Source organism: Carassius auratus, chromosome 24 (genome assembly GCF_003368295.1).
Source record: "Carassius auratus strain Wakin chromosome 24, ASM336829v1, whole genome shotgun sequence".
NCBI lineage: Eukaryota > Metazoa > Chordata > Actinopteri > Cypriniformes > Cyprinidae > Carassius > Carassius auratus.
In genome coordinates, this window is record NC_039266.1 from 5,658,762 (window position 1) to 5,924,107 (window position 265,346).

The 265,346-nt window shown below is 37.9% G+C and overlaps 12 protein-coding genes and 1 long non-coding RNA gene across 16 annotated transcripts; 7 read left to right on the forward strand and 6 right to left on the reverse strand.

Annotated features, from left to right (window-relative positions):
- Nucleotides 1–17,457: 17,457 nt before the first annotated feature.
- cavin1b (caveolae associated protein 1b) lies at nucleotides 17,458–34,954 on the forward strand. Its single transcript, XM_026200797.1, has 2 exons — nucleotides 17,458–18,241; nucleotides 32,459–34,954. The coding sequence occupies exons 1-2, from the start codon at nucleotides 17,732–17,734 to the stop codon at nucleotides 33,317–33,319; spliced, it is 1,371 nt and encodes a 456-aa protein (XP_026056582.1). The 5' UTR covers nucleotides 17,458–17,731; the 3' UTR covers nucleotides 33,320–34,954.
- A 127-nt stretch (nucleotides 34,955–35,081) lies between these two features.
- On the reverse strand, nucleotides 35,082–40,684 carry syt5b (synaptotagmin Vb). Its single transcript, XM_026200798.1, has 9 exons — nucleotides 40,427–40,684; nucleotides 38,502–38,702; nucleotides 37,944–38,125; nucleotides 37,488–37,586; nucleotides 37,213–37,380; nucleotides 36,642–36,809; nucleotides 36,390–36,504; nucleotides 36,047–36,180; nucleotides 35,082–35,947 (listed from the first exon to the last, which is right to left on the reverse strand). Exons 2-9 carry the CDS (start codon nucleotides 38,668–38,670, stop codon nucleotides 35,738–35,740), a joined length of 1,245 nt encoding a protein of 414 aa, XP_026056583.1. The 5' UTR covers nucleotides 38,671–38,702; nucleotides 40,427–40,684; the 3' UTR covers nucleotides 35,082–35,737.
- A 1,558-nt stretch (nucleotides 40,685–42,242) lies between these two features.
- On the forward strand, nucleotides 42,243–46,221 carry btr33 (bloodthirsty-related gene family, member 33). Its single transcript, XM_026200421.1, has 4 exons — nucleotides 42,243–42,323; nucleotides 43,721–44,295; nucleotides 45,334–45,429; nucleotides 46,207–46,221. Exons 1-4 carry the CDS (start codon nucleotides 42,272–42,274, stop codon nucleotides 46,219–46,221), a joined length of 738 nt encoding a protein of 245 aa, XP_026056206.1. The 5' UTR covers nucleotides 42,243–42,271.
- A 1,797-nt stretch (nucleotides 46,222–48,018) lies between these two features.
- Nucleotides 48,019–50,990, forward strand: LOC113042178 (E3 ubiquitin-protein ligase TRIM21-like). The gene has a single exon (XM_026200799.1). It carries the CDS (start codon nucleotides 50,149–50,151, stop codon nucleotides 50,797–50,799), a length of 651 nt encoding a protein of 216 aa, XP_026056584.1. The 5' UTR covers nucleotides 48,019–50,148; the 3' UTR covers nucleotides 50,800–50,990.
- Nucleotides 50,991–51,722: 732 nt separating this feature from the next.
- On the forward strand, nucleotides 51,723–67,642 carry rpgrip1 (RPGR interacting protein 1). Its single transcript, XM_026200800.1, has 28 exons — nucleotides 51,723–51,950; nucleotides 52,215–52,327; nucleotides 52,423–52,479; nucleotides 52,801–52,918; nucleotides 53,048–53,247; nucleotides 53,486–53,588; nucleotides 53,854–53,868; nucleotides 54,290–54,436; nucleotides 54,592–54,697; nucleotides 54,829–54,852; nucleotides 55,014–55,160; nucleotides 55,239–55,312; nucleotides 57,028–57,239; nucleotides 57,483–57,589; nucleotides 57,721–57,771; nucleotides 57,895–58,074; nucleotides 58,203–58,320; nucleotides 58,608–59,108; nucleotides 59,252–59,400; nucleotides 60,625–60,973; nucleotides 61,371–61,546; nucleotides 62,055–62,420; nucleotides 62,517–62,577; nucleotides 62,673–62,770; nucleotides 63,322–63,511; nucleotides 64,102–64,186; nucleotides 64,323–64,450; nucleotides 64,540–67,642. The coding sequence occupies exons 2-28, from the start codon at nucleotides 52,243–52,245 to the stop codon at nucleotides 64,764–64,766; spliced, it is 4,074 nt and encodes a 1,357-aa protein (XP_026056585.1). The 5' UTR covers nucleotides 51,723–51,950; nucleotides 52,215–52,242; the 3' UTR covers nucleotides 64,767–67,642.
- Nucleotides 67,643–67,820: 178 nt separating this feature from the next.
- Nucleotides 67,821–70,463, reverse strand: LOC113042180 (ferritin, lower subunit). Of its 2 annotated transcripts, none has more exons than XM_026200803.1 (5): nucleotides 70,313–70,463; nucleotides 69,304–69,404; nucleotides 68,846–68,992; nucleotides 68,532–68,657; nucleotides 67,821–68,405 (listed from the first exon to the last, which is right to left on the reverse strand). In XM_026200803.1, the coding sequence occupies exons 2-5, from the start codon at nucleotides 69,400–69,402 to the stop codon at nucleotides 68,256–68,258; spliced, it is 522 nt and encodes a 173-aa protein (XP_026056588.1). In that variant the 5' UTR covers nucleotides 69,403–69,404; nucleotides 70,313–70,463; the 3' UTR covers nucleotides 67,821–68,255. The 2 variants fall into 2 exon arrangements, with proteins under 2 accessions (XP_026056588.1, XP_026056587.1); XM_026200802.1 differs by lacking the exon at nucleotides 70,313–70,463 and adding an exon at nucleotides 69,566–69,673.
- Nucleotides 70,464–72,310: 1,847 nt separating this feature from the next.
- On the forward strand, nucleotides 72,311–101,385 carry LOC113042181 (receptor-type tyrosine-protein phosphatase H-like). The gene is made up of 17 exons (XM_026200804.1): nucleotides 72,311–72,632; nucleotides 78,043–78,301; nucleotides 78,773–79,036; nucleotides 79,453–79,725; nucleotides 80,141–80,407; nucleotides 81,729–81,965; nucleotides 82,054–82,317; nucleotides 95,904–96,000; nucleotides 96,117–96,164; nucleotides 96,707–96,788; nucleotides 97,015–97,105; nucleotides 97,497–97,570; nucleotides 97,690–97,827; nucleotides 98,335–98,457; nucleotides 99,232–99,392; nucleotides 99,566–99,701; nucleotides 100,404–101,385. Exons 1-17 carry the CDS (start codon nucleotides 72,579–72,581, stop codon nucleotides 100,548–100,550), a joined length of 2,715 nt encoding a protein of 904 aa, XP_026056589.1. The 5' UTR covers nucleotides 72,311–72,578; the 3' UTR covers nucleotides 100,551–101,385.
- LOC113042182 (putative nuclease HARBI1) lies at nucleotides 100,628–104,995 on the reverse strand. Its single transcript, XM_026200805.1, has 2 exons — nucleotides 103,901–104,995; nucleotides 100,628–102,338 (listed from the first exon to the last, which is right to left on the reverse strand). Exons 1-2 carry the CDS (start codon nucleotides 104,652–104,654, stop codon nucleotides 101,938–101,940), a joined length of 1,155 nt encoding a protein of 384 aa, XP_026056590.1. The 5' UTR covers nucleotides 104,655–104,995; the 3' UTR covers nucleotides 100,628–101,937.
- A 194-nt stretch (nucleotides 104,996–105,189) lies between these two features.
- Nucleotides 105,190–119,696, forward strand: zgc:101569 (enoyl-CoA hydratase). 2 transcript variants are annotated; one of them, XM_026200806.1, is made up of 6 exons: nucleotides 105,190–105,778; nucleotides 106,169–106,339; nucleotides 108,196–108,293; nucleotides 109,043–109,187; nucleotides 118,277–118,426; nucleotides 119,351–119,696. In XM_026200806.1, exons 1-6 carry the CDS (start codon nucleotides 105,604–105,606, stop codon nucleotides 119,584–119,586), a joined length of 975 nt encoding a protein of 324 aa, XP_026056591.1. In that variant the 5' UTR covers nucleotides 105,190–105,603; the 3' UTR covers nucleotides 119,587–119,696. The 2 variants fall into 2 exon arrangements, with proteins under 2 accessions (XP_026056591.1, XP_026056592.1); XM_026200807.1 differs by having other exon boundaries at nucleotides 105,351–105,739.
- Nucleotides 119,697–124,686: 4,990 nt separating this feature from the next.
- Nucleotides 124,687–176,304, forward strand: bmp6 (bone morphogenetic protein 6). Of its 2 annotated transcripts, none has more exons than XM_026200809.1 (7): nucleotides 124,687–126,039; nucleotides 156,703–156,895; nucleotides 161,267–161,415; nucleotides 163,206–163,400; nucleotides 173,312–173,388; nucleotides 173,556–173,666; nucleotides 173,774–176,304. In XM_026200809.1, exons 1-7 carry the CDS (start codon nucleotides 125,661–125,663, stop codon nucleotides 173,921–173,923), a joined length of 1,254 nt encoding a protein of 417 aa, XP_026056594.1. In that variant the 5' UTR covers nucleotides 124,687–125,660; the 3' UTR covers nucleotides 173,924–176,304. The 2 variants fall into 2 exon arrangements, with proteins under 2 accessions (XP_026056594.1, XP_026056593.1); XM_026200808.1 differs by having other exon boundaries at nucleotides 124,694–126,039; nucleotides 173,309–173,388.
- txndc5 (thioredoxin domain containing 5) lies at nucleotides 175,674–187,958 on the reverse strand. Its single transcript, XM_026200810.1, has 10 exons — nucleotides 187,659–187,958; nucleotides 186,557–186,709; nucleotides 186,254–186,359; nucleotides 186,007–186,103; nucleotides 182,540–182,655; nucleotides 182,362–182,448; nucleotides 180,198–180,347; nucleotides 179,417–179,499; nucleotides 178,598–178,727; nucleotides 175,674–177,282 (listed from the first exon to the last, which is right to left on the reverse strand). Exons 1-10 carry the CDS (start codon nucleotides 187,835–187,837, stop codon nucleotides 177,160–177,162), a joined length of 1,224 nt encoding a protein of 407 aa, XP_026056595.1. The 5' UTR covers nucleotides 187,838–187,958; the 3' UTR covers nucleotides 175,674–177,159.
- A 45,249-nt stretch (nucleotides 187,959–233,207) lies between these two features.
- On the reverse strand, nucleotides 233,208–235,783 carry LOC113042187 (uncharacterized). The gene is made up of 2 exons (XR_003275548.1): nucleotides 234,281–235,783; nucleotides 233,208–234,177 (listed from the first exon to the last, which is right to left on the reverse strand). It is a non-coding gene; the product is annotated as an uncharacterized LOC113042187 (long non-coding RNA).
- Nucleotides 235,784–242,925: 7,142 nt separating this feature from the next.
- On the reverse strand, nucleotides 242,926–247,779 carry bloc1s5 (biogenesis of lysosomal organelles complex-1, subunit 5, muted). Its single transcript, XM_026200811.1, has 5 exons — nucleotides 247,547–247,779; nucleotides 247,096–247,178; nucleotides 246,677–246,806; nucleotides 244,150–244,208; nucleotides 242,926–243,210 (listed from the first exon to the last, which is right to left on the reverse strand). Exons 1-5 carry the CDS (start codon nucleotides 247,566–247,568, stop codon nucleotides 243,037–243,039), a joined length of 468 nt encoding a protein of 155 aa, XP_026056596.1. The 5' UTR covers nucleotides 247,569–247,779; the 3' UTR covers nucleotides 242,926–243,036.
- Between the last annotated feature and the right edge of the window lie 17,567 nt (nucleotides 247,780–265,346).

Below are 265,346 nucleotides of genomic sequence, written 5' to 3' on the forward strand. Positions count from 1 at the left end.
GACGTCGTTGCTGATGCTGCTCTTGTTAAATTTCAGCCTCTGGATCTGATTCTGGATCATAAATATACGCTGAATCTGACTGTTAGCCATGGTTTGTTTTGGATGATGTTTTTTTCCTCACGGTAATGTCACAGCTTCCAAACGCTCTCAACGCAAAAGCCTACTGGCGCTCGTATTCTTTAGCTCCGCCCACACGTTACGCCTCCTGCCGGTCGTGTTTTTCAGGGAAAAATCGGTACAGACTATCTTTCTCTTATGAATATAATAAAACTAAAGACTTTTTGGAGTTATGAAGGATGCAGTACTACTTTATATGTACTCAAGATTAACAGGATATTGAGTGAAAACGAGCATTTCACCCACCCTTTAATTAGTGTAACATCCATTATAGTTACCACTGTTTTGAAGGAATGTTTACCTAAAGTGAGGTTATAAATCTGGCTCAAAGGATAACAGAACACGGCACATCTCAAAAACACCCAGGAAAATGTGCATTTAGAGGTTAGGGGTCACATCTTACGAACACTTCACCAGACAGCACTGCTCCTGAAGAGTACAGGGTGAGACAGGATCCATGCAGGAGTGGGAATTGATGATATCTGATAATGTCGAAGGAGCTCATTCGTCAAATCGACCCTCCAGGATACTCTCGAAGGAAAACGGGACAAACTTGAAGCCCTGTCCTGTGTAGAATTTGTTCTGGAACTCCACCCTAAACGACAGGAAGGACAGGACAAAAGAATGCCACGTCAGAGCGGTGATGAGTGGGATATTTAATATTGAAAACACCTGTTGTTTCCTGTTGACAACGATGTACTTGCATCTTTGTTTTCTTGTGGTTATTTCCTCAAATGTATAAGTGTGTGGAAGTGAAAATCGGGTTGGGCTGTAAGACCATATGAGGGATTTGTCTGTTATACTGCGGCAGCTATTAGTGGGTCAGATGACACTCATGCCCTCTTACAACACACCTGCATTATATTATTGTTCTGGCAATAGGTGATAAAAGTTCTCACTTGCCTGATTAACAGAACTGTTACATTTGCTTTGTATACATTTACAGTAAATCCTATATAAAACAATTTATACATTATACACAGACTCTGAAATAAACACATGAGACTGTTCTGTGCAAAGATCATACCTCCTTAAAAGTACTCTCTGTATAAGAATAGTTGATAGGGAATACTGAGGTTAAACAACTATATGCTATACAATGTGTGTTGTCTTCAACATATTTTTGTTTTAATTTCTGAAATATTCACACCTGTTAGCACTGTGGGTAAACTGTTATTCAAGCTATTTCTCCAGCTTTGTCTATAATGGGCAAATTTTTCATTTTCTCCAGGTTTTGCTGCCAGGAGCGAAAAAAAAAAAATATTCTGGCACATTCCTTCACTATCGTTGGCTAATAGATAAGACTGTTTAGATTTGCCATTGAGGGAAAATATTTTTGAATGGAATTTTGAGATTTTGAGAAAGGTTATATCCAGACACAATTTTTTTAAATCGAATAGAGCTCTCTGAGAAACCAAGGGAGGGAGAAAGAAAGATGACTAAAAAAATAAATGATATTCCATATAATCCAGAAACCTTAAAACATCAAATGGATCTGGAACATGGTTTTACATTGTTTTAAAAAGCAAAAAGGTTACATTGCCTCCTTGTTTTAGATGTACATCCTGTTGGATGAATGCACAAGAGAAGGAAACATTTAAGAGTTAAGGAATGTCTCACTGCTGTGGTAAATATTTAAGTTGAGAGAGAAAAGAATGTTTCATCTTTCCACACAAAGAACAACTAAAACCACCAAGAGTGCTGCTGACCCTCATTTACCTCCAACATGTCTGTGTGTGCATGAGCCATGTGAGCCATGGAAGGCATTTTGAATGGATCGATTCAAGAAAGACATCTAAACGCCATAATTACTATAGCATACCACAACTAGTATATATATACACAGTAGCCAACATTTGAAGTGGATCAAGACCTTTTATTCAAGTTATCCTAAAACCTAAAACCAAAATGTGTTCGTGTGTATGTATATATATATTTTTTGTATATACACACACACACACACACACACCTAGATTGTAAAATCATAATCAGAGCAAGTTATCCTTGAGAGGCAGTGATATGTTTACCTTTCCTCTTCACATTCTTTCCCTCTGTTGCAGAAGTATGATATAATCTACACAATAAGGTCTTAACAGAAAAGAGTGACTGTAAAACAAAACAGTTTGAGAAGAGACAGATTTACTTCGCTGTATTGCTCGCCTCTATTGATACATGGCTTTTCACCAATTTAATTTCAAAGATTTACATTTTTTTGCGTGTTATTGGATATGACAACTTTAATTTATTTTGTCTTTGTAGAGATGCTGCTGCAGAGCAAATATATCTTGCTATTGCCAACAGACACTAGGACTGGTCTGGTAATCGGGAATAACGGGCATTTTCCTGGTGGGCCAATGGCACTAAAGTTTTTTTTTGTTTGTTTGGTTTTTTTTTTGCCAAGGGCCATCATACAGGCACAGCGAGCAGCCAGTGGCCCATTGGTTTGACTCCTGTATTGACAGTGTAAACACCCAATCACAATGCACTATAGATGGCACAATTAAGTATTGTGCTCCTCCCATATATATCCAATCCAATCCACTTCACCCCAACTTCTTCCTCTTCTGCTTTTCCCAAGTTTTCACAGCAGCTTTATCAAGAACAGGCTTGCTCTGTAGTAAGTAATGCAGGCCGAAGAGCCAGGCAGGAGGACAAGAAGAGAGTAGATGAATCTGTAAAATGCCTGATGGGGCTCGCAACAGAGACAGGCATTTAACCTATCCTAATGTGTGCACACGCCATTAGTGTAGAATACGTAAACACTTTTTAATAAAACATACATTGTCCACTGCGACTATGGTCAAGTCAAGTCAAGTGTTTCATAGAGGTTTCCATAGACCAATGTGAATTAAGCTAGATTTAAATGAAAAAAAGACACAATATTGTCATACCTGACGTTTTATTCGTATCCAAAACAAGATTTGATATGAGTGTGATACATAGCCTACATACACTACCAGTCAAAAAAATTTGAACAGTAAGAAAGATCCAATAAAAAGATCTAAAGATCAGTTTATCTAAAATAAAATGCTTTTGTAACATTATACATATACTTTTCAAAAGTTTGGAGTCAGTATATATATATATATATATTTATTTATTACAATTTATTTTTTTATTTATTGGGAAATGATAGAAATTAATACTTTTATTTAGCAATGATGCTTTAAACTGATCAAAAGTTACGATGAAGACATTTACAATGTTACAAAAAAATTATATTTCAGATAAATGCTGTTCTTCTGAACTTTCTATCCATTAAAGAAACCTGAAAAAAATCAGCTGTTTTCAACATAATAATAATAATAATAATAATAATAATAATAATAAATATTTTTGAGCAGCAAATCAGATTATTTGAATGATTTCTGAAGGACCATGTGACTGGAGTAATGATGCTAAAAATTCAGCAATTCAATAAATGATGCCTATATTTTTAAATATATTCAAATAGAAAACAAATAGTTCACAATATTACTGATTTTGCTGTATTTTAGATCAAATAAAAAATCTTACTGTTCACCTGGATCAAAAAATGCCAGGGCTGATTTTTTCACCCAGTCCAGCCCTAACCGACACGCTGCTGTGAGCATATAAGATATGATGCTGCTGCTGCATAAATAGGCATACATTAATACCCTAAAAGGTGTAGACAGGAGGAGCTGGTGGGCTTCAGAGAAACTCTGATACCATTTTGCAGAACTAGTATATAGTGAACACTGAACAAGACTATTAATGCAGACAGTCCCTCCATGATGAGTAAGATGCATACTGTTAGCGTGGCAAAGGCATAGGATAGGCCAAAGAATCCACCACCACTCTGGACAGTCCAAGATGCATTACCATTTCCCAAAGAACCTCAGACAACTCTGATAGACAGACAGAGAAAGAGTGAGTTAGATTTTAACGAGCCTGTGGATGTGTTGTGAATATTTGTGTGTATGAACTTATGAGCATGAGCCAAACCTAGGGCCCAGAGCTGAAGTATGAGGCAGTGTTGGAGATGCAGCCCAGACAGTACTCTATAGTGTGTATGGCCTGATCTCCAAAGTTAAACTACGGACAAAAAAATAAATAAATTCCTTAAGGTTCAATAAGGATCTTTAAATGTAAGATCTAATCCATCTTCTACTGGAAGCTTCTTAAACTGAAGCCAAGTTTTATGAAAATGTGTCTAGTAAAGTGTTCTCTGATAAAGAAATGATAAATGAGCAGAAAACAGCATTTATTTATTTTTTAGCAAGGAGCACTGGCTCTGTAATTCATCTTAACTTTCCATCATAATATTTTCATTCTGTGCGAGATGCATTGACTCATTAGTGTTGAGAACAATAGAGCTGTGATTGTGATGTCAGTGATCTTTTTCCTGTCTTTTAACAGTCCAGAGACATTATAGAGTGACAAGCATGTTTTTTGCATTTTCCAGCTACAGACCACAGATCCCCTTCTGTCAAGTCATGAGCAGTGTCTTTACTTAAAAGTTTACATTATAATATATGCAGAGTGCTGCAACTGACTGGCCATCCAGACCCTATGGAAAAGTGGTTTGTAAAACAGATGATGAATGGAAATGTATACAGTCTTTACAGATACATACTATTCTATGCTTATGCATGCAATGTGAATGAAATGCATGAAATGATTTACAGGGGTGCACAAACCCAAAACTGTATAAAAAAATACAATAAAAATTGAGATAACTGGAAACTTACAGGCTACATAGCAAGCCTTAGTGGTTTTTCAGACTTGTTTGTCTATATATATATATATATATATATATATATATATATATATATATATATATATATATATATATATATATATATATATATATATTTTTTTTTTTTTTTTTTTTTTTATGTGGCCAATATGTGTTGTAAATATGAACTGGTCACACTGAACTGACATGCTCACTGTCATACAGAAGCAAACTGATGCCAACAATTTTGTGCGCAGGCAAATGAGGATGAAGACGAGGGTGAGGATGTTTTTCGTTTTAGTGTTATTGTTATATACATATATATATATATATATATATATATATATATATATATATATATATATATATATATATATATATAAATAATTAAAGAAGCACTGGTATGAGGTGTGCTTATCAAGAGGGAAAAGATAGGACTGATTCTTCCCACTTGTAAAGTCTTGTAAAGTTTGGCTTGGAAGAGTCTGGTTTCCCTTTTCCACTTGACTCTTTTGTTAAGAATGCCAAATGGCTCAAAAGCCATCATGGAAACCCTGACGTAACACACTCATTGTTCTACAGCAGAGGTGTGTTACCAGGATATCACAGGAACCAGAAGGCCAAGGTTATTGAGTGACATACAGTAGTGCATAGATTACACTAGTGTGCATTAACTCAATAACACAATATGAAGGATATTATATAATTCTAACAATACTTAAATAGAAATAAGAAACCACAATGTGTCACAAATGACCTTTTAATCCATCTACATGTGCAATCTAAAGAGTTTAACAATGTTTTCACTGTTTGATCGTACTCAGTAGTTTGAGAAAAAATTACTTATTTTGACTATATTTTATATTTACAGACATCATCAACTTAATGTATAAGTTAATTTAAATATAATGCAAATGAATAAAATATTTATTATGAATTCTTTCCATGAAGGATTTATATAATTATTTATGAAAAAAGTAACAGAACATTACAGAAAATGCTCTTACCGGTTCTTCCTCTGAATGCTTGAAAAACAGAGAACAGTGTTTTAGATGAAAAAAATCAGAGAGAATAGTATTGATGTTTCTAAATCATGTGAAATTAATTGCATGAAATGTTAATGCATACCAATAAAGCAGGTCAAAGTTTACAGAAAACAATCGATTAGGAAACTCATTCTTTAGCAAGTGTGTGATATGTGTAGTATTCTCTTTAACTCTGGAACACATGCACCAAGGACTGATAGACTACTATTATTCAATATTCTGATATGTGCATGCTGGATCCTGTCCTTATGTTTGCACTCATACTACATTTTTCCATCTCAGTAGAAGAGGATCTATGCAATCCTCTTTCACCACGAACAATTAATCCCATGTGTGAGTAATACCACAGACCTTCACCTCAGTCATAACTCATCATGTTGCTCATAATAATAAATTGCAAAAAGATTCAATTCGGATGGCGATAAATAATCACTGTTTCAAAACAAGTTCCAAAACTTCAGTGCATTCCAAAATCATTGAATCATCATATAGCTAACCTACTGTTTCCATTGTGTCTTAAAAAGACCACACATCGATATATATATATTTCTGTAAGTATTAAGATTTGTTTGAATTGTGACATTATTTTTATAACAATAAAGCATATTTCTTATTGCAGCTGTAATGGATGTGGTTTTTTTTTTTTTTATCAATGATTATTCTCATTAGATTATATATATATATATATATATATATATATATATATATATATATATATATATATATATATATATATACAGTATATATATTTATATATTAGACTGTAATATATTTTTACTACATATATATATATATAAATAAATTATATTATTTATTTAAATAAATAAATAAATAACCATTAGAGAAATTAGAACTTTAAGCAGTAAAATAATTAATTAGAAATCTAAACCATGGTCTTAAAAACAAGCTTCATTTTCTTTATGCAAAATATAGCTGTGTACTGTTTTTTTATATTCTGGTGTAAATTATTATTTGGAAATAATCATAACAGTTTTCGTGAGATTCACGCTATCTAAAATGTTATACTACCAAGAAAGCAGCTTTTAATTGATTCAAGTGTATTTCCACTATTTGTTGTTTCTATCCACTCAGCACATGATGGAACAGAGGGTTCAGGGCAATGTCAAAAGTTAAGACAGAGGATGAAAATATTTTGCACATTCCAGTGGTGGGTATGTTTTGAGCGGGTGAGTCAGACTGCTCACAGAATCTCTGTCAGAAGTTACTCCTCTGTTTACATTTCTCAAATTGTTATCCTAACCCTGTAGGATAACAATCCTTTAATCAGTCTCTCTTCTATTGAAGCAGATACACTGAAATCACTGGTAATATATAAACTGTGGTTTCTTTACCACAAACTACAACATCTCACAAGAAAACATCAATCTAACAATGTTTTTCTGTGTGCCATCAAAATGTTTCTAGGCTGTTCAGATATCAAATATCAGAAAACATTATTAGAGTGATGTTCCCAATTTAAAGAATTCCATATGTCATGTACCTCATCCCCTTCCTGAGTGCTGCGAGAGCTGGTCATGGTCAATGATCTCTGCCTCGTCCTCTGTAGACTTCTGCGTGCCCTGTTGGGTGAGTCCGGTGGGTGAGCCTGTCTGCTCTAAAGTTTCTAGATTCGCTGCAGGTCTTGCCTCCCTCATCTGGGACTAAATACAAACAAGGTCTGTGTGGCTATCAGCACGCCATGGGCCGTCTGAGTGTATGCTTTGTTTGGTACAGCTGTTTGGGGCACCTACCAAACACAATGGAGCTACACCTGTCAATCACAATGCAGCTGGGTCTGTATCAGAAATGAACTAAGGGATCTAAGGGAAACTTAAGGGCAAATTTGTGTCCTGTGACACTAATTTCCAAGGCTATTTTTATTAGTGCACTTTCTTTTATTTAAAAAAGCATGCTATCCATTCAGTTTAAATATTTGATTAATTGACATAAGTTGTAAACTTTAAAAAAAACTTAGAAAAAAAGTAATGCGCTTCACTGTGCACAGATAAGAAGAAAAAATACAAATGAAATAAAATTCATGAAATAAAAGGCCACTTATGAGTACTTGAAGAGAGTGCACTTTTATGTTTAATGCACTTAAGTACACTTTTACTTTATATCAAAAGTTCAAGACTCACTCTGATGGCACCCATTCACTGAAGAGGATCCATTGGTGAGCAAGTGATGTAATGCTCAATTTCTCTAAAACTGTTCATATGAAGAAATAGAATCATCTACAACTTGGCAGGCTTTTGGGTGAATTATTAAAGGTTAAAAATAAAAAAAGAAAATGCACTAATAGTCTCTGGGGCATTTTAGCCACTTTCAAGATGGGTTTAATAATTTCAAATCCATCCTGCTGAACTTTACAGATTTTTCCTGATTTCAAAAAGAACTGATACTAGTTCCACATTATGATGAACTTCAGCCTTATCAGCTGTATCACAAAAAAATAAAATAAAAAGAAAATGTCTCTGTTACGTATGGTGACCCTCGTTCCATGAAGAAGGGAATGGAGATGCCACGTCTGTGACAGATGCAAAATGGGATATTGATTCGATAGACCAAACTACTTTGAGTGTAAATTAAACATTGGCCCAATGCACATTGGCATGCAATTATTGCATTCAGCTGCCGCTGATCACTGCATGAGTATAAGAAGGCAGCAGGTGCAATGCATACCAAGTTTTCGCTGAGGAGCCGAGCCGGAGACCCGGAAGCTCAGCGGCCATACAGCAACCATGGCGACGGGATGTGGCGTCTCCGTTCCCTCCTTTAGGGAACGAGGGTTACCATACGTAACCGAGACATTCCCTTTCAGCTGGTCACTCTCGAAACCATGTTGGTGACGACGCAAATGGGATCCCTACCAAAGCTCCATGGGTTCTGCCCCTTCCAGTGCCCTGTGCGAGCGGCCTGCGCCCCTATTAGGTGTAGGCCGGGGCTGGGAACAAGTAATTCCACTCACCATTGTCAAAGCACTACCTTACTGGGTGAGATTGGATAACACTGGGAAAACTTACTTATTCTACTTGGAACAGGGACGCTGCAGAAGCCCCATCCTTTCCGAAGGAGGTCTTGGGAGCAAATACACATATAGCATCCATTTAGGTGTATATGGAGAAATTTGAGGTGATTAAAACCCTCTTGGAAAGGCAGAAGTCTGCCAGGGAAACACAGGCTCTAAGGCTATACGGTGGACTATACACATATGAGTACCACTTAGGTCTCAATATGGAACCCAGCCTTCCATGGTTCTCACAGACTCATCATGAAGGTCTGGCGCCAGACGTTCTGCCGTGTCCAGCTGCCTAGAGATGATGGAGGATCTCAACAGGGTCTACAGTACGAACACTCTGGAGCAGATTAAATAAGCCGACACTAACTGGGGCCTCTCAGTGCCACTACCCGTTTGAGGTGAGAACACAGGAGGATACTGGCTCTACACGAAGGCTATAGAACCTGCCGAACGTTTTAGGGGTAGCCCAGCCCGCAGCTCTACAAATATCTGTCAGTGAGGCACCACAAACCAGCACCCAGGAGGATGCAAAACTTCTAGTTGAGTGAGCTCACAACCTGAATGGGCAGGGCACACCCTGAGCCTGTTAAGCCAGGGTTATGGCATCCACTACCCAGTGGGCCATCCTCTGCTTAGAGATGGCATTCCCCTTCTGCCGGCCTCCATAACAGACAAAGAGCTGGTCTGAGGTCCTGAAGCTTTGTGTCCGGTTTACGTAGCATCTCAATGCTTGGAGGGGACAGAGCAAAGCCAGGGCTGGGTCTGCCTCCTCCAGGGGCAGCACTAACAGGTTCATCACTTGGTCTTTGAAGGGTGTAGTGGGAACCTTGGGCATGTAGCCAGGCCGGGGTCTCAGAATTACCTGGGAGTCAGCCGGCCCAAACTCTAGGCACGGATCGTCGACCGAAAATGCATGCAGGTCTCTACCCTCTTGATGGAGGCCAGTGCAAGCAGGAGCAGAGTTTTCAATGAAAGAAACTTGAGCTCCACTGAATGCAAAGGCTCAAATGGGCCCTGCTGTAGCGATTTCAGCACTAGAGTCAGGTCCCAAGAGGGTATAGAGGGGCCGGGAAGGATTTAACCTCCTGGCCCCTCTAAGGAACCTGACGATGAGGTCATGCTTATCCAAAGAGTTCCCATTCACGGGGTTATGGTATGCAGCAATAGCAGCAACCTGGACTTTGAGAGTGGAGGGAAAAAGCCTTCGCTCCAGCCCTTGCTCCAGAAAGGCAAGCATGACCGCAATCTGGCATCTTCGGGGGTCTTCTCGGCGAGAAGAACACCACTCATCTAACAGGTTCCACTTCAAGGTGTAAGTGTGTCTCGTAGATGGTGCTCTTGCCGAAGTGATGGTGTTCACTACCTCCTGCGGCAACGGGACTCTGCCCCCCTGAAGGTAGCGGAGCCTGGCTGAGCAGAGCCTGGTTCGCAGCTCCGAGATGGTCATGTTCCCGCAGTGAGAACATGACTCATCCATGAAAGCCACCTCAGCATGCTCGACAAAGTGATATCCCATTTTGCGTAGAGAGTGGCCGACTGAAAGGGAACAGTAGAGATGCCCCTGTGCATTATGGTAAAAAAATATATTTTGTCCAGAGTGTCTTTCCACACTAATCTTAAAATGATAAGTATTTTTCTAAAACAAGTAATATCATCATCATAATTATTATCAATCATCAATTATTTCATAATTTTGTTATAGAATTGAACACAAGTAATCTATTACCTATTATCTTTTATGTAACGGTTCTAAACAATCTTAAACCTGCTGGAAAGCTTTGCAGCATGGTAGGTGACCCACTGGGCCAAATCTGAGTTTCCTCTTCCTCCACAATCTCATGTGAGCCTACCTAAACCAATGAAATATCATGCACAATTCTACTACACACACACACACACACACAAACACACATGAATATATATATATATATATATATATATATATATATATATATATATTTATATATATATATATATATATATATTTTTTTTTTTACATTCTACACCAGTATCATGCCCTCTGAATTAATGACATAAAATGAGAGAAAGATGAAGTTTGGCTGATTTAGACTAAATAAATATACCAGGTGCTTTCTGATGGTGCATGACCATCGTCTTCACTACCAGCATGCACAGCACACACGCCAGAGCTATCACCACCAACAGAGAATGAATTCCCACCTATGCATAAATACAAAGATATCTGAACTAATTTGATTCTAATAAGACCAATCGTCCATCTACAACTATTGTGCTCTGTAAATGTGTATTACCTTTCCTCTATACAAGCGTTTGTTGGTGGGATCATTGTAGTTGAAAAAACACATATTGATGAAGGTGATCAGAAGACGGAGCATCTTTAGATGTTGCTGCATCATAAGCCATCCACTTGTAGAAGATGAGCAGGATCAGATAACCAAACAAACTGCTCATGAACACAATCTCAGGAATGAAACCAAGAAAAAAGGTTTCTTGAAGTACCTGTGAGACACACAGAAAAATCTGTAGTTAGAAGAATACCTGAAATGACGATTCTCTTTCATTAATTCGTACGCTAGGTACTTACCACGCACACATTTGAACACAGACTTACAGGTGATTGAAGAGGGACAGTGAGACTCCAAACAGCATGTGAATGACACTGTAGCAGAAATGACTTGAACCAGACAAATCAAAGAGTCGATCAGGGCTGTGGTTGAAACACGAGCTGAATTCCTCAGTAAGGCAACAGGAAGTCATAAAACATTCTGTGCCACAAGTCCCAAGCAAAATAACCAACCAACCAATGCTTTCACAAAACAGCTTTCAACATTAACACCACTAGAACAATTATTGACAATTTCAATTCGGAAAAGAGATGTCAAATTTGTTGTTCGTAATTGAAATGGAACGCTGGACATCACATGTAAACCCATGAGAGTTATACACCAGATCCTTTGACTTCCCCCCACCTAGCAGAACCAGACTGGGGGGAATTAACTGAAAAGGACTTATAAATGAATATCAGTTAATCGCTTCACTCCATATTCATTTATGTGTAACTCACACATTTGACTATCATGTTATAATCACTTATTGTGTATGTCTTTTAATAACTATCAGATAGCTTAAAGATACATATCCATGCTTAGTGTGTATGTGTTCGAATCTGTTTGCTTGTAACAGTCATGACCATCATTTATTTGTCAAATGTATCATATTCTTGTTATAGGAATCATGTCCAAAATTAGACCCTGCAAGAGCATGAAAATTCGGACCACATGCTTGATAAGATAACCTATGATTTATGATACCCCCGAGCCAAGGCAATATCTGATTGGTCAAGACAACATTTGAGGTGTGGCCAACAGGCTAGTTTAAATACTCAGGACACCATACAATACTGGGAAGTCGTGGCCTAATGGTTAGAACCCATTCGAAAGGGTTGTGAGTTCTAGTCTCAGGCCGGACGGAATTGTGGGTGGGGGGAGTGCATGAACAGCTCTCTCTCCACCTTCAATACCACGACTTAGGTGCCCTTGAGCAAGGCATCGAACCCCCAACTGCTCCCCGGGCGCCGCAGCATAAATGGCTGCCCACTGCTCCGGGTGTGTGCTCACAGTTTGTGTGTGTGTGTTCACTGCTCTGTGTGTGTGCATTTCGGATGGGTTAAATGCAGAGCACAAATTCTGAGTATGGGTCACCATACTTGGCTGAATGTCACTTCACTTCATAAAATCATGCTTTTAGTTGTTAGCTTTGCTTCTGCTACTAGTCATGCTCAAGATGTCACTGACAACTTTACACAGGCAATGTACCTTCAGACATTTGTACTGGTGTATCTAATATAATTTTAACCTCATTGAAGAACTCAGTTCCTCACATACACACCCCCCCTCACATACGCCGCAGCCGGTTGAGTTTCCGGATGAGTTTGCTGGACCCTCTCAGGCTCCTGACACCTCATTCGGGCTCGCGAAGAGGACCGTATGTCAATCGCCACATCACAGGGTGGGCTTGAGTCCTCAGGAGATGAGGATTCAGCTGCATTGCCTCCCTCAGGAGTGCCAGCGTTGTCCGAGTCCAATCCCGAGCTGACGGCCGTGCTTTCCCAGGCAGCGGAGAACATCGGGCTTGAGTGAAATCCTCTGCCCTGTCCCGAGCGCTCATGCTAGATGATTGGTTCCTGGGGGCTGCTCATGCCGATTGCCAGCACCCCCCTCTGGTACCTTTCTCCCCGGAAGTGCACTAGCAAGTAACCAGTTCATGGAAGGCACCGTTAACAACCCGAAACCATTCTGGTACTTCCTCCGCCTTCACTGCCCTCGATGGCAGGGCTTCCAAGGGGTATGCTGGGATTCCCCTGGTGAAGCATTCTTTTGCGATGCAACTGTGTCCACAGAGCACCTCCGCTTGTAAGTTCTCATCCACGCTTGTGGCCAAGGCTTACAGAGCTGTGGGCCAGCCCGCTTCTGCCCTGCATGACATGGCCTCACTTCAGGTCTATCAGGCCAGGCTGCTCCGGCAGCTGCACGAGGGCAGTGCTGACCCAGGGGTTTTGCAGGAGGCGCGCACTGCTACCGACCTCGCTCTCGGGGCGACGAAGGTCACTTCGTGCTCCTTGGGTCAGGTGATGTCCACTTTGGTGGTCTAGGAGCGCCATCTACGGATGAACCTGGCAGACATGAGGGAGTCTGTTCAGGCTCAGCTCCTCAACTCCCCGGTCTCCCAGAAAGGCCTCTTCAGCGACGCGGTAGAGAGGTTTTCCCAGCAGTTCTCTGCTGCCCAGAAGCAGTCTGAGGCCATCAGACACCTCCTGCTCCGGCAGCCCACTGCTGCCTCCACCCTGCTGCCGGCGCAGCCGCCTCAGCCTGCTCGTCGCTGAGGGCACCCCCCTGCGGCCTCCTCCACTCCCACTCAGCCACAGCAGCAGCCTTCACCCCAGCCGCAGCGAGGAGATGGCCGCAAAAGGGGGCGCAACCCGTCTCTGCCCCTAAGCCTGCCAAACGCTAGGCCAAGCAGCGTTCCTGAGACGGGCGACCCAGAGGTGGAGATGTCAGCTCGTCAGGAGATGGTACCACTCTTTCCCCTGGAGGAGGGCCGGGGGAGAATCCTTTGTTCTCATTTTCTTTTTTTCCACCTGCGGCCAAACCTTCACTAAAAGAGCTGTTTCCTCTACCTCCAGGTCCCAAGAGGCCACGAAAGACAGTTGGCGATGTGCTTCCTCACCGCTCTCATTCTCCTCTCCCCTTGCCAGTTTCCATGCAAAAGAATACTTTGCCTTCTCATTCCCTCTTTGCTACTTGGAGTCAGTGACAGTGAAAGTGAAAGTGAAAGTGAAGTGACATTCAGCCAAGTATGGTGACCCATACTCAGAATTTGTGCTCTGCATTTAACCCATCCGAAAGGCACACACACAGAGCAGTGAACACACACACACACACTGTGAGCACACACCCGGAGCAGTGGGCAGCCATCTATGCTGCGGCGCCCGGGGAGCAGTTGGGGGTTCGATGCCTTGCTCAAGGGCACCTAAGTCGTGGTATTGAAGGGGGAGAGAGAGCTGTTCATGCACTCCCCCCACCCACAATTCCATCTGGCCCTAGACTAGAACCCACAACCCTTCGATTGGGAGTCCAACCCTCTAACCATTAGGCCACGACTTCCCCTAAAGATAGGTTTCGGGGTGTCCACGTGACGATGGTGGGCAATTGAGGGGCAGGCATATCAGTACAAGGTTCTCCCATTCGGGTTGGCCCTGTCTCCCCGCGTCTTTACGAAGGTCACGGACGGAGCCCTGGCTCCTCTCAGGGAACAAGGTGTCCGTATCCTCAACTACCTCAACGACTGGCTGATCACAGGGATCTGGTGCTCGGACACGTCGCCCGACTGGGTCTTTAGGTCAACTGGGAAAAGAGCAAGCTCTCCCCTGTGCAGAGGATATCTTTTCTCCGTATGTAAATAGACTCGGTCACCATGTTCGCGCAGCTTACGAACGAGCGTGTGCAGTCACTGCTGAATTGCCTGAGACAATTCGAGGGCAAGAGAGCAGTTCCACTGAAACTGTTTCAGAGGCTCCTGGGGCATATGGCTTCCGCGGTGGCAGTCATACTGCTCGGGTTACTCCAGGTTACTCCAGGTTACTGAGACACTGGCTTCACGACCGAGTCCCGAGATGGGCATGGCAACAGGGCACGCTCCGAGTGACCATCACTCCGGCCTGCCGCCGAAACTTCATCCCGTGATTGGACCCCTCATTTCTATGGGCCGGCGTGCCCCTAGAACCGGTGTCCAGACATGTTGTTGTGTCAACAGATGCCTCTGCCACGGGCTGGGGTGCCATGTACAACGGGCATGCTGCGTCGGGCTCCTGGACAGGACCATAAACTCTGAGGTTTATTACAGACACATCCTAACACAGAATCCTATTTGTTTAGGAATCATGGTAATTTCAGAATAAATATTAAAAATATTTCAAGTCAAGAATCAACCTAGGGAGCTTCTGTACAGTCTCAGAAGATTAAATTATTCATCCATAGTATTTATAGAAAAATATCATACATAGACCTTAACTCAGTATGCGCAGAGCTAGCTGATATAGACTGAATGATGTAAGTTTGTGTGCCAGTGTAACAGTGAGAGGTGAGAGTGCTGACCTTAGAAGAATGTAGCACAGACTCTGTAATGAACCTGTATATAGGAACTACTGAAGAACCAGAGAGAAACATGTGCCTGACCAAGTCATACACACACACACACACACACACACACGCACACACACACACACACACACACACACAAATCTAAAATTATAGCTTTATTTTATTTTATTTATAGAACTAATTAGCACCTGGACAATCAATGCTCTGAAGATAATGAATATATCCTCTATGACTTTTTTTTGGAGTCATTCCAAATCTTCAAAGCCATGTTTCCATGCCACTGGAAGAATATAATAATGTTATCATCAATCAATCTCTAGTGAATAAAATGACTAAAACAGTAAATAACAGCATTTCATCAGAGAGAAAGATTAGATGGAATTACACACACACTTGCACATGTGTACACATGCAGGGAACCACACGCATTAGAGCTCAAGTTAGTTTTGTGGACTCTTCCCTTTGGGTGGCTTTAATGGTGCGCTGTATTGGAAAATGGGCCTTTAGGCAACTAAAAACCCTGTAGATCTGGATCACATTCCAGCTCCCGCTGTGTCTGTGCCTGTCTAATATGGTTACACTCTCCAGAACCTCATACTATCTTCACACATATACAGCACTGTCCCAGAGGTAAAAACATTACTGCTCAGAGCTTGCTCAAAAGATACAATGGAGTTTGGATTTGTGTCATAAAAGTATCACCTTAATCTTAAATTTCACCTGGAGTTATACAAATAGGCAAATGAGAAAACTGTTGATATACAGTAGGGATTTCGACCTATAAAATGAATGTGATTTTCAGGATATAACTTATTACAGAAATAATATACTGTGCAATGTGAATGTAATATTTTTGGACACTTACTTGCATTTTATTTACAATTATATGAATTAGTAGTATAGTTTAAATTTGTATTACATGCAATTAATTGAACTCAACAGCCCTTAAGCACTTACGTAGGACTTTGATACATCATTATATGCCATTTCACAATTATAAGTTATACTGCAAAATATACTGACAAGCATATTTGGTCAACTAAAACTTAAATATAATTATATGTGTGTATATTTGACTCTATGAAATTGCAACATCTTAATTGCAAACACACAAATATATAACATAAACGTTTCAACATATATAAATAATATTGTATTGTATAATGTATAATGTATTAATATATTTACTGTAATATATAAAATTAACATATTTTTCTTAAATATATGCATGTGTGTGTGTGTGTGTGTATTTATGTATACTTAATAAATATACACAATAAACACAGGTATTATTCAAACAACTTTTATTTTGGAAGCGATTAATCACGATTTGACTGCACTACCATAAATGCTTGTCAGTACATTTAGCGGAGCACTTTAACCATATTTCAAAGACAATGGAAGTAATTATAAAGTTACATATAAGGATGACTTAAGTCCTGCTTAGGTGGGTCAAACTTCATTTTATGTAAATGTACAGTTTTCATTTTTAACATGCAAGTGTCTGAAAACATTACTTTCAGTTTGCACTTAAGTATTTTATTTCTGTAATAAGTATACACTTTTAAAAGTGTGCCTAAAGTGCTTTTATTTTATTTTTCTACAATGTTTTCCCTTGTGATTTCAGGAGTATTGTATTTGTCTGGATAGTTGTTCATAGCAGTCACAATGAGGTGGACCACCCTTGTGTAGAACCTTATGTAGAATATTTTATAGACCACTGTTTTGACCAGAGACTTCATCTTAAAATGTAAACTATTTTGACAGTGGAAAAAGTTCATCTCCATAGAGATCTCTTCTGTTGTTGTTTTACAATGGGGTCCCAAAGCAGACCACTGGGTGGAGCAGTGCTCTCCATCACACACGTACACAGTGTGCAGGGGGAGTGTCAGTGGGTAAGAGGAAGGCAGCTGGCACGCAGCTGATTTGTCTGGAAGGTTTCACAGGAAAGTGTGGCATTCACGACCCAGCGCTCATGCAGTACAGACCGTCCACAGCCTCTGGCCAGATCTCAAACACAATCAGAGAGAGAAAGAGAGAGAGAGAGAGAGAGAGAGAGAGGAGAGCAGATGTGGTGAGTGTGACAGAGGAGGGAACAGTAAGGTGAACTCTAAAGGGGAATCCTGAGAGCAGAAAGGCGAGTAAGGACACAGAACTTTCCACTGCTTGCATCCTTTCGCTATTTTACCACATTCCCAAGCTTTTAAACATGGAAGTGATTGAAGACCGCCATCTGCACCTGGAGGTGCCTGACCCACACAGATCCCTTACTGAGATCTCAGAAGATGAAATCAACCTCCCAGCCTCTGATGATGAAGATGAGGCCATCGTCGAGAACAAAGCAAAAGCTGCTGATGAGAAAGAAGAGGCAGGTGAGGGAGACAAAGGTGAGATGAATGGAGTCATGGTCCTGGCGCTGCTGGACAAAATCATTGGGGCCGTGGACCAGATCCAGCAGACCCAGGCTGGGCTGGAAGTCCGTCAGCGGGAGATGGAGAGATCAGTGACGGGCATCCAGGGGGAACTCACCAAACTGTCTAAGAGCCACACCACCACAGCCAACTCGGTCAATAAGATGCTGGAGAAGGTGCGGAAAGTGAGTGTGAATGTGAAGACGGTGCGAGGGAACCTGGAAAAACAGGCCGGGCAGATCAAACGCCTGGAGAGCAACGAGAACGAACTTCTGAAGAGAAGAAACTTCAAAGTCATGATCTACCAGGTGAGGAGTGTGCACATAGAGAACAGTTAGGATTGCTTAGAGGTTGATCAGGTTTCATAGCTAGGTTACATTTAATTAAATTATTAACCTTGTCTCCGATGCTTCTTTTGAAATTCTTGAAAAATTTACACAGCTGAGACAATTGTTGACATGCAGTAAGTGTATCTATCAAATTAATGTACAATGTAGTTCATATTGAAATCCCTTACTTCACACTGATTTCACTCCTGACAGCAGATTTCAGTTTCTTGGCAAAACAGAGCAAAGGTTGAGATATCTTCTCGAACCCAAGATTAGATGCAAGATTTCTGGTTCTTTTTTTCTCATGGAAAAACAAAGCAAGAGTTACCATATGCTCTTCATTTATTGTAATTGGCATCCAGGAGAAACGTTTGAGGGATTGCTAAGAGATCTTGAATGTTTTTTTCTTTCTTTCCTTTCATAAATTACAAAGATATTTCGTAAAAGAATGTTTTGTAAAAGTGGTCTGCATTGTACTGTATGTACAGTGAGTGCAATATGAAATCTGCAGGGTGCATCACGTCACAGCCATAGTTGGTAGGGTGTGGCCTTGGTAAATATGAATACATCTTACCATTAAAAAAAGTCAAAGGACACACATCCAAAGCGTCTTGGCCAAGTGCAAGAAAAAAAAAAAAAAAACCATCAAATCATACAAAACAGATCTGCAGCCTGTTATTCTGCCTTTTTTAGAAAAAGTTAATGTAAGACGTGCGCCTGATGAAGGCCTTAGACCAAACCATTGCCATTTTTAACTTTGTGTGCAGATCTTCTTTGTATTATTTTACAAACAGTTAATGAAAATATGAATGTATTGTGGCTCTTACTTAAAATTTAATTTCACTGCATTACATAAAGCATCAAAGCACTTTTTTTAAGTGCAATATTTAACAGAAATAAATTTGAGGTTAAAATATTTCCTTTAACACAAAAACTCAACACAATGCAATGCATTTATATGCATCCAATTCAAAATATGGGTAAAACACCTATGTAATGTTTCTTCATATTGACACATAGAGCCCCATTCTTAGTAAAATTAAGGTTAGAATTAAGATTAAGATGTTTGGATCCTTTTTAACATCTGGTTACTCTGCTAGGACATACAATCACCAGATGATTAAAAGCCAATGTTCAAAAATTAAGAAGAAATGAGTTTTGAGAAGAATCTATACCAGCATCTTGTACACGTGACATTTATTATCTCATGCAATAACATGTAGACATTTAAAGGTGTTACCTAAATGAACACTTTTTAAATCAATCACGTAAAGCTCTTCTAGAGTTAACTGATGTATGCTTTTATGTTCGCTTGCACGGTGTGTTACTGAAGTCGCCTCAGCTGGACTACCAGCTGCCTCAGAAAGCAGGATTCTGTTTGATGGTCGCAGAATAAACGAACACTGACATGTTTTTACATGCATTCTCTCTCCTATATGGCAGACATGCTGGATTAATGTAGAGAAGGTTTCTTTCTTGTTCTCATCTATGGAAAATACCACAAGCAAAATCCAGAGACTATTTTAAAAGTGTGGGAGTGGTTTGGTAGGGAAAGAGGGAATAGAAGAGCATGAACAGAGGGTAAGGACAGAGTAGAGGGGAGTGGGAAAAGAGAGACTTACTCAGACAGACTGTCTGTAGTTAGTTTTTCTTTTTTGGCTGTATAATGCAATGTGTAATAGCCTGCAGCTTTGAACATTCAGAGTTTCCACACAGTGAGTCAGAAGAGGAACACACGCACACACAATTCACTAATTACTCTTCCGAACATCCTCCCTTCACTCATCAGAGAGGGAGGGTCCGTCACAATTCCACCCTGTTATTATTATGCAAGTTTAGGAAGCTCACATTCCACTCTTTTCATTCAAATCTATTTTTTCTTTAGACTGGGTGATTCAACACGATAAGGTCAGAAACATTGTAGAGTATGCAAATACAGATGCAAATACTTGGCCGATGCATCTTAAGCATCCAATTATTGTGTTATCTATGGTTATTGTCTTCAGTTGCCAGACGTTCTACTTCACCATCAATTGTAGTCTATTAATACGTTTTATTTTATTAATTTTTTTGAACAAAGAACTGCCCGCGTAAAAAAAGGAAATAAACGTATCTTACTGACTTACTGGTGGTTTCGTTTTTTACATGTCGAGTAAGATGGTACTACAATGATGTTACTGTTGATTAAAAAAAAATTCTGTCCATCCAAAACTAATAAGTATAGATTATTGCACAGACGTAAAGATAAATATGCATGTCTGATAATGGATATCTCATTTACTTCCGTCAAAGAAATCTAATTCAAACAAAATTTTGAATGTCTTTCAAAGATTTGATGGCACAAACTGGCAAAATCAAGTCACTAGGTCTTCTGTTATAACGTTATACATTGATTTAAAGACTGTGATGGCCAGGCAATGTCAGGCTGTTGTGATTGTCTGTCGGCCTATTTTTATTTTTTGCACTGTGTTCTTCACCACTGGCACTATTCTGACCCCTTTTGGTGGCTTTTTGGATGACTGAGCAAGTTAAATTGGCAGCGAAGCCCATTGATGATAAAAATCGTTGTGATTTGGTGTTGTGCTTAGCAAATCAATGCACGAGATGAAAAACAAAATTAAAGGAAGTGAGAAGACTTAATTTTCAGTTATAAGTCCTAGCTCTTCTGGGTTTCTCTTTTTGAATAATGAATACAGACTACTGCCACCTGCTGGTATGGAGAGTTATCTCATCTAAGGCAGGTACAGAATGTAAATGCTAGTTGGCCATTGGGTGTAATCTTTGTGTTGTGTTTAAGCACAACTTTGTTTTTGCTAGGATGCAGGTGATGTGAGTCGACACCACAGTAATCACCACTAATTCTTTGAAAATTGATGGAAAAATTGACTTTCAAAAATAGTTTGACAATGCATAGCACCCTTTGTGTTAATGTTGAAAATGCTAGTGTGAATTGTGCTCTGACCGTGTGAAATCAAGCTTAAGCTGTTACTGTAGAAGCATTTACATTCATGCACTCGCATAGCATATGTTTCAGACCTAATACATGTCATATGCAGATTACTAAACTCATCAGAGCCAAGTCTTTTCACCAATGGCATGCAAATCCAACCATTAGATAATTACACACACGTCTGATTTGCATGCTTCACGGGTGTGTTGAAATGTTTTATAGGACAAAGAGCATTCTAATCATTTGTCTCCTTCAGCACAGTAGGCCAATGTTTCATATTTCATAATTGTGAAATGTGTTTGACAGACACTCCAGGATCATGAGTTTCAGGGAGTTCAGGGGATTTTTTTTGTGTCCCTGCCCAAAGAAGACGCCTCTCTCCTCACCCATTTGAGCTCTTCTGTTCTGAATATAAAAAAAGGATAACAGTTTTCATACAGCAGGGACTCTCATTGAGGGGCTTGGCAGGCAGTGTAGAAGTTACTAGGCAAACTACTGGAAGTCATAATGCAATGAAAATTTGCACTAATGTTCAATTTGTGATACTATTATTACACTTTATTGCTTGTTTAATTTAATAAACAAAAAAATAAAAATGGCTGTTTGTTTTTGGAGATTTTGGTCTTTTCCCTTTCAAGCAGATAGGAATCTCAATCGAAGGCCTTTTAGAAACTAGAACTGCCCGGGGGTGTTTCTCTTTGCCTTTCTGACCCCTCTACTGTATATCATCTTCAACATTCATCCTGTCATCTGCTGCTGCTACAACTATCTCTCTGCTTTTCTCTATCTCATGCTAACATGCGTTTAACATATTTTTATGACCTTCATTCTCTCTTTTAATTATGTGTTTGATATTCATTTGAGTGGGACAAAAGGTTTTTCAGATCAGTTGGCACCAGTTGAACATTATAGTTGTGTGCAATAGGTTTTGGTTAACAATGAAAGTAAAAATGTCATGCATTAAGTTGTCATGATATGTTAGATTTGGCAACTTTTACATTTTTACACTTTACTTAATAGGACATCCATATTTAAACCCATTTTACTTGGCAGGACATATTGAATGAAATCTGAATGAAACAGACTATTGAAATATTTATTTTATCCCATTGTTGTTCTTCTGTTCTTTTCACAATCAGATATGATTTTTATTTAAAGAAATGTGTGTGTGTGTGTGTGTGTGTAAAGCATCCAATGATAATAGAGGTTACTGAGAAAAAGCAGATTCAGTTCTCAACATGTCAGCCCCTATAAGGTGAACCACATAACATGCAAGTGCATTACTAAGTTTCAAAGGTGTATTCCCTACACTAAAACGAAAAACACATATGGCACATTTTAAATGCTTCACAACCTCTAAGACCTTTTAATAGCATTTATTGTTGCTTGTTGGGCCCTCTGGGCATGGATATAGAGGTGCATTCCAGTTATTATTCCTCTTCTATTCAGTGAAAGCAAGAAAGGGAATGAGAGAGGAGGGTTGTGTGGTAGGGTGTGGTGTCTTAACAAAGTGGAGCTCAAATGTACCATGCTGATTCATGCTTCAGGCATCCTCACTCCCCATGTCTCCATCCAGCTCTTTTGCTTCTCATCCCATTTTGCAACAACTCTGTTCCACCCTCCCAGTATATCATGCATTTATAAACCTGCCAGTACCTTTCACACCCTGATACTCCCTGCCTCCAAAATTCTGATGGTTCACTGGCCTGAACTTCACCTCAAACCATTGAATGCATTTGCTGCGACTTTTACTTATAGCTGTTATGTGAACAATTTGTTTTACCTTTAAAGAAGGATTTTCTGATTCTCTATTTTATTATGTCTTAACCGTCAGTTTTTCAAAATTGAAAATTATATATCATCTGAAAGCAATAATAAGAATAAATAAGCTTTCTGTTGATGTATGGTTTGTTAGGATTGGAAAATATTTTGTCGAGATACAACTATTTGAATATCTGGAATCTGAGGGTGCAAAAAAATCTAAATATTGAGAAAATTGCCTTTAAAGTTGCCCAAATGAAGTTCTTATATTACTCATTAAAAATTATATTACTCATCAAAAATTCATTTTTAATATTTATTACAAGGAAATTAAAAAAATATCTTCATGGAACACGATCTTTACTTAATATCCTAATCATTTTTGGTATAAAAGAAAAATCTATAATTTTGACTATTGCTACAAATATATCCCAGCGATTCACATTTATGCATTTAGCAAACACTTTCATCCAAAGCAACTTAAAGTGCATTAAGGCTATATATACACTGTATATAGATTTTTTTGTTTGTTTACCAATATGTGCATTTCCTGGGAATTGAACCCATGACCATTTGCGCTGCTAACAGAATGCTCTACCACTGAGCCACAGGAACACCAGACTAGCTCTGTGGCTCTGTTCACAATTTTAAAAAGTCTTGCTGACACCAAACTTTTGATATGGGTAGGCCTATGCAATTGGCATTTATTAACACATAACACATTAACATATACACACATTAACATATAGTTATATAGTTATAACACAACTCATATAGTTATAAGTTCAATCAGGGCCAGATAATGGTCCCACTGGCAGCTCAGTAATAGCAAGCTTCGATAATGGTTTGCTTGCACTGCACTGTATTCATAAAGAGCCCTGGTTTGGCTCCAAGCTTCACGTCATTTTGCCTAATGCTTTGAATGATTGTAGAAATGGGTTATTGTGCCTTATCTTTATCTTTGCATCATGAAAACATACTCAAGAGTTTTGTTTAAGGCAGCCAGTGCAAAAAAAAATATATATTTTAGCACACCTTTCCACTTTGCTTTAAGGGTTGTATCCAATTTCATTCATGTACAACACATCCACTGAACTGGTTGGTTAGTTTCAGTCTCTTCCTAAGGGAGTGGTTCTTGTTAAGAATAGTTTTAAATATAGCTGATTTGTCTAGCTGATAATCAAAAGCTATTCATGAGCTCTAAAAACTTTTAACCTGAGTGCAAATCTATTTCTATTTTGATTAAGTTCAGAAATTCTCAACCTGGATGCGTTGCAGTGGTTTAAAACATTTCCATATCATAGATACATATATTTTCACACAAGCAGAGGTCTGAAAAAGATCTGAAATTAGAAGGAAAACTTGGATCTTGTCCACCTTTCAGAGACTGGAATGCTTAACTGTATCATGTAACTTACTCTACATACTTAGCACCAATCACATAGTGGAGTTAGTTGATAACTAATGTATTTGATCTGGCCCTAACACTGCTAGACCATATATGGCCAAGTCACAGAAATACTCCCGTTGTCTACGTCATGTAGAAAAGCTCATTTGTTGTATGTACATTTGGAAGCAATTTGAACAAGGCAGGGGCTTCCTCCACTGACCGAAGAGAAAGAAGCAGCACATGAGACCAGGAAAAGAAGAGAATTAGAGGAAAAGTGTGTGAAACAGACAGTAAGAAGTATGCAGGGAGAAGCTATGAGAATAGAAAGCCATCTGGGCTCCTAAAACACACACACACATCTATGAGAAGGGAAGGAAAGGCACTAGTGGTTGCTATAAATAGGATCTGCTGCATAGTTGTTTGATTATGACAGGGAGAGGGCTCATGGACGAGGCTGGGTTATAATTGATCTGGATCAGATGCTCAGAAAGCCTCTTGTTCAGCCGAAGGCAACAGCAGAATGGATGGCTATATCCACTGCTGGCACGGCCCAGTGCTGTGTCTTTTTGAGCTGTTTCTGTGCAGTTAATCTTCAGCCGGGCATGAGGCATAGCAGCTTGACTCTGGCTTTTGGCCCATGTCTCTCAGTTTGGCAGGGGCTTTATCTTGTTTGCACACAATCGCCTACCCTCCATCTTTCCTCTTCCCCTTCTTCTCAAGATTGTTCAGTTTTGGGTGAATGTTTTTGAAACTGTATGAGCTACAAGTTAGTTTTAAAGTAGTTCCGCAACACTTTAGCTACACTTAGTTTACTATGCTACAATTAACAAGATACAATATATACATGTGTGAACACACACATACAGTATACATACAGTTTATAACCTTTAAGAAGTACACATACTTTAAAAGCATAATTTTAAAAAGAGTACCTAAAAAATATACTTACACTATATGTGCGAACTGTAATGATTTCTGCCACCTTAATGCATTTTAATTGCAAATGTTGTTACTGTCCAAAAAAAAAAAAAAAAAAAAAAACTTATTGAAAGGTTCTACAGGGAACCCAAATGGTTAATTTATGACATTGCTATGAAAAAAAAAAAAAAACTTTTTGGAACTGTTCATTTAGTAGTTACTCCCACCAGTGGTTCTTTTTTAAGATGAATGATGGTCACAGTGGGCCTACACATAGGTAGCACTCTCCTTTATTATACAAGAAACTATCACTGTATAAATGTAGCAAAAACGACAGGAGAAAGACAGCAAAGATTCATTCTTGGCCATTAGTGGACTTAAGAAGATATACAGTGCCATATTTTGTGAGTCAAAAAAGTCTATTTGCATGAGAGTAAATAATTCTGTGCATTTGCAGAACAGGAGTCACTCCTGAACTAGACAGATTGTTGCAATGGTTAATAAAGTTATGCATATTAATTTAATTTATGCATTTAGCAGACACTTTTATCCTAAGCGACTGTTATTGCATTCAGACTAACAATTTTCTACTATATTGTGTTCCATTCGAACCCCCAACTTTGCGCTTGCAAACGCAATGCTCTACCAGTTGAGCTACAGGGACACATATAACACTTTGTCTTGTAAATCAGCTGTAAAAAATTTGGCGTGTCCCATTTTTTAACAAATAAATAGTGTTTTATGCTATTGTTTGGCAATAGTATAATTTTGACAAAGACAAACCTCCTGTGTTTAAAATTTCTCAGCATTTGTATTTGTTTGCATTCAAGGGTTCTGAGCTGCTCAGCATTTGGTGCAAAAGTAAAAAAAAAAGTTTGGAAAAATAAGAAACAGAAGACTGAATCAGTATTTCTTTTGCTGCATGGAGCATTTGGTACATTACTACGGCTGTAAAGAGAGGATGTGCTGATGTTCCACACAGTCATAAATCTCTGTGTAAACACAAACCTCTCTCCTCCATTGTTATTGGAAAGAGTAACCCAGCAGCACCATGGCAACCATGATTGTGGTGCCGGGCAGCGCTCTAAATCAGTGGGCAGAACAGACCAATGGCAACTACATGTTCTGAATAACAAGCTAAATATTCTTTACTGTACTGCATATGGGAACACGTCAGTCTAAGAAAAGGGTTACAGCTCACCACAGACTGGAAACTGCCTGCTTTTGCTTATAAAACTTACCATGGCACGAAAACATGACTTGCTCCACGCGCCATGCCCCAAACCTTTAGGAAACATTTTTGAACAGTCTGCTGTTGATGGATATAGAAATAAAGAATTGCTCTGTGAGCTCCAGATGCTCTATGCCAACGTTCACTTTCTCAGAGCAGCGTGTTCTAATGGAATCCGGCCAAGATTTGCCATTTTACAGCATGGGTGATTTCCTAAAGTTTACACTGAACTCCACATGGATGTAAATCTTCAAGGACGGTCGCAATTGCTAAGCACACAATTGCCACAGTTGTTTCGTCTCGATGGTCACCATGAGGATCCTGTTGTGCGGTTGCCATGGAAACACCCAGTGTTTATGACCTCAAACAGTTTAATTTGGTGTAACAGTTGAACAGCTCACTCTATTTCAACAACAGCCTCTGATTCATCAAACAATATTCCCTGCAGGGAAAGCTAGCATACCATCACTTTATATAGTCAAATCTCTCTCTCTCTCTCTCTCTCTCTCTCTCTCTCTCTCTCTCTCCCTTTGATACATTAAAGTAGAAAAATAACTCAGCGAAAGAACAGCTGGAAAGAAAATACTTCTTTCGCTTGAGGGCGTCCCCACAATTATTTTCTATCTCCTTCTATTCCTACATTAATTGAATAAACGGAGAGAGTTCTGACTCTGATGGGATAGCATACACCTTTGATGGTACATTAAAGGCCTGTTCATACCAAGAATTATAAAAATCGCTGTAAAAATAAGTTTGTAACATCCACACCAATGCCGATAATGTTTATTAAAATCTCAAGCTCTTTTGAGATGCATTATCCTGCAGTAGTTTCAGGGCCACAGTCTACAGTCCTAACCGTATTTTTTGTGAGAACTGAATGTAACCTTGACTTCTTAGCATCCAAGTTGAATATCTAAAACTATATATCATTAATATTTGGAGGGAATGCTGCCTTGGTTGCATTTCTTTTAGTCAACCAATTTGATCGGTGATGCTATTAGCTCTTTCGAGTTGGGTGGATTCTTACTAGCTGTCACTATCTTTATCAATCATCAACTGGAGGAAAAACATTCTGAAAGTAATTCCAAAAATCTACTATATGTCTGTAGATCAGCCCATTTTTAATACATCCAAACTTTCCTTTGTATTATATTACCACATTTGTATTTAGAACATCATTTCCCAGCTTGCTTGTCAATGCATCCAGGACTGAAACAATTTCTTTCCAAATTGGCTACTCTTTTATAGAGATGCTTTTGAAATTTCTGGGGTTTTCAGGAGCTGATGTTGTCAAAGTTGGTCAAAATTCTAAACTACAACAAATATACTTTTTTTTTTACTAAATGCTCCAAATTCTATGACTTTACAAAAAATAAAAAGATTGATTATGTTGATCAAAAGATAGAAATATATCAAATTTGTCATCACTTCCTCAGCTGTTGTATTAGAAACGTTCATGCAGCAGCATTAACCACCAGTTTCCTGTGATCTAATATGGTCATGCAGAATATGTGCTTTATATAGGCTAATAAACAGTATGTTAATAATAGGCATGCTAATAAGCAACTAGCTATTAGTGAGAATCGGTCCCTATACTGAAGTGTTATACTGAAGTCCACATACACATTCCACACGTACTCCCTATCCTGGTGTTCCACATTTCCATTTCCTGCCATGACGAAGTTATGCAACATGTCCGGAGGATTCCCTTGCACACATCCAGTGCTATATTCTTGGGAAAACCCCACACCCACTCATTTTCCCTCCGCTCTGACCCTGTGCTGGAGTTTGTGGTTGGCTTTGAATGGAAAGGTGGGGTGGAGGGTGTTTTGGTAGGGAATCCCTCATCGTCATGGAGACACGGCAGGCAGATGTGAAAGAGCTCTTCACATGTGACTGAAGAGAGACGCTTCTGTGAGGCAGTGGAAATATCCCGCCATCCACACACAGTGTTTTCATTTATCAGTCTACCGACATGTGGAAAACATTTTCAGCTTACTTTTTTGTTCTAATGAGGATCGGTTCACCCTAAAATGAGAATTCTGTCAATAAAAGCAACCATTATGTTCTTTCAAACCTGTATGGCTTTCAGATACCTTCATTGCCATGCAATGACAATTCATCTTTAAAAGAAAATAAGCACCCATACACTCTTAATAAGGACCCCCCCCCCCTCCCTTGGATCTTTTTTTTAAGTGGTCCATATCGCTTCTGTGCTATATTCTAAATCAGTCTTAATCTGTAAATAAATGTTTCATTTTGAACCACTTTAACAGAATAATTGGTTCCCTAACTTAAAAAAAATTAAATAATCTGTTTTCCAGTATATGAGGGTTTGGAAAGACATGAAGTCAAATAAATAATGACCAAATTTTCATTTTTGGGGAACCGTAATGAAACACTTTAGACATTTTAATTTTTAATTTCATCTCATCTGTTGAGATATAAAATTGTGGTATGTGAGGGGAAAAAAAATTAATCTAAAAAAAAATAACAGATACTGTCTGCAAAAGAGGACGGATGAATGAAAGGACAGATGAGTGAAAGTATAAAAGAAAGGACATTTCTGCTGACCAGCTGGGGTTGAAGCCAGCTGATACCAGCATGTGACAAACCTACCTGCAAACACACAAGAGAGACAGACAGACGGATAGACGGATAGACAAACCAAACCTCACACCATGTGACACACACACAGTCAAAAGAGCTCTTGTTATTTCAGATTATGTTTATACACGCTGTGACAAACACACACACACACGCACATTAACTGTCTCAGAGACACACAAACAACTCTTCTGTTCATGTGCTCATATATTATGTCAATCTCTGTAGCCCACGGCCCTCCATGCTTCTGTGGTTGGCTCATGGAAAAGTCAAGCCTTCTGTGATGTGGTCTCAGTGACTCATACATACTTACGTGTGGGTATGTGTGTGTACGTGCAGAACACCTTATGTTTGAGAGGAAAAAAGGGGGAAAGCCTTGAATGACACCATTTGTCTTATCCAGACCGCGATGAGGCAGCGACAGAATGAAAGAAAGGAGGATTCCTTATAACACGTGTTGCTGCACTGACCAGATATTCTGTATGTTGCTTATTTCCAAGACAACTGTGTTGTGTGTGTGTGTGTGTGTGTGTGTGCGCGCAGCTGGAATTAGAAGGTGGGATTACTTGGTCATTCTCTTCTCTTCTCTTCTCTTCTCTTCTCTTCTCTTCTCTTCTCTTCTCTTCTCTTCTCTTCTCTTCTCTTCTCTTCTCTTCTCTTCTCTTCTCTTCTCTTCTCTTCTCTTCTCAAATGTTTCTGAACATCTGAGCTAGCTTAAATGCGACAGGACATGTGCTTTCAATAATAACATTATCGTATCTGGTAGTAATCACTGATCTATTTCTGGAATATGAAAGGGGAGCTTTGTTTTAGATTGAAATATATAATTTTTTTGTGCTTTTTTATTTCACATAAGGCACACAACAGTTCCCTTGTGAAAAAGAAGTGCACTTAATTGTATTGAATGTTCATATGTAGTGCACTTCAAACATTAAACGTATATATATATATATATATATATATATATATATATATATATATATATATATATATATATATATATATATATATATATATATATATATATATATCTACTAAATCTACTAAGAGCAGTGAAAAATATGTTCTAAATATGCAGTGTTCAGTGCATAATAATAAATATATAAAGGGATTTCTGTCTCATGATTTGAGAGGTTCTAACCTTTCAAGAGGGAACAAGTTCAAAGAGATTTTCTTTTCTTGGGAATGTGAAATTTAACTCCCCAGCTCTTATCGTTCCCCTCATACACACATTTACTCACATTTTCCAATTGTTTCTAATGGTGGAGTGCGTGTTTCCCTTCCTCTCTGCTCAGCAGAACAATGCAATATTAACTTGAGAGAGGCACTTTGGGATGTGGGCTCACCAAGGTGACTGCCTTACTTCCCTAACATGTTTTCCATCTTACTGTTCTTCCATTACAGCTGCTTTTAGAGAATGTTGTTTACTCAAAATGAGTGACCTTCCGACCTTTGGGTCTTTAGTGCCTTAGATTAGATGCCCTTCTGATATTCTGAACTTCATTGTGGTCTGACTTCATATTTGAACCTTTTGAAATGACGCGCTACAGCAAAGTACTTGTACTAGTCCATTCTTTAGTAAAAGAGTGTGATTTCTCTGTATTGTTTATGTTAGAATGTTAGCATTAGCATCAAGTTCTTTGTCTAAAAGAAATTAGGGTGCATTGATCATCATATCATAAGAAGCTATCGTGTTTGCAGGGACCTGGGTTCGAATCAAGCGTATAACATGACCTCTCTCCCTGTTTTTTTTGATACATGTATAAAGCTCACAAAGTTTGACAAACTCAGTTAAAATGTGTGGGTGAAATCTAGTTTTTCGTGAAGTTTTGTGAAAGTATTGCAGGCAGATTTCGTCATGTTCACACTGTACTTGCTTGTGAAATTTTGCTAATGTGACCTTTTGTACCTGTAGAGGGAGCAGTCACAAAACTCCATTTGTGTGCAAATATTCCAACTTTGACATTGACAAACCTCTTGTTGGTCAAAATTACTTTACTCTAATACTTCTCTCTCTATCTGACACAAAGTAAATCAGGCATACATGATCCTCATGAAACAACCCAAATATTATGACATAATATATTAATCAAAATATGTCTGTCCCCATGTTTAGTATAGAATGAATGAAGACACTGTGTCTCAGTATGATAAGTCTGTTTTTATGTGAGTTTCGAGGTATAACATTCATGCAAATACAAGCACCTCCAGCAGCAGCAACACAAACTCACCAACACGTGTTTACTTGTTTGTTGTTTTCCCTGTGTGGATCATTTGTCCCTGCTTGCTGCAGGGGAAAGAATAAATCAAACAACAAGAAAAGACATCCTTTTATTTGTTGGTTTGGCCTGAATGTTAGTACGGACATTAACAGAGCAAAACGGAATGATCAATGTATCACACTGACGGAAAATATGTCTCCTTTACAAACAAGTCAGAGCATTGTGCTGCAGAAAAAGAGTGTGCTTGGGAACGAGGGGCTTCGCAGGATGGAATGCTGGGAATTAGGGTCGGGCAGGAGGGTGGGAGACAGGTCGGAAGGGAAGGGAAGGGCGAAGAAAGAATGGAAGAACAACAAAAGAAAGAAAACTAAATCTCTGTTGAGGAACAGCTCTGGCTGTGAGTCATGCATGCTCTCCACTTGTTAACCTTTGTTAGAATTCATTAAAGATAACTCTTTCATATGCACATGCTTGTTTGACATTACAAATAGTAGAGGTTTGCCTCTAGTTGGTATCAACAGAAAGTAACTATTGGAATGACATTTTAAATGATGCAACCCTTTTAAGTGCATGATAAAATGTTTGTAGTAACCCAACAAACATCATTAAATCATATCAGTGACCCCAGTGAAATGAAATTCTCTATCTAATAATGGTCTTTTTATAAATTCAGCATGTGGGTGATGTGTGTAAGGTCATCATTAATGTTAGCATGGATACTGAACAATAGGGGAATTAAATGGGATAAATAAAGACAGGACATTGGCTGTTGTGGCAGTGCTTAGTTTGGAGATATGATACACGCTTTTGGCAGAGGAGGCTTATTAATTTCTTATTTCCTTAAAGAGAGATACAACCGTGGACAAAATAGATGCCATATTCACCAGAAAGAAGTAGTGGTTCTTGCATAATGGTAGCATGCTGATACAATAGATGGTTGGGCTTTTTATTAAGTTATAGCCTGTGTAAAAGGGACCGACCACAGTTTTTCTTTATTTAAAAAATAAATAAATTTGTATCTAGAAAAAGGAAGTCAATTTACAAATGTATTGAGGAATGTGTATTAGCTTGCCTTCATCGCTGTGAATTACATGATTATTTTGGTATCTCTCTGCAGGATGAAGTGAAAATACCTTCAAAAGTCAATGTGGCCAAGTCCATGAAGGTTCCAGAGCCTGTGGAAGGAGAAGCTGTAGGGGAACACAAAGCAGCAGCAGAAGAAGAAGGAGGAGAAGACAAAGAGAAAGTAAATCTGGACCTGTCCTCAGATGAAGAGGAAGTGGAGATTGAAGAGACCATTGAGGAGTCTCGAGCAGAGCGCATCAAACGAAGCAGTCTGCAACGCGTCCAGAGCATCAAAACGGTTTTCTCCAAGGAAAAAATGGAGAAAACCAAGCAAAAGACCAAGGAAAATTTGGAGAAGACCAAACAGAAGACCAAAGAGAACTTGGAGAAAACTCGCATGAAGACCAAAGAGAACTTGGAAAAGACCAGGCAGAAGACCAAGGAAAATCTTGAGAAGACCAAACAGAAGACCCGGGAGAACCTGGAGAAAACACGTCACAACATAGAGAAAAAGATGGGCAAGCTCGGCAATCGTATGTCTGTGAACCCCGAGCGCAAAGAGAAGATCAAGTCCTCGCAGAAGAAGATGGTCAAGTCATTCACTCCTGACCACACCATTTACGCTCGCTCCAAAACGGCTGTCTACAAGGTTCCACCGTTCACCTTCCATGTGAAAAAGATGCGTGAAGGAGAAGTGGAGATCCTTGGAACTGAGATGGTGGAAGTCGGTGGGGAAGCAGAGGAGGTGGAGAATGCAGTGATGGAGGGAATAGAAGATGAGGAGATGGAAATGGAGGGTGGCGAGATGGTGGACGAAGACGACGAGACAGAAGATAGCCCTGAGATGAGAGCGCTACTGGAAAGGGGAGAAGAGCTGGTGTTAGTGGAAGACCATGACAGAGATAGTGATTAGTGTTTGTGTGTGTTTGTGTTTGGGTGCTTACACATTAGAGAAGCTTGTAACAGAATGCCTAAAGAGGTTTTGGTTACTTATCAGAACATCAGTTTCACCAAACCCTGAAAATTTTCTTCTACATCTCTCAGAGGACCATCTCCAGCATTCTTTGACATAGCATGACCTCTAGTGTGTAGGCACCCTGAGCATGTGTGCTGTACTGCTAGTCCAGATATTGGATTCTGCAGGAGAATGTGAATGTGTCTGTTTGCATGTGTGTATCTGCATCTTTTCTATCAGCAGAATGTTTCAACATAGGGTGACTCTATTCACCTAACGTATGTGCGAGTGAAAGATTTACTGTACTAGTTAAAGTAACTAGTTCCTTGAGTGAATCTTGTTTATTAAGACTAGGCGTGCCAATCAATAAGATGCAACATGGTATATAGGGACATTGCTGTGCTAGATGGACAGGATAACCATAAAATTGCAACTCTATGAAACAGTTAACGGACAGATGGCTTGATCAAATGAACAACATACTTGTTGGCAGGTAGTTATTTTGTTCTAGAAGATTAATTGGTCAGACTTTATATTACAGTAGGTGGCTTTCACTGCATTGAAGATTGTCTTGATTTACTGTGTAACTACAGTCACACATTTACTACTCATGAGTTTGGAGTGTGGATAGGTTAAGGGTAGGGTTACGGTTAACAGTGCAACTGCAAATAAAATAATACATATGTTGCATCAAATTGTTAATTGCGTAGTAGTTAAGGCAATCTAAGATAAAGTGAAACCAATTATTGTCTCACAAGAATTGGGCTACAGACTGTTCTTCACTTTTCATAGAAGGTGGAGGAACAAACCAAGAAAAGAAAACCTGAAGTATTGCTTCTATGTTCTCATTTTTATATATCTTTTATACACCTTCGAGTTTAATGAATAATGTTACGTTTCTGTTAAAGTCAAACTGTTACACTCATTATTTTTGGTATTTTGTGATAAATTACACACATAGTAAATAGTATGAATATGAAACCACATTTAAACATAAAAAATTATTATCTCACTCTATGGTTTTGTCCTTTTGCATGATTTTTACTGGAAACTATCAAAACAGATGATTCAAAACAAGTATAAATGTCTATAAAATGATCTTCAGAATGGCACTGCAGGCTTGCTCAACATAGGGACCAGTGCTCTTTACCCATTTAAAACTACTGTTTATGTAACATTTGCACGTCCCCTGGTGGACATGTGTGGTTGTAATGGGCCAATGAGCGATGAACCCTTAGCCTCATTTATTGACCTAAGAGCACACAAGTTACAAAGTTAAAGCGAAACAGCTATGAGCAGCAAAAAGCTACAGCTAATCTCATCAGCATCTTAAGTGAAACACATATAATGAATAATGAATCAATGCTATTATTTAGAGCACAATCATTTCTTATATGGGTTCATTTCATTCTCCTCCACGTTTAGATACAATTTCAGCAATTCCGTAATTTAGCAAAAGTTTTTCTCTGCTTTAATCAGTTTCTTTTTTGTGTTTTATTTTCGCTTGTGTAGCTGATGATGCATATGGATATTCTCTTGTAATGTCAGTCTTAACCACTAATGTGTTAATAAAAGCAACCATGCTTCACACTATATGAATACTGTTTATCTGATACAAATTGAAGTATTCCCTACTTATGAGACACTTATATAATATGACAATAGAAATGATGTTCATAATATCATAATGTTTACATGAAAAACATATTCCTTTGACTGAAAGATAAAGTAGAGTGCACAAAAGAAACAAATGAAACATCAGTTTTATTTGATTTGCATTTTCAAACACAAAATGAGTTTAGCATTGGGAATACAAAAGTGGAACAAAATAAATTTGTACCTTGTTTTGACAATAGCAATCAATTCATATAAATATAACCATTTTAACTGTTTTCATTTGCATAGCTATTAATTAAATGCAGCAAGAGAAGATTTAAATTCTTTAATTCATTTTATATTTGCCAAAAATCGCTGACATACTGTCTGTACTGGTTTAACTCTCATCAAAATTAACAACAATTCATCATCACATCTTTAACACAAAAATAACTTACAAAACCATGCTGAGTGACAGCTACCATAAAGAAAACACATCAACTCCAAACAAAAACACATGCAATTAGTTATACAACTCATAACAAATCAAGACGATCTTCACGTAACACAAAATAATCTCGGGAGAGAAAACAATATGTGTGAAACTAACTCAGCAATGCTAGGTTTCCACAAAACATAAACTGTAAAGATCACTGGTCATGCTAGTAAAGCTGATGCATGCAGTGCCTATCAATGCCATTCACTAAGTTGCTCAGTAGGTGGATGATTCACTGTTGCACTGGATGTGACTTTTACTCTGGGTGAATTACCCTCTTGTATTTAGCGATGTGGTGCTTTCAAAGCTGCTTCCACCTCTTCCTCTGGTTGAAGTGTGTGCCACTGGGCAACTGGACGCCTGGGATTGGCCAGCATCTCTGACCAATGGCGTAAGCCGACACCTGTGGCACCATAACCGATAAAGGTTTTGCCAATAGGATCGTTGCTTCCCAGCTTGTCGTAGTCAAACACAGTTATGAGGAGCTGGACTTTCTGCATTAGGATAGAGTGGGTTTGCACTTTAGAACCTGAATTTATTCCATTTTTGGACATGAATAAAATACAGCTTCAAATTTTTAAAATGCACGTCACCTGAATCTGTTCAAACGGGACCTCGAAGCTGAAGCTCTCATTAAAGTATGGGTTCAGTGTGTTCTTTTTAACTGTAGTTTTCTTTTTCTTCAGACGCTTTCCATTATGCTGTAACACAATCTTCACATACGGATCTGACACAGGAAGTAGTTGAAAAGTGAAAAAAAGAGAAAAAATACAAGAAACCATACAGCAAACTGAAAATTACATTATAAAGTTCATTTATTATTTAGTCACCTGCTCATTCTCAATTGTTAGCACTTTCCACATTTTGGAAAAAGCATCAAAACTATGACATAGTGCAAATGTAACTTAAATATTTAAATTCACTGCTAAACTGTACCTGATAAACCACCAACATCCATTTTTTTGAGATTTTTGGCCTCCATTATGTTAACGGTGAGTTTACCAGCAGTCGGCACATAACGCAGAGAAATACAAACGTCTCCAAGTTTCTCCTGTTGAAGAGAAATAAAGACTGATCACAGGAACAAATGTAAAATATACTGTTTAAAAACTCAGGAATCAAGGATGGCATACCTGAAAATTCAATTCAGACATGCTCATACAAATACAGATAGAAAATAAAATGTACCTCCTCCTTTTCTCCACTTTCGAGATCCCTCCATTCATGCAGCGGTTGTGCAAGATCCACACAGTTCATGGGAATCGTTATCTGGCCAATCACATCATGTTTACCGAACCGATCGAAATCAAACACCTGAAGCACCAGAGTTTTACCTCCCAATTCAGCATAGGGAATCTATAACGCATGAGAAGAGGCGGGAATATTAGTTCATTTTTAAGTGAACTATTCCTTCAAAAACGTATATAACCTCAGTGATACCTTGAGAGCTGTCAATCAAAAAATGAATGACAAAACCATTGTAGGGAAGCAGGGATTTCTGGGAACTTATAGAATGCCACACAAGGAGACAAAACCCTGACACAAAACCTGAGAGAGAGAGAGATGGACAAACAGACTACAGGTAGAACTAAACAGACGCCAGATCACACAAAAGACAAACCTACAGGCAATAAAATGTTATGAATTATACTGGACGGCCACATTAACGTAAACACATACATGACTCATCATGCACATACTGTGAGTCAGAACCTGGCTTCGTACTTCATAACCAAACAAAACATCGAACAAAATAAACCTTGAAGATGAAGGTCTCATTAAACACAGGGCACAGATTTTTGCGCTGGACTTTGGTTTCAAACTTCTTCTTCTTGTCTGGAAGCAGGTAAACTTTCACATATGGGTCGGATGTACCGCCAATGTCCATAGCAGGAAGATCTTGAGCCTGAAGAACTCCAACTATCAGCTGTTGACAGAAAATTAGACATGTTCCATGTGTCTTGTTACAATGACATCATGACATCGCTACCTATCGCAGTGCTCTTTAAATAAATATGTGAATACATTAGGCACCTGAGCATCAGTGAAGTTGTAATCCAAAGAGAATTCCAGTTTTCCAAGGTTTTCGTGCTCTTCTTTTTGCACTTCCCCCTCCTTTTTTTCTCCTTCTTCCTGCAAAGATGAATAGTCATATTATATGCAGTATGTTCATTGAATATTTAAATTAATTTGAAATAACAAAGGATGTTGTGCTGTGTTTTAACTTTATTCTATAGCTATAATGGTTTTTATTCTTATATATTGTACAATAAAGTTCCATTTGTTAACATTAGTTACTACATTGGTTAACATGAACTAACAGTAAAAATTAACAGTAAAAGATGTCTTACTCTTTGTTAGTCAGTGCATTAACTAATATTAACCAATGGGACCTTATTGTAAAGTGATTTCTTTTTTTATAGCAAACCATTATAAAATAAATAATACTTTTTTTTAATTGAGGTTATATTTGTGTATTTCTTTTCACACCTTTTTTTCTCCTTCACCCTCTCCTTCAGTCCCTTCCATTTTTCTCCGTCCTGCTCTCTTCCTCTCTCGAGCTTTCTTGGATTTCTTCTTCTTGCCAAAGCATTTCTTGAACATGCAATATATAAAGCAAGCCACAAGGGCGAGAACCACGACCACGATGGCTCCTACAGCCCACATCGGCACTGTAGAGAACAGAGAGCTGGTCAGTCCCCATGGAAACAGGTACAGGACATACATCACACAGGACAATAGTCGCTTAGTGTTGTGTCACATCAATTCAATGCGCTTGTGATTTGCAATCACCATCGTCTGTAAAGCTGAACAAAAACTATGAATCAAGGTGCTCCATTAACGTAATCTGGCTTCTCATCAGATGCAGATAATGATTTAGAGAATAAATGAAAATGAAAACTGATTTTGTGTTCTGTGAGGCTACACAATCCCAACAAAATCAGTGTATTCTGTATATTAATGAAATAAAGTGCAGTGAGTTTAATATTTTTTTATTTTTTTTTTTTACTCTTTTATGTTAATGTATGGCCAAAAGTAGAAGCTTACATGAAAGATGTTCCAGCTCATTCATGAACTTGTTCTTCATGTGTTCATAGTCGTGATGGGCAGGATGAGCAGGAGGGTGCTTGTGTTCTGGTTTCGGTTGTGGTTCAGGTTCTGATTCTTCTGGTTCAGCAGTCCGCCGAACACGGACCCCCATGTTCACTAACCTCATACCAGCTGGGTGTCGAGAATCCAATGTACAGCCTGAAAATAACAACACAGAAAGTGGATGCACACAGTTCAGAAACTCTCAGAAAAAAAAAAAGAAAATAAATAAGAAATGTCTTAGTAAGAAATCATCTTTAGAAAATAAATTCTTCAAATTCAGGTCATTCTTCATGTTTGGTTTGAAAAGTGTTTTTTTATCTCTCATGAAAGGTGAATAAGTGTAGAAGTAACAAATACTATCAATATTTTCTCTATATCTATCTGAACAACAACATTTATTCTTGGCACAGAATATGATTGTGGTACTTTTTTAAATGGCAAAGAGAAACTGTTTCCTTGGAAACATGACAGCATAAGAGTAGGTGCTAAAAGCAGCTCAAATCATAGATCTTATACAGTTATGTCTAATTCTGTACTATACATGGATCCAAAGTTCATTTCACACATTCAAAGGCTGAGATTTCGGTTCACATCTAATGCATCCTGAAATCATGAATTGTGTATATTCACCGTACAAATGTGTATGTGCATGCATGTTCCCTAAAGCCAGAAAACAAACATGGCTGATTCTAATCCATGATGTATTTACCCTCCTTTGCCAAACCACAATCCACCCCCATCTCTACTGGTCTATGTCTCTCTCTCTCTCTCTTTCTCTCTCCCATGCTTAACGAGATTATGGGGGGGTTGGGTTAGGGGGACAAAACCAGAGCTCAGATAACTCAGATAAACAAGGCAACTATTTGAGAAATTATAGCTTTCTTCCCTGCATTGATTCTTCCCTTCATTCATTAATGCTTCATTAAGGTCTTCTCAAAACACTAAATGAAAAGAAACAACATCTCAGTAGCTACCATCCTAAATACACGATCACACTGCAAAATGTTCTATGTGCATTAGATCTTTATGCAATGTGTAATTTTGTTTTCATATTTATGAAGCTAAACCAATGAAAACCCCAGAATGATTGTGATTTTAAGTTTTGACTTCAGGTGATTTTATTGAGTAATAAGACCCCTCTGTAAAAAGACCAACTTTGGTTAAAATACTAACAAAAAATATTGTTTGGGGTAGTAGGGCAAAGTAGGAAGTGCAGATGTTTTCCAAAACCGTGAGGGAATTTGTAATGAAATATCTGCAAATTGTGACGACCGCTTCAATCACGATTCATTTGTTTACTAACATTGTATTTTACCAGCTAGTAATTTATATTAACTTACATGTAATTCAGATATTGCCTAAGTCTATAATGAATGCACTTAGGTGACAAATCACGGAATCTCTTTATCTACATATATATATATATGGGCTTTTTATCCAAGATTATGTTTGGCATATTTTCACGTTATGTTTCTTAGCTGATGATCAAAAAACATAGCCTAGCTTTTTCTTTTAGGTCCATTGTAATATTTATACATCGCATGCAAGACATTTCGGGATTTTCTACATGTTCTACATGATAATACAGAACAAAAGTTCATTACAATTGTGAACGCTGTGGTAAATGTGAAAGCGTCCCGCGCGCTCTAAACAGGCTGCATTTGCAGGAATGCGCGCGTCATTCGCGCTCATCTTCAGCAACAGGTTACGATGGTAACACACAAACGCATTGAAATTATATATTTTACATTTCACTCAAAACAATTTGCCCTGATAATGTGCATATTGCTCATGTGTGTCCAGTCAGGTCTGCTAACGTGTGATATAACATGAAAGCACGTGTCTGTATAAAACATATATAAATAAAGATTGCAACATACCTGATAAATGAATACCTCCGGATATCTTGGGTGGGAAATACCTTCCTTAGGTAATATTAAGACGATGCCTGCCTTGTTTTCCCAGCAGCCCTTAGCCAGACATGCTGATGTGTGTATATTGTGATAAGTATGGTTCTGGTGGTTTAACCCCCTCCCCATCAGCTTTAAGCTCAAGTGCTTTCAAATCATTAAAGCACCACTAATCTCTCTCCCCATCCCCATCACATCTGCTATGCAGTTATAGAAGGTTCCTCCATAATTTCACATAAACCACGCCTCTGCCTTTATTCCGAGTATGTTACTGTACTTAAAAAAAAAAAGCTTTTTTTTTTTTACTCCCCAGTGATATGTTAATATTGTGTTCATTTCCTTTGAGAGCTCCTATTTATGTGACTACTGCCAAGCATCAACTGCCCCTCTAATCCACATAAAACATCATGCTCGACATCATTGTTCCCATCTGGGACACGTTGTGGATGAAAATAGCCTCTCTGCCCAGATAATCTGTTTGATCACGGATTACATTCGCAATTTTTTTCAATCAATAAATCACAAAGTATTCCTAACTAAGCATGTTCAGTCATTTAAAACCTATCCATTTTGATCATTTCGACACTACTATTGATCTAATAGTACTGCTTTTGTATAACACTTTTGTATATTGGGGTTTGATATGGCAAAAGAACTGCTAAAGCCATGTTTGGTAGCCTTGCAGAGGCTTTTGGTACAGTATATGATATACTTGTTGCTTCTGCAGTTTATAGTACAGTGCATGCATAATTATTAGGCACGGTGATATTCATATTTATTTTTTCAGGCACATTTCAACAATTCCAAACCACTTCAATATTAATAACTACCATTGATTTTGTATGTAATCATTTATAAGTAATATATAATTGTCCATGCAGGCTAAAAGTGAAAAACTCTTTACTATTCAGGTGTGCAGAATTGTTAGGCATGTATTATTTTACAGATGAAATGAGCCAAAAGAAACTTAACCTAGATTTAAAGTAAAAAATGATTAAATTCTCATGAGAAATATTCAAAACTAATGCAATACAGAAATCACAAAGTTAAGAGAAGACCATTTGGCAGCAAAATGATCATTGGGTCAGCGAGGTTAATAACCCTCTGGAAACACTACATTAACTTCACACTTAATATATTTTCTTAGTAGATTATACTATTTTTTTGTTATATATTAATTAATTAATAAAAGTATACTATTTCTTTATTTAACATGATTCTTATCTTAAACAACAAAATAATCAGAATAATGCAAGTAAAGCATTATATAGTTTAATGTTATCTTGTGCGCTTCAAAAATGATAGACAGAGACTAGAACAGAGCCTTATAATATTCTGTCAGAGATAAGTGAGAGTGAGACAAGTAAAGCGATTTGTTGCACAAACCTCCCTACTATATCTATTAGCTCAAGGCATCAAATACCTAATTTTATAATTATGTCATGATGCAATTCATACATCAAATGGCATATAATGTTTCCTAGTGTATTATCTGCTCTTTTTATGTTGAAAAGGTGAATTTACATTCTTTCCATGCATTCACAAACTAAACACAAATTCCAAATGAAACAGATATCTCAGAAAAACTTCATTTGATTTTATTATTTTTAAGAGGTATATAACATGTTATAAGCGTGTTAGTAATGTATAGGGCTTATGCAAGACATTACACACCTTTCTTGTCTTTACAAAAGCCTTTACATTTATAGTTATTGAAAGGGTTAACTCAGCAGTTCCATGGAGCAGGATCCCAACCCTGCCCAAAGAGGCGGGGTTAAACCTCACAATCACTTACCATTGTCATTCAGCTGCTGCATGGTGAAAACACCGCTTTTCTGCTTCCTGACTGAAACACCTTTTCTGACAGGTAAGAGTTGTGTTACAAATGTTTATTACAGGGCATGGCTACTTGAGAAATCTTCATTTACTTATGATTTACCTATAGATACTCAATGAAATTAACAAGCATAAATAATTTCTTGGGCACTACACTGACTGAATATAGTGCTCACCTGCCTTTACTGGACTTTGACCTGTTGGTGAATGTTTAGTGATAAGGCAGCAAGATGAAACTTTACATAAAACGCTAATGAAAGCAGCATTCACAAGATGTTCACATCGCATATATATATATATATATATATATATATATATATATTTCTAACTAATGCATAAATGAACAAAAGACAGAACACACACCCACATCATGAACCAGTCTCAAAGGCTTTTTTGATGCGGCTTGTTTAGTGTATTCATACAATGCTTTGTGCAAATATTCTCCTCTACAAAAGAGTCTTTATTGTGTACAAAATATACATTAAAAATAATATACTTATTCCCAATTTAATATGTTGATTTTGGACAAGTGATTGCATTTTTATTGAAACAAGTATGATATAAACTGAAATATACCATATTTGTAATTAAACATTTGAAGTAAAGTTGTAATTAGTATTTTTAGTAACTTTAAATGTAAGATTTAGACACGAGTTAAAATTATAATCAGTTACTAATTTATGTGCTTTAATATGTTAGTCAACACCACAAAATAATCTTTAAAACAAAATGTACTGCAAAGAAAACATTAAGAAACATAAAAGTGTTTCAATTAACAGGTCTTTTATTTATTTGATATTATCTGCAAGTACAATATACACATTTAAGATTTAAAGTACACTAAATTGAATTATATAAATTCCTATTTTACATAGGTTTCCAGGTAACCCTTATATAACTTATATGTTTACTAAACCAAATGCACATAAACATCAGGTGGATATTTATCTGAAACCTTTGTGTTTGTGTTTTTGGTGGTGTATGATTTTGCTATATAGCAAGTTGACACAGTTGAAGCATAGACAATTTCAAATTCAGCACTTATTACCACACATTATAACACATAGATAAAATAAAAACTCGTCCCATGATTCAGAGTGAGCCTTTTCCACCAAATATTCTTTCTGGAATGGTTAAGAACGTTGGTGTGTGTGTGTTTGTGTATTTATTTAAAATAAAATCATAGATTCTGGTGCTTTCTGAATGTAGTTTAAATGGGTTTATAATGTGGAAATACATATTGTCGCTATTAACTGTAATTTTAGTGATTACTAACTTTAGTTATTTAGTAATTTAGTGTTTGTATTTAATGGCAGCAGACACATGTAAAAACTTCCACCCTATTTGTGTTTAGATTCCTCATGTTGTTTGTCCCTGTTTCTAAACACATCCAATGATTTATGATGTCACTGTGTTTTTCTACCGTAGTGATGTCATCCTCAACCCCACTCCTGTCTAAGGAGTTGTTTCAGTGCTCAGTTTGTCTAGATGTTTTCACTCATCCTGTGTCCCTCCCATGTGGCCATACATTTTGCCAGTCCTGTATCCTTGCACAGTGGACTGCATCTGGCTCCTCCCACTGCCCCAAATGCTCCACAGTTTTCCAGGAAACACCAGAGCTCCGCGAAAATTCTTTTGCCCGTGAGATGGCCAAGCAAATCCGCAAGCAGAAAGGTCAGAGGTCGTCAGAGTATCATCCAGTTGCATCGGACAACGTTTTATGTGACTTGTGCCCGTTAGAGAAAGCGTCCCGTGCTGTAAAATCATGCCTGGTGTGTGTGGCATCATACTGTGAGGTTCATGTGACTTCCCACACCTCCAGGTTCACCAAGCACACGCTGGTGCAGCCGCAGCGGATGGACAAGCGGATCTGCAGGATACACGAAAGACCCTTGGAGCTTTACTGCAGATATGACCAGTCTGCTGTTTGTGTGTTGTGCATGAATACAGAACACAGCACACACCACACAATACCAGTGGAGAGAGAATGGGCAGAGAGAAAGGTTTGCTACTTGCTCAGTGAATTATTGCCATTGTAGTGAAAGTGAAAGCAATGTTATAATATAATATATTATAGATAAAAATGTTTAAGGTAAGGCAAGGCGAGTTTATTTGTATATCACATTTCATACACAATGGCAATTCAAAGTGCTTTACATAAAAGGAAGTAATCATTAAAATAAGAATAATAGTAATAACAATTATCACAGCAATAAACACAAGGAATTTAAAAACCTAATTTTAGTAATGTGCTCTTAACACAAACAAACATTCTCAAACTTTTTTCAGCCTCTTCCCCACTACGTGGAAAATTCTCCCAAAATAATTATTCCACTACTTCACCCCCTTCTTACTTTGACCATCATTAACCAAACAAATAGAACTCAGAGATCCTGCTTTCAACTGATTATCCAACAAACTTGCCTTTCTTTGCCCATATTCACTTTACCTCCCCAGCACTTACTTTGACCTTCTGTTTAAACTTTTAAAATGATTTAAAAATTGATTTTAAACAAATTTAAACAGTTAAGAATAGAAAATGAATACACATAGAATACAGTGCAATCACTTCCGACATAGCATGGTGCTCATTCAGCCACGTTTTGTTTAGAAACATAAATTCCAGGTTGTTTCCCAGACATCAGTTTTGAGCCAAATCCGGCCAAATAACTAAATAAATATAATGTTGCTCCTGATCTGGCCCACATCTGACCCATGTGTATCCCAATACAAAAGCTTGTAACTCCAAAGAGAAAGGAAAAAATTTAATAACATCATATGACAGGATCACAATAATAATAATAATAATAATAATAATAATAATAATAATAATAATTATATAGGTTTTAATTTTGAATATGATTTTTTTTTCTTCAAATAAGCATTATTCAATTTGAATACAAATCATTATTCCTTATTATCGTTAGATCTTCATTACTGTATTGTCTTTTATTATTCATTATGTTTTGTTTTACAGTTGCTCTACATTTTCAGGAGACAGAATTGTAAGCACAATCATATTTTCTCTGTTTTTCTCAAAGACTCAGTTATTAAAGACACAGTCTGACCTGAAGCGGATGATTATGGAGAGATGGAGTAAAGTCGAGGAACTCAGGCACTCTATAAAACTAAATAAAGTAAGAGGCTGCCAACTATTTTTACATTTACATTTTTTGGTCCCACTTTATATTAGGTGGCCTTAACTACTATGTACTTACATAAAAAAATAAGTACAATGTACTTATTGTGTCCATATTGTATTTTAAAACACTTTTGCTGCTATTGAGGTGGGATAGGGGTAAGGTTAGGGAGAGGGTTGGAGGTATGGGTAAGTTTAAGGGTGGGTTAAGGTGTAAAGTGGGTCAACAGTGTAATTATAAATGTAATTACAGAAATTAAATACAGATTTAATTACTAGTTTTTTGTACAATGTAACAACATGTATGTACAATGTAAAAACATGTATGCACAGAATAAGGATTGGATTTGTTTATTTATTTACAGTAACTGACAGAATATTCCAATTTGTCTTTACTGTATATTCTGTTGTTTGGTCTTTGAACTTTTCTCTTCTAGTGCTTTTTATCTACTGTAAGATCACTTCACAATAGTGTAATGAAAGTAAAAAGTGTATTGCTGAATTTCTCCTGTACTGTATCTGCATCCATCTATTTATGTGGCATACTCTCAGTGACTAGCAAAATGTTTCCTGTTTCCCAAAAGGGAATTTTTGTAACAGTGTTTTGAATTGATTTCACTGTTCACAAGACAGGAAACGTGTATTTGACAGGTTTGTGTGTCATCTGAGGCCAAAGTTTAAGAGAATATGTTTTTTGACTGAAATGTTTGACTTTGACCTGGAAGTGTGTAGTTTGCACAAGTTGGTGTGTAGCTTTGAGATTGTGATTATACAGGTGCTGGTCATATAATTAGAATATCATCAAAAAGTTGATTTATTTCACTAATTCCATTCAAAAAGTGAAACTTTTATATTATATTAATTCATTACACACAGACTGATATATTTCAAATGTTTATTTCTTTTAATTTTGATGATTATACATTTCAACTAAGGAAAATCCCAAATTCAGTATCTCAGAAAATTTGAATATTACTTAAGACCAATACAAAGAAAGGATTTTTAGAAATATTGGCCACCTAAAAAGTATAAAAATGAAAAGAATGAGCATGTACAACACTCAATACTTAGTTGGGGCTCCTTTTGCCTGAATTACTGCAGCAATATGGCGTTATGAGAAAAAGTGTTATGAGAGCCCAGGTTGCTCTGATAGTGGCCTTCAGCTCTTCTGCATTCTTGGGTCTGGCATATCGCATCTTCCTCTTCACAATACCCCATAGATTTTCTGCACTGTGTGCAGGTGCCAAGTCCTGTTGGAAAATGAAATCTGCATCTCAATAAAGTTGGTCTGCAGCAGGAAGCATGAAGTGCTCTAAAACTTCCTGGTATACAGCTGTGTTGACCACTGGAAACACAGTGGACCAACACCAGCAGATGACATGACACTGCAAACCATCACTGACTGTGGAAACTTTAAACTGGACCTCAAGCAACATTGTTTGCTTGATTGTGTGCCTCTCCTCTCTTCCTCCAGACTCTGGGACCCTGATGTTCAAATGAAATGCAACATTTACTTTCATCAGAGAACATAACTGTGGACCACTCAGCAGCAGTCCAGTCCTTTTTGAAGCGAGACGCTTCTGACGTTGTCTGTTGTTCAAGAGTGGCTTAACACAAAAAATGCGACAGCTGAAATCAATGTGTTGCAACAAGAACAATGAAGGGTCTGTGCGTAGTGGTTCTTGAAGCACTGACTCCAGCTGCAGTCCACTCTTTGTGAATCTCCCCCACATTTTTGAATGGGTTTTGTTTCACAATCCTCTCCAGGGCACAGTTATCCCTATTGATTGTACACTTTTTTTCTACCACATCTTTTCCTTCCCTTTGCCTCTCTATTAATGTGCTTGGACACAGAGCTCTGTGAACAGCCAGCCTCTTTTGCAATGACCTTTTGTGTCTTGCCCTCCTTGTGCAAGGTGTCAATGGTCGTCTTTTGGAAAACTGTCAAGTCAGCAGTCTTCCCCATGATTGTGTAGCCTATAAAACTAGACTGAGAGACCATTTAAAGGCTTTGCAGGTGTTTTGAGTTAATTCGTTGATTAGAGTGTGGCACCAGCTGTCTTCAATATTGAACCTTTTCACAATATTCTAATTTCTGATATACAGAATTTGCGATTTTCTTTAGTTGTCAGTTATAAACATCAAAATTAAAATAAATAAACATTTGAAATATATCAGTATGTGTGTAATGAATGAATATAATATACAAGTTTCACTTTTTGAATGGAATTAGTGTAATAAATAAACTTTTTGATGATATTCTAATTATATGACCAGCACTGTAGTTGTGAGAAAATTGTGAATTGTTTCATGAACTGTGTGTTAGCAACAGTAAATTTATTTATTTATTTATTTTTTGTATCTTGGCGCCATCCTAACTAAAATCTTTGAACAAGTCTTTTAAGATAATTTTATCTTTTTTCCTTTAAATCTTTAAACAATCTTGAATTGTTATTTGAATTCTCAAACAGTATTCAATCTTTAATTCAGTCTTTGAACCCTTTTGAAACATAATTTTTTAAACTTGGTTTATTTTTGTTTAATTCATTTAATGTTTTCCCCCTTGAATCTATAAACAATATTAAATCTTTCCTTAAAGTGTCATGAAACCCCCTTTTTATGTTTACATATATGAACAGGTTTCACATCAGTAAAAACAACTTTAGCACTCATCATTGAAGCAATTTTGTTCTTCAGGTTCAAAAAGCAAAGCTGAGCCTATGTCATGAAAAATGACATAAATGCATTCATCTGGAGTGGTGATTGGCTGCTGTGGCTGGAGAGTACACGTCTACATCATCAGTTTTTGAGCTTTTTTCAGTATTATTCAGGAAAATGAACTCCACATCATTGTATTATGCATGAGGTCATCTTACAGTGGAGAATTCAAATCTTATGAAAGAGCTTTGCGCTGTAAGTTCATTTCTGTAAACATGAGCGTAAAAATATTTAATATGACAACATGTGGAGTGCATGACAATCGTTTCTGCACTGAATGCTGTGATGAGTTTAACAACACTTGCTACATGGATCATAGTTCATATCCAGACATGAGCAAGTGTGCTTCAAGTTTATGTAAACATAGTTCATATTCTCCTGTGCTCCAAACATGAACTAGCACGCACACATACAGGGGCGTAAATTTTGTCTAACAGTTTGGGGGGACAATAAACAGAACATTTCTCGAGCAATTTATGAAGAGGACACAAATAATACATATAAAATTGTACTTTTTATGATATGTATACAAAGAGGAAAGCCTTACTACTATTAATGTAGCAGGAAGACCTTTTCAAATTAGACAACTTAAAGGGTTAGTACTCACCCCAGAGGCATCATTGGTGAATGTGACTTTCTTCTTTCAGACGAATCCAGTCGGAATTATAATAAACTGCTTATTTCCTATCATTGCAGTCAGCGGGAGTTGCAGTGCTTCAGTCCAAAAGAAGTTAAATAAAAAGCGCCCATCCATAAAAATAAAGTGTTTCACACGGCTCTGGGGGGTGAACAAAGGCCTCCTGTAAATAATCGATGCATTTGTGTAAGATAAAGATGCCATATTCAAACCTTAATAATCTTGCGCAAACAGCTGTACATGGAAGCAGCTCCGAGCTGATGATGTATGAGGTCAGGTTTGTGCATGCGCCGACGAGTCTCGTGAAAACCAACGTTTGTTTACAGGACCAAAGGAAGCAAAGTTTCCATACTTTAACAAGTCCCCTCTTGGTTTATATCAAAATCCTCTGACATTCTTCTTTAAAAATCCTCATTTTGTACTTCTAATTATTTACAGTTGTTTAGATCTCTCTGCCGTGTTTCCGTGTACGTCACTTCTAAGTGGTGCATGCTCAAAGCTGAACTCATGTGTCATCCGCCTGGAGCTGCTTCTGTTTATAACAGTGAGTGCAAGCTATATTAAACTGATTATTACATTTTGAATATGGACATTTTTCTTACAAAAATGCATCGATTCGTCACAGGATGCCTTTGTTAGCCTCAGATTTTTTTTGGGGGTGGGTGGGGGGTTATCATGTCTTCTTCAAATAAAAGATGCACAAATAATGTCATGCACTGATACATTGACAGAAACAATTATATAGACCAAAAATTCAAAGAAGAGTAAACTGAATATAACTGCCTTTATTCTTTCTGTTTTAAATATATTTTAACATCCATTAGTCTGTATAATGAGTATGTTGTATAGGTCTGTATTTTATTGGTTGTTTTCTCCCCTATTCCCACCACCCACTTTTCCACAGTTTTACATGCCCATTTCTGGAGTCTTTTTTCAGATCCAAGGTGTGAAAGACCAGTGCTGAAACGGGGGTTTCATGACACTTTAAATCCTTGAGCCATCTTAAATCTGTATTTAAATCTTTGAGCCATCCTGAATCTTTCCTTCAACTTTTGAACAATCTATTTTTTTTGTATCCTTGAACCATGAATCCTGTATTTTCAAACATTTAAACAATCTCAAATCTTTATTTAAATCCTAAAAATAATCTTGAGTCCTTGAAACATTGTGAATCTTTTCTTGAATCTTTGAGCCATCTTGAATCTTTCCTTGAGTCTTCGAATCATCTCGAATCTTTTCATTTATTTTTTTTTCCTTTAAATCTTCAACAAATTAGAGTCTTTATTTGAAACATTGAAGCTTTACTTTAATCTTTATAAATCCTATGAATATATCTTAAAAAATTCTTTGTTACAGTCAAACATGTGGATACACTATAAAACAATTTTGTTTTTCAGAAAACTTACTGTGACTTTACCTGATGTGATTCTTGCAGTGAATATGACCCTTGACCCTGACACAGCAAACCCCTGGTTGGTGGTGTCTGCAGACAGGAAGTGTGTGACAGACGGCAATGAAGAACGCAGCGTTCCAAACAATGCCGAACGTTTTGACACAGCACCGTGTGTCCTGTCGAGAGAGCCCATCTCAAGGGGAATAACTTATTGGGAAGTTGGAGTCTCAGGTAAAACAGCATGGGACTTGGGAGTGGCCAGGAAATCTGTCAACAGGAAGGGTTTGGTGACACTGAGCCCACAGGACGGTTACTGGGCAGTTTGTCTGAGAGGGGGCAGCGAGTACAGGGCCTGTGACCGTGAATCAGTACTTCTGTCACTAAAAACTCTTCCACAGAGAATTGGTATATATGTGAATTACGAAAAAGGTCAGGTATCATTTTATGATACGAGTGCATGCACACATATATACTCATTCACTGGACAGTGCTTTACCGAGAGCCTACTGGCTTACTTCAACCCAGACATGAATGACACAGGAAATAACAATGCCCCACTGGTTATACAACCTGTCAGTTCTGAGAATGGGGATCAGACATACGATATTGTAACAATATGAAGAAAGACAATCTACAAAAATAGAAATGTAACAAAGCAAACATTGTCAGATATAAAACAGTTGATGTAGAGTGTTGATAATTGTTATTCTATTTAAACGTTTATCAATTTTTTTGTTGAATGAACTGAAATCATTGTTTTTTTTCCAAGATTTGATTTAATGTGATATTTGTGATTCATAAATAAATAAAGTTTCCCAATCACCTGTCATTAAATGTGTAGAATTTAAATGCATAAATTTGCACTTTTGCAGTTTGCATCTCACACACACACACACACACACACACACACACTGTTATATAGTTTACAAGGATTCCCCATAGGCGCAATGGTTTTATACTGTACAAATTGTATTTTGTATCCCCTTACCCTAACCCTACCCCTTACACAACCGCCCCCCCACCTCCAATAAATAAATAAATAATGCAGGGAATACCAGGTACACACACGCACGCACGTACACACACACACACACACACACACACACACACACACACACACACACACACACACACACACACACACACACACACACTAAATCTTCCTTTCATCCTAGTCTTTTAAGCTGATTTTCTCCATTGACCTCCTGTTCTTGTCTTTACTACAAACACAACAGCCAATCGGATTATTAAACAGTTACTATAACTACAGCCAATCAGAGAGAAGAATTCTCAAACCATATGCTGCTTATCTTTATAATAATAACCATCTTGTAGGATTTGTCATTAGACAAATGCTACATTATTACTGATCATTCCACAGTTAATTATCAGTATTTGAAGTTGTTTGATAATGGGGAAGATGTGAAATATTTGCATTCATGCTCAGTGTAGGCTATTTGTAAACACTGTGAGACTGGCAGGAACAAAACTGAGAGGAGGAGCTGCAGAGAGAGATTAAGCAGATTAAAGCAGGATTGATGAAACAGCGTATTTCAAAGAATGAGAGAAACGAACTATCAAATCTAAAACGAGAGAGAAGTTTCATGCTGAAGCTGATGAGTTGACTGTGAGGATGACAGAAGTACAGGTGGACAACAGGAAAGGACAGACAGGTGAGGGAAGATGAATGACATAGACAGGTTCTGAGGGGAGGATTAACACTCATTAAAGCTCTGTGCAGCGTGCAGGAGACTCACAAACACACATACAGGTATGTCACTGAGAGAACTTTACACAGCTTATTCATTACACACGTCAGTGCTTTCCATGTCTTCCAGTTCATCTGCATCAGCATCACTTTTTTTATTTGTCTACATTTAAATGTTTTCATTATTAAAGGAAGTTGCAATAAAATCTGACAATCTGAGGGTTTAGTCCATGCACACGTTTGCTTTCACTAGTTAATAGAAGTGGTCTTGCTGTTCGATAAAATAATTTAAAAAGTGCTTGACATCACTTCCTGAATCCCTTTCAGTGATTGGTTGGGTCTGGTAGTTCTCATAATGTCATTGGCAGTGGATGAGACAGCAGGTGACCTCCCCGTGAGGGATGTGGGCTTGAGAGCGGGGCTGTTAACTGTCCTCACAGGTGTGCATAGAGCTGTGTGGCTATTTCGGTTAAAGATCATTTTTATATCTGGTTTCTTTAAATGAGGGGAACTGGTCAAGATTTTCTTTTTTCAGATACAGATCAAGACACTAGAAACTGGAGAAGACCACCACAGGTATTCAAAATAAAGGGTAAGATGTCGGTCAATACAACAATCTTGAAAACAAGCACTTTAAAAATGTATAAATATATTTTAGAATTTCAGAAGGGATCTCAAAAATGTCTCAAAAACTGTTCTCAAAGTCGGAGAACTCAAACATTCTCACATCTAAATTATCTGAGCTATGCTATACTCTAGTTTTTTACTTGTGTAACTATGCAATACTCCAAGTTAATATAAGCCACTATAATTGTGAGCTACTTCTGCAGTATCTTGAGCTATAGAAGAGCAGCTTCTGAGCAAGTACTGTAAACAGACCTTTGGGTCGATAAGTCTCTATGTCTTTATACAGATCGCCAGCGATTGTTCAAAATATCACGCGAGCAGCTGGAGGACCAATGTCTCCATCTACAGGAGGAGAACACACTTCTCAAACAACACAGCCGCACACAAGAGCAAAAACTATGCAGGTAAGCCTACACACACACTAACTAACTGAGCCGTAATACCAGGAGAAAGTTTTGTCCTCATTTCCATTCATCTCATTTGACACAACTTAGAAAGGATTAGTGCTTTAATGCAAGTTTTGTCTATTTGAGGTTGTCAACAAAACTGCTGCGATTGAAGCAAGGCACTTCGTCTGCTGGGAGGGATGGAGAGCTGGAGGACACGATTCAAGAGCTAGAGGCTCGAGTAGCGACTCTAGAGAGTCAGAAGCGTGCACTGCACAGCAAACTCAGTTTAGCCAAGCAACACATCTTAGACCTGGGCATCAGGACACATAACAGGCCACGGACAGGTGAGGAATCACTGGGATCGCACCGCAGCATAAATGGCTCCCCGGGTGTGTGTTCACAGTGTGTGTGTGCACTTTGGATGGTTTAAATGCAGATCACAAATTCTGAGTATGGGTCACCATACTTGGCTATACAGTGTGTCACGTCACTCACACTTTCAGTACTAAATCAGTACTTAGAAGGGTGTTTATTTGGTTTTGTATTCCAGAATTGATTCAGTCTCTTCTCTCTCTGTCTCAGGGCGAGGTGTGGATGGGGACGGAGGGGTCAGACGAGCTGCCCAAACCGCTCCTGCCCGCTATGGCATCAGTTCACTGGACTCCAGAGGAGATATAGACAGATTGTAAGTTGACCTGTGGGTATGTGTTTGTGAATGTTTTTACAATATATAATATATACCATACAAATAGGTTGTTAAATTTTATGTTATGTTATGAACGGAATGATACTTTTTGTATAATCTAAATTTATAAACTGCAGTTACGAACTGCAAACTTTAAAAAAATGACACTAAACAGTCATGACCTGAGTAATAGTGATGGTCTATACACACACACAAAAAAATATTGTCCTCAATCTTTCTGCCTCTTTTTCCTATGAATATGCAGACTTGCATTACTCAGGTTTGTTGGATGTTTTTGTTTTTACATTCTTTGTATTTCTGCAAAAAGACAGTATATAGTGCCTTGCTTCATTTTCCTGCAACTCAGCAAAAGCACAAAAAGAAAGTACGGAAAAAAGCAAAAAACATTAAGAACATTTGAGTTCTTATTCTTATGGCAGAATTCATAGACTTCTGCAATGTAGATCTGCTTTCACACAAAAAAGACTGATAATTTATTTAGCCTAAAATAGACTTTATTTAAATATATATTCCTGATGATCCATCTGCATATGATAGGACACTGCTGCCATGCTATTAACCAAAAATATAATTACAAATCATTTGCTAATGCAGTGTATTACCTTGCTTGTGCTTTGTTGTCCATAACTGGTTTTTAGATCCACGTTTCTAATTTTCCAGCTTGTTTTTTTTTTTTTCAGCAGATCTACAATCATAGAAAACCAGCAAGGGAGGGTGGCAGAGCTGGAGCTGTCTGCTCATTCTCTCAGAGAATCACTCAGAGACAAAGAGAAAGAAATTGAAGGTATCGTGAAAGACCTGCGCAAACAACAAGCCGATGGACACAGGTAGGATAGAGCTTGTAATAATAAATAGTTTATTAATCAGTAGTACATTTACAATAGCCTGGTCAATCACATCTAGTGTTCATGCTCATTCAGTTTCTATTCAGAATCAGTCAACAACACAGCATGCATGTAACAATTCGTATTCTTCTTCACAGACTCATTATAAAAGATAATGTAGATGTGATAAGATTGCAGAAGCAGCTTTCTGAAAAGAGCACCTCCCTTCTGGTCCTTCAGGAAAAGTTTGCTGCTCTTCAGGAGGTGAGCCATAATACCAAGATCATAGTGATCATGAGTCTTCCACTTAAATCATTGGTGTAATGTCTTCCAAATAATATTTCTGCCTTAAAACAAACATCCTCAATCCTCTCTATAATTGTGCTCTTTTTAAGGCTTATGAGAACCAGCTGGAGGAGGTAAGCTTTACCTGAAATTAAACATTTCCCAAATTTTGCATTTTTGACTTTCTTCATCACAGAAAGTATCATACAAACATGTACAAGGTCTGAGAATAATATTGAATCAATGTGGTTCTGTTTTATGTTTTATTTGTCTTATATGGGCAAATATACTGTAGGGCCAAAGGTCTTTAAAAGAGAGCCAAGGAGCACTGCTGGGGAAGGTGGAGGAGCTGAGTGAGCTGTTGAAACAGGAGAAGCAGAGAGTGCTGACGCTTGAGGGCCAGCTCAATGCTGCCACACTTTCACTGCAAGCTCTGGGGGAGGTACTGTTTGGCTTGCACTTTTGCTCTTTTGTTTTAAGTTTTTGTGTTTGCAGTCTTTTACTAACATCTGTTTTTCAGCTTCAGGAGAGGGTTTCAGACCTGGAGGGGGAGAGGAACCTCCTGAAGAACAGCTATGATTCACTTCTGGAGTGGTGAGTGTTTCAGGTGGAAGGCAGGGGTATTGATGGGGGGACAATCAGGGATAGGTGATTCCATAATGTTGCATGACCATGCCAACCACTTTTCAATTTATGTCCGTCAAAACAAAATAATGGCACCAGTCGGCTCACTAGCTGATGTAACTGATGATTTTAGAATATATATATATATATATATACACACACACACACATATATATATATATATATATATATATATATATATATATATATATATATATATATATATATATATATATATATATACACACACACACATATATATATATATATATATATATATATATATATATATACATATATATATATATATATATATATATATATTTTTTTTTTTTTTTTTTTTTTTTTTTGCATAATATACAGTATGTGCGTGTTCTGTGTACATTTTTATGTATACATAAATACACAAACATACAGTGCTTATTGAAAATATTTAAGTCTATATTTATTTTCATATAATTTATATTATAAATAAATATATGTAAAATATAAACATAACATATTTTTCTGAAATATATACAGTACAGACCAAAAGTTTGGAAATATTAATATTTTTTATGTTTTTGAAAGAAGTTTCTTCTGCTCATCAATCCTGCATTTATTTGATCAAAAATACAGAAAAAACATTCATATTGTGAAATATTATTACAACTTAAAATAATAGTTTTCTATTTAAATATACTTAAAAGAAATAATTTATTCCTGTGATGCAAAGCTGAATTTTCAGCATCATTACTCCAGCCTTCAGTGTCACATGTAACATCCAGTCTATCACATGATCATTTAGAAATCATTATAATATTATGATTTATTATGAATGTTGGAAACAGTTCTGCTGTCTAATATATTTGATCAATAAAAGGTTAAAAAGAACTGCATTTATTCAAAAAAGAAAATTCTAATAATATATATTCTAATAATATATTTGCTTTACTATCACTTTTTTATCAATTTAACACATCCTTGCTGAATAAAAGTATTGATTTTATTTTAAAAAAAAAAAGAAAGAAAAAAATTACTGACGCCAAATTTCTGACCAGTAGTGTATATTGTTATTGCAAAAATTTTATGATTTAAAAACATAGCTTCTTTTTTTTTCTTTTTTTTCTTTTTTTTTCTTTTTATTCATCAAAGTATCCTAAAAAATTCAGCTTGCATCACAGAAAAAATTATAATTTAAAGTATAATACATTTAAAAACAATTATTTTAAATTGTAATAATATATCACAATATTATTTGATCAAATTGTAATAATATATCACAGTACACATACATATATTACACACACACACACACACAAAAAAAAAAAAATATATATATATATATATATATAGTATATATATATATATATATATATTTTTTTTTTGGAAGCGATTCATTGTTTGATAGCACTATTTAAAATGTAGTTTATCACAGTTTATGATTGTGCAAAAAGCACAAATGTTGGCATCAGTTTGCTATGCTCAAACATCAACTATAAATGTAGAATACAAGATAATAGTGAAATCACAAAGAGAAACTGTGAAATCTACCCAAAAGTCAAGAAGTCAGATTTAAAAAGGAAATAAACCAAAAAAATCTCCTCCAATTTTTTGACAATGAAGCATATATAAATTGGATATTGTGTTATTGAAAAGTCTTTATTGTGTTATTGATTGTTTAAATTCACTGGTTTCCTCCATAGCACTATGTCTGTACAGAACCATCAAGAAGGACAACATGATAAAAAAGACAAAAGAAGTGAACAAAATACAGAGGAGAGTTGGAGAGAGGATTTATGGAGGCTTGAACAAAGACTGGAGGAAGAAAGGAAAGAAAAGCAAATGCTGGAGCAGGAGAAGGAACAGATGAGACAAGAGAATGACCAGTTTCAGAAGGAGAAGGAGCGAGACAGAGGTAAGACTCACGCATTGCCAGACTTTCGACGAGCAGCATCACTTCTGTACCACATCTCAGCTTATTCTGGAAGAGCCCATCGTAGCAGCTTTAATGTGTGATATTGTGTATATCCTGTAGAGACTCCTGGACATTGTGTAGTCAACATGACATATTGGATTGTCAATATGCTAAATATATCAAATGTTCTTGTTCTTTAACATGTTTAATGCACATCTTTTTAATAAAATGAATGTGTTTCAGATATGGTTACATTCCTCAGAGAAAAACACGACTGCTTGGAGCGAGAAGTCCTGCAGCACAGGCAGGAAGTCACATCTTTGCAAGAAAAACTGGACTCTGTTACAAAAGTAAAATTTGCTGTCCTGGGCTAAAATGTACTTCTCAAACAGAATCTGGGGTCAGACATTCAATTCATTACAATTTGTATATCAGTATATCTCCATATAATGTGCATATTCTATTTTTCCTTCTCTATCAGGAGTTTGATATGAGTGTGGAAGATCTGAGTGAGACTCTGCTGCAGATTAAGGTAAGATGTTTAATTTATGTTTAGATACTTCAATATATTTAAGCAGCTATATAATAACATTTTGCTTAGCTTGTTTCATTCCCTCTTTTTGTTTCTTTCTTTATTTGTGTGCTCTTCTCTTAGGCCTTTAGAATTCAGCGGGAGACTCAAGGGATGATGTGTTTCTTGAAAACAGACGAAAAGATAGAGGAAGCATCAAAGGATTTGACTGCAGTACAGGCTTCATATGCAGAAACTGTTTTGGAACTCCAGAAAACAAGGGATTTATTGTTACTGCAGCATCGACTGAATGCTGACCTTCAGGTACACACACGTTTGCACTGAGAATGCGGTATATTACAGCTGTTGCATATATTGCTCAGAATATTGCTCTTTTCATTCCACATGAACCAAAACATCAACCATCACACCTACAGTATTTTCTTTTATAGAATGAGATGAAGACAGTTGTGGAAAAATCTGAGAGAGAGAGGGAGGAGAATAGAAGGAGGGCAGGTGAAAAAGACAAATTGCTGAAAAGCAGAAGTCTTCAAATCAACAGTTTACAAGGTTAGAGGTTTACAGTATATAAGAGATTGGGGCTAGATGTCCCAAGTAATGATGCTTGTTTATATATATATATATATATATATATATATATATATATATATATATATATATATATATATATATATATATATATATATATATTGACTATATTGAAAAAATAAACCTGTACTGAGAAATATTGAATACAGTACATAAGACATTGACAACTAGCCCCGTTCTCCCCTTTTCCTCTATTTCCAGTTAATAATACATGTATGATGACATCATATTTTCATCTATTATTTTAGCTCAGCTCAAAGACATAGCATACAGCCCTAGAAACTATAAGCAGACCATACCCCTGCAGTACACCTGGACAGGGCTGGAACAAGAGTCAGTCAAGCCTGCTGCAGAGGGCGCTATAATCACACAGCTGCGTGGAGGAGAATCTCTTCTGGAGGTCCATCTAACAGGAGCCACCTTCACACCTCTGGGATTGAGACTCATGGGACAATGCACAGGAGATCACCAAGGGGTCGCAACATTCTGCACCTATGGGTTCCTCGACTTTGAAACCCTCTCAACTTCATTAATATCAGGTGGACAGCCAAATTATGGCTTCACCTCGCAATACGCCCTCACTGAGTTCGACCTGGAGAAGCTCAGGGTTCAGGGTGGGTCCATCACTGTTGAACTGCACCAGGCGCTTGGAGGGGTGCAATTTATGACCCGTGGGAGAGCAAGGATTTCTCTGATGGGAGCTCTACAGCGCACGGGTGAACGAATGAATAACAGAACCAACATCACAGGTAATATAAAATATGGTCAGATAAGCTTTGCAGTAAAACAGCTTCATATGCGTGTGTTTGATTTGGCATTCACTTTTATTGCTCTTCATTGCAATAATATTTCCCATTGAATTTTTAAGATCACTTTGTCCTTTCTTCTGCAGGAGCTGAAGGGGAAGTTATAGGAATCCTTGAGTTTTGGGTGTGTTTACACCCTCAGGTGGAACTCACAGGACCTCAAATGGAAAGAGCCACTAGTAGAGCAGCTATGAGACACACCAGAGGTTCAGAATGGGCTCATGGGGAACCAGAGGTAAATGCCATCACATACCACATGGTGGGGACAGGGCTTTTTAGGAAAGCCTTGAGAGCTTGAGAGTTCACACTAAGATGAAAGTTCTATTGTTTACTCACACTTTCAAACCTGCCTTTGTGAAAAAGAAGTACGTTTCATACTACTTTTAGAGTATATTAGAGTACTTATCAAGGAAGTTTTCAGGCACTTGATTTTAGTTAGCTGAAATTTAGAGTATTTTGACCCATTTACAGTAAGTAGAACATATGTATTTTCCTTAATGTAAAAGTATACAGTGAACAGTAAGTCAGAAAATGCTAAAACAGAAAAATAGAAGCACCAAAAGTGCCGTAACAATAGTTCCTAGTAGTTTTAATGTGCTTTTTATCATTTTTGGAGGACAACAGCCCTTGGTCTTTTTATGCTTTTACTTTATGAAAACAAGCAGCTTAGAGGCTATAAACATTACCAGTTGTATTCCAGAAAAGTGGGAAAGTCATGGTTTGGGAAAACTAACTATTAACTATGACTTTTGGTTTAATAAACTCCTAATTGCTATTTATAAATTGTCAGTAAGGTGGTTGTTAAGTTTATGTAGGGGTAGGATTTTAGGGACATATAATAAGGTTATGCAGAATAAGGCATTAATACTGTATGTTACCCTGGACCACAAAACCAGTCTTAAGTCTCTGGGGAATATTTTTAGCAATAGCCAAAAAACATTGTATGGGTCAAAATTATTGATTTTTCTATTATGCCAAAAATCATTAGGATATTAAGTAAAGATCATCTTCCATGAAGATATTTTGTACATTTCCTACCATAAATATGCCAAAACATAATGTTTTATTAGTAATTTGCATTGCTAAGAACTTCATTTGGACAAATGTAAAGGTGATTTTCTCTGTATTTTATTGTATTATTAATATAATTTTTTGCACCATCAGATTCCAGATATTCAAATACTTGTATATCGGCCAAATATCGTCCATTCCTAACAAACCACACAGTACATCAAAGTAAAGCTTATTTATTGAGCTTTCACATGATGTATGAATCTCAATTTCGATAAAATGACCCTTATGACTGGTTTTGTGGTTCAGGATCACATATCAGCTTTATACGTACTAATACACAACCAATATCATGCTAAGTAACTAGTGAGAACTTGTTCCTAAACTAAAGTGTTACCGAATGTACTACCTCAAACTGATAATCATGTGATTTGTGTTTGTTTTGCAGGAAATATATGATTATGGTGTAGGGATACCCAATGAACTTGAGGTGGTACTGGAGCGCTGTGTGGGCCTCAGTACCCACTGGCCAGGACTACTCCCTGATGCATACTTAACATATCGCTTTTATGACCTACCACCTCATTCTACACCCATAATTCAATGCTGTGTGGATCCTGTCTTTGAAGACTCAGTGAGCTATCCATTAGCTGTAACCACAGATTTATTAGAATACCTGAATGTGGGCAGCCTGTGGGTGTATGTGTTTGATGACAGCGAGCGTCAGACTCCTCCCACATATTTGGCAAAGACGCCAATCCCACTACGAGCCCTTGCAGCAGGCAGACCAATCAGAGGTAATCATTCCGATCAGGATGCAATTAAACAGTTTAAATAAAAATATATAATTGGGACATCAGTCAAAAGTTAGGAATAATTAAGATGGTTTTAATGCTTTTGAAGTAAGTTTCTTATTCTCACCAAGACTGCATTTATTTGATAAAAATACAGTTCCAAACTGTTGCACAGTAGTTTTTTACAAGGATCATTTATATATATATATATATAAATATAACAGTTATCCGAGATTCAGCCAAGAGAAACAAATTAGCATAGTTGCATCTCTCTCTCTCTCTCTCTCTCTCTCTCTCTCTCTCTCTCTCTCTCTCTCTCTCTCTCTCTCTCTCATGACCAATATTCATGAAGACAAGGTTAAATGAGGTGAGTAATGTTTACTTTGTTCCCTGCTCTCAGGCGATTATGTGCTTCGAGATCCTGCTGGCAGTCCAAGAGGAATGGTGAGGGCCACTCTCAGGTGGAAATACCCTTTCCAGTCACCTGAGACACCCTCAAGAGAAAGAGAAGTAGAAGAGAAAGACAGAATGGTTCCCAGTGTTGAGGTTTCACAGAGACCCATTGCAAAGCCCAGGGTGCGTATCTGTGAATGACAATAACTTCCCACTGTATTTCATTCACACTTCCACATTTCATAATTTACTGTAAATCAAGACATACTACATACAAATATAATACTAAATGCACATGTAATTGTTAAAAGAGACATCATCAATGTTGTTAACTAATAACTGACCTCTTATAACATTTTATTTCAACTGTTTCATCTATTTGAATCATCTTAGTCATTTGCATTTTATAATATTTTGAATATTTAATTGAATATTCTATTTGATATATACAATATATTGAGTTTGTTGTCATTTGAAGGAAAATCATTTCACACTGCTCAGACATTCCACGACCCAACAAATGCCGATTGGGCATGTTCATTTGGGCAAAAACAAACTCCAACTAACACCAACTGGGGTAACACACCGATAAAACAAACTCAGACAGATTAGTCTGTTGGCGTTTGGTCGGTGCAGTGTGAATTGGCCTTAATAATCCAGAAAAATATAATCGCTTTCAACTAAATTTCAGTCTCAGCTTCGGCCTCCACCAGAACATGGAGTCAAGACCACTGACACTCACCCATCCACAGCCATTAGAAGCCCTCAAAAAGGTTCATTCACACTTCCATCGCCATCCATTCAGGTGACTGAACCCACGTCTTATCATCGGAAACCTCCATCTAGTTTGGCTCAACCTTTAAGATCGGTTAGACGGAAGCAACACCGCACTGCAGCGTTGAACATACAGGAAAAATTGAAACCAACAACGGCACCTTACCTGAGTCCCGCCATGTCTATTAAGTCTCAAAAATCCAATCGAGTGGACTTGAAACCATCGACCTCAGTGACGAGCACCCCTCGCAGCCAAAGAAGCTATCGAAGCGACTCAACACAGGTAAGGACCTGAGAAAGAAATGCAACAAGAATACTTAGTGTCAACTGAGTAATGAATGTCAGTTTAAAAGTATCTTCAATATGTTTTCTTTCGAAGCAAATTAAAATGGAAGAGGAACAGGAATATGAAGATCAGGAAGATGAAACTGAAGACAGAAGTGAGATTTTTCCTCAGAAGTCACTTATACATTTCACAAATTTCAAAACAATGAGTTAAAGCTTAACTTCTTTTTACCGCCTATATCCAAAATAGCTCAAAATGACATGGATGCCCTTCAGTCTGATGAATCAAGAGATTCAAATGGAAGTGACGTCATCATAATCCCTCACCCACCAAAACCACATAAAAAGGTGATGATCATACAACTGACTGAAAGACAACAGACATGTTATATAGAATAGAATGTCAAACATTAAAAGTTTCTCAATAGGGGATTAAAGCTTAGGTGTTATTTTCCTAGTAGCTTCCGATTAAATCTACTAAAAGGCATGTTATATGACTAAAACCTTTTTAGTAATTTTCAAGACAAATCTTTACCTAAAGTCATTTTCAACTACAATAAGGAACAAATCAAATCATGTTACAGTGATTCATGTCTACAGTAATTTAATGACTGAACACTATAATACTATGTAGTTAGATTTTAATTTGGAGAATCATTTTTATCAGTTATTATGACAATTCAAATTGTCTGTAGTGCCCCTTGTGGCAACTCAAAGAATGCAACACACACTTCTTTTGCATTAAATGCATTGCACTATTAATTGCTATTTAAACATTTTGAAACATTCTGTGAAATCCAGCTGGCGTTCATATACTCGCATAGAGTATGTTTCTGGTCTTAGATGTAAAGAGTAGGTACTATATAATAAAATCAAACATTTGTCTTTGTGTCTCACAGGGAGACAGACTCAGAGTGGAGATCCTCTCACTTTCTTTTAACCGCTCTTCTAGTGTTGCACTTGACCAATCAGTGCATCAGGTATATGTGGAGTACCGTCTCCTAGGTATTCCCATGGAGACAACAGAAACACCCATGTCCCTGCGTAAACCAACAGATGGGGAGGAAATACATTATAACTTTACACGAGGTAAGGTCACAAAAGTACAATGTGTCTTAAAAGTGTCTTACATGTCCTTTAACATCACTCTGTGTAGACAGACTCACATTGGCCCAAACGTTCATTTAGCTTTAACTGTATATTGAAAATCAATTATGTTTCCAATTTAGTTCATTTAAAATATATTAACTTTAAATGCAATATTGGAAACATAATAAAGTACTTTACATTTATCTGTGGAATGTTATATGTTTAAGATAAGTGCACTTCTTTTTAAAAAATTTACTTAAAAGTAAAATATTTAACTCAACATTATTACAAAGGGCACTTTAAAAAATGTACTTAAGTGTGTTAAAAGTGTACTTTTATTACTTTAATAAAATTGGCATTTTATTTTGTTAATATATTACCTGCAAGTACAGCTTTATTATACATTTCTCGCAAGATTTGAAGTGGGCATATTTTAAAATTAACCACACTTTTTTTTTCACAAAGGCATCATTGCATTTAACAATTTAATATATTAACTTGGTATTGATGTAAAAAAAAAAAAAAAAGTGATAAAAAACTAACACATAGTAATCACTTCATGTTCTTTTATATGTTATTATCATCAATAGTTATCCATGTGGATAGCATGGAAGCAGCTCCCTTGAGACATTACCTCTACACCATGCTGGAAGGTACAGACCCCAACCAGGGCAGGTAAACAGAGCGAAACTGAGAGATAATGATAGATATAAAAATATTATGTTATATTATATGCCATTTCATGTGGCAATAAAATGAAAAATATAAAAAGATCTTCTAACCTCTATGTTTTCCCCCCTCAATCATCCAGGTTAAAGTTCACAGTAGTCAGTGAGCCCATGAACGAGCAAGAAGAATGTAAAGATGTAGGATATGCCTACTTGAATTTACAAGAACTTCTGCTGACTGGAAATGATTTTATTGAAGAACAAATCAATGGTAAGATTCATTCATTATGAAAAGAGAATTTTAAAGAGACATTTAAACTTTAAATAAATGCAAGACTTTGTGTTTTTCCTGTCTTTCAGTTGTTAGTGCGGATGAAGAACAGGATGTGGTGGGAAAACTGAAAGTATCTGTAGAAGCTGCACAGGCTCTTACTGGAATCTATCAGGAATATCATCTGATTGTGGAAAGGGAGAGAGGAGGACCAATAAATAGCACAGAGAATGAGGAGGAGGAGGAAAGTGGGATACAAAAAAACAACGAGTTGCATGTGGTTGATTTTGAAGTTGATGAAGACAGTGATTTCTGAAGACATTTCTTCGGAACATCTCCAGCCTAAAGTTATGTTCAAACCAGGCCAGTCTGTAGGGAACATTCCTTTTTTTGTACTAACTCTACAACATCCAAAATTTCCCTCTTGCAACATTTTCAACCGTTCAAAACCTATGACACTGTCATGTTTAAATTATAGAAAACATGAATGTGGTTTAAGTTGCTAAATGTTTTAATATAAAAAAATGTATACAAATATAGAGCTCCCTATCTGTCAGTCACTACTAGTTATGTCATGAACACATAGGGGTTTACTTGATAAACTGTTAAACTTGTAAATCATTTGTTTTTGTTTTTTGTATGTCTTTTTGGAGATGGTCTGAAATGAAAGCGAAGGTGAGATATTTAAAGTTTTCCTGTGTGACGTTGCTTATTTTGACTCATTTTAATAGTCTAGTATTTGACGATTTGTGAGAGCTACTTTCTTTTATTGTGTTGATGGTGTCTTATTGTCTTCTTTTGTGTTGTTGACTGTATCAGTGATATATTTATTACGTTCTATTATATTTTTATTTATGCTCCTCAGCATAAAACCTGAATGAGTGCATGCACTTGTCATCTATTTATACCCGTATGCACTGGGAGTGGCTCAGGAATGCAGAATCCACTAATCAAAATTCACTGTTGTTTTCTCTGAAAGTCGGAGTGGACTGGGGCTCTCAAGTAAACCCCCATGTCATCACAACATAACATCTCCATTCCCTCCATCAGGGAACGAGGGTTATGTATGTAACCAGGATGATATTTTAAGTCTCTTAACCACAGTCAGTAAAACAACATAAAAAATGCAGAAGGAAATGAGTGTACAGCCACAATAATTTAACCAAAACATTATGTTTTTGATGGCGCAGGATAAAAGTCACTAGAGAACAAGTGACTGCACATATGTATAAAATATATGCTGTACTGTAAATTTGAAGCTTTGAGCAGATGTTGGAACAAAATTTCCATTAAAAAAAAAAACAACAACAAAAAACCCCAGTGAGAATTGGATACATGCTTATTGAAATGATATAGTTTATTTGAAATCATGTGGATTGGGTTCCAGTGGTTTCACTTGTAAATAAACAACTCTGATTGTTTTTGTTTATAGCACGCAGAAGCTTCAAGCTTTTAGACCGAGATTGGATCGAGTCCAGCATGTGCTCAATAACCAACCGATATGATGTCATTTCCCGTATCCCCTTGGTGACATCAAGAAACTTCCTCCTTTAGAGAGGAACCTCATACCAATGACACTGGTCAAGTCCATGCTGCATCTTTCACCAGCCTCTTCTGCTTTCTCTTGAGGTTTTGATTGCCCCATCTGTTTAAGAGTTGCTAAATAAAGCGCTTCTGTTCTCTAGAAAACAACAGCCTGGGAAACTTTGAAATCCACATTAAAATGCAGCAAAAGGTTTTGGCGTTTTATACAAATGAATGTAGTCACATTTTATACATTTTTAGGCCTCTAAATCAACATGAACAAAATTTTTTAAAAACCCGTTGTATAATCTTCTACATGCCTTCTGTCATCTGATTGATAGTTTATACTTTTTTTTTTTTTAGCATGTAAAAGTTCTTTTAGAATAATTATAAAACCATCTCCCTTAATGTTGATATATATTTTTTGCTGTCAGATCTTTACTGAATGCAAGAAGCATTTTTTTAGCATTCAGGCTAACATTTTCTACCTAACATGTGTTCCCTGGGAATTGAACCCACAACCTTGCGCTGTGCTTTACCACTTGAGCAACAGGAACACTATTTTATTTTATTTGTACAATTCAACCATCAATGTGCTTTTTTGGCCCACACAACATCAACAACTCAATTGGTAGAGCACTGCACTATGAAGCACAAGGTTGGGGGTTCGATTCCCAGGAACACATGATATGTAAAAATTGATAATCTGAATGCGCTGTAAGTCGCTTTGGATAAAAGCATATGCTAAATGCATAAATATTATTTGGAGATATGGAGTGACAACTGATATTTATATATTTTTCTTTCTTTTTTTTTTACATTTCCTACTGCTCCATATATTTCACACTATATGGACCATCAAAATTGATACTTAATTTTTTTTTATAATAATAATGGTCTAAACCATGCCAAGAAAATAAAAGAAAAATCAATGTTCAAAAAAAAAAAAAATAAAAAAAAAAAAAAATAAATAAACAGGCATAAGGTAAGCTCTTAAATAAGTTTTGTTTTGCTCTTTGCTTTGTGTATGATTCTATATCTACTGCACTGTGAGAAAACCAATATTATTTTAGATCCCTCTTATTTGTTGTACCTGGTTAAACAGTACTATACAAATTAATTTTATATAAAACTAGTATTTTAAAATGTCCCTTTTTCAGTTAGGTCTGTATATCTATTAGTCATAGAAATAAATTGTTTGCAAGGCATTCATTGCAGTTTAGTGGTTTTCAGAACATAAACCACACAGAAAGCATTGAAGCACAAATACACCACCAGATACCTTTTTCATATCTCAACAACACACATAATGAGTCAGCAGCTTTAAAGTCCTTATCTCTGCGGCCGGCTGACATATTCTAGCTGCCTTTAACATCAGTTAAAACATCTGGTGTTCATGCGTAAGGATGTGTGCAGTGTCAAATAAGCAAGAAGAGCAGTTTTCCTCCCTGTCAGCACTTTAAAGAGCAGGTTTATTTAGTCAGATAATTCAGTGTAATATAATCTAATAATTATTATTATTTTTTTTTAAATATACATTTTTACGGATAATGTGTAAAGTTGATATTGTAATTACTGTAAATCATGTTTACATAAAATTATAAAAAATAAATAAAGACTAAATTCCCTTACGAACGCTCCCCATTTTGACAAGGGATGGCATTTCACAAGTTTATGAGCAGGACTGCGAGTTCCAATGTGTCAAGCTGCTCTGCGATCCGTCAATGATTTGCTCGATTTGACTATACAAATGTAACTTTACAAGTGAGCTGCAAGCTTTATAAATATAATACTGTAAAGAGGCTACATTAAAGGTACAAGAAAACCTGCAAAAAAGAGAACAATCTTTTTTTGGAATGCTTGATTTATTGCTATATTGACATTAAGCACCATGTTTGAGGTATGACAATTCACAGCAACTGAAGTTTCTGGAGTACAATACATACATAGAAACACTCATTTTCAAAGGTACACTGTACTAAACCTCTCCTGAAGAAACTACAGGAGCCCACAGGCTGGTCTTTGGTAAGATATGGCTTTACCCTAGCACCTATTCAACTCTGGAAACAGACACGGGGTAGTTCAGGCTTGAACTCGAGGTACTATGTTTGGAATAGCACATTTTATAGTATATTCCAACTTTTAAACAGATTAAAATGTACTTCAAATTGTGGTTCGTACCAAAGGTGAAAATGATGAAACGGAACGGTGGTGCAAAACTCCTTCACCACTGCACATATTGTTAACGGAATGTTGGCAAGAAATCTCCGACCCGAGTGCATCAGAGAGTGTGCTTGTCAAACAGGTACTCTCCCATTCTGCCGTGCGGGTCAGAAGAGATGAGGCGACTCAGGTTGCTAGCGTAGTCACCCAGCGTCTTAATGGTGTCATGACTGTCAGTAAAGAAGCTGCTCTCTAGGAAATCACACAGCTGGAACAGTATGATGGGGAAAACAAGTTTGACTGTTATTTAAAAATAATATGCAATTATATTGCAAAACAACCAAGATAAGAGATACAAGGGATTTCATTTCGGTTTTCATTTTATGCTACTCACATGAGGGTCAGAGTGTTCTCCAGCTGCTTTATGGATCTCCAAAAGGGTTCGGTTAAGAGATTTCTGATGGTCCAGAGAAAAAGTGATAGCATCCATACCTCCTTTCCAATCATCACGACTGGGCTTCTGATAAATGATAGGGAGACAGATAAATTATATGATGTGATGGCAATGACACCAGTTTTGAACATTCACTTGTAATGCACTTCAAACTTTAAAGTACATTTTGTTTACTGTACTTTTGAAATGGCATGAGGGTGACTAAAATGACAATTTGGATTATTAGGTGAACATTTCTTCTAAAACTCCCTCACCGCGATGGTCTGGAGAATGATTCGTCCTCCTCGTGTGTTTTGATACTCCAGCAGGTGCTCCGCCTGTTCCCTCTCCTTCATTGAACGCTTTAAGAAAAACTTTGAGAAGTTGGGCAGAGCTACATCATCTCGGTCAAAATACATTCCCTATAATGAGACACAGAGAGACTGTATTAGTGTTACTGTCTAAACAGATATGTAGGAGTCAAGTATTTGTATATGAACAATTGTAATTCAGCATCAGTGCATGCAGAATATTCAATTCTAAACACTCAAAGATTCCATTATTATTCATTTAGATTTTTTTTTTTTTTTTTTAAATAAGTGCACAATGCACTTTTAAGTAATTGCTGACACTGAAAAATGTGTTCATGTGTATTTCTATGCATTTCAAGAGAACTCACAAATGTAAATAAACCTAAAAACAACGTTTCATAAATGGGAATTGGTAAACAGACCAGGGAGAGGTACACATATGAAGCCGTCAGTTTGAGGTTGAGCAGTTTGTTGACGTTTGCCTCATTATTCGGGTGGAGATTCTGCTTGACTAGAGACATTTCTGAAAAGGAAAACACACAAAACAGATAAACTAGAATACTAAATAAAATATAAAACTTAAAAAGGTTAGTTGAGCAGAGCTGGATTCAAGACCAACATTACATGTACGAGCAAAATGAAAAGAAAATGTCCATATATGCAGATTGCACAACTCTGTCTCACCGTGTAAAGTGTGTGTTCACTGTTCAGTGCTGATACTGAGTGAGTCTATGACACTACATTCTGTCTTACCAGTTATAAATTTATCAGATGTGACACAAGGCAGGGGAAAGTACTAAAGATATGTAACGGTCCTTGCAGTATGGCTCTTGGTTAAAATAAATAAAAAATAAAATAAATAAATAAACAAAAATATATTTTAAATCCTATATAAACCTTTTAAATATATGCATTGTTTTGTTTCTATACATATGTTGCTGTGAACTTAATTCAGCCTGTTATGACATGGAAAGTTGCATATGTTGTATTAAAAATGTATTTATTTAATTTAATTAATTTAGCCTTGTTGTTCACTTTTTTTTTTTTTTTACTTTGCCACTGCCAATTTAAATCACAATGTCATTGTATTAATTGATTATACCAAACGTTCCTGCTTTAATAATATTTTTAAGTTACACGTTAAGTGCATGTTGGTCTAAAATATTAAGTAGAGTAATGGAAGTAAAAAACTGAGGAATCGAATTTTTCCTGAACTTTCTATTTCTACTCTATTTTAGACAAAATAATAATAATAATAATATATATATATATATATGAACTTGTCTAAAAACGTTTATATTAAATTGTACCAAACGCAACGTCACGTACGAACAAAGATAACGTTACATGGACGACATTGTTTATATGGCTTTCTGCTGTTGCACTCTATTCTCACAGATTCTCTTTAACAGCTCATGTAAACCAGCTCACCTCTTCAGTAGCGACACGCGTCAGACTACTCCTGGAGACAATACAACTTTAATGGATTCATTGGATTGAGTTATAAATCCTGTTTATGTTCTAGTATGCGTTGTTTCCTCGGCAGTAAATCTTCCCATTGCTTTAACACACAGCGACATCTCCAGTTGAGGAGTCAAACACATCCAGTCATGGATCGCCGTAAAACAATAGTATCATCTCCATATATATATCTCCATGAGATAGTTATGACATATGTAGCCTAAAAGTGTACTAAATAGTTTTTTTTTTTCAAAACTAGTAAAAACATTATTTTTTTACCTTAAATTTATGCACATTCTATGTTATTTTAAGTGTTTTTATGTTTATTTTTTGACAAGTACAGCTTAGTTTACAGTTAGAGTTTTATTTTTAATTAAATAAAAACAAATTTTAATCATTTCGTACATTTTATTAATTAAATACATGCAATGAACCCTACAGGTTAATGATTACCTCCTCTTAAAGATACTTTGGTGAAAGCATAGGCTAAAATAATTAAGCTTGTTTGAGGATTGGCTAAACTTTTTATATGGCATATATAAGATTCAAAACAGGGTTATACATAAAATGTTGTAAATAATATAACAGCTAATATATATATTATATATATATAATACTTATATATATAAATTCTGCTATGAACTGAATATTCATTTACTATTTATTGATGTTTATGCCACAATTATAATTTTGGTTTTATTTTTTAAACCTATATTATGTTAGATAATATTTTTTTTTTTTTACATCTAATATTTCTCCAAATAGATTTGTCTGCACCTTTATCACTTTAAAGTTAAACAGGCCACCGATTTGTACATTCATGAAAAGTGGCAGTTGACAAAACAATTGTTGTGTTGATCATAATGACAGAGGAAGAGGGCCACGACACCTTTGTTTAGAAAGGAAAAACCTGATGAACTGCTTTTGACAAATACGTCACGCTTGCAGTTATACAAAAGGCAACATGCTTGTCTCTGAAACCACTTTGATAAATAGTTGACATACATGTACATCCTATCTAAAAAATCACTATGTATAAAATTAAGTAACAATTTTTAATTGTTCTTATTCACTGCCTGTCAAGACATATTGTTTGTTTACAATGTACATATAACAATAAAATTATTTTCAGCTATGTGATTTAGTTTTCACACTTCCACATATACACTGCTTGGCAATTGGCAATAAGTAAATAACAAGAAAATACTTATTAGATCTAAAAGCTATTTTGAAACATAACAAAAAGAATGACATGGTGGGAAAACAATTACATTAGTGCTGATTGTGCTCCTCCTGTCTTGGCTGAAAATTAAAAGTAAACTAAACCCTCCACAGTTAATTTCCTCTACACACAACACTAGACCTACAAATGTTTATAATAAAGAGAAGTTGTTTGTTAATATATTCATCATCAGTCTGGTCAAAAAAAAAAAAAAAAAAAAAACAATGGTTCAGAGACAAAATTTAGCAAGGTGAGATAGAAATGCTCTATGCACTCTCTATGTAAAGACGCTATCACGATGTGCACAGTATCAGATATTATATTCAAGACTCACCCTATGGAAATTAAGCCATAACTTTGGTCTATTGTTACTGCATAAAGACAAGAATGGGTCATTTGTCACTTGTTTTTTTTTTTTTTTTTTTTGTTGAAAGGATTCTAGATTCTTTTGTTTCCTTGCCAAGCCACAGGCAGAACACCATTCAAGGGAAAACTAAAAACAAAACTAATAGCCACAATTCAGTTCAATTCATAAACTTAATTTCTTAGGAGTTGCTTGAAAGCATATCCGAAAACAAAAATAATTGAACATTTTAAAATGTTAAAGCTAATTAGGTGAAATGGGAAGACCAACCTAAATAAGCATATTGAATGTGAGGGGCAATTAAAAAGAGAGAAGAAGTGAGTTATAACCAGTTTGGAAAGAATAAAAGGGAGGAGTTTTTAAAATAAGGAAGAACTTGGGTTTAAAGGCAGGACAAAGGTTGATGTGCATTGTTTTCCCGTCATGAGAAAAAGGAGAAGTGGCAATAAAACAGGTCAACACAGGGAACAGATACAGAGAGAAGCGTCAGAACCGAGAGTTTAAAGAGACTATAATACTAAAGGTGGTATGTGTGAGTGCAGTAATATCAACAGGCTTGAATAGTTGTTTTAATATGGTTTTTGAATGTAGTGGTTAAATAAAAAATTCCAGTGTGATAAAAGCGCTGTTTACACTAACCACATACCGGGATGATCATGGAACGAGTTTTGACTTTAGTATCGCTGTGTGTGCTTTCTACATGGGTAAGTCAATCTTTCTCTATATACAACTGTTTTATGTGGTAAACTGAGTCTGGGGTTTAGATTGTATATGACAAAGAGGTTTCATTTTCAGGACAAAAGCACCTGTGACCGATACTGGTTTCATAAAGCACCGCGAGAATAACTTGTGCTGAATTTAAATGGAAACTATGAGTAATTGATGTACATCTTTAAATATATCCAACAATCAATTACAGTGAAGCAGCAAGCAATACATTAAATTGAACATTAGAGTATCAGTATTGTTTTAAAAGGGGTCATATGATGTTGCTAAAAAGAACATTATTGTGTGTATTTGGTGTAATGCAATGTCTTATGCAGTTTAAGGTAAAAAATAAATAAATAAATAAATAAATAAAAAACACATTATTTTCCACATAATGTAGATTATTGTTTCTCCTCTATGCCCCGCCTTTCTGAAGTGCATCGATTTTTACAAAGCTCATCGTTTTGAAAAGCGAGGTATGCTCTGATTGGCCAGCTATCCAAGGCTTTGTGATTGATTGAATGTTATAAGCATATGACAGAAATTTTACGCCTTGCTCCAAAGAGAAAGGAAATATTTAAATTGCATCATACGACCCCTTTAATGGTCTTCCAACAGATATTCTGCTAAGTAACTTTCCGAGTATGTCAACTTATTCTACTAACTAACAGTCTACTAATACTGTTTTAATAAGTTTACATGTAGTTCAAAATTAATCGGACATGTAGATGCAAACTTACTTACAGTTAATAGAATGTGTAAAGTGGACTATGGAAATAAATTGTGACTCACTTGAATTGAATTGTCCTTAACTACTATGTGGTTTAAATTGATAATTTGATATGTGCGTTCAATTTTTTTCATTGTACTTATATTTGGAAATATTGGCTTGTAAATAATTTCTGTAGTTACATCTACACTGTTGACCCCACTTCACCCTTTAAACCTAACAATAGCACCAAACTTGCCTCTAACCTTACCTATATCCCACCGAGCAACAAAAGAGTTTTGCAATTCAGCATGAACTCAGTAGGTACATTGTACAACAAAGTGTCTTCAAGTACAGTATTGTTCAAAATAATAGCAGTGCAATGTGACTAACCAGAATAATCAAGGTTTTTAGTATATTTTTTATTGCTACGTGGCAAACAAGTTACCAGTAGGTTCAGTAGATTGTCAGAAAACCCAGCATTCATGATATGCACGCTCTTAAGGCTGTGCAATTGGGCAATTAGTTGAAAGGGGTGTGTTCAAAAAAATAGCAGTGTCTACCTTTGACTGTACAAACTCAAAACTATTTTGTACAAACATTTTTTTTTCTGGGATTTAGCAATCCTGTGAATCACTAAACTAATATTTAGTTGTATGACCACAGTTTTTTAAAACTGCTTGACATTTGTGTGGCATGGAGTCAACTAACTTGTGGCACCTCTCAGCTGTTATTCCACTCCATGATTCTTTAACAACATTCCACAATTCATTCACATTTCTTGGTTTTGCTTCAGAAACAGCATTTTTGATATCACCCCACAAGTTCTCAATTGGATTAAGGTCTGGAGATTGGGCTGGCCACTCCATAACATTAATTTTGTTGGTTTGGAACCAAGACTTTGCCCGTTTACTAGTGTGTTTTGGGTCATTGTCTTGTTGAAACAACCATTTCAAGGGCATGTCCTCTTCAGCTTAGGGCAACATGACCTCTTCAAGTATTTTAACATATGCAAACTGATCCATGATCCCTGGTATGCGATAAATAGGCCCAACACCATAGTAGGAGAAACATGCCCATATCATGATGTTTGCACCTCCATGCTTCACTGTCTTCACTGTGTACTGTGGCTTGAATTCAGAGTTTGGGGGTCGTCTCACAAACTGCCTGTGGCCCTTGGACCCAAAAAGAACAATTTTACTCTCATCAGTCCACAAAATGTTCCTCCATTTCTCTTTAGGCCAGTTGATGTGTTCTTTGGCAAATTGTAACCTCTTCTGCACATGCCTTTTTTTTAACAGAGGGACTTTGCGGGGGATTCTTGAAAATAGATTAGCTTCACACAGACGTCTTCTAACTGTCACAGTACTTACAGGTAACTCCAGACTGTCTTTGATCATCCTGGAGGTGATCATTGGCTGAGCCTTTGCCATTCTGGTTATTCTTCTATCCATTTTGATGGTTGTCTTCCGTTTTCTTCCACGTCTCTCTGGTTTTGCTCTCCATTTTAAGGCATTGGAGATCATTTTAGCTGAACAGCCTATCATTTTGTGCACCTCTTTATAGGTTTTCCCCTCTCTAATCAACTTTTTAATCAAAGTACGCTGTTCTTCTGAACAATGTCTTGAACGACCCATTTTCCTCAGCTTTCAAATGCATGTTCAACAAGTGTTGGCTTCATCCTTAAATAGGGGCCACCTGATTCACACCTGTTTCTTGACAAAATTGATGACCTCAGTGATTGAATGCCACACTGCTATTTTTTTGAACACACCCCTTTCAACTAATTCAACTAATTGCCCAATTGCACAGCCTTAAGAGCGTGCATATCATGAATGCTGGGTCTCATTTGTTTTCTGAGAATCTACTGAACCTACTGGTAACTTGTTTGCCACGTAGCAATAAAAAAATATACGAAAAACCTTGATTATTCTGGTTAGTCACATTATACTGCTATTATTTTGAACAATACTGTACATAGTATTTATAGACACCTAATATGAAATGGGACTATAAAGTGTTAACTAATTATCTTTCTAACTCCAAGAGGACTGCTGAAGACACAACTATACAACCCTAACTAACAGTCTATTGTAATGATAGTTAGTTGACATGTAGTTGTAAAGCTAATTATAGTTGATAGTATGTCTAAAGTGGACTATAGAAAAAAAGTTGATACCAATATAAAAATAGCCATTTATCTGATCTTTTAAATGGAGTTGGAGATGCCAGTTCTGTGGATTCAGATTTTATATTTATGGATTTAATGATTCACTTCTGGAAGACAATACCAGTCCAAAGTCAGAGAAGTGATTATGAGTTATTGTATAAATAGAGTTAGTAATAAGATTTTACTGTAATGGATATGACATTCTAATTATTTTTAAATAAGCTATACTTTATACACACACAAAAAAAAAAAAAAAAAAAAAAAAAAAAAAAAAAAACACGTTCTATAGTATATTTTCTAATGTTGGTTGTTCTTAAACAGGTTATTGGATAGTAAATCCAATGTCAAGCATTAGAAGGACTTTTTCAATAGTTTTTTTTTTTTTCTTTTTTTTTTATCCCAGTATCCCACTATACACCTCATGAAGCTGGAAAATTCATGAAGAGAATAACTAAGTTTTGAAAGGGAGGCTGCTTTGAAGAACTTAGAAGACTTTTATTTTCCCTACATTGTGGTGACCAAATATCTCTACAAGGATAGTACAATAATACCAATATTTTGTACTGTATAATAACCCTTACGTTTATGGAATGTCCTCATAAAACATAGAAACCGGTGTGTGTTTGTGTGTGTGTGTCTGGTATTCCATGTTATGTGGACCAAATGTTCTCACAGATATAGTAATGACCAATGTTTTGGTACTCATGAGAAAAATTATGTACATAATAATTATTTTTTTTAAGCAAAAAGTGGCAGAAGGTTTTTATAAAAAACCGTATAAAAAATATGTCTTTGTTCCCATAAAACATGGAAACCAGTGTGTCCTACATCTCCATCCATCTTTTTTATATATATTGAATGAGAAGAAGCAACTAAACTTTGGACAGATACTTTTTGACTTAGTGTTTTATAAAAGCCATTATACACTATTTCCTTGTTTGTTGTGTCAACAGCAGTTTTCTTCTACCTTATGGTAACTTGTCAAAGAGAATCATTCACTAGACTAATCATACATTGTTTCAGTGGATTTATAGATAGGTGTTGGACTTTTACTTTTTATATGTCAAATGGAAAGAGGTATGCTTAGCATCATTGATAATATATTATGTAAATGTATTTTACTGTAGTTTATTTGTCATGCCACTGTGTGTATTTGTGCACCTCAACATCATAAAATTCAAAACTGTACATAATTCACACAGTGGCTTTTGTGTTTAACATTCCATGTTAATGATTTCAATTGTATCCACAGGCAAACTCGCACTGCATCCATCTAGATAAGTTTCAATCTGAACACTGTGTTTGGTATAAATATATTAAAAGATATAAATGAACTACGGTAAAGAGTTCATTTTAAGAGCAAACGCATTAACAGTTTTTAGTGAAATTCTCACTGAAAAATTTGTCTTCAGGAATATAATTTGGTTACACTTTATTTAAATAGTCCATTTAAAAAAAATCACTTATAAGTACCTACAGTAGATGTCAACTAACTCTCATTCATTTGCAACTACATGTTAACTCTCATTAGATAACTGGTAGACTGTGGACTGGTTAGGGGTAGGTTTAGGGTTAGGGTTGGTGGAATAAACTGACATGCACTAGCAAAGTCAATTAAAGTTAGTAGAATGTATGTTGGAAGTCCATTTAAAAAGGTAATAGCAGAAAGTCTACAAAAGCAAAGTTACAAAGTAACAAAGTTATGTAGTAATTTCACTGTTCAATCACTGACCACAGATTTCTGGATTAATGTGGGATGCAGATCCAGTAACAGTTCTAAATGCAGGCCTCCTTTACTTAAACTGAAGTTGACTTTACTAGTCCTTCTGAGGCTTGTAGGCTAGAGTTCTCCTTAGCACATCAAGCTAGAATAAGACTGTTCAGTGAACTACAAATGTCTACTGTTACAGACAGTTTAGCATTATGTGATTAACTTACAAAAAAAACAAAAAAAAATATCTGAAATTTTACATAATGAAATTGGACTAGCTCAGTGTGATTAGCAAATTATTTGTTATTTATTGGAGTGCTTGCAAAGGATTGTCGGTTATTGGTGGACAAAAAGGATACACTTGATAAATCATTTTTAAATAATGCTTAATGAAGCACACTAGTGAGCGGCTGCTTTTCAGGGATCATTCAAATTGACATGGAAGCCAATATATCCAGCCTTACTAGGATGTACATTTCCAATTAAGAAGCAACCCATAGTAATGCTGTGTATTGTTCATTTATTTAATAAGTATAATAGTAAAGAGATTCACAATTAAGAGGGTAATTATTGGTTCGGTGGAGACTCACAAGGATGGCCTAAAAGAGCATTGCGGTAGTGACAAGAGCCCGGGTAAAGACTTGATCAACATGCTTTGATAAGATGGGATATATCGAGCAAATCTGCATGACTGGTGATAGTTGTGCTGTCAGTACAATTCAGCTGGTCGGCAAACATATCTGTTGTGATTGTTTTGGAGACTAGCTGTTTTATAGAACATTTGATTATTAAAATGAATGTCATTTCTTTCCTCAGGCAGAAATCCCTGATGTTAAGAATGTTACAGTAATTGGTCGAACAGATACTACATTAACATTTGAATGGAAAGTTGAAAACCGCAGTTACAGTTATATACTGGAAACAATTGACAATAAAGTCTCAATCAATGCATCAGAGGCTTATTATTTGAATCATATAGTCTCAGGACTGTCTCCTGGGACTAACTACTCTTTCACGCTCTACACTGTGTTTGGGGGTAATACAAGCAAAGGATTTTACTTTTCTGATGTAACTGGTAAGTGAGTCTTTTTTAAGGAAACCTATAATTATTGTTTCAAATTTAATTTGTGTTAATTGTTGGCTCAGTAATTTTAATCACTGATCTTTCTCAAAATCTAGTCTGTTATATATATATATTATTGAACTCATCTAATTGCAAGCAGCAAGCAAAATACAGAAATATTCATTCAAACATGTACATTACCTATCAGCACATTACCTATCTACATGATCAATTAACAATTCACAAACCAAAATTGGTTTTTATTGTTGACTGCTATTCATTTCGTGCTAACTTTCTTTAAAATAAATGTAACATTACTGCAAAAACATTCAGACATTTGTAGAATTAATTTCTGGTATGAAGTGGTAATAAGTGTACATTACCAGGTCAGTTATTGAAGGAACTGAATGGCAGATGAATGAATGTACAGGTGGATAGTACCAGAAGCTATTGAAATAAAATTTATGTCTCTTTCTTCTTTAGCTCCACCTAATGTTGACCTTGTTTCAGTCATCAATCGGAAAGAGTATATGATAACATTACAATGGAGTAATTTCAAGAACAGAAGTGATTACAGTTATAAGCTGAAATACAGGAACGAAGAAAATGTTTCAATACCTATATCACAAACTGATACAGTGGAATATAACGTCACGTCTCTGGATGCTGGGACAGAATACTTCTTTACGCTCTACACTGTGTTTGGAAGTGTAATGAGCAGTGGATACAACTTCACTAATGTAACCAGTGAGTACATCATGACATATGACATCTGACATTTCTCTCCAATTTCTGTTCAAGTGCAAGAATAAGAACAGAACCACAGCTGAAATTCTTATTTGAAATTAGGATTCAAGTCACTGTATACCGCTGCTGTAATTTTAACTGTTTTTCAACTGATTTCAATTCCAACAAAACTATTTTATCCTGCTACATCATTTTTTTTTTTTTGTGACAATTCAGCTGCATTTGCTAAAACAGTATAAATACACCAAGAAGTTAAAATAACATTTTCTTTTTTTAATTTCCTTTCACAAACTGGCAGTTGGTGCTGTAGAGTTAACAGGTCCTTTATTGTACTTCCTTCTGATTATCTAATAATCACATGTAAATGACAAGCTCATTGTATAACACATATTTCACTATATCTGTATTTGTTTCAGTGCCATCTAATGTTCAAAATGTGAAAGTGAGGAGCAATGACACCGAAATGATCTTACAGTGGGATGTTGTATCAAACACAAGCAACAATAATTACAGTTATACTCTTGAAAACAGAAATGAACCACCAGTGAATTGCGGTAGTCAAATTGTAGATGGAAATAAGGTAATATGTCATATATCAGGTTTGATGCCTGCAACAAATTACAGCTTCACTCTGTACACAGAGTTCGCTGATCTGAGAAGTACTGGATTCAACTTTTATAACATCACGAGTAAGTAGCTCTTTTTATTATTCATATTTACTTACTCTTTGGATTAGACACACAATTGATCACATCGCAAAAATGGGCAAAATGTAAGAATCAGCATGCTTTCAATTCAGGTGTTGGCATTTGAATTGATTACAACACACAGGATGTTGAACTGAAGCAACTGAAAGGAATTTACTGAATTGCAGATCACAAACATTCAGTATGGAGGGATTCCATTAGTCAAAAACAAGATTTGCAACAAATAATTACAAAAAACATCATTGCTAATTACTAAATCTTTTTCTTCTACTGATTAAACATCATTTTCTAGGTTTAAACTTCTTTTTTTTTTTGACATACCACATATCAGTGATGAATTTATGAAGAATGTGCTGCTGTATTATATTAATTACTAACAGTTCATTTCTCTTCACAGCTCTGTCTGACATAACTGGAGTAACAGTCAATCGGTCACAGACAGAGTTGACTATCTCATGGAATAAGTTAAACAATAATGACATCTACAACTACAATTTGAAAAGTCATAGAGAGGGGAGTGAGAAACATTTCACTGGATCCGTTGAGGGTGATGTGATTACACATACTTACTCATCTCTCACACCAGGAACTGAATACAGTTTTACTCTCTTTACTGTGGTGAACAAAGCCTTAAGTAGAGGATACAGCTTTAAGAACATCACTAGTAAGTTTTGATAACATTACTTTAATTCAGCTACTTATTTAAAAAGCATATTTATAAGTTTTAACTGAGTTTTGACAGCTTGCTAGTCAACAAAATCCTTGCTAGGGACAAAATACTTTTTTCTGAATGGTTTTGAATGCTTGAAACTCAGAGAGATTTTTTATTATTATTATTATTATTCTTTATTAATCTTAATTTGCATAATAAACAAACATATGTTTTAAATCTGAGTTGGGGCCAGACCAGGAAGTTAAAGTCTGTTTACACTTTACTGTAAAGTGCCATTGTTACAGAGTAATTATACATTGAAATACTATGTAACATTAACTATGTACTTTAAGGTTAATGTAAGGACTAGGGTTTGATTTAGCGTTGCATATAATTATGTATAATTTATAGTGCTGTCAAATGATTAATTGTGATTAATCGCATTCCAAAATAAATGTTTTTGTTTACATAGTATGTCTGTGTACTGTATATATTTATTAAGTAAATATAAATATACATAATATACAATACAAAATATTTACATGTATTTGCATAGTTTTATTAATATAATTAAATTTACATATAAATATATTTAATATATACAATTGTTCTTAAATATATACGTGTGTCTCTATATATATATAGAGACACACGTATACCAATGTGTGCTCAATGACACCAATGTGTCCCTGAGCAAGACACTTAACCTCTAGTTGCTCCAGGGGCGTGTGACCTCTGACATATATAGCAATTGTAAGTCGCTTTGGATAAAAGCGTCAGCTAAATGAATAAATGTAAATGTAATATATATATATATATATATATATATATATATATATATATAATTTAAATTAAATGTACATTTAAATTAAATTTAATTTAATTTATGCATTTAGCAGACACTTTTATTCTAAGCGATTTACAGTGCATTCAGACTATCAATTTTTACCTATCATGTGTTCCCGGGGAATCGAAGCCCCAACCTTGCGCTTGATAATGCTCTACTAAATGAGCTACAGGAACATACAATATATATATATATATATATATATATATATATATATATATATATATATATACACACACACATAATAAATATACACAGTACATACACATATATTATGTGAACAAATACTTTTATTTTGGATGTGATTAATCATTTTACAGCACTAATAATTTAGTTATTACTTTGGTAAATAACTGTAACGTGTTACAAGGATGCTGTAAAATGTTACTTAAAGTCCTGTACCACTTATGTCAAGATTAAGACCCCAAGAGTAAGACTCCAACTCAGTTTGAAATCAGCATTCATTTTTTACTATGTTTTCTGCAGCCCTTTACTGTACGTCCTTTAACTGGAAAGTTACCAACTCATCAATAGAGGCTGAAGTTAATGGTTCCACACATGTGATAGCTCAAAACAGCACTGGAAGTCATAAAAAAACTCCAATACTAATACACAACAAGGTGAATCTGCAAGACCTATATCCCGGAGGACACTACACTGTTTCACTGTTTTATGAATTGGAGTCACAGCAGCTGCTACAATGCTCACACAACCTGACATTAGGTGAGTTTACATGCTCTGTTTGGATTGTGGCACTGATCAGCTGATATTCCATAAAAAAATGTGTCCTTCTTTTTCTCTTTCAAACAAGCTCCAAATAGTGTATCTCATCTCCGCTGTGAATATCATTCTGGAGGGTATGGTCTGGCTGTAATTTGGGAATCTCCATATGGAGCTGTGGATGTGGTACAGGTCGATGTTAATGGACAAAGTGTCAACCAATCACGGAGTTTAGAAAAAAAACTGGAGATAAATGGCCTGCAAGTTGCCCAGTGGTACAAAGTGACAGCATTATCATTCTCTGGAGCCATGAGGAGTCAAACAGTATCAGTCAACTGCCAAACAAATCCAGCAGGTAAAATAATGTCTATATATGATTATATAATTAAAGATAGTCTCTTAAAACTTCAGGAATATTCCAAGTTAAATACAAATTGAAGTAAATAATTAATCGTAAAAATTAAAGTTCTGTCATTATTACTCAGCTTCATGTTGTTTCAAACCTGTATGAATCCTGCTTCTCTCATGAGCTCTCATGGATATACCAAGTAGAGCAAAGATGGCTAGCAAAGTGGCCTGTTCCACACACAACTGCCCTCATGTGACTTCGTAAGACTATAGGAAATCACTTTTTCCAGAGAAATATAGTTTTTCCTCCCATCTTATATTATTTAGTTCCTGCTGCTTAATATTTTTGTGGAAACCGTAATACTTTTACTTTTTAACAAAGAACAAAGATATAAATCTTTTGTAACTTTATTTGAGTCTTTATTATCTTATTGTTATCAATATAATTTATTCCTCCTGAATAAATGGTTGAACATTTGAACTGCTTACTGTACCACAGACTTTTGTATGGTAGTATATCATGGTTACCACATTAATTAAAAAAAATATATACTTTAATGTTAATGTAATCATGGTTCCCCAAAGAGAACAAGACACTGCGTTGAATGATTTGGAAATGCCCTGGCCAGACCAAGTTCTGAAGCATATGTGAAATCAGTCCAAAAGCGAAGCAAAACATCATGAGCGGGGTGATGTGAGCAACCAGGAAGCATAAAGGCACATCTGGCAAGAGCACATGTTAGCAGGGATGCAGGGCGTATAGCAGGGAGACATAGCATCTGATTCCATTCGGGCAACTATGGTTACATAAGTAACCTCAAGACGTTCCCCTTAAAGGAGTCATATGATGTTGCTAAAAAGAATATTATTTTTGTGTATTTGGTGTAATGAAATGGGTTTATGCAGATTAAGGTTAAAAAAAACACATTTTTTTCACATACCTGTACATTATTGTTTCTCCTCTATGCCCCGCCTTTCTGAAAAGTGTAATTTTTTTACAAAAATCATCAGTCTGAGACTGTTAGTCAGAAGTACATTGTAGTCTTTTCTCCCAGGATGAGGAAACAGTCCTCCATAAAATGCATTGCACACATCTAAATAATTGGGTTGGACTGTTTTGGAATATGCGTTAAGTTGCGAATACAACTTAACCACTGATTTCTACTTGTGTCCTCTTTTGGAAGGCCAAACAAAGTATTTTCACTTTCACAATGAAACAGCATCTCCACGACATGGCACCGGTGGCAACAGCGACAATCAAAGTTAAGGCTTGTTTCTTTGCGTGAACATTTGGGCGGTGTTATGCAGATCCTCCCATAACGTGACGTAGACATGTGGGGTTAAATGAGTCATTTTAGGGGGGCGTGGACAAGTCTTAGCTTTTATAAAGAATATCTCTTTGGGTTTGAGACTTTAGTCTTTGCAACTTTAGGGATCTTATCTATTCATGAACAGCCTATAACACTCCAAAGAGAAAGGAAAACTTTAAATCACATCATATGACCCCTTCTAGGAACTCAAGCTACGTTGAACACTTTGGGAACAAGAATACCAACTATACCATACGAGCAAGTCTCTGTCTGGTTTGTATCTAATGAGCACATCAAGTCGAGCGAACTTGGGACCCTAGAGTAGATGTCAGGTCCAGACTGTAGAAACGGATGAATGTGTGTGGAGAGGACCAGCCTGCCACAGCACAAACATCTTGAAGGGCCATAGCCACTGATAAGGCCTTGTAGGCCGACATACCCATAGTTGAGTGTAGTGTTGTCAAAAGACCCGGTACTTTGGTACCAAGTCGGTAGGCCTACTAAAAAAATTAAAATGTGACGGTACCAGGTTTCTTTAAGTACCGGTGGTAACGAGTACCCAGTCAACCTGGTTGCTGATGCATACAGCGATATGGTTTCCTTGAAGCAGAAAACGCGGACGGAATCTCAAAATCCTGTCATGAAAATGAAACTTACATTTTAATATGGACAGCCACGGAATTTGTCAAAGTTAGCATAAATTAATCAAATCAAATCTCCATATGGACAGTATCTGTAAATGTTAAGCTGCAAAAGTTGGTTGAAATGCGAATCCTGCTTGTTCTGTGCGTCTCTGTGTGAATGAATGAATGGCAGAGATGTGTGGGTTTGTTTACTACATAGACTGAAGTGCGTGAAGCTTGCAGTCATTTCAATGAGGACATAAATACTAAAACAACATCACCATAACTTTTCACTTCACAACCTTTTCATTTGAGTAAAACCAGCGTCAAAATAAAAGTTCATTTTTACATAAATGCATTGTGCTAGAAATATTACTATTATTTAGTAGAATGTATGTGATACTGCTACTACTGTTGAAAAAATTTCTAAAACTTTATTTTTTTAAATAAATAAATCACACAATATTTCTTCAATGTTTTAATTTTAATAGCAAATCCCCTTTATTTAACAACAACAACAAAAAAAATAAAAATAAATTAAATTTGGGTGAAACCTGTTTACTGTTTTTCATAAATATATTACATGAAGAGAAAAATTTAAACACAATTGTAAATAAGTATAAAGAATGACATTGGTTTTATATTTAGTGATAAAAAGTGTGTTTTCTTTTTATTAGCATATTTTTGTGTTTTGCTTTGGTACCGAAATTGGTACCGAAAACTGTGGTTTTTTCACTGGTATCTGTTTTCACTGGAATACTGAAATTTTGGTACCGTGACAACACTAGTCGAGTGCACTCTGACCCCTATAGGAGACTGGAGGCAAGATGACTCATAGGCCAGTGTGATGGTCTCAACCACCCACTGACCCATAGTTTGCTTGGTCAGTGGAACCCTCTTCTTAGGTGGAACAAAGCAAATGAACACCTGATCTGCCTTACACCACTGGGCAGCTCTATGAATATAAGAGTCCAGTGCTTGCACTGAACAAAGCAGAGTATGTCATTTTTGTAGTGCTTCCTGCTATCCACCTTTGGGGTGGTGTTGGTGCAGTGGATAAGACACATGCCTTTGGTGTGAGAGTAAATGTAAACTTCTATCCTCTTCAACAAGGATATAGCGAGCAGGAAGATCATCTTAAGCGTGTGGAGCTTGTCCAAGATATCTTTAATGGGTTCAAAGGGAGGTTTGCACAGAGCCTCCAGAATCACAGCCAGGTCCCATGAGGGCACCTTGGGGTGTTGTACTGGCTTTAGCCTATGGGGTGCCACAGAGAAAAATTTTAACTAACAGGTGTTTCCCCACTGACTGACCACCCTGAAGGGTGTGAAAATCAGCTATGGCCACCACGTAAACCTTCATAGTGGAGGGAGATAATCCTGCAGAGTCTTCAATTCAAGCTGGTACGCCAGCCTGTAAAGTGAGAGTGAGTGCAGACACCCCTGCCGATTGATGTATGACAGGGGTTCTCAACTGGGGGGTCGTGGCCCACTAGGGGGCCTCAGTGATCCTCCAGGGGACCACGGGATGGCTTAAAATTAATTTAAATATCCTATAATTGTCTCATTTTTATTATTAATGTATTAAAAATTAAAATGATTTAATTGCACGAAGTCTCTCATGTTCTGTGATTGATTGCTTCGGACTCGGTGCAGCAAGCCTTATCATTCTGTTAAATACAGACTGAATGTCGGCTCAAAACTTCCATCTGCTGCATGCAGACTACATCTCTTAGCTGCTTGAAGCAAACTGTTATGCTAATGTGAAGGTAAATACGATTAGAGTAATAATAATTATTATTAATACATTAATAATAATACATTATTGATTCACAAACTTTTTACGCTCTCTGGGCGCTGATCCCTATCATACATATGGGTGAAATTTCAATTTATTTTCATAGTTGTCCAAATTAATGTCCTGAGAGTTTTATAATGGATGCTCACCCATAGACGAGGATCTCAGTGGTGTTTATGCACATATGAGTGAAAGAAGTGTTCACTGATCTTGCCTTCAGATTTATGTGTTTCAACAGATTTAGAATGTATATTGTTGAATTTTTATTTGTATGTTTATTTTTTTAATCGATACAATCAGTAGATATTCAGTCAGTCCAGTTCAAAGGGACAGGTTTAGTGAGTGATCTTTTGGCATCCCCCCTGTGTTACATTCAGGAACCCAAGGAAACACAGGAGATGAGAGATCCAAACACAGTGTGGGTTCTAATGGGTAATCCAAATCAGAATCCAACAAGCAGGGGTCAAAACCAAAAATCAATCCAAAAAAACAAACAAACAGGGAATGGAACAGTAACAGGAAAAGTAACTAGAAACTCGGAAGGCGAGGAAACTGGGTGAAGGAAAGAAAGGACTCCATGAAAACAAACAGAAAAAGACTGGTTAATATAGGCAGAGTAATGACTATAAAGTGAAGACACCTGAGTGCAATTTACAGGAGTGCAATTACTGTAATGAAGGGACAAAGCTTTGTGGGAATTGTAGTGCCTGCGGTGAGGTGCCTATGGGGAAGTGAGACCACTAGTGGAGACCCAGGGAAACAGAGACCAGACAGCGTGACACCCTGTTGTCCTGTTTGCTATGGCAAGAAAAAGTACTCTGAAGTTGTAAAGAATGTAAAAAATACAGGAGCTTTAAATCTTTTTCTCTCTCTCTCTCTCTCTCTCTCTCTCTCTCTCTCTCTCTCTCTCTCTCTCTCTCTTTATATACATGTTTTTTATTTTAAAAAGTTAAAATTGAGCAGAGGGTTATAAAGAATCAGGGTATCTTCCGTCCATTCCAAATCCGTTTTCAATTAAAAAACAGAAAACGGAAAGACTCAAGAGGATTCAAGTGAGAGAACATGAATTCAATAACGACAAATTGAAAAATGTTCGTTTATTCGTTATTCCATTAAGTTTAACAAACGGAAAACAAGTTTTTGGCTCGATTTCTCATTTTGTCGTTTGGAGATAAAAAAACGGTTTATGGCTTCAATATTTCATTTGCATTTGTGGGCGGAGCTGAAACGCTCCTTTCATCTGATTGGTCGAATCGCTCCGCCTTCAGCTCAGGTCTCTACATTCTTTCAAGCAGAATAAGAGTCTTATAGGAGTAATGTCTGAAACCACCGCTCACTGTTAATTAACATAATATTTGAGTCAGATGTAGCTGGACACATAATTCGTGCTGCTGTGGCTTGCAAGTCACCCCTTTAAATTATTTCTAGGTTATAGTATTGTATGAATACTGTCCCACTGATAAATACAGTGCAATTAGTTCTGTTTTCTTGGATAAAAGTGAAGTGGAAATAAAAATCAATAATAGACTGATCAGTTCCATGATAATATGGCTGTAACATTTACCACTCTCGTCTTTTAAGTCAAAAGGCACTAGGTAGGTGTGTGCGACATTAATAATTAATTGGGAAAATTAATATAGTTACATTTATGAAATAAATTAGTAATATTAGTTTTATTACATTCTAAATTGAATGATCTTTCTCCTTTAGTCTTCTTTGTTGGCCTTGAGAAAGCCGACATATATTTGAACATTATTATCATTTATTATGAGAGTAATTGACAACGACTAAAATTTTAATGTTTCACCAAATTCAGCTCAGATCTTCAGACTTGTTTGACTCGTTGCTGTAACTGGTCAGACTTTCTCCTTCTCAAAAAATCCTAGTGACTTTCATTATCTGAGCAATGAAGGTCTTACACTTAATGTCCACTAGATTACATTTACGTAAGTTTAAATGACAAATAAATACATTCATTTCATGTGTACTACCATGAATATGCCATATCTGTGTATAAGAATAAACTTCACACTTCAAGCTGTACTTTAAAACTTCCCATTCTGGCTTTTTCAACCTACCTCCAAATTTATTTTAAGATATGTTTTATTCACACTGGTTTATGCATTTAACGTTTGTCCATCTGGAACTTTTATTTTTCATGAGCTGTACATTTTAAGATGTACTCGGTGTTGATAAATCACATGCACTGAATGTAAAGTGCCAATGTCAGGACTCTGAGTCCTCCTCCTAGATGGCCAGTGTCCTGCAAAGTTTAGCTACCCCAAATAAACACACCTAAGCTAAGCAAGGTCTTCAGGATCAGTAGCAATGTCCAAGCAAGTGTGTTGGAACTGAACTCTGCAGAACATGGTTCTCCCGGTTCAGGACTGGGTTTTAAATCTATAAATGCATTTGTACAGTTGGGTGTCTGCATGCAGAGGTGTACTTCAGTAAGTACAATGTAAACTGTAACCTATAAAGACAAAATCTTCAGATCAGCATTTATGCCACTGCCTTGAGGTCTCCATCCATCGGTCAAAACAGACCTCGCTCCCCACCACACTCCTGCTAGCTGTCAACATTAACTGCGGCTGGTGCCAAATAAAAATCATTATGTATCCCTTGTGCATTGTTCAAATTCACTACCCTTTCGTTATGTTCGGGATGAAAACATCCACTCAATTAAACTGCTATAAAAATGTATTAGATAAAAAAAAAAAAATCTATATTTTTTTTTTTGCATAAATCTATTAATCAACCTCAGTCCTGATCAAAACTACCAAATGTTTTTTTTTTTTTAAATCCAAGATTTTAACTCTTTAATTGCCAAGTTCATAAATGATGTTACTGATTTAGGGGGAAAAAACTAACAAAATGACTTATTTTCAATATAAAAGTAATTGTGGCTGGATTTTTTTTATCACAGTCTTCGGCATGTCAAAGATTAGTAACAAGATTGTCTTTGATGCATTTTTAGTTTTTGTGCAGCATTAGATTTATAAATTTTTTTCCCTAATTTATTGTTGGTGGATGTTTTTTTGCTCCATTGACTTCCATTATAATGACACTTTTGATTGCAAAGTCATGACACAAAATCATGCATTCTTGATTGTTTGTGGTTTTCCCTTTTGGGAAGAGGTAAAATTTGTTATTTTTACAGTTGATCACTCGGTGGGACCATCAACCCTTTAGATAGGCCTGTGCAAAAAAAAAGCTTAGTTTCTGACTTGTATATAAAGCCTCATCCCAAACATAACAAAAGGGTAGTGAATTTGCCCACAGTGTACTTGTTGATTTTTGAAACTTTTCAAGCATTTTCCCAAAATATATGTCAAAATAAGATTTTTCACCAAAAATAATTCCATTAGCTGAAACACAGAGAAAGTTGTGGCCAAAATAAGGCTCAACTTCTAGTGGACGAAAACGTCCCCAACAACGCATAAGGGGTATTATGTAACAGCAAGTCATTTGTGCAAGTACATTTGACTTGCAGTTTTCCAAAACATAATCATTTTTATTTGGCACCAGCTGCAGTAGTTAATGTTGGTTTCTATTATACAGTTATCATTTGGCTAAGGTATACCCCCTCCCACCCCATCTATCATTGAAGAACCTGTGTTACACAGAAATGGCATATTCATGGTAATGTTTTTATTTGTCATTTAAACTTATGTAAATAGAATTCCTGTCTCCCCCTCTAGTGGACATTAAGTGTAAGACCTTCATTGCTCAGATAATGAAAGTCAGTTGGATTTTTTGAGAAGGAAAAAGTTTGACCAGTTACAGCAACGAGTCAAACAAGTCTGAAGATCTGAGCTGAATTTGGTGAAACATTAAAATTTTAGTCGATTTCAATTACTCTCATAATAGATAATAATAATTATGTTCAAATATATGTTGGCTTTCTCAAGGCCAACAAAGAAACTAAAAGAGAAACATCATTCAATTTACTTTGTAATAAAATTAAAAATTCTAATTTATTTAATAAATTTAACTATATTAATTTCCACAATTAATTATTAATGTCTAGTGCCTTTTGACTTAAAAGACGAGAGACGTAAATGTTACAGACATATTATCATGGAACTGATCAGTCTATTATTGATTTTTATTTCCACTTCACTTTTATCCATGGAGACAGAACTATTTGCACTGTATTTATCAGTGGGACAGTATTCATACAATACTATAACCTATAAATAATTTAAAGGGGTGACTTGCAAGCCACAGCAGCACGAATTATGTGCGCAGCAACATCTGACTCAAATATTATGTTAATTAACAGTGAGCGGCATTTCAGACATTACTCCTATAAGACTCTTATTCTGCTTGAAAGAATGTAGAGACCTGAGCTGAAGGCGGAGCGATTCGACCAATCAGATGAAAGGAGCGTTTCAGCTCCGCCCACAAGTACGAATGAAATATTGAAGCCATAAACCGTTTTTTAATCCCCAAACGACAAAATGAGAAATCAAGTCAAAAACTTATTTTCCGTTCGTTAACCTAGATGGAATAACGAATAAACGAGCCATTTTTCCATTTCTGGTTATTGAATTCATGTTCTCTCACTTGAATCCTCTGGAGTATTTCGTTTTCTGTTTTTTAATTGAAAACGGATTTGAAATGGACGGAAGATACCCTGATTATAAAGTTATAAAGTATAGCATTAACATTTAAATGTACTTTTTTATAATACAGTAGAAGAATAATAAGGCAAAACAAATTTTGGGGTTAATAAAAAGTTTAAAAATAAACACTTTGCTACGGAAGTACAATATAAGAGGAAATGTCAGGCATAGGGGTACTTTGCAAAATTGACCGGAGAAGGAGGGGAGCCCCAGAGTAAAACCTCTGATGTAGGAGACCACCGATGTGTTGTCTGTGTGAACAAGCACATGATTGTCCCCTTATGTCTGGAAGGAAGTGTTTTAGAGCTCGAAACACGGTCAACATCTCCAGGCAGTTGATGTGCCACGTGAGATGATGGCCTTCCCACAGACCTCGAACAGACCTCTCATGACCGCTTCCCAAGCCGTGAGCTTTACATGATGACAAGGAGCCCTGAGTGACAACCTTGATTTTGCGAAGTGGGTTCCCCATTGGGCCTACGCCACCACTGCAAGGGTCTCATGTACAACAGGCCAAAAGATATCACACTGGACACAGCTTTCGTCAGACCCATCAATCTCTGAAACTGTTTGACAGTGAGTGACTGGCCTTCTCTCACTTCCCTCAAAGCTGTGAGAATCACTTCGATATGAGCAGGAGACAACTGAGTCTGCATCATTGTTGAATCCCACATCCACACACAGATAAGTGTTTCTCTGTAGTGGAGAAAGCACACTTTTCTTGGTATTTAGCCGTAACCCCACCTCTTTCATATGGGTGAGGACAACATCTCGATGCCGGACCGCAATCTGCTCTGACTGAGCAAATATAAACCAATCATCGATGTAATTCGCAACGGACCCCGTGTAGTATCCACATACTTGATGAAAGTGCAGGGTGAGAGTGTCAGGCCAAACAGAAGAACCAAATACTGGTATGCTTTACTCTTGAAAGGAACTTCCTGTGTTGAGGAAGGTTGGATATGTGGAAGTGTGTGTCCTTGAGATCTTTTGTGACAAACAAGTCCTTGGACCTGATTTGGTACACGATATGTTTGATAGTAAGCATCTTGAACCAAAATCGTTTGATAGCACAGTTCAGTAGATGTAGATGATAGGACGCAGCCCCCCACTTCCTTCTTCAGAACGATGAAGTAACAGCTGTAGAATCTTGATTCTCATGAGAGAGGAAGAACACATTTTATGTCCTCCTTCCTCAAGAGAGTTTCTACTTCTTATTTTAATATAAGTGGATGAGAACCAAACTGAATTATGTAACCTATCTTTACAGTTTACAGGAAACATTGTGAGACATTTGGCAGAAGTTTCCTTGCTGTCAGAAAGTATACTGAGGGAATGAGTCTCTCAAGACTGGTCTCTGGTGTCACTAGAGGAGCCACCTGACTGCTCTAGCATGCTCATCTGAGGGGGCGAGCTTTTCTGTGCTTTACTGTCGCTGGCAAATAGGACATTTTCTTGCAGAAGCTTCCTGAACCCTGAAGCACCAGGGGTGGCAAGGGTATCGTTGAAACTCTCTGAAGGCACCAAGGAGGATTGGGCACTGTATACAGAGGTGTGTACCTCCTCTCCCCAGGGTGACAGCCCTCATGGTCCTGACGATTGGATTGTCGGGACTGCTTGGCCGATGTCCTCTTGAACATGATAATTCTGTATAGAGGACCATGACCGAGAGCGATGCCCTGACCGCTGATCTCTGCTTCTGGGACAGATAATATGAGGAGCTAGATGGCTGGGACTGCTCCCGCTCAACAGTCCCAAAGACCTGTGAAAGGTGAGGGAGGAAGTGCTGGCTTCTTCACTTCCTGAAACCTCTTGACGACAGTGTCTACTGAGCTGCCGAAGAGGCAGGAAGGTGATAACGGGGCATCCAGGAGGAAGAATCTGCCCTTATGTTGTAGTTTGGACAGATTCAACCACAGGTGTCACTTGGTAGCCACCAATGCTGCCAGTGAATGGCCGATGGCGACAAGTCTGTGCCCCCACACATTCATCGAATACATCAAATTTATCTTCTTCCCTATCATCCAGGACTTTTAGCAGGTAAAACTGGTACACCTGCAACACTGCAATAGTGTGCAGACATGCACCAGCCTGTCCTGCTGCTGTATAAGATGTTGACATGTACACATTTCGATGCTCGACATCTCCCACAGTATAAGAAACTTTGGGATTGCAATGTCATGGTTTTCACAGAAACATGCTACACAGCGACGGATGTCGATAATGTTATCGAGCTAGCCAGGATGTGGCCTTTTTTTAAGGCACCATAAACAAGTGTCATTGAATCAGTGTTTCATTTCTGAATTCCAAGACACTGGTAATACACATCTTTAGTCGCTTTAAGAAGGTTAAAACTGAATGCTTGAGCTGTTTAGATCACCAGAAATTTGTGTGATTTGCATGTAGCCCTCTAGTAATTTTGAAGGTAATTTTCTGGTCTAAGATTATGGTGATGTGATTGTCAAAGCTTAAGTCAGTGTGAACAGTTTTCTTTTAAATGAGCACATAAAATGAAGGATATTGAATTGCGAGGCTCCATGTGCACCTATGTTAACAAAGCTTGGTGTACGAACTCTGTCATTGTTGGGAGACACTGCTCAGCTAACCTAGAGTTTCTCATAGTTAAGGGAAGACCTTTTTATCTGCCTAGGGAGTTAACTTCCATCATTATAACTGCAGTTACTGCACCTGTAATCCACCGGATGGTAATGCCAAGCTTGCTATGAATGAACTGCATGCAGCCATTGGCAATATTAGACCACTTACCCAGAGTCTGCTTTTATTGTCACGAGTGATTTTAATCACTCCAACTTTAAGAGATGATTCCCCAAATTCCATCAACATGTTTCCTGCCATGCTAGAGGAGACAAAACATTAGATCATGTTTACACAAACATTGATGGAGCTTACATCACGACCCCCTCCCCCACCTGGGACCAAGACACTCCTCCTGATAAGCCTGAATGTATACAGTACCACCCAGTAGAACTCATACCTATTGCTATGAAATGCTTTGAGTGACTGGTCCTAGCACACCTCAAGGACTGCCTCCCAACCACACTGGACCCAGACCAATTTGCCTACTGTAGCAATAGGAGCACAGAGGATGCAGTATGCACAGTGCTGCACTTGGTACTCACACACTTGCACAATAACAACACATATGTACCGATGTTGTTTGTTGTTTGCTAACTCCATCCACATTAACGGGATGGTTGCTGAACGTGTCTCCAGCTTCAAGTTCCTGGGAACCACCATGTCCATCACAAAGACCTCCAGCCTGGTCAAGAAGGCTCACCAGCGCCTCTTCTTCTTTAGGACAGGGAAGAAGAACCAGCTGTCTTCAGCCATCCTGGTGAACTTTTACAGGTGTGCAATCGAGAACATCCTGAACAGCTGTATCACAGTCTGGTATGGGAACTGCTCATTTGCTGATCACAAGGCACTGCAGAGGGAGATGAAAACCGCCCAACACATCACAGGGACAACACTTCCTGTTATTGAGGACATCCAGAGAAAACGCTGTCTATGTCAAGCTTGCAGCATTCCTAAGGACTCCTTTCACCCTGACCATAGACTGTTTAACCTCCTGTCCTCCGGGAGGTGCTTCAGTAGCCTCCGGACAAGGATCAGCAAACTCAGGGACAGCGTTTTCCCTACAGCTGTCTCCTTACTGAATTCTGCCCTCTGACCCCCCCCCCCCACCTCTACTGTAAATTTACATTTATTCATTTAGCTGACGCCTTTATCCAAAGCGACTTACAATTGCTATATATGTCAGAGGTCGCACGCCTCTGGAGCAACTAGAGGTTAAGTGTCTTGCTCAGGGACACATTGGTGTCTCCGACCAATGGCATGCATCTTATCCACTGAGCCAACACCACCACCCACAGTAAATAATGTTCATATTTTCATAGTTTCTGCTTATAGTGTACATACACTTATTACATAATCCATCTGTATAGTATTTTCATAGTACACCTATCTGTATATCATACTGATAGTAAATGAAAAATCTATATACTTACTGCTTATTGCACTTCTGGTTACATGTTAACTGCATTTCGTTGCCTTGTACCTTACATGTGCAATGACAATAAAGTTGAATCTAATCTAATAAACTTTCCCCACCAGACTGGATGTCAGTTTTACTCGACTGGTGGAAAGCTTTAGGGCCTTCAGGGACAATGCTGAGGATGAGGAGAGATATCTCTCGAGTGTCTGCTCCACCTCCGGCATCTGTCCATATCCCTTCTCATTCATACCCATGATGTTAGAGTTGTTAGAACCTGTGGGGCTGAAGAGTCGGGACGAATATGGTTTATCCCATGATCTCGTAACCTCAACATGGAGATCTGGGAAAAATGAAGGCCCTGTCATGAGGGCTGTGATCTAGCTTTAAGGGTGTGCTCATCCAGCTTGCTCTTTGGACGAGCATCCTGTTTCTCGGCTGGCCATTCGATTTTCAGTTTGGCTACTGCACAAGTTACAACCTACACAAGCTCCTCATACAAGAGCGACTGTGGTGGTGAGTTCACAGTCTCCTCCATGTTGATGCTCGTTACATCAACATCCTCGGAGGAAGATAGATGAAGCATCTGTCTCTCTCTCGGGGGGAAGAAACAGTGGGGCAGGCTTCCAATCTCTGAAAGATCTTCCGATCTTCATCAAAGATGGCCAGGCAGGAGCGAAGCACACAGAGCAGGAGAAGCTCACACTCGTGACAGTGGCCCTCCTTGAGAGCTGACTGCTATTGCTCTAATACCAAACACACTATTTCACCACCTGAAAGATACTGTGGGCAGGGAGGAACACATGACTTGAAATGGCCTCTGAAACTTGTCACTCAATGCTTTTGCATACACACACACACACACACCATCTCACTAAGCTTGGCGAATGTGCCTTTATGCTTCCTGGTTGCTCATTTCACCCCGCTCATGACGTCTGGTTCACTTTTGGGCTAATTTCGCATTAGAAAGTGGTCTCGCCATGGCATTTCCAAAATGTTTGACAGCTCGATTTCCTGAAGGGGAGCTGTTTTTATTACTGATAATAATAGAACCATTACATTAATGATAAATGTTTCTTGAGCAGCAAATCAACATATAACAATGATTTCTGAAGGATTGCAAACCTCATAGGCTTCAGCTGCATAGAGCTTATCCTTGTTTTAATTTATATTAGTTGAACATTGCATTGACGTCAGTGTTTGTTTCTTTTTATTTTCTGCAGGTGTCATAGCAGGAGTTCTTGTATTTTTACTCTTGGTCATCATTATTTGTGTTGCTGTATTTGCATGGCGCCGATATGGTTCAGCAAAGCGCAATAAGTATGTTTTTATTGATTGATTTTATATATTTTTATATAAATATTATCAGTTTCTTTCATAATATAATGCAATATAAGCTATATTGGGTTTATCTCTAATGTTTTTCTCATCTTTAGAATGCCATACCCACTTGTGGAGTCAAGAGTGTCTAATAAAAACTACAAGTATGTATGACTCTATTATTTTGGAAATTTTTAAAATACAGTGGCCCAAGGCAAAGCATTTGGAAGTTGATCTCAATATTTCTCTAGATGTAATTTCCAATCCTGTGTTCCAATGACTTTCTTATGTGGAACACATATAAGAAGATATTTTGAGAAATATTTGTACAATTGAGGTCAGTGATGACCAAAATTGTTTGATTATCAACATTCTTCAAAATATCTTCGATTGTATTCTTCAGAAGAAAAAAAAGTATACAGGTTTGAGATGATAAGAGAGTGAGTAAACAATGACAGAATTTGCAGTTTAAGGTGAACCTTAGGTGAAATTGTGTAATTAGATATCAAAATGTGAAAGTGTCATGTACAGTAGTTTTTATACACAAATACATTTGCTTTATTAATATTATGTTATCTAATGCTATGTTATCCAGACATTTTGTTTAGGTATGCCAAAAGTGTCTACATTTTTGGGGCCACTGTATATGAAGTCATTTTAGTGTCCTCTATATATAAAAAAGTAACTGTGAAATGTTTTTTTCCAGACCGATTCCCTTGGATAAATTTCCTGGACATTATCAAAACATGAGTCGTGATGAGAATAGAGGTTTCAGTGAGGAATATGAGGTAGGTTGTCTGTAATATTAAATTACATTTGTATTTTTTTTTATCTCTGACTGAATTTTTGGTGATATTTAAATAAAACCAGGCCTAGTTTAGACTGTTGCAAAGAATTGAAATATTGAAAATGACAACCTGTTTATATGTTAGAATCATCAAGTTAATTCTCATTGTTTTGATGATGATTGTTTTGTGTTTCTTGAGTATTATTTTACTGAATATGTTTTAACAGGACTTAAGTTCAGTTGGTATAGAACAGTCTAGTATAGCAGCTCTTCTTCCCGAAAACCAGGACAAAAATAGATTTTCCAATGTTTTAGCCTGTAAGTGAACACACACACACACACACAAACGCACACACACGCATACACACACACACACACACACAGGTTTGTGTTGGACTTTCCAAAGATGTAATGTTTTTATACGGCATTTATCTTTTATACTATCCCCTTACGCTAACTCTACCCCACAAAATGTTTTTGTATTGTTAGATTTTCAAAACATTTAATTTTGTATGATTTATAAGCTCGTTTCCTCATTGGGACTAAAAAAAGGTTCTCACAAAGTCAAAAATTACTGGTATTACTATCCTTGTGAAGACATTTTGTCCCCGTAATGTAGGGAATACCAGGACCACACACACACAAGCAAAATTACTGCACATTATCTGACTAGAAAATGTAATTTTGTCCTCCTCTCTCTATCTTTAAGATGACTCCTCTAGAGTGCATCTCACTACAAAGGATGAGGGTGATTCTGATTATATCAATGCTAACTACATGCCTGTAAGTACATTAAATAGTAGCCAACATCAGCTGTAATTCATAACCCAAAGCACTTCCTCGCTTGTTTCTCCAAAGAATGGTCCTTCTGGTGGATTGACATTTGTTTATGTGTATATCAGGGCTATGGCAATGCAAGCAGACAGTATATTGCTGCTCAAGGTCCACTGCCATCCACTGTCAATGACTTCTGGAGAATGGTTTGGGAGAAAAGGTCACAGGCCATCGTCATGGTAACCAACTGCACTGAGAGTGGAAAGGTAAGGCAGAATAGAAGGCTGCTTACTCTAGTTTCAAGTAGTTACTTGCTTCCATTTTTTTAAACACTATATGGAACTTTACATTATGTAGAAATGTTTGAAACAGTATTATTATGGTAAATGGACTGCATTTATATAGCGCTTCAACAGTCCCCATGGCTATCCAAAGCGTTTTACAACTTGCCTCACATTCACTCACTCACTCATTCATACACTGACTGCGGTGTCAGCCATTCAAGGCACCATCCAGCTCGTCAGGAGCAGCTGGGGTTAGGTGTCTTGCTCAAGGACACTTCAACACTTGGTCAGGTGGAGCCGGGGATTGAACCACCAACCTTCCGGTTTGTAGACAACCTACATGAATCACTGAGCCACTGCCGCCCACAATTAACACAGTATTTTACATAGAGTGGTTTGGTTGCATACTTTTTAGCTTGCTATGTCAGATTTTTCCTCCGCACTTTGTGCAGTTATTTAAATATAACTTTTCTGATTTAACTTATCCAGGTCAAGTGTGAGCAATACTGGCCGCTGGACTACACACCGTGTCTTTATGGGAACCTGCTGGTTACAGTGAAATTGGAGGATAAATTTCCGAATTGGACTCTGCGAGAATTTATTATAAAAAATGTGAGCCGAAATATTTATATTTACCTGTTTAATGATAATAGAATGAAACATAACATTCAAAGCAACATGTCAAACTGTTTAATTTTGTTTGAAATGATATATATTGGTTATATCATAACCAATAATTGACTTTATTTTTCATCCTCTATTCTCTCTGGCCCTGACAGCGGTTTATGAGAACTATTTATTTATAGCACACTTTTAAAGCTGAAATATACAACTTTCATGGTGTTTCATTCACCAATATTTTAACAAATTCAGAAAAGATAAATCATAGTCTGGCAGTGATTTAGAGTCATATTTATCAGGTTCATGTTTTTTCGGTAGTACTAAAGCATCCTGTGAGAGTATTTTAGCACCGTTAGTCATTTGCTTTTAGGATATTAAAAGGATTTGGACCAGAAATGAGATGCATGATTTCTAAATAAGCGATGATGAGAGTTAACAAATGGATAGTTTTTTTTTACATAGCAATTATCACATTGCGACATATTATAAACATTTTATTTAATATAGATCTGTAATCTACTTATTTCTTGGGATCCTTCAGGAGGATCTGCAGAGCCGTAGGTGCAACACAGAGTGAGAAATAGCGCAAACTTTGACAGACTTTACCACACTCTTATCATTAGTTCATCTGGTATTCAGAAATATTTATTCTGCTTTCTTTTGATATGAGCCATTTAACTTGAATATGAATATATTAGCACATGACTGGTCAGATTATTTTAAGACATAATCTATTTCTGTCTATTTTTTTTTTATCTATAACAGAAAGAGACCTCCGAGACACGAACAGTGAGACACTTCCACTTCACAGCATGGCCGGATCACGGTGTTCCTGCTGGCACAGAGGAGCTGATCCAATTCAGAGGACTCATCCGTCAGCACATAGAGAGCTCTTACTCTGCAGGGCCGACGACTGTACACTGCAGGTGGGCTACTACTACTAACTTTTAAACCCAATTCAAATATTAACTTAACGTGAATAATGACAGTCAGTCGACTGCGGAGAGCAAATCAGTGTGAAGAGTAAGCATTAATAAATAATTACACTGACAAAATAAAGCAAAGTTTTAATCCTTCTGTCACCATCTCTGTACACTAGTGCTGGAGTGGGCCGGACAGGTACCCTAATAGCGCTGGACGTCCTGCTACAGCAGCTGCACAAAGAGAAGGCAGTGGGAATTGCAGCGTTTGTTCAGCAAATGAGACTCTGTCGGCCACTAATGGTGCAAACTGAGGTAACGCTGATTTAAATACATACAGTAATTGTAAAAAGCATTTTTAGAGCAATTTAGCTTAGAATTCAGGTGGTGGTATTATTATTGTGACAATTATTTTGGCCTATTTGGGTTATGGCTAGCTTTTTTCCTGGAGGATCCAAACACTTAAAAATGTGAATTTTACTATAAGACTTTTACTATAAAAATTCCATCTCAGGGTGGCATTTAGGAAACTGTATATCTTAACAGTATGTAACCACATATACCATGGAATAATGCAAACATATTAAACTACTTAAACATTTATGTTCTAATAACCATGATTTCTTTGCATTCACGGCAGTGATTAAAGTTTTAGTAAACAGTAACATGAGTAACATGAAATGAAAACACTCTAATTTTTTAAGTAGTAGCAATTAAACAAGAACTTTTTTCATTATTCCATATATACATACAGAGATGTTACTGCTAATTCTACAGTTAGGTTTCAAGACCTAACAGCAATATAATAACAGCAATTCCTTTTATCTGCAAAGTTCTTCTGAGTTCAAAAAGGACATTCTTTGGCCTAACAGGATTGCATCTGTATTTTTATGATTATTACATATCGTTATGTAATTGCAGGCAATAATTTTATCACATGGAAATAAGGAGATACGTATTCCTGGCAGACACTCTTTGCTTTCATCTGTTTTATGCTTATCTCTCTTTCTCTTACAGTCTCAGTATGTGTTCCTGCACCAGTGCATCATGGATAGTCTACAACCCAAAACTGGGCCTAAGTCAGAGCCTCTCTATGACAACTCAGACATGATCTATGTCAACACAATAGCATTAAAAGAATATAACAATCAAAGTCAAATATAAACAGAAATATAAGCCATATCATATGGTCCAATGGTTCATTTCAAATACATAACCTTCAATAAAAACTGTAAGCCTGGGTTATTATTTTTTATTTTATTTTATATGAAAGGACTCTTCTGCTAACAATGCTGAAAGATACTGGCAATGATATTTTGAGCCCAAGCTATAAAGAACTATAAGTTTACCATTAAAACTTAAATGCCACTCTTTATTAAACTAAATAGCTTTGTATAGGCTTGTTTTTTGCTTGATAACCTGTGGTCTCTGAAAGGAAACTCTCCTTTAAGCTGTACTTAGTGCTGCTTATTTTGCACATTGCTTTCAAATGTGACATTTTTGTTAAAATTGAAATAAGAGATGGTCTGTTTAATGTCAGTTGAATTAGATTTGTTTTAGGTTAATACCAAAGTATCTTTCCATTATTATTCCATTGTTACTTATTCTCAGCTGCCTGCCGTATAACATGCTTTAAAGGAATAGTTCAGCTAAAGATGATTTTTGTGTGATTATTTACATCAGGACTGGGTACCCTGATTTAAATAATGTCATATCTGTATGTGAAATAGAGAATTAGATGCCAAGAAGGGGAAATGTTTTGCTTCACAGATATGGTTTCTGCAAACTGTTACTATATAGAAAACTGTGAAAACATTCTTCAAACATTAAGTTAAGTTAAGTTGTGGTCACATTAGTGAAATTCCAGTCACATTCACTCAAATTTAAGTTACTTTCATCTTTGCCTTCACATATTGGAGTAAATAATGTGTGATGTGTTACCTGTTTTGGTATTTGCGGTCATGCTTTTTTTTTTTGCACTGTGGTAAAATGAAAATTTTACTGAACTGTAACTTTTGAATACATTTACATCATGTCTTAACCAGACATGACATGTTTCCAACCATAAGCAATTTGTAAACAATTAACTTGAAAATTATTTCAAAAAGTACCAGGTATTAACATCTGTTCTGAACATGGTACCACTGTAATACATGTTTTTTTTTAGACACAACCATGGCAACTCTCTTAGTGTATATATAAATATGATAATTATTCATTAACGTTCTGCATGTGAAAGTACCGTGGCATTAACAGCTGATAGCATCACTGAGCCATGGTACCACAGCATATCCATTTCTTGTAACAAACTTGTATTATTAAGTCTGCTATAAACAGTTTGTTTTTATTCACATCACTTGTTGACAAATATTAGTGTATTAGCATTAAATTATTTTCATCGATTATTGATAAATTTAATAAAACTATGTGAAGATCAACTGGCATTGGCATGCATTTGTCTGTGTTAATTTCATTAACAGTATTTAGTTCATTGTTTAAATTAATCCTTTCTGGCTTTTTGCTATCACGAGTTTTACATCTGATTCACCTCTTATTTGCCTTCATCCCCTGCAATATTAAAAAACATTTCTATCATTTCATCTTTAGTGTCTTCCATGTAGTCAAACGGCTGCTCTGCCATGATGTTCACCACCTCTGATGGTGGATGGAGCGGCTCTACACTAAAATCCAAGGGTAACGGCACGGAAAACTTCTTGCAGATGTTGTGCAGAACACAGCAGGCTTTGATGGTATATGCCACTGATTCAGATGACTGAATGGAGCCGATGTCACGCAGGCACTGGAAACGACTTTTCAAACTTCCAAAGACCTGCTGTGTACGCCCGTGTAGCTGAGCATGTGCATTGTTAAATCGCAGGGCTGCATTGCTTTTGATGCGAGAAGCCTCGACTGGTGTCAACACATGGCCACAACCATGCAGACTTCTGCTACCTGTGGAAAGATAAGAGGGGGAAGGGGCAATTGTAACCGTGAATTTGCTGAGAGGAGTTAATTTAAAATAATTAATTGATTTGTTTTACAGCATGGTATTGCAGGTCAGTTAGGTTTATTATTCAGAAGTGTTTGATAGTTGACTTCCATAACCGACCCACACAAAAATAGGCGTATTGGAAGTTACCTATCTGGGACTATGTATTTTCAGACGCTACGTAATATCATTGCACCTGCTGCACCCACTGTATGGCAGCAAAGTTCCTTGATTATTACACCGGAATGAGAATGTAGTTCATAGCCATATTGGCCTTGAAAATCACAACTTTTCATTTTCCGTTGTTCTTAGTACACAAAGTAACCACAGAAGAGTCAAGTTTTACCAGGAAATATAGAAACACTTTGGTCATTTTTTAGTGAGATGCTAACAGTCTCATTAGATTCAATGATCTATGCTAAGCTAAGCTAAAACTGCTATCGCCAGACCTAAAACTTACTCTGGGGAGTTGTAAAATGAGTCTATTTTCGAACAAAGTGGAGTTAACTGTTCCTTTAATACATAGTTCCTTTAAACTCTGTATTTGATATGGTTGACCACAACATCTTGATTTCCAGGTTGGACAGTTAGCTGTGTTGGGTTACAGGGCAGGGTGGTGAAATGGTTTCAATCTTTTTTTAACAAACAGAAGTTTTAGTGTTTCCATAGTTTGTCCTCACGCCCATTTGCTTGTGGGGTGCCACAGGGCTCGATTCATGCCCCAGTTTTTTTTTTCCTATATTTATGCTACCAATGGATGCTATTTTTGAGAAATATGGAGTGTCCTTTCAACTATATGCAGATGACACAATGGCTGGCCACTGTTCGGTTGTGTGTTCACGGTTTGTGTGTTCACTGCTGTGTGTGTGCACTTTGGATGGGTTAAATGCAGAGCACGAATTCTGAGTATGGGTCACCATACTTGGCTGTATTTCACTTTCATATTGTGTTTTGATGTTTTATGGTTTCTTAATTGTTTTATTTTAGCTGTGTTATATTGTTTGCATTAAAATAAATTGCCAGTAATTTTATATACATAGAACCATTTAAATGCAAGTAAATGGACTACTTTAAAATTTCAAATAACTTTGTAAAAATAAAATGTCAACATATGGGTGAAATAATTTTCCATTATCATTCAAGGTAAAAACAAACTCAGATCCATAATAACATCTAATGATTGTGGTTTTAAATATGATAAGATTTGTTTTTATTTATTTGCTTGTTTTATTTGTATTTTTTCTTTGGCTTATATTAACTTTTTTTTTTTTACACTTTATTTTAAGGTGCCCTTGTTACACATATGTACCTACTATTATAATAACAACAATTTATCACGCATAATTACATGCAAATCACCATAATCCTAACCATATAGTAACTAACTGTAATTAATATTAATCAGTACTTAAAATTATAATTACACTGTAAACAGGAAACCTTAAAATAAAGTGTAACCACTTTCCCCCCTCAGAAAGGTAAACGGAACGAAGTACGATACGTTTTAATCACGTTCACAGCTTACCAACAACCCAAGTGTGACCGTGTTGAAAGATGCTGAACTGTCTGCCAATGTCCGAGTTCTCCCAAATCGTGTGTTCAGGGGTTCCTCCGGGACAGCACTGCTCCAGACTCAACAGATTCCCGTCTACATCGAATATGACCTGCATCATGACTGAATGATAGCCCAGGGTGTTCATATACATGTGCTCCTCCCCAGGCGGAGGGCTCACCTTCACGTGCAGATACCCCAGCACTCCCACCACATGCGGGACGCCGCTCAGGTTCTTAAAGGCTTGAGCGGCACCCATGCGGTCGTTGTAGCTGTTCGGGAAAGTGATGAAATCGGGACTCGTGTCTGCTAAGAGTTTAGTAATGGTCTTCACCGCTTCGCCCGCTGCTGTCGGATCTATTCCCAACCGCTCGGTGATTTTACTGGAAAGAGACCCTTGTGCGTAGCAGGCAAGCGTGGCCAAAATGTTGGCTTCTGCGGAGGTCAGGCTGTGGCCGGACACAAACACGTCCTTCTTCATACGGGCCTGGATGAAATCGATGATGAACCGTAAACACTGTCGATTGAAATGTAAAGTCTGAGAAATAAAGAGATCATCCAGTTCGTCCAGGACACCGCGTGTCTCGGAGGCAGGGATGGGCTCACTGACGCTGGGCTGCTGCTCTTGTGTTGTGTTGCTGATGCTGGACGATGGGGAGCTGCTACACAGTCCGTTTGCGAATAAATCATCCTGGACAGCAAACCACAGCGCTCCAGCTAAAGACATTGTGAGCAGCTGAAGAAAAATAATAACCTTTAAACGTCTCCCTCTCGGTTATATTTGTTTAAAAAGAGATGTTTTCGTTTGACTGTCTTTTGTCTGGATTACAGTGGCGGGACGATACACCATCAGAATCTTCAGATAAATTGGTCCATTAAAAATCCAGTGTAACTGAGTGAAATAACGACCAAGCATTCCTCAGCCCAGCTCTTTTGCATTATGTCTCTATATATTATGTCTCTATATAGTTGACAGCAAGCCAATCTAATTTAAAAACCTACATTTTAACAGCAAAGAAATTACTTCGAAACGTGCCTGGGATCTTAGTGGCTAAACATCCGGGCCATGAGAATATTCGTTTTTTTACATTTCATAATAAAAGTCCCACTGGCAGATAAATGCAAAAGAACATTAACTACAAATGTATTTATTTATTACACAGTATTTACTTTAACAAACTATTAGTTTCATTTTCTATATTTGAATACACAGCTTATTTTTTGTTTGTTTTTCATTAAAATTAAAATTTTAAAATTGGAATTTTAACGAATTGCGTTTATTCTTGTGCTCCTGTGTTTAAAGGATAAACATAACAAAACATGTTTTATATTTCACTTTTAAAACCCATAGATAATACAAGATAATATATATATTTAAAACTTTGTTCCTCCCTTCTTATGGTAAATTTCCTATTTTGTTAACATATTTGCTTCAACCAAGCAGAATGTTCCACTAATTTGTACATATTTTTGGTCATCTAGGAAGACAGTGAAATTCTATTTGGATCCAATGCGAGGTCTATCTTTGGAGTGTTGTTAAACACACGTTTGTAATTTACTAGCATTTTCTGGGTGACTTTTGCTTTGGTATTCCGATCTAATAATTGTGCCATCATATGTCAACATGAAACAGTGAAGTTTGACACAATCTGCCACTATACACTAAGCAAAACAACATGGCTTTAACTTTATGGAGACTATCAGTTAATAATGCCTTTAGGAGGTCAGTTCACCACATGACTTTAAACTCAGTGAAAGGACAAAGATTTTACAGCACCACTTCAAAAGAAGAAATAAAAAGCGCTGGCCCAGGTAAAGTATTATCCGAGGTTCCGGTTTTTATCAGTAGAGGTCAGTATAAACTTGAAAATTATGCGTCTTTTCTTTTCTTTTCTTTTCTTTTCTTTTCTTTTCTTTTCTTTTCTTTTCTTTTCTTTTCTTTTCTTTTCTTTTCTTTTCTTTTCTTTTCTTTTCTTTTCTTTTCTTTTCTTTTCTTTTCTTTAAAATTATGCGTCTTTTCTTTTCTTTTCTTTTCTTTTCTTTTCTTTTCTTTTCTTTTCTTTTCTTAAGCTGCTTTGAAACAGTCTATATCTCGTAAATTAATAAATAAAATTAACTTGACCGGATTTTAGTAAGTTTCTTCTTATCATTATTTTATTTGAATGCTTGAAAAATACAATGATAATAATAATAATAATAATAATAACAATTATTATGCATTTCATTCTGTGATTGTGGTAGGTGCAAGTGGGACAGTGATATCTGAGAGGAGGGGTACAGTGATGCTCATTGGGATTAACCGTCCTGAAGCGCGTAATGCAGTAAATCCAGAGACTGCTCAGAGACTGACCGAGGAGCTGTCGGCCTTTGATCAGGACAAGAGCCTTAATGTGGCAGTGCTTTATGGAGTCGGTAAGTTCACTTACACACTGCACACTGCAAAGAAATAGTTTATACATGCACTTTTCCCTGATTCCCCATCCTCCCAACCTTTGACTAAGTGGGCAGCACATGGCTACAAGAGTCCTGTGTTATGTCAAAGCCTGTGATGACAATATTACCACACTGAAAACAATTACCCTAGGCCATCAAATTGCACACCCTCAATATAAATAATTTGTTCAACCTGGATCAACCATCTCTGCTCAAATTTCCCAAATCACTTTTATCACGATTCAAATGAGAGGTTTTGCTCTCAATGACACTCTAAACCTGGAGCTCGGCCAGAGGACTTTCTGCAGGTGAACTGAACACAGTAGATAACATTACATAGACGGCAACATTAAGAATGTGTGATGACAGTAATTGCTTGAGCTTTGAAGAGGTGGATGAGTGCAAGAGGTAATGATGGTCACACAAGAACTCCCTTATTTCACCAGGTTCAGGTCTGTGTTAACATACTTTATCTTAAGCATTTAAAGGGACATTAAAATGCAATTGAGCACACATAATGTCACATACTGGTCTAGATTTTACTAGTCCATTAGGAAGCCATTACGAAAATTGCGTCCATGTTCACATTACAGCTAAATTATGAATAATTGCTTTTTTATTGCTTCGTTCAAGCTGTGATATGTTAAAGTACACTGAAGGACTGTTTTAACTTATAACTTTTCTCTGAAATAAATGATAATTTGAAAGTTTAAAATAATTCCTGTAGTTAGCATGGATGCCCTCGTGAAAAAGAAGTGTGCTTAATTGTGGTAAATGGACATTTGGAGTGTACTTCAAAGTATATAAAAACCCTGTATTGTATAACATAAATTTTTATATAATAAAATAAAAGAACACTTAAATTTATTCAAAAAGAGAATACTTTAATAACTTTTCTTTACACACTTAAGTAAACAAAAGTGCACGTTTGAATAATGGCAAATTAAACACTCTACTTTAAAGTAAACTTAAAATCGTTGAAGTACACTTATTTTGACTAATATAGCTAAGGACATGTATGAATAATTGTAACTGTAGTGTGTTATTTAACAATACATATACTGTATGTAACACTATATATCATTGTTACAGTGTAATTACACAAATAATAATTACAAATATTTACTTATTATATGTTTAAGGGCTGGTTTAGTATTAATTACTTGTGATTATGAGTAATTTATTACCATAGTAAATACATGCAACATTTTTAACAATAAACTAAAGTGTTACCTAAAAGTTAATAGCCTATACTTTTAATTTATTAAATTGCAACATAATTCTAAATTAAAACGTTGTAATATATAATTTACATTAGAAATGAAATCTTCAGAAATTATTCTGAAAGTTCTGATTTTTTGAAGAATGTATGCTGCTCCCCATTGACTTTTTCATACTATGGTTGTTAATGGGGACCAGCAACTGTTTGGTTACCCACTTTCTTCACCCCCACACACACACACACACACACACACACACACACATATTTATGGTTAACAGAAGAAATATCTCAATTTTTTAAACAACTTGGGTGTCAGTAAATGATGACAGAAATTACATTTTTGGGTGAACTATGATTTTAAGTCCTACTTACAGTAAGTGGGCCAAAAACAAACACACAAACAAACAAAAGCCTCTAAAGTTCAGCATTTGTAATTAACATTAATAATTGTTTTAAAATTGCAGTGAAAATGTAATTAATTGTCCGAAAACAGTACTTTAAGTTTGCACGTAACCATATTATTTTAAAGAATAATATATCTGTAATAAGTACTCTTTTTAAAAGTATGTTAAGTGGACTTCTTTTTCACAAGGTCACAAGTTGTTTGTTTCAGGAGGGAATTTCTGCGCTGGTTTTGATCTGAAGGAGTTGGCCCAGAGCTCTGGATCTCTCAAACTGGAGCAAGATGTCTGCCGTGGTCCTGGTCCTATGGTACGGAGTGGTCCTTCTTAGATGCAGTATATGGCATAGTAATACTAGAGGAGTCATTTAATACATTACCTTTAAATCTGCTATAATATGTTAACTAAGAAATGTTTCTATGACCCTTAAAGTATTAACAGTCACATTAACAGCCATTTATTAAAATTAAAATGTGTACCAAAATGTTCATAATGAAACAAACATTGCAGTCATTGCAACAGATTTGTCCCCCTCCTTTGCATAGTGAAAAAGTCTGGCCGACCAAAAATGTGCACTTTTGGTCACATGCCCAGAGCCACTGCTGTTACATAAAACTATGATTTGGTGGTGCTCATGACTATTTTGCTTAGAGAGAGTGTATAACAGAGAGGAAACCAGAACCAGCTCCTTTTCTCTTGTATGTTTACACCGAACATTTGTCTTGCTGTGATCAGGCCTTCAGATTTAAATAAGATTTTTTTGCTACCATTCCTTTAAAGACTTTTATTTGTAAATGAGCTTTGTTATTATGTATCATCTGCTTCACATGTGAAATGAGTAACATGTACCACATAAGCGACAGAGACTGACGGCAGCTACCAATAGTAGAACAAACTGTGAGGCTCACATGCTCTAAACATTTGAATGATACAACAATTATTAAGTCACTTTCAGTGTAAATGCTTATGTAATTGACATTTTACACTCAATGTTTGCAGTCCTACTGCATGGTTCAAAGGGTAGAAGGGCAGTATACTGATGTGTGTTGTTGGTTGTAGGGTCCATCTCGTATGAGACTCTCAAAACCCTTGATCGCAGCAGTCAGTGGGTACGCTGTGGCCGGGGGTCTGGAGCTGGCCCTGCTGGCTGACCTGAGGGTGGTTGAGGAGAGCTCCATCATGGGTGTTTTCTGTCGCAGATTTGGTAGGTATTGTTTTCTAATTTATTGTTAATTTGTTTAAGGCTGAGGTTGGAGTGGCATTGGACAGCATTGTTTTATTTGTTCATACTTACAACTCCTTAAAACTCCATACATACAGCTGGGTTGGAGCAAGGGGTTTGTGGTTGGGAGATTTTTCTTCTAAAAAACAATCTTGAAGAAAATCCCAAGATAAAATCCTACAAGAAAATCCTGATATTAGAATATAACTACTTGTAGTTTTGAAACAGCACCAATATCTATGGTAATACTTAAAATGGAAAAATGACCAGTAAAACTACCTTTTAAATAACTTTACAGTAATGATAATTACAGTTTTTTTTTTAAATCATTGGATCCAACAGTGATTAGTAATACATTTTTATTATGTGGTCACTATTGCTTTGTCTGTTTTTATAGATCATTTGATATGTGCTGAGTATTTATGCATTTTGACCTAAATCACAGCAGCATCCATCTATGAGGAATGTTGCTGTCAAACATACACAACTGTTAGCCAATCATAGCATTGAGTGTTTACTTCTTAGTCTACAATCCACCATGCCTAGTCAAACAGAGGGTTCTGATGAGGAGGGTTAAAAACAGGACAGAAAATAGCCTATTACTTCTAAGTTATGATGTTTTTTAAAAGTCTTGATAACATTATAAATGGACCCCAGTAAACAGTACAAAATAAAAACAAAGGCAGTTTCTGACCACTTTAAAAGTATCAGTGCTGTTGCCAGAAATAACCAGATGGATATGGATGCTTGCACACATACTTGTACACATATGCAAGATTTGTCAAGCATGAGAGAAACAAATGGAACAATAAAAATCCTCAGAAATCTTCAGTTAGATTAGTTTGCTCAAGCATGTTGCCAAATATTGCGTACATTCTTCATATGATTTACTATGCCAAAAATGCTTCCAATGGATTTAATTTTTTTTTTTTTTTGAAAACATAGAAACATACAGTTACAACTTTTTTTGTAGTTATGCTATTTTTGCATTAAAAGCAACTTTATTTTTGGTATATTTTTTTGCGAGCAATTCATAGACCACTTTTCCTGCACATGAAATTACACACATGCCAATAAACCAATGAGAACTTGGAGCAGTGATGATGATGCATGTTGGTGCCAAAGCTGTTGTGGATACACACAAATCCCTTTTTAATTGGCACATATTTGCAGAAATTTGTCATGTGAATAAATAATTTACAGACAATTATGTAACATTTTATTATGGAAACTTAACTAATATTACACCTCAAATGATAATGGAATTTAGGTTACACTTTATTTTAAGGTGTCATTGTTCCAGTGTAATTATATATTTAAGGGCTGAGTAATATTTATTAACTACATGCACTTACTATATGGTTAGGGCTTTGATTAAGGTATGGCCTGAGTTACTTGCATGTAAATAATCATGAATATTTAAGTGTTATTATAATAGTAAGTACATGTAACGTGTAACAAAGACACCTTAAAATAAAATGTTACTGGAAATTATAAAATGTTTAATATTTATGAGCCAGAATCTGAGCTCATTCTCTGAAATGGCCTGGGTATGCAGAACATTCACAGCTTATACGGACTGATATTTATGTACCGTGATATTACCTTATTATACAGTGGCACTTGGAGGATTCTATAAATGGCTGTGTTATGAATAATAAAATAAAAGGTGCCAATTTGAATTCAAACGTAAATTAAATCCTGCAGTTCTAAACTATTGTGGACAGGCTTTGCAGTACATAAAAAGAGAAGAGAAATTTGATGCAGTTTCATTGTGCATGTACTAGTTCTCTATACTACAAATATGACCACAGTGGGTATAAATATGCCAGCAGTGCTATAATTTACTGCCAGAAACTGATTTTTCCAGCTGCTCGTTTAAAACTTAGAGCCATCATCATGATCCTCTCTTTCATTAAACCAAGCATCTGGGCATTGCCCGCATGTTCCTGTGAACCCTGTTCCTCAGACTGTCTGCCTCTACTGTACTCGAGCCACCCAGGAAGACGTGACGCCTGCTGTCTTCACCGGTGCTCTACAGAAATCATTAGTTGAATTTTTTTTGTGCAATGAAAAAATGTTAGTGCTTGCTAAGACAATTGTCTGCATTAATATTGTTCTTATTTCAGAATTTGATCAAACCTACCACCCTTTAAAAATTTGGCATGTAACTTTACCTGCGCTACATATGAGGATTGAATGATATCTCAAATAACGTGTTTTGGTGATGTATATATCTTTTCTTATTAGACTTATAATTTTATGGGTGAAAAAAATGGGTATATATTTACTTACAAGGAGGAACCTGAGCCATATATAGAGCAGACTATATATACTGAGATGCGTAAGATAATAGTTACTAAACAAAAGCGCATTTTATTTACAAAAATTGACCTTGAACTGCTTACACTTCACATTTACAATAGGCCTGTTATTGGCACTTGGGCTTTTTTTAACTAACAATCAAATCAAACGCTAGTAAGAGTTTGAATAGGAGAAAATTAAGCACTATTTACAATTGACCCTTCACAAGCTATTTCGCTCTCTACCACACATCATGTTCTCACGCAGTGCAGAGCAAAGAGGACACTGACAACCCCGCCGACAGAGAAGTCAGAGCAAGTTAATTCTGGTTTGAAACAAAGTCTTCGCTTTCAAATTCTGTCATATTTTGAGAAAAAAATAAACGTGGCTCTTTAAATTGTTGTGACAACGTAAGTTGATCATCTTTTCATATTTACTTAAAAGCATAAAATAAACATGAATGAACATCAGAAGGTATTTTATTTCAACTAACTCTGAGGTTAACCTAGCATACTTTGCTGTCTGTTTTGTGTCAGACAAAATGGCGGATTCAGCGTTATGATTGGTATGATCATTCATGCTCCCTATGAAGGGTCAATTAATACTACATCTTCCATTTTAGTCTTTTCAAAAAACAATACAATCAAACTGAATCAAACAGTTAGACAGTGTCTATGTAGTTTTTAAACAATTCTTGAATAAAACCGCGAAGATACCAATCCAGTTCACATTCAGTGAACTTTGAACTTGTTTAAAGGGACTGTAAGTAGGAATTACTCCCATCTAGTGGTGAAATTGTATTTTGCATTCAAACTAATTTTGCTCTCCAGCGCCTCGCTTTTTCAAATGCGCGTTGCATCTACGGTAGGCGATATGTACCAAAAAGCTTTGACAGGATGTCTTCTAATAGCACTTCGTCGAGTTTTCCTTCAGGTGAACAGGTGTGTTATTTCAAACAAACTGCAACATGACAACTAACAAACGAATGTTACAGTATGAATTACTGACTGTGGAAAACATGAAATATTGTAATTAGTAGTTATGTCTTCTTTATTCGTTATATTTTCTGAATTATGTGCATTGTTAGATATCATCATCAAACACTGACTTACCTGTCGAGAAGAAAACAGGCCACTTCAGCGTCTCTTTTGAAATCTTTATCCAGCATTTGCTCTTTCCACCTAGAAAAAGCTTCCCCGACATTAACTCTTGTTTTCTGTAATCTACGGTCACATTTCCTTTTACGTTCTATTTTGACTGTTTTGGCGACGATGTTTTCTTCTCCTGTGGCGCGGCATATGTATGGTCCATAATAAGAATGCAATCCAGACTTTTAAACTTGCCGGTGCAGTTTCAAGCGCCTCTCACTGTTCTGCACCTGCGTTTCTGGCTCTGACCGAAAATGCGTTGTGGAAACGCGTTGGCTTAGTACTTTTTGTCCCTCTCTGCTATTATAGTTTTACAAGATGGCGGAACTACATGGAAGCCTCCGTCGACCTACCCGTCCCATGTATATAAAGATAATAAATTCTTCATTTACGAGGATTAGTTTAAACATTGGCATAGGTATTTGTACACCATTGAGGGCATATTTATGAATAAAAATATTGATTTTAGATAATAAAATACCTAAAAAGTTACTTATTGTCCCTTTAAAGGCTGGAATTCACTAAGATTTTTATTTTCTTTTTTTTTTTGTGACCATCATACCCTACGCAATTTTCTGTGAAATCGGTTAACTCAAATCTAAAGACTGGCTCAGATGTTTTCCAACTAGCCAAAACAGGTAAAATCAGGGCAAAAATCTTGTATTGCAGCATTAAGACACACACAACCTGTAGCAACACAATGACAATGTCATCTCAGACTGTAAGTAAAAATAAACAGGTATTTTCAGAGTATTGAGCTAATTGTTACTGATTTTGAACCATAATTATAAATTAAAAGCATTTCATATTATCAACCACAGTATATTGTTGTTAATAATTGTTGAGAGAGGTGCACTTTTGGTTAATTTAGGGAAAAGGCAGGGCTTTGAGCCCCCAAAGCACCCCCCGCTGCACATGCCTGCAGATCTGAACAATGTCTTGATGTGTGGTAACTATGATGTAAGTGGAATAATCCCATCATTAGTTATACCTTACATATTCCTGTTTAATAATTCCTGTAATTAATCTGAAATCAATCAACATTAACAGCTCCGAGTCTGGCTTGTCAGCTGGTATCACACCTCATCATCCATATAAACATTTATAACGATTTAGCAAATTGTGCTTAGAAACATTAAAACAAATCATTCAGAACAGTTAAGTAACCATGTAGCAACCACCCATAACAACCCACCAACTGCACAGCAATATGCTAAACACCACTCAGGACATCTTGGTTATGTAGCATAACCAAGAGACAGTTGTGGCCTAATGGAATGAGAGTCGGACTTGTAACCAGGTTGCGGGTTCGATTCTCAGGTCTGGCAGGGATTGTAGGTGGGGAGAGTGAATAACCAGTGCTCCCCTCCACCTTCAGTACCACAGCTGAGGTGAGACCCACAAAACGTGTTCACGGTGTGTGTGTGTGTGTGTGTGTGCGCACACTTGGATGGGATAAATGCAGAGCACAAATTCCGAGTATGGGATACAATAGTTGGCCACACATCACTTCACTTCATATGTAGCAAATCCTTGGCAACCACCCACAATACTCTGTAAACTGCATAGCAACTTGCTCAAACATAATCAGGACAGCTTAGTAGCCTCTAGCAACTTCCTGACATTGTGGCAGCGACTTGCACAGGGAGACGCCACATATTTTTACCAGAAACTTGTTTTTATTTCTGAAATCATGAACAACATGATATCATGATATAATATCTATAGTCACATTACTCTTCTGATTTGAGCATTGAACATGTAACCATTCCTACCAAATGTTTTGTCAACAAATTTTGTGTGTTGTTTTTGCCGCACATCGGTTCCTGTGGCCATTCTACTATGATTGAGTTTAAATGGGAACTATCATTTAAAGACTTTTTCTCCCAGAACAAGGCTAAGCGCTCTGACACTACCCACTTATTTCCTCTGAATTTTCCTCACTCTCTCCTGTACTTACCCACAGTGCACAGCAGGCCCTTAAACACCATTCATCTCACATAATAGATGTCTTGGCCACCATCAGTGGAAAGGGTTTATTTTAACATCCTTCTTGTAGGTTTTATTTTACCTAATCTTGTTTTGGCAAGTGAATTTTAGGGCTGTATATGGGAGACCAAGATGGGAACAGCCTAGGGGAATCCCTCGTGGTGAGAGACGAAGAGACAGAAATGAGAAAGAGACGCGGATTGGGGAGGTAACCCTGGAAAAGGAAAATATGCTACCCAAACTGACTGAAATCTCTCTGATGTGGCCGAATACTTCCTGTTTTGTCTCCATATACTACATTGAGCCACCAAACTGAATGTAACAGCCCTGAAAAGAATGTGAACGAGCCATTTAAGTGATTCAGCTAGTGCAGTTACACCGTAAAACCCAAGGGAAATATTGTTTGACTGCGTAAAAAGTTTGATAGTCTTTAGCACATTGGCCCTATTTACTTTCTTTAAACACCTTCCTGGTCTCATTGTGTATAATTCATCAGTGTGTTATACCAAAGAAAAAAAACCTTTGTAAACTTTAAATTGAAAGTAATAACTTTTGCCACATTTTTAGTTAAACTACCCTCCTTCTTGGCTGACATCATTTATAGCTATTTGGGCTTTTCAGGTAAAGTTTTACCATTGGGATACATGAAAACGTCCTGACCTGACCTTCAGCATCAACATCCAAGTTAAAAATTGGGTTCCGGTAGTGTCTGGATGGGAACTTCACATTCAGGTCTGATTCCGTTGTCATATGGAACGCCTACTTTTCATGACCCAGTCATTGTTTTCTCATCAAATATTCTGTTTCACTTGGACAGTTTGTTCCCAGCTCAAATGAAATGCAGTGCATTTATCAGAGACCAGAAGATCTGTGAAATCTGAGTTTATCATTTTTAAGAGGCCCTAACTGCACACGTTGTATCTAATCCAACAGCCCAGGTGGTCAAAGCCAGTTGTTCTGAATGCAGTTTCCATTCGTCCACCTCAGCCACAGGAGTGGCTGCCAACAACTGAAATGACTCGACCTTTCTCAGATTTTACAGACATTCTCTTTTAACCTTCAGATCCTTCCTTGGCATATAATGCTTGGACTCAGGGATGCAGATTTCAATAAATACATTGATGGATTTGAGTTGTCTTGAGATTGGAAGGCTTCCCTTATGCATTCTTTTATTTTAAATCTTAAAACATCTTAAACATCTTAAACTAAATCTCAGGTTTAACCCTTAGGGATTTGGAATTATAAATAATATGCAACAGGTTTTTTATCATTGTCATACCATGTTGGTTCTGATTTCACTGACATGTAGACCACATTTTATAGCTTCTCATTTAGCTGTTTTTGCTTTATGTAAGTGTGCGTCTTAAGGTTTTTTCCTGAGTTCTATTGTGGTAAGTGTGGTGTTACACTGCATTACCCCAGCACCATTGGGTGTGCATGCTTGCGTCGTAGGCTTTCTTGGTACTTTGATGTTCTGTGGTTACCAGTATCACCAGCATGAATACGTACAGGAAGACATAAAAGTTCAACCGCAGGCTCATGCTTACACAGACGGATCCATTCATTCAGTCAAACACCTGAGGTGAACTGAAATCACCCAGCTGCTAATGCAGGTCTAGTGACATGGAGTCATTCGGTGATTTCTGTAAAGCCATTGTACCACTTCAATGTCTCCTGTGTGTGAAAGCAAGAGGATTTTGCGCAATAGTCAAGGTCTAGGAATAAAGGTAGTGGATTGATTTGATGAGATGTATGGACTTCTTTATCTAGATCACAGTGACAGCATAGCTAAGTTTATGTGCAACCTAATAATCTCTTTATAATCATATTGATTGTTCAGTCAGACAGACAGATTCCAATTGGAAATCACTTACATCAGTCTGACTAAACTCAATCCATCCATCCATCTTTGTACAATCTCTATGTACACTGTACATAAAGATGCAGTTCTATGTTGGGTGATGGGGATGCCAATCCCAGGAACCACCCTGGATGGAAACATTCACACTCTCGCTCATACATTCCCCTCTCTTTTGTGTCTTTGGATTGTGGTGGAAACCAGATTACCATAAGGAGGCCACAGCAACAAAGGAGAACATGCAAACTCCACACAGAATGGCCTCCAGGACCCGATCCCTGAACCTTCTGGGATTGCTCTAACCACTGAGTCACCATGAGTCACCATGAGCTCGATTGAGCTCAGTCTGAATAAAATTTTGACCTGATTGAAACAGGTTATGGTCATAAATAATGTTTCATTGGAAAATTTTACTGACGCAAATGCTTGAATCAACTACTTTCTCAATCAAAAAAACAAACAAACAAACAAAAAAGTGTTATAATAGCTTAAATGCTTAGTTTAGGGTACTTTGAGAATCAATAATTGGATTGGATTCATTTGGATTGACAAAAAGGAATGCATGTAAACATAACTACCAAATTTTGCAAAAATGTATCTCTGGGGCAGTACACTCAGAGGTATATGTTTGTACCTTATATACCCTTAAAGGCAGCATAAATAATCCATAATAGACACAATATGAGTTTAGGAAAGGTACAAAAGTACCTTTGAGGGTTTGCCCACATTGATTCTCAAATGCGAATTTTCTTGTATGTCAAAAAATCTCTTGGATTTTTGATGGTCAGTTGGTCAAACCTAGATTCGTACCTTCATTCCTTGCATTTATGGTTTCTACACTGCATGTGCTTTTAAGATTTTTTGGTTCATCTTCTGAAACAGATGCACCTCATCACATCTGGTGTGTCAGCTGCATGCTTGCAGATGCGTAATAGAGATGGAGGACTGACTTTCTGAATGACAGACTTGAGTAATGGGCTAAAAGAGCAGAGGAAATATGGAAGGATCTGCTCGCTGAAAGAACTCCCTCCCACCTCAGCTTAGGCTGCCAGATGTGTAGCGTGTTGGACTGAGAGGACAGATGATTGGTAGCAGATGTATCCACTCATTATCTCTCACCCTCTCGAGCCACTATGAATAGAGCTGCATTATTTCAATAACCGGCTACAGGAGAAAATATCATTTATAGAATGTGTTAGTAATGATGCAAGTTTGAATTGGCAGAGATAAAGAGAGCTCTAAGTGCTGAGGGATTGCTGGGGATTAGACATGTATTCAGGACCCTTTGTTTGTGTGTGTAATACAATGGTCTGTGTGCATATAAATAATATTGATAATAATAATAACTTTATTGGGGTCCCCCCCCCCCCCTACAGTATGTTCTGACTGAGAAGTATTTTCACATATTGATACATTTTAATTAATACCTAGATTTTACATTTGTCCAGTAATAAGAACATAAGAATCAAGTAACTCAAACATCAAGGAAGCTTTTAAGTTTCAATCTTATTTGTTGTGCACTGTGACAAGTCAGTAACAAATCGTACATTTAAATGGCATGGCTATTCTAACTTTCATGCATCATAAATACTTTACTGTTTTTTGTTTTGTTTTGTTTTTTATAAATTGAATACATCCCTGACTAACAAGGAATTAGTATCTTTCGAATAAGAAAATCTGACCTCAAACTTTAGGATGGTGTCTGTGTTCATAACTCACCTCTTACCAGTTAATCCTGTGTCTATAAACCTCTATCTGTTTGTCTCACAAAGGTGTGCCATTGATTGATGGGGGTACGGTGAGATTGCCCCAGCTGATTGGTCTCTCGCGAGCACTAGATCTCATCCTCACCGGCCGACCAGTAAAGGCACAAGAGGCTTTAACATTTGGACTGGCAAACAGAGTGGTGCCTGATGGCCAAGGTACACATACACTGCACCTTAAAACTTGCTTTAGCATGATATGAACCTCATAAACCAACTACATTTTATCTATATTGAAATAATATTATTAATAGTTACCAAGAAAAATATGGTTGTTGGTGTTCTGGCTTGTCACATGAGTTATGACTCATGACTAATAGTAATGTGGAAAGTTTGAATATGCAAAAACAAATACAATTTGAGAAGTTAAGAGAATTTTACAGAAGCCTTGAAAAGTATATTATTGTTGTATGGATTAATGTTAGAGTGATTTTGTGGTATCCTGCAATACTATATGCTTTCACTATATGAAAAAGAGCAGTGTGAACATTCTGGAGTAGATCTTGACAAAATACTAAACAAAAAGTCATACCATTTTGGAACAATGAGATTCCCCTCAAACTATTTCAAACTTTTCTGCAGAATGTCAGAGCATCTTTCAATACTGTACTGTAGGGCTGTTATTTGACCAGTTTATGAGCATTTGCATCTCTAATTCACCCGGAGTGGAGTTCCCTTGAGGATGTTAGACTAAACTAATGTAATGTGGCAGCAGTTCACACAGTCACAGCGAGGTAAGATGAGATGAGCTCAAAGCTGTTTAGAGATACTGTTAAAGTAAGCACTTCAGTTCCAAAGTGAAGTCACTCGTGTGGACTTTCCATAGGAGATCTGGACAGAGGCCAGAGCTCTCATGTGCTGCACAGAAGGACAAAACGAGTTCATATAAGAAGGAAATGAGTGATGATATGGAGATCACTTGAGGTCCCACATTATGGTCAAAAAAAAAAAAAAAAAGGTTTAGGAGTGTCACATCTGCCCAATGTTTTTTGGCTGATAGTTTGCCTTCTTTTGTCAGAGGTAGGAATGGCCCCATTTTGGCATCTTTACATCTAACTGTCAGTCTGTGTTGGTTTGTTCTAGCACTTCAAGTGGCTCTTGAACTTGCCGAACAGGTCAGCGCATTTCCACAGCTCTGTCTCCGTGCAGACCGTAACTCCGCCTACCACGCAGTCTTTGACTCCTCCTCCTTCACCCAGGCCATGCAGTATGAGTTTGACCACGGCCTGCCAGTCGTTGTAGCTGAAGCAGTCACTGGAGCAACTCAATTCAGCTTAGGTGCTGGAAGGGGCGGGACGTTTTCTAAGAGTAAACTGTAAACTGCCAGATGAACAGATGTAAGACGGTTACTGTTAATTTTACAGTGTATCACAGGTTAAACTCTATGGACTGTTTTTTTTTTTTTTTTTTTCATCGAAGATAAAACTTACACATAGTAACACACAGTAATAAGAATTTGATCTCAGTATTCTGTAATTGTAATTAAAACAGCTTACATATCACGAAGGGATGTGCATTTGTCATTATCAGTGGTTTTTTTTTTTTTTTTTTTTTTTTTACTTTACTCAAATATCAAATATACTAAAAAAATAATACTGAAGAAAAATTTTCAGGGGATTTGTCTTGCATGTTTGTATGTACAGTGCATGAGTGGTTATTTTGCCAATACTGTTATGTTCACTTTCACTGATCAGCCACAACATTAAAACCACCTGCCCAATATTGTGTAGGTTCCCTTTGTGCTGCCAAAACAGCTCTGGTGCATCAACAAGACCTCTGAAAATGTCCTGTAGTTTCTGGCACCAATATATTAGCGGCAGATCCTTTAAATTTGGCAAACTTTGTAAGGTGCCATGGATCGGATTTGTTCAGCTAATGCATCCCATAGATACACAATTGGATTGAGATAGGGAATTTGGAAGCCACATCAAAACATCAAGGGTTGCAGGTGTTGCAGGTGCATTATCCTGCTGAAAGGGGCCACTGCTATCAGGGAACACCATTACTGTGGCGAGTGGGGCGGGGCCGAGAGGCGTAGGAACGAGGAGTGAGGCCAGGTGTAGCGATTGGAGATGAGCTACACCTGCGCCCCACCGCCAGTATCGAGTCCCACGTAGGAGATGGAAGGATATAAAACTGGAGCGACGACCGTGAAGGACGAGAGAGGACCAGGCCTGGGACATTATTTTATGTTTGCTTTTTATTTGTGCGCGTCAGTCGCCGTGAGGGGCTGATGCGCCGTTTTGTATTTATTTTAGATTATTAAAATGCTTTTTGATTGTGCGCCGGTTCCCGCCTCCTTCTTCCCGATGATTACAAAGGGAATATCGTTACAATTACCATGATGGGGTGTATGTGATCTGCAACAATTTTTTGTCAGGTGGTACTTGTCAAAGTGACATCCACATGAATGCCAGGGTCCAAGTTTTCCCAACAGAACATTGCCCAGAGCATTACACTTCTTTCGCCGATGCTCCTTCTTCCCATGCATGCTGCATCCTCTTGCCATCTCCAGTAACACACATGCACCTGGCCATCCATCTGGTCTGAAAGGTTATTTATCAGATCAGGCAACTTTCTTCCATTGGTAGCTTACTTGCCAATTATAAGAACTTTCGGAAGTTCTTATAATTGTCATCATGGGCTCTCTGACCAGTCTGTGGCTATGCAGTCCCAAACGCAGTAAATTGCTATGCAATATGCATGTGCATCAGTGAGTCTTGGGAACTCATTACACTGGTTCACCAGTTGTCCTTCCTTGCACCACTTTTGATAGGTAATAACCACTGCATACCATGAACAACCCAAAAGACCCAGCTTTCTAGCTACCATGTTTTGGCCAAAGTCACTCCGATCATTTTGGTTACCCATTTTCCCTGCTTCCAGCTCATTAAGTTCAAGGACTGACTGTTCACTTGTGGCCTAATATACTTTAAAATACAGGAAATTACCCCATAGTAGATCTATACAGTATGGATGGGAAGACTCACAGATTTGCATCGATTGCATAAAAGTTAACGATGCAACCGATGCATCAATTTAAGAAAGTGTGCATCGGTTACAAGTTAGCATTTGTATCGGGACACATTGTTTCGTACATATTTACATCTGTAAAAAGAGATTTATTTATATTTAATTATTAGTAGATGCACTATACATTTATTAGTTAGAAAGAGACCAATGTAGATTGATTTATAATCCCTAAACTGTTTCTCAAGCATGTTCAATCACCACTGCTGCTGCTACCTAACTGTCACAACACTATGGACACCGTGGCGTGTTGCATAGAATATACTGTAGATTTACACGGCTGTCTGTCTGAACCAAAACAACCTATCTGTACCATATTGAATAGCATTATCTATTTATTACCATATTGCATAGAATTATCTATTTACTTCCCATTGCATCGTATTGTATTAAATCGCATTGAAATTGGATTTCACTGCATCGTAATGGGGTGAATCGTATGGCATCACACAGGTAGCTGCTCCATATGTATATTTTATGTATCATAACGTTGGCTATGCATTGAGATGCGTACCATATCCAAAGTGTTGGATTTATCCTTACAGTGCTCAAATCTGCAAACTTGATTACCAATTCTCAAAACTTTGTTCATTGTTAAAACCTATATATTTGCAGGAATAGAGGGGTCAGAGAAAGAATGCATTTGTGTGAATATATATATATGTGTGAGTGCATGTGTCTTTAAAGTGAGGCTTTATCTAGACAGTCTGATGACAGGAAAGTTAGTATGTTAACTGACCACACACAGAATCACACACAGGTCATTCATCATGCTTCTGACAGCCAACTGACCCTTGAAGAATGGATGAGTTCAAAAATGAATGCTGCACTTTTGCATTCCTTGATGATGCTCTTTACTCTCATCCTTTCTGTGATCGGACCCCTGAAATGATTGTGCCTTTTTTTATAATCTTAAGTCAACTTGTTACAGCCATGTACTTTAAAGTTACCATGAAAACAAACAACTACATTAGCATCTTGCTTTTGCAGATGGTCCAATGGAATGTTAGAACTGGTGAAATGGCATGCTGTACACACATTTTGTCCTATGGCTGTGTGGAAGTGTGTGTTTAACACTTTCAGCTATCAATTGAAATACATTTACAGAGGAATGCTCAGCTTTTATCTCTCTTAACCCACTTATCTTATCACTGTCTGTTTCTTTTCACTGCTTAAGATTCTTTCTGTCTACAAACTAGTTGACTCAAAAATAAAAATTGTGTTCCTCCAAACCTTTATGGGGTTTTTTTTCGGTAAAGAGTTTTGTCTAAATAGCTTCTACACCAAAGGGCAGTTCACAGTGATCCAAAATGTAAAGAAATAATCTAGATTAATTTGAACTGTTAAAAGTTAAAACAAAAATATGTTGCATTTTGCTGATTATCAAAAAAAAGAAGAAAAAAAGAGAGAAGCCACTAGAAGTTGTTTTTGTCAGTTTTGCACTCATTCTAGGGTTTTACATTAATTACAAAATTTTAACTGTTTATATAAATAAAATGTACACAGAAAAGCTATCTTTTTCACCCTGTCACACTCAACATGAACAAGTGTGGGGAATACCGGGGACAATTTTTGGTCCCCATGAGGGCAACAGCTTATAAATCATTCAGAATGATTGGACCCAGTGTTTTTTTTTTTTTTTTTTTTTTAAATCTAAAAATGCAGAAAGTTTTGTGTGAGGGGTAGGGGTATAAAATCATTATGTCCTAAGGAATGTCCCCATAAAGAATGGAAACCAGTACATCTCTCTCTCTCTCTCTCTCTCTCTCTCTGTGTGTGTGCGTGTTTGTGTGTGTGAGTAATGGACTATCAGTGATTGGACTGATGAAGGGAAGGGAAGGGGGTGGCTGGCATTGGTTTATGTCGCTTTGATGCATGCTTTTCTGCCCCGCTAGATAAGATTAGCTACTTAGAGATAACAACTCACAGCCATCTTATCAATCTGAATCTCACCAGACACAACATAGTGTGTGAATTTGTGTGTTTGTGATTTCTGAAATCAGTTTCCATAACATAAACATCTAAGTTATCTCTCTTATTTTAGTAAGTTCAGTGAGTGTCTCATCTTTAAAGCATTGCACCTGACCCTGACCGCAAGCATCAGTTTTCTGTCTATCGGTCTGATGTCTGTGATCTCAAACATCAGAGAACTCCTTTAAAAATACCTAAGATATGTGATCAAGATTTTACACAAAATAAAACTATAATCAAGTTCAGCATACGGGCTATAGTGACCTGTCAAACATGCCAACTAATTTTCAGAGGAAGTTGCTAAAGGCAGGACAAATTGTTGCTAAATGTTGCTAGATGACAACTGCAAAACTGCATAGATATACACTATATCACTAAATCTAAAAAAAATAAATAAAAAAAAATAACAATTATATTATATATATTATATATATTAGATTATATAGCTAGATATATGATTATGAATTTGAATTGTTAATTTAGATTTGTTAGTATAACGAAAATTTACCTGTGCTACTCTCCAAGAAAAGTCTGTAAAATAGGGCACAATGTACTGTGATAATTTGAAGGCATTTTCTGTATTGTTTTTCACGGGTTTTCCATTTTTCTACAAGGTTGAATATTAAACGGATTCAACTAGTACAGTTACAAACTAATAAAGTGTTACGATAAATTTACAATTATTATTGAACAGTTGCAACTAGCAACTTAATTTACGTGGTATGTGTTCTATAGACAAATTTGATTTCCTCTTTTCTGTGTAATTTAGAACAAAAAAGAGTGCCCTTTATCATTTGAGTCACAGTTGCTTAAAGCTGCCAAATTAATTTTAAAAATATAAAAAAATGTTGCTAGGTGATTTTTGAGGTAGCTAGAGTAGCCTGAAAAGTTACTACAACAACAAAAGGAGTTGGCAACACTGTGATTGGTAGCAAACATCAAACTCCTGCTCGTTTTCCTCAGCCTCTTGCGGTTATTTTCTGTGTCGTTAGGGGTCATGCTTTGGCCATAAAATGCCTCGATTACATAGCGCAAGTTCATTTATTATTTTGTGGTGACATTTATAGAAAAAAGTAACTTTAATCACTCGGATAATTACCAACAAGCCTTTATGGTATTTTTTCACGAGCGAATATCGGTCAAATGAGTTTCCAGCATACGAGTGTTTACACGTCTAGCCTTAGCCTTAAGCAACACAACTAGAACCCTTTTGTTAGTCTATAATAGACCCAACTAATAATATTCAAATCAGTGCGTGTAGCTTACACTACAATTAAGTAGTCTAGTATGCGTTCTGCTGTAACTTGCACGTTTAAAAAAAACAAAAAAAAAACATGGGTTTTTGGTAGCCTGCATGGTTTGTGTCTTATCTAGCCAATTTTATACCGACGTTAAACTAAGTAGCCACTATTTTAACTTTTTTTTTTCGACTGGGCGGCAAGACTAGATCGCTGTTGTTTTAATAAACGATTATGAAACGATGAATGAAGCTGCCTACATGGCATTGTCGTCGATCCGCTAAAAAAACATAAAAGTCGAATACGGCCGCGTCGCTCGTAGACAAACCGTAGACACCTGACACCTGAGATTGTCATCTACATTGACAAAGAAGACACGTAGACGTGCAGGCTACGTAAAGACGAGTTTGAGGATGTTAAATCTGTCTGGTAAAGCTCCACCTCTGGACGCGAGCACTGGGGCGGGCTCGAGACGCGTCTACCTGCTTCAACTCCGTTATTTAAAAGCCTCCGAGACAGACGCGCTGTCCACTCAACAAACACGCTCAGTAGGGATCAATCAAATCAAAGACCTGAACGGAGAAGATATATTATAGCCCGTGAGGAAATAATTTCTTGGAAAAGTGACGGATAACTTTTTCTTTATTCGTGGTTTTGAATTATTCACAGTAACTTCACATTTGATGGGACACTCAGAAGTTTCCAGCTGTCTTCTGTCCGGAGCGAAGCATCACGCCGAAGAATTGATGGAGATTTTGCGAATTGAAAAACAACCTGGACGACAGCTGCATTTGTTTTGCATAGGATAATACTGCTTTACATAGTTTACAGTTACAGCTCAAAGGGGCTTTACATCTTGATGCCATTAGAATATCATTTACAAGAACTTTATATTAAACGATCTCCTCTAGTGTTGTGAAGAACCTAGAAACCAGCACAGTTCTGAAGACCCCATAATGTAGTCATGAACCATGCAAGCAAAATGGTCCTTTATAAGAAAATTGTTCTTTGCTGAACCTAAGAACCATTGAAGAACCTAGCTGTAAGATCCTATGGCTTGAAGCAGAAGAGAAGAGGGGAAAAAGTTGGCTTCCAAGTGATTTTATATTTAGAATTGAATACACCCTCATCATCATCACAGACTGGATGTAAAGATGACAAGCGTCTGGTTTGCTCTGCTGGGCTTCTTGTGGAGCTTTTATTTGGCAGGTAGCAGTTCTGCACTAGACGGATCTGAGCTTCAGCCCAACTTCATCCAGCGGAGGTTGCGGACTCAGGAGAAGAGAGAGATGCAGAAAGAGATTCTGTCCATACTGGGACTGAACCACAGACCCAGACCGCATCTGAACAGCGGCAAACATAATTCAGCACCCCTCTTCATGCTGGATCTGTACAACAGTATGTCCACTGAAGAGAAGAGCGATGTGGATCAGTACAGATCCCTGTTCACCACCACACGACCCGCTTTAGCTTCACTTCATGACACAGAGTTCCTGCATGATGCAGACATGGTCATGAGTTTTGTCAATTTAGGTAAGATCAACTTTTACATTTCCTTTTTCACTCTTGTGTCCATTTTGATACACACGGTGACATCTCAGTACCAATCCAGGGCTTTAAAATGAAACAATAATCTATTAAGAATTTAAATAATGTTTTAATCATTTAACTGCTTGATTTAAGAGTTCTGATGAGCAACTCGGTGATGTTTTATTCAATTAAAGAGGTAGCACAAGCACACTTTTCAATTTAACAAAAATGTACGGTAAATGATTTTAGATACTGTATAGGCTATAACTTAATAAATGAAAATATAGTATTCAGGGACATCTATGTTCATAGTTAATGTGATGATCTACACCTGTGTTTTCTCTGTTAAGACATCTAACACCTGTTTGAACTTGAGGAGAACTGACTTCATACATCCACTTAAAAAAAAATTTTTTTCTTAAAACCATTAAACATTTTATTTAGTGAACAAACACTCTTAAATTTTCTTGTTTTTAGCATGCATGATATTTGCTTTGACTATATTTTATGGCTAAAGAAACATTTTTTAGAATAGCTTAAATATGAAGGCTATCATTCCAAAATGTTTATTATTGTTATGCTGCTTGGAGTGATAATGTTTGATTTTGTTCCACTTTTTCTTCTGAGGCATTAAAGAAAAACGTTCACTAGATTGCAAACTGTATTGTCAAGGACGGTTGAGCTCATTAAGAAAAAAATATCAATTGTATTTTGCACATTTATTGTAGTAATTAAATACATTGCAGTACCATAGTATATTCATTGGTACCAGATGAATGATGGTACTTCTCAGTAGGTTTTTTTTTTTTTTTTGCGAGGTTTATTGGATATCACCCTTCAACACTTTTTAAACTGACATCTATCAAGCTCATAGTGACCCTAAGCACAGTGTCAAACCACGGGTCTGTTTATGCTCAGGGACTCTGTGTGGTTTGCTTCAGTAAACACAGACCTCATTAATGGAGGGAGTATTCGTGTCCAAGATTCACTTGTTTATGTGAACTTCCCTCTACAGGGGCCAGGAGTTGCCCAATTAAGTTAATTATAACAATACAAACTCTTCTGGCTCTGCTCACTGTAGCTGTGGGCCAATTGTTGGGTCAGTTGCCAGAGATGCTTTTGTGTGAGTTGCGACATTAGTTGTTGGCTGGGTTTATTTCAAAGCTCATTTGTCTCTTTCAGTCTGTTTTATAAGACAATAAATGTGGTCTTTCTTGATCTGGTAGCGGTTTTCTGCAATCAGTTGATGGACACGTTATCGGGCTCTGCTTGGAAGCAGTATTTCATATCAACTGACCAGCAGTTTGTTACCTGATAGAGTCTTGAAGTGGCTTTTATATTAGTAGTGTGTTTCAGCGACTCATTTCAGTCAAAGTTATTGGAAATACAGTATGTGGACAGGACAGATCATTTTGCACTTGTAATTTAATACGGTTTTGTTCTAGACTCTTATAAGGGAAGTCATATAACTTGTTTTATGTGATTTGTCTATGATTCAAGTGGTGATTCTTCATGGTCATTTACAGCAGTCATCTGTCTAGATCTCCTATGACTAAGCTCCAAATTTAGGAGAAAAAGGAACAGTATCGGCATACAGAAACTGACCAGTGTTGTATCACATCCAGAAATAGCCAGGCTTTTTCTCACAGACATTTGGATAGTCAGTGTATCCTATGTGAATCATCTTATGACTGTCGGAACAGTAGTTCAAATTTCCTTTTTATGGTGTGGCTTCATAAGTAGTCAGGATTTCCGCCCTAAAGAGAAACAACACTGGTACACTGAACACCATTATTATTACCTAAATATTTAACAAAGACTTTGCCATTTTCACATTTTTAATGTCACCGTGGAGCTCAGTGTTTGGCAGAATGTTCATACTTTATTTTTTTATTTTCTTACAAAATACAAAAATTAGAAAGCATCATAAAAGGGTTCCAAACTGTGACTAAAATGGTTGCATTTGCGACCAAAAACATTAAATTTCGAGTGAAGTTTTTGCAACTGGGCCTTTGTATTTAAAAATGTGCATGTGATGTCTTTTTTTCTGATTGTTTTGTGATCACATCTTTTGTTATTTTCATGCATCAAAGTTTTAGTGAAAAGAAGTTTAAAACTGTCCTCATCTCTGCAGAACCGCATCATTAACACACACCTACATAATGCAGTTCAGTTGTGCAGCGCGTGAGAGAGAGAAATTACAGAGACGTGCATGTAAAAGTGCACAAAAGCAGTATAGTTTGTGCACAACTTGAACAAACTTCAACAGGTAACGCTGTCAGCTTTTTATATATTGGCAAAATTGTCAACAATTCTCATTTATAATGATTAAAGGAATACGCTACCATTTTTCCATATTCCACTATGTTCTTCCCTCATCTTAGATGAGTTGATACGTACCTCTCCTGTCTCAGTGTGTGCCCTCATTCGATGTAGCACTCGGCGCCAGTATGCTAGCATTTAGCTTAGCACCATTCATTTCACTATTTAAAGACAGTTACATGAGTAGTTACACGAGTAAGTATGGTGACACAAAATAAATAGTGGCGACTTCCTAAGCGGTTAAATCTGTAAATGCCACCCTCACGTTTTTGTGTGGAAAGCGAATTTGTATATTTTAGAATTAACATCAGCCCACTTCTCGCCCCTAGACACTGCTATTTCTCATAACACCAACCAAAACATGAACAAAAACTGAACGATTGTCTTTTTATCAACTAACATTAACACTGATTATTAAATTCATTGTTCCATGTCCGTTTGTATACCGTGCACAACGTTTATGCTTATAGTTAATTTTTAGTGTATCTCTGTGGCAGAATTACAGCACCACATACTGGTCTGGCATGTATACTACATTGTTTTGTGTCAGTTTTGTGGGGACACAGGTATTTCTTTAGGAAAAAAAGAAAGATTGGATTGGGAAAGCTCTGGCTTCGTGTGGACTTAGCCTCAGTGCACGTTTTTATCATGTGTAAAATTAACATGGCGGATAAAAGCAGCTTGTTTTTTTTTTTTTACACCAAATATATAATTTAGGCGTGCTACTTACATAATTCAGGTGATTTTTAAAGCTTTATATGCTGTTGGGGTAGGCCAGTTTCAAATCACATATTTGGCACAGTGCATTTGTCTTGTCCTCACTCAATTTAAAGTACTCCCACACAGCTGATGTCTTCAGCATTTTGTCTTCTTTTCCAGATGAACTGAATCATGACATTCATGACGTTCACTCATGGGGAGTGTTGGGAGTAACCCATTACAAGTAACACAAGTTACATAATCAGATTTCTTTTTTGAAGTAACTGGTAAAGTAATGCATTACTTTTTAATTTACAAGGAAATATCTGAGTTACCTTTTCAAAAAGGTAATGCCAGTTACTTTATTTTCCCATTTATTGACTGACAAGTCTCCTGTCCCCATATTGGGAGAAATCTGAAGTACAGAGGTGTTGTGTGTGCTGTATGAAAATAATGCAGTTCTAGACTAAATGTCAATGTGCATTAATTTATCCCACTCACAAAATAAAAAAAAAATGTATATTGAGTATTCATCAAAATTCACGCAAACCTGCATTAAATATGTTAACACAAATGTATCTAATCCCATTTTATTAACTAATGTCCTGGCTGCTGACCTTTGATGATTCAGTTCAACCGTACTAATAGGCAAAAATGACTTTAGATTACTTTTAGTTTTTTTGTTTTTCTGAAGCTTGTTGAAACTTCTTCACCTGTGTTCTACTGTACAGACGTGAATTTACTTTTTCTTCAGCCTGAGGTTTATTCATTACACTTTTTGGTGTGAAAGGGCTTTTACATGCTAGGGCTTTTACTGCTCATATTTAAAAAGTATCGCGAAAGTAACACAGAAGTAGTGTAACGCATTACTTTCCATAAAAAAAGTAACTAAGTAATGTAATTTGCTACTTTTTTAGGAAGTAATGCAATATTGTAATGCACTGCTCATGGGTGCTTCAAATTCAAGCATGAATAAAAACCATTTTGGGGGGAATACCAGGTGTTCAAAAAAATACAAATAAAAAAATGAATAAAAGATATGAATATTCAAATCTTAAAATGTAAAATCGAATACCAACCCAACGAACGAATATTCAAATAATCTAATATTCTGGTCCAGCCCTAGTACTTAGTATGGAAATACTATTATATTACTATACTATTATAAACAATATTCTATAATATTACAACATTACTTTGTTAAATGTGCTTATTTGTGATTACACATTTATAATGATGAAGTTGCAATTTAGCACATTTAAAATATATTATCATAAATGTAAAGCCAAATAACACTATGTAAATTATAATCAAATCAAAATAAGTTCTTCTCTTTATTATTATTATTTATTTTTTCTGGTCCCCATGTCTCCAGAAAAACTCAATTATACTCGAATGTCATGCCATAAGAATGCAAGCATGCTACATGCAGGTGTTCACTTGAGCCGAACTCTGAGTTTGACAGATTTGAGTTTGAGAAATCTTTGTGACAGATTCAGGAGAATTCAAAGTTCTTGATGTTCCTAAATCTTCCAATTCTTCCTGACCAGTCTTGCTCTGTTTATAGAAGGGTAGAGGATGCCCTAAGCTCTTCTTGGCCCAGAGAATTTTGAGGAAACTCCCATCTGTTGTTTGCACTACTAATATTGTGTAATCCAGTAATCCAGGGAAAATCCATGGGGAAAAAAGGATTCATGTTTTCTCTTCTTTGGTCCATCATTGCCTTTTTCCACCTGGATCTTTTGTGCTCACTCATATTTCCTCCTGTAACTGTCTCATACAAACATATAAGCATTTTTAAACTAATTCTCTTCCACAGCATGTCTTAACTAGAGCCCAGCTGTCATTTTCCCACTTAGCAAAGTCAACAGCCACCCAAGAGAGCACAGGTAAGCTTTCCTTTAGGCCTGTAAAATAGTAAAAGTGACCCACACACAGAGTTTTAGGGGGTTTCTCAGGAGCTTAGCAAGGTCTAGAGTCTTTACAATCTTAGCTTCTTATTACTGTATGAATCCTGTATTTTACAATGCGCTTTCATTTCATTCTTCCGCTCTTAATACTGTCTTTCAGTGTGCTGAGCTCCAAATCTGGGCTGAGCTGTTTGTTTTGCACAACAATATTCCTAATGCCATATTTTATCAAATAATGAGTTGACCGCAATCGATCAATGAATCGTTTGATGTTGGCTGGTTATGCACAACATGGATGACCTCTTCTGATAGACCGTCAGTGGATCACAGACACAGGAGGGTTGTATCACTTCTAGTCTGCATGCGGGCGTTAACATGGAAATTAAGGAAGGAATTTGAGTTATGCCTTAGCTTCGTAAAGAAGGAAAGGGATTTTCTCGAGGGTGACTCAGCAGACTGATAAGAACTGTTGAAAGCACGCAGCAAATGAGACTAATGGCCAGGCACAGATGAGATCTGCAGTCATTTTTGCACTTATTTGGTTGAAAATTTGGCAGAATTCTGAATTGACATAATGTGGAACCTCAGCACTGCATTTTTATTAGCACATTTGCAATTAGTCTTTTAGCAGCAGCTTTTCTTCCAAAGAGACTAAAATTTGGTAGCTGAGAGCATTATCAGATTAGCCATCATCTCAAGTCATCAAGAGTTTGACAGTGAACTATTACATTCTCAGTGCAAGTACCTGGTCCTCATGTGCACAATGCATGTTATTCCACCATGAGAATGAAATAACCTGCTCTGCCTTTCATTCTTTCTGTAATATAGAGACCACCACCATCCAATCACTTTGCCATATATTAAGTCCCTCTCTGTTTTTTTTTTTTTTTTTTTTTTGAATATCCTGATTCCAAAGATTCATACATACAAGTAAATGTATACAGAAATCATATTTCATATCTGTCCTTGAATCACCCCAATGGAATATTTATAATTATTACAGGTCAGATTTTGCAGTAATTATCAATTTTGTGTAATTCATCCATACATGGTTATCACATCTGTACACAAAGAGAAGGAGGTACATTTTTTGCTATTTTACAAATTGTTTGAGATAATATAATATTTCTTTATTCATGAATAACAAAATAGTGAAGGACAGTACTTAATTTATGCGTGAATTTAATTCACGCGTGAATTAAAAATTGGTCATTGATATTACATCAGCGAAAAATCAAAGTCAGTGAGTTAGGTTTTTGATGAAAAACAACAAACACAAAAAGGTTAACTTTAAGCAATTTTATGTGTGCAGGCCAAGAAAGGTGTAGTTGCAATACTTATCTTTAAACATTGCATTTTCTCTGCCTTTTCACACATGCTCCTTTCTTACATTAAGAAATTAATTAGTTTTGTTGGATTGTTTTGTTTTAATGAACAAAATGGCTTTTGTTGTTCTTCTCTTTTAGCCTAAGGCCAGATCCCCTCGTTCTCTGAACTAAACATTTTTGGACAGTGATTATCTGACAAAGAATGCAAGTTTTAATCTCAGTTAAACAGACACGCTGAAGTTGATGATTGTGAGGTCAGGAGATAAACTTTTTTCAGGGAATGTCCTTTTGCTTCAGTCTTAGCTGTGAAGTCCTGATGCTATCTCTGCGTCTCACGCCATAGCCGTCAGACATGCCCCCACGGCCATCACGGCGATCAGTTCTCAGGAATGTGCCGTTTTCTGCAGGTAGCTGCTCTCTTTGACTGAAGCATTTTGTCTTATCAGGGATCATATTGAATAAGGAATAAATAAGGATCTCAGGACAATAAAACTTGCCATGCAGTTGCCTCTGGGCTGTGAATTCGTCAGATAAGAAGGCGTTTGTTAAACCGATGTGAGAAGATACCACAAACCCAACATCTGATTACATGATAAATCACTTGTTGGATGGATCACATCCATGTAGCCACTTAGAAGTCTCACGTCAACATCTGAGTAATTACCCACAGAAGAAAAAAGGGACCACACCACCACCCCCTGCTTATTCCTTTAAGCCAAGTGTGGTATTTTTCTCTTTAGCGTGCTGATGGCCTGACGTCAAACACTCTTAAAGCCAAGGCTTGAACCAAGTCTGTGCTTGAAAGTGAAACGCTCATGCACAGAGTTAGAGATGGGTGGACAGCAGAGCGTGACCTCCCTGACAATCCTCTTGGGTTAACTTGGTGAGGTCACAGCTGAGCCATTAACCACTGGGTTCTGGCCTACAGGTATGAAATACAATGTTATGAAATAGAATGTTATGAAATAGAATATTAGTCATGTTGATAAAAAAAAAAAAGACATTTAAATGGATTAAAAATAATAAGAAAAATAAATAAAGTTTATCTAAAAATGATCATAAACATGTCCATCACATAAATAGCAGACACACACACATTTGTTTTTGTGAAAAGTAGGGACATCCCATAGGCGTAATGGTTTTTATACTGTACAATCTGTATATTCCATCGCCCTTCACCAACCCTACACCTAACCCTAACCCTCACAGGAAACTTGTGCATTTTTACTTTCACAATAAAACTCATTCTGTTTGATTTATAAGCATTTTGAAAAAGGGGGACATGGGTTATGTCTTCATAAGTCACCCTCTCCTTGTAATACCTGTGTGATACCCATGTCATTATACAGAGTTGTGTCCTGATATGTCACAAAAACAAGAGCACACACACATATATATTTATATTGCAAAATGTTCACAAAAGAAACAACAAAATTTGATTTAAAAAAAGAAATTATGTAATTTGTAGACAAGAATCAATAGCAGAGCCATATCAGGCATGCATGTAAGATTAAATGTATGCATATTTTAAAATATTATTTGCAAATAGTTCAAATGGATGTGTTTGTAATAAATGTTTGATTTAGAAATGTTTCTCTTTTTCTTATTCTCTTAAATCCTTTTAAATGGCATTTAAATGTTATTTAAATTACCTTGACTAATATCATTCTTTATAACATTATGTCATTTAACATTCGATCATAAATCATTTACTAGTAAATGCTACTTTCTGCTCTATTTTTCTTCACACTCCTTCGCTGTTAACAACAAAGTGTTGCTCTGGAATTCACGCTTGGCTTCTTGCACTCAAACTTCCCTTCCTTGATTTGAGTTTGATTAGAAGCTGAAATGATTATAATAGCATTTTATTTGTATGTGATTTTAATGTTATTTTGGGTACTTTTACAATTATAAAAGATGTTTATGTAAAATTCTAAACAGGTGTAGTAATTAGCTTATTCTAAAAGTGCTTAAAATCAAATATTTGTGCCTCATTACATGACAAAAATCCACATTAGATTGGAATTGGAAGGTATCACAAACGGTCAGTGGTTGTTTTTACGGTGAGTTTTTAGTATACGTATAGTATTAATGTTATAAAGTGTCATTTGGTGAGTATAAAGCATATCAGAATCACAGGGATGCCACAGTTTTCATTTGACAATGATGTTCTTGTCATCTTTTCTAATTAATGGCAATAGTTACGTCAAAGAAACAGTGAGGACTTTGCCTCCTCAATTCAAGAACACCTCTGCACACCAACGGTCTGTTAAATATATTATAAAGGTGTTCCATCCGCATCGGTGGAAGAATGCAGACATTCAAAAACTATTAAAAGAACTTAATGTCATGAAAATGATTTAGTTCCTCTGTTTCTAAACACATCAACCCAATTCTGGAAGAAACCTAACCCTCACTCATATTGTACACACACACTCTCTCCACCCATGGCGGAATGTCACCCAGTGCCCTCCATGAGTGAATAGGAAATGTGTGAACGCTCTTGATTTACGGCTCCACTGTTTTCTTCAGGCAGCAATGAATGTGTCTTCATTTAATGGTCAGTAGCACAATGAAGTGTCTCGTGGTGTGCTGAATCAGTCATCTAAAGAGGTTACATTGTTTTAACTTTTAATAACAATCAGACAAAGTGCAAAAAAACTTAAGCCGAATGTGCTAACCTTGAAAAACATACAAATATACACACACACACTTCTATTGTGGCAGGCGGGAAATTAAGCATTACAGCTATACTTATTTACAGTATGTACAAGGTGTTGGACTAGTATCGAGTTTGGGATTGGTTAGCGATTTTACTTACAACGTGTCCTACCAAGAGTTTCCAGGAAGAAGAAGCCTATGGAAGGGGATGTCAGAATACACACAATCAAAGAAAGAGAAAGATTTTGGCTGTTGTACTTGCTGCTGTGGAATGCAAGCCACCAATATTTTGACTTCTCCTTTGGAAACAGCTGCGTTTCCTTTTTCAAAGATATTTTTTCCTTATTTATCAGATCCCTTAGGGGAGATCCATCTCTGCTGTCTGACACAGACTTCCTCCTCTAAATCTGTGTCTCCAGCCAGCCCTGAGCTCACACACACCTGCTGCAGCATACACAGATGGCTCTAACAGGTCTCTCAGCCTGGCATGCTCACACAGACATACACACACAGGTAGCCCCAGTTGTAGGAGACACCACATACAATGCCTCGAAACAAACACCAGAGGTATTTCAAGACCAAATTTGCCATTCGACCCCCTAAGTGATGGAAAAAAATACCACCTTGGGGTGCCTCAATGGCCAGAATTGGTCCCGTAAGGTTTCAAAACCCTAACCCTAAACTTTCAATATGGGGTAGACGGTATACCACCAGTGGAAAATTTCCATTTTTGGAAATTTATTCATATACTATTCAAACAGAGGTTTGTCAGTTAAGGTGAATGTCGTAGCATGCAGTTTGTGTAGGTAGCCAGACAAAACAGAGTGGGTTACTTTTGGTATGAAACGAAGTCTCAGCTTTCAAATTATGTCATTTTTTAAAGAAATTCAAACTATACACACTGTTTTGTGGCAGATGACTATAGCTCTTCAGTTCAAGTAGAGAATGAACTTATAATCTTTTCCTCTTTAATAGTTATAGCATGAAGTAAACATGAACAAACATCAAAAGGTATCTGGTTTCGACTGCGGAAAGATGTCAATTCACAATTTTTCAAGTTCAAGTCCACCAAAATTTATCTACTCTCCTGTCTGGTTTGTTTATTGGACAAAAAAGTCAGATTCGGCTTTATGATTGGTCAGATTGCCTGTCAGTCAAACTCCCAGTGAAGGGTCAGTTGGCTAAGGGATTTTTATTTTTATTTTTTTGCTGCAAGTGCCAAAAACACTATATGGACTTCCAATACCAACACCATAGTTACCATTGATAAACCAAAAAAGTCAGATTCGGCTTTATGATTGGTCAGATTGCCTGTCAGTCAAACTCCCAGTGAAGGGTCAGTTGGCTAAGGGATTTTTATTTTTATTTTTTTGCTGCAAGTGCCAAAAACACTATATGGACTTCCAATACCAACACCATAGTTACCATTGATAAACCAGTCAGAGAAGACTGGGCTTGTCAGAATAAATTGCTGCAGTATTACTATACTATACTTTAGAAGCCAATGGGAACCAATAACTGTTTGGTTACCCACATTCTTCATTTATATATGAGTAAATGATGACAGATTTTTTCATTTGGGGTAAACTATTTCTTTGAAAGCTGTGAAAAAGAACTTGATACAGTATTTTCACACTCTCTGACATGTGACATTTCTGAGACAGAGTGGAGCATGCACAAGGAAAGCGCACAAACAAATAAATACATGTAAAATGTAATGTATGTAGGTGAAGGAGGGGCTTTAGTACTCTATTGAGGAATTTACTTATTAATAAACTAGCATCCTTCAATTCATCCTTCCAAAAATGTTCCATTAAACATTATATACTGGTAAAAAAAAAAAAAAAGAGTATAGAATAAATGCACTGTAAGTCGCATTGGATAAAAGCATCTGCTAAATGCATAAATGTAAATATAATTTAAATTACAACAAAAAATGGCTGATTTACCAGAGAAGTCATGAACGGGTTATTTTGTGACAGTTAATATTCAATTTATGGCACAACATCTTCATTTTTATGGTCTGCAAACAGTGATTAATGGCTGTGCAACTCCAAATGTGGTTGATTTACGAGGCACATACAGGTATTATGCAAGTTGCTGTTGTTGCTCATTCTCCAATATTAGAGCCACAGAGGTTGGTTTCTCCAAATAAAATAAGACTCAATGCACACCTAAACCATCAAAAACAGTAGTGAGCATTTACATACTGTAAGCAGTTAAAAACAGCCGAATAATTATTAGACTTTTTTTACTTACACTAGAAAGCCTTTTATTACTTTTCGCTGTGGAATCAAATTTGGTGTAATGTAGCTGGTTTCTAAAAAAAATGTATATTGCAACAACCACATTTTAGCAAAGAATAACACTACTGAATTTGTTACTTTAGCCTATTCTGCTCAAGATGAGAAAAAAAGAGTGATGGATGGCAGTACCACTGTTGGCGTCCAATTTTTCATTGTTATATAATAAAGAGTGGCTTAGTTTTCCGAAACTCAAAATTAGACAGAGGTTGTTTTTTTTTGTCTCTAGGAAAATAAGTCCAAGCATCTTTATTGTGTCATTTTTAGGCTGTGAGTGTTGAGGTCTGCACTCTAGTAATACTGTTCGCATATCTCCTTTGTGAGGTTGCCAAAGTACAAAGTACCATTAGTCTATCCCAAAATGTTTTGTCAGCTGTTCTCATGGATTATGCCTTTATTAATGTTTCTATATGCCGAAAAGAGGGAAAGAATGGGAATGTTTATTTTCCAGACCATTTCCTCCATTTTATGGAATTTCCTCCTTATACAAAAAAGACATTATAATATTTGTTGACAGGTCGTTGGCTTGTGTCGGCACTCAAGTGAAAATGGATTTGTTTTATGCCTGTTAAAGGCAGAACAGCTGACTCTTGTAATGTCTGTTAGTCTTTTTCCCTACACATATGCATAACTTAAAGTACACATTCTCCTACACAAAGCAAGTTAACCTGACTTTGTCCCTGAACTGATGAAAACACACACAGACACACACCCCCCACACACAATTCCTCTCTGTTCTGTATAATACTGCTACTGACACACAGGTATGGCTATCTGACTGTGGCCATTCAACATGGAGATGATTTGCTTCAGATAGCCGGCGCTGGTTACAGAGATGAAGAGATCGAAAGACATCAGAGATCTTTTAACAGTCACAATTATCACAAATTACTGCTGTTCTTTAAGTAGCCTGCAAAAACAGAGCAATGCAGAGAGATTTCATTTCATCCCGTCTGAAATGTCAGAGAGAAGATTTGGTCCAACATAAAACTATAAAAATACATCTCCCTAAAGGTCAGTACAACAAAATAAAACTGACATGGTGATTTAATGCAAAATAAACTTGACAGTCCCTGATGTGAAGCAGAGAAAATAGTACAAGGCAGCTTTCCAAATAATAATAAAAAATAATCATAAATGGACATGAAATATTGATCTGAGTGTAAATTATTTCATTATGTGAGAATAAAGAGAGTGTGAAGTGATTTGAGAGACATAAAACTAGCACAACTATGCAGGAAATTACTTGCTTGGGACAACAGTCAGTTATACCACTGACCAATCAGAATCCAGTATTTCAAAGAGAAGTTTAATGACCTTAACTATTATCAGTTAATGGATTCCAGTTTAAAATGGTATTTTGTATGGAACATGATATACAATATATTGTTACAATGCTTTATGTTCTTTCATATGCAACTTTATGTAATTCATCATGAGGTTTCTTATAATGAAATATCATGATTGACTTTAACATAAAATCTAGTAAGTTTGTAACATTATATAACTACAGTTAAAAGAGCATGATCTCTTTCCTACTGTTCACACCAAACGATGGATCTTTATGACTGTGTCATTTGTGGTCTGCCGTAAACTATTGCACCTCTTTCTGACCTCTGCTCAGAGCTCTGACTCCTGTAGTTGTGCCTTTGATGCTTTGCGTGGGTCAGAGACTTAGATCATGGTTGTAGGAAATACCCAGGGAATGCTGTGTCAAACCCCTGCCATCTCCCAGCTTCCTGAATACAAAACTCCATGAACCCCGGTCTTTTATCCACATGCAATGACCAATTTAAGACTATTGGTATTTTATTTGCCTAGTGTTAGTCCCCGAAATGGGTTATTTTACTTTTTGTTGTGAAATCAAAATTGGCATCAAGAATTGTGAAATGTCCCTGGTACCTAAAATATTGGCATTGCAACGATTTCTACTGTAGCCTATTCTGCTCAAGATAAGGACAGAAAATGTGGTTGATCACAATACAACTATTGGTCTCCATTTTTTTCATCATGTAATTTTCTTACATAAATGCTTAGAGTCATTGAACATTCACAAACATCATTGCAAAAGTAGTGTGGTGAGAACTACAGCTCTTGACTGGTGGTCAGAGATACAGTTTAACTGATGATTATTTTTACCGATATTTAATCATTTTGCCCAAATCATTTGCTTTATTGTTTTTGTGAGATTGGATCCAACGATAAATGGCTTCAAGAATTCCATACAAGATCACAATTAAAGCTAATAAATAAATAATACATTTATAGAAGAAACTACACCATTTACTTTAAATTGCTTTTGTACGTTTTTAAACTCTTTTATTAAGCATTGTGACTCGGAACTTATACAAATGCAGTGCTGTACCAGGTGAGCTACAGAGCAAGTTTATTTCATAACCATACATATGAATTTTTTTTTATGTAATGCAAATGTGAAAAGGTATTCGTTTAAAAATCATGCATTAACATAAAATTGAGGCCGTTTTATAGTATATATTGTGTAAGGAACTGTGTAAAAATAAGTTGTTAATTGGTAATCAAAAATGAATGAACAATAACTGCTGTACAAAGAGTAAAAAATAAATACATAAATAAATAACAAATTGTAATAATATAAAACTTCATAATCATCGGGAAGAAGGAGGCGGGATCCGGCGCACAATCAAACATCATTTTAATGATTCAAAATAAACACAAACAACGCATCAGCCCCTCACGGACGACTGATGCGCGCAAATAAAAAGCAAAACATAAACTAAAGCCCATGCCTTGTCCTCTCTCGTCCTTCACTGTCGTTGCTCAAGTTTTATATCCTTCCATCTCCTCCTTGGGCCTCGAGACCGGTGGGTCGAACAGGTGTAGCTCATCTCCAATCACTCCACCGGCCTCGCTCCTCCCACGTCCCTCGGCCCCGCCCCACTCGTCACACAAATTATTTACCAATAATGTAAGTTAATATGTTAATTACCACTGTGATTTGAAACATACAAATTATAACTGAGAAACGTTTTTCTTATGTAGCCGAACTAGAGCCCTGCATTTCAGGGCTGTAGTTTGAATAGGAATAAGTTCTACCCACTAAAATAGCAAGATAATTCAAATAAAATTAGAAAATATAAATTATTTATTTTTTATACTCTATTCATAGTTGAGACAAAATCATTATTGGCTCCACCCCCACCCCCTCCTCAAACTCTGCCTATGATTAAAGTTGATGGCATTTTACAGCCTCTAGTGTTCATTTCAGTTGGAAACTGCCGTGAATTGTATGTTTAGGTGTGTGTTTTGGAGTTTTGGAAAAAAATGGGGCATGTTTTTCCAGTGAGCCTATGTTGGAAATGTAACAGCTTCCCATGCCAACAAACTGCCAGAACTGATTTACTGGCATTTCTAACAACTTCTGTTTACTCATGATCTGTAAATGGTAAAATGCTGTACATTTTTTACTTTTAATTTCAATTTCTCTCAGTAGATCTTATAAATACTAAATTCATCAGAGACGAGCACTGAGTAAGTTTGTTATTGGTTGTCTATTGCTAAATACCTTGCACTTTTTGATGCTACAGTATATTTGTGTGAAACCACATTGCAATGTGAACTGTGTTCTAGAGCAGGCTTTCATAACCCCAGGGTTATAGGTTTGGTTAATTGTTATAAAACATTATTTAGGTTTTTAAGAGCATCAAAAACAAGTGCAGTCGTACAGATGACAAGCGAGTTGCGTTAGCTTTTCATTACAGAAGCTGGAACAATTAGATTGTGGGGGAAGAGAATGTGAACAGGGATTCTGAAGATAATTACATAAACATAGATGGATTCTTCACATGCCTGGCTTCACAGCACATTTTTATTGGTTAAACTGAAGGAGACAGCTTTCAAATCAACTAGTTCTCAATGTTTCATGTGCTGCAGAGATGCAGGAAATAATTGCAGGCTTGTGTATGGTCAACATTTTTTTCTCAAAAGTTTGTGGTGACTTGATTTTTTATTGGGCAGAATAATTAAAAAGCGTTAGATATAAATTATGCCTTAATACTTAACAGAAACTTGTTGGTAGTGACTTGTTTTGCACCAAAGTACTACATGTATAAAGCAGATACTTATACACATTGCAAGTCTACATATACAATATTGTATACACTGTGTACACTGTAGAAAACATTGCATTTAAAATGTTGTAAAATTATTGTCAAAATTGCTTTTATAAAATGTTTCAATCACAGAATGGGACATTGTCAGTATTCCCTGTGTAAACCATTACATTGGTTGGTATGAGCATAATCAAATCAATATTAAAGTGATCATGTTACTTATCACCTGTATTCCTAACAGTACAGTATACAGTATAAACTTACAAATAGATTTTAAGTAATTTAGGCTGATATTAGTTTTCCAGTTAGGAAATGTTCAATACAGTCACCATCCCATGATGCTTGTAACATTGTCATTGTATTTTAGCCATAGTGTGAGTAAATAAACACCAAATTTTCATTTTTGGACAAATTTTTCCTTTAACTTTGCGGCCTTATGTCTCTCTCATGGGATGAAGAGGATTAAGTAAGTAAGTTTCCTTTAACTTTGGAGTAAGCGGCACAACAGTCAAGCCTCCTACACAAAGTTTTCTTTAGCATCTTCTGTAACACTTTACAATACAATGGTACTAATGCATTAATTCATGCTTAACTAATGCATAGATAATCAAGTAATGTATAACTCTTGAAGAACTAAACTGCTTTAAGTAATTATTAGCTAATGATTTGCAAAGGTATCATGTTACAACTTTACTTGTTGAGGCACGACTAACAACATCAAATCCCTTTGATGGTGGCTGGACGACCCCTCCTAGGAGCCAGCGCGGGAACCTTTGGCTGGCTTTGCTCTTGATGAGCTGGTCGATCAATGGTTACTGATTCTGGACAGCCCCGACGCTGACCAGGAAAGTTTTGACTCCAGCCTTCAGAACTCAAAACGGAGCATCATACAGGAGCCGCAAATAATGTTGGTGAGCGTCATGACAGATGAAAATAAACTTCGCTGTAGAGAGATCTTTGGTCATCCAAGCAACCGTCAGTCCATGCTGAGAGGTAGGAATGAGTTTAAAAGCATTGACTCTGTCCAGGAGGGCAGAGCTATCAGAAGATAGAATCCAGGGCCTTGTGCTGTCTGAGATAAAATCTCCCGGGACCCATGAGCCTGACCATATACAAGCTCTGCCGAGGAAGTTTGTAGATCCTCCTTGGGAACCATTCACAGGCCAAGAAGGAAGCAGGGTAGCCACTTACTCCATCTGCCATCTGTCAGACTGCCCTTAGTGCAGTTTTGAGAGAGCGATGACCCGACCCGAGCCACCTCCTTCCACAACTCAGATGTAAAATGAGGGACGTGGTCAGAAGATATGTCTGATTGTGTGCCGTTGAAGCCCAGATCTGAACATCCGTTTTCAATCCATGCCACATAAACTTTGATGAGACCAGTTTCTGTGAAGCTTTCTGCCCAGGGTGTTACAAACTGTGGAACTTCTCCACTGCACAGGTACCAGACAAGGGTGGTCTCTGGAGACATTACACTCCTGCCTCCGTGAAGCAGACGTCAGCTATTTTCAAACTTGAGATAGCTGTCCTGTAAGCCTGCACATTGTGGTCAGATTGCTGGTCAGCTGCTAACTGGACAGAGCCTATACCAAAGTGTACTGTTTACACAGTGTCCCTGAAAAGGCAATCTGTCACGACGTGGCTTTTTCTGTCGATGTGCTTGATATCTCTCGTGAACTCGGATATGAAGGCCAGGTGGTGTTGTTGTTGTGATGACCAGGGCTCAGAAACTTTAGACATAGCATGAACCAAGGGTTTATGATCCACAAACGCTGTGAAAACACGTCCCACCAAAAAGAAACAAAAGTGTCTTACTGCCAGGTAGAGAACAAGCAACTCTCTGTCAAAAGTGTTGTACTTATGCTCATTTGGTCGGAACTGCCAACTGAAAAATGCAAGGGGTTGCCAAAAACCATTTACCAACTGTTCGTGTACGGCACCCACCACACAGTCTAAGCATCAGTAATGATAGCAATGGGGGCAGCTGGAATCAGATGGGACAGCATGGTTGCCTGTGCTAAGGCGAGTTTAGCATCCTTAAACTTAGTCATCTCCTCTGACCAGGTGATCTGTGTATTCCTGCTGTGTCCAAAGAGTGCAAAAGCTCAACTGCTCGAGGAATGAAATGATGATAGAAATTCACCATCCCCAAAAACTAATTGTTGCTTTGGTTGTGTGGAGAACAGGGAACTTTGTAATGTCGATTTTGTCTGGTAGGGGAATTACCCCCCTCGCTTGTGATCCAGTGACCAAGAAAGTCAATAGCAGCCAGGCCAAACTGACAATTGGCAGGGTTAATTATCAAGCCATGTTGGCCACGGCAAGCGAACAGCTATTGCAGAAAAGTGAGGTGCTCTCTTCTGGAAGTGCTTGCGACTAAAATGTCGTCCAAGTGCACAAATAAAAAATCCAGGTCTCGTAGGTCCATCATGGGCTGGAAGGTTTATATAATCTCTACATGGGCGGTGACCACCATCCGTGGGGATGAAGGCGAGGCCCAAGGACTGTTAGAGCATTGCACTATACCCAGTTTTTCCACATTAGCAAACTCTGCCTTGGCAATTGCCAGTTTCACTGAATCTAATCGATGAGACCAGGCATGAACCGGCAGTTCTAAATTAGAGATATGGTGTATGACCCAATGGCTGGCCACTGCCGAGGAGAAAGTGGTTTTAGTGAGATTTGGAAATGGACAGAGCAGTAGGGTGAACTTGCAGTCATCTTTAAATGCGCTGGACAGAGTGGTCAAGGAAAAATATTGATCAATGTAAAATATTGAGACCTTTCGCGGTGACCAAACAGCAGTTTTTGACATCAACAAACAGTCCATTAGTGCACAGGAAGTCTGCACCCAGGAGGGGCCTACTCACATCTGCTAACAAGAACTCCCATGTAAAACGTAGTCCATTGAAGCATAGTGATACTAGCTGTTTCCCATAAGTGCGTATTTTGCCTTGTTTGGCTGATTTGAGTGGTGAGCCAACCTTGCCTGAGCATCTATCCACTGTTTACACGGGCAGGACGCTAAATTGTGCCCCTGTATCACAGAAGAAATGTCAGCCAGTTAACGAGTCCGTGATGAACAGTAAATAAGCACTGTCATTAGCTACTATGCTACTGACAGGCAGCATATTGTGGCTCACATTAAACATGCAAAACGGGCGTGAAAGAAACATAATACTTGTTCAGCCTTGTGACTGACTGTACTGTTTGCAAAAGAGGTATGAACGTTCTTTGGTTATTGTTGTAAGAACAACTCTTTAAAACGAAAGCATGGCTTCTGCTCACCCAGCAGCGCTAACATGTGGTCAATTAACACAGATGGCCGTGAATAACAGAGGCCAGGCAGGGAGAGCAAATGCTGTGCTCTTTCAGTTTCTTTTAGTGTAGAATATTTATCCCGAGCCGGGGGATTTTCCAGAATGCTGATCGCTCGCCCGGCCGTTATTGCTCACAAAACTCTGGCAGCTTCAGAGATATAGCATTCGTCAACATCACAAATAAGTTTTTTGTTCTGCATCAGGGTCACCAATGTAGCTTTTTAAGCAATCAAACATACGTACACAGAGTCAAGATTGCTCCACAAGACCAGAACAGTCATATTTTTTATTGTTTGCTCACTTTTTGCATCATAACTACTGTATGCATCAACAAAACTTTCTAATTTTTAAAGGGGATGTGTCAAATATGCATGTCGGTGATGTGTGAATTATGGATCAGTGATGTGTTGGATGCTTGTATCTGCCCCTTCAATATAAAAATACCATTGCAAGTCATTAGCTAATGATTAATCAAAGCAGACAACTGAATGTTGAAATATGCTTCAACCACCTGTGGTAATTAATATATGAATTTACTTCATTAGTTAATATACATGCTTCAACCCATTGTGGTGATTAACATGAATTTACTTCATTAGTTAATATAATATGCTATTAGGGAATTAATAGATTATGAAATTTTAATTATAATAATACATTGGATACTTAATCTATGAGTCATATAGAATGTTCATTAGTTGCTGATGCAGTAATCACTAATACATGGTTTAGTTCTTCATGTGTTATACATATATTTATGATTAACTCTGCATTAGTTAAGCATTATTTAATGCATATTTGTTCACTCATATTGTAAAGTGTTACCGTCTTGGAGGAAGTGGATGTGGTGAGGAAAATGGAAATGAGCTTTTGTTTTTCTTAGTGGTTGTGGGCAGGGAGGAAAAAGTCAAGATGTGGTGAGTGAATCAAATGCAAATGACCACCAGACTACTTCAGGGGATGTGATGGAAAACATCTAAAGTGCGACTCGCATTTGACCACGGACCACTCTGAAGCCTGACTGCCCAGCCCATGCAGCTACAGTATATGCCACTTCATCTGGTTATATATATATATATATATATATATATATATAGAGAGAGAGAGAGAGAGAGAGAGAGAGAGAGAGAGAGAGAGAGAGAGAGAGAGAGAGAGAGAGAGAGATAGATAGATAGATAGATAGATAGATAGCTATAGACAATATGGAAGGTTTTCCATGTCTTCTCTGTAGGTCACAGCCCACTCAGTTTTGTCCTGTGTGGGCTAATGACTATAGCACAGAAGGATAGAAGCAGATGTTACACAGGTGGAAATGGAGATTCAGTCCTAATTAGAACAACACAGAGCTTTATACCAGACCCGTTCTCTATATTTATCAAGTTATCCATTTTATACTGTAACAGAGGGTTAGTAATTTGGCAAATGATACATGGAATTCCCAAACATTTTAAAGGGGTCATATGATGCGATTTCATGTTTTCATTTCTCTTTGGGGTGTCACAAGTGGTTTGTGAATAGATAAGATCCCTAAAGTCGCAAAGACTATAGTCTCAAACCCAAAGAGGTATTCTTTATAAAAGTTAAGACTCATACACACCTTCCTAAAATGCTGTTTAAACATGCCCCACACGACTATTGCAATGTAGAGTAGCGCTTGTTGTTTGTCGATTCTCCAATCACAAATGCAGACATGGTTTTAAGTTTATGCTGTGCGATGCAATGCAGCCCGTAAAAAGACAGAATAAATCATTATAATCTGTAATAATGTCCCCATCGGATGCAACAAATGGCTTGTTTGTATTGGGTTTTATTGGTTTTGTCTCGTTGCACCAGGACATTGGCGCAGGACAGAATTTTGTTCAGTTACTTTGACGCAATGTGTTTTGTTTAAAACGCTATACAAATAAAGGTGACTTGACTTGACATGGCATTACGGTATGGTAAGGGGCATAACATTTCCATCACATGCTTGAGATATTCGGTCAATCAATTTGTAAAAATCGCTGGGTTTCAGAAAGGCAGAGGAACAATAATGTACAGTATGTGGAAAATAATGTTTTTTGAACCCAAAACTGCATAAAAACACATTTCATTACACATATACACAAAATAATGTTCTTTTTAAGCAACGTCATATAACCCCAAAATGAACAGTTTAATGAAATCGATTTAAATTCAGTTATGTACTTCAGTCGGATGAAAATTAGCCAGTGTTGGCTAAATCGGCGCATTTTAAATATAGTATGTACTATTAATGTGTATTGTCCTTGATTAAATAAAATAAATTTAATAAAATATATTGGGGTGTATATGTTAAATTTGTTCCATTTAAGGGTGTGTTTCCTTTTAAACGTGCTTCTTAACCACTGTAGGATGTATCGTTGGAGAAATTAACTTATGTATCACTTCAGTGATTTGAAAAACACTGGTTTAATAATATATAGGACTGTTGTTAAAGACATCACACGTAGGTGGAGTAATAAATTAGTTTTATTATTAATATGATTCAATATTGCAATTAATGTCATATTGTTATAGTTTATTTGCACAAACAATAAAAAGCAAATTTTATTTTCACAAAAATAACGTGTCTTATGGACAAATTAATCAAAAGTGGAACTTACATGAAATATCATTTCCTCTTCGGGAACTCGAGCTGCGTCGATCGCATTTGGGGAACGCCTTTGGCAAGAACAACTCTGAATATCGTGTGCAATCAGTTCAATGGAAGAGCGTGACGTCACGGACGGGGTGACGTAGCGACCAGGAAGCTATAAAGGCACGTGCCACGCAGCTGGCTTCAGCTTCGCGTCTTTCAGCAAGCGCTCTGTGTGTGCATGTTCTTAAGTCTGTCTTGTAAGTCTTATTTACTGTTGTCTGTCCAGTATCATTAGACTACGATGCCTAAGTCTAAAGCTAAGATGAGACATTTGAAGGGCGAAACCAAATCGCGCTATAAACTGTGTGTTCCTCCATGCCAGCGCTACATCACGGCTGGGGACGCACATGATTTATGCGTGGTTTGCCTGGGCTCTCGAGGGAGCCGACTGTCCGCATTGTGAACGATTGCCAATGCGGATGCTTCGATCCCGGAGGGCTCTCTTCGAGGAGGGAGCCTTCGCCAGCGTTCCCCGCAGCTCTGGCCCCGCTTCTGCTGAGGCAGAGTGGCTGCTGCACTCGTGGGGTTCGCAGGTGGATCTGGCAGAGGGAATGGAGACGGGCACGTCCTTATCTCCTTCCTCATCTGCTAGATCTGGCGCCCAAACCCTGGGATCGGAAGCACGCTCGTCGGTTTCTTCCGCCCAGGGCGAGGGGTCGACACTCCACCTCTCTTCGTCTGATGAGGTGGATGTGGAGACAGTTGGCAGGGATTCGCCACCCCTTTCGCCCCAGTATGAGGAGCTGCTGGAGGTGGTTACTCGCGCAGTCGAGAAGTTAAAAATAGACTGGCCCCCACAAAAATCACATGAACCGCAGAGAAGTAAATTAGATGAGCGGTATCTCAGGCCCAGACAACCACCTCCAGCCCGGAGCCTTCCCTTTTTTCCCGACCTCCATGATGAGATAGCGAGGTCGTGGAAACATCCATATTCCACCCGTCTTTTCGGCCCTGATTCGCAGTATTATGGGAATGTGACAGGGCTCGATGAGCGTGGTTACAGAGCGATGCCACGGGTTGAACAGACGCTTGCGGGCTATCTGTCACCCGGTTCGGCGTCGTCTCTGAAGGCTCCGGCCTTGCCTACTAAAGCATTAAGAACGACATCGGGGTTAGTGGGCAAGGGCTATGTGGCAGCAGGTCAGGCAGGGGCGTGCCTTCACACCATGGCCGTCCTCCAAGCATATCAGGCCGACCTGTTGAGAGATGTAGACGAGGGAGAGGGGATCAAGTCCGACGATATTGCAGAGCTTAGACGGACCGCTGATCTCTCCCTCCGCGCCACCAAAGAGACCGCTCGCGCAATTGGGCGGTCTATGGCAGCCTTGGTGGCCGCGGAGAGGCATTTATGGCTGAACCTGTCCCAAATTAAAGACCGTGACAGGTTCTGCCTCCTGGACGCCCCGCTCCAAGCCTCGGGCCTGTTCGGCGACACAGTCAATACTGTCGTCGACAGGTTCCAGGAGGCCCGTAAGCAGGCGGCGGCGTTCCAGAGTTTCCTCCCTCGTCGCTCTTGTGGGTTATCTGGACGGGAGATACCCACGCCACTAGCAGGCTCCTCATACCGCGAGGCTCAAAAGCAGAGCGTCGCCACTCTGAGTCGGGGGCTCCTAGATTAAAATCAGACCTTCGTACTATTATCGAAGCTAGGAAGTCCTCGACAAAGAGGTCCTGACGCCATGCTACCAGTGACCTCGAGGGTAGCCCCTACGGGGTCAGAGCGGTACCCACCTCAGTTTACGGTGCCCGCCTCTCCCCGGTACCCTCCGGAGGCCGGTCTGCCAACCCTGCCAGTGTTTCAGGGCGCAGCGGTCTCCCGCGAGCGTCCCTCCCAGTTATTTCCGCCTGTGAGCGTAGCGGAGCTGGGAAGCTCGCCTCCCCTTCGGGGGCCTCTTACACCAGAGATCAGTCTCGAGAGACTGATTCCCTTAGTACATTTTCGAGCAGCGTGGAAACTTCTGCCAAATGTATCTCAATGGGTCCTGCACACAGTAGAAAGAGGCTACGCTATTCAATTCGGCCGTCCACCGCCGAGATTCAATGGGGTTACACCGACAGTCGTCGGCCCCCAGCAGGCTCTGGTTATGGAACAAGAAGTGAATACCCTATTAAGGAAGGAGGCCATCGAGGTGGTCCCTCCTCTAGACAGGGAATCCGGGTTCTACAGCCGGTATTTCATAGTTCCAAAGAAGCATGGGGGGTTGCGTCCGATCTTAGACCTACGTCAGTTAAACCTCTCAGTTATGTCACTGAAGTTCAAAATGCTTACTGTCAAACAGGTTGTAGCTCAAATCAGATCCGAGGACTGGTTTGTCACGATCGATCTCAAAGACGCATACTTCCACATATCCATCCTTCCACAACACAGGAAGTTTCTGAGGTTCGCTTTCGGGGGCAAAGCTTATCAATATCGAGTACTTCCATTCGGCCTTGCACTCTCACCCCGCACATTCACGAAGTGTGTAGATGCGGCTCTGGTACCCCTCCGTATGCAGGGCATCCGCATTCTAAATTATATCGACGATTGGTTGATCTTAGCTCAATCAGAGCAGATGGCGGTTCGACATCGAGATGTCGTTCTCGCACACATGGGGGAGCTGGGTTTGAGACTGAATGCCAAGAAGAGTGTACTTTCTCCAGTTCAGAGAACCACCTATCTAGGCGTAGTATGGGATTCGACCACGATGCAGGCACGTATGTCTCCTGCTCGGATCGAGTCGATCCTCACATCAGTCAAGAGAGTCAGAGAAGGCCAGTCACTCACTGTGAAGCAGTTTCAGAGACTGTTAGGGCTCATGGCAGCTGCGTCCAACGTGATACCTTTTGGTCTCCTGCACATGAGGCCCCTTCAGTGGTGGCTCAAGACCAAGGGGTTTTCCCCGAGGGGAAATCCTTTCCGAACTATTCAGGTCACGCGGCGATGCCTTCGTGCCTTAGACATATGGAAGAAACCTTGGTTCTTGAATCAGGGCCCGGTGCTGGGAGCTCTTGGTCGCCGTGTAACGCTAGCGACAGATGCGTCCCTCACCGGTTGGGGTGCGGTCATGAGTGGCCACCCTGCCCGCGGTCTGTGGAGCGGTCGCCATCTGACATGGCACATCAATTGTCTAGAAATGCTAGCAGTGTATCGTGCTTTAAAATATTTCCTCCCAGACCTGAGAGGCTGTCATGTGTTAGTGCGCACCGACAACACAGCGGTAGTCTCTTATATCAATCACCAGGGGGGTCTGCGTTCACGCCCCTTGTACAAGCTGGTGTACCAGATCCTCCTGTGGTCCCAGAGCAAACTCCTCTCGTTAAGAGCAGTGTATATTCCTGGGCGATTGAATGTGGGAGCAGACATGCTGTCGAGACAGGGGCCAAGGCCCGGGGAATGGATGCTTCATCCCGAGGTGGTGAAGCAGATATGGCAAATATTTGGCAAAGCTCAGGTGGACCTCTTCGCGACTCGAGAGACATCGCAATGTCCCCTCTGGTTCTCTCTAGTTCACCCAGCTCCACTGGGACTAGATGCCATGGCACAGACTTGGCCGAGGCTTTGTCTGTATGCCTTTCCCCCCATCGCTCTGCTCCCGGGAGTTCTGGCGAGAGTACGCCGGGACGGGGTCCGTCTGTTGTTAGTAGCCCCGTTCTGGCCGGGCCGAGTATGGTTCGCAGATCTGATTTCTCTCCTCGACGGCTCTCCATGGCAGATTCCGATCAGGACAGATCTACTCTCTCAGGCGCAGGGCAAAATAATTCACCCTCGCCCGGAGTTGTGGAAGCTGTGGGTGTGGCCCCTGAGGGGGCACATCTGTTAGCAGCTGGTCTCTCAACCGAGGTTGTTGAGACCCTACTCCAATCCAGAGCTCCCTCTACGAGGAAACTGTACGCCCTGAAGTGGAAATTCTTCACTTCATGGTGCAGAGATCGCCACCTTGACCCCGTTAACTGCCCAGTTGGTACAGTTCTGGAGTTTTTACAAGCTAGGCTCTCTGCGGGGTTGACCCACTCCACCTTAAAGGTGTACGTGGCGGCCATAGCTGCTTACCACGTCCCTTTCAGTGACCAGTCACTGGGTAGACACCCCCTAGTTACACGTTTCCTCCGAGGTGCACTGAGGCTGAGACCTCCAGTACGGTCCCGTATTCCCCCATGGGATCTGGTTGTGGTGTTAGAGGCTCTCTGCAAAGCTCCATTCGAGCCAATTCAAGAAATATCAGACAGACATCTGACACTTAAGACTGCCCTATTATTGGCTATTACTTCTCTAAAGAGAGTTGGAGATCTCCAGGCCCTCTCGGTGGCCCCTAATTATCTAGACTTTGCCCCTGGTATGGCCAAAGCATTTCTTTACCCTCGAGCGGGTTATATTCCTAAAGTTCCCTCTGTCACACCACAACCTGTCGTACTGCAGGCCTTCTGTCCTCCTCCCTTTCGGGAGCCAGACCAGGTGAAGCTAAATTGTATGTGTCCAGTGCGAGCACTGGACGCATACGTCCACAGAGCTGCCCTGTGGAGAAAATCCGACCAATTGCTTGTATGCTACGGTCCTACTAACAGGGGTTCTCCTGCCTCTAAGCAGACCCTTAGCCGTTGGATAGTCGAGGCTATCAACGAGTCATATGAGTCCTCTGGTCTTCCCCTTCCTTTGGGAGCCAAGGCTCACTCTACGCGGAGTATGGCTGCCTCTAAGGCCTTCCTTGCAGGTGTGTCCCTCTTGGACATCTGCAACGCTGCGGGGTGGTCCACGCCCTCTACATTTGCCAGATTTTACAATCTCGATATGCGAGCCGCTCCTGGCTCTTCTGTCCTCTCGTCCTAAGCTGTGCTCTACGGACACACACTAGGCAGGGGTTTGGTAGTCTGGCAGCGTTGGCACATCGTTCCCCAAATGCGATCGACGCAGCTCGAGTTCCCGAAGAGGAACGTCCCTAGGTTACGTACGTAACCCTAGTTCCTCGAGGGAACGAGACGCTGCGTCGCCGAGCCATACTCCCGGCACCCCTGCCTGCGCTTGCTTCCCTACTCGAAGCTGAAGCCAGCTGCGTGGCACGTGCCTTTATAGCTTCCTGGTCGCTACGTCACCCCGTCCGTGACGTCACGCTCTTCCATTGAACTGATTGCACACGATATTCAGAGTTGTTCTTGCCAAAGGCGTTCCCCAAATGCGATCGACGCAGCGTCTCGTTCCCTCGAGGAACTAGGGTTACGTACGTAACCTAGGGACGATTTTTTGTGAATTTCTTTCTTTTTAATTTTTTTATTTAAATAATTCACTCAGAATTCATATAATTTAGCATTTTGAATAAATCATTTCTCACTGTATGTCCCTCTCCCTGGATCTGTCATCACATCCCTGTCCTCTTTTCTTGTTAATGTGTGGGTGAAAAGTATCTGTGAAGAGGATGAAGAACGCCAACACAATGAAAGCCACTCAAGACTTTCCACTTTGTCTCTCTTAAATGTCTCTTGATCAAACAACCCTTTGCACTTTCACATTTTTGTTTAGTATGTGGCCACAGAGTTATTGTTGTGGTTTATTTCTGGGTCTGTCCTCTGAAAACCCACATCAGTCATATCAGACCATATGGGCTCTGTGGTTTTGGTTGTGTTTCTTACTGTTGATGCCAAGGCCTTGATATAAGTATAATCTATCATCCTGTGAGCCTCATTTTTTCCATTATCCTCTCAAAAAGGCAACAGCATTTGCAGAGGACACAATTAGAACTCCTGAGCAGTTGGGGCCTTTGCAAATTTCCGCTTTCATAATGGTAATACAGGCAATGAAATCGTATCAAAAGAATAGCACTGACAGAGTATATGTTCTGCCACACCCCCATGGGTAGTCTGATTTCACTCATCATATTGTTTTTTTTTAAAAATGTAATGAGGCTATTTCTAGACCAGAGGCCCTAGATACTGTGTGTGCGGATTACCTTAAATATATCTGTCACCTCTGATGTTTTTTGCTACTGAGAGACAGGCTTTTTGGATCCACCTGTGGAAGTTGTTAATGAAGAAGTCTCAGCAGCATGTGAAACAGCCACGTTCAAACCTGATGTGCTGATGTGAAAAACATCACAAATGGGGCCTCTGGAAATTACTCAGGCATATTGTGAGTGAGAAAAGGCCTGGTGTTAAGCCATCGCCATGTGAACCCTGAAGCTGGAACTGCACTAAAGCAAATTCTCTCTCTACTCTTCTTTCTCTTCGTTTTTGGTAGTAAGCCCTCACTAGAGGTCAGAAATCCCACTTGATGCTGCCTTTACACTATTTCGTACTTTGCAGGTGGGTTCTTCAAGGTTAGTCAGTCAATTAGAGCCGACTACTGTATGTAGCACAAGGACAGGGTGTCCCTCAGGGATCCGTCTTAGGCCCTTTGAGGTTTTCTCAAGAGGCTCAGTTTTAATTCGTAACGCATGTGTCAGGACAGCAGAGGAGTGTAACTCCCTGTCGGAAGTCCACAGATCAGAGAAGTTGCTCCCTTGTGATGTTGGAGAACTTTAAACAGCTACTGTAATTCACCAAACAGAAAAAGGGGGTAGTCTTCCCATTACCCCAATACCCTTGTTGATCCCTAATTCATTCCTCTGTCCCACAATTTAGTTAACTCCACAACTTTCTTTTCCTCTTCACAAGTAGGCAGGGCTTAGATTGAAGTGTGTGTTCCTCACCTAGGGAAGCATGGAAATACAATCAGAGCAGGACACTTCACTCTGGGCCCACAAGCGGGGCATCCGGCTGGACTTGTACTTATGGCACAAAATACAGCCCATGGGTCGTTTGTAGGAACAAGTAGAAGGGTTGTCTGTGACGTGGGAGGAAGAGCAGCACGGCAGAATGACAAAGCTGTCGTCTGATGAGAAAACACACTCTGGTCATAGTTTCCTTTTTCTGTAAGAGTGGCTGCTAGCACTTGAAACTGTGGAGAAATGAATTGCCATGATGTCCTTTGCTGTGGGAACAGCTTGAATAAATAAAGAATTAGAATTCTACCAGAAATAGTGAATCATTACTACAGCACATGCCCTGCACATCTGGACTCTCTGTGAAGTGGTGCTGTAATATAAATGCATATGTACAGACCATATGGGTGAATTAGGTCAGTCAATTATATACAATTATTGAGCATACAAAGCTTACCATATCTCTATAATATATAGGTATGTGTCAAGAGACCATGTTATAATGTAGGTCTTTCACAAATATAGTGTCTTAGCTATAGACCTATCTGACTAAATATCCACTTAAAACTAAATCTGACTTGGTCCAAGTCTTTTTTCACATTGTACTTTTGCATCTAAATAGCAGTATGTTTGTGCCATCAACATTAGTACTGGCTTAGCAGTAGTTACTTGTCACTATACTTAGGCAATGACTCAGGAGAACAAGACAGTATTATTGAAATATTTGTCCTTCTGGATTTAGTACCAAATGTTTACGCACACAGAACAAGACTTGAGTTTGTCTGCTACGGATGCACTGCAAGAGGTGCAGAGAATGAAAGTTTATTCAGAGACAAGCGGTTATGAGAAATATGGTGATAAGTAGATTCACATATTTTCTGTTATTTGTGTTTTTGCCTTATTGTTTTATTGCATCACCTAGCCTCTATAATGATTTTCTGTCCTGACAGTCTCCTGAAAAATATATTCATACAGAATTCATTGTTCTTTCAATGACAATGAAGTGCTCAGACCCTGAGGCAGCAAAGCAGTGCTAAACCATGATGCTCCCTCCACCATGCTTCAAATTGGGAAGAGGTTTTGTGCACTGCTCTTTTCCTCTAAACAAAGCATTGTGCATGTTAGTGCCTCCACTGTCCACAGAACATTTTCCAAGAACCGTTGGGGAACATCCAGGTAATCTTAGGCAAACATGAGACATGTCTCAATGTTTTTTTTTTAGACAGCAGTGGTTATGTATCTGGCTTTATGTTGTTGTTGCATGAACACTATTCTTATTCAGTGTTTTTTTTTCTGATAGTGGACACATAAAAAAATACTGTGTAGAATTTTCTGGAGGTCTTTTGCTGTTATACTTGTTTTTTCTCACCTCTTTCAAGGATTGCCCATATAATTTATTTATTTATCTTTTTTTATACATTTCCAGACAAGGTATCTTTAGCAATGTCTTGTGCAATGCTTTCTTAGCCTTTTCCAGCTTTGTGCGTCACTCTAATGTGTTTTTAAGGTCCAGTAATAGGTTTTGGGATTTGAGGCATGGTTCACACTAACTTTTCTTGAGAAGAACATATTTGTCAGTGTATGCCTTTATTTAAAGAGGCAGGTATCTATGCAACTCACACTTCCGATCTCATCTCCTTAATTGATTCCAATTAGCTTTTGTAGAAATTATAACACAGAGGTTTAGCCTTCCTTGTATATGATCACTTACTGTGTGTTCACACCAGATGCGACTTGTGCAAATAAATTGCGCTATTTGGGTGTAGTTGGAGGCTTGAACATTTTGAGTTTATTCACTCCATTCTCGCGTGAAATTGACTTCACAACAGACGCAAATTTGTGTCATGGGAGGGGCTTCTGCCAGTTAAGTTCACACAGCATTGTGATTTCAACCACCATTTATTCTGATAATTTTCAAAATATTACTGTTTTAAATGTATTTCAGGAGAGAATATAGTTGTTTTAAACTCAAATATGTGGTTTATTTATAAAGACAGCGCCTATTTCAAAATGTGTTTCGACGATTTTGGAGACGATCAGCACTCTCAATTTGGATAGTCCTTCTCAAATTCACCGCTGACTGTGATGTCTCTTTAGTGCTTCAGCATAAAATATAATTTGTTTTGGGTAAATCTAACAGGTGATCTTTGGTCTTTATTCAATTAATCTATTTCTTCCAAGCAATATTTTATTCCTGTTCGACGATGACTTTGTCCTCCATTTTTGTTTTGGATTTTCCCTCCGGCTCTGCACGTCACTACTAGAGCAAGCTCCTGATTGGTTAATGCAGTGTGAAATTTCACCAAAGTTCAGTTTTTTCAACGTCAAAACGCTCAACTCGCGCCACATCTATCGCGCGAATCCCATCTTTTGTGCTGCCTCGATCGCGAGAGTCGCGCCACAGGATGTCTACTCACGTTTGACTTAACATGTAAATAACTCGTGCTTAACGCTTCATTTGAGTCTGGTGTGAACGCACCATTACATTTTCTACATTTCAATAAGCACAATTTGTGTTTTTAGTTAAGTCGTATTTGTCTTTAATTTGTGACATTATGAGTAATCTGTGCATCAAAAGTCTCATAAACTTGCCACTGTAGAGTCAGTATGACCTAGAGTATACAAAAATGCAAATTATACATCAATAGTGGTTCGTCAAGCACACTAAAACTTATCATTGTCCTTTTGTGTTTGTCTTTGGACAGTGGAAAATGACAGAGAGCTGTCTCCACAGAGAAGACACCATAAAGAGTTCAAATTCAGCATGTCCCAGATTCCAGAGGGAGAGGCCATCACAGCTGCAGAATTCAGGATCTACAAGGAGTGTGTGACCAGGGCCTTCCGCAATGAGACATTCCTACTTAGCGTATTCCAGGTGGTTGGGGAACATCCAGAAAGGTAAATGAGCAGTGAATTGTAAAAATATTATTCTGTAAATATGGACATTTATGTGCTAGTATAGTTGATTAGTATAGTCAAATATATATATATATATATATATATATATATATATATATATATATATATATATAAAATTACCCAAGTAATCACGCATGAACTCTTTCAAAAGCATGCATGAAGCACAACTAGAATTAAGTTAATAAATTAAACCAGTTAAGTAGTTTACTTAGTTTGGTCTTGCCGCTTGACTAAAATGAACTAACTCAGATTTACAGATAACATGTTATTGTTTGGAAACAGTGTCCCCCCCCCCCCCCCCCCCCAAGAGAACAATATGTATACTGTACAATACTGTATAAATCTCAATTTCGAAAAATGTACACTTAAGACTGGTTTTATGGTCCAGGGTCACATTTGAAAAAGCGCAGAGGATACAGAGTGAGCTGCTGCCATCCATGGAGTTTATCGAAGTTACCTAAAACTGAAATATGCTTTATATTAACCTCTTAATATAATAAACCTATGCCACGCGGCTTGTGCTCCTGTCAAATCCCTGTTATGTAATGCCTTTGAGACATGTTTTCCTAGGAGCACAACTTAATATCTTGTGTCTGCCCTGTACTTTTAAATGTTAAAAATTCATGTATTTACATTTAAATGATTTCCTGACAGAAAGCAAGTCTACAATCTTAACTCTGCAAATGTAGACTAATTCTGAATAAAACTTTTGGATTAAAAAATGTAAGCACTGTAAATCTTTTCCTTCAATTACATCTGACAGTTTTAACAGACTGTTGTGTATTTAAAGACAGACACAGTTTGAGTAGACCACTTTTTAATAAATAGTAAAAAAATACTTGTTTTTTTCCTCCTGCTGTACTGAAAACATATTGAACTGTGAATTCTAAACTGAGGTATGTACTGTCAGTGAGTTATTTTGTGTACCATTACACCCCTAGTAAATATGATCAAATACAGTTAAACTGCAAATGTGAAAATATTTATTTGTTGGGGCTTATTTATGATTTTTAAGCTGAGTAATTATATTTTAAATCAAGCCCAGGCATCCATCACGAAACACAGCAGAGGTTGTCTAACATGTACTTTATGTAGACTAAGGCCATGACCACAATGAACAACTGAAATAGCTCTAGTTTGGCATCTAAAAAAGAACCCACCAACACACGTCAAACATTGACTTTGTGGGTGGTGGGAGGGATATCTCATTGAGAAAGGCAGATGGTGTGACCAGTAAAGTGTCCAAAACTCACCAATAAGATGTTTTTTTTTTTTCATTATTATTATTTAACAATAAAAGCCACAAAAAAGCAAAAAAAGAAAAGAAAAGGGTAACAATGAGCTACATGTTTCTCTCCCAAATAGTTTCTAATGTTTATCACGAAGTGTTCATTTGGTGTACATCCTGAGTTGAACAATGGACACACTGTTTTTCCACAAACCTGCAGTGGCGTCTTTTATTTTTAGTCATATCTTGAGATTATGCATGGCCAGTCATTGTATCACAAAAAGGTGCAAATTATAGCGTTCTTTGTGGCATTTCCCTACATGCCACTTTCTACATGTAAATACCAAATGCTGTGTGGCATTGCAAAATGTATTTGCTTACAAACAGATTAATTTGCAGACTTGTCAAGTTGTAATAGGATAATTACTGTGTTTATGGTTTGTGATCTTTAAAAAACACATTGGTTGGGGGAATGCGGTATAGCTAAGCTAAGCGGATGCACAAGATGGCTGAGAGAAACTTCTGAAGTGTGTAAGCCTTTAATCCATGAAGCAAAAAATAACTTGGTTATGGAGGTGGTCCAGAGGGGCTGTACTGTATATCTGCTGAATTTAGCCCATGTGGCAAGACGATTTGACCTAACTCAGCAGCATAGTGAACCTCAACTCACCAAGCTTCAATTGCCTTAAATGTAAAGAAACAATAGCATGTAAGAACATTTTCCAAGTGGTTGGACTCTCATTGTTTCCTTGAACCTTTATAATATGTCATAGGCGCTTAATTTTAACACAATTAGAAAAAAGTGACTATTTCCAAACATTCCCCATCTTCCATTGTTTGGTTATATCTGAAATTGATTACACGCATACTGCCATAATCTACAGTTGTTTTAACAAAGTGTAGGAAACAGTATACAAAAAAATAATAATAATTAATAAAAAAAAAATATGTTATTAATAACTCACCCTCATGTCGTTCCAAACCACTAAGACTTCCATTTATATTTGGAACACAGTTTAAGATATTTTAGATTTAGTCCGAGAGCTCTCAGTCCCTCCATTGAAGCTGTATGTACGGTATACTGTCCATGTCCAGAAAGGTAAGAAAAACATCATCAAAGTAGTCCATGTGACATCAGAGGGTCCGTTAGAATATTTTGAAGCATCGAAAAAATACATTTTGGTCCAAAAATAGCAGAAACTACGACTTTATTCAGCATTGTCTTCTCTTCCGTGTCTGTTGTGAGAGAGTTCAAAACAAAGCAGTTTGTCAAATCCGGTTCGCGAACTAATCATTCGATGTAACCGGATCTTTTTGAACCAGTTCACCAAATCGAACTGAATCGTTTTAAACGGTTTGCATCTCCAATACGCATTAATCCACAAATGACTTAAGCTGTTAACTTGTTTAATGTGGCTGACACTCCCTCTGAGTTAAAACAAACCAATATCCCGGAGTAATTCATTTTCTCAAACAGTACACTGACTGAACTGCTGTGAAGAGAGAACTGAAGATGAACACCGAGCCGAGCCAGATAATGACTCATTCATGAGTTAAGAATTAATGACAAGAGTTATTAATGACATAATTATGATTTTTGTGTGAACTATCCCTTTAATGAAAATCACCTAGCATTAGAAAACTATATTGCAAAAAAAACTTGGAATATCCTAAGAAGTTTTATATTTACATGTATGTGTGGCACTTTTATCTAAAGCAGCTTTGAATACTTCATTATATTGGGGGGGTTGGGGGGACTGTTTTGGAGACATTTGAGATGCAGTTTTAAACACAGTCAGTTGTATTTATTTTGAAATCACAGCATAGATCAGGTTTTGTTTTCATGACAATCCATCAATACCCCATGAAAAAATCCAGTTTGCCATGCCTGTAGAGTTATTACTTTTCTGTTTGTATATGTTCTAATCCCTTGTTGTTTTCATGTACATCTGGCCTCTGTAGAAAACCTTCCCAAGCCATATGGTAAGACGGTTCTGTATGCGTGCAATGGCAGCATGAAGCTTTTAAACTACAGGTTCATTTTAACAGCAGCCAATGACTGAGGCAATAAATGCGATTTATGCATCCAAAAAAAAAACAAAAAAACTCACACTTCTGACATTATTATTCCGGTTAATTTAATGTCTCTATAAGAGGCTTTACTGTTGCGCTTTTAGAGTTGGCAGCTCCCCTGTGGTCTCATTCGGACCACGTCCCAGGTGAAGCTGTGTGACTGGTTATACTAAACAGTATGAGTCAGCATAAGTATGATGAGTTCATGTCAAATGTGACGTGTGAACCACCGGAGGGAAGAACCTCATATGGAGTTCCTTTAGAGAGCAGCTCTAATTAATGAGCAATAAAGAGGGGCTACAGGGACATTCCCAGAACACCTGTGTGACCGACAGCTTTGAAGTGACCTGGCCAACGCTTATTACCATGCATACTGTGTAATTACAATAATGGGACAGGTCTCCCTGTAAGGCTACGGTGATCAAGCTTTTGCCTCTGTTCTGAAATCTGTGACGAAGCTCCCCTAAATATGACAAACAAGTATTTTTTTTAAATAATTTAATACATGCCTTAAAATGATCTTGGAAAATATTTAATTATATTTGAAATAGAAAACAGGATGAGGTGAAACATGCTGCAGTGGGAAACAACTAACTAAATAAAATAGCTATTAACATCTCAAGATAGGAAACTATATTTGTTAATAGTTTTCATAAATGTTTTAATTGAAACTGTTAATGAGAAGATTCAAGCTGGCTGTCAAGCAAATGTGTTTGCAGACTACAATTGTAATTTAATTGCTTTTACATGTATAAACTATCATTTACTATATAAATGACCAATTATGCATATTATTGCTTTTACCATTACCATGCATATTGTTATAATTTATTCCATATACTGAATTTATACTGTATTTCCTGTTATTCACTTTGATCGTATCATAAATATAGACTTGCTGCTGATATGGTGTTAAAAATAAATAATGTAAATGAATGAATGAATTAATATATTTATTGTATTATGTATATTAATGTTTAAATGGAGTCATTGATTCTTGTAAACAGTATTTATAACAGTTAATGATATACAGACTTGCTCATTTGCAGGGATGCCGACCTGTTTCTGCTGGAATCTCGCAGGTTGTGGGCTGCTGAAGAAGGTTGGTTGGAGTTTGACATCACAGCAACTAGTAATCTCTGGGTGATGAGTCCACATCATAACCTGGGTCTACAGATCAGTGTGGAGACCAGCAGTGGTAAGATAATTAACGATGAGTTTAACTCATTTTTGTGTATATTTCCAAGGAGTCCTGCATCAACCAAGCAATTGCCAGTGAGATGAAAGAGAATGATTGCTGTCTCAAAGTATTATACAGTATACAGTATCTTGTTATACATTTGTATAGTATACATTTGTATACTCTGTTATACAAATCACAACGGTGGGTACTGACATAACAATTTAATGTAAACCTAAGCTTACCATGACACAAAGTATCAAAAAAACATAAAATTTTGGTAGACATAATTTTACTCATATTATCTCTATAATCAAGGATTGACATAAATGTGACAGAAACTAATCTTCTTTTTTGCCTCAAAGGAAAAGCAGGGTTTATATCTGTAATAGAACCATTTCCTTAATCAGTTAACATGGGATTTAAAAATAAGGAGTAATTAAGAATAAAACCATATTCTGTCACTACCTCAATTATAGTACCCAGTAAAGTTTTGAGTTATAGTTAATCATCAAAAGCACTCTGTAGTGAGGACACAGCTTGGTGTAATTTAGGTTACAATAAATCAGTATCATCAGCATGAAAATGAAAATTATTAATATTAAATCAAGGTTATTTATGTAAATAATAAAAAAGTAGTGGCCCCGAAACAGACCCTTGAGGAACACCCCTTGTAATCTGCAATGATGGAGTTGAATGGCCTTCCATTTGCACACATTGTGTTCTGTCCACTAAATAGCTTTCAGACCTAGAGATTGTGTCATTTCACAATCCAATTCGTTTAAGTTAAATTTTTTGTATAATGAAGTCAACAGTGTGTTTAAAATAGTGGTTCTAATTGGTCAGGACCATTTACATCCAATAGTTTAAGTTTATTATTATTATTATTATTATTATTATTTTTATTTTTATTTTTTTCTGAGGTAGATACGGTTTAAAACTACAATTAAGAGCTATCACATCCCTTCTTCTGTTTATAATTTAAGATACCTTAAACAATGATCCTACAGCATCAAAATGTTTATTAAGACATTTCAGTATCTCTCATTTATCTAAGATTTGTATGGGATGGTCCATTATGTATAAAATGAAGACTTTCAGCCTTTTTTGCACTTGAAGTCAATATTTTTCAAAAAATTCATTGATTTATTTAGATTTTAAGTTGTTTCATTTAAAATGTAATCAGCTTTAGCTTTCCTTATCATCACTGTATATCTATTATGTAATTATCTAAAATAAAGCCAAACAGATTGAAGATTGGAATGCCTTGCTCTAGCCCAAGCGGCATCACACCCATGAATCAAAATTATATATTTTTTTTAACCAAGGGTTATCTCGACCCTTTACACAATATTATTTTAAAAGGTGCATGCTTGTTAATGATAGTGGTGAGCCCTTAAAAATAATTCCAGACACACTCAATATCTGGAATCAGCAAAATCTTCTCCCAGTCAAGTGGTTTTAGGTAATTTTGCATTTCTAACTATTGCAACAGCACAGTGATCACTAATGTGCCTAAACAGATGCTGCTGAATATCTATAAGGTACATTTGTAAAAATTAAACCAAGAAGTGATGATTTATCTGACTTTTTAAAGTTCAACCTGGTTAGAGTATTTACTAATTGCTCAATATTAAAAGTATCATAAAAGAGCTTAACTTCATCAGATAAAGGCTATAGCCAGTTCCTGTTAAAATCTCCAATTAGTACTATTTCCTTCAAATTCAACTTGGAATAATGATCTGTTAAAAATAAATTTTTTTTTAGGAATATCCCATTATAATACTTTTTGCTTTTTGTTTTTAAAGGCTGGAGCATCAATCCCAAGGAAGTGGGATTAGTAGGTCGTGATGGCGCTGTAGAGAGGCAGCCTTTCATGGTGGCCTTTTTCAAAGTGAGCGAAGTCCGTCTGCGAACTGCCCGGTCAGTGGGCAAACGACGTCAACCGAACCGCAATCGCTCCAGCAGTCCACAGGAGGCATCAAAGGGATCAGCTAATACAGGTTATCCATATATATTTTCCATATTGTGCACTAAGCACCTTTTCTTTTCTTTTTTTCAAAAGAAGAGAAGTTTAATATGCACTTATGGTAGAAATCAGCCATGCAGTCTCTTTTAATTTCTCAGAATATGTTGATAGTTCGGGGATGTTTTTGTATCTGATGAGTTTTATTGAGTCCAGATCTTCACATATTGTACTCTTGTATAATGAGAATCTGGACTCAATAAATCTCTTTAAGATCCTTTAGAGAATTCATTTAAAAAGCAACACATATGTAGGCCTGACATCCTGTGTCTTGATTTGAAGTCTTTCACCCAGCCCTCAGCAACAGATTGCTGCAGTGATTACTTATTTTTGTAGGTTCACATGCAAGTTAGCATCACCCTGGCTCCCAAATGTATATATATATATATATATTTTTTTTTTTTTTTCGATTTGCTTTAGGATTATTGTACAATGTAAGATCTGTGACTAACACGATTATATGATTAATATGTTTTGTCAATCAGGAGAATCTTTACAAATTAACACAATTTGTAAGAATTTTGAAACGTGGGATCAATTGCCTGCTGAATATAAATACATTTTCCTTGAAAGTTTGAGTTAGAATAAACTGCAAGAGCAAAATTATCAGCACAATTAAGCAGTAAAAGTGAACTAGTAGCTGTTTGGTATGATGACGTTTAATGACCCCAGCATCCTCTGTAGTCCAATTTAGCTGCTTGTTAGCAACAGCCTTTTTCAAGCCAAGTAAAAGCTTAATAATAATAATAATAATAATAATAATAATAATAATAATAATCCATAGGGAGCATTAATGATGTATTTCATGTCAAACATTAAAAATTGTATTTGAAATTTGTGTTAAATGTGATTAAATGGCACAGACATTTGAAGGAAACTCAGTTGGCCCCTTGAATGCTAAGGTTTAAAGTAACCACACTTTATATGTTCAATAGAATAATGTTCTGGCCTTTTGTGAAAAAGAAAAGACTCTAAAATGTAAAAATAACACTTCATTAAATAAATATGTATGATAAAATATATTTTAATTTCAAATTAGAGTCAGAAAAATACAGTGCACATGCAGCTAGTATAAATAATGGTTTTGACGCCAGCCCTTATGTTGTGTATTGAATTAAAATGTAAAATAAATCAAAATGTAGAGCTTTTGAATCAGCCCCAAGTATCCCATATTCATTTTAATATAATTTGCACAAGATTCTATTAATTAAATAAATAATCTCTTTAGTTAAAAAAAAAAAAAAAAAAAAAAAAAAAACAGTCTAGGAACAGCGGGGTCTTAATCCAGTTTCTGCTTCTCATTATTGCTCTGGTTTGGGGTGGTCTGAAAGCTTAGTGCTAATACCCACATAATCCAGAGCTAATTATGAATGTGAGGCCTTGAAACATGAAGGACCTGGGGCTGAAAACTGTATTTTTAACTCAAGTTTATGAGTTCATGAGTTTCATTTTCAATCACGATATTGGATGAATCTGAATTGGAAACTACTGAGATACTTTATAATGCATGCTGTGTATGTATATATATATATATATATATATATATATATATATATATATATATATATATATATATATTATTCATTTGCCAGGAATAGTTTTCTCTCTGCTGCAATTTAAAGATAATTTGTGTTGGTGAAAGAAAATGCATTAAGAATATGTTCCTAACTGCAATAAACTAATTAGCATAAACATATTACGTATGCAATATATCCTGCTGAGAATAATTTACATCAGTGCCATATATAAGTCAGATTCACCCACTTATACAGTAGTGCACTCAAACCTCCTAAACATTGCACACTACGTGTCCTGACTAATGAGGAAAATCTGCTTAATTTGTTCTGAAGGATTGGACTTTATGTAACCCAAAACATCAACCCCTCTCCTTGGCACGACTTGGGATGTCTGGAGTGTAAATATTTAGATTTGGAGCAGGAAGTTGCGAGGCCATTGTGACAGCCGTCCCCTTGTGGTAGTGTTGAGAGTGCATATGGTTCCAATATAAAAACTCTCTTATCAAAGTTTTCGAAAAGACAGCCCGTAAGCACTGCATCTTGACCCATATTGAGAGATACAAGTGCACATGGTTATAAGCTCTCTAACTGATGAAATAACTTTTGGAATTAATTTCATGAAAATGTGTTGAACTTTGTAGAGTTAATAACAAATTCTAAAACATTAGTTTGCATTTTGACCATTTTCATGACAGTTTATGATAACAACTAGCCTAATTATGACAACAATTATGGTATATTTAAAATGTAATAAATTGTATATAAAATATATATCAAATTTGTGAAAAAGTGAACACAGAATTAATTGCTATCATAATGCATGTTGTGGACTAGTGAAGTCTTGTGATTATGTAATAACTAGGGCTCATTCAGAGCCGTTTTCAGTTCAACAAAGTTATGGGTGCCTCTCAAACGGAAGTCTGCATATCTCGGCTGCTGCGTTATCAAATGTCGCTGAACGTTGATTCATGAAAATACACTGAATGAAAATGAGTCGGCCCTGAGCTCATCTGAGTTTAAGGATGCAGTCTTCTGTTTGAGAATTACGCATAGTTATCCCTACTTGCATTAATTTGCTTCTTGCTCGCTAATAGTGATAAGAAGATGAATTCCTTTCCACAAAAATGTTATTTCAGATAGATCGTTTTAATGAACCAGTTGAAAAAAAAAAATGATTCAGAGGTTATTTCAGGATAGAATGGCTTATGTTGTCCACAAATGCAAATTTTTAACCTTCCTATCAGCCAATGATAATTCTGAGAAAAGCAAAAAAAAAAAAAAAAGTACGAGCACAGATCAGTGGCTGAGAATGCATCTGACTGACAGATGAACCACAAGCTCTTATATCAGTGTTATTGGTAATGTTCGGGTTAATTTGTTTCAGTGCACAGTTTATTAATCTTGTACAAGGCATACAGTTAAAGTAAGCATCATTCAGCTGAACTTTGCACATGTATTTTAGACATCTTGTTTCCATCATGCAACAAACGCATGTCCACTGCTGAACTGTGGCCTAAGACTATCATGGGCAATGCAGACAAAATTGCAATTTAAAATCAATCAGAGCTACAGAAATGTATCGAAATTTTTACAAATGAAAGTTCATATTGCAAGAAGGCTACCTTCTATGACCTTTATCCTGCAGTCATGGCGAAATTAGGTTCCTCCAGCCTAAAATAAAAACAGGAATCGAAAAAGAATCGAAAACAACAAGGAAAACAAACAATTACGGAACCAGGAATTGGAAATGGACTCGATTCCAAAAATTTCGGAATTGTACAGCCCTAGTAATAACTGTCACAGTCCTGTTGACATTGCAACTGAAACATTGCTGAATTAATTAATTTTGTTAAGCGATATAAAACTTGTAAAAAATTTATTACATGGAAAACTGAAACTAAATTAAACTAGCAAAACAAATAAATAAATAAAATTTAACTAAGACTGAAATAAAAATCACTTAAAGCTACATATTTCAAATGACAAAAGCTCATGAAAAAATTACTAAACTAAAATAAAAAAAAATAATTCTAAATCGTAATAAATTCTAAAATAGTATTAGAAAAATACCACTGATGTGATGATTGGTAGAAATGCATTAATTAAAAACATACCCTTATCTATAGTCTTATCAAGTATATGTTGTGTGTCGGGACATTTAAGTTCTTCATTTTGTATTTTTATTTTTTACTACTTTTGAATCTGAGCTGATATATAACCCGGACATGCTCTTGAAAGGTTTTGGGAGATTCACCCTTTGAAAATTCTTTCCGTCTCTATGAGCTTCCAATTCAGGCAAAGCACATTAACGTGTGATTAGAGGTTTGACACTGTTTCTTAAGCTTTGGTGATCTGTGAAAACAAAACAACACATTAAGAGCTAATGCTCAGCTAGAGGTGCGGGGGAACTTGCCAGCCTTTGGCCTGAGGGAAGTTAACAAGCGTCTAGCTCAGCTCAGTATGTGCCGCCCCAGTGCTAGACCTGTAATTACCTCCGAGCTGTTATTAGGTGCTGGGCTAAAATGCCTGACCACGTTAACAGTATCGCTTAAAGAATTATAATAACATGGCACTGTCCAGCTGCGGTTTTTCATCTCCCCCTCCCTCAACCCTCCTTTTGTTTACCGTTGGTGTAATTAGACATCGGCGAGCTCTGGGGATGGAGGTTTAATAACCACAGTGATGAAAGACAGGAAGAGAGATAAACTTCACATGGATGCAGACAGAACTCGCATTCTCTTTCATGTCATCATGGGAGTGGGGTGAGACAGCTTCCCTGCCTCAGCTCTTTCAGGGATGGATGTTATTCCATGCGGAACACCGTGTCCATTACTCCAGCATGCCGTCACCACCAGGAATGTCACTGTGTAATTGCTCCAAGGAGTAGCTTTTTGTGAGAGAGGGTCTTTCAGATTTCGTTGCAGTTAACATGTATCTGTCTTTTGGTCAAGAAACCACATGTGTACCTTGGCATATGATTTTGACAGTTTTTGGCTGTACCTGTCAAATTAAACAGCTCATAAAGCTAATATAACTGTTTCTTTTAACGGTTCTTTAACATCTGTGTTCTTTCACTGATGCGGACCAATGTACTATAATGCTGTATATTATTCAATATGTGATTTTTTTAATATACTGTGAAAATCAATGGCTATTGCCTACTGTATGGTTTCCAACAAAATATCTTCTTTTGTGTTGTATGGCTAACATATATACTTAAAGGTTTGGAACAACTTAAACGTTATTAAATGAAAGAATTTTCATTTTTATGTGAACTATAACTTTAAATTACTTATAATGGGCGTTCTTACATTTGATAAGCGGGCAGCGGTCCTCTTTCGAAGGCCAGAGGCCCACAGGACCCACTCACAGCAGTAACAGTGTCGCATTAAATTTTACAGGCAGGAAGAGAAGCACTTTATGGGGTACCACAAATCTGGCCTTTACACTCAATGAAACTCCACACTAAATATCTGCTATACTCCTAAAGAGCCCTTGACTGTAAATAGTGGCAGTAATTAAAGAAAAGATGGAGGTTATCAAAACCTGTGTATGTTAATGCACTGTATTTATCTACAAATGTTTTTTTCTCATTTATGTTGAACACACAGATGCATCATATTTGGGTGAATCTCACAAAAATAGTTTCAAGTCAAGAAATGTTATTGTGCATAAAGATGAGGCCTATTTTAAAATCATTAAAATTTGCAAGCAAACAATCAATAAAACACTAACACCCATTAGTATTATAAATCTAGTGTTTTACAGTGTGTTTATAGTTCTCATAATTTTCAGTAATGAATGCAGTCCAGACGAAACAGAAACTATGGCATAATATTAATGGTAGTAAGTATTGATCCTAAAAAATGGCTTTGTTTTTATAGCAATATATATATATATATATATATTTTTTTCATTTAGATTTTTGGAGAGAAATATAACCCAGTTAATGTTCTTAAGGTTTCCAGAGATCAACCCGTTTAAGAAGATGGTCAAACAACTTTAAAAAGTGGAATATTCTTAGTATTAAATTCTGTTTAAAATAGATGGAGTATAGCATGTCACACCACAGGATGTCAACTTCCCATATGTATGTGTGTGTGTGAAACTAGTGTGTCAAAATCTGCCATTCTTGGGTTGTAGTTTGGCCTCATTCTCAGGCCTGTGGTTAGGTGTAGAACATTCTTGACTATAAATGTCGCAGTTGGGGGTCTGTGTAAGACAGGTTCACTGCTCGGGATCAGAGAGGAAGGAGACCCCTGGGGGACTGACTAAAAGGCCACTCGGGAGAGCTCGGGGGCCACTCCTGCTGGCGGATTTATCTCAGTAAATATTTACCCTAGTCCTGCCAGACAGAGTGAGAGAAATACAAGAAGGGGTCTTATTTTGGGGGCTAAAAAAGGCCAGAGATTTCACACTATATTCCAAGCTTCAAACCCAATACCTATAGTTTGAAGATAAATTATTAAAAATAATCTGCAGTCGATACGGAATATATTTGACTCTTTCAGCCATGAAAATTACTGTAAACTACAATAGTTACTTGTATTCACAACAGTATTTACCATTAGCATCATGGGAAATGATAACTGCTTTCAAAAGGGTTGCCCTTGTCTGCCATTTTTTGGACAAACTTTGCTTGGCTGTGGTGCAAACATGAACATTTACTGGTCAAATAAAATGACAGCTTTAGGACCAGGAAGCTTTTGCCAACCAGTTGCATCAACAGTGGACTGAACAAACGTTCTTCATAAAGGAGAAAGTGGGAAACACCTTAGCACTGGATGATTGTTGAGTACTTAGAATGACCTCAGAGATGTGCCTACACAGTCACCATGTGGTTTCAGTTACAGCCTTAATTTCTACTCTACATTACTCATAGACAATGTTTAAGGAAAGTTTTTTAGCTGAATATAGGTTCCCCCATTTTATGGCATTTGTCCCTTTTGTAAATGTGTTCAATTTGCCTAAATTTGAAAGGTTTTTGCAATTATATTGAAAAAACTCACTTATTTCAAAGATAATCAAATTCTATTTAAACACAGGACATATGCAATGCAAACTTAGTTCAATCTAAATATCGAGAACCACTGCTTTAGTTAAATAATTATCTTTCTGCATTATCAAGTATCATTTGACACAGAAAAGTATTTGTGTAAATTGTATAATTCATTTGCATATGTAGAATGTCTAGTTAAATTATAAGTAGCTGGGTTTGATTCTTGTTCATTTACTTAACTTATTCACTAGATCATTTTATTCAAAGCAACCTATAAGTAAATATATAGTACAGTGTTGTGAGGGTCAGAGGGTTCTGCAGTGTAGATGGTTGCATATCAAGTGCTCAGGGAAGTCCTGTGTCTTGTTGTAAGGGATTCAGCTGCTCGGGTGGAGTGTCGAAGATCATTTCACCAACAAGTGGGTGTGAATGTTTTGGAAAGATGCCTGGTTGTGATGGTACCACTGGTCTGGATTCTGGATCTTTTGAATTCATTGCGCTAGCTGGAAGGTTGCCTAATAAAGCACTACAGTAGTCCAGTCTTAAAACGGCAACGGGTTTAAACAAGGGGAACGATCTGATCTTGGTGACATTGAAGAATGCAGATCTGCCTGGCTAGGCAGTCTTAGCAATGTAGTGGGTAATGTTAAGCTCTTCATTAAACTCTACCACCAGGTTAATGACTGACTTGGATGTTGTTAGTGTTATTGTGCCCAGATGGACTATTATATTTTGTTGAATTGCCAGGCTGGCTAAGTTGCATTTATTGCGTATATTGAGAAAGGTGCCAAGTATTGAGCCCTGGGGTACCCCTGTCATAAGCTAGTGTAATTTAGACAACCCCCTAGAGCGTTTTTCATCTAATGTCCTACAATGTGTTTCCTGCAAATGTGATCTCATTGTACAAACTTAGGGGGAAAAAAAATGTGTGTGCTGTAAGCAGGGGAGGAAAAAAAAAAAACATTTGTTGTGTCACACATTTGTACATTACTAAATACACAATTAAAGTGTTAAACATTTATTCTAACAGGTGCATTTATCAGTTGATTTTCTTAGCTGTATTAAATAACAGATTTTCGTTGTCATGTTGAATCAACATATCCTTTTAACTTGTTTTACAAGAGCAGTAAATTAAATTTACTTACATCATAATGTCATTACAGTAATGAATTACAGTATGGTTTCATTAGGGAGGCTTCAGCAGCTTGTTTAAAAAGAAAACAAACAGTGTAACAGCAAGTATGTTCTCAGAAAAGGCAAAAGTGTGTTGTTTATGGGATTGGAGGGTAAGTTTGGTCGAATGCTATAGAAGTGGCACCTCTTCTAACTGCTCGTCTTGAATGACATGTCTTGATCTATGGATGGGCAAAGTGCTGCTCTTTGGGAAGGGAATTCAAAAAAAACAGGAAGGGAATGCAGCTGGTCTGAACTGATATCATAGCTTTCTCTCTCCTCTCCCACTCCACTGCACTTAGCAAAAATTAAAAAAAAAAAAAGTACATATGAGCACACCAGTGGAAAGAATGTGTCAGAGTTTGAATTCAGAGCAAGAGTCAGTGCCAGAGATGACCTTCCCCTTCAGAAAACCCAAACCTACCTGCTGCTGACATACAGCTAACAGGACACAAGGGTGGGGCAGCACAGATTATTAAAAAAACAAAACAACAAACCTTTAAATGTTGTTGACAGTGACTTGTATTGGACACATTATCACATATGTTGCACTGCAAATGTGTTGTGACACTGACATGATTAACAGGAAATTTTAAGGCACCCTGTTGGTTAAAAGTGCACCAAAATATTTTCAGCAGATTGGCAATAAATGTCTTCTGTATCTGTACGACTGACTTTCTTACATGTAGCACAAAGACAATGTAAGGCTAAAAATATATCCCCAGTCACTATTTATTTTCATTGTATGCAATGAAGGTAAAAAGTGAGGCTGCCATGCTGCAATTTGGGTTTATTTGGAAAGAGTACTTATTATGGAAATAATACACTTTACAGTTTTTTACAACACAATTTTAAAAACAAGGCTCATTTTGTGAAAACACTACACACACAATTAACACACACACACACACACACACACACACATCAGAACATCTGAGGTCTTTTGCAAAATGAAGCACTTCATTCAAAACTTTACAATAATTTTACAAAACCTAATTTTGGTACCATATGGCACAATCTGAAACACTTTTTACATTTCTATTTTTGATGCAGTTTTTTTTTTTTTTTTTTTTTTTTTAGATATTGTTAAAGTATATGAACACCAAAAGTACCAAAAACGAGACACGAGACAAGTACTGCCCATTCATGAAAATATTTATTTCGCACCACATTGTAAAATCTTTCAGTACATCCTTGCAATTAGGCTGCATTTTGAACTGAAAATCAGAACGTATTCCAAATACAATATACAGTAGTACATAAGCTTTTGTGGAAATTAGTTAAAAACACCTTAGCATCATCTCTTCATATAGCTGGGTATGTCCAATTCATCAATATCACAGTCAATATCTTCCCTTGCAAAACAGTGAGAGAAGGATCTTCTCAAATGGCGAATCCATCCTTACACAGACTCTGCATTGATTAGGTCAAACAACACATAGGGTCATAAACCTTCAACTGCCATGCAGAAGGGGTAAGGAAAGGAAAGGAGAGTGTTGTGGGAGGTTCAGGAATAATGGGACCAGACATCTAGTCTGTGCACTGCTAAGTCTGTCTAAAAAACGTATCTGGTTGGTGTTGTAAGGACCTATTTTGGCATGCTAGTGGAAGACCCCATTCTGTGTGATTGCAGCATCTATTGTGATGTTACCACCACATTGACTCCAGACATTCAAAAGACCTCTCTGGCCAAAGAAGTTTCCTCTTCCTGCACCATGGCCCTTCATTTTTGTTGAAGACAAAAATGCATCGGTTACATTTTTAGAGTGCTTAAACCTTGATTTTTGAGTTTACAGTTAAGCACCTATGTGTCTGCACACAAATAACTCACTGTTAACAGTTCAAATTATAATCATGAACTTTACCTGTGCTTTTGTATGTTAGTCAACACATCAAAACAAAGTGTACTTCTTTAAAGTGCAACAAAAGACTATTAAAACATTATTTCAACTGTACTTTCAAGTCCAATATTTAACTTTAACATATACAATAACATTATTACATAGTACGTTTTAAATGTGTATTTATTTGATCTGCAACTGCATTTTTTACTATGCCTTACAATTAAGCACACTTCTTTTTCACAAGGGGTCCCTTTAAGACCAATTTACTTTGAAAATATAAAATTAAATTAAAAAAATGTGAATGTTATACTGTGCCTTAGCAGCCGTTGATGTCTCTCTTCTCTGTATATAGCAGATTACAACAGCAGTGATCAGAAGACGGCCTGCAGAAAGCATGAACTGTACGTCAGCTTCAGAGAACTGGGCTGGCAGGTAAAGATGAAGATTATTTGCATAATCCTAACTGGATCAGCCTTCAGTGGTTGTTTGTTTGGATAGAAAACAAATTATTAATAATTATCCCGAATGAGTGTTTAATCTATTTTAAGATTATTTTTAGTCTGAGCATCCCTTTTGATTTAAATATATGTGTTTGTCAGGACTGGATTATTGCACCTGAGGGCTATGCAGCAAACTACTGTGATGGAGAATGTTCTTTTCCCCTAAACGCCCATATGAATGCTACTAATCATGCGATAGTACAGACACTGGTGAGTTCTGCTTTACAAAATAAATAACAGACCTAACAGAAATAGTATTTTTTACATTTATTTCACAGCAGTGAGTATAAAAAAACATATCTTGCTCCACTTTTCAGGTCCATCTGATGAATCCAGAGAACGTTCCAAAGCCATGCTGCGCTCCCACCAAACTGCATGCAATCTCCGTGCTCTACTATGACGACAACTCCAACGTCATTCTGAAAAAATACAAGAACATGGTGGTGCGCGCATGCGGCTGCCACTGACACAAGGGACACGTGTCGCCCTGCCCGACCGCTGCACCGCAGAGACAGGACTGACAAAACGAAATAAAGTCAGATGCGAAAAGCGAGCATAATGAAAAAAAAAACTGAGAGAATGTCTCGACGGTGGATCCAAGTTTGCTGCTTCTCATTTTTACACACATGGCCATTTCTCGTGACATTTCGGATCCTACAAACGGCCAAGAGGATGTTCATGTGAATCTATAAACAGAAAATGAACTTGAAGCCTTAAGTCTGAAACAAAGACACATACAGATCATGTAAATTATGAGCTAAAATGCAGTCTGTATTTAAAATTATGTTTCACTTATCAAATATTTAAAGGGGTTGCATCATAACACTATAATTTCATTTTCTAAGCAAGGTCTACTAAAACAGTCAAATCAGTTCTTTGTGACTTTTTCCCCACCCACAATCTGATCCTTGGAATTAAACGGGATACTTTTTTTTTTTTTTTTGCTGCTTTGCCTTTAACACTAGACTTTGTATCTTTCTAATGTTTGAAAGTTCCAGAAGTTCAGAACAAAACATTTTTTTTTTTTTTTTGCAACTTTCAGGAACTTCCTCCCCAATATAAATAGACAGTCTGAGTTCTGAAAGTTACTGTAGCTTTTTTTTATTTCAAAAGAAACTTTGATTCCTCATTATATGACCTCTTTTAGATCGGAAACTTATAAATTACTATGTCCCAAAGCACAGAAATCAGAACAGGAAACTTTCTACTGCTTTGTGTATTTTTGATGAAGTCACTTGAACCCACAGGACTCTATTTTAGGGCTAAAAAAAAAATCTAATTATTTTAAGTTTCTCAATATTTGCTCTGCACTACCTGTGGTTTGCATCTGTGAGTCAGAGCGAGTGGTTACACACTTCAACAGAACTCAAAGAACGGAACCATTATGCTGCCGTTCCAAGGATGGAACTGTTATTTGATGCCGCAGATCTATAATTTCCCTGCAACACCTGCACCTCGGATGGCCTGCATCCAAAACTTCCCATAATACACAAGGACCTACAAATAATCCAAGGTTTTTCAGTGACAAAACTGTATTCTGTGCCATCAAACTCACATGGGCTGTAGATTTTCCACCATCTCATGTCTATTTATTGTCAAACATTGTTTTGTTTTGATTGCAGCTGTCCATTCTTTTTTTTTTTTTTTTTTTTTCACTGTGAGCCATTGAATGGTACAAAACTCTTGCTGGACAGGCAACATAGGTCTATTATCAGCATTGTTGCAATATATAATTTGTATTTGCCCAATGTAATTTGAGAATCGATAATCACTTCAATTTTTATACCAATACTTAAAACCAAATAATTCAGTAACGTTTAGTCAAATTTTAATGCTGTTTGCATTTCCATTCATCTCACTGGCACATGACCCCAATAAGCCAACAAGACCATGCCTGCCAGCCAAACCTTAACTGTTGGTTCACATTGACAGTGGCCATATCACTATGGTATTGAGTTGTACTGTTGGTTGTCAACAGGCTTATCTGTACTCAAATTCTGCAGCAAGAATTGAATTTGAGGGTAGTAAAAGTATAAAAATTTTCCAAATATTGTACCTTTTCCTAGTTATATCACATACCTCCCATAAACTGCTGTTTACGTCTTAACCAGCTTGTGTAAATACTTGTACATTTCACAGTTTATTTATTGTCCTTTTTATGAATCTTATAGCACAGAGATCATAAAACAAAAGTAAAGGAAAAATTAAAAACTGCTATTTTTGGAAAAAGACATTTTATTATGAAATGTGTCACAAAATGGCTGTTTTTGTAAAAAAACAAAAACAAAAACAACAACAACAACAACAACAACCCAGAGAGTGAGTGTACCCCTCTCGCACAGGACAAAAATACTGCATTTTTCAGTGAGTTCAGCCTTGACCATGTGCCTCCCATAAAGACTTCACTGAATATATGCGGTTTCTCTGATTGCTTTTCCCTTCCTTCTCTTTCAGATCCAGTAAAAGAGAAAAATAAACATCTCAGTGTGGGAATATTTGAAAGGAAAAATGTAGATTACATTTGTTTAAGTCAATGAAACCACTGGAGAGCATCAGAGAACACATACAAGTCTATCAGAATTCTTCAAGCAATGATACCAGGCGACGCTAGTGTCTCTGAATTTCACCATCACAAAGCGTTTTAAGCATTTCACTAATAATATTAAAAGTGGTTGACCGGCATGTGAAAGCCATAAAGACTGAATTACAGAGAGAGAGAAAAAAAGTGTGTCTCAAACAGAGTCTAAAAGACAAACCTAATCAAAGGAAAAATGCAAAATAATAATAATAAAAAAAAAAAAAATACTGTACCATAAATGCTTTAACCTTTCACAACCTTTACTGTTAAGTAAACCATATTTCCATAAACCGTCATTATACAGCAAAAAATTATCTATTTTGCATTGTTTTACTTTGCTGAGTGTTGAGAAAAAAAAAGAAAAAAGGATTACATAATGGCAATATTGGGGATATGTCTAAATGTATTTACCCCATTCATATGCCTATAAGAAAATTTAAGAAGATTTATAAGACAAATTAATCAAAGCTGTTAAACCAGCCTAATGTGGTTTGCTGGCCATCAAACCTGTTAAGACTGGCCTGGTTAGATAATTATGGCCAACTATCTGAACCAGCTAATCCATCTTGGTCTTGACTGGTTTAAACAGGTCTCCAAGTCTAGCTAACAAACTACCTTAGTCTGGTTTATTTCATAATTGTTTTAATCTTCTGAATTATACAACCATTTCAAAACCTAAGACCACAACAGAAACATTTGAAACTCCAACAGAAAAACCCCGTACATGGTCAAAGTGCTGTTTGCAAGTGTGTATCTCATAATGTTTTACATTGATTGGAGGTATAAAAAAAAAAAAAACAAAAAAAAAAAAAAAAAGTCTCCCTGAGGTCATATTTTCTCAGCTGATAGCAAATTAAGCTGAATTTCCTCAAATATAACTGACAAAATATGCACCTTAAATGATGTAATGCTCTTTTTGAAATCATACTACTGTTATTTTAATGGAGAAAGTCAAAATCAAAAGTCTGTAGTTGCAATCGCTAATAATCTCGTCAACTGATCTGAGATGACATGTACATTCACATTTTATCATGTGGAAGCAGGTGAGGGACAGAAATGAAGAAAAAAAGTCCTTTTGACTGTATGGTAAATGTAGATAGTGTTGTTGTGTGGAAAATGAGGGAGTTACAGCTCATCTCTCGCATGCTTCATGACAAAATTGTGCAAGCTCTCTAAGTCCCGCCCTCCATTATGCTCCTCCCCCTGTTGCCCCGCCCGGAACATCAGGAGAGTTGGGTATCCACGCACCTATAGGGAACAATAACCATATATTTACAGACATTTAGACTGTGTGAAGGATTTAAACATGAAGCCAAGCCAAAATGCATCCAAACTGCAACATTTGTTGTTGTTCTCTCGTTGGTCTGAAATATTATTTTAAATGTGAAATAAGTATGTTCTATATAGCATGATTGCATATAATCTGGATGTACTAGAATAGATCCATCATGCTTTGTTATGTGACCTGCTTCATTTTTGTTGCTTACTGCCACTCTCAACTCAAGGATAGAAAAGTGTGGATAGGATACACACTTCAAAGTGTAGATGGAAGTAGTTGGTCACATTGAGTCACACCATGCCGAGAGTGCTCCAAATCAGTCTAGTTATGAGGATAATTTAGTTTGTTTATAATTTAACAAAATTTCAGCTTTCGAGGCAAAAAGCAGCTAAAATATCAGATCTAAATGTTCACTAATAAACCATTAAAAACTGGAACTTTTTATTGTGTATGTACTTAAAAAACAAAAAAAGAACTTTGTATCATCAAAAGTATTTAAAAAATCATTAAAGAAAGGATTTGTAACTAGACTCAGATGGAATTAAACTGAAACCTGTATAGAAACATTTGTTACATTTTCCATTCATTGTAGACAAAGGCAGCACACAAGTTTTTGGAACAAGCTTAAAAAAAAAGTGCCACTAATATGAAGTTATGTTGACCCCATCCCTCAAACATCCACAAGACTTGTTTACTAGGGATGTGACTGAATCCGGTATTCGGAAAGGTAATGACGTGTACTATACTATGACACCCCTAAAAGGCCATAAAAATACGAAATATAAAAGAAAAATATATTGCAAGGCTTTCTCTTACAATTATATTGTTGGGTAATTATCCTGTATGTAAACGGGAATCAGGGAGATGTTATTCATATGCAGGACATTTAGATCAATTATGATTGCTCGTTTGCCTTTTACTTTCACTTTCCAGATTCTCGTTCACACGTAGCCTACTCTACTACAGAGTGGCAGTACTTCCCACACATTTCACAAGATTAGATGTTTGTCAGTGGTGCTCAGGATGTGCAAATCATTCGTCATCATCCTATCAGTCATCTCTCCTTACCTCTCTCTGTTTATGTGTGAGTGAACATTTAAAAAGCAACCCTTAGCAAGCGGCTAACCATGTCCTTTTAGTGGCTCCATAGAATGCATTATTAGTTTTCTGTGCCTTTCTGAATACAGATTCACTATTCAAGCACATCCCTACTTGTTACTCTTGCTGCCACCCATCAGGGAATAAAAATGTGACTGAGATCCAGACTAAATGAGCTGCACTCACAGAGTATCTGTTGCAGACCGATCTCTCCACGGTGCAGTCCACTTTAGCAATCTTCACATCAGCCAGTCCAGGAAACTCCTTTTTAGATAGATCATCCCAGGTAGGGGCCAGGTTTTTGCAGTGACCACACCTTAAATACAGAAACACACATTGCGTGAGTCGCTGAACAACAGAGGATAAGCTCAGCCAATCAGGGAGTGGCGGGTCTTTTGATCAGCCACTAAGGAAACATTAAGATGATAAGAGGAACAGATAGAGGAGGGGAGTACACTGTGTGCGCGCAAGTGGATATACACACAAACACATGCGTGTCTGTCACTGCACAGGGCTTGGCAATATAGATCGAAAGGGTTATTTAATGGAGAATCAAAAGGTTTGTGATAATAACACAAAAGATTACGATAAAAAATTTCAAAACTCAAAACTAACTCAATACAAAAAAAAAAAAAAAAAAAAAATTCTGCAAAGCTGTTCAATAATAACAATACATATATTTTTGAATAGACTGCATTTTACAACTGCGTTCAACATTCAACAACTTAAAGCCAATCAGAACATTTTCAGATAGACAACAAGTCTCAAGATCAAGATTGAGACAATATAGCTCATTTACATATTTAACGGGAAAACAAAAAACTAACCAAGCATAAAAAAATAAAATAAAAAGTTTAATTTGATTACTAACTGGAAATAAAAAATGTATATGTTTGTTTTTTTTATTAAAAATTAATTATTTGTCATAACAGACAGCCCCACTGCTACTAGACTATTAATAAAGTACCAATGTGAAATGAGAAATGAAACACCGCTAACACTTACCATGGAGCATAGAACTTGATGAAGGAGAGTCCTTTGGCAACAGTCTCGTCAAAGTTGCTATCAGTCAATACCAGAACATTAGACTGAGAGAAACAAAAAGAAAAAAAAATAAAATTAGTGGCAACACATTTTGTACGCATTTAACTTAAACATCAAATTTCTTGTTAACTAATGTGTCAATTAGCACTGATGTTTCATAAGGCAGATCATACTCATAGTAAAACCCCTAGAGAATTCCCACAGGTGTTCATATCCTGCTGAAGTTTAAATACCCCTCACTGGATGGTTTCCTTAATTACAACACCAGTTCTGAACATAACATTTGTTTAAGAGCAAGGTCTCATCTCAAGGGAACCATAAATGGTTCACAATCTTTTAAAATAATCCTCCAACAAAAAAAAAAAAAGAACTCTAAAACAGAGCTCTTGAGGGACACTATTTAGCCATCCAACAATTCCATCCAGCCAAAATCCCTTTATAAAAGAAAAGCTTAGACAGGAAAGCCAATTAACAAAACAAAATAACAGCTCTTTAAGTTCCACTCCGGCCCACCAACCCACGCGCACGCACACATGCACATTTGCATCAGCAGGAGGAAATAGCTGCTCTGCCCATAATTACTAGCTCAGTTTCAAGATGCAGATTTGTGTCTACAGGCCAAATTCTGCAGCTCGCCGTTCAAACATCTGCCTGCACACACAAACGAATTAAATATTGATGGTTCCAACTAGGAAACTACAAACTAAATTTGCGTTGTGTGAAAACAAAAACAGACACCCACCTCTTGTTTTTCAGGTTCATCGCTAGGTGGGATTTCGTGAGCATGCTCCTCCTCTTTCACAGGCTCATCTTTAGATTCAGCAGCTTTTACGTGATTATCAACAAACTCTTTAAATGAGTCCAGATCACGCTTTCCTCTGTACTGATCAACCTAAAAACACACAGCATGTGCATAGTTACAGTTATTGCTTAGTTTAACTGTGACTACTATAAGACTTTTATTACCATTCTTAATTCATAACATCTAGTTACAATTTGATTCACTTATATGGGAACATTACAATTTTACAAGTGAAAAATAGTGCATGGTTCATGGTTGCGACGATGTAGGAAGCACAGAAAAAAGCAATAGAATATCTGAAAAGAAAAAGAAAAAAAGGGCAACATCTGGGTAAGTTTTTTTTTTTTTTTTTATTCAGCAAGGACATATTAAACTGATCAAAAGGGGCAGTAAATAATGACAACATGTTCTTTTGAACATTGCATTCATCACATTTCCCATAAAAAAATAAAATAAAAACAGCAGCAGATTAAGCAACTTCCAGTATCAATGGTAATAAAAAAGAAGCATATTAGACTTATCTCTGAAGGATTGCATGACACTGAATAGTAGTATATTTTTATCTAATGTAATCTTAGGCTATTTTCATGGTAAAAAAAAAAAGTATTTTATATATGTATATGACACGTGTGTATGTATATACACATACATACATATACATACACATATACGTATATATACGTATAAATTAGGGCTGTCAAATGATTAACATTTTTAATCAAGTTAATCAGAATTTTCAGTGGATTAATCAGGATTAATCACTATTTGCAATTACACCTGAATCCTAACCATTTTTTTTTTTTCTGAAATGCATACCAAAAGATAAATAACAGGACACAGATACATAATTTTCATGTATGGATTCATCAATATGTGGTTCTTTTTTTCAGAATTTCAAAAGTTTAACATTTACTTAATCAAATTTACCTGAGCACTATATCAAACCATGCCATTTAACTACACATAGTGTAAGAGTTTTAGGTGAACCAGTGGTTAAATATAGCCACATATCTATGAAATTATGCATAGAGAAACTCGAAAGAATGAACTCAGAAACACAAACATGCGCCCTCTGCACTCTGGGCACTCTTGTTTTTGGGAGGTGTTCATTTGCTCTGCCACAATACTTTAGGATCGATATTTTCACGTTCTGAAGGCTTCAAGTGCCAGTAAAACCAAGTAAAAATGCATATGCTTTTTCAAACAGCTGTAATTTTTCGCTGCATTGCATGTAGGCGTTCTGCGCATGCGCTGTGTGAAACACAGGACGCTATAACAGGAAGAAGCTCCAGCGTATCAACTACCAAAGTCGTCTCTGTTTATCGAGCTTGGCATGAATGTATTTGAGAGTAACTGGGGTAAAACCTTAAGCTTCTTCTGTGTTTTCGTCGCGCCGCTCGCCGCTGTTTTTTACTTTCTTGAAAATTCTGAGATCGACGAGACTTTCCTGACCTGAATAATTTGTCACACTGCGCATGCGTGAAATGCGTTAAAAAATTTGATGTAATTAACGACAAAAAACTAATTAACGTCGTTAAAACGCTATTTTTTGACAGCCCTAGTGTATGTATGTATGTATGTATGTATGTATGTATATATATATATATATACACACACACACACACACACACACACACACACACACACATATATATATATACATACATAAACACACACATTTATACATATATACACACATATTTATGCATCTATACATATATATACACACACACACACACACGTACACAAATATATATATATATATATATATATATACACACACATACTCATTTTTTTTTACATTACCATATGATGAGAATTCTAAAACTTTTACTGGCAAAATTATACTAAATAACTAAGTGACTTTTGTGTGACATTGAAGATGAGAGCTGAAAATTCAGCTTTGCCATCGCAAGAATAAATTCAATTTTAACACATTAAAATGGAAAATAGTTCATTACAATTTTTTATATATATATGAATTAATTAAATGTCTTGAGTATGAGACTTTCAAAAAATAAAATCCTATCAACCCCAAACTTTTGACAAGTATAATGTATACACATTAATACATATAAGAAATTATGCCACCAGATTTCCTTACCTTCTCTCCATCAGTGAAGAAGAGCAGCGTGGGATAACCACGAACCTGATTATCTGAACACACCTCATAGTGCTGTGTGCAATCCACCTTTTGCAAGCGAAACATGTAAATATCAGAAAACCGAAGTCAGTTTGAAATATAAAAGAAACATGAGATAAACCACAATGGCCTCTCTCACCTTGCCGATCTTGACACTGTCTGAATGCTCGAAGCTGGTGGCGAGCTGTTCCCATGTAGGAGCCATGGCTTTGCAGTGCCCACACCATGGTGCATAGAACTTCACAAAGTGAGAACCTGTAGAGGTGAATTGCAGCGTTACAGCCTCAAAATGAAAGAGAATCCGTGTCTGAAGTAAGATAACGCATAAAAACTCATAACTGATCAAAATGATCACAGACTGTGTTGCAGGCTGCACATTTATGCATAAAGAGAAGAGAATTTACAGTGTCATTTCACAGCCAATCTACACAACAGTGATGCCACCCACAAACCATATGATGTTACAAGAAACGTCATGAATTGTGTACATTGGGTATACACACAGTACAACTATGAGATGTGGAAATATATTCATTTAGCACGATGTATACAATAAATAAAAATGTATAACAAAAACTTCTGGTGAGCAGTCTACTAGGGTTAAGCAATGTTACCACATTAACATGTGCTTCCAACATCTGAAGGTGGGAAACATAAACAGTTCTGTCAAAGTCAGAGCATCATTTCCTGCCTCTCCTCCAAACAGGAATCATTTATTTTGGCTAACGAACAGAACCTGTAACATTACAAGGGTGCATGAGAACAGGGCTGAATCTATACCAAAGCTAAGACCATAATTCACCTCTGATGCCAAATTTATTGTCATAAAACATTTTGGGAATAACTTAACCCCAATTATAATCCCGGATGGGTGGTCATTGAAACACATTTCTTCATCTTCATGTTTCATCCATTTTAAAGAAACGCTTAAGCCTCTTAAAAGTCCTCGTCCATAGTCTAAACAATTTTGGACCGTAAGACCTTTTTTAAGGGTTAAGATGCTTTCTGAATTACTTTTATCTTTACTAGGATCTTTTCTTTAATTTTATGAAGAATATTTTTTTTTTTTACCAGATGCTACTCTTAGCACTAAGATTTTTTCAAGAAATACCCCATTTCCCAGGGCTCTAGAGTACGACCATTTGCGAATGAAAACTACTGCGTGCGACTATGAAAAACTGTGTTTCCAGCTGATCAGTTTTCGAGGTTTACAGTTTTGGTGTAGGGTTTCAAATGTATGCGCTCTGTCTGCTGGTGGGAGTGTGTTCACCTGTGCAGTTCCCTATGAAATCCATTAAAAAAAAAAATTATTTTAAAATTTTTCTGTATTACGCCGTTTCTTATTACATTTTTCTGGACCGCATTTTAATAGTTAAATTAAATAGTATTAATTAAAAAGCATTTCTAATTAATTAAAATCATGAAACATACAATTTCACATCAATTTATTAAAAGTTACAACAAAACAAAGAAACTGAATGCTTAGGGCCTTACAAACTGTTTTATTTTTTCTCACCATGTGTTTTATTGTAACATTTGAATGCATAAAACAACTTAATTTATTCAAATTTATTCTTAAAATAGCCTTATGAATTGTTTGTCTCAAAAATTCTGTGTTGTTTATTTTTATTAAATGAAGGAATAAATTTAGTTTATCTTTTAATTCTTGAAAATTAAAGTTTATTTAAAAAAGATTCACTCATTTAAAACAGCCATGTTCGAACCTTCGCTGGCTGTACTTATTTAAATATAGTGGTTCTGTTGGGTTTGTCTTAAGTTCAGTGATGCATGTTGTGATAATTTTTTCCGGCCAATCCGTGATCAGATCAGTTCACTTGGAACTTCAACCGAAGTGGTACTAAAAAAGTACCAGATATCATGTACTGTACCCAGTGGAAAACACCCCAAAACTGAACTTTACCAAACCGTGCCATGCAGTGGAAAGAGCCATTATAAGATACATTTTGATGTTAAAATGTTCACCATGTACTATAGCAGTAAAGAGAAAGATTAAATGGGTTACTTGCCATTTGAACAGGCGCTTAAATCGATCGTGCCTCCCGCATTAAAGAGTGCCAAAAAACTGTATTTATTGTTTGTATTTCGTTGTGAATTTTGAACAATTTTAAAACTGATTATTTGTTTATTAAAATGTAACATAGCTTTTTGCAATCACTGGATGGCAAGTGCGCTTCAAATAGGTTAATGAAGTTCAAGCATTAACGAAGGACAGATTATATTACGACCGTTCCTCATTGTAAAATAGACATTTGATCTAGAGTGCAATAAAGAAGAAAAATGTATCAGTTAGGCTATTATTCCCCTCCTGTACAGTATGTGCTTTAAGTCTTTTAATCTTTGTTTTACATAAATTGCAGTTGATTCATATGAAATATCCAATTCTGTACATCCCTTGCAATATCGTCAGAAAATCTATGGTCATTGGAAAGACTGTAAAGCTGTGTGATGCGTCATATCACAACAGATGGTTGTGATTAGTCAGAAGACAATGCTGCGTGCGCTGCTTCAATGCATTACAGGCTCGTGACTCGTCAGAACAGTCTATGGTCAGAACGAGTGGTCGACCGATATATCCCAAAGACCTATATATCGGCCGATATTTTGCATTTTTCTAATATCAGCCGATACGTTTTTCTGCTCTGCCAATGTGTTTGAGGCAGAGTCGTAGTTCATTGACAAGCTACGGAATATCGCGCTCATAACCGCATGCAATTCATCTGCGAGTATGACGCGGTATTGCATAGCTTGTCAGCGAAATACGGCTCTGTGTAGTAAGTGCCGCTCCATTTGAAAGCAGGTGATGGATATTTAGTACTAATCACAGAACCAGGTTTACTGACGAGACGCGCATGGAAATCGTATGCGATTAATCGTGCAGCCCTAAATTTAAGCAAATATTTTAATGGCTAATGAATATTTAATTTCACAAACCTTGCAGACTTAGTCAAATCCAGCTGTGAGATCTTATGAAGTGTGCAGTTTTATCCAGCATGATCACGTGTTCCCTGGTTGACGGTCGGTTGAACGCTTTAAATGTTAAACTCATGATTTCATGTCATTTTATCTGTGTACTGCATGTAAAATGAGTGTTACCCTGGCTTTATTTGAAAAATATGATTCCCAATGCACACAAACAATACTGAGTGCCCTGATAGTTACAGTGTTACACTTCCTTTTTAATTATATTTTTATTAAATATTACTATATTTGTGGAAAATACTTTGTTATCTAAAGTGTATGTATGTTTATTTCATTCATTTATTTTTTAATCCTTTGTCAAATGATTTCAAATATCTTAAATATAAATAGAAAATGTAATAAATTTATATCTGCTTTATATCAGCCCCCCTGCTTTCCAAGATATCAGCAACAGCTGTGAAAAAAACAATATCGGACGTCCACTAGTCAGAGCGCAAAAGGAAGGTAGCGTTTAATCGCGCTATACTGCTAGTTGATGGAAAAAGTAGTTAGCTACAGAAAAAGCTAAAATGTTCAAATGTATTAATAGTCATGATGTATTCAGGCATTTTTTCCTAGACTGCATCCATAAATATAATCGTTTTAAAAGATGTTTTGGGCTACTACCTTTAGAGATGTGTGATTTGAAGTTTGTGGCTGCGAGTTCATACAGGCCCTGTTTGGGTTCAGGGACTTTGGGCAGCTCGGGTTCAGTCTGGGGTTCCTGGGGTGAGTTGGGGAAAGACAAAATAAGAATGAGTGCTGAAATATTGTGACATTTTAGAATTAAACCATGACCATGTACTTCACAAAGTGCTTTTAAAATTAAGCATAAGATACTTTTTCTAGTAATTTTAGCTCTTTATGATCTTACTTCAGGTTCCTCCTGAAGGGTTTTTAGCATCCAGCTCTCCAGCGCCTCCAGATCTCTTGGGCCCTGATACTTTATAGCCTCCTGATCAGGTTTAAACAACTTCAGACTGTAAAACAAACACCAAGTTAGTCAGTCAATGATTAATCAAACCACATGAAATTTTACCTTAGGTACATGACTGTCAAGTGACTATAAATCCCGCACATAAAATGTTTTTACACATCTAAATCATTTTACTGACTTTCTGCATAAGTGAAACACCTTTTTAGTTATTTACAGTACTAAAAGAGAAAAAATGCTTACGTGGGGTATCCACGGATCCCATGCTCACTGGAGCAAAACTTTGTGTCTTTTGTGCAGTCGACTTTCACCACATACACTGGAGGAGCTTCCATACTGTTATATTTATCTGCCAACTCATTCCACGCCGGCTGCAGCCTCTGACAGTGACCACACCTGCACACCACAAACATATTCAATCACTTTTATCATACTATTTATTACTTTATTATTACTTTATTCCCTCACATATTATTATTATTATTATTATTATTATTATTTCATTAAATAAGAGCGATGAGCCACTACAAAATAAAGAAACTCCATAAAAAATGCTTTAGCTTTAAGTTTAGGCAAAAATCTGAATCGTTATAGATATAAAACTTTTTTTTTCTAACTTATGAATATAAAATAAAAACAAAAAGTAAAATAAAATACAGTAATCAGAAGAAAAACAAAAAGGATAGTTTAAAATCTAAGATTGTGATGGTATATTAATTCAAGAATATTGTTTAGTGGTTTAGAATCACTTCCAGATTGTGTCTGTTTCTTCTTGTTTTGACCACTCAAGTAGTCCTACTGGGGCTGTTTTAACTGAACACCATCAAAGAAAAAAATGGTAATATACCACTGCATAGATAGAAATGTGGTCATTTAAGATTTATTATTATTATCATTATTATTATTTTTAAACATCCTGGCATTACCATAGTATTACCACATCACGTTTAAAAGACCATATGGTACTACCATTGTACTTTTTTTATTTTTTTTTTAAGATGAGGAAGTGATGTCTGATGTCACGGCTATTCATGTTCTGCCACGTACACGAAAACTTTTATGACTGCAGGAATTTAACTTTTTATCAGAGTCTGTTATCATCACTCAATGTCAAAAAGCTGTCCTTCGTGTCTTTATATGAACGTGCATTAGAAACTTCGTCCAAAATTGACTTTATAAGAGTGTCTCTGTAGATTAAAGTGGCTAATGGAGTTAATGGAATCACTTCAAACATTTAAGCAATTTCAACTCAGAACCAACATAACGGCACTGATCTCGTTGCATTTAACATTTTATATATATCTCAATATAATGAAAATATTCAGTTATAAGTGTTCAGTTTTACCAGGGCGCGTAGAACATGACGAAGTGGGGAGCAATAGAGACGGCATCATTGAACATCTCCACCGTGTATGTGTGTTTGGCGTGCTCATCCTCTTCTGTGTCATTATCACAGCATATCCTATTAACGTTACATAACAGCGCCAAATAAATAAAACTCGCTAAAAACGGCGTCATGATCATAACTGAGCAGGCCTGTGAATGAAGCGGAGCTACGAGTTTAGATGAGTTAGTGAGCCGCTAACAGACAGAGCTAATCTGTACAACATCAATATCGACCAGCACAGCTGTGAAAACGAGCCGTATGAGCTGTAGATCAGTGGACTGCGCAGGCGTCCTTCTCTACGCTGCGCAGACGGGGCACCGGTGTACGGTGGCTGATAAGAGCCATGCACTCACTGGTTTTCTCGACATAACACATTATCACAACACAATTCTAGGTGTATATAAAGCGTTCTAAAAAAAAAACACCATTTATCTGTATCAACAGACACTTTTTATTATATATGGTTATATTTTATAAATATTTATATACTATTTATTATTGAATTATTTTACGTAGCTTATCTGTGACATAATATGTAGCTACAATAAAATGCATGTAGCCATATTGTGTAGTTTTTGTCTTTTTTTTATCTGTAATGATGGTCACAGTCACAGAAGAGCACCTTTAAATTAACTCAACTCACTCAAAATGTTTCACTCACAGATTGCTGTCTGTTTCTGGTCATTTAAGCTCATTTATGTTTCATAGACCCAGATGTGACCAGAAACTAGTCATTTATTGTTTCTAGATTGTTTGTCTGACTTGCATGAAAGTTTGCACATATTATCCCCTTGTGACAAAAAAGTTAGAACAGATTTGAAATGGGTCCGTAATTTGCCAGTTCACTAGGATCTAGTTGTGGTTTCTTAATAAGAGAACCGCCAGCTTGAATGATTCTGGGACGTGACCTAAAGATAATGATGAGTTATTAATATTGAGAAGCGGTTCTTCTGCTAAAGGTAACAACTCTTTCATTAATTTAGTGGGTACAGGATCTTATAAACATGCTGTTGGATTAGATGCAGTGATACGTTTATTTAGCTCTTTATGTCCTATATTTGTAAACCACTGCAGTTTTTTGGGGTGTGAGATAAATTAAGTTGAAGTACATGTATTAAATGCTCTAGAATCTACATTTGTTATCAATCAGTGAATTATTTATCAGTAAATAAATTCATAAAGTCATTAATATTAACCTGTTAACTGTCACTCACATTTTTGAACATAGACTTGAAAGTGCATGTTCCAAACCTACATTTTTATAATTCATGACTGAAAACATTTTGTAACAATATTTTGATGCACCAATTTCAAGGTAATGCAATGTTTGAATTGAATGTTTGAAATGGGTTTCAAAGGATGAATTTTGAGATTTTGTGTTTTCAAGTGATACATAATTTCTGATGATTTCTAAAGTGTGATAGAGAAAAAAAAAAAAAGAAGACTTTTTTTTGACAAAGGTCAGAACTCCTGTTATGATTTAGGTTTTTGGGGTGCACTCTTGCCATAAATTAATGTATCACTTTTCCTATATAATTTTTAACAAAACAATATTAGTAAAATATCTATTTAGGAGTCTTAAACCTTTCCAACGATACTGTATATAGTTTGTCATGATTAGATTAGGATTTAATTGTAATATATTGAAGTAAACACTGGTGGCCCACCGAGGGGCTGGGTGACAGTTAACAGGTTTTAAACTGTGAGGGAATATTAAGATTGGGTGTTGTCTGGTTATTTGTTAATCTAGGCACTGTACTAAATAAAAACCCTGGATTGAATGGTTATTTTCTATATAAGCCTGGCAGCTTTTAGAGCCGGTCTATAGCTGGACATACCATTTTTCCCCATTTGCTCTCAAGATTACTATATTTTTTTTTTTTTTTTTTTTCTTGAGAGAATGGGTATTTCTGCTGTACTATGGCCCAGTAGGTTTTTCTCTAACCTGTTTCAATTTAATGGGGACAACAGCTTGTAATGTATTAGAGAAGAGTAATTTCTTCTAGTCCATGTGTAGTTATGGGCACAGAAGCATTTGAGATAAATCTGGAAGTTTATTTGTGAATCTGTCTTTAGTGTTTGGAACCATAGTTCTTTCTGGATGATAATGTGCAGCCATGTAGTTAATATCAGTAATACACAGCATGAACAATACAAGGACATGCTCAGTAACATAATCACTTTGAGGTAAGATATTTATATCAGTAAGATTGACTCTATGTGATATAATTAAATCTATGTGTATGATTAAAACAATTAGTGGGCCCAGTAATGTTTTGCTTGACTCCAAAAGATTTTATTAGGTAAGTAGATGAAAGTCCTAATGCATCATTTTTATAATCAACATGAATGTTAAAATCTCTAACAATTAGCGCTAGTAAACAGTAACAAATAGGTCTGAGAGGAAATCTGCAAATTCTTTTAGGAAATCTGTATACGGCCCTGGTGGTCTATGTATACACAGTAGCCAGAGCAAGAGATACGAAAAATATTTATTTTGCATTTCTGACAGTGTAACATTAATCATAAGGATTTCGACTGAGTTAAACCTGTATCCTGTTTTCTGAGTAACATTGAGAATATTACGATATATTTTTGCAACATCGCTGCCACGACCAGTCTTAAGGGGCTCAAGCTCATAACAGCAGCTTGGTGGAGGAAACTCATTTAGACCAATATACTAATCATTTACCATCAGCCAGGTTTCAGTCAAGCAGATTACATCAAATCTACTATCTGTGATCATTTAATTTACAAAAACTGCTTTGGGTGTAAGTGATCTAATGTTTAGGGGCCCAAAATATGTTTTGTTCATTTATTTCGCAATTTACTGATTTTTTTTTTCTAGATCCTAAATTAATTTTATATTTTGACCTCACTATTCAGGGAACAAAAACAGTGTTAATAGATTGGACAGAGCAAGTATTTCTATTATTTAAACGGGTAGAACAAAAGCCATCATAGCAGTTATTTGAGAATTGGCTAACTAGTCATATGGAGTGCAGCGTCCTGGAGATGTTGTCGGAGTTCTGCTCCAACTCTGCTGGGGTGCAGGACATCAGCGCAAAGAAAAAAAATAGGACACTCCCAGAAAAGATTCCAATTCTTAACAAAGAGCAGTTTCTGTTCTTTACAGCATGACAATAACCATTCATTCAAAGCAAAAGTCTACTGAACCTTACGTGTCCTCGTCGATACGTGGGAAGCGGTCCTGACTCAATGATTGCCACCTCTGGCGATGTGTTGTGTTCCGTCTCCATCAGGCTCCTGAAGTCCCTTTTCAGCTTGGTTTCATTCACCCCAGCATGCAATACGACTGGTCCTGTGCTCTCATTGTCCTTCAGGGTCATGGGTATCTAGGTGCACGGGGCCTGTGCAGAGATAGCACGGAATAGAGGTGGTAGGAGAAATAGCAGCATGCTGTATACTTACCCCGGATTTGACCGTCAGCCCGTGATGTTTCCAGCCTGGGATTTTTCTCTCAGCTGGGCCTGCTTCTCCACAGCCTCCAGCTTGAGCTGCACCGACTCGATTAGCAATGTAAGCAAGATAAGCAGCAACCACATGTAGCGAATCAGCTCAAAGGTGAAATATGAATAATAAATCATAACTAGTTATGATTAATTATAAATATTTAGATCCGCTCTAAGTATTTACTTGACCTCTCAGTGTCAACTGTCTGCCAATTCTAAGAACGTTACTTTCCTGTTTAAGGAAAATAACTTTCTTATTGTACAATACTACTCAGAGCATTTACCAAAAGTCTGCATGATTAGGGACTTCAGTTATGAACAAACAGTTATGAACAACCTCAAGTGTGATACAAGTGCATTGCATTTACATTTAGTCATTTAGCAGACACTTTTATCCAAAGCGACTTACAAATGAGGACAAGTAAGACTTTATTAACTACATAAATACTTAAACTAGTCTAACATACAAATACACACGCACGCGCATACAGTGGGCATAGGAAAAAGGGTTAAAGCTCAAGCAGTAAAGAGATGAGAAATAAAAACATGATCATCATCATACAATTTGATATTCAGCAGATCTACTGCCTGAAAAAACATCAGTTTCTTAGTTCAAACACACCTTTGTAAAAGGTGCATATGATACTTAAAGTATCAATTAATAAGACTAAGTTAGATACTTGCATGTCTCACCTGTTTGAAAAAGAGTCCTGATTCACGCTGGGGCTCCAATTTGTCTCTGCTGAGGTGAGTTGATGAGAAAGACCAGTTCGAATCAGAGGATCTTGATGAATGGAAAGTCAAAACTGAACGCCTAGTGCAAGCTTAGGGTATTTTTTATGGCTCGTAGTTCAGCATCTTCACCTGGAATTCCTGAATCTAAAAGAACCACCCTGATCTGGTGGTCAGTGATCTATATAGTGTGACGATGTCACACCCTCAGGATATGAGTGAGCCAATGAGGAATAGAACTTTTTGGAGGGAAGTTTTACAACTCTTTGTCACTAGTATGGTGTCTTGGATATAAAATTAGATTGGGGGGTTTAAGAGAAGAAACATTAAGGTTCTTATAAAACTAATGTGTTGCATAGGTATCTAAATATAAAGTGGGGCTCGAAAGTTTGGGCACCCTTTGCAGAGTAATTTTCAAAAAATAATAGAGATCATACTAAATGCATGTTATTTTTTATTTAGTACTGTCCTGAGTAAGATACTGTACATAAAATATATTAACATTTAGTCCACGAGACAAAAAAAAAATTGCTGAAATTATTAAAATAACCCCCTCAAAAGTTTGGGAACCCTTGGTTCTTAATAATCTTTAAAGGGGGGTGAAATGCTCATTTTCACTCAATATCCTGTTAATCTTGAGTACCTATAGAGTAGTACTGCATCTTTCCTAACTCCAAAAAGTCTTTAGTTTTATTATATTCATAAGAGAAAGATAGTATGTATCGATTTTTCCCGGAAAAACACGACAGGCTGGAGGCGTGACGTGTGGGCGGAGCTAAAGAATCACGAGCGCGAGTAGGCTTTTGCGTTGAGAGCGTCTGGAAGCTGTGACACAGATCCAGAGGCTGAAATTTAACAAGAGCAGCATCAGCAACGACGTCTCTATGTGGTATGTACTAAAACTGTATATATTCGCTTAGCGGTTTTGGAAAATGACTAAGTTCCACTTTATGTCGTCTTTTTTTTTTAAAGCTGTACATGTGGAAAGTGCAGTTTGATGACAACATCGCATGTTGTTTACTTGATGTGCTTACGAGCCGATAGCTAAGTTAACAACACAGAGATATCTGAAGCAGTTTTACTCACCGCCTGCGGTTCCAACACACGATTGTGACCCTTTTTCGTTGGGACTGCATTATCCTTAAGAAATAAACGATGTGCAAACCCGGCGTCAAACTGGGCCTTGTTTGTAAAACAAGCATCTTCGAAATGCAGGGAACAATCAAAAACACTTGCACAACTCCGTTGATGCTCTGTTAAAATAAACTCCGTCCACTGGTCTCTTAATGCTGTTTTTTTTTTTTTTTTTTTTTTGGTAATCTGTGCAGGGTTGTCTTGCCCTGGCAACCAAAAACACACTTCTGTGACATTTCGCGACGCTCTCGCTCTGATCAGTGAGTCTGTGCTCTGCTATACGGGAGCGCGCGCTCTTCCGGCAGAAGTGTCTTTAGGACCCATATAAGGAAATTTCATACTCGAAAAAAAACTTTCCGAAACTTGTGACAAACCGGAAGGAGTATTTTTGGAACAAAAATACTCCTTCAAACGTACAAATTAATTTTTGAAACTTTTTCCATGTTTAGCATGGGAATCCAACTCTTTAACAGTGTAAAAAACTCAGTATGCATGAAATAGCATTTCACCCCTTTAAGGTCCTGCAGATTCTTCAGTTTTCCAGCATCTTTGCATATTTGAACCCATATTTGAAAGGGTTCAAATATGTAAAGATGCTGGAAAACTGAAGAATCTGTAGGACCTTAAAGATTTTTCTGAAGAACGCTGCTCAGTTTAACTGTTCAGAACAAACAAGGGTCTCATGCACAACCATCACAAAACAGAAAGACAGTCGAGGATCATCAGGTAACAGAACACGGTACTAAGAACCAAGGGTTCCCAAACTTTTGAGTGGGGTTATTTTAATAATTTCAGCATTTTTTTTTTTTGTCTTGTGGACTAAATGTTAATATCTTTTATGTACAATATCTTACTCAGGACAGTACTAAATAAAATATTACATGCATTTAATATAATCTCTCTTATTTTTTGAAAATGACTCGCATTTTCACAGATTCTGCAAAGGGTGCCCAAACTTTCGATTCCCCACTGTAATATACACTCTTATTTAGATCATGAAAATACGAACATCATATAGATGAGGTTATACTAGTGATCCATCATAAGGATGCATAAAACTTATACAAAAACACAAAAGACAATATACTAGAACATAACAGCATATATAAACTAGTGATCCATCATAAGCATGCATAAAACATATACTATACACAAAATACAATATACAAGAAAATAACAGCATACACAATACCCTAAAGTAAAGGTTTTTATATTGATTAATTAGAAAAGAGTCCCTTTTTATGTGCATTATGTGTCTGGTTTTGAGAAACTTGAGTTAAGAGTTGCTTTTTCCACATTCCCGAGAGCCATTGTAACGCTGTCTAGTATCTGTTTCCCTGGGTGTCCACTAGTGGGCTCACTTCCCCTTAGGCACTTCACCATAGGCACTATAATTCCTCTAGTCTGGTCCTGTCTTCACAGTAATTGCACTCCAGTTAATTGCACCAGGTGCAGGAAATCTATTGTCTTTAGCCTCCTTATAAATGCCAATTTATAATCTTTGCCTGTTGTTTGTATGGAGTCCTTACCCTTCGATGTGCCAGTCTTCTCGTTACCCGAGATTCCTCATTCTCATATTCTGAGTTCCCTTTCCGATTCCTTCCCTTCCTGTTCCCTTCCTTGTTTTGTTATTTTGTTTGTTTGGACTGAATTCTGGTTTTGACCCATGGTATGTTTGACTACGATTTTGGATTACCCCTATTAATTATACCTGCGATTGGATCTCTTGTCTCCCTGTGTTTCACTGGTTGCCGAATTGTTACAGAAGGACTCCATCAAATGAGATCCAGCGGTATGTCTGCTCCAATTTCCTCCCCAGCCATCAAGCGGGAGAGAAATGGCTTTGAGGGTACTTGCCTGGTAGTGTTCCGTGGAACCATGGGGGTCGCTCAGGAGTGAGTAATCGAGAGAAAGTCCGGCAGCGATCTCCACTGTGGCCTCCCGTTGACCCGGGGTTCGGATGGGAGCCACCGTTTCCCCATTATGGTCAGAGAGAGGAGAGGAGGCGCAGATTGGCTGAGCCAGCGCCACTGTGCAAGATGGCTGCCAGTCCAGTGCCGCTGCACAAGATGGCCGCCAACCCAGTGCCGCTGCGCAGTATGGCCGCCAACCCAGCGCCACGAGGCAAGATGGAAGCCAGCCCCACACCACAGCACAAGATGGCCGCCAGCTCAGCGCCACGAGGCAAGATGGCCTCCAGCCCAGCGTCACAGCACAAAATGGCCGCCAACCCAGCGCCACGAGGCAAGATGGATGCCAGCACAGCACCACAGCAAAAAGTGGTCACCAGTCCAGCGCCACGGTGCAAGATAGCCGCCAGCTCAGTGCCAAAGCCCAAGATGGCCACAGAGACGTTTTTGGATTATTTCTCCATTCTGTCAAAGATCCTAGAGATTCCCAAAACTGTTCACGTCTTGTCTGCTGAGCCAGTGCCACAGTACAAGATGGCCACCAACACAACGACACTGCACAAGATGGCTGCCAGCCCGGAGCCACTGCAGAGGATGGCAACTACAGTGGACATTCCAGAGTCGAGTCAGGTGCCCGTTGACTTTCCAGAGTTGAGTCAGGTTCCGGTTGACCCTCCAGAGTCGAGTCAGGTGCTCGTGGACCCTTCTAAGTTGAGTCAGGTGCTCATGGACCCTCCAGAGTCAGGGTTAGTCACCGTCGACCTTCCAGAGTCAGGGTTAGTCACCGTCGACCTTCCAGAGTCAGGGTTAGTCACCGTTGGCCCTCCAGAGTCAGGGCTAGTTCCTGTTGACCTTCCAGAGTCGAGTCAGGTGACCGTTGAATTTTCAGAGTTGAGTCAGGTTCCGGTTGACCCTCCAGAGTCTAGTCAGGTGCTCATGGACCCTCCAGAGTCAGGGTTAGTCACCGTTGACCTTCTGGAGTCAGGGTTAGTCACCATTGACCTTCCAGAGTCAGGGTTAGTCACATTTGACCTTCCAGAGTCAGGACTTGTCACCATGGACTTTCCAGAGACAAGTCTAGTCACCGTTGACCTTTCAGAGTCAAGTCAAGTCACTGGTGATCTTCAAGGACAGAGTCAAGTCACTGGTGATCTTCAAGGACAGAGTCAAGTCTCTGTGAACTGTGCTCTTTATGACGCTGCCCAGAAGAGAGAAGCGCAGGGGCGGAGTCCACGTCAAAAGAGGCTAGACGAAAAGCGTGTGGAAAGTGCGTGGTCCGCATGATTTCTTCCAAGGCAGGAAACGCACAGGATTGTTGCAGAGCGACCAATAGGCGCGCGAGCGGTCTCACTTAGGTCTGCTTGGGCAGCAATGCGGTTTAAATTAATGCAAAATTAAGGATAATTTTTGGCTTCAGCATTCTCGAGAAAAAACGATTTTCCTGTAGTGTAAACTAGCTTACGCAACACGAGATGACTCTCATAAGAGAACAGGTTTGCTGTAAGTTAAATCCAGTTTAAACATATGTAGTTGTACTTATACTTACAGCGGAACAAAATATTTATAATAAAGAGGGAGCTAGGAGCCATGGTGGAGCTGAAGGGTTAATTTGCCTCGGAGGCTGGAGGGGGATGTGAGGGAGACTCCAACCACGGCAAGCAGAGGTGCTGCCAGATGACAGCAGTGGAGGAGGTAGAAGCGGGTGGGAGGGTGGGCATTTTGGAGGATTTTTTTATAGGAACAGGCACTGGAGCAAGCTCTGGGACCGGAGCCAACACTTAAGTGAGCTCTAGGGCTGGAGCCAACACTGGCGTGAGCTCTGGCGCTAGTGCCGACACTGGAGCGAGCTCTGGGGCTGGAGCCCATCCTGGGCTTATCTGGGGATAGAAGCCCACCATGGGCTTAACTGGGGAACTGGAGCCCATTCTGGGCTTAACTCTGGAACTGGAGCCTATCCTGGGCTTAACTGGGGAACAGGAGCCCATCCTGGGCATCGTTGGGGAACAGACACTGGAGAATTGGAATCCCCCTCAGGGCTCGGCGAGGAAACCAAGGACAAAGGAGGGCTGGATGGGACCAGTGGAGACGTTGTTGAGAGGAGAGGGGACAGTTCATCCTCCAGTTCAGATTCTTAGTCCAAAAAATCTTCCAAGTAACTGGTGACATTAGCTGTCAGTAGGACCTGTCTCGTATGGTCCACAAGAGAACGTTCTCTCTGCTCCTGCAGGAGGAGGAGGAATTTGGGGCGAATGAGGGGATTCATGGACACAACACTACGGAAATAAAAAAAAAAGGACTGAGGGAAACTGGAAAATAAACAGAGGGGAGACACGCAATTTAAACTTTTTTAGGTCGGGTCTTCTGACAAATTACAAAGGAGCTTTTTATTAATCCAACATAGGGTATATACAACATGGAACACTAAGGAAGAGAAACGGATGTAACAGGTGCATGTAATAACTAAATTAACATGGACATGGAACACATGTGAAGGGAAAACTACACACACCTGGGAATTAATCAAACCATACAGGGGAGACAGAAACTGGGTCACAGGGGCAAAAACACACATGAAGAATCCAGGGGTGTGACACAGTGAAAGTGCAGGTCTCATTCCATGGTTTCATCTTGAAAGGGTGTTTGTTGTGAATATTTAGATGAGGTGATTTTTGTTTCTCCATTCTTTGTTTGGCTCACATATTTACACACATTGTAGGGGTCTTACCTGATCAAAAAGCTGTCATTCAGCATTAGCTTATTAGGTTTACATTGGAATTGTATAAATTAAGTGCTTATATTTTTTTGCAATCTGTCTCTAAATGTTTGTATCTCATTGGATAAGTCGCCATTTTAGGACTATAATTCAAGATATAAAACATGTAGACTGTGTGACTTTGTGGTTTAGAAAATCTAATCTTTTCATAATCTTGACAAAATACATATCGTTGGTAAGGTTTGACAGTCAAGATACCAAATGTTGTGACTGTTTTTTAATAAAAGTCATATTGTGACAAAAAATTATCGATTTTTGACAGAAAACTGCATTAGAAAAATGTTGTTGTATAGCACCCAAATAAACTCTAACAGGAACCATAGTTTTTGTGATATCAGCTTTAAATTTAGAACTTCAATTGGTTACACATATGCTTTGATTTTCATAGCAAATGTAGAGGGAAACATATTTTATAAAATATTTCAAATCAGTGAAAGTGAAAGTGACATTACATTCAGCCAAGTATGGTGACCCATACTCAGAATTTGTGCTCTGCATTTAACCCATCTGAAGTGCACACACACAGAGCAGTGAACACACACACACACCTGGAGCAGTGGGCAGCCATTTATGCTGCGGTGCCCTGGGAGCAGTTAGGGGTTCGGTGCCACCTAAGTCGTGGTATTGAAGGTGGAGAGAGAACTGTACATGCACTCGCCCTACCTACAGTTCCTGTTGAGAATACATGAGAATACAGTACAGGTTCAAACACAGAGAAGGTAATTCACTGAAGAACGCACAGAAATGTCCAGTGTAGCAAATCAAGACTTCGCAATGAGAATGTGAGAAGTGCTTAAATGTGTGTACAGTGAGTGATGGATTGGATGCAGGTGTTGTGCAATCAGTCCTACTTATGAAGGCTGATGGGAATTGAAGTCTGAATTAAAACAGTCAATACTCAGGTGAAAGTTCGCTCTGATGGTGCAAGAGATGCAATATGAGAGCTCGACTTGTGACAGAACCCCCACCCTGCAAGAGGCTCCTGATGTGAGGGGGAAAGCGATGCTGGGGTCCTCCACGTGGTCGAGGGGCTGGTTTTTCCAGATGCATCCTTTGGAACTCTTCAATGAGTAAAGGGATGATAATGTCCCTTGGGTGTGTGCTTGATTCCATGTTGCCTCACTGCATCTTAGCCAGCTGTTAACAGAGGGTAAGACAGACAGTTCATCTGACCAGGGGAACAGAGGCAGGCTTCTGGGGGGATTTTTCTGCATACTCAGCTGACATTAAGAACTTGCTCAAATCCATTTGGTTTTGGTGACAATGGGAAGATTCTTCCCTTTGGGGGTGATGTACCTGTCATTAGGTCATTGAGACGAGGTGGTGGTAGTTGAGATGCTTTAACCCTCTGGGGTCTAAGGGTGTTTTTGGGGTCCTGGAGAAGATTTGACATGCCCTGACTTTTGTGATTTTTTTCAGTTGCTTATAAACATAAACATGGCTAAAGTCAAAAGTAAAATAATAAAGTAAATCACTTGAGGTACTCTCGCTACTTTTGTAACAGGGAGTCAGAGATGTTCGGATCCATATGCAGTAGTGTATTAAAGAGAATGGTCAAATAGGCAGAGATGAGAAAGCAGTGTCAGGTATGTCAGGGGATATCCAAAATCAGCAAAAGTAACAAGCAGAGTTTGAGGTAGGCAGCAGAGAATCACAGTCGGTATAAATCCGTCAAACACGGAAAGTGCTCAGAAATGCTCAGAAATGCCAGACAGCTCAGAAATGCCAGACAGAACTAAACAAGACTTGCACTTAATGAGAGTCCAAACATAGTTATTATAGGGGAGTGTTAATGGGGAACACCTGGTGGTTATTAGCCCTAAGCACGGGATTATGGGAAATGGAGTTGGGAATGGAAATACAAGTCCTGAGTGGAGTGCCCTCTATAGGAGTTCACTCCAGCTGATGATCATGAAACTTTGCTGTGTGGGTGTTTACAGCTTTGTGCTTCACATGGACCATTATAATATCAATAGCGAGCTCAACGTGTGGGCGTGGTTGCATTATATATAATAATGGAAGGCAGACATCAAAGACTGGACATCACATTGTTTTCGTATGGATTACTTTATCACAGATTATTTGTTTTCAATAATACTTGCTTAGTTTAAAAGTAAACATGTCAAACTTTCTATAGATATATCTCTCATGTCTCTTTGTTGAGTATTTGCTGAGTTACAGTTCTCGTTTCTAAATGATGATCACACAGAACCAAGGTAGCAGACAGCCCACCCTTTTTGTTTTCTTTATTTTGTAAATTATGTTTGTATACAAATAAAAGTAGACCCTTCACAGATTCAATTGATGTGTTGCTCTTATCTGTACGATCAAAACTGAAAGTGTTATTTAAGATATTTTCTGTGTTATCAGGAGAAGATGCTACAAAATGAAGTTTTGAAACACTTAAGAAGTGCTCCTGTCTGGATTCAAACTTCATTGGTGATGTAGGTAATCCTTCCCTCTCCAAGGGGTCGATCATCTAGTGCCTCCACTGCCAAATGAGAAGTACCAGGGGTTAAATTGAGACAATTCTGAAAAGCAAATTCAGTTGACATGAAATTGCCGGGGTAGAGGGATTAATTGGAAAATGAAATACAGGCTTTATTTTAGATACATAAAAGGCGGGTTGAATTCTAATGTAAGCTGGAGGAAGTTTGAGGCGGACTGCCACCGGACTAATGATTTTGGTGACAGTGAACGGGCCAATAAATTTGGGAGCCAATTTATTAGAGACCAAACGGAGAGGAATGTTCTTAGTAGAAAGCCAAATTTTTTGACCCACGACATATACGGGAGGCCTAGACCGGTGGCGATCGGCTTCAGCCTTGGTGCGCGGTGTAGCAGAGTCTCGCGGGCTCGAGTCTAAGTGCGGTGACACCTCTGTACAAAGGCGGGAATGGAGGGGATAGCGACTTCGGATTCCAGACTGGGAAAAATAGGTGGCTGGTAACCTACACTACACTCAAATGGAGATAGGCCCGTAGCTGATATTGGTAATGTATTGTGGGCGTACTCCACCATTGACTGTTGTTGGCTCCAGGAGGAAGGATTCTTGGAAACCAAACATCACAACACCTCGGCCTTGACCATTGCTCTGGGGATGAAACCCTGAGGACAGACTTACAGTCGCTCCGAGTAATCTACAGAACTCACGAAGGGATCGGCAGCGGTTGAAGTAACCCATCAGGGGGTCGACTGGAAGTCTTACCAGTGGCACAAACCGAGCAAGCCAAAACAAAACTGTGAATGTCGCGAGCCACCAGAGTGGCCACCAGAATCGTTGCTTGACTAAGAATTTAGTACAGTTAACTTCTGGATGACAACCCACATTAGAGAAAGGCCCCCAATGGATGAAGTTGGACCTTAATCCCTCCGGCACAAATAATCGATTCGGTGGCCCCTATTCCCACCTCCGACGCGTCGACCTCCACCACAAACTGACGTGATGTATCAGGGGTGATCAGGATAGGGGCTGAAACGAAGCAGCTCTTCAGTTTGGCAAACACAGTCTCGGCTGTGTCTGACCACCTGAATGTAGTTTTGGGGGAGGTCAAGGCGATCAGAGGTGCGGCTAGATGGCTGAAGTTGTGAATAAATCACCGGTAGAAGTTGGCGAACCCCGGAAACCTCTGTAGGGCCTTACAGGAATCTGACCTGGCCACTCTACCACAGGCTTAACCTTATCGGGATCCATATCGGGATGCGGACCAGATGATAAGCATTACGTAAGTCCAATTTCGTGAAAATCGACGCTCCCTGCAACCTCTCGAAGGCTGAAGACATCAACGGCAAAGGGTAAGTATTCTTTACCATGATGTTGTTCAGTCCCCGGTAATCAATACAAGGTCGCAGTGATCCATCTTTCTTCCCCACAAAAAAGAACCCTGCCCCCGCTGGAGAAGAGGAAGGAAGGATGAACTTTGAAGCTAGAGAATGAGAAATATATTTCTCCATAGCCTCCCTTTCTTGGACAGAAAGTGAATATAATTTGCCTTTAGGCGGAGACTTACCTGACACTAAATCTATGGCACAGTCATAGGGACAATGCAGAGGGAGAGAAGCAGCACGAGACTTACTGAAAACTTCCTTCAGGTGGAGGTACTCCGCGGGCACGTTAGACAAATCCACTGCCTCCTCCTGAAACACAGGCATAGAAACAGACGGACAAGCAGACACTAGACAAGACTCATGACACTTGTTACTCCAGGCCAGGATAGAGTTGAATTGCCAGTCTATTTTGGGGTTGTGCAGGAGAAGCCAGGGGTGACCGAGGACTACGGGTGCAAGAGGAGAGTCAAGGATGTATAAGGAGATGGTTTCTGAGTGGTTGCCTGATGTGATGAGGGTGATGTTTTCAGTGATGTGAGAGATGACCAGTAGTCTATGTCCATTGAGGGCGTGAACCGTGATGTGGTGCGTGAGGGGTCTGAGGGGAATTTGAAGTCTGCATGCTAGTGTATTGTCCATGAAATTACATTCAGCACCGGAGACCAGAAGTGCTTGACAGTCTTGAATCTGTGCTGACCATCTTAGTCTTACCGGGAGGAGCGTAGAGGATGATGAGGTCTTCTCGGTGGAGATCCTACCCGATAGTAGCATCATACTTACAACCGGGCTAGGCCTTTTACTGGACAGATGTAGGTGTGATGACCAGTCCCCCCGCAGTAGAGGCACAGAACCAGGGACCTCCGCCTCTCCTTCTCCTCCAGGGAAGTCCGAGCTCTCCCTACCTGCATGGGCTCGTGATCGTAGGAGGGGCTGGCCGCATCCCCGCCGCTGACTCGAACGTCCGTCTGAGCCTTAGGTGTGGAATTGGGTAGGTTCCGTCGATCCACTCATGTCAGTCGTGCATCTACCCTCAATGCCAACTTGATGAGCCCATTGAGTGAGGTCGGAAGGTCCAGGGCGTAGATCTCTTTCTGGATGCGCCCAGCCAGCCCATGCAGGAACATGTCTCACTGCGCCTCCTCGTTCCATCGACACTCCACCGCCAGTATGTGTAACTCGATGGAAAAGTTTGAAACGGATCTCTCTCCCTGACGTAATTCAGCTAGCATCCTAGCCACCTCTCTCCCAGCAACGGCCCGATCAAAGACCCGCCTCATCTCGGCGGAGAGTGTCTGGAACGAGGCGCAGCATGGATCTTGATTTTCCCACACCACAGTTCCCCATAATGCCGCCCTACCAGTGAGCAGGGTCAACACAAATGCCACCTTGGCTTGTTCATTGGAGAAAGTCCTAGGTTGAAGTGAGAAATGCATATCGCATTGTGTTAAGAAACCTCTACAAAAATTAGGCTCACCCAAGTGTCCTCTACCCAGTCAAGCTGGGCCACGAGAGTGCGGAATGTTAAGAGATATTAGGCTGCAGTTCCTCTCCTCTCACTTAGAGCGAGAAGCTGTTCACCTGCAGTCCTTCCTCCAGCAGGGTGCTCAAAAACATATCTGAAACATTGCAGAAATCGTTCCAAGGAGGGAAATACTGATCCATCTGTTCTCCATGCTGCAGTTGCCCACTCTAAAGCCTTTCAAGTTAACAATTAACACATAAAGGAGATTTTGCTTGAATCTGGGGGTATAAAGCAGTTTGGTGACTTATCAGGAAACATTAGATGAGGGCTTAATGTGGATGATGGGTTAGCAGTGACAATTACAGGTACAGGGATTGGAGCAGCCGCTGCCTCAAGTGGCATTAAGCGGAGACCTTGCAGTGTCAAGTGGGTGAGTGGATGCTGGTGAATTGCTAGTTAATTGGCTGGGCAGATAATGCCAAGAGTTGCATGATGGCTGCTGGATCACTGTTTGTCGAAGTCTTCTTTAACGATGAGTCAGAGGAGTGAAGACCCATTTGCAGCTTTATTGTCACAATGATTAATATAGTCCAAACGCAAGAGTTCAGAAGAGGCAGATAATTCACAGTCCAGATAACAGGTGATAGATTGGCAACAGGCAGATTAACATTCACATTGCAGAGAACAGGCATGAGGTTGGGACAGGCAGATAAACAATCACATTCCAGGTAACAGCCAAAGGGTCAAAGGCAGACAGCAAAAATCGCACACAAGAATACTGTCCAGGTTCAAACACAGAGAAGGTAATTCACAGGAGAACACTCAGAAATTACCCAGAAATGAGTCCAAATCAAAACAGTCAATAATCAGGTGAAGGTTCCCTCCGGTGGGGCAAGAGAGGCAATATGGGAGCCACATTTGTAACAACTACACTATCTTTACTGTAAACTTAAACTTTTATAACTTTTTTATACCTTTTTTAATGCTTTTACTTCAGCAATAATCTGCTGTTTTCTTTGAAAAGAAGCAAACATTACGTCTGTATTTCAAAGCGTTTAGGAATTCCAACCTTGCTGCAACAAAGCATTAATAAACAAGTGTTCCGTTTCCAGTGAATTTATACCCCCAAAGTGGCAACGTATCCTGGGGAACACAAACATTAAGATTATATATGAGTCAAGTTTTGAAAAAATAAATAAATAATAATAATTAAATAAATAAAATAAAACATGAAATTGTTTTATTTGAGTGCAAATAGGATGAAAATAGCATTAAATTAATTTTCTGATGTCTCTTTGTGGGTTTGCCCTTTTTAGGTTTAATAGGATTCAGCAAATGGCAGGACATGGCAGAGACCTAACAGCAGTTTAGATGTTCTCCAAATTAATTACTTTCATAGAATATATTACCTTTACACTCTCACTGTGTGCAGTAGGTACAGAACAAATCATTCTTGAGGGTCTTGAGTGAGAGAAAAAGTGTGAGAGTAAGCACATGTAGCAGACCGTAACGCTAAAAGAATGAAATAATACCACAAATGTCAGCAGAATTTCATCAGTTAGTTACTGTAACCATAGATACAGCACATTATTTCAATGTTTTTATTATTCAGTAATATGCATTGTCAGGAAATATTTCTGAGAGTAGAGCAAGAATGCCAAGTTTTATTTTATGCAGAAAATATGTTTATGTGGACACATGGTTCATTATCTAAATTAAGCTCCACTGCCTTGCACTGCAGGATATCCTTTAAAACATTCATCAACATCTGAAAAGATGGTAGTTCATCAATGTTTCCCTCATGGAAACACAATATATAAACCTGTACAATAAATAAACATGGTATAAATATTTTGTACAAAAAAGGAAGTCATAGTACCAAGTTTTAAGTTCAGGGTTAAAGGAAGCAACCGTTTGCTAGGAACGGATGCTGACAAACAGCTATAAAAGCCACCCTGGGAAAATGCAGAACAGCAGCTCATGCCAAGCAGTCGTTATGGAAACAATCTCAGACAGGCTTTCATCTGGAATGGATGGTCACGGCACTGAGAGGTTACCATGGCTATCAGTATTGTATTGGGGTTTTATGGGATCTCTTCTGCTGAGAATGTAATCTTTAGCCAGAATTCTGCAGGAAATCTGCTGGAATTATCAGTTTTCCTCTCCCGTCTGGGATACATGCTGCAGGAATTCTTACAAGTTCAACACCTGTGTCTAGACAACCACACACACAGTTCAGGGAGGGCATATGTGGAGTTTTGTAGCTTGTCTTGGGCTTTCCACATGCTGCTGATTGTTTGTTAGCAGTCTTTCTACATTGCACCAGGACCTGTACCATGAAGCTAGATTAGATGGCTAGCCAGGTAAGTGGCTTGGCTTTTAGCGGCATTCATTGCCATAGTAACTTACAGCTACATGCCATCTGGGGACAGCTACATGGACATCCGGGGCAGCTTGTGTTCTGGGTTAGAGATCTCAAACTGAAGTTGGACCAATCAGATGTGAGAGAAGTGACATGACATGTCTGACACAAATTCACCTCAGTTTATCTTGCTCCAAATTAAAGGTCACTAATGCAACAAAAACAAATTGAAGAAGTCTGGCTTTAATGATAATTACTTTTATGTCATTTTAAGTCATTTTATGATTTATATTATTATTGTGATTCATTTGATTATTATTATTATCATTTATGTTTTACGCACAAGCAATTTTAGTTTAACAGTTATTATAACAATTATTATATCAGATTATAAATCGTTTATTTTAAATAAAATTTAAATAATGTATACAGATCATGTAATATAAAAAAGCTGTAGTATCAAAAGCACTATTTAAAAAATAATAAATCTGACTTTACATGTTCAAGTGTCTATCGCTATATATTTTCACATGTATAAACTAAGTTAACAAGTTTTACTTGTCTCTGCACTGATAGAGCAAGATTATTTATTTTATTTGTCCTCCTTAATTTGTCATATGACATTTGAATTTGTCATGTTCTTCTATCTCTTAACCTTTAGCAAAACCTTTAACCTTTAGTTTTGATTGTCGATGGGTCTCTCGCGAGAAGTAAATTAAAATTCACCAGTGATGTCACACATTCATGTGCACACTCTCCACAAACTCAGGATCAAAGCCTTGGATCAAAGAGTTGACAAAGAAAGTTGATGAACAGCATCATGGTACCAACAAAGCTGGATTGGAGAGGTTTGGTTTTGTCAACTCAAAACTAATCCTGTAACTCTGAATTTGTTCAGCTACCATCATGCTAAGTTCCCCAGCTCTGCTCCAAAAATTAAACGAACTAGCTGCTGCAAAGACTACATTGCTGCCTTCTAAAATACCTTTCTTTTGGTTCTGTGGCAGCATTGCATGTTTCATGGAAGGCCATTTTCCTGCTCCAGCACACCTGCCTGAAAGTGATCATGAAGATGTTGATTCAGCTGTTTCAGGTGTGTTTAATTAGGTCTACAGCAAAACTCTGCTGGAAGGTGGCTATCCAAGAGCAGGGTTGGGCACCCCTGCTAATATTGTATAAAAACAATAAAAATAAAAATAAAAAATAGCAGAAGAATACAACTTGAGTGGCCCTTTCAGTGGACGGCAAGTGAGCTACTAAGTTTTGGAGCACAGAAAAGCTCTTTACCCAGCTCCAATAACAACACATTCCGGTGAGCGGAACTCTACTGCTTTGGGGCTCTTTACGAAACTGGCCCTGGACACCTCAGCAAGCTTCTATTCTGACAGGAACATAATTTTGGCCAACTACACTAGCATTACTACTGCAGAGATCAATATCACACAACCTGTACCTAGAGTGTGGCTTTTAGAACATTTTACAGATTCATTTGCTGACTTTATTAAACTTGACAATTTTCTGCCACTTTGCCAGCAGGACTTTTCAGCAGCTGTGTTTGATTCAGAAAAGACGTGAAAATAATATAAAATAATCTGAAAGGCGTGAACATAATCAGGGAGATACCTATGAAATCAACGCTGTAAAAATACTTGCTTATTGCTGTGAAGCAAAATGACTGACCAGAGAGAGGGTCCTTTTAAGGTTTTGCTAAATTTTTACTGTATATGTGATCAGAGTTTTAGTATGGATTGTGGAACTGTGAGTCAGCACAGTGCTGATTGTCAGGTGCATCATACTATAAAGGAGATTTCTGAAGACCTAAAAAAAACTTCTCCTAGTAAAAAGGTACGTAATTGTTTAGGAATACACAATGAACCCTAGAGAAACATCTAAAGAACTTCAGGTTTCTCTCACCTCAGCTTGGGTCAGTGTTTATGACCATCGGCACAGGACTGACTTTTTTTTTCAGTACATCCTATTTGTGATCAGATTTACAAAATCTGGCTCATCCATTATGTTCAGTAGTAGTAATACTTACTGCAGCTAATAATAAAATAAATAATAAATGTCTAGAGATAAGATTATGGACAATGTAAATAGGGCTCAAAGCAGCTTTATATAATGTCATACTGTTATTACTAGGGTAGATGGTTGCCAACCTTTCTCCCGGAGCCCCCTAACAATGCACATTTTGCATTTGTTCTTAATAAGTCAATTTAAAATGTGCAGCGTTGAGGAGGCTCCAGGAACAGGGCTGAGAAACCCTGCCATGAATGATCCATTCAGATAAATTAGTGCTTCCAATCCTGTAATGGGGACCCTGCTACCATTGCACATTAGGGATGTCTCCCCATTTAAAATCTTGCACTGTCTACTAATGACCTATGTAATAAATATTTGCAGTGGTCCAATGTGCTTTAACTATTAGTCTGTTTTGCTCACTGTTTTCCATCTGTCCATCTACTCTCCAAACCACTTGTCCTATGTAGGGTCATGGGGATAATAGAGTCTAACCAATGGGTCTCGGGCTGTAATGAGGAAAACACCTTGGATGGATGGTCAGTCCATCACAAAACTAACAGAAACACTTAAATAATTTTTTTCACTTACAACTGTGAGAATTTTACAGTGTTCTATACATAGACATAACAAATACCTAGATGGCTCATTGGCTGCTCGACCACATGTCAACGTTGCCACCGTATTGGTGAAGGCAACTCTCCATAACTCTCACATGGGAACATCGGAGGGCATCTACAAATGTTGCACAATGATAAAATGATTTTTTTTTGTTCATTTTTAGCATTATGTTGGCAGCTTAATTAGCCACCACTATCAGACTGTTAATTGCTAGCGATATTGCTAGTTAGTTGTGAAACAGAGATTTTAAAATAAAGCAATAAAGTTTAAATGTATTCTTATTAACGTTTAACTTATATTGTAGTTCATATCAAACTAAATTGTGTTATAAGCACAATATGTACAGTGAGCACTTTGACAAGTCTCAGGCTGCCAGGATTAGGGATGTAGCAATACCATCTCTCTTTAATTTCACCAGTGTTACTAAAGATTAAGTTTATCATTACTTGATTATAAGAATTTTATAGATTATTACAAGACTGTGAACTGTGAACGGCCAGTATAATGACATATTTTTTTTTATTTTCTTCCACTATTTCCAAAGGAATGAGCTGTGTTCTGACCTAAAGGACAAGAAAAGCTCAAATGTTGGGGCTGAAGAAAGCAATGAAAGAATTTAATTTAATCAAATTACATTTCTTGTATGTCACAGCTATGCTACATTAAAGGTGTGGTTTACTGGTTGTTTTCTTGGCTTTATTGTGTTTTTAGAAAAACATTATTTTTCACATAATTTACCTCTAATCCACACCGATCTGTCCCTTCTCTGACGACTGTCTTGATTTATTTCCAGCCACTCCCACAGAAATACACAATGGGCTGAGATTGGTCAGCTGGCTGAGTTAGTTGTGATTCCCTAAACCTACTCGAGCATGTCTGAACATCCCACCTCTCAAGCTAAGAATGTGCTCTGGTTGTATTGTATCTATATTGTTTATCAATTTGAGCCCAATTGAGACACAGACAATATTAATGAAGAGGATCGCACAGAACCTGTGCAAGCATGGTATGTTTTTTTTGTTGTTTGTCTCATACTTTTAGATATGCTTTTGTTTGTAAATGCTACTGCTTCTGTTAGCTTTTAATATATGGTTTAATCCTGATTAAAGCTTTAATACAGCACAGCAACCGTGCGTGCGTCCATGTATAACACTTTTCATTGCTTTGTGAAAAAAACGTTTAAATAGAACAGTTTATTGGAGCTGATCTGACGATCTGAATGAGAAAGAGAGAGAGAGAGAGAGAGATAGAGAGAGAGGAAGAGAGATGCAGAGCAGGGCAACACAAGGAGCAGGATTGAGAACCGCTGCTTTAGAACATTGCTTTTGAAAGTTGTAAATCCATTAGAATCGTTAGAAGACAGAATCACAATTCATATATGTACAGATTTTTACGTGCACCCAAGTTCTCTCTTCCTCTTCTCTAAAGCAGCTCAACATGGACCCACCCCGTGTTCCCGGGGGTGGGGTTTATCTGGGTTTGTGATGTAATGGACCTGGGAAGAAGCTCGTTGTACTTACCAGCCGTTTTTGTAGGCATTAAACTGCCAGAATTAAAAAAAAAACAAAATCTCAATTTGCATTGAACTTTCACTCTGCAACTGATATTGTTTATGCTCAAACAGCAATATTACAAACTAACTAAAAAAAAAAAAATTAAAAAAGTTAGCAATCAACCACCTCTTTAACTTTAGAATTGTAAACCGAGCGTTCACAAATCTCTGAAATTGGTTGATAAATGTGAACGTTATCCTGTTTTTTTTTTTCTCCCCGTTTACTTCCATTTATTTTTAAGGCAGTCTTGCCCTCACAAACATAGCGGATGCATTGACATATTGCAGTAATGGCTCAAAGCGGCCTATGAAGCTTCTAGGTATTTATAATGTATATGGTTCTATACACCTGTCTTTGGAATTGTGGGGGATTAAGGAGTCGCCTGGGTCATTTCAGTGAATACGCCAGAGGTGACTGTGGCAAGGAACTAAAAACTTTAAGATTTGGGGTAAGTGTCCTTAAGGCTGTTCCTTAAGCAGATAAACATCTGTGATGAACAGACAATGTGTATGATATATAGATGATGTACATAACAACCTTTAGTGTATCACAAAGAGAGTGTGCAGGATGCTGATGTAACTAGCTATTGTATGTCAACCCCTGATGTGACTTGGCTGAACATACTTCTAATAAATACAGCCTCTGGTCTTTTTTCTTTATAGTACACTGACTTCTTCTTTTGTCCTGCAATCTTTGATCAATTCAATCACCTTGTCTTTCTTTTGCTGACAGTGGATGGCACACATCTCTTACAGTACCAAATGAACGCCAAAAAATGCAAACTTTAAAGTCTAAGGCTGAATATTCAGATGTCTCATCTTCAAACCAGAGAAGAGATGACACTGTTAAGAAAAGTCACCGTGCTAATTGACATTAACTTGATGGCTGGGGAAACTCTGAGGTCGTCCCTTTGGTTCTGTTTATATATATTACAAGGCACTTAAGTGAGCCTACTTGCATCATGGTTTGTTTTTATTCTCCCTTTTAAAAGAAATTGCAGATGTTGTCACTTGCTACTCTCATGGAAAACAGCCCTGCCTTGCTGAAGTCAAGCGTGACTGTGCCAAAGAGAGGTCGCCAAGTCTCCAAACAGATGTATTCTGTTTTTCTTTGCGATGATTTGTTCACTGCTTATAATTGATACCTGTCCAACCCAAATGACTCTCCCTGTTCAGTGGAGAGCACAGGCTACCTAACGGTGCAACAGATGTCTATTGGTATATGCAATTGTAGTGGCTTGTTTTAAAAATGACAGCATTACCGTCTGGAAAGTTGTGCATATAGCTATGCAGAGTGCATTAAACATTCTAACGTTTAGAAAGTGTGTACTTGGGTCATCAATCAACCTTAGTTTTGCATTACGTACCAGAGTGTGTATGCATGGAGCACTTCCTGTCACAGGACAGAGGGCGATCTTACCATAGCTGTTTGTTTCCAGCTCCCCACAGAAGCCATTAAGTTGCTCTGCAGGCGGAATAATGTATTTGATTTGGCCGGGAGTGAGCAGCAGGTGCAGAGAATCTCAACCCTTGGCCAGCTCACTGTCAAACTTTGATGTTCAAGCCAGAGAGGCCCAGGGTGTGCTCTTCCAGAGGATACAGAGAAACATCATCCCCAATTCACAGTTGTCGGACGTTATACTCACAGAATGCAGCAGGGTACAACAGGAGGATCATTATCCATACATGTAAAGTACTGCCAGAGATAAATGAAAAAGCATTTCATGAAAAGTGGCAAAAGTAGCAGAGATATTTTCTGATGCTTTATGTTCCACAAAAATAGTATAAAATAGAGCTTGAAACTTTTAAAAGGTGTTGAAAAATAAGTTTATGCCCCTCCACCCCCAAAAGTATCAGTCATAGCAGGTGCTTAAAATTCAGACACGTTAGAAGGGCAAGCTAAATAATAAATGAACTGGATTGATTTATTGATTTTTATATAAACATTATATAAACATAAATTCTCTCTCTCTCTCTCTCTCTCTATCAATTTAATTTAACAGATCAAATTACAAGGGAAAAGTGCCCTTTTTTGCTTTAAATGGGTTATATTATAATTTATTTAATAATAACAGTCAAATGTTTTATGGAGCCCTTAAAATTGAATACATAATTATTAATTTATTTAATTAATTATATTTTTTTTTTTTGCTATGCTGTTTGTAACATGAAGAATCTTCAGAAGAGCTGTCAGAATCAAAACTGCCAAAGTCTTCCAAAGTTCACAAATTTTACTCTTCTTATTAGTTATTCTTGTGTTTATTCTTGTGTTTTATCTATCATACTTTCTACTTATTACCTCACCGTGACTGTATGGGTGCAGTTTCTGATAACCTAGTCTATCACTGACTTAAAAATGAAGGCTTGTATGAGGTAATTGTATTCACTTTTATCCTGACAAAATAAAGTCTCATTCCACGGTTCACAGATATGCCAAACAAACAAAGGTATAAAGATCACTGACGGTGCTTCACAAATGACTGCATGTGTTCTGATGACAGGTGTTTTACTAAGCTCGACAGACATTACATCACCTACATCAGCTAAATAGCATCTGATGAAATTCAGCTGTCCTCTTTTTCCTCAAACATTTACAGTACTCTATTTGTGGGCAGAAACTAGCAGCCAGTTAAATGAGACACAAACATAAATTAACTGATTTCAGTTTCAATGAGCAAGTCTTGAAACTGATTCTTGAATTATGAAGGATACCATAATTTTCAAAGAAGATGAAGCTGAATCTCTGATATTGTCATGAGGTTGAAAGTAAAGTCGGCTCCAGGTAAAGACATTAGAGCAGAGGTTCTTTTGAAATGAGAGTTCAGGCAAGGATAGATGTGTGTGTAATACAGCTAGAGGAGACCACTGGAAAAGCTTGCACACATAAAGCATCTGCCAGAACTGTTGGGCCCTCTGGATCTGGAGACTGAGTCAGACAAGGCCTGCGCTAGGGGAAATGCTTTTACAAACACACAGAAAATGTATCAATATTTGCATTACAAGACATGGTTAGAAGATAAAAATTAGATTAGATTAGATTAGATTAGATAAGATTCAAATTTGTTGTCATTACACATGTAAGGTACAAAGCAATGAAATGCAGTTAGCATCTAACCAGAAGTGCAATAAGCAGTATACAGGATACAGTGTCTACAATGTTACGAATGCACAAAAAATATACAGATAACTGAGATAAGGCAGTACTACTATCAGCATGATATACAGATATACAGTGTATTATACTATACAGATGGACTAGGTAATAAGTGTATGTACACTACGAGCAAAAATTCAACATTAGTTCTGAAAAAGAACAGCTGCTTAATGACAGATAGTAAAAAGTCATGAAACGTACATCATCAAAGCAGTATTAATATTAGCCCACTTTTTATGTATATTTTACCCTTAATGGCTTGCAATAATGAGATGTTACATCTCAAGGGGTTTTCCTCTTCACAATAAATTGACACGATAACAAAGGCTTCTAATGAGTCTACATGGAAAGTGTCACAGTATAACACTTCATTCTCAAGACAATATTTGTAAAACTGACCAAAATGTGTTAAAATGTTATATAATCTTTCCCTTTATTGATTTATAGATTTGCATGGAAAGCAATGATGCACCAGGACAGCAATAGGGAAGTCGTGGCCTAATGGTTAGAGTCGGACTCGCAATCGAAGGGTTGTGAGTTCTACTCTCGGGCTGGCAGGAATTGTAGGTGGGGTTAGTGAATGTACAGCGCTCTCTCCACCCTCAATACCATGACTGAGGTGCCCTTGAGCAAGGCACTGATCCCCCAACTGCTCCCCAGGCGCTGCAGCATAAATGGCTGCCCACTGCTCCAGGTGTTTGTTCACTGCTGTGTGTGTGCACTTTGGATGGGTTAAAAGCAGAGCACGAATTCCTAGTATGGGTCACCATACTTGGCTGTATGTCACATCACTTTCAATGTGTAGCATGCATCATGAGTCATTAGTTACAGTCCAGGGTCAAACACCACAAAAACAGTACAATTAGTCAATCAAATCAATCAAATAAAGAAAAAAGGGTCTACTTGGGTCTGTAGAATGGATGATAGGAGAAGAAGTTAGTCCACTGCAGGGACTTTGGCTTGGTTTTAAGTATGCTTTCAACCATTTTACCGAAGGGAATCATTAAATAGCAAATAGACACCCAATGGTCTCATGGATTTCACAAACATATGTGAGCATTATCATTTTCTTTATCTTAAACAATTAAACCAAAAAATGAATATTAAATAACCAGTTCAGATATAATATTATATATTCAAAATTTCATATATATTATTAAGCAGTAATTTGAAGTGGCCAAAAACATATTTTTATAACCTTAGTTATGTTTCATGATATAAATCTGAAAGTAAAACACTTTTAATGAAGATTCACAATCCCTAAGCACAATGGAGTCAAAGGTAATGTGTAAATATGCTTAGGACATAATGAGCTCATGATGTGTTGAGTTAATACAATCATCTACAGATGAAAGGAAAGATTCATCCCCTGAGTCTGAAATGAAAAGTACACATACATCTTTTTTTGTTTTACAATTTAGATTTATTTGTTGAAAATTAATTTGAAGCAAAGCAACTTATGATAATAATACATACAGAAGAGAGTATTCCAAAAGTGGAAAGAAGAAGCAGTGCTACTGTAACAAAAAAATAAACAGAGTTTGGTTGGATTTTTCTGGTATGTTTGATTAGGATATTGTTAAACTCGACAGAAAAGTGGCTCATCACTGGTGTAGAGTCCACAAGAAGCTAGTGGAGTGGGTCCAAGAGTGATGTGATGTGGCATATCTTTCACTGATTAAATAATAGATGCATTGTGAATCAACTAGAAAGGCTAACTGGAAGGCCTATTAGAAAACATTGTGTTCATCTTAATTTGAGATAAAAGACATGACATGTGAAATTATCCTGTTATCGATGGTTCAATATGCAGCACTTAATGATACTTTGTCATGCCAAGGTTGGAATGTTAAGAGGATTTGGTGGAGGAACACTGGCACAAATAATATCCAAACAGGAGCTGCTGAAATGGGGAAATTCTGAAGGTATTCTGCTGGCTCCTGATCCAGACATTCCTCAACTTTTAGACAACAACATGAAGTAGTGGGCTGACAATGACAAGGCATTCCTTACAGCCTGGCTGTCTGCCCATTGTTCAGCAGGGTGACTGACTGAGGAAAGAGGTTGTTATTTGTGTTCTTATCGCTTCTCGACTTGGCAGAGTGAGTGTGGTCTCTATTTTGGACAGTGAAAATACCCATTCAGTCACATATTTGTACATGGAGAGCACACATTTAAAGATAACAGTAAGCAACAGGCTTTACGCTTGTTCTTTTTTCTTTAAACCAGTGGCTAATGTGGTAGACTCTGGGATAAATTCGCCTCGCAAGAGAGGCCCCTTAAATGAGACCACATATCAAAATTACTTTTAGAATTTTGCTTCGGACCAACATGTTATTACAAAATAACAGTCTTAGAGGATTGCTGTGACTTAGCCTTATGAATACTATTATATAATGCAGCCAGTAGCGTACTGTGGGTTTTCAGTCAGGCCCTTCAGTAAGATACTGTAAACTACATACCCTTACACATCAATCTTAAACATTTCTGTAACAGCTGATGCATCCATATGCATATAATTAGCATATTATGTCGCACACAGGCTCTCGACAATAATGAAAGTTGATCAGCAATTTTAACAGTAGGCTATTGGGTGGTTTAAATGCATGTAACCGGAATGAGCTTGCTATGCCTTTAAGGGGCAGGTGATGCGATAGGGAAGGTGACGTTTAAAGTATTGCGAGCTTCAATGAAACTTGCGTTTGTTCTCATTCTCCGCTCAATTAATGAGGGTGTGTGTGGTTTGTTCAACTGTATTGGCACGTTGGAAGAACTGCTCATGTGTCTGACTTCTGCTCTCGACAATTTAGTGTGAGTAAATACACTTTTTATGCATAGGAATTTAATTGAATGTGATGTTAGTATAAATTGTCCGCTAATGTGTTTTATATTTATTTCCGTGCCAATGACCTGTTGATCCGAAAATGCTGTGTGCGTGCAACTCTGCGGGATATCATCTACCTAATGTCAGTGCATGGTCAAGTTCACTGACAATTTGTAATTGATATGAATTGTTGTGCCATAAATTTAGGATGTGTTATTTTAGGTTCGCTCTTGTGTTCAAACTCAGCTGAGTTGCGACTGTCAGCATTCACTGATATTTGTAAAGAATAGACTGCATTGCAACCCACTTCTGCCTTTAGTGAGACTGTTACATCCAGTCATCAAAATGAGTCATAGCACAATGTTGGAAAGAACGTTAGTATTTTGTTTGTTTTTAAGGTGAAATATGGGGGATTTTATGTGTGATAAAATGTGAAATGGTTTTAAATACAGGTTTTATATCCTTTCTCTGATTTAGCGGCCACCTTTTCTTTCCCACTAAAATCTGAGATTTATTTAAGTTTGTGTTGTTTGCTTTACATATAGTTTTATATGGTTTTCATGTCATTATAACTTTTAGTGATTTTAAGATATTCATTTTGTTGTGAAATCTTTGTTTTATTGATTGGTGTACCATGGAATGGGAGGTCTTATTTTTGGCCTGTGTGATTTGGTTTATGTATTACATATGGTTTGAGTTTTATTGATTCATTTTAGATTTCTGTTTCCTCCCATGTGGTGTGTTATCCAGTTTATGATTCAAGGTTGATTTGACTTATCTTGGGTATCATAGTCATTAGTGTTTTGTTTTTTTTGTTTGTTTTTTTAAATGTCATTGTAAGGGATCGAGCAGATCCGGCCCCTGCCAATCAGCCACGTCACCTGAACACTAACCAGCCACACCTGCCACGAATCACGCAATCCAATCAAGCACAGTATAAAAGCACCCGCACCACAGACAGGAGCCTCCAACAGGAACAGTCTCTTTACACTTGTCTCCTGACGCTCTCCTTGCCAGACCTAACGTATTATAGCTGCACTGGGTTGTACATAATAATTAACTCAAATGATATATAGGGAATTTGAATAATTAATCAGGAATATGATTTATATATATATATATATATCTCATATGACAGTTACATTTAAATTATTGAAGATGAAAAATAGTTCAATTGCATATATCAATAACTCATTACAAGGCACTGTAATTTACTCAATAATATGTCAATATTCCATTCTTCATATCAATTATAGTGATATCTCTTACTGTAAATTACCGCAAATCAAACGGTTGTTTGTCCAGCAAACGGCCGTAAGATTAACTTATCAATTTTCAATAAAGTTATCACTTCTTATAATTCAATGAAAAATATTCTCTGGCCATGAAAACATTATCCTATCATTATGAAATTTCGTTACTAAAAAGTAAAGAGCTTGTAGCTAAAGATCAGACATTTCATTGGCACGTAATGTGAGCGATAGAGGCAATCGTGAATATATATTGGTTTTTAATAATTGAACTAATAATACATCAAACTACAAATCACACAGAGTAAATACGCGTACGACAATACAGACAGTAAACTTTGTACAAGACCTAACGGAATCCAAATGAGGGAGAGAGAGAAAGAGAGAGAGTGAATGAGTGAGAGAGGATGAGAGAGAGAGAGGTGAGAATCAGGCGCGATCACAGAATTACGCGCTCAGTTATGCAAACTCACAGACAGTAACCCTTGAAAGACAACAATGAATCAAATCACCTTGGAAAGGTAATAGACCAACTTTAAGCAGCATTTAAATTATCCATAGAGAATGATACTTGCATGTGGTCACTTTGTGATTCAATCAATCAATCAATCACCTTTATTTATATAGTGCTTTAAACAAAATATATTGTGTCAAAGTACTGAACAACATTCATTTGGAAAACAGTGTCAATAATGCAAAATGATAGTTAAAGGCAGTTCATCATTGAATTCAGTGATGTCATCTCTGTTCAGTTTAAATAGTATCTGTGCATTTATTTGCAATCAAGTCAATGGTATCACTGTAGATGAAGTGACCCCAACTAAGCAAGCCAGAGGCGACAGCGTCAAGGAACCGAAACTCCATCGGTGACAGAATGGAGAAAAAAACCTTGGGAGAAACCAGGCTCAGTTGGGGGGCCAGTTCTCCTCTGACCAGACGAAACCAGTAGTTCAATTCCAGGCTGCAGCAAAGTCAGATTGTGCAGAAGAATCATCTGTTTCCTGTGGTCTTGTCCTGGTGGTCCTCTGAGACGAGGTCTTTACAGAGGATCTGTATATTGGGCTCTAGTTGTCCTGGTCACCGCTGTCTTTCAGTGCAGTAGAGGTCCTTTCTAGGTGCTGATCCACCATCATGTCTGGATACGTACTGGAACCGGGTGACTGCAGTGACCATCTGATATGGATACAGACTGGATCTGGTGGCCATAGTGACCTCGGAACAAGAGAGAAACAGACAAATATTCGCGTAGATGCCATTCTTCTAATGATGTAGAAGGTACATAGGGTGTTATGTGAAGTGTTTACGGTTCCGGTTTACCTAATTAATGAAGCCTAAAAATCCTTTAATGGCCAGGTTAAAGAGATGGGTCTTTAATCTAGATTTAAACTGCAAGAGTGTGTCTGCCTCCCGAACAATGTTAGGTAGGTTATTCCAGAGTTTAGGCGCCAAATAGGAAGAGGATCTGCCGCCCGCAGTTGATTTTGATATTCTAGGTATTATCAAATTGCCTGAGTTTTGAGAACGTAGCGGACGTAGAGGATTATAATGTAAAAGGAGCTCATTCAAATACTGAGGTGCTAAACCATTCAGGGCTTTATAAGTAATAAGCAATATTTTAAAATCTATACGATGTTTGATAGGGAGCCAGTGCAGTGATGACAGGACCGGGCTAATATGGTCATACTTCCTGGTTCTAGTAAGAACTCTTGCTGCTGCATTTTGGACTAGCTGTAGTTTGTTTACTAAGCATGCAGAACAACCACCCAATAAAGCCGTAGGCCGTAATTTAGATATATTTTTGATTTTGATTAATGCTAGAAACGTGGCTTTCTATGGAAAGATTGCGATCAAATAGCACACCTAGGTTCCTAACTGATGACGAAGAATTGACAGAGCAACAATCAAGTCTTAGACAGTGTTCTAGGTTATTACAAGCAGAGTTTTTAGGTCCTATAATTAACACCTCTTTTTTCTGAATTTAGCAGTAAGAAATTACTCGTCATCCAGTTTTTTATATCGACTATGCATTTCATTAGTTTTTCAAATTGGTATGTTTCACCGGGCCGAGAAAAAATATAGAGCTAAGTATCATCAGCATAACAGTGAAAGCTAACACCATGTACCCTAGTACTGAGCCTTGAGGTACTCCATACTGCACTTGTGATCGATATCTTCAATCACTGCTACGAACTGATGGCGGGCATATAAGTACAATTTAAACCATGCTAATGCACTTCCACTGATGCCAACAAAGTGTTCAAGTCTATGCAAAAGAATGCTGTGGTCAATTGTGTCAAACGCAGCACAAAGATCCAAAAAAAATAATAGAGAGATACACCCACGATCAGATGATAAGAGCATATCATTTGTAACTCTAAGGAGAGCAGTCTCAGTACTATGATGCGGTCTAAATCTTGACTGGAAATCCCCACATATACCATTTTTCTCTAAGAAGGAATATAATTGTGAGGATACCACCTTTTCTAGTGTCTTGGACAGAAAAGGGAGATTCGAGATTGGTCTATAATTAACTAGTTCTTTGGGGTCAAGTTGTGTTTTTTTATGAGAGGCTTAATAACAGCCAGTTTGAAAGTTTTGGGGACATATCCTTATGACAATGAGGAATTAATAATAGTCAAAGAGGAGCTTAGATGGTATAGGGTCTAACATACATGTTGTTGGTTTAAATGATTTAACAAGTTTATACAATTCTTCCTCTCCTATAGTAGAGAATGAGTAGAACTGTTCCTCAGTGGGTCTATAATGCACTGTCTGATGTGATACTGTAGCTGACGGCTGAATGGTTGCAATTTTATCTCTAATAGTATCGATTTTAGAAGTAAAGTAGTTCATAAAGTCATTACTGCTGTGGTGTTGGGAAATGTCAACACTTGTTGAGGCTTTATTTTTCGTTAATTTAGCCATTGTATTGAATAAATACCTGGGGTTATGTTTGTTTTCTTCTAAAAGAGAAGAAAAGTAATCAGATCTAGCAGTTTTTAATGCTTTTCTGTAGGATATGTTACTTTCCCGCCAAGCAATACGAAATACCTCTAGTTTTGTTTTCCTCCAGCTGCGTTCCATTTTTCAGGCTGCTTTCTTTAGGGTGCGAGTATGCTCATTATACCATGGTGTCAAACTGTTTTCCTTAACCTTCCTTAAGCGTAAAGGAGCAACTGTATTTAAAGTGCTAGAAAAGAGAGATTCCATAGTTTCTGTTACATCATCAAGTTGTTCTGAGGTTTTGGATATGCTAATGAATTTGGATACATCAGGAAGATAGCTTAGCAGAGAAGAGCAGCTCCACCACGGGAGGGATGAAGACCATCTCTTTTAAACAGGTCAGGTCTGCCCCAAAAGCTCATCCAATTGTCTATGAAACCTATGTTATTCTGTGGGCACCACTTAGACATCCAGCCATTGAGTGATGACAATCTGCTATGCATCTCATCACCACGGTAAGCAGGGAGGGGACCAGAGCATATTACAGTGTCTGACATCGTGCTTGTAAGTTCACACACCTCTTTAAAGTTATTTTTAGTGACCTCCGAATTTTTCGTGACTGGCGAAGTCGAACATCATTAGCGCCGGCATGAATAACAATCTTACTGTATTTACGTACATAATACTTACGTACAGTATGATTGGGCATGTTCTCTCGTGTCTTTCGGGGGTTGCTGCAGAATCTCGCGGTATTTGAAAGGTCCAACAAAGCAGTGTTTCAGAATTCGTCTTCCTTGTGTGGAAAGGCAAACAGGTGAATAAACTTAGTAAGAAAAAGAAACTAAAACAACGGAGATGAAAGCTCCCGAAGGAGCCATGAGAACGGCTGTTCTCTCAGCCGCCGAGCTGAGATCAGACGATAGGATAGTGGACCAAGGCCGCGAAGAAGGACGAGCGGGGTCAGAGCGCAATAGAAGAAGCGAAGAGAGCCAAGAGAGGCAGGAACTTCCTGGGTCAGTCCTTATAGCTCGACTGGTTCACGCCTCTGTTCGTGTGAATAACCAATGAACGTCCACGATCTGAAGTGGGAAAAAGTTCCTTTGTCTCTGGGGAAACACCCACTCTAATAAGTTCTGGCTTATAAGATTTCAGCAGTGATATTCCAGCAAGTTCGTAATTCCAGATTAATACATTTTACACACCTGTAGGTGGATAGTTGGGTCACAGAATACATTGAAAAAAGGTAGAATACATTGAAAAAAGGTACCAGTTTAGAATACATTGAGAGAAGGTGCCAGTGGGCTGGCTATTTCCTGTCCTGTTTCCCAGTGGGATCATAAACTTTTATGAGCTGGTCAGGAGTAGTTACAACTCATGATTCTATTTGAGAACATTAAAATTAGGATAAATATTTCCAATTTACAAGTCAGCAACTGCTTTGCAACTCAAGCTTTGGGTTTGCATGGTTTTAGATTCAACGAACCGTGATTCATTAGTTCAGAACCCATGTATCAATGACCTGCATATCTTTTACAGTATACTCACCTTTTGATGTTACACTAACCTGTGTCTTTGCTCTGTTGACCTCAGGACCACTGCTCATTAACTCTACCCTGGTGATTCTATGGTTGCTGAGATCTCCTGTTATTCTTCTGTGATTGTTACGGTATTCGGCTTCTAAGGATTGAGAGAACGCCAGTGAATGATCTGCATTGTGGCTTTGTTACAAGGACCTAGCGAACTTACCTGCTTGAAATTACCAATCAATGTGACACTGTGACTCAATCTTCAGTGGAGATTCACAGCACTTGTACATATCACTCAATAAATCACTGTACTGAATTCACCTTACCTCTGAGTCCTGAGTATATCCTGACAGTTATTTAATTGATTAATTTAAGTTAATTTACTTTATTTCAGTTTTGTATTTATATCCTTTTTTAAGAACATTTATTTCAACCTGGTTATTTTAACATTATCTGTGGAAAATAATTATAGCTGTCATTCTAAAGTATTAACCTTTCTGTACTCTGGCTTCTAGTTCATTTATTTGAACTACCTGTGTTAAGTGTCATTGTTAGGGTCCCCTATTCCAGAAAGTTGGGGTGGCGTAGTCAATTTGGCTGACATTTCTAACAATATACTTGATCACATTATTGGTGTAGTTGGCTGGCCTGAGTGCAAAGAGTTTTATTATTCTGTAGTGTGTATTTGGTGTGCTTAAAAAGGAAATGATGGTTGCAACAGATTAAAGACTTAGTCACTTTGTCGCAAGTTGGTGAAATTCATCTTTTTGTCAGCTTTTTTCTTGATTGCTCTGTTTCTCTCTCTGTGTGTGATATTGTATTACGGAGGAACAACTCAAAGTTTTGGTCGAACTGATACAACAATTGCAGGTGGTTCACTAGCAATTTGAAAGAAAATGTCCCAGGTTCTCAGAGAAAAGGTCTACTGACTTGTTGACAATAGAAGATTGGGTTGAAGAAGTATGTAGGTCTTTGATAGTTCGCCCAGTTCCAGTGGCTGAAAAGGCTTTGTTTGTCTATGATCTTTTAGTTAGAGAAGCTAAGGCTGAAGTGAAGTTTTACCCTTTTAGCGATAGAGGTGATCCTGAAAAAATCTTTACAATCTTACTTGATAGGTATGGTTGTTCTCAGTCATTGGTTGGTTTGCAGAAGCAGTTTTTCCAACGCCAACAGCTTCAGGGAGAGTCGTTGTGCGAATACTCGCATTCCCTTATGGTTCTAATGGTGGCAATGAAATGTAAGAACTTGACAGGTATTTGTAACCCAGACCACACACTACGTGACCAGTTTATTAAACATATCCGTGATAATACCCTTCGTAGGGAGTTGAAACGAAAGGTGCAGTTAAATGCTGAGATGTCACTTCTGGAGGTTCGTTCTGAAGCTATAAGTGGACAGATGAGGGAGAAACTCCCGGTGTGAGACATCAAGCTTATTCTTGTGCTGTAGATGTTCATGTAGTGGATACGTATAGATCTAACCCCTCTCCCCTGAATTTACTAATGATGTGGCTGAACTAAAACAACAGACACAACTAGATGCTATTTTGAAGCACTTGAGTATAAGTCTATCAAATACTGTAGGATGTGTCGCTGGCTCCCGTTCAGGGGCTGCCCATTTTCAAGCTGATGGTAAGCCAATCTGCATGCATTGCAATAAAGTTGGTCATATAGTAAGGTTTTGCAGATTTGACTTGGCAGGCATGCAAGTGAATTTGAGTGGAGGGGCAGGAAAATCAAACATTTGCACAGGATCCCTTGATACAGCCGGGAAACTAGCACCCTCTGGTGTTGGGAACCTGACACCAGAGGTGGGATCTCCTGGCTCTAAAGGGTTATTGAAAAAAGAATTGGCGCAACTTATTGGACAATGCCCTATAGTGGAAGTTTCTTTTGGGGGTGTGAAACTGTTGAACTGTTTTTATCAAGAACTTTTCTTTCAATATGAAGATATTTGAAGTTTGACATATGAAGTTTGTTTTCCTCCCTCACAGTTAAGTAAGCAATGAAGAAGTGGAAACAGGTCCTCTTAGAGTGCCAATATTTAGCTCTCACAGCTGAATCAGGGTTTTTGGGGAAGGCAGTTGTTCCCACAAATGGTTGTCAAAGCATGTCTTGTGTTATTACTCCTGTGTTCTTGGAGCCCCCAATAGGAAATGAAAGTGCATTACCAATGAATTACCAGTGTTTCAAAAGTGTCTTCTACCTGTAGAGCAGGGTGTAGTTTATGTCCCTTTAGTAAATCTGGAAGAGAAAGATAAATGGTTTAGGCTACAATACTTTCTAGGTCAGCTGTATAGGGTTGATCTGCGGTCAATCTTGGATACTGAATTAGAGGAGAGAGTTGTTTATTCGCGGGTTTGTGAATTGTAATCAGGTCATGGAGGCAGGTAGTGGGCTATCATTAGACCCTATTGAGGTGTCATGGCCCTCATTGTCTGCTGTGCAGTCCAAACAGGCTAAATGTCTTTTGACCCACTTTAGCTCTGTGTTTAACAAGATTAAGGGGGACTTGATGTGTGCTCATCTAGTTCAAAATGAGATACCAGTGTTAGATAATACTCCTGTTCACCAGCGTTATTGTCGGTTGCCCCCCTCTCAGTCTTTCCTTTTTGTCTATTGTGGTGGTACAAAAAAAAAAGGTTGGTGGTATTCATCTTTGCGTTGATTACTGCCAACTCAATGTTAAAACATGGAAAGATGCTTACCCACATCCAAGGATTGAGGAGTCTACTCTTGACTTGGTTGGTGGGTATAACCAAGTTTCAGTGGTCCAACGGGATAAAGAGAAGACTGGTTTCTGCACTCCTTTTGTTTTTTTCAAATATAATTGTATGCTGGTACTTTTCAGTGATCAACATTTCCATTCTCTTTTGTTTTACTTGGATTAAATTATTTTATATTATATTTATATTTTATATTACTTTTTTTTTTTCAAAAAGAGGTTAAGTGTCTTGATCACATAATTTCCTCCCATGGGGTATCCACCGACCCAGAGAAAATCAGTGCTGAAACAAACTGGAAGTGACCCAGCATCCTTTTGGGGTTTTGCATCATACTACATAAGATTTGTAAAGGGGTTTGCTCGATGGACAGAAGTTTTGGAGTGAAAATTTGTGGTATTTTCTGACAACAATGCCTTGAGTTATATGCAGGCATGCGGCTGATGTAGAGCAGCGTTGGAAGTTGGCTTTGTTTGATTTTGAGCTGAAATGTCGTCCTGGTACAGCTTATCACAATGCGGATGCACTCTCCCACTTGCCTATAGATTCAGCTCCTAATTGTCAAGGGGTGCGTACTGGACAGAGGACTCAGTATTTCAATATTTATTCTCACCACAAAACACAAAATAACATAAACAATAACGAAAAGCTCTAGCGCACACAGATCTCCGAGCTGGCCGGCACACTGCGGACCACTCGCGCTGCCGGATCTCCGAGTTACGGATCCTTTGGCACAAGAACAGAAGGTGAGACTGATACAGAGAAACAGTGCAAAACATGGGCAAAGACAAAACAATCTACTCACGACCACAGACAGAAAAGCAGAGACATATAAAGGGAGTGGGGGAATTAGCGACAGGTGGGGAGAATAAGCTTGTGATCTGCACAACCCCGCCATGATTAGCGCTGATTGCCCAGACCACGAGCTACTGAACAGACCTCCTGGCGTCCCCGGAGGACTCACCATGACGCTGATGAAATTGATCAATGAAAGCGCGATCCAGAATATCGCGAGCCGGAACCCAGCATCTCTCCTCCGGACCATAAACCTCCTAGTCTACCAGATATTGATAACCTCTACCCCTACACCGAACATCAATGAGCCGCCGTACAGTATAGGCAGGCGACCCCTCGATGAGCCTAGGAGGCGGAGGGGCAGAGGTCAGGGGCTGAAGGGGGGAGCGAAAGGCGGATTTAATCTTCGAAACATGGAAAACCGGTTGGATCCTTCTAAACTGAGGGGGTAATTTGAGCCGAACTGACACCGGACTAAGCACCTTGGCTATGATAAACGGTCCAACAAATTTGGGTCCCAGTTTACGTGAGGGCAGTCCGAAGTTAATGTCCTTAGTAGACAACCAGACTCTCTGACCACACACGTAAAGTGTGGGCTTAGTACGGTGACGGTCCGCCGATACCTTGTTCCTCTCGCCAGTCCGAGTGAGGGCTTCTCTGGCGATCCTCCAAGTATGGAGGCATCTCTGAATAAACGCATGCGCGGAGGGAACAACGGCATCGGATTCTTGAGAGGGGAATAGAGGTGACTGGTAGCCTAAACAGCACTGGAAGGGAGACAAACCCGTAGATGAGACCGGGAGGGAGTTATGCGCATACTCTACCATGGTCAACCTGGAACTCCAAGATGACGGTTCAGCAGACGCCACACAGCGCAGGACTCTCTCCAAATCTTGGTTTGCACGCTCGGCCTGACCATTAGTCTGTGGGTGATAACCGGAAGATAGGCTTGCAGTCGCCCCCAGCTGTCGACAGAACTCTGTCCAAAACCTAGACACAAACTGGGGACCTCTGTCAGAAACCACGTTCACCGGGAGGCCATGAATACGGAAACATGATCTAAGACCGTAGTCGCTGTCTCCCTCGCTGACGGCAATTTGGGGAGGGGAATAAAATGGACCGCCTTTGAGAACCTGTCCACCACAGTGAGAACCACCGTCTTGCCCCTAGATGGAGGCAAGCCAGTCACAAAGTCCATCGCTATGTGTGACCAGGGCCGCGAAGGGACCGACAACGGCTGAAGTAGCCCTGCAGGGGGTCAATTGGATCCCTTACCCGAAGCGCAAATTGGACAGGCCGACACAAACCGTCGAGCATCCTGAGCCACAGACGGCCACCAAAACCGCTGCTTGATTAACCTACAAGTACGAGTAGCTCCAGGGTGGCAAACTAGACTAGAAGAGTGGCCCCACTGAAGTACGCTAGTTCGGACTGACTCAGGTACAAAGAGCAAACCCTCTGGGCATCCAGTGGGAACAGAAGCATGTCGTTGTGCCGCGCGGACCTTGGACTCCACCCCCCAGGTGACCGCAGCCACAACCCGTTCAGGATGCAAAATGGCCACTGGGAGGGTGGGACTAGCCTCAGCCTCAAAAACCCGCGACAGCATGTCAGGTTTACTATTCTTAGAGCCTGGGCGATAAGAAATGGTAAACCTGAAGCGTCCGAAAAATAATGCCCAGCGAGCCTGCCTAGAGTTTATTCTCCTGGCGGTGCGAATGTACTCAAGATTCTTATGATGAGTCCAAACGTTAAACAGAAATCGCGCTCCCTCTAACCAGTGACGCCACTCCTCCAGGGCCAGCTTGACAGCTAGTAACTCCCTATTCCCAATATCATAGTTCCGTTCCGCGGGGGTTAAACGATGAGAAAAAAAAGCGCAGGGATGTATTCTCTCGTCTGAAGTTGTTCTTTGAGACAAAACTGCCCCCACCCCCACCTCAGATGCATCCAACCCCAACAATGAACTGACGAGATGGGTCAGGGGTCGTTAAAATGGGGGCCGAAACAAATCGTCACTTAAGGTTCTCAAACGCAGCTTGGGCCTGCGACGACCAACAGAATCGTCTCTTTGTGGAGGTGAGATCAGTCAGAGGAAGGGCGATTTGGCTAAAATTCCGAATGAACCGCCTGTAAAAATTGGCAAACCCCAGAAAGCGCTGGACCGCTCTACGACAATCTGGGGTGGGCCAATCAGCAACTGCATTTACCTTGGCGAGATCCATTCGGATACCTTCAGGCGAGAGAATAAAACCCAGGAACGGAACCGACTGTGCGTGAAACTCACACTTCTCCAACTTGACGAATAAACGATTCTCCAGCAGCCGCTGGAGCACTCGCCTGACGTGCTGGACATGATCGCGCTCATTCTGGGAAAAAATAAGGATGTCGTCGGTATAAACAAAAACAAACCGATCGACCATGTCTCGGAGCACGTCGTTGACGAGTGCCTGAAAGAACGCCGGGGAGTTGGAAAGCCCAAACGGCATAACTAAGTACTCAAAGTGCCCTGTTTGGGTGTTAAAGGCGGTCTTCCATTCGTCCCCCTCCCTAATCCGAACCAAGTGATAAGCACTGCGTAGGTCCAACTTCGTAAAGATGGTTGCCCCCTGAAGGAGCTCGAAGGCCGATGACATCAACGGCAAAGGATAATGATTCTTTACCGTGATGTCATTCAACCCCCGATAGTCAATACAGGGGCGCAGCGAACCATCCTTCTTCTCCACGAAGAAGAACCCCGCCCCGGCTGGAGAGGATGAGGGACGGATAATGCCTGCTACCAGAGAATAATGAATATACCTCTCCATGGCCTCCCGCTCCGGACCCGACAGAGAGTAAAGGCGCCCCCTAGGTGGAGAAGTGCCAGGAAGCAGGTCAATCGCACAGTCGTATGGGTGGTGTGGAGGCAGAGATGAAGCTCGGGACCTACTGAAAACCGCTCTCAAATCATGGCAAGCCTCCGGTACATCCACCAAGTTAGTCAGCTCCTCCTGCAACACAGAATGAGACAAGACAGGGGGAAAAGCAGCACCCAAACACTGAGCTAAACAAAAAGGGCTCCAAGCCAAAATAGAACTACGGGCCCAATCAATATGAGGGTTATGTTTAACCAACCAGGTGTGACCCAACACCACTGGAGCGGTGGGTGAGTGAATGAGGTGAAATCTAATCTCCTCAGCATGATTTCCCGACAAAGTTAATGTGACAAACTGAGTGGTGTGAGTGATATTAGTGAGATGGGTGCCACAAAGTGTCCTGGCAGAAATAGGTTCGGCCAGTGCAACAGCCGAAATCCCCAGACGAGCTGCCAGTCTGGAATCCATGAAGTCGCCCTCCGCTCCAGAGTCAATCAATGCTGAAACCTGGAAAACAGCTCCCCCAAACTGTACTGAAGCTTGGAACTCTGAACGGCCACAAGGTGGCAGTCAAGTTGTAGTGACGCTCACCATGCGCTCTCCCTTGCGTGAAAAGCGTCGCCCTGCCACAGGGCACGCCGCTACCACGTGACCCGCCTCACCGCAGTACAGACAGAGCTGATTATCCAGGCGACGGCGTCGCTCTCCTATAGTCAGCCGTGCTCTCCCAATCTGCATGGGCTCCTCCTCCGGGAGGATGTGGCGTTGAGACATCGTGTCACAAGCTGCAGCATACGGAACCCCAGTGACGTGTTCATGGGGAATCCCCTCTCTACGGTGCAGAGAACGGAGAGTAATCCGGTCATCGACCCGAATGGCGAGATCGATAAGCCCATCCAAGCCAGGGGGCAGCTCTAGTGAATAGATCTCGTCCTTCACCTGCTCAGCCAGGCCGTGGAAGAAGTGATCCCAGAGAGCCTTCTCATTCCAGCCGCAGGACGCGGTGAGCGTGCGGAACTGAATAGAGTAACCGGACACCGACTGCTCTCTCTGCTGAAGCAGCGACAATGCTCGTGCTGCCTCAATACCGTGTGCCGAGCTGTCAAACACCTTGCGCAGCTCCCTCGAGAATGCCTCAAACGACGCACAACAGTCATGTTTGCTGTCCCACATAGCCGTTCCCCACTCTCTCGCTTGACCAACCAGGAGAGTGATGACGAACGCCACCCGGGATTGCTCCGTGGGGAAACAGGAAGGCTGGAGAGTAAAAATCAGCGAACACTGGGACAGAAATGATCGACATGAGTCGGGCTTACCCGGGTATGGAGCAGGTGGATTGAGTCGCGGTTCCGCGTGGCGAGGAGCAGGTGGGACAGACGGGGCATCCGGAACAGACGGGGCAGCTGAGGGGTTGGCCTTAGCTGGTCAAGCCTTTCGGCTAGCCGGTTGAGCTGGAGAGCGATCTCCGAGTAGGCTCGACGAGACGCTGCAATTTCCTCCTGCTGTCGACCCAGAAGAGAGCCCTGCTGCTGAAGAGCTCGGCGCAGCTCCGTTTCCTCTGCTGAATCCATGAGTAGATTCTGTCACGGGGTGCGTACTAGACAGAGGACTCAGATGCAGAGTTTAGAAAAGGAGAATCTTTATTCTCGCCACAAAACACAAAATAACATAAACAATAACGAAAAGCTCTAGCGCACACAGATCTCCGAGCTGGCCAGCACACTGCGGACCACTCGCGCTGCCGGATCTCCGAGTTACGGATCCTTTGGCACAAGAACAGAAGGTGAGACTGATACAGAGAAACAGTGCAAAACATGGGCAAAGACAAAACAATCTACTCACGACCACAGACAGAAAAGCAGAGACAAAAGAGGGAGTGGGGGACTGAGCGACAGATGGGGAGAATAAGCTCGTGATCTGCACAACCCCGCCATGATTAGCGCTGATTGCCCAGACCACGAGCTACTGAACAGACAGGACAACACAGACCACAGGGGAAGCTGAGACGGCACCCTGCACCGTGACACTATTAGTGTTGGGAAGGTTGTTTCTGGCATAACCTTGCCTCAGGTACTTTCATCAGTCCAGTGTTTAAGATCTGTTCCTAATTTTACCCTAACCTTTTTTACCCTAAAAGAGCAGCTGTACTTTTCCGTGAGATGGCAGACATGCAAACTCTGCAAGCTGCAGATTATCACATTGCTGAATTTTTGAAATACTTGCGAAGAGCAGTGGCCCCTATTCGTTATAAAAGGGTTGAGGAGTATAGGGAAGTACTGAAGCTGGATCGCCAGTAGAAACGTGTTCGACAGAAAGACAGAGTTTTGTATAGGGAAGTTTTCTTGCCTCCAGGGAAGATTAGAGTACTATGCTGCGTCTCCACGAAATTACCCGGAAAAATTGTACCAGGAACCTTTTTTCCCCCAGACCAGTTACTTTGTGCTTTTCCACCATGGTATAAAGTACCGTGAAGATTAGGCAAATAGTCTGGTGTCATAGGTCTGCACGCATTTCTCAAAACAAAGTGCACAAATTTCGAACTTGGATCCTCTGTAGTTCGGACTTTGCGCAGTCGACTCAGGAGTGTCAAGTCCGGTAATTCTGGTAATATTTTTATTTTAACATAGAGATAAATAGAATACAGACCAAATATTACCTATTAGATTTACCCAAAAATAATTATATTGTATGTTTAACCACTAAAGAGACATCAAAGCCAGTGGCAAATGTCAGAAGGACTAGCCGAGCTGAGATTGCTCTAGGCAGATACATGAGAACTGAGCTCCCACTGATCGTGTGGAGCTGATCGTCTACGAAATTGGTGAAACACATTTCCCTAGTCCCTAGTTCCTGAGTAAAGTTCCATCGGTGGAAACGCGGCTCTACAGGTTCTATTGCCTGGGGTCTTAAGGAATGAAGTTTTGGAGGGTCTTCATGACCATCATGGTCATCAAGATATAGAGAGGACAACCACTTTGGTGAGGGAGAGATGTTACTGGCCCAGTCTGCTACACTATTTTAAACAATGGTGTATTCAATGTGAGTGCTGTGTAGTTTCCAAGGCCATACTCCCAAAAGTTTGGATAACCATTGGGCATTTGATAGCTTCAAGGCCCTTGGAAATTCTCGTTCTCTTTTAGAACAGGCAAGCAATGGATGTGAGAATGTGCTTGTTGTTACCGATGTGTTTTCTAAGTTCACTCAAGCTTACCCAACTCGAGATCAAAAGGTTAGCACTGTGGCTCATATCCTGACAGAGAGGTGGTTCTATATTTATGGGGTGCCAAAACATATCCATTCCAATCAGGAGTGAAATTTTGAAGGAGAATTGCTTAAGTGACTGTGCCAGCTTTACAGAATACAGAAGAGTAGGACCACAGTATAGCATCCTGAGAGAAATGGGCAGTGTGAAAGATTTGATCACACTTTGCACATCTATTGTGTACTCTGCTCATTGAGAAAAAAAGGGGATGGCCACAGTTTTTACCACAGTTACTCTTTGCCTATAATACCTCTTCCCATCAATCCACTGGCTACTCCCCCTATTAGCTTATGTTTGGCCAAAAGCCAAGGCGTCCTGTGGATGCCCTTTTAGGGACTGAGAAAGAGATTATGCCAGCAACGGCTCCAGATTGGGTGGTGAGTCATTGGGACCATTTGACTTTGGTGTACATTAAGACTAAGGAACAGCTGAGAGTGACAGCAGATCAGCGAGCACGTCATCATCCACAGTCTGTGCCTATTTTGCCAGTAGGTACTCTGGTTCAGTGTAAGAATAATTTCCCAGGCCAGCATAAGATTCAAGATGTGTCGGCTCTAAGGTGTATTTAGATGAGAGTGTTTGGATGGGGTAGGCACCATTTATAAGGTAAGACAATTCGACAACAAGACTCTGCAGTGCACTTAAAGAATGTACACCACTCAGATTTTTGAGAGCTTCCTAAATGGGTATGTACCTTCAGATAATGTGTAGTTGAGGCGATTTGTCCTTCAGCAGGATTCCTGCTAGAGTATGGTCATTAGAGGAAACTGACTGAGGAGGAGGAAATGTCAGTGGAGGAAATTGTGGTTTTACATGGATCCCAGGAGGGAGGTTCACCACCAGCAGTAGCAGCTAAGGAATATTCTGGTGAGCGGGAGTAGGACCAAACAGCCACTGACCCTCTAGATTCCCAGTGTCCAGTTGAGCGGGTATCTGATTTTCTTGACTTCTGTGAACCAATTCCTGGCCCCCATGATCGATTAGAACAGTAATTAAAAAGGAACTAGCAGAAGTCTGTTTATGCCGGTCTCTTAGAATGAGGGCATTCAAATCCATTTAACCTCCCAAGGCCAGTACGATCCCCAGAGAATCAAGTTCCCCCAAATTCATCCTCAGTAAATTCCATATACAGTATGTTCCTTTTAGACCTTGGGATTAGGATGGGTATGATGGGCAAGTGTTGTTATCTGGGATGGTGAATTTGAAAGAGAGGGTGGATGTAACCGAGCTTGCTATGCCTTTAATGGACAGGTGATGTGTAAAGTCTTGCGGGCTTTAATGAAACAGCATTTGTGCTCATGTATGTGACTGCTGCTCTCAACAATTTAGTGGAAGTAATTATGCTTTTTATGCCCAGGAATTTAATTTAATGAGATGTTAGAATAATATGCCCGCTAATGTGTTTTAAGATTTTTTTCCGTGATGATGATGATCAGAAAGCACTGTGTGAATGCAACTCTGCAGGGTTTCAGCTACCTCATATGCGATCGTCTTCCTACTCTTCTCACTGCTTGTTGTATCTTAATAAACCTATGTAGTTCTCGCACTTGGATCTCGAAGACTCGATCATTGTTACAGCCCTATCTTGGGTATCATATTCATTAGTTTTTTTTTATTATTATTGTTTTTTTTTTTTTAAATGTCATTTAATTGCTAAATGCATAACATTTTTAGGAACATTTATGTAAACCTGGTTGTTATTTAATGACATTATCTGTGGAAAAGGATTTTACCTGTCATTCTAATGAAGTATTAACCTTTCTATACTCTGGCTTCTTGTTCATTTATTTGAACCAACTGTGTTAAAAATATAATTGTTAAATTCCCCTATCCCAGAAAGTGGGGGTGGTGTAATTAATTTGGCCGACATTCCTAACAACAATATACTTGAGGTCACATGCAGAGTAATTTTCCTTGCATGGATCAGTAAAAGTAATCCACCTATACATGGGTCACTATGAACATTCTCTTCACTCTAAAATGACGCCACGCCCACAGCAGCAAAAGTTTACAAATGCTGGACATCCAAACACCACAGTATTATCAATGCACCATGTACACCTTCATATACATGAGACAATACTCAAACAAAGCACTCACCTGCCACTTATAAATAAAGTCCATGCTTCTGTCATTCCATGTCACTTTACTCATATTAAAAAGGAAACATGGCCAAATAACTTGTTTTGATCGGCGCTAATGTCACGGAACGAGCCGGGGGTGTGGAGGCACTCCCTGTCGGCCGACACCACCACTTCCACCCTTCTTAAGGAGCTACCCCGCACCGGAGAATGAGGCAGACCACCAGAATTCAAAGTTAACACATTTATTAATTTAATTAAAAAAAATGTCTCTAAAGCGTTATGAGCTTCCTCCCTCCAGGTTAGGTTACTGTATGTGTAGCTCTAGTTCCTCTCCTCCACTACCAACACGTGAATACAATGTGAATACAGCCCAAGTGGCTATGGCGCCAGATGGCGAAGGCTTGATGGTAACTCCGTTCTTTGAGTCGTCAGTAGGGATATCATCAGCACAGCATGCACGGACCTCAGATCCTTAAGGCAGAGTGCGGGCCCATACGACAGTCTCAACAAATGAACTCTCCATATACTGATAAAAAAACAGGACTCTCACTACAGTGCCATTTCCAAACATCCATCTTCAGTTCATTCCTCGCTGTATCACTACTGCGTCTCCGCTGATTCCTTCCTCTTCTCTTCCTGTGTCTTCGCTGATCCTTCCTCCCTCCTTCCTCCATCTTCACCGATCCTTCCTCCCTTCCTCCTGCGTCTTCCCCAATCCTTCCTCTCTGCTCCCTTCTCTTTTTATTTCCCTCCCAATCCAATCACCTGCTTACGCATTTTCCCCTGCACAGCTGCCAGCTTTTATCCTCGTTATCTTCTATTCCAGCGTATTTTTCCTGCTTCCGTGTATCCCCGGAACCGGCCTTGTTTTACTCTGGAAGTGCTCCCCGCCACAACAACAACCTCGGCCTATAGTTCCGGCCTTTATCACCCCGTGACATCCTCCCCCACCAATGGGTTCTAGTGCCTAGAACTCCTGCACCATGACCCACTCGCCATATCTCGCAGGTGGTTGTCCCCGGTTGTCTCGCTTGGGGTCTATCCGCAGGTGCCTCTTCGTCCGCCATCTCCTGGAATACGGGTGCTCAACTCAAGGTGGGAACCCTGCCGACTACACCACTTTGTCACGGGCCGAGCCGGGGGTGTGGAGGCACTCCCTGCCGGCCGACACCCCCACTTCCACCCTTCTTGAGGAGCTACCCCGCACCGGAGAAGAAGGTAGACCACAAGAATTCAAAGTTAACACATTTATTAATTTATTTAAAAGAAATGTCTCTAAAAGAGGTACGAGCTTCCTACCTCCAGGTTGAGTGACTGCATGTGTAGCTCAAGTTCCCCTCCTCCACTACCAACACAGTAAGGTGAATACAGCCAGAGTGGCTACAGCGCCAGATGGTGAAAGCTTGATGGTAACTCCGTTCTTCGAGTCCTCAGTAGGGATATCATCAGCGGCTATCTCCGTTCAGTGGGGTTACAGCACTATTTCAGTGACTCTGCAGGGCTTCACACAGATTCAATATGAATGGTCAAGTCAATGGATACTCAATTCCATATGTCACGGGTCCTACAATGGTAGCAGATCGACAACAGCAGATAACTCACTTCAGTGACTCTGCAGGCTTTTCACTAAACTCAGACAGGGAGAGAGGAGGTACATATAAGTCACAGCTTTAACAGGCTCTTCACTGAGCTCAGACAGAGAGAAGGGAGGTAATTATACTTCTCCGCTTCAGCAGGTTCTTCACTGGACTCAGACTGAAGATAGAGAGAGGCCAATACACTTCACAATTTTAACAGGCTCTTCACTGGACTCAGACAGAGAGAAAGTGAGGTACATATATTTCACAGTGTTAACAGGCTCCTCAACTTCACAGCTTTAACAGGCTCTTCGCTGGATTCACACAGAGAGAATGGAGATAATTATACTTCACCACTTCCGTAGGTTCTTCATTCACAGCTTTAGCAGGTTCTTCACTGGGCTCAGACAGAGAGTGGAGGGTACATATACTTCACCACTTTGCAGGTTCTTCATTCACAGCTTTAGCTGATGCTTCATTCAGGGCTCAGACAGAGAGAAGAAAGGTAAATACACTTCACCGCTTTAGCGGATTCTTCATTCACAGCTTTAGTCAGGGATTATATGTTGGTCGCCTGTACACTCTGCATCATCCCACACTCGTTTATACACTACAACAAACTCAATTCACACGTGATAATTGAAACTCAGCACAGCATGCACAAACCTCAGATCCTTAAGGCAGAGTGCGGGCCCATACGACAGTCTCAACCAATGAACTCTCCGTATACTGATACAAAACAGGACTCTCACTACAGTGTCATTTCCAAACATCCATCTCCAGTTCATTCTTCGCTGTGTCACTACTGCATCTCCGCTGATTCCTTCCTCTTCTCTTCCTGTGTCTTCACTGATCCTTCCTCTCTCCTTCCTCCATCTTCACCGATCCTTCCTCCCTTCCTGCTGTGTCTTCCCCAATCATTCCTCTCTGCTCCCTTGTCTTAAACGCCAACTCTTTTTATTTCCCTCCCAATCCAATCACCTGCTTACGCATTTTCCCCCACACAGCTGCCAGCGTTTATCCTCGTTATCTTCTATTCCAGCTTATTTTTCCTGGAAGTGCTCCCCGCCACAACAACAACCTTGGCCTAAAGTTGCGGCCTTAGCCACCCCGTGACACTAATGTTAACTGTTAGCCACACATACTGTAGCACTTGTATATTCAATCTTTGAAATGGCACACAAGACCTTTATTAGCAAATTCAGCTTGGGTGTGGTTTATTCTTTCTCAGTTACTCCTCTTTTGTCTCTAAAAGAAAGCCTTAAAAAAATGAATTTTTAATAGATCGGCGACAAGATCTGGTGTATGCACCGGCCACTACGGCGTCACTAGGCGAGTTGTCTTTGTACATCAAATTTTGATTGGCTGATGATTATGTCACTAATGCTAGTTACAAATCATATGTAACGTCTTTGAAAAAAAAAAGGGTAGATCTGTAGTGCTGGCCACAGAATTTTTTTTTTTTTTTTAATGTAGGATATTTCAGTTCAACCTCAACAAAACTAATCATAGGCCATTTTGTGGACATTACACAAATTAAAAGTATACCTAAATAATAATAATAATAATAATAATAATAATAATAATAATAATAATAATAATAATAATAATAAATCATTTGAATTTTTATAGGGCAAAGAGAAGTCCCTGTTGACCTTGACTGCCCACCACTGAATACAGCTCTGTATAAATAAAAATGACTTGACTCGACTTATTTGCAACTTTCCATCTATTTTTGTTATTTTCTTTCCATCTATTTTAGTTATCTATAATATCTATTTTATATTTTAATTGCAACGTCATGATGACAAATGTAATTGCAAATATATTTAAAATTCTGATATACAATATACCAGATTGTATTATCAGACAAAATAAATTAGTCTGTCACTCTCTCTCTCTCTCTCTCTCTCTCTCTCTCTGTCTCTCTCTCTGTCTCTCTCTCTCTCTCTCTCTGTCTCTCTTTTAAATTACATGACAAGGGTTTTGAGTCACACGTCAAGGTACAATCTTTCATATCACCAGTAAAGTATATTTTAGTGCAGTGTATACACTTACGAATTGGGGTGCATATTCTTAAAGTCAGCAAGAAACGCATGTGACAAAATATGTACTTTTATAATCTGAATAAAAATAAAAATCTTAGCAAGAAAAAAGAAAAAAAATCATGTTGGCCTTAATTTCATTGACAGCCTGGGCATCCCCTGCATGATTTCTCATCTCTTTCACTTTTGCTCTCAAGGTGAACATTTGCCACTGCCAAAGAATTTATTTCAGCACCTGTTTTACTGAGCACTCAAGAACCCTGTGGTGCAGTAATGCTGAGTTATTAAACTGATCGCAGCCCTCCTCACACTGCTGTTTTCATTTATGAGAGGCTCGTAATTGCTATTGCTATAGAAAAACACAATAGTGGAGTGAATGGCAAGCTCAAATACCTCATAATGAATAGCCTCGTAAAATGAATACCCTCTCATACTACAGGAACAATAACACTTTAAAATGCTTTCCCCCTTTTCAGTTTCTTTTCCCCTGTCATGGTGGCTTTTCTCACAGAGGATGAGTGCACTTTTTAATTTAGCAGTCAACAGTGCACAATAAGCGGTGCCAAGGGCCCTTTTAAGCATTGAGAAACCAACTGAACACAAGTAGATTTATTGGGCCAGACTCTGAGATTTTAGCCTGACATGACGATCCGTAGCAGCCTCTGCTGGATGTGTTAAGAGTGCTAAGAAAGTCAGCATGTAAAATCTTCCCAAATCTTGCTGTTGTTTGTTGACAGACCAAAACCTGAACATCACAGACATCAAAATATTTGGAAGATAAGAAAAGTGTGTGCTTTTATTATTATTATTATTATTATTATTGTTATTATTATTATTATCATTATTATTATTATTATTATTATTATTATTATTATTAATTATAACTTTGGATTATAATTTTGGAATTTCAACTCTTGTGAAAATATACTAGGTGGCCAAAAAACCTTGAAAAACATAAAACCTATGTGGTTTCTAAACCCTTTTATAACTCATTTGAACATAACAACATTGAACTAAGCATTATATTATTTTGTTAAATGATTATACACACAGACACACACTACCAGTCAGTAAGATTTGTAAAGTTTTTATTTTTTTTATTTTTGTATTTTTTTTAAAGAATTGTCATATGCTAACCAAGCCTGCATTTATTTGATCAAACAGTAGTGATATTATAGCAGTAATACGGTGAATTTTTTTTTTTTTACTATTAAATATATCCGCTTTCTATTTAAATATATTTTCAAATGTAATTTATTCCTGTGATCAAAGCAAAATTTTCAGCATTGTTACTCCAGTCTTCAGTGTCACATGATCCTTCAGAAATCACCAGTCATAATCAAAATATTAAATTTATTTACAATTTTTGTTGTACTTCTGATAAAATAAATGCACGCTTGGTGAGCAAAAGAGACTTCTTAAAAACAAAGTCAAATTGAGACACAATGGTTCTAAAAGGAACCAATGAATCATCTTTTTGAACTGGTTCAAATAAACCTTCCGATGTTAATTTCTTGCCAACACTAATCTATTTATTGCATTCCTCTAAGGCCATATTGTGTATGACAGTAGGTCAGTGCGGTTAAAGGGTCACAGGTTGCATAAGTGAATAGCTGGTCAACATGAACCCATCCACTAAGTTTCTGTATATGGATGTCCCTTTGTTTTCATGAATGTCCATCTTCCTGTAATCAGACATTTCCTCGACTGTGTCTCCACAGTCTCCTCTGGCTGCTAAGTTCTCAATGCCTTTCCCCACACAATTTATGTTGGCAGGGTGCTCAGCTCGTCGGCCGGGATCACCACGCTCCCTCAAAAACAGGAAGGACTCTGAGAAACTGATAGAGAGTAGACGAAAAACAAGCTTGTGTTCCTGTGCCACTGGTGTGGCGGAGCGTGCTCTGATAAACTCTAGCAGTCGCACTCCAAACTACTTCATGCTCATCTTCTCGGTCAGAGGGTCTGTCTTGAGCAGGGCAGAGAGGAAATGATGGCTTCAAATGCTGCTTCCTGTGCGAGCCACTAAAAAAGGAGGGAGGTTTCCTCTCGGGTCAATGTGCAGAGGCGATAGAGCCTTTGTTCCAAAGAACATCAATCCTAACATTGACGCACAATGCTGATGTATGTTAACCCATGTTTTTTTGGCTCTCCAATAGCCTGTGTAGAGCTCAAATAGCTGAGAAACTTGCAACACTTTGTTTTAAGGTGATGTAGTTACACATACTTTCCATGATAATAAGTAAATCATGTACAATTACAAGCAACTAACCCTAAACAAAACTCTAACATTAACAGTAATAGTAAAAACATCAGCTCAAAATAAAGTGTTACTGCTTGTTTTTACATTAATAACTAGAAAAGGTTACAATGTTTTACAACCAGTGCCTGAAATTAAAGGAATAGTTCACTCAAAATTAAATTGAATGCCAACTTTGAATAAAAAACAAAACAAAAACAAAACATATATTAATAAAATAAAATAAGCATACAGTAAATGGGTTATTATTATTATTTTTATTTTTTCTTCTTCCTTTTTTCACTTGTGGAGTGAAAACAAAAATGTAAAGCAGGAACTTATGATGCATAAATAATTCATGCATTTCATCACATAGAGTTGTGCAGTGATGGTGTAGAATAAAGGTGCTTCACAATAACATCATTTCCATAGAAATGTTTAAATAGGCTGACAGAAATATTAAATAGCTAAAACAGCCATAATCACACTCTTGGGATTTATTCATCCAAGGTTTTCAGGATTTTCTGTATATTTTCTTTTCTCAAGCAGAGCTGCAAAAGCAAACAGGCGCAGATGAAAGGTGCCTTGTTGGCGAGGCAGGTCCATGTTTCCGCGGTGTCACTCCTCATTAACTGTCAATGACTGACTTGGATTTGCCATGGAGGAGACAACCTCAAAATATCTGCCTCTGCAAATCTCTCACACTCAACGTTTAAATGCCAACGGGAACACTATAGCCCTGGTCTGAGAGAAACCTCGGATATGAAAGATGACAAAGCCAAAGACTGACATATTCCAACCCTGGTTCAGCTTCAATAACACTAAATGCAATCATGTAATTAATAATTTGCTGCTCCAAATAGACAATGTATAAACAAGTATATGTTTTATTAGACATTTTTGGACCAAATTTATATAAGGTGTTATTTAAGATTCAAGGTGGCTTTAGCTTTAACTGACTTTAACTGAAATAAATAAATAAAGCAAGCAATCGAATACTTTTTTTTGTCATGGTGATGTTGAGGTGGAATCAGGTAAGGTTAAGTACGTTTCGTAATATGGTTAAGTTTAAATGTCAGTACATAATAGTTATGTCAAAGATCAGTCAGGCTCATTCACCACCCAATCATAGCGCACACCCTCACCTGATTACTGATTGCACACACCTCACTCCACTCCAATGTCCGGTCTCATTCATATGAAGTGGACTCTCTATGCTATTCCATTGAAACTTTGATATACTTACCTCCTTTGTGAACTTACCTCCTGTGCTCTTCTCCAGCTTGTGTCTCCTCCCAAGTCTCTGCTGTGTCTCCCACGATTGCTCCACCGAGGTGTGTCCTGTCATCCAGTCTCCATCCGTTGTATCCGCAGTCTCCTTTAAGGAAAAGACTCTCATTACATTCCTCATCAGTACTGTGAACATCTGCATTGAACAACCCAATTATCTGCCTTTAATCCGTTTACCTCTGTTGCTGTCAATAAACGTCAACTGTATTATTTTATACTCTGTGCGAGTCTTCCTTCGTAACAAGTTAAAGGGTTAGTTCACCCAAAAATGAAAAATTTCTCATTAATCACTTAAGTTACCCCCATGTCGTTCCAAACCTGTAAAAGCACTTTTTGTCTTCAGAACACAATTTAAGATACTTTGGATGAAAAACCTGGAGGCCGGAGACTTTCCAATTGACTGCCAAGTAAATAACAGTGTCAAGGTCCATGAAAGTTGTCATCAGAATACTGCATCCTTGTTGTGTGGAGAACTAACCTTTTAACTCAAATTATTTATTAAAATTTTTTTGCTAGCTAATTTTGGTAATTTCCACAACTTTCATGGTCCTCAGTATATTTCCTTGTATGAATATGAACGTGCAGAAAAAAAATAGATCAAGAGATTCGCTTCCATCAATATCCTCAAAATTTGCACAGTCCTATAACACTTTGACATTTCAATTCGTAGCATTAGGCAATTTTTGATTTACATGCTGTATAATGTTTGATGACCACATTTTTGCATCTGTTTAATGCTATTTCCTGTTTCTGCTTCTTCACCTATATGTAGTGATTCAGAGATTCTGTACTCTTTCAGAAGATATGTAATGACACCCCCTACTAGAAAACAAATACTGTAAATTCTGCTTAAGCTTTCTCATAAATGATAGAAATTGTTGTCAATGGTGGAGAAAGAGTTTAAGACACTTAAAGGGATAGTTCACACAAAAATTACAATTCTGTATGTTGTTCTAAACCCGTAAGACTTTTGTTCATCTTCAGAACACAAATTAAGATATTTTTGATGAAATCTGACAGCTTTCTGACCCTCCATAAACAGCAATGCAGCTACCACATTAAAGCCAGACAGGTAGTAAAGACATCATAAAATAGTCCATGTGTCAGATTTCGAGTTCAGTTTTATGAAGCTATGAGAATTTTGTGGGCAAAGGAAACAAAAAGAACTACTTATTCTACAATATCCTCTCTGCCATTCCAGTCTTCAGCCCACATTCACGATGCACGCGTGTGGTGCTGCTGATGCAGAAGTTAGCATTTTGATGTAGAACCTGGGGCCCTCATTTATAAAATGTTGCGTGGAAACTATCCTAAATTTGATCCTAAGATCATTTCTCAAATATGCATACCTGCATACTTGCAATTTGTTGCCCAGTCTTACTTATTTCAACCAGAATATACAGACAACAAACAAAGAGAGATGGATGTTCTAGAACAGAATACATTTTTGAATAAATATTTTTTTTTTATTGTTTTCTTTGAACACATTTTTTTTTTTGAGGCTTCATAAAATTAAAGTTGAAACACATGGACTATTTTAACCATATTCTTACCTTTCTTAGCCTTGAACATAGTCGCTGCATTGTTGTCTTGGATGACTAAATGTAAATGTAATGAATTGGTGGTTTTTTCATTCATTTTAATGAGATCTGCTTATGACCCAGTGAGTGACAGTTATGTTTAGTGGTGAGGTTATGTGTGGATCATCACGCTCACTCCCTAAAGTCTTTTGTCAATTAACATTTCCATCTCGTTAAACAGCTATTTAAGTGGTCTGTCTATCACACAGCATTTCATATTTGGTCAAACCATTTATTTGACAGACAAATGATGGTAGTAGTAAAATCATAAATGGATGAATGTTTTGTTAGCTATTGAAAGTTTTTACCGAATCTTCAATGTTGGCAGACTGGAAACAAACAAAATGTTATTTTAGTTAACATGACAGAAGCTGGAAAAGCCACATCGTGACCAACAGCATCTCAAAGAAATCTGAAATAATCTTTCACTGATGCATCCACACAGAGAAATACCTTGACTAACGGTAAACCGATTTTGTGGCAACATTAGCAATTTGTAAATGCTCAGGACATAGCGTGTGTAGAATTTGACAGTCCAGTCGCTCCACCCATGTCAAAGGCAGCTCAGATTCACTGAATGTGCTGTCTGACTTTTTAACTATAGTATGGAAAACATAGGTAGATGTGAGGAGAAAGGACAGATTTCTGGCCAAGATCTCTTTCCATCTAAAGCAGGTGCACAGACTGCCTTAAAACACATTCAGTTGTGCTTTAATGCAAGAGACAGTACAAATGTAGGAAAAAAACTGTTATACGAGAGGGTATTTACAAGTTTTTACTGATGTGGAAATGACTATGATTAGATGTGAACTAAAAGGATGTTAGAGGCACATGTGTGCCATGATGGATGTTTTTACATAGACTGAAGGGTCTCATGAATGTAACACACACTGAAAGACTCATAATTAGATGTTACAGGCTTGAACTCTTTGCACTCACTAATGCATTCAAAATAAGTAAATCTAATATTTGATAAAATAAAAATCAACAAGGCCACAGAGGAGTACTTAAGCTCAAAATAAATCAATCCTGTACATTTAAGCTTATACATTGATATTACTTCATTGTAAAAAAGTAAAAACATTACAAATAAATAAAAATAACGGTGTGAAGATTATTAAAACATTGACATATTGCACATGCTTAATTATATTGTATGTGCACTTGTAGTCTGCATAAAATCATGCCTGTGTGTGTGATGACAGTGATGACAGAATTTTCATTTCGTATAAAATATTTCTTTAATGCAATCCTCGACACCATCAACAAAATGGAAAAAGAACAAAACTGGACTTCACTGATATAAGTAAAATGCATTCATCGGGGTTCAGAAGCTGCTGTATTTAGCCAGGTCTTTTTTCATGTCATTGTATTGAGCGCTGAGTCGGCCCACAGCTTTAACATGCTCCTCATCCACCTCCTCCTTCAGCCGAGACTGCTCCTTCAGGAATTCCTCCCAGTCTTGCTTCCGCTTCTCCGCACTCACCTGCAGATGTGTGTTCTGAACACACACATCAACAAACAATATGCAAATTACTTATAATTAGCTTTTATAATAATCTGTTTGAAATCTAACTGTAATGGCTATATGGACTACTACCTATTGCATACTACAAAATGCATGCCTTTCTTTTATAAAAATAGTGAAACAGTATGCTGTAGACAAAGATGAAAGAATGTTTCATATGCATTCATATTTCCCCATCATACTGCTTAATTCAGCAACTGTTTAATTTGTGCTCTATACAAAAAAAGTCTACTCTTCTAAACTTGATTTGTTTGCTTGCTTTTGATTTTACGTGATTCTTTAAAATGTGCAATCTAGTAGATCAAGAAGCAAAATGTTGAAATTAAGTACTATTTTAATGTGCGATTAGCATATGGAATGCTAATGTATTATTACTAGTAGTCAAAGTTAGTGATGGGAAAAAAATAATGCTTTTTTTTTTTTTTTTTTTACTTTAAATACGTTTAACCAATTGCTTTGCAAAAAAGTTTCATCATCTCAAAGCACTCAAAATGCCAAACACTAGTAATACCTGCTGGTCAGAACAGTGTAAATGTAGCATAAACGCATAACCTAAACATGCATAAAATCACCTTTTACAAACCAATTGCAAATGTTTTATTGAAAGCACAATCTAAAATATAGGAAGTCTCTGTATAATAATATTTTATTACATTTTTTTTGTTTGTTACATGGAGAGCTTGGTTAATCTGGCCAGTAAAAGACTATTAACTACAGGGCTTCCTTTTTATTATACAAATAACATACAAATGTCATTAAAAATGGCAACAAATTTATAAAACTGATTCGAGATCAGGTAAAAACTATACAGACACTAGTTCGTGGATTCACTGAGATCTACTAATAGTAGAGAACCTTTATAAAGTCTTTAGAATAGAACTGTGAATCCACGGTTCTATTCTCCTCATGTACCTGCTCAGCCTCTAGCTCCCTCTGCTGGATCCTCTGGGCAATATGATTCGCTGCTTCAACTACAAATAGAAAAGCAAATGTCAATACAATATTCACATCAATACACTAATCTTGCTTTAAGAATATTAACTAATATATATATTCTTATGGAATTGACTGGCTGCAACAGTAAATAACACAGATCTAAAAATGTATGCCAAAATAATTACAGTGCTTTATATAACATTTATTAATATAATTTAAATTAATTTTTAACTTGTTTCACAGTGGTCTCACATTTTTGCCTACGCTTCTTTAAAATGACTAAATGAGTTTGTTTCTTCACTGGTGCAGATTTGGATGAATTTCGAATTACATTACTAGCTCACCAATAGATTCTCTGCAGTGAATGGGTGCCATCAGAATGAGAGTTCAAACAGCTGATAAACACATAACAATAATTCACATGCCTCCAGTCCATCAGTAAATGTCTTGAGATGGCCAAAAAAAAAAAAAAAACTTTTAAAGTCCATAATTCATAATATTGCTTTCTGCATTTTTATGTACAGGTGCTGGCCATATAATTAGAATATCATCAAAAAGTTGATTTCACTAATTCCATTCAAAAAGTAAAACTTGTATATTATATTTATTCATTACACACAGACTGATATATTTCAAATGTTTATTTCTTTTAATTTGGATGTTTATAACTGACAACTAAGGAAAATCCCAAATTCATGATCTCAGAAAATTAGAATATTGTGAAAAGGTTCGATATTGAAGACACCTGGTACCACACTCTAATCAGCTAATTAACTCAAAACACCTGCGAAGGCCTTTAAATGGTCTCTAAGTCTGTAGCCTACACAATCATGGGGAAGACTGCTGACTTGACAGTTGTCCAAAAGACGACCATTGACACTTTGCACAAGGAGGGCAAGACACAAAAGGTCATTGCAAAAGAGGCTGGCTGTGTCCAAGCACATTAATAGAGAGGCAAAGGGAAGGAAAAGATGTGGTAAAAAAAAAAAAAAGTGTATAAGCAATAGGGATAACCGCACCCTGGAGATGATTGTGAAACAAAACCCATTAAAAAATGTGGGGGAGATTCACAAAGAGTGGACTGCAGCTGGAGTCAGTGCTTCAAGAACCACTACACAAAGACATATGCAAGACATGGGTTTCAGCTGTCGCATTTCTTGTGTCAATCCACTCTTGGACAAGAGACAGTGTCAGAAGCGTCTCACTTCAAAAAGAACTGAACTGCTGCTGAGTAGTCCAAAGTTATGTTCTCTGATGAAAGTAAGTTTTGCATTTCCTTTGATAATCAGGGTCCCACAGTCAGTGATGGTTTGCGGAGCAATGTCATCTGCTGGTGTTGGTCCACTGTGTTTTCTGAGGTCAAAGGTCAACACAGCTGTATACCAGGAAGCTTTAGAGCGCTTCATGCTTCCTAATGCTGACCAACATAATGGAGATGCTGATTTCATTTTCCGACAGGACTTGGCACCAGCAAACAGTGCCAAAGCTACCAGTACCTGGTTTAAGGACCATGGTATCCCTGTTCTTAATTGGCCAGCAAACTCGCCTGACATTAACCCCAAGAAAATCTATGGGGTATTGGGAAGAGGAAGATGCGATATGCCAGACCCAACAATGCAGAAGAGCTGAAGGCCACTATCAGAGCAACCTGGGCTCTCAAAACACCTGAGTAGAGCCACACACTGATCGACTCCATGCCACGCCACATTGCTGCAGTAATTCAGGCAAAAGGAGCTTCAACTAAGTATTGAGTGCTGTACATGCTCATACTTTTCATTTTTTTACTGCTTAGTTGGCCAAGATTTCTAAAAATTCTTTCTTTGTATTGGTCTTAAATTATATTCTAATTTGAGTATCTGTATACTCAGTAATCTGAGATACTGAATTTGGGATTTTCCTTAGTTGTCAGTTATAAACATCAAAATGAAAATAAATATACATTTGAAATATATCAATCTGTGTGTAATGAATAAATATAATATACAAGTTTCACTTTTTTATGGAATTAGTTAAATAAATCAACTTTTTGATGATATTCTAATTATATGACCAGCAGCTGTATTATTAATATCACAAACACACAGCTTTTTAATTAACAAGATGTTAATTAATTGAATATTGTGGAATATTGTGATGTTTTTATCAGTTGTTTGGCCCCCATTCACTGCAGAGGATCCACTGGTGAGCAAATGATGCAATGCTAAATCTATTTTAAGAATCTCATCTAAATCTTGAATGGCTTAAGGGTGAGTACATTTTCACCAAATTTTCATTTCAGGTGAAAAAGAAAACTGTTCCTTTAATGCATTAAAATTAGCATTTTTTTTTCAACAAATGCATTTTTTTTTTTTTTTACATTTATTTATTTTTAACTATACTAACAAAATTAAACATTACACAAGATTTACTCAACATAAGTTTCTTTCCTGTCTGCATGTCCATTTCCTCCTCATGTTGTGTCTGACACTTCAGTACACTCTTTACTGTAAATGCTGAGACTTACGTCGTGTGAGAGCATCACATAGTTTCTCCTGCATACTCTCAATGCACTGCGGCAGATCATGTTCATTTGTGTCTGATGTCATCTTATTCAGATTTTCAAGCAGACGGCATTCTCTGAAAGCACGCTTCTCCTGAGGGAACACAAACAATTCTAGTGTAAATGTGGTTGTTGTTATTATGTCAAGGGTCAAAGAGCATACACGTAAAAGGACAATCAATGCCACTATGTTGGCTGTACAGTAGTATGCCCAGAAATTAATTTATTCTAACTACACAACTGTATACCTAAAGAATACACTGCATCAACATGTTGGCAAATTCATAGCATACATAGTTTTAAGTGTGAAAATTTAAACGCAAACATACATGTTTTCTTAATTAATTTAAAATGTAATTATCAAAATAAAGTTATGCAATAACCTCAAACTCCCTGATGAAGTATCTAATTTCTCCCTGCAAGACCGGCCTGTGATCAATCAGTCTCGACTGAATGTCACCAACATCTGTGAAGAAACAAATACTTTACATTACATTAAATACCACAATTAATAAACAAAAAAAAAGGTATACAATTAAATAAGTTATCCGATGTACTTTAAACTACTTACTTTACATGCTAGGTTTATGTTAGATATATACATATATAATAGTCTTTACTATGAAAAATGTGTCTTTAATATTTGAAAAATGTCATTATCTTAAATTAGTGGATAATAATTAAACTATCATTAGTTCATGCAACCTGCAGTTAGAAAATATCTTGAAACTTCAATTTTGGTGTGCAGTCAGTAGCATGTTATATTAATTTTAGCTGTATTAACTACAACGTAATGCGTCTAATGCGTAAAAGAAAATGAACATAACAACTAACCTTTAACAATCTTCTCCATCATCACGAGATGCTGGTTAATCTGACAGCCTTACACGATTATATGTAACGTTAACCTTAATATTTCGCCAAATGTTTCCTCTCCGCAAAGTCTGATGATTGAGAAATGTTAATGAGTCAAATACTATAAGTGAAATGTTCCTAAGGAGAATTTTACAGAACTGTGTTGTCACGTTCTTCAACGAGTCACGCGCAAACAATAACAGAAAATAACTCCAAAATAAAAGGCCCAAGTGACCTTCAAAATAAAAGTGGCTATATAAAACAAAAGTCTCTTCACGTTCAGCAACAGCCTTTTTCAGGTCACACGAAATTCAAGAAAACCAGTGTGTATAATTCGTAAATATAGGTATACATTAATTGGACATATTTTTGGTGTTATTTAATAAATAACTCATCAAGCTCATGAAATGTCTTTCTTCTGTAGAACACAAAATAATATATTATGAAGAACAGTGACTGAGGGCCAAACAACACTGACTCTCAGTGTATGGAAAATAACAACAACATTTTGATTCGATTTTTTTTTTTTTTTTTTTTTTTCGGGTTAGCTACTTGTTTAATATAGCCTACAAAAAAAATAAAATAAATATATAATAATAATAATAATAATAATAATAATAATAATAATAATAATAAATGCAAATGTTAGTAGTAAAGCTTAATTGTTATGGTACCAATATTATCCCGATCAGGCCCCTGGGCACTGAGACACATCTGCAGTGATAACTGTTTATTATTATTAAATTATACTACTTTTTAATGCTAGCTTTGTTATTATGCTAATTATTCTAAAATTATAATAAAGAGAAATGCATAGCAATCTATACAACATTTAACATTCTGCTATTTATATTATTCCATCTTTATGTATTATAGAACAATACTTTTTGGTTTGAAGAGGTAGAACTCGCATGATATGTATTAAACACCCGAGACTGAATGTAGAGATTTGCTAAAGCTTAACAGTTGCCAACAGACATTAAGGTTTGGCAGAAGGCACAGGAGTTGAGAAGTTCATTGAATTCAATACATACTCTGAAAGTATGGGAATTCTGACGCAGCCATACACTTTATTACAGCATTTTATTTATTCACTTTAATAGCAAGTGTCAGAATAAAAGGTTATAATAAAACCAGACCTTCCTCCAATTCCCACACAAAGTATCTGATTTCTCCCTACAGTGCTGGCCCGTGGTCAATCAGTCTGGACTACTTTCTGTTTTACAAAGCAGGGTGTGGGATAATTCATCAGAACATATGACTTTTTCCAGGTTTTTCTCCTTGTGTTATGTGTCTCTGAACTATCGCCTTAAATTCAAGTGATTTTGCAGTAGCAGCCCGGCCATAAATTCCACCCGGGTCTAGCCCAGTACTCTGTTCACTCTAGTTTTGTGAAATTTAGCAGCTGTTCTTTCTGTCCTTGTATATCAGTGCTGAACATACTTATTGTATTGTAATTCAATCTGTGCATAAGGACATCAAATGTCCACTGTGAGTTGTTTTCTACGGATTTTTTATTGGATTTCAAGAAAAGGTTTTTTTACAAGCTCCTGTATCAAAAACCTCATATTACAGGCAGTGTTTTATCTACCTACTGTAAAAATATCTGACACAAATTTGTTTATTTATATATCATTACTGTATATGTTTAAGCCTCCATTAAAAAAAAAAAAAAAAAAAAAAAAAACAACAACACTAAGGTACACTGGCACTAGATGGAGACAAAGCATTACTTTAGCTATAAGAAATCTTCTAAAGCTCAGATGGAGAGAATGATTTTGAATACTTTAAATGTGTGACCTGGTAGCTAAACCATGAGAGACAAATAACTTTAAAAACTAATGAACACTCTGTATCATAATGTCAGTTAATGGTTAATACATTCTGTAAAAAAAAAAAAAAAAAAAATGCATTGCTCATTGTTAGTTTATAGTTAATGCATTAACTAATACAAAACTAATAATATCTTACTGTAAAGTGTTAACTATTCATGCACAATTATGCACTTCTGAAACTTCTAATAGAGAAAAGTCTAATACAGCTGAAATTCATAAATGCATCATGATGTAACTGATTCATCCTCTCATAGCACTCCTGCCTTTTACTTAAAATACATATTGACTTACTATTAATCAAGTTTCTTTTTAATTAATGCATGCACTTATTTTGGGTATTTTGTATAATATTTTGTTTTATTACAAAATCACTTTTAAATCTTTAGTAGCAAAAAACTGAAGACTAAGAAAGAAAGAAAGAACAAGAAAATCAAAGGGTTATGATATTCTCTTTTTAATGAGCCTATAAATAGTATAATGTTGGTTCAGCATGCGGAGTGTGAGAAGAGGACTGGACTGTTATTGCTGTAATGAGAATGTGTCTCTGAGCATCATCATCTCTATTGGAGTTAATGCTGAGCTCCATGAAACCAGCGTCAGTGCACATACATGATCTCTTCATTTACAACTGAAGAGACTGACATTCATTTCTTACTGTTTGGGGTCCCACAGAATCTGTTTGTGTGTGTGTGTGTGTATTAAAAAAAAAAAAAAAAAAAAAGGAGAATGTTAGATAAATAAACAAGATTACAATCTTGTTTATAAAATTCTGATTAGGATTAGGAGAAGTCATAACAATGAAATTTAGTCATCAATGAGTTGAGCTGTTAATTATTCCCAGGCAGCAAATAGAACATAAGGTTTAATAAAAATATAACTTTATTTGTTCCTAATGAAGCCATATTTTAGTTTTTTGCTCAGTGATGCAAAAAGGCATCTCTAATCGTGCTTTCATTTAAAATTACTCTTTAGTATTAAAATAATATTTTTTTTAATAATTCCTTTGACACATAACATTTATATAATCAATTTGTATAATAAAATGTTATTAAAAAACAATATATTAGAAAATAAAATATTTTCTTATTTAGAATGCAACACCACAGATGTCATTTTCATATAAATCGTCTTTATTTAGATAAAAAGTTACAAATTTGTGGTTAGGTAAGATTTTTACTAATGTTTTTAAAAGTGTATTCTATGCTCACATATCAGATGTACAGCAAATATAAGCCATTCAAATATCAGTTTTCTATTTGTGTAGCCTATATTTAAAAATCTAATGTACTCCTGTGATGTCAAAGATGAATTTTCAGCAGCCATTGCTCCAGTCCTCAGTGTCATGTGATCTTAAAATTTTTTTTTTTTTTTTTTGCTGGATAATCTTTCTTTGATAAATAGAGTGTTGATTTATAGTGGAAATAGAAATAATTTGTTACATTCTATATGTCTTTACTTTGATCAATTTAATGTATCCTTGCTGAATAAAAGTATAATTTAAAAAGGTAATGAAAGGTATCTATACAGTGGGGCTGGTTGTCACAGGGCCTATATCTAAACAGCAAGATGGTTTTGAGTCAAAAGTTCAATTACACAGATGCTTGTCTTCTCTAGCAGTGGTTTTGTATTCTGTTTTCAAACATATACTGTAATCCAAATCCTTCCCGTTGCTCAGACTCCAGTGCATGGCACTAGCAATATCGAGGTCATATTGCTAGTACTTACTTTAAATGCAAAGCAGATCACTTCCTTTCTTGATCAACTCCAAATAACAGCCTAAACCTTTTTGTCCATCAACTTTGATTGTAACACACTCACATGAGACATTCCTATGCTTTACATCCTTATCCTTGACATTTAAACCACTGTAGAGTTTTTCACATTATAGTTAGTCACCGTCCAGCGTCTCTCAGTGAGAGATCATGATAAATAATATGATCAATTCGAGTACGTCTCGTCTCATCTTTGGCTTTACTCAGCTCCCTTTTCTTAAATTATCTGCTCTTGATCTTTCCTTAAAGTCCTTCTCCAGGGTCCCCATTTCTGGTTTTTGACTAAGGACCCTTTTTACACGCAACAAAATCATGATAGTTTTGTGAATAATTTATCAAATAGCATTTTCTGTGCTGTGTGTATTGCAAACCCGGCAGAACTCAATATGATGCCATCTGACAACATGCCAAGAGCATTTGAGAGCACAACTTTATCGTCGATGTCTGTGCTAATGTTTTGAAAGCTTGAACCCTGGATTAGAGAAATTAGCGTGTAGTGTTATGACAAAATGATGTACGCAATTTGCATTAAATCAAGAAAAATCCACTTAGGGGAAAAATGTGATGGCTGTGTTAACTTGATTTTAGTTTTCAGTATTAGAAAAAATGTCAGATGTATATCAGGTGAATGATATATTATGAGTATAATGCTGTCAAACGTTGTTAATTGTGATTAATCGCATCCAAAATAAAAGTTTTTGTTTACGTAATAGATGTGCGCTTAATGTGTATATTTATTATTATGTATATAAATACACAAACATACAGAATATACTTTTAAAAATATTTAAATGTATATATTTACAATAAAAAAAATACAAATATTCAGACAGATATATTTTTGGATATATTCTTACTAGTGGGAGCAGGGCACTATAGTTCATGTAAGTGAGGATAAAGTCAACTCAAGAATTCTTCATACAGTGGACAGCCAGTAACATTGATAAAAATGTGGGACCAAAAATTATTCAAATTAATGTGAATGTTTTACACCACAAATAAACTGTGAATAAATTGTGTCTGAATAAATTGTGGTTTGACTGTAAATTCATAGAATTTATATATAAATATAAAATTTTATACATAAACAGCATATTTTTCTTAAATATATACATGCATGTGTGTGTATTTATATATAACAAATATACACCACACAAACATATTATGTAAACAAAAACTTTTATTTTGGATGTGATTTACTGTTTGACAGCACTAATTATCAACATTTATATATTTCGATTTGATTTATATTTCCAAAACACTCTATTTGTTCACAGTTTGCATTTATATATTCAGATTTTCTGTAATTATTTCCTGTCTGGCCCTTCATAGTACAATGCTTCAGAATATAGATAATATAGATAATATTAATACTGGAATGTTTGGTATATGTGAGAGCTACTGAAATGAATAGTTGCTCATTTTAAGAAAATGCCCTTTAAATAAATATATTAATATATGTAAACTATAGACACAGATAGATAATTAACACTTAAATCTGTAGCTATTTTGTTTGCTTTCTTTTCTTTAGTCTGAAAGAAAACATGGAAGCAAAATAAGCCAACATCTTAAAAGTGACCAGTGCATGAAAAAACTGTGGTGCCTGTTTCTTGCTTTAAGTTTTTAGTCTATCCAGGCAACTGGCCCTAAGATTTAATTAAATCTTTACATTTTTAAATTAAATTTAAAGCTTGGCTTTCACAAAAATTGAATTGAATAATGTGCAGATCTTGTTTGGTGCGCTGACTGTAGATGAGCTCTTGACTCCTGGAGCGGTAAGCGAGCACAAAGTGTTTAGTAGGAGGTCTGAGATGAGCTTTACAAAACATACCCACCAGGGTCAACTCAAACACACACACACTCACTCACACACACAGACATATTTCCCCCTCCTTGCCATATCAGGCCACGGAGCTCACATTACCCAATGGGTATCATTATTTTACAGTGAATGGCTTCTCTCTCTCCCTTTCCTCTCATTCTCTTGTTTACTCGCTCTCACTGTCTTTTATCTTCCTTTTCTCGCCGCGGAGGTGGCTGCAGGGACTCGGCAGGCTGGTGGTGGCACGGAACAGGTGGAGGATCTCTCGTGACCCGAAGCCCTGGCGAGAGCTCTCATCCTGGGGCTGACCAACCTGCCTGACTCTCTTGCTCTGCCTCTCTCTCCGTCAGTCAGATCCAACCCTGGGCAAAAGAGCAGGTCACCAATCCTGGTACCGTTTTACCCCCTGAGAGTCCAGCAGCACAGAGAGGAAAACAGCCATCACGGCCGGTGTCGGAGTTTGTCTGTGCGTTCTCTCGGGGGCTGAATGGAGTCCACCGGACCCCTCCTGTAGTCTGAGAATCAACATATGCACTTATCATCATGTGCTTTTCTGGAAACCCCAGCAACCCTGTCAGGCCTGTCTGGCGATGCTAAACTGTAAAGCTCTATGGGTGGAATCGTTGTGTCTTTCACAATCAATGTTCACGGCAGATCTGAGGGCCAGAGAATAGGCCTACGGACGGGCACGTGAGTTTGCACAGACTCGTCGCTGTCACTTCCCCCCGCGGATTTGCGTCGGTGTCCGAGTCAAACTGCCGGCAACAGGCGAAGAGATTCCCGAACCTGTGGAAGCACACAATCGAAGTGACAGGCCGGCGGTGGAAGTGGGGACAATCTCTGTGTGTGAGCAAAACAAGTCCGCTGGCAGCGACTCCCCCCGCCACCTCTCTCCTCCCCTCCGCAACCGAGTGTAGGAGTGCAGCGATCTCCTCTGACGCTTGTGGAAGTTTTAGCGGCCTACGGTTTCCCGCGTGGGATGCCGGGGGTGCCCAGGGGTGCCGGCGTTGGGAGCGGTGCCGTGCCGGATTAGGAACTCGCTGGCTGAGTTTGATGGCAGACCTGGAAAGACAAACCCTGCCAGGCACAAACTGCTCAACCACATGATGTCAGGAGGACGGAAAAAAAAAAATCTAGCCATGCAGCGGCAGAGCATGCAGACAGATGACACCCAGCAGGAAGCTGAAGCCAAATCTGTAAGCATCCACAATCCAGCTGGCTCGCCCTAGGGTACCTGTCTCACAGAGGAGACTCCACAACACCCCGTGAGCTGTCAAATTAACTCACAGATCTGGAAAGATGGAAGCGATGTGTCCCCACATACTCAACAGGGGCCACTATAAAGTGCTTTAATTTGCGGTTGCCTCTTCAGCTTATAAATTAAAAATATATAACATAATGAAATGGTAAAAAAAAAAAAAAAAATACGACATACACATGTTCAGTTGACACAGAAAGGCAAACGTTCACATAAGCTTGAGCGAGTGTGTACAGACTTTCAGTGAAGCCTGTGGTGCTTTAAAATCATTGTCTATTGCTCTGCAGTCACCTGGGAAATGTGTTAAGGAAAAATACTTTTTTTAAATGAGAATTCACCAGTTTTATAGTATTTTAAAGGTAATAGATCTCAAAATTTAGAAAATCACTTGCAAGAAAAACAGGCCTAAAGGTGCAGTGCCATTTAGAGCTGTTTGGCAAACTTTTGTGGACAAAATCCAGTAATTTCACTAGGAATGACAGGAATGATTTCCACACAGATTTACTGCATGGCAAGAAGAAGCTGCTTGGTTTGAAAGTGACTGTGAGAGCTTTGCTTAATAAATTGAAACATTAATGACAACAGAAAAATGACCTGCAAAAATCTTGTCTTAATGTGACTGAACCTTAGTTCTAAACATTTTTATGCGTCATTGATGGAAAAGAACAAAAGAAGAAGAAGAACAACAAAGCAATATAACAAAGTATATCACTCGAGAGAGAGAGAGAGAGAGAGAGAGAGAGAGAGAGAGAGAGAGATCGCAAAATTAAACATTGTATTATAAAAAATACACAAATAGAAACAAAAATGTAGAAAGTGAGAACACGACTCCAGCTCTTGACCTCATGCCCTCATTCCACACAAAGAAAAATCACTTTCTTTTCCCACTTAGATTTTAAACAAAAGTAAATACATAGCCTACTCTCACATTTTCAGGATATGTTAATAATGGTTTGGCAAAATCCCTTTATGATACCGATAAAACTTGAACCTCTTGGGGGAAGTCCTGGAGGGGAATGAATTGCAAAATGTATGTAAACACACACACACACACACACACATACACCCAGCAGAAAAAGAAGATCACGGTCAGTTAGATATGTGTTGTGTCATTAGGAGTCTTGCAAACTACCAGTAATAATTATTTCCTCTTACCCTAAAGCAGTATTTTTTTTCAACCCCAATTTAATTCTAATACAAAAAGCCAACAAACAAGCAAACATCTCTGTTATTATTATTATTATTATTTGTAGGTTGAGACCAATTTTTGTATATTATCAAATATCATTGCACCACATATGTGATCAGTATTTATTTGATTCTGTACCAAAAACAATGCTTATTTCTCTATTTTGGTCTTGTTTGACCGCAGAATGGAAAGATCTAGTACCTTGGGAAACTGCTTGATTTTTTTTTTTGTTCTTTGATGTCATCAAAGGCTTTTAATGGTAACTTTCCCAAACAAATTATGGTTATGTACACTCAGCTAGCGTCTGCAATTATTTAGCTCTGATCCTTAAGCAGCCAATTAAATTATCCTACTCAATGTGTGTGAGGACATTGATGACCAATCCTTTCCCAATAGTTTTGAACATCTCAGTATTGCTCTGTTAGGACAAATGGACATTTTACAGTTGTTTAGTGATTTTAATAAAGCCAATTCCTGTTTTGTGCAGCTCAACAACATTTTGTCAAACATCATTACTGTGTTCTTGGGTTTATCCCATAGGGATAAGGGACTATAGAAATTTGATTACAGAAAAAAGAAAATAAATTACGGCTCTAGTTTGGGTGAGTTATCACACCTCTCTTTGTCCTTTCATATACTTCAGACCCAAATCATCTGTTTATTTACAGAGAAACACACCATGAAATTATATTAAAGACAATAACATACCACATTAAGTCAAGGGCCATGTTATCAAGCACCAAAGAGAATGTCACATGTTTATCTGTGAGTGTGTGGCTGGGGCAAAAGAGTCCTGGTAGGTCAGTCACAAGACGAGAGGTGAAGAAATAAAAATCACAAAGCAAAATCAATCAGTAAACAGGAATATTGCAGTTATTCACATCTTGGCTGTGTCTCAAAGCTGATATGGGTGACTGTAGCTTCATTGTGCTGGTGTGTTGAGTTAGCGCCATAAAACACAGCTATAACCTTTCCACCCGCAGCAAACTCATCCCAAATATCTTTGATTATGGAGCAGTTCGGGCCCTCAGGGGCCACAGCGCTTCCAGTTCAAACACTTTAAGCTCAGGAATGGAAGCGTTGAGGAGAGCAGCCCAATAACAACTGTGGCGATGATGAGGGGAGTTAAGGAGAGTGATGAGGAGAACAAGAGATTATGCCGCAGTGCAATAACGGCAGCTTTGTCCCGCGTCCTCACGCCCTGCAGACGGGTGCAAATGTCGATTTCACGCCAGCCTCGAGCGTATGTGTTTTCAAAGGGCCAAGAATCAGCAGTTTGTCATGTGCGCTTAAATATAGCCTGAAAAATGAAGCTCTACAAGTGAGTCTCTAACAAGCGGATGATGGCTCATCGTAGGATATGATTCCCTTGAGCTGAATAACTGAAGGGCTGAACAGGATGAAGCATCCTCAGTCATGGATCCAGACGGCCCACAGGTCTTCCTCTGAGTGGAAAGTGAACACTTCCTCTCCTGAACCCTACAGCGCTGCACATTTCTCAAGTCACTGTTGGTGTTTCTAAAATCAGAAGTAACTAATGTCATAGTATGGCAATTAACAACAAGTGTTTTTTTTTTTTTTTTTTTTTTTTTATGGCGCTCACACACACACACACACACACACACACACACACACACACAATTTAGACACAGGTCCCAGTTGAAATGTTTGTGTCGCTGCATTTTATGACAGCATATAACAGCAATCAAGTGCTACTTTCTCATATTTATTTGAATAGACCTTTTCCTGATAAACACTTGCAGTTTAAAAGAAGTTATATTATATCATATAGTCATTCTACAAGGCATACTTTTCAAGCTAATTTTACAAAAATAAATAAATCAACAGATCGATTGTTAAAAATTAAGACAAATATTGTGAAATTTGGTTGAGACACAAAAAATAAAACAGATGAATTGAATTTACTCAATATTTTTCAGGTAAGTGTTTGCAATCAATTTATTTTAGCTACATTTAAATAAAAGTCTCAGAAATAAGTTTTGAGTAAAACCTTCAGCTGCATTTAGATTTCATTAACAAGACTGGTACTAATTTGTCAAATTTATTTTTTGACAAAAGCTATTTGCAGTAAGTTCCATTTACACGTGTAAATAGATGCCATTTAGTGCAAATAATCGCAGATACTAACTTCACGTGTGTATTATACATAATGTGCTACAAAATGTATTAAAATCATAAATGGATGCCGTTGTATTTAGGACCTTACTTGAACCATGTGTCATGGTTAATATCAAATGAAAGGTCAATTAATGTAAGGTCAAAGAAATATATTTTATTTTGAAAATGAAACATCTCTAAGTTGATATGTGATGGGGAAAAGGGGAAGGACGAAATCAGAAAAGGCTAAATAGGGAGGCCTGTATTGTTATATAAATAAATGTTTACATTTTCTGAAACAAGTGTGTTTGCCTGTGCACAAAACGTTGCCGTAATATAGGGTGTCTTGAGTTTATTGCTCTATTCTCCTTAAGCAATGAATAATATGCACACACATATATATATATATATATATATATATATATATATATATATATATTAAATGCATTTCATGGACGTTTTCTGATGCAACCCCTAAGCAATAATATATTCTTGTTAAATTCCGTCATGACGAAATGCACAAATATGCATGCGTGTCCTGTAGTCGTGGCAAGCATGAGTCACACTTGAACCAGAGTGGAGCTCCCTGTGATGGTGCTTTGTAGCAGAAATGTGGCTACAGAGAGTTGCACTGCTAAGTCATAAAGCCAACTTCCAAATCTTTCTTAAATTTAAGAACTCCTGATGCACTTTATTTGACAATATGTGCACTTAGTCTAGAAAGTCCTGAAAAAGTAACTACATGGGTTAAGTTTAGGGTTGGCTTAAGGGTTAGAACGTACTAATTAGCCAATTATTGTAATAAATGTACTAAGTATACAGTATACTTGCAGAATGAGAGTTAAAAAAAAAAAAAAACTGCCCCAAATGTTTATTGTTAATGTCTGGTCTGTCTGGTCTTCAGGTATTCTTGTTATTGAATACCACAGGGTAGGGGTTCGATTGGTCAAAGCTTGTATTTGGCAGGTGTATGTTGAGAGAGAGAGAGCCACAGCCTCATGCCTGCAGACAAACACGCAGCCAGTGAGCAGTGAAGGCCGTGCTGCAGGGACACAGTCATGCAGGACTAAAAGGTACATTTCTGGTTCATAAGCATGTCCTGTCAAGGTTAATCCATTAGAGACGGGCCGTCTGACTGCCAGCCGCTGCTGTGGCCACTGTATCCTCACTGAATACAGGAAACATCTTACAGAGATGGGAAGATGTTCTGGACAGCTCATTCTGTATACCTCTTTATTACTGATCTGAAGTATCAGCAATGATTTGTGTTCTTCATACTAATGGCCAATACTGATATCTAGAGATTATTGAAGCCAGTAAAAGATATAAACTGAAATTAAAAGATTGTTTAAAAAAAAACATGCTCAAATATCAACTTGGTCTGTTACTAATAAAGAGTTTAATTCTTTTTTTTAAATTTCTTGATATACAAAATAGATATAATTAACCAGATTACTGAAAATATTTTGGTATGAAATACATGTAGCTTTATTATGTATCCTCTGAAGTTATAAAAATTATATTAAGTGGTAAAATCTATATTTTACCTTAGGTAACAGACAGAATATATATATATATATATATATATATATATATATATATATATATATATATATATATATATATATATATATTATAAAATGGTTAGGTTTCATCATTTTTAATAATATCAACTCATGTTTATTTGTTTTGTTAAATCTACATGATTTCTGCATTTCTGTGTTAATTACAGAAATATGATGAGAAAAAGTAAATTGTGGCTTTGAGGAAAAACTCTTAATTTCACTCCAGGTTTAAATAAATTAGTCTAGATGAATTAAAACCTGCATTATAATGAAGCACAAATTAAAAATTCACAACCGGTGTGACAAATATGCAGATTTGAACAGAAGATATGATAATGAGATGTTATTTGAGTGTTATCTGACCAGTGGCCATTAGGAGGGTAGACGAGGGCACTGCACTGCCCCTGACACATGAACCCGGATAAACAACTGCAGGCTGGACTCCAGTCTATCAGCCGTATGCCTCTGGAGCTCATAAAAAGTATTCTCTTTGTCGTGCCATTTCAGTTGGAATTACTTTTAGTATCACTTCTCACAGCCCCCTCGAGACATCCTATCAGAAGACATTAACACAGGAGGTCTTAATAAAGTTCCCTGGCAAGACCTGTGGGGCAATGGGGCAACCAGAGGAGGTGGTGTATAGATGAGATAAGATACCCTCTTGTTTGTGAAGATAACAGAGAAGCAGTGCAATTTCAACTGTATCATTGTCAATATAATTTTTTCTTATGGACTGTAAATTGAGCCCTGATATCAGGTCATACTCTTTGATTTGATTTGTTCAGTTGGAACAGTAGAAATTATGCAAATGGGGGCAAAAAGTTGCCACCTGTGCAAACCACACACATTAAAATGTTTATGGGATATTTTTCACACCCAGATGATTCCTAAACAGAGACCAGCACAAAATATGCAAAAGATAAAATGGATATTATGGCCACTCATTACGATGAGTGGCCACTTTTTGAATTCGTTCTCTCATTTTAATTTAGTTGATTTGTAAGTTTACCTAAACAAATTAATGCGTTAATATGTAAAATATTGTTCTTGTTTTTTTGTTTTGTTTTGTTTTTTCATTGGTCACGTGCAAGGATTTGTGTAAAAGGACCAAAGCAAAGCTAGAGGCAAAAGAAAAGAATACAGCTTTTTGCACAAGTGCAAATTTAATAAATAAATCAATTAATAATAATAATAAAATATATATATATATATATATATATATATATATATATATATATATATATATATATATATATATATATATATAAAATTTGAATTGATTTGCATCAGTTTTGCATCTGTTGCAAGCATTTTGATAGAAAATGATGATGTTTATGAAAAAAAAGAAAAAAAGAAGAAAAAAAAAAAGAGGGAAAAACACATAATGGTTGCGATAAAGATCCATACTGCTCAAGGGAATATTCAGGGCCCCCCTAATCAATTAAATTTTACAACTTTCCTCCTACACAGATACCTATGATAGAGGAAACATTTTGTCAAAGACACAATGTCTTTGAAACAAAAACAAAAAAAATGGGATTGCGTCAAAGCAACTGAACAACATTTATTAGGAAAACAGTGTGTCAATAATGCAAAATGGCAATTTAAGACAGTTCATCATTGAATTCAGTGATGTTATCATATCAGTCCAGTTTAAATAGTGTCTTTGCAATCATTTGCAATCAGGTCAACAATATCGCTGTAAATGAAGTGACTCCAACTAAGCAAGCCAGAGGTGACAGCAGCAACAAACAAAAACTCCATCTGTGACAGAATGGAGAAAAAACCTTGGAAGAAACCAGGCTCAGTTGGGGGGGCAGTTCTCCTCTGACCAGACCAAACCAGCAGTTAAATTCCAGGTTGCAGCAAAGTCAGATTGGCAGAAGAATCCTCTGTTTCCTGTGGTCTTGTCCTGGTGGTCATCTGAGACAAGGTCTTTACAGGGGATCTGTATCTGGGGCTCTAGTTGTCCTGGTCTCCGCTGTCTTTCAGGGCAGTAGAGGTCCTTTCTAGGTGCTGATCCACCATCATGTCTGGATACGTACTGGATCCATGTGACTGCAGTGACCTCAGAATAAGAGAGAAACAGACTAATATTAATGTAGATGCCATTCTTCTAATGATGTAGTCAGTACATCGGGTGTTATGGGAAGTGTTTCCGGTTCCGGTTTACCTAATTAATGCAGCTTAAAAATCCTTTAACGGATTTGGATATTAAAAGCAGATTAGTATGTTATGTGTAAGCCAGGTTAAAGAGATGGGTCTTTAATCTAGATTTAAACTGCAAGAGTGTGTCTGCCTCCCGAACAATGTTAGGTGGGTTATTCCAGAGTTTAGGTGCCAAATATGAAAAGGATCTGGCGCCCTCAGTTGATTTTTATATTCTAGGTATTATCAGATTGCCTGAGTTTTGAGAACGCAGCGGACATGGAGGATTATAATGTAACAAGAGCTCATTCAAGTACTGAGGTGCTAAACCATTCAGGGCTTTATAAGTAATAAGCAAGATTGCAATCAAATGGCAGGAATTGACAGTGCAGCCATCAAGTCTTAGACAGCGTTTTTTTTAGCTCCTATAATTAACTAACTGAAACTAATAATGTTTTATTTTTTATATATATATAACAGTAAGAAATTTCTCATCATCCAGTTTTTTATAATGATTATGCATTCAGTTTGTTTTTCAAACTGGTATGTTTCGTCGGGCCGAGAAGAAATATAAAACATAATATAATAACAGTGAAAGTTAACACCGTGTTTCCTGATGATATCTCCCAAGGGTAACATGTAAAGAGTAATGGTCCTAGTTCTGAGCCTTGAGGGACTCCATTCTGCACTTGTGATCGATATAATACTTCTTCATTCACTACTACGAATTGGTCGGTCATTTAAGTACGATTTAAACCATGCTAATGAACTTCCATTAATGCCAACAAAGTGTTCTAGTCTATGCAAAAGAATATTGTAGTCAATAGTGTCAAACGCAGCACTAAGATCCAATAGCACTAATAGAGAGATACAACCACGATCATATGATAAGAGTAGGTCATTTGTAACTCTAAGTAGAGAGCAGTCTCAGTTATATGAGAAGGTCTAAATCCTGACTGGAAATCCTCACAGATAAAAATTTTCTCTAAGAAGGAATATAATTGTGAGGATACTACCTTTTCTAGTATCTTGGACAGAAAAGGGAGATTCGAGATCGGTCTATAATTAACTAGTTTTTTGGGGTCAAGTTGTGTTTTTTTTTTTTTTTGATAAGAGGCTTAATAACAGCCAATTTGAAGGTTTCTGCTACATAAACTAATGACAATGAGGAATTAATAATAGTCAGAAGAGGATCTATGACTTCTGGAAGCACCTCTTTAGGAGCTTAAATGGAATAGGGTCTAACATACATGTTGTTGGTTTAGATGATTTAGCAAGTTTATACAATTCTACAATAATATAATTATTCAAGCACACCGCTCCACTGAGAAGTCCACACGCACTTTGGGTATCAAGGGGAAAAGGGGCAGGTGCTCAAGCACAACCCAAAAAACCAACCCACCCCCGCACGTGCCTGCTTCCATATTATGGGGCCAAAGCAATGAAACACCATGTGTAACCCCCAAAATTGTATAAGTACAAATGTAAATTCAAATGTTATAAGCAGATTTGATGCACAAAAGCAGACCATGTAAGGATGGGAATCATTGTATTCCACACAGCAATTAAAGTTTTTTTTTTTACCAGTATGTGGTGCTGTTCCGAGTATGGCCACTTCTCCCCTGTGCTCATGAGTATGCTACAGTATACTAGATGAGGAACTAAGTGCCTTAAGCCGTGGTCACACTAGACTTTTGATATTTTCGCATTTCACTGCGAAGCAAAGTTCAAGTTTGGTGCACTCTGACCTGCAAATTCACATGATGTGAATGCATGAGACGAATAGATGATCAAAACTTTACAAAGTGACCTCTAAACTTATAGTGATCTCTAATTTTAGCAGTGTTGTGGCATCCTGTTTTATACAACACAACCTTAAAAGATTACAAAAATCATAAAAATATTTTATGTGATATTTTTATTGCATGAGATTTATATGTGTGCATAATTGATTAACTATACTTATTACTATATTGTAATCACTTAAATAGAATGGAATTATGATGGGTTGAGTGTACTGTGAAAACCTTGGTGTGTGAGGTCATATCCTGCTCCCGCCCCTTTTCGGAGCACTGTTCAAACTACTTTTGCATGCTCAAAGTCTAGTGTGACCATGGCTTTAGAGGCGTTAGAAGGGCATAAAAAGACGGATCCCAAATTTAGCATGGTAGTCGCTCCTCAATGTAAATACCAGATCTCACAGAACATATTGCTACATAGTTGTAAGTGCTACTCTAGACTCCCTTACTAAAGAACAGTTATATGCCAATGTACCTTCTATGGTTGGCCAATAATCTCTTGAGATCCAGGAGGACATTTTCATGTCTTTAACTCCCCCCAAACCTCCTAAACCTCTGTTACCCTCAAGCCAAATCCATAACCCCTTAAATGAAAGTCTCAACGCACACATGGTGCACAAGGCCCACATATCCCTCTCAGGAGTGCGTTTTGTGCAGCTGGGACAAGGTTCCGTGCAGCAGAGAGTCTATTTCTGGAAAATTCTGTCATCCGTGTCAGTGTTAAGGTGCCATCACGGTGCCTGGGGTCACACACATGTACTTTAGCACCTTTAAAATCAGACAGCCTCTGTGATTGATGAAGTGAGCAAGGGGCATCTCGAAGACTCTGTGCACAGACCCACACCTGCGATCCTACCATCTTATTGCAAGACCAATGTTATACACAAGTAAGAGGGTGATACAAAGGCAATGCTCGACTCTCTTTTCTGAACCATTGCATATTCCAATCACTAAGTAAGAGTGACAGGCCTTTGATGTAAGTGTTTAGCTCAGAATACCTCATTCCATGATAATATGCATAGCTGCATCTGTAAAACACTTTTGCCTCGGAGACATATTAATTCGGAGACTCACAAATGTTTTTGACAATTACACTGCCTCAAGTGGAGCATTTCCACCTAAATTTGCTTCTCGCCATTCTAAAGTAAAGCTTTTAATTGCATGTGGATCCGTTACCACAGCATAACTTTTTTCCTCTTCCTGTTTTGCTTCAGTCATGTAATTGCAGTAGACAATCAGATGCCTGCTTTATGGGCGCATGGTAGAACTGTCACTTCAAGTTGGGTGCAGATAACACGGGAGCTGTCACAACCACTTACCCTGCGCTAATGCGCCCCATGCAGCGTTGATAGTTTCATTGAATCAATCAGGGTCTTCTGTTTTCCCAGCTTCACATCTAGCTTGGCATGCAGCTCTTTATCTTGTTAACGAGACATAATGAACAGTTGGTGAAAACTTAAGGCACTTCAGGGGACATGATGAAACAAAATGCGAGCGCAGCCTGGCAAAGTCAATGTGTATACATCTATCCATTGTAGTCTGTAGCTGTGTCGATGATGCAAGTCTGTTTCATTCTAGTGGAACCAAGAATTCATGTTCTTCCTTTGGAGCACTTAACTTTCCAGAAGTGCTGCACAGTTGTCAGCCTTAAAGTCTTTTCACCAAGATCCTGCTCCATCAAAAGAAAGGCATAATTGTGTCAGAGTGCATATCCTAGAGGACTTAAGGTTGCTACTCCTTGCTCTTCTTAAAGTCCCTGCAGCCTTTTAGGAAAGCAATAGGTGGTTTGCTGATCTTGTGGCATGCTGCCATGTGAGATCCAGCGCCCCAAACCTCTCGAACTTTGAATTCTTTAGAACTGCAAGGCAAATTAATTGGCAGAATTCAATGAATGAGCAACATCACGACTGAAATAAAAGAAGTCCACCCATGAAGAGTGAATCTCCTCTAACTCTGCATAGATGCAAAGGCCCAAAATAATTGGAGTGGCCTTTACCTCCTGCTGTGGATCTTTTGTGACATCTTTAATTTTCATTAACTTCAAGCTAAAGCAATAGTGACCCCATGACACCTGAACTGATGTTTAAAAAATGTGGGAAACTTTAGTTATAATCTCCTTAAAGACCTCCATTTAGGAACATCTGCTACATGTGGTTTGGTCATCTTTTGTGGACGTGAAATAGGCAATACATTTCATTTTGATGAGGGAATCCTCTTTTAGATTAACCGCCCAATTAAATCTAGAGACAGAAATAAACAGGCAGACAGAGACT

What these genes read in the sequence shown, in the direction of transcription:
- syt5b (XM_026200798.1), bottom strand. Translation starts at nt 38,670, where the DNA reads ATGAGGTTAGTGAACATGGGGGTCCGTGTTCGGCGGACTGCTGAACCA. An exon ending in TGAGCTGGAACATCTTTCAT is followed by an intron (nt 38,126 to 38,501) that starts GTAAGCTTCTAC and finishes TGTTCTCTACAG; the next exon opens with TGCCGATGTGGGCTGTAGGA. An exon ending in ATGAGACCTTCATCTTCAAG is followed by an intron (nt 36,810 to 37,212) that starts GTTTATTTTGTT and finishes CATGCGTTATAG; the next exon opens with ATTCCCTATGCTGAATTGGG.
- LOC113042178 (XM_026200799.1), top strand. Translation starts at nt 50,149, where the DNA reads ATGTGGATACACTATAAAACAATTTTGTTTTTCAGAAAACTTACTGTG.
- rpgrip1 (XM_026200800.1), top strand. Translation starts at nt 52,243, where the DNA reads ATGTCATTGGCAGTGGATGAGACAGCAGGTGACCTCCCCGTGAGGGAT. An exon ending in ACAGGTATTCAAAATAAAGG is followed by an intron (nt 52,480 to 52,800) that starts GTAAGATGTCGG and finishes GTCTTTATACAG; the next exon opens with ATCGCCAGCGATTGTTCAAA. An exon ending in ATGAGAACCAGCTGGAGGAG is followed by an intron (nt 54,853 to 55,013) that starts GTAAGCTTTACC and finishes AATATACTGTAG; the next exon opens with GGCCAAAGGTCTTTAAAAGA.
- LOC113042181 (XM_026200804.1), top strand. Translation starts at nt 72,579, where the DNA reads ATGATCATGGAACGAGTTTTGACTTTAGTATCGCTGTGTGTGCTTTCT. An exon ending in ACTGCACTGAGAGTGGAAAG is followed by an intron (nt 97,828 to 98,334) that starts GTAAGGCAGAAT and finishes TAACTTATCCAG; the next exon opens with GTCAAGTGTGAGCAATACTG. An exon ending in CACTAATGGTGCAAACTGAG is followed by an intron (nt 99,702 to 100,403) that starts GTAACGCTGATT and finishes TTTCTCTTACAG; the next exon opens with TCTCAGTATGTGTTCCTGCA.
- zgc:101569 (XM_026200806.1), top strand. Translation starts at nt 105,604, where the DNA reads ATGGCTTTAACTTTATGGAGACTATCAGTTAATAATGCCTTTAGGAGG. An exon ending in TGTTTTCTGTCGCAGATTTG is followed by an intron (nt 109,188 to 118,276) that starts GTAGGTATTGTT and finishes TGTCTCACAAAG; the next exon opens with GTGTGCCATTGATTGATGGG. An exon ending in AGTGGTGCCTGATGGCCAAG is followed by an intron (nt 118,427 to 119,350) that starts GTACACATACAC and finishes GGTTTGTTCTAG; the next exon opens with CACTTCAAGTGGCTCTTGAA.
- bmp6 (XM_026200808.1), top strand. Translation starts at nt 125,661, where the DNA reads ATGACAAGCGTCTGGTTTGCTCTGCTGGGCTTCTTGTGGAGCTTTTAT. An exon ending in AAAGGGATCAGCTAATACAG is followed by an intron (nt 163,401 to 173,308) that starts GTTATCCATATA and finishes CTCTGTATATAG; the next exon opens with CAGATTACAACAGCAGTGAT. An exon ending in ATGCGATAGTACAGACACTG is followed by an intron (nt 173,667 to 173,773) that starts GTGAGTTCTGCT and finishes TCCACTTTTCAG; the next exon opens with GTCCATCTGATGAATCCAGA.
- cavin1b (XM_026200797.1), top strand. Translation starts at nt 17,732, where the DNA reads ATGGAAGTGATTGAAGACCGCCATCTGCACCTGGAGGTGCCTGACCCA. An exon ending in TCAAAGTCATGATCTACCAG is followed by an intron (nt 18,242 to 32,458) that starts GTGAGGAGTGTG and finishes ATCTCTCTGCAG; the next exon opens with GATGAAGTGAAAATACCTTC.
- bloc1s5 (XM_026200811.1), bottom strand. Translation starts at nt 247,568, where the DNA reads ATGATGGAGAAGATTGTTAAAG. An exon ending in ATGTGATGCTCTCACACGAC is followed by an intron (nt 244,209 to 246,676) that starts GTAAGTCTCAGC and finishes TTCTATTTGTAG; the next exon opens with TTGAAGCAGCGAATCATATT. An exon ending in GGGAGCTAGAGGCTGAGCAG is followed by an intron (nt 243,211 to 244,149) that starts GTACATGAGGAG and finishes GTGTGTGTTCAG; the next exon opens with AACACACATCTGCAGGTGAG.
- btr33 (XM_026200421.1), top strand. Translation starts at nt 42,272, where the DNA reads ATGGTGAAAACACCGCTTTTCTGCTTCCTGACTGAAACACCTTTTCTG. An exon ending in TGAAACACCTTTTCTGACAG is followed by an intron (nt 42,324 to 43,720) that starts GTAAGAGTTGTG and finishes TTTCTACCGTAG; the next exon opens with TGATGTCATCCTCAACCCCA. An exon ending in GAGAATGGGCAGAGAGAAAG is followed by an intron (nt 44,296 to 45,333) that starts GTTTGCTACTTG and finishes TTTTTCTCAAAG; the next exon opens with ACTCAGTTATTAAAGACACA.
- LOC113042182 (XM_026200805.1), bottom strand. Translation starts at nt 104,654, where the DNA reads ATGTCTTTAGCTGGAGCGCTGTGGTTTGCTGTCCAGGATGATTTATTC. An exon ending in CGGTCACACTTGGGTTGTTG is followed by an intron (nt 102,339 to 103,900) that starts GTAAGCTGTGAA and finishes ATCTTTCCACAG; the next exon opens with GTAGCAGAAGTCTGCATGGT.
- LOC113042180 (XM_026200803.1), bottom strand. Translation starts at nt 69,402, where the DNA reads ATGTCTCTAGTCAAGCAGAATCTCCACCCGAATAATGAGGCAAACGTC. An exon ending in CATATGTGTACCTCTCCCTG is followed by an intron (nt 68,993 to 69,303) that starts GTCTGTTTACCA and finishes GTCTCATTATAG; the next exon opens with GGAATGTATTTTGACCGAGA. An exon ending in TCATTCTCCAGACCATCGCG is followed by an intron (nt 68,658 to 68,845) that starts GTGAGGGAGTTT and finishes ATCATTTATCAG; the next exon opens with AAGCCCAGTCGTGATGATTG.
- txndc5 (XM_026200810.1), bottom strand. Translation starts at nt 187,837, where the DNA reads ATGATCATGACGCCGTTTTTAGCGAGTTTTATTTATTTGGCGCTGTTA. An exon ending in CAAATCACACATCTCTAAAG is followed by an intron (nt 182,656 to 186,006) that starts GTAGTAGCCCAA and finishes TCACCTCTACAG; the next exon opens with GTTCTCACTTTGTGAAGTTC. An exon ending in CGGTCTGCAACAGATACTCT is followed by an intron (nt 177,283 to 178,597) that starts GTGAGTGCAGCT and finishes TGTTCCCTATAG; the next exon opens with GTGCGTGGATACCCAACTCT.